The sequence below is a fragment of the Epinephelus fuscoguttatus genome, linkage group LG20 (assembly GCF_011397635.1).
Source record: "Epinephelus fuscoguttatus linkage group LG20, E.fuscoguttatus.final_Chr_v1".
NCBI lineage: Eukaryota > Metazoa > Chordata > Actinopteri > Perciformes > Serranidae > Epinephelus > Epinephelus fuscoguttatus.
In genome coordinates this window covers 33,402,529-33,637,698 of record NC_064771.1, presented here as the reverse complement: position 1 = coordinate 33,637,698, position 235,170 = coordinate 33,402,529, and the positions used below count along the sequence as shown (strand labels likewise).

Below are 235,170 nucleotides of genomic sequence, written 5' to 3'. Positions count from 1 at the left end.
CTAAATCCGTCGCCTGATTTGAAGCGAAGGAGATTTTAATAAATAAATCTTGTGCAGCAAGGCCTCTGCCTGCAGAAGCACCGAAGATTTGTTTTTATTTTTTACCTGAAATAATATAAAAACACGGCAGATGAGACAGAAACTCACAGGCCTGCAGAGGAAAATAAATACAGCTTTTAATTATAGGCCTAATTACATTTATGATTACTGAACCACATTTAGATTAAACAGAAGGTAGGCTTTTACTTAACGTGAAAACTTTGATTTTTCTGAAGTATTTTTTATCCAAATTAAACATTTTAAAGAAAACGAAAGTCACTTTGTGGGAGTTTCCGTCCTAAAACAAATCAAAGCGGAGGATGGATGGTTGCATTTAAGGAATTTATGGTTTTATTGCGTCTATAAATGTCGGAAATCCTCCTTGTTGGTGGAAACAACCAGATGTCTACTGAGAAAAAGGAGCGTTTTAAACAAACCAAAACGGAAATAAGACATTAGAAATAATTAAAAATAAAGCTAGGAATAAGTTTATTCATAATTAATTTGGCTTTGAACGACTCCAAGACGGGAGTTTAATTTTCTCCTGATCATCTTAATAGAAAAGTTGGCGAAGAATGTGCCGCGTAAAGTTTTTGTGACCTTAAAATCCCCCTCAGGACTGCGAGTACCATTTCCATCTTTGGCCTGTATGGTCAAAGCCAAATTGATCTGCGGTGACTGAAGGAAAATCCTCCATTTTGAGAGACCCTAATAGTCTTTAGTGAACAAATCTTTTTTAGCCTGGAACCATTTTATTTAAGCAGCAAAGAGGATCCATCATGCGCGTTGGAGGTGTAAAGATTACGCGATTATTTAGGTGCGTATTGAAGGTGAAATGTAAAGAAATGGATCCCTCAGGGTTTAATATTTAGGTAGACTGAAGCACTAGTCGTCTAATCTTCTCTGATTAAAGCTCTTAAATAACTGGATAACGCTACAGCAGTGATTAGAGAACAATTAGAAGCTGTACAGACCTGTTTAGTTAGAAACCAGCAGCTGGAACAGAACCAAGTGCACATCTCAACCTCACTAAATACTCCCACATTCCCACATCTTTACGCTTCCCCTTTTTGTCCTGCATCAAATTCACACATCTCAGGCCTTGGAGAAAATAAAGATGGCGATGAGAAAGCATGTCTAAAGCACAAAAACGGCTGCTGTTTATGAAAATTTACAACTTTGCCATGGAAGTTTACGACTCGCCGGGCTCCGGGATTGGTCGCTGGCGGTCATGTGGACAGCAGGAATGGGAACTTATTTCCCATGAGGTTATATTGCAGCTGCTGTTTTCCACCGCTCATTCACTTAACACTAGTAACACAACCTTTTTCTTGGCTCTTTGTTTATGCAATACGCGGTGTTGTTGTGAGGCGCCGTGTACGTGCGTCATTTTCACCAAAAAAATGGGCGATGGAGCCTCAGCGCGACGGCGTGCGCCATGTTAATGTGGCTGTACTTGTGTAGCTATATGTTCGTGAAAATGAGGGATCATCACACTCCTGGATGGTGGGATTACTTTCATGAAATCACTTGAGCAAAAGTGGGACGTTTTGGGGGAGAAACAGACTTGAGAGGAAGGCGAGAGGAGTCTTCTGCGGAGTGGCACCCACACAGGAAATGATGGATTATCAACAAAGGTAAGGGCACCATGTTTCTAATATGCCAGCGATTAACTCCGGCACAAGTGCGCCGCTGCAGCGCTGCTGTGGATCAACTGTCACTGTAGGCCTGATGTTTATATCTCTGCAAATGGGAAGATCAGTCTTAAAGAAATGGCAATTATCCAAAGCTTCCTCTCCTTGTGTCTTTTCCTTACGCTGTGTGCGATTCACAACCACTTGCTGATCTGTGTGGTTAACCCGTGACAGGCTGCAGCCACACGCCGAAATATGTGCGTAAAAATATGTGGAAATAACCCACATGCTCCAAAGTTTGAGGCCTTTTGGAGACTAACGATGTTATATAATGAGGAGAGGTTTCGGCTGGGAGCCAGAGGCTTGACTTTGATGAAGATGATGATGATGATGGTCACACAGGGGCCTATGCTGCGGCTTAGACGCGCTTTTCCATAAAAATCTGCTAAATCTATCCACCTGTTGTTATTATGAGAGGTTTAATTCTGTTATATGATATTTTATATTATTTTATTCTTATTTTGTTCTGAAAAATGCGTCAGACGTGCGCCAGGTTTGATATTGCGCCGCGCTGTCTCCTCGTCGAGCTGTTTCGCCTCGTTTTTATCCAAATATTTCCTGATTTTTGCCAAAAATTTCCTCTGATTGTTTCCTATTTTTGATTTTGTGGTAAATAATAACCGTTGTAAACATTTTGTTGCATTTCCTGCGCCTCTGCAGCGCTTCCATGCGTCGTGTTTGACACTGCGGTTTTTTATAGGAGCTTATATAAGATCATGTGATCTTGTGAAAACACGGGATTGTCTCTTTATTTGGTGACTTTCTGTGTGTACAGTTTAATCTGAGGCTCTGTTTGTGTGCATTTCCCAAATGTCCATCAGCTGTCAGACTGCAGGACTGCGGCCTGGTTGAGAGGGGTTCACTTATAGAAGCCAAAGATTAAGGTTTTTTAATTTAAACATTTAAATCTAAATGATTTATAAGCGGATTTTTATCAGAAATCAATAGTATGAACATCGGCAGCGCACTGGAGTTTAAATAAAAGGAAATACGAAAAGGGGATTATTCATTTTTATACAAGCAAACATCCTATAGATATTTATTTCCTGCCTATTTCATTCAAAACATTGTTATATATTTGGTATTTCACATTATTCCAACAATACACCTCCTTATTTCGTTATTTTTATTCATCCGTTATTCAATCGGGGGAGTTTTTCAAAAGCGAAAACCAATTAAAAAGGTAGAAATTGATTTTATGGAATTAAAAACATTATAAATATATATTCTAACACTTAATGTAACAAATTCGTGTCAGTTTTTTGCAAGAAAATGCTGTAAAATCCTAATATAAGCTATAAAAAAGGTTTTAACTGCAGAACCAGACAATAAATTTGAGCGTTGTTAATAAAATTAAGCAATTTATATTATTTAATTGATACATATTGACTATAATATGAATAATATCTACTAGTTAGGTTAATTAGCATTATGATAATTAAAATAATAGCTGCACTAATTGTAAAGCTGATTGATCTGCCTGGTTATTTCCGCATACAGTTATTGACAGGTGACTGGATCGTGATGCAGACTTATCTCACACCTTCATACTCACACAGTGTAACAGAAAAAAATGAGGAATAAGTTTCCACTTCACGGTGGATGAGGAAGATGATGATGAAGGTGATGATCTGTGTGGAAGCGCGTGTCCTCCCTCGTGCCCTCTGCGCGTCTTCATGGACTTCAGTCACAGTTGGTGTTGAATCAGAAATCAGGACACCTTTTTCAAAGAAGTGAAATATCAGCGTTAGTGACGCGTGTTTTGTCCTGCGTGGATCTGAGTGAATTAATATCATTAGTGGGGTGTGTGGCAGCTGCGTTCACAGTGTGTTTGTGTGTTTATTAGTTATTGGATTATTCAACAAGATTGAAGTAAAGGTTGGAGGAAGACGAAGGAGTAGAAGGAGCCAGTCGTTTGTGCGTAAATGGAAATAATGCGCAAAGTGTTTGGCGTTTCATTGCGATGCTTTTTCTCGTTTTGTGTGTGTGTGTGTGCACGCGTGCTTGTTTATAACGGAGGGGAAGAAGTCCATCTGCTTTATTAGACTGTATTTGCATAAAACTGGAAGTTGTTACAGAAACAGTTGCTCTATATGTAGTGTGTTTTTTAAGGGTATATGTATTTCTATGAGTCGCAGCATCTCTGAGTGTGTGCGTGAGCGTGCGTAAAGACCGACAGGCTCGAGCGCTTCATTTCGATTCACCGGGGACCCCTGCGCGCAACAAGAGCCCCCCATGGGTGCAATAGTGCAAGCACAGACGGCGGTGATTGGCCAGAGGTTGATCAGATGGTACACTTCCCCTCTGTATTCAGTGGCACCTCACAACCCCCCCTTTCAGCAAAAACCAAATCTCGGATAAAGTAATGGCAAAACCACTTGGACTATAAAAGACAACAAATCATATTCCTCCGGAGTATATACACCCCGTTGTCCACCCAATGAGTTCCTATTTTGTTAACTCAACTTTTCCCGTGTCTCTACCGGGAGGACAGGACTCTCTCCTGGGTCAGATACCGTTATATTCCTCGGGATACACCGATCCGTTAAGACACTACTCCAACGCGGCCACATATGGAGCAGCCAACATGCAGGAGAAGGTTTACCCGGCGTCCTATTACCAGCAGACGGGCGCAGCGGCCGCGGCCATCTACGGAAGGGCCGGCGGCGGAGCGCCCTGCGACTACAACCCGGTCGGGACTTTCTACAAGGACGCGGAGGGCTCGTGCGCTTTCTCGAACCGCGACGACCAGCCGCTGTTTGTCACTCAGGAGCAGCGCAAAGCGGAGTGCCCGGAGCAGACTGTCAGTATGAGCAGCAGCATCGACGACAAGTCCTCCACTCTGATCTACCCGTGGATGCAGAGGATGAACGCCTGCTCCGCCGGTGAGTACAAACGTTTTAAACTCTGTTGTTGTCACGCAGCCTGGAGGTAAAAAGAGTCTCCGCGTGATGGAGTGAGCATCCCGAGCCCCACAGAGTTACCTGTCAGCTGTGGAGAGCTCCGTGCTCACACTGATATTTAATCGACTTAACGTTTAGAAGCAGAAACATCAAATAATTAGACCATTACGGAGCCGAATTTGAGATGATTGCGCACGGATCTTCATGCGCCTTCGGGGCTTTGGCTGCTACATCATCATCACATACATACACCACCGCACGCGCACACACGCACGCACACACAGACTTGGCCTACACCACCCAAGCTCCAACTTAAAGCTCTTAGTGTCACATGGCATCTCCGGAATGGGCCTTTTTTCACTTTAAGGGGGACGCTAAATATCGCAGAAACACTTTGAACTGCGATTTAATGTCCAAAACAGAAACACATTTTCATTACAAATATCAAAAACGAGACATTATATAAGCTTTGTGCATCACTGCGCAGTGTGACTCTGACTGTACATCCCTATTGTAATTCTATAGAACAATACAGTGCTGTCACAAGAGAGGAAACACGCCATCAGGGCACTTTTACGCAGCACATTATACGCTACATCCTACTGTAGCCTACATTAATAACATTATTTAGGAGGATTTTTTTTAAAAAAATAAAACACATGTAAAGATCATTATAAACTCACTATGTGGTGTGTCATGTGTATCATAAAGAAATATTATAGAAAAATATAGTGCTATATATTTAAAAAAAGAATTTAAGCTGTTGAGTGACATTTGCGCACCAATAACAAGAGGCTTTTACAGGAATATTATTGGAGAAAATTTTAAAAAATGTATACAATAGAGTACAGTTAATTAATATATCATGATCTCATATTTTATACACAACATAATATTATATTTGAATGTTACAAGACTGTGATTTGGAGTTAGAATACACCAAAAATCTGAATTTCCACTTTACTGTATTTTTTCCAGACACACCACTACAGATTTCAAGTGCACTCTCAGGTAGATTTTCTCCTCCTACACTTTCGATGTTAACCTAAAACAAACATTTAATTATTAATTCATGAATTCCTTCATTTATTTTCCCTTTGCTCCAGGTCCTTTTGGCAACAGTGGCCGCAGGGGCCGACAGACCTACACCCGCTACCAGACTCTGGAGCTGGAGAAGGAGTTCCACTTTAACCGCTACCTGACCAGGAGGCGCCGGATAGAGATCTCCCACGCCCTGTGTCTGACGGAGAGACAGATCAAAATCTGGTTTCAGAACCGCAGGATGAAGTGGAAAAAGGAGAACAAACTCCTCAATCCCTCAAAGACACCCGAGGAGGAGGAACAGGCGGAGAAGAAGAGCTAAAAGGACACTGACAGAAAGGCATGTGTGTGTGTGTTTGTGTGCACACTCCCAAAATAATAAAAAAAAGGATGTATTATTTCTTTGTAGATAAAGTGCTGCAAATCACATGTTAGAGACGTGTAGAGTGATAGACTTTATTTCAGTATCTGCACGGTGATAATGTCTGCATTAGGTTAAAATCAGGTCCTCCTCTGTTTGTCCTTGTGCTCGTGTGTGTTTTATTTAGGGGACTATGCAAAAATCCGCCAAAATGTAAATAATTTTTAGTGTTTAGTTTCTGACAATGTCGTTACCTCATGATCGTAGGCCTACTGAGTTTTATTTTCTTATTATTTGTGTTATTTTATGACATTAAAAAGAGGCTTTTTGTCCTTCCTACTGTACATCCTGTGGTGTTAGTTGTTCTATGATAGTCTCTAGGCTTGTTGTTTACAGCTGTGCCATCAACACTGACATTTGTACAGATGAGAAATGTTACATGTTATTTATTGTTGTTCACATTGTGTTCAATGCACATCTGGATATTGTGTGCAATATTTTGTTTAGGAAATTGTACATAGAAATAAAGGCTTTTTGATGTATATTGGAAAATCTCGTGGCGTCCTTTGTGCTCAAGGAATAATATTATTATAATAAGCAGCAGTATTAATATTAGTGTTATTATTACAGGGAGCTAAACCGCTTCTAAAGTCACAATAAACCAATACAAAACGACGATAAATTCACATAAAAGCTGCGTAAAGATTAAAATAATTTCCAGTTTGACACTCTACACGTTAAGCTGCCAACAATGTGGCTGATAAGTCTCTGTTATGTGTTACCTGAGCCTTTTGTGGCCTATATTATCAGCGCGTTACATAAATGATGGATGACTCCAGGGCCTGACAGCGCGTCCCGGCGGGGCGCTACCGCCTCTGTCCGGAAGATGGCGCTCTCTGCCTGCGCGGCTCTCGGGGCGCAGCGGGGAGGCACCATTGACTGGAGCCTAACGACCATTATTTCGTCATCATTTGTAACCATGGAGCATGAATTACCTCTTGAAGTCATCAGTGAGGATTTACGACTGGTCAACAAAGGCACGTGATTCCCGAACGCTCTCCCATATTTGGCCGCATACCTGGCAAAGTACAGTAGGGCTTCATTGCTTATAATTCATGATTGCATCCATAAATCGTGCAAGCACACAGGATTATAGCGACAAAGATCTACAAATCGAGGCTTTAAAAATCCAAGCAAATGAGCTCTTACTTTGTAAACTCGTTCTCAGGGCGCTATCCAAATGGCTCCGACTATCAGTTACTAAATTATGGGACTAACGGCGCTGTGAGCGGTTCCTTCAGAGACCCTGGCACCATGCACTCCGGGTCTTTCGGCTACAACTACAATGGCATGGACCTAACCGTGAACCGCACCAACACCGGCAGCCACTTCGGGGCCGTGAGAGAGGATGCCCGGGGATTCGCGCCGGACGCCCGCTACAGACAGACACCCAACTGCTCGCTCTCATCTCCAGATCCGGTGCCGCCGTCGTGCGCCACGGCCAGCCGGGAGCCGCTGGAACTAAAAAGCCCCTCTCCTCCCTCTGACCGGAGCTCGACCTCGAGCGGCAACAATCTCAACAAAAGCAACAACGCTCATTTCACGGAGATAGAGGACGCCACCGTCGCCTCCGAGACCGAGGAGGGCGCGCACAGCAGCGGCGGCTCCAGCACGGCACCACGGGCGCAGCAGCAGCAGCAGCAGCAGCAGGACCCCAACGCCACCTCCTCCACTAACACATCAAATGATTGCCAATCGCCACAAATATTCCCCTGGATGCGGAAACTGCACATAAGCCATGGTATATTTACACCTCTAATAATATTTAGTTGTGAAGGATGTCACGCTGATGGTGTGTCATAAATCTGTCAAGTGTTGCATGAGTGAGCAGGTCGGTGTGGATGATTCAGAAAGAGGCAGTATTTGTAAAGTCTTTATGGGGTTGTTTGGGTGCAGGTGAGCTGGAGCCTGAGAGCTTTTGAAATGTGGATTTAAATGTGTGCAGGCTGGCTCGAGATAAGACAAGCAGCTATAGCCGCGTGAGTGTTGTTATGTGTCGTGTTGGTTGCATGCTTCCATCCCTGCATCATTCCATGGTGTGTGACCCTCATGGTGAAGCCAAATTTTCAAAGTCTCGCAGTGCACACCTCGCCTCTCCTCGTGCTCTGCTCTTGTTGTTGTTGTTGTTCAGTGCAGTTGCTAATTTTCTGGATTTTCTGTAAAATTGTAGATATGACTGGACCTGATGGGAAAAGGGCCCGAACCGCGTACACCCGGTACCAGACGCTAGAGCTGGAGAAAGAGTTTCACTTCAATAGGTACCTAACCAGGCGGCGGAGGATAGAGATAGCCCACGCCCTGTGTCTTTCCGAAAGACAGATCAAAATCTGGTTTCAGAACCGCAGGATGAAGTGGAAGAAGGACAATAAACTGAAAAGCATGAGTCTTGTGACAGGAGGCAGCGCCTTCCACAACTGAATAACTTTTGGTTGGAGAGTTAAAAAAAAGAATAAGTAAAAAACAAATAAAAAAAAAAAAGAATCCATGAGTACTGTAAAGCTATTTGAAAGCGCAGCACCTTCCAGCATGCCATTGTGATAGAAAAAGAAGTATTCTGTGGTCTTAAAATGCCATTTTTAGTTCCCTGTTGTTGTTCTATGATAGCTTAGATGTCCTGTTTGGAGAAAACAAGATGTAAATATTATTGGGGGTATTAACTGTCCATGCTTTTTGCTCTGTCTCTCCCTCTTTCTCTCTCTTGAAGGTGTTTCAACTTGAGCTCTTTATTGTGACTTCTTGACGGTCTAACAGGAGTAAATTCATTGTACAGTTACAAACAAACAAAAAAAGAAGAAGAAGAAAAGTTTCCAAACCATATGCTGCTCTTCATTGAATGTAATGTATCCCGGGGCCATTCAAAGCGCTTTAGTGTCAGTTTTACTGCTATTTTTGATCTTGTGGCCACATCCATAAAGTTTCAAGCCAATGTGTAGCTTTAGGATATTTTGTGCATCTATGATTATTATTATTATTATTGTTTAGGATAATTATGAGCAATGCAAATGTATTCAACCTGTCAATGTGATAAATTTTTAGTGCAAAGGGTTATTCTGTGGATAGGCAGTGATGTAAGCTTTTTTCGCCAATAAGCTTTTTGTATTTGTAAGTGAACTCATAGCGCTTGGAAATAAAAGTTTCTCCCAATTGCTTTGTCTCGACTGTATTGTCATTAAATACAAACACGTCATAGTTAGGTTTGCTTTTTAGAAGAAGAAGAAGAAGAAGCTGCGTAAAAACTTGTGCTTCGGTCCTGACCCAAAATAAACCCACTAATGATTAACCTGCACGAATTATAAAAGTGTCACACGAACAAAGATTTTAAGGCGACATCTTTTGGGGCTCTTTGTAGCAGAGACAAAGTGACAGAGAAAACATTTTCAAACTTACCTCCTCTGACTCTCTCCTGCAGCGAGGTGCGCGCTTGCCAAATTTGTTGGTGATAAAATCCCCCAAAAATGAGTGGCTTTGGCTTACAGGTATATAGGCAAGGCTGAAGTTGGTAAAAATCCCCCCTTACCAAAGATTGTATAGGCCTATATTACTTACAGACTGTGAAAAGTCACGTGAGGTCCATAAAGTTGGTTTTATGGTTTTGGGGAGTAGACAATGTACTATATAATTCACAACCTTGAATGAAAGTGACGGCTTAACTGCATGGATGGGACTGGAAAGGCTGGACTGGGGAAGGAAGTGGACTCCAGTTATATTTAGTTAGTTTAAGCTGCTGGGAAAACTTGAGAAAACAGTTTCCATAAAAATATTGTTGGTGCTTTAATTTTATTTTTAAATGCCAGGTTAAATATGTGGATTTATTTTAAAATATGTCATCTTTCAATTTGAGATAAAATCCAAATTTATTTCACATTTCTGCAAGTGGAGGAACTCTAATTATTTCACACTTTTAATGTTTGTTGAAATGAAAATATCAGCTGAAACTGTTGGGAACAAAAGGCGTTTAAGGCCTGTTTTTCTGCGCAGCTGTGCATGAGTTTCTTGTGTTTAAAAAATAAATAAATAAACACACTAAATGGTTTATTTTGCAAAATGTTTTAGGAGGAAAAAAAATCTAATTATTCGGCTTTAACTCGAGGCTTTATGCAAGTGACATGAAACGAACTTGAGCGAGCTCCTGGAGTGATTTATGCCGATGTGTCAAGTCACCGAGCGGCCAAAGGTGAAGTCTCGGACAACCCTGAGCTGGACACACAGGCTTCACTGCTTTAACATAAAGAAATCTGCAGGCTATAGCCTACACATGCGTGGGCTTATATGCATTTGTCTAATAAAACATAATGCTATTATCTCCGGGAAACTAAAGGTTATATGAGACTTGTGCAATATTTCCCAAAGTCTTTTCATTGCAGGTAAAAAGGGAGGAGAAAAAAAGTTAAAACCAGTGGTGGGCTATATGGGTCCCAGACATTTTCCACATATTCATAACTATTAAGTGGCAATTTAACCAGCGTAATGAGTATTGCATATTGATAGGGGTAATCTGTACCCGGATCTCATGCATAATTCATGGCGGCGGGGATCATCGCTGGGTCAGGAGACGATATAGACTGCTGCAGCCGCAGATGCGTCAGGAGGAGGAAGCGCACTGCTGCCAGACTTTGCACTGTCACGATCGAGAGGGAGAAAAGTGTATTTTGCACATGAGATCATAGACATATATGCTTTTATTCCTACTATATTTAAGAATCTAGATAGTGTGAATTTGCTGAAAAATTACTGCAAACATGCTGCGTAAATTGGCCACATGCTCTCCTCTGTGCGCTCTGCTTTGCAACAAGACTCGTTTGAGAGTTTTGACACGTGTATAGAAAGAAGTCTAACATATACAGTAAATAATAATAATCCACCAAACATCATTTTTAACCACATATGTGTCATAATTTTGATATAAAATCCATTTAAACGCTGCTTCCTGACGCAGCGTCTGTTTCAACGCAGTTAACGTAAATAATAAATTCCCAAATAAGCTCTAAAATAAATGTCAGCACAGAAAATGCCTTTATTTTACAATTAAATAAAATAACTTCATATCAGGAACCATTTAAACCCCAGCACATGTCACGTGGGATTTAACGCCTTCATTTAAGCATACTGATGAAATATATGAAACAAATGTCACCCTGAGTGGGTTTTTGGGGAGGCCAGTTTATCCTGTCATGGATGTTCAACATCTGGCTGGGCAGCATGTGTGTGTGTGTGAGTGTGTGTGATGTGATGCAGATGTTGTGCCAGCAGAGGGCGCCTCAGACCGGCCCCGGCTGATGATGGATGGTCTTTTCTGTGTGTCCCTGCTCAGAGTCTGGTCATGTGGAGCGTGTAGTGTCACAGAGCAGGACACAGAAACACCAGAGTCACTCCGCGCGTGTTTATTAGTGATCTCTTTAGGTGCGTCCAGGCTGAGTGGACGGAATGAACCTTTAATCCTGCACTCTGAGCTGAGAGTGAAACTGTGTGTGAGGGTTCAGGTTGTCTTTTGGTTCAGGGTGTTGAGGCTGATTATCAGACTGAATGTCTTCTCACTTCAGCTGAGTGTATTTACTCAAGTTTTGTACTTGAGTACAATCTGAGCCACTTACATCACTACATTTAGGGACTGTTCTTTACATGTCAGAGGACGGGGTGGCTGCAGTGTGACTTTGTTACAGCTACACCTACAAATATTTTTCTTTGTGCCTCTCTGAGTGACTGGAGGTAAATGCGTGACCCTCCTTCCATTATAAATTACTCATTAGATTTTTAAAACTTACCCTTTGATGTTTGAAAGTTAAAAGTTGAAGACGGAGCTGAAAAAAGCTTCTGTTTTTTACTCTTGTCGTGCATGTGGGTTTGTTCGTAACAGTTTATTTTCAGCCAAATTTTAAATGAGACGTAGAATAAAGTGATTTTGATTAATTAGATCTATTTTAAGCTCAGATTATGTTATGTTTTTTCCGAGGGAAGTGTTTGTTGCACATGATGTGTCCAAGGATTGTCAGAAATTTTAAAAAATCCAACTATAATTTCTATTTCCACAGTTTCTGATTGTAATAAATTGTTTAATTTTGGCAATTTTTAAAGAAAACATGCCTTTGGAAGGCACAAAAATTCAAAATACAGACATTTGAAGTTGTAGGCCCCTCCCCTAAACCAAAATAAAAAAAATACAAGTCCCTCCCTAGTGCTTAAAAAAAAATATTTGGCATGCATCCCTTGTTTTGTTTTTTTTTACCACCCCCTCCTCTCTCATAAGTAATGAACAGTCCCCTATCTGACCCATGGGGCTGCAACAACTTCACGTCCATTAATCTGTTAATTATTTTCTCGATTAATCGATCAGTTGTTTGGTCAATAAAATGTAAAGCTCAAGATGACGTCCTCAAATGGAATAGATTCAGTTTACTGTCACAGAGGAGCAGAGATACCAGAAAATGTTTACATTTAAGAAGCCGGAATTACAGAATTTTTACTTTTGTTTCTTAAAAAATGACTTAAACTGATTAATCGTTGCAGTTCTATCTGACAGCAGTTTTAATATTTAGATTTTACACAAGAAAGAGGAGAAACTTATAATAAATCAAAGTTCAAAGGTTAAACTGTAGGGGTTTTTTAATATTTCTGGCTTGTGACCAGTTACAAAAAGGTCATTTTTTTGATTGTCATGATTCTGATTTCTATGTGCTGTCAGAAGTCCCACCAAAAAAACATTTTCCCTCCAAACTTCTCATGTGGTTTCATTTAAATAATAATTTGAGGCCCAAAGACGTGAAATTATTCAATATTTCACAGAAAACCAAAGATACGGCCAACAATTTGCACACAAAAAATACATTTGTGTAAATTAACTTCCTCTTCCATTAATCATCTCACGACCCCTCAGACTTATCCTTTGACCCTTTAAAGGTTTTGAAAGAGCCCTTGATCGGGAAGCACTGGACTCATAGTTAAAGCAGCTACAGTGAAACATGCTGTTCTAGATAATACGGAAGTCACTGTGTGTTTTTCTGCAGAATACTTCTTATATATAAGTGTTGTGTTGCTCATACTTTCACTGAAGTTTGGACCTGGAATGCAGAAGCTTTAGTGTTTTTACATTGTTGGTGCTTCTACGTAAATAAAGGATGTGAGTCTTCCTCCACTGTGAGCCTGAAGGGAAATGAAACTCAGGATTATGACCGACAAGTATTTAAGGTCAAAGGCTGTAGCTGTAAAAATATTCTTTCCAAATCTGTGTAGGTGTACTGGACGAAAGTGTTTTTGGTTCTACTTTCACGACTGACTTTATGTGTGTTAACACCCTAAATCATTCACTAAGGAAGGTTTTAAGATTACAGCTGCAGATTTGGTGGATTAAATCTAAGTATTACTGATTTATTAACGTTTATTACTGCTAACCTTATTTAATAAACCCCTTTATTAATGATTTATTAACACTTATTACTGCTGATTTGACTTAATACATGTCTTAATTAATGATTTATTAACATTTATAACTGCAGACATGATTTAATAAACCCTTTAACTGATGACTTAACATTTATAAGTGCAGACTTTATTTAACTCTTTTATTAGGGCTAATACTTAATAGCATTGATAACATGCAACCCATTTAATTAATATTGACTTACGAGCATTTATAACTGCAGACTTAATGATTAAACCCCTTTAATGAAGACTTCTTAACGGTTATAACAGCCCACTTGGTGTGTCAAAGACTTATGAGCATTCATAGCTGCAGAGTTGACGTCTTATTATTCATTATTGTTATTATCAATAAGCCCATGAGCATTTATAAATGCATTGCCAACATTTACAGCTGCATTATTATCATCACAACGCAAAGAATAACCATCAGCCACCCAGAATTCGCTCTTATTCATGCTTATAACGGATCTAAATGATTTATTAAGCATTAATAAAGCAGCAGGTTATTACCCCTTTATAAAGAACACATCACTACAAACATGAAGGCCTATCATTTGCAGACAGCATTATAAAGTAATGTGTATTGTTCTTTAATATTTGCACATTATGTTAAGGAGGGCTGCAGCTTCCTGTCCTCGTGCACGCAGGCGCTGACCAGCTGTCATCTATATATACCCTGTAGATCCGAATTTGTGTAAATATAGCAGCAGCCACAAATTCGCGTCTTGGGGAGTATGTAGGTGATGACACTTCACCTCGAGGGGAGGAAAAGCACTCATTCAAAAGACGAGAAGAGACGCTCTGCTGTCTGCATGTCCTTCGGTGTAATTTAATGTTATATACTGCTGCATGTGTGACGTTTACGGGCCTGGTAATGTGTGTTCACAGTGTTGTTGCGAGCTGCAGGGCCCCTCACCACACTCCATTCGCTGTTTTGAGTGTTTTCCTTTTCTCTCTCTTGTAGCTGCAGGTCGTTGGAGAATATGACATCTGTGAAAGTTGCAGGACAGGCCCTTGAATGTGGGGCATTGTTCGGCACATCATTTATCTTCTTTTCACTGCACTCCACTTGTGCCTGTATGCTCGAGGAGGAGTTTTAGCTTTCAAGGGAAATGTGAGGAGCATCGCAACAAACAGACTTCAGGCGGACTGGACGGAGAATCTGTGGCTGGAGAAGATGAGACCTAGAGAGAAAAGTAAGTTGATTTAATATTTGTTTCACTGTGTTAATAAGAAAAGTGCAGATGTGTTTGGGTTTTATTTGGGAGAATAATCATGTTACAGGCGGATATGGGTCACACTTTACTGTAAGCATTTATAAGCAGTAATAAATGGGTTATAACGCATATTAATGTGGTTTCAACTGGATATAAACTCAGTTTTATTCAAGTTAAGTGTTTATTAATGCACAGTATTTGTCTGTAATTATAATTTCTCCTATATACAGGTATTTTTTATCATTATAGTTGAGTTTATAATTAATTATGTGTACATACACCAGCTTAAACACTTATATTTGTTGACAGAAACATTAATAAACACTTGCATCTGTCAGTAACTACATTATAGTGTGTTAGAAACAGTTTACAAAGTGTTTATATATATTATTATAAATTAATATGTTGCCACAAGAGAGTCAAAGGCCTGACATGGGATTTAGAGACATTTAAAAGTTTTATTTGATGTAGAAAATTCAGATTTCTTTATGATTTTGATCTTGATTTTAAAAAGTTGAATTATTTTAATAATCCAGATGGGGACATATAACACAGCTGCCATTTTTGGTGCTTAAAATCTTTGTTTTTTGTTTATTTTAGCTGCATTTTCATCCTATATTTGTGTATTTTAATGTATTTATTATCTTAGTTGCTTGTGTCAGCTGTGGGAAGTTGCTTCTACTGTTGATTCAACTGCCTTGAATTAATTCAGAGACATAAATCCTCCTCCTTGTGGACACGTGGTTCCTGCAGCTAATTGTCAAGAGAGGCTTGTCAGCAGGCCTGCAGACTGAATGGAGGGGTGGAGGTGGGGTGAGGAAGAGGTGGGTGGGTGGGTGTGGGGTGTGCGTGTCCATCAAGTCCAGACAGGCAGCCTGAAGAGTGCGAAGCCCACTGTGGTGATGAAGATGGGATGTAAAGTGCAGCTCAGGGATGTTGTCACATCTGAATAATAACTGTCACCTCACTGCAGGCCGCAGGGATCAAACATGAATTTATATTTATACTGTACACTGACTTATCATGTCAGTCCATCTGCATCCTCTTCCTCCTCTTCTTCTTCTTCATCTTCTCCTGTGGCTGCCTCATATATCACAGGACAGTTTAGACTTTTGAAGACGGCACTTATTGCTGATTTTCTTTGTATTTATACGGCTCTTTTTATGGCCACATATAGGCCATCGCAGAGATTTATGGCACACATATGCAGTTGTGGGAGGAATATTCAGATGCTTCAGGCTACTTGGAAGTAGAAATACCACAATCTGAAACTACTCCATTACAAGTAAAAGTCTGAATTCAAAATGTAACACAAGTATTATCAGCAAAATGTACTCATGCAGAATGATATTATTGTGTTTCTATCACTAACTAATCCTATTTAATGTTGCAGCTCATCAACACTGAGCAATTTGAGATTCTTTACACACTGGGTAGATTCATCATATCATGACCAGCTGCAGATTTTGAGGTGGATGCAGACGACATGCCCCTCTTAATATTTAGAACATGCATTTGTCCCCCCAATACAAACATAAAAGTAGCTGAGGATTTTTATTTGACAATATAAAAGGCATTTACATCATGAACTGAGGCAGAAGAGGCAGAAATTGGTGCATAAAAACTCAGAATGCAGGAAATAAAGTGTTTGATGCTCACATTTTTCTGGCATTTCATATGTGTCACCTTCAATATTAAGTTTAAACCTATGCCCTCATGTAGGCTACAAGTGTCAGATAAATGTTGTGCAGTAGTTGCAGAAAAAAGTAAAGTACAAGTTTGTCAAAGCACCTGTAAATACAGTTACAATCCAGCACTGCATATAGCGCAAAACTTAATTTAAACGCCCGGTCCCTTTTACTAGCCTGGTGTGGCTGCACATTTTGACAGATAAAGGCCTGTCTCAATTAGAGGCCTGGTCTGGATTCCCAACACATTCTCACTCCGACTGTCCAGAAACAATGTGAAAGGTACCCTGTGTTCTGCCTATTACAGGTATTGTCTTCTTTCAAAATACACTGCAGTTGTCACAGGAAATTTACCATTTACACACAGTCTCTTTCAAAATAAAAGCACTATGTCAGTACAACATCGCGCATTGATTTTTTTTTTTCCTCTACCAACTAACACATGTGGTTGGGTTTAGGCAACAAAAGCGCGTGGTTCTTTGGATGTATAAAACCGGATTGTTGGCTACCTAATTAGTTAGCTGTTTAGATCGCACAGACAAATGTAAATGTTTAAACTTTTGTCAGTATGGAGACGCTATACAGTGTTTGCTCAGTCAGAATATGCGTCCTTTCCTCGATTACCCTGTGAGTTATTCATATTTCTTTGGTTCATAAGGGTCCACTGATCAAAAGAATCAAAAGTGCTTCTCATAAGAATTAATCCAAGTTATGAATATTGTTTTAACAGGATAAAGTGGTGTTGTGGCGATATGCCGGGTGTCATAATCCTTGCGTCCCATGAAATGAGAGTCATAACATAACACATGATTGATTTGTTATTTAAAGCCTAATTTTTATACAAGTAATATTCACACTGGTTCAAATAAACAATTTGATCATATTTCCTTTGCTGAGCAACAGTTTTGTGTCAAAGGAATCAAAGGCCTGTCTCTATTACAGGCCTGTTTAGGGATTTAAACAAATAATAGCCTGCGGTATTAATTGAAGTTTTACGGTATATGCTAAGTTGCCAGTTTATTAGGTACACCTGCATGTGTCTTCATTCATATACAGTAAACATCTCTCAGTATGGCTCAGTACAGTCCAACACTACAGGCTTCATGAAGCTGTTTGACAAAAAGGAAAATTCCAGAGCTTTATGCCACTTCTCATGATCTTCATCAGCGTGTAGAGCTGCCTCAGTTGTCATTGCTAACAGTGGAAACTGCATACATACTGTAAAACCCATGGGATGTGGCTGAAAGCTCCTCGAACTGTCCAGTAAATGGACCTTCCACTAAGAATACAAGGGTAATTGCAGGGCTGTTGCACTGAACTATTAGGTTTAGCTAAGTGTACCTAATAAAGTGGCAGCTGAGTGCATGTGCGTACAAATTTTCATCTTTTATGTGAAGCTATAGAGACATTTAACTCAACCTTGTCTTTAAATGAAACTAAACAAAATCACCTTTCTCACACTGCAGCTATATCAGAATCAGAATCAGAATCAGAAATACTTTATTGATCCTCGAGGTGAAATTATTTGCGTTACAGGTGCTCCTTGCAAGAGTGGAAAGATAAGTGAAAATATAAGAATATAGCATGGTTTTAACAAGTAGATCAGATTTCTGTTCAAGTAAAAACAAGTGAGAAATTCTAAATCGCAGGAAATGTCACATTAGTCAGCCCAAGTTAAATAAATGAGTTGTTTGAAATACAAACACAAGATATCTTACTTGAAATCATTAAGTTGTTTTGAAATATTAATACTTAGTTTTCATCCCAATTTGTAAAATATCGCTGCTTTATCTGTAGACTTTCACGTGTACGTATGACACGCTTGGTATCCTCTTGCCTGTGTTGTTGACATTCTTGGACACCATGCTGTTACCTGCATTGTGTTTTTTCCAAAATAAACAGTTTCTGCTGGTTAGACACATACAGTCCTTTTCAAAATAAGCTTCCATTGTTAAACTTCTCGTATTTACTTTATTTCCTTGTGAAACAAAAGCATGTGGTTAGGTTTGGATGCTACAAACTGCTGCCAGCTGGTGCGTTTCATAACACCGCCAAAGGTGCCTTTATACGTCGGTATATGCAGACATCCACTGACATAGCACCGGTACGCTGCCCAGTGCGTAGTTGCTAAAGATGCCTCTGTGCTTCAGTATCTAACGTCCAGATCAGTGAGAAGCAGTGGTGTTTGGAGCGCCCCCTAGCTCACCTGGTAGAGCAGGCAGCCCATGTACAAAGGCCGTGTCCTTGACGCAGCAGCTGCAGACTCACTGCCAACCCACAGCTCCCTGCTGTGCGTCCTTCCCCCTCCCACGCTAGAGCTGTCCTATCAAATGGCGAGGCAAAAAGCCCCCAGAAATATCTTCAATAAAAAAAAGCAGCGGTACTTGACAAGTTCGAAATGAGAGCTATCTGGTAGTCTTTACTACATCAAGAATACATCTAAAGTCAAATTATCATGTACTTCATAGACCTTTAGTTTACTTAAACTCGAGTGTAAGTGCACTACGCTAGTTTGATAGTATAACATACAATACCTAGCCCACTTTTTCCAGCAAGTACCTTCATGTCTTCTTAGGCAATCGATTGCTATTCTATTAAATACAACTAAGAAATTCTAAATTGCGGGAAATGTCACATTAGTCAGCCCAACTTAAATAAATGAGTTGTTTAAAATACAACATATTTTAGTCGAAATTATTTAGTTGTTTGAAATAGTGACTCTAAGTAGTCTACTAAGTCAAGAGCACATCTCAAGTCAGTATCAAGTAGGCTACTCCACTGGCCTATTGTTTGCTTTTAGTTACCTATCACATTGCTGTTCAAGGAAATAGAGTTGAGAAATTCCAAGTTGCAGGAAATGTAAATGTAAATAAATGAGTCGTTTGGAATACAGACACAATATATTTGACTTGAAATTATTAAGTTGTTTGAAATTGTAAATCTAAGTAGTCAACTGATTCAACCGTACATCCGAGGGAGAATTATCAGGTAGGCCTACTGTTTTTTTAGTTACTTAATCTCGCATTTTAGTGTAATAGCTACACTAAAAAGTATTTGTTAGTATAACAATATCCCACTTTGCTTAAATCAAAAACGTACCTTTGCTCTTTTTTTTAAGGCAATTGGTTTGCACAGTTTTAGCAATCAGATCACTGTTCAAGTAGCTAAATACAACTGAGACATTCTAAGTTACAGGAAATGTCACATTAGTCGGCCCAACTTATATAAATGAGTTGTTTGAAATACAAACGCAATATATTCTACTTATTAATTTTAATTATTAGTTAGCGTAACGTACAGTACCTATTCCACTTTACGTAAGTCAAAGAAGCACCTTTGCTGTTTTTTGAGGCAATGGGTTCACGTGGTTGCTGTTCAAGTAAATGCAATTAATAAGTTGCAGGACATGTGACACTAGTCAGCCCAACTTAAATAAATGAGTTGTTTGAAATAGTAATAATCTGCTAAGTCAAGAGTACATCTCAAGTGAATTATCAAGTAGGCTACTCCATGTTTGCTTTTAGTTACCTATCACATTGCTGTTCAAGGAAATAGAGTTGAGAAATTCCAAGTTGCAGGAAATGTCACACTAGTTAACCCAACTTAAATAAATGAGTCGTTTGGAATACAGACACAATATATTTGACTTGAAATTATTAAGTTGTTTGAAAATGTAATTCTAAGTAGTCAACTAAGTCAACCGTACATCCGAAGGAGAATTATCAGGTAGGCCTACTGTTTTTTTAGTTACTTAATCTCGCATGTTAGCGTAATAGCTACACTAAAAAATATTTGTTAGTATAACAATATCTCATCTCAAATCCAAATACGTAAGCCAAAGAAGCACCTTTGCTGTTTGTTGAGGCAATCGGTTCACGTGGTTTTAACAATTTAGTCAGATTGCTGTTCAGTAAATACAATTAATAGGTTGCAGGACATGTGACACTAGTCAGCCCAACTTAAATAAATGAGTTGTTTGAAATAGTGACTCTAAGTAGTCTGCTAAGTCAAGAGTGCATCTCAAGTGAATTATCAAGTAGGCTACTCCATGTTTGTTTTTAGTTACTTGCGTGTAAGTGCACTAAACTGAATAAGTATTTGTTAGTATAACATGCAATACCTTTTTCACTTTACATAAGTCAAACAAGTACCTTTAATTAGATTTTTTAAGCTACTTGGTTTGCCTTAAAAATCAAGTTAGTGGTACTTGTGTGACTTAAGTGCTTCAAACATCCATTACATATCAATGAAAACTGGGTTAATTCTCTTAAAATAATCGGATTTAAATCAAGGTAGTGACACAGATCAAATTTCAATTATATGTTTATTTATTTGTTTATTTGCATTTTTGATTTTCTAACAAACAAACTTTGGTTAAGAGGCTAGTCTGCACAAATTTAGTTTATATGAAATAACAAGCTTCAAACTTTTATTTCTGGACACCACACACAGAGATGTGGTCTGTCTGCGTCCAGATTCTCTCGGCTGACAGTGCACGGCTCAGAGATCAAAGGTGCTCATTTGCATTAATTAACGCTGCTCAGTTAAATATTACCTTTCAGAGCCAATCAAAGCGATCGAGCAAAACACGAAGATGAGACATCAAAGCAGCGCCAATCGATGCTGTGCAGCAGTCTGATGGTCACTGTGTAAACCAAACCGAGGCCTCATTACAGGATCAACTTTTTAATGGACGCTGCTGCTGCTGACCACCACCACTGTCTGCCTCCCCTTTAGTGCTTTAAAATGACTCACTCATTTAAATTAGAAACAAAAAAAAAAAAAAAAATCTCATTACATAAACAAGACGTAATGCACTTGGTATGTGAGTGTGTAAAAAAAAAAACTCTCCAGACTAAATAGTTTCTTTGCCGAGGTAATTTATGGCATCTCTGCTGGCATCGCTCCTAAAGGGGATGTTTGAATTTATTATAACAGAGCTGGACAAGTTCCCAGGATGAAAATAGACATGTCTGTGTGTTCAAATGCAACTTAAAACTAGCAGCTTTTTGGGGCTTATTTTAATGCATGTTACAGTGTTGGGAGGCGACTTCTTAACAGATCATTCTCCTTATCTAAATCCACTTGAAATGGGCTCCAGTGCCAAAATATTCCAGCTCTTCCTGGCCCTCTGCTGAGCCACCTTTTAGGATTTCCATGCTGCTCTAATCGCCATAAAGACGTAGAGGTAAAGCCATGTAGAAAATCTTTATTGCAGGGGGCTATTTCCATATATGAAACCAAGCTTGCATGATCAGCAGAAAGGCTTTTCTTTTTTCCACACACACACACACACACCACACACCGCACACACACACAGGCTGACATTGTGTGCTATGCAGGGCGGTGTGAGCTGCAGAAACACTGTCCACTCCGCTTCACCCCACTGGCATGCAAAGCCACATCATCATCTAATGCGAGAGGCGCTTCTTTTCCTCTGCGGGGATTTTATTCTAATCCGGAGAGGTGTTTTTTTTGTCTTCACCAAACAGAAAAAAAAGGTGAGAGGAAGGAAGGTGGTGTGTGTTTGTTTGCGTGCGGATTGTTTCAGTGCGGGATGAATGTAGGTTGTGAAGGTAAGGCAGCCCGGGTGTTGTGCCGCGGACTGGGTTATGTGTCTTTATGATTTACGAGCCTGACTCCAGCCGCGGTTCAACCAGAGTTCATAAAGCTGCATGCCTCCAGACTTTATTCTCTCTCGCTGCTTTCTCTCTTCGCCCTTAAAAAAACTGCTGCTTAATAATTCTGTTTCTGTTGAATTCAATTTAATTAAGATGTTGATTTTTTCTCCCTTTAAATCGCGTTTTGTTTCAGTTGAGGGCAGAAACAGCTGCAGCAGCAGCGCACAATGGACTTGTGTATTATTTCGCATTTGATATAGATGGATGAGCTTTTTAGTAGATTGTGATATAATATTTAATTATTTTCTCCTTGAAAATATTACAGACAGCACCATCCATTAACTGAGCAAAGCCTGTTATTTATCAACACTTGCAGGCCTGATGCAATTCCAGGAAAACAGATTTAAAAAGAATGTATTTATTCCTATATTTATTTAAAATGCCTTTTTATTTTATGTGCCTTTTTATGTTTGCATGTTTAGACTAATTGCTATGAGTGTTTGCCTTTTGTTCTTGCTGCCATAATTGATTATATCTTATTATTTTTAAAAGCAAGCTAAATTCTTTAGAAATAATCTCGTTTTAAAACCTGAAATCTTTATATTTCGTTTATCTGCATTACAACACAATTAATAAATGATAATAAGCCTTGTTGTAAGCCAGTGAGGTGTACAGTGATTTTAAAGGGTATAAACGTGAGAATTAATTTGATTTCTGCGCAGATTATCTTCTACTATCCATTTGCTGTTTTCCACAGGCTCTATTTCCCCCAAACTCTTATTTTGCCGTTGCCTCTCAGGCCAGGAGAGGCTTGCTATTCATGTCAGCATACTATTGAGTTGATAAGATGGATCATGTGGTCTCCTCCCTGATTTCTGTCTCCGTCTTTTTTTCCACCCTCTCAGGCCAGAAGCTGCAGGGCTCTCTGGAAACCTGCCATGTGACATTTGGCTGCCAGCGCTCCGTCAGAAGGTCAAAGGGGGCCCCGGTGCACATTTAATGGAAATGCAGAGAACCAGTGCGACACAAAACATCCAGCATCACGACTTCTTCTTCGGCGAGTCTCTGGAGGATGTCAGCGGGTTCGGGTGCGCAGCCGCACACCAGCAGTTGGCGCAAGTGGAGACGTTTGAGCGCCGGAGGTCAAAGCAGCAACACAACCCCAAGTTCCCTTTGAGCAAAAAGATTTTCCCCTGGATGAAAGAGTCCAGACCCTCGAATCAGAAACACGGCAGGAGGATCGCAGGTTTGTATGACGTAAAGAAAAGGGCCTTTTCATTTATGTCCCCTGTAAGGAGCTCTTTTAATGCAGGAAATTAGTTTATATATTTTTTCTTTCCAGGTTCAAAAGGTCAGGTGGCTATGAACCTACAGTCAGGCCTGCAGCAGGAGGATAAACACACATGGGACCAGTTAATAGGGTTATATTGTTTTATTTAAAATCACAATGACATGACAATAACATTTATTTGAATAGTCTTCAAAACAAAAACAATAAAAAGACAAAGACAGGAATGGCTGACAATATGCAGAAGAACATACACGTAAAACGGCACAAAAATACCACTGAAAAATTGGGTTTTAGAGGAAACATAGATATGAATGCCTCCCTTCATTTCATCTTTCATAAGGCCTGATAATAACCTGTCCATTTAAGTGTAATTTTTTAAACACAAGTTGTCTCAGAGGCCTTTTTTAAATTTGTGCCTTGAGTAAAAACTCCAAATATCTCTGATGTAAAAACAAATATGTGAGACCTTAAAACTCTTGGTCACCATTTCTCAAATTTAGATTCTTCCTTTCCCTAAACACGCCATCATGGGCTTAGATTCTGGGAGGAACACAAGGGGACTTTTCTTTTGATGAAATTAAAGACATTTCCACCATGAATTAATGCAGAAAAGGCAAAGAAAATGGCACATGGAAATCCACCAGAATGCAGGAAATTAAGTGAAGCTCCAAAATGTTATGGTGAAGGACCCCAAGCCTCTCATTTCATATGCTGACATGAAACATGTGCCTTTGTTCCACTTCTAAAAAAAATAACATGCAAGATAAACTTTTGGTCACCATTTTTGAAATATCTCAGATTCCTCCTCTCCTTATACATTCCTCATGCAACACCACAACCTCTAAGTTATTTGTAAACAACCTGGTTTTTGTGATTTCTTTTTGTGGCTTTTTTTTTGGTGATTTCTCTGCCTCTTGTCTAATTATTTATTTATTTAGCCTTTATTTATACAGCTTAGGTTGACTGACAAGGGTGTAGGTCTTGTTTCAACATGGGGGGAGGGTCCTCCATCAGAAAATTTTGAGCTTCAGGCGTGAATTTCTGTGCACCAATCTGTGAATTTTCTGCATTAATTTAGGGTGTAAATGTCTTTAATTTTGTCATGTTCTTACAGGTGGAGACAGATGCACATGTCCTAAATATTGAGGAGGATGTGTCCCCTGCATCCGTCCTGATATCTACACCCATGTTAACCGTGCATGCATGTTATAACAAGAGAGTGAGCTAATAAAGCAGAGGAGTGACAGTTAACAAGGTACCTGCACAGTGAAAGCAGGCAGAGAAAAATATTTAGGATCCTCTTAGGTCATAAATAAAAAGCAGAGAAAACAAATCTCCCATTAACCTCTTTCACCCCGTGATTACAACCTGCTCAACCTTCCTGTTTGTCTCCACAGACTGCACCGTCAACGAGAAGTGTCCGAGCGCGACCCCGGCCTCCAAGAGGACGCGCACCGCGTACACGAGCGCGCAACTGGTGGAGCTGGAAAAGGAGTTCCACTTCAGCCGCTACCTGTGCAGGCCGCGGCGGGTGGAGATGGCCAGCCTGCTCAACCTCCACGAGAGGCAGATCAAGATCTGGTTCCAGAACCGGCGGATGAAGCAGAAGAAGGACGAGAGAGTGCAGGGCCTCACTGCTACCACCACCACCACCACCACCACCACCACCACCACCTCCTCCTCCTCAACCCCGTCCTCCCCCTCCGCCCCGGGCAGCCCCACTCTATCGAGCCTGGGTTATGTCCATCTGGGCGGGGATTACCAGCCGGCCTCTCCTCCGCTCAAGTCTCAACAACACCAGTCCCAGCCGGTGTACCCGGCAGAATACTCCAAATATCCAGCTCCAAGCTTTACGCACGGCCCTCAGTTCAATGCGCAGTACGACACGCACACCACCTCGCGCACAACAGACCCAAATGTGGATGTTAACGGGTCATATTTCCCGCAGAGCTACACTCAGGACAGAATCATGCAAGCTCCGAAACTGACTCATCTGTAGCAGAAACATGTGAAACCCTCGACTCCACTGATCCGTCTTGTGCATGTATTTATTATCATTTATTTATTAGACTAATTAATCTAAACATTAGTCTCAAGTCTTATTTATTTAAGTTTAATCACTTTCTATCAGTTGTTGTGTTAACTTTTACGCATGGGCCTCCTCTAAATATTTTCCCAGAGACACTCAGCCCTGTGTATCTTCCATTTAAATGTTCGCTGCTGTTAATTCAGCTACATAAATAAAAGCAGTTTGTTGAGATTTCACCACATCTCCACAGTAAATACTCCTCTATGAGCCAGTTTACAGGAAGACGACTGTAATGCAGCCAAAGCGTGGGAATAAATGGCAACTTTCCGGGTTTTTCTTTAAAGCTTAATTAGCTCTTGAGGTCTATAACATTACATTAACTCTTACTTAATTACAGGGTCCTTGTACGGATGAGTGTAGGGTTCTTTTTGGGAGATATTACATTATAGTCTTGGTGTCGTTAGAAAGAAAGAAGAAGCTATAAGGTTCTTAAATGTGTCTTTTGTTCTTTTATGGGCAGAGTGGGCCACACAAGCTGTCAATCTGTAAAAAGAGCGCATGATGGATCACTGAATTCACTGCGCTGCTTTGGAGTCAGAGTCTGTCTGCGGGATTGGAGTCGTCTACAGGCCGAGGAAATGTTTTGGGAATAAGCCAATGCAGCTTTTCAGCAAACTCGTATTTATTTATCCATTTAAAGCGAGTTTTAAATGTCGTTTTCGTTTCAAGCTTTCAAATTAGTGCGCAATAGAAAAAGAATTTCACAGCTAAAACTGCATAAATTAAAAGGAAAAAAAATACCTGTACTTTCTTACATATTGCAGCATAACTTGTGTATTTATTTAGTTGCATTCCGATTTGTTCAGACGAATAATTTAGCAGTCCTTGCAGCAACTTTTGACACCTTCAAAACAACAATAATAAATAAAGTGTGCCCTATTTTTTTTATTATTATTTTGGGGGGCATTTTTATTATCGCATTTCTAATACTAAATCTGTGTTGTTATTATTATTACCCTCGTTATTCTTATTATATGGTGGTTATTTTAATTTTCGTGATTAATTTTTCATTCTGAGCTGCTGTAACACCGCAGTCTGAAATAGTGTCCTGATGTTTGTGTTCTTATCAGATGGATGAGCGAGTTTGATTGAAGCATTTGTCATGTAAATGCGAGCCGTTTGATGGACGAGCCTGCAGACTTGACAGAGTGCTGCAGGTCCTTTGCCATTGGCGTTTAGCGGGTCACATGGTGTGTCAGGAAGGTGATATGAGGGTGGAAGGCAGTTTTACAGCTTTGACATACTACCTAGAAGGTTAGGGCAAAGGGAGCACCGATTAATGACTGCTCGGTCTTGATCAGCTGCGAAACAAACAACAGGCCCAAGTCCAGGATGAACTCATACTTAGACTACCCCGTGTGCAACCGGGGAGCAAATATTTTCAGTGCCAAGGCCGGATACCACAATTTGAACCATGGATACATGTCGTCCAACTCGTGCGCAACAAGTGATAGTTACGCACCGGACGGTCGCTTAGCTGCTGCGACTTCTGCGCCTCACCAGAGCCCGAGCCTCCCTCTGCATCACCAGACACACGTCAGCTTGGATCTGCAGTTTGCAACACCGGGGAACTCCATGTATGGGTCACCTCTGGAGTACGGACATCACCAGTACGGCCTCGCACCCGAGCAGGACCGGAGCTTCATTCATGCGCAGGTTTCACCAATCGGAACAAACATGGCTCCCTACACCGGGGACAGCTGTGGGCCTGGTGTTGCAACAGGCAGCCAATATCTACATTTTGGAAACGGGGATCAGAGGCAGCAAGAATATCCAGAGAGTGTTTACACAAGGTTACCGCCCCAGAGTAAGGAGAGGGATTTGGAGCATGTGGAGGAAACTTCTAAAACATTCGACTGGATGAAAGTGAAGAGGAATCCACCTAAAACAGGTTTGTTCATCCGCAGACAGATTTGAGAATTAGAGCTAGATGTGCCGTTTAGAAAATCCATGAGACCTCTGCAGGTAATATTGACTCACGGTGCGTAAACTGTGCGTAAATACGCAATTTAGTTGATATAATGAAGCCTAAATGGATCTGAAAAATTATATTTGGCAACTAATGTTTTGTGCATTTTTCTATTTCATTCTCACATGTATCATCACATCTCCAGCTCTATGACTTTCATGTTTTCCCTCCATCATCCATCCATTCATTCATCCATTTCTCTTCACAGCTGTCCTGTCGGAGTTCGGCGTACCCGGCCAGCACAACGTGATCCGCACCAACTTCACCACCAAGCAGCTGACCGAGCTGGAGAAAGAGTTCCACTTTAACAAGTACCTGACGCGGGCGCGGAGGGTGGAGGTGGCCGCCAGTCTGGAGCTGAACGAGACGCAGGTGAAAATCTGGTTCCAGAACCGCAGGATGAAGCAGAAGAAACGCGAGAAACTGGGCTGCGCTTTGGTCAGCGCTGCGGCACCTGTGGAGAAACTCTGCGGCCCTGACACCTCTCCAAAGGCGAAGGGGAAAGACTGTTAACCGTGATGGGACTTCTGAAATAAACAAACAAAAAACAATCTGTGGAGACAGTTTTTAACTTCTCCCCTCAATCGCACCATTCCAGAAAAACTGTGAAAAAAGCATGTGGACTTTGAAGTATACAGGGTATGTCTGTGTCTGCTTATGTGCATATCGCGCAATGCTTCATGCTGCATTGGAGAAACTTTTTCAAATGTCTTTTCATGCGTTCTTGTATCTGTAATTTTCTTATCATAAGCCCATGCTGTGTTTTTTGTGTGTGTTGGAGCACTGAAGCATTCAGTGTCATTGTTTGCACTATTTATTTACAGGGTATTTTCCAACAGCTGTGATGATTTAGCTTAATAAAGTTTATACAATAAAAAAAGTGTTGTATTGGCTGTTTATGTAAAAAGAAGGCTGTGACAGATGCTGATGATCCTACAGAGTCCAATCAAACTTTAAATTTTGTGACAGAATTTGAAGTCTTTTCTTCATATTTTAAAAAAAAAAAAATATGTACATAATAATAAATTGTTCTAAATATGAATGCAATTGCAACCTTCTTCTCTATATTCACCTCTATTAATAGTCTCACCAAAGTCCCCTTGCATAATGTGACAAGAGGCATCTTTCACAACACATGGGGTGGTTCCCAGTGACCTTTTCACCTCCAAATACCTCCAGGGGCTCTAAACATGACAACAAACTCCAGGGAACCAGGTCTCACCCTTGATTTGTTACCCAAATTCTGCTTGGAGACAGCTGACACAGGTTGCAATGACATGCACTTTGTATTTTAAGTAATTTCAGTCAAATACTTTTCATTAAACAATCGCGTTTTCCTTTTAAAAATCAGAAAATGTTAATTTAGTGCTCATTGTGGCTTCACCTAAAGATAAACGTTTGCCGGACCTGACCACCTAGTTTCATGTGATGGTGAAGAGGGGCAGCAGTTTCAATATTTGCACTGGGTGTTGGGTTTACACACACACAGTTTCTGCCCCAGCAGCACTGGCCTGTTGGTGCCCTTTTTCCTAAAGCTGAGGTTCACGCAGAGTTCAGGCACAAATGAATGCAGAGTCAATCTGTCAAGACACCAGAGTGGCTCGCAGAAGTCAACTCTAGGGCCTCTCATACTTTGGATTTTTGCAGGTATTGCTTTTAATATTTAGGCTAAAGAGATTACAGGCCATTTAGCCAATGTTCTGGTTCATGCAAACTAAAAAGTGTAATAAGTTCAGGACCTATGGAGAAAAAAAGATGTTTCCAGGAAATGGAAATCAGCAATCATTTGAAATACATCCGCATGAGTATGCAGTTCTCTCACAACTATATTAAAAATTAATATGGCTCCACTAATAGAAGTTACAGTTGAAATACCATACGGCCCATTACTGTAAATTAGAAAAGGGTTGAGAGGTTTGTTGTCATGCGTTACTTTAAAAGCCGAAAAGCTTCCCGAAGAGTCACAAGGCCAAGGACTGGCGAGGTGACAATCGATATGGTGAATAGTGGCAGATTTAACAACAAAAAAGGGGACAGTGCAGAAAACAAGTGTGGGACTTCATTCCAGAGGTGTGATCCCTGCCATCTCTGTAGGTAATACCTCAGCGCTCCCAGCGGGCTCTCCATCTGGAGGTGTCAGAGTTGGTGCTGCAGCCAACACCACGGAGACAGATGTTCAGCTGGGGGAAGAGGAGGAGGATGTTTTTCACCTTCGGATCAGCGCAGCTCTCTTTGCCTTCTGCCGGAGAATGTAGGGCAAGGAGAGCAGAGGAGAGGAAAATGGTTAATGAACACCGGAGGAGAAGAAAGAAGATCATTTATGGTCACAAAAATAATCAAAAACCCTGCAGCGCCAACACCTGACTGCACAAACATGAGGACTATTAATACATACAGCAGCAAACCTCTCTCTCCTCAGATATCTTACACATCTTTAGCCGGCCCGCCTCCCTCTGCACTTTGTCTGAGGTCAGCCCAGTGCTGTTTGTACCCCATGCTGCTTGCAGTTGTTGCAGGCTCTTTTACAAGTCTATTGCCATGCTCACTTCCTTGGTTTTTGACCAGTTCCTCTGTCGCATGTCACTCTGCAGGGTCCCGGGGCTTCAAAGGGAAACCAGATACAGTATTCATGGGATAACGGGGGGTTGGTTCATCTGAGAGATACCAGAGAGGAGTCATTTTTTATTGCTAAATATCAAACGCAGCCATTAGGTTAGCGCCATTTATCTATCACATAAACAATATGTATTTTAATGTGCTGACAAGATGCAGTGATAAATGGAGCATCTGTTAAAGCTTAAAAAACAGACAATTCTCTGATATATCTATAAAATAAAACATATGAAGTCCGAACCCAGTATCTCAAATTTGCCTTAAGGGGCTTTTCAATCAGCACCCTCTGTCCTTTCTGACCCTCGCTTTGGATGAGGAAACCTCAGAAGGAGCAGCTGAGGAAAGACCCCTCCTCCTGGTCGGGCAGGCGTGCATTAGATGTTGTGCGCACAGAACACACCAACATGATAAAATTGCAATATACAGGTGTCACCAAACAGCTTGAGCCAAACGCCCTCCTGTCCATCCTGAATCCTGTGTTCTGTGTACTCCTGTAGACTACAGTCACACAGAGAGGAGCATGAGACACAGAGAGAGACAAGAGGAAAGGCTGAACCTCCAGGAGAACTGAGATCCAGATCCAACATGTGGAATGAGGCACCGACAGCCAGGAGGGAGAGAAGGTCCCACAGCGGCCGGTGGTCCAGCACAGAGACGCCTGAGTTAAAAAGAACAGAGGGGGAGAGAACGAGTCACACATATCAGACCTTTACAGGGACAGAATGATAAGCCATATTTCCATCATTGTCCCTGGTGTTTCATTATGAAGCTGGAGAAAGGCCTTCAATGGCTGATAAAAGAAATACCGGAAAGTGAAAGGCCGGGCTGCAACTAACGACTATCTTCGTTATCGATTTGGATGCAGATTCCTTTCTTGATGAGTCACTGTTTGGTGTGGAAAACACCAGGAAAGGGTGAAAAATGCTCACCACAATTTCCAAACATCTTGTTTTGTCTGACCAACAGTCCAAAATCAAAATATGTTCAATTTACTATATGTACAACAATTAAAAGCAGCAATTTCGAGGAGTGGGAATCACCAGAGGCCCCGCAATATTGTCACGATACTTATGCCACGATGCAATATTACTGCAATTTTAAACATTGTGTGATATGCTAAGTATTGCGCTAACATATACTGCAATATATATATATATATATATATCAAGATTTATTACCCTTCTTCAACTGCAAGTTATGTCCCCAAAGGAAAACTTCGTCAGCATCTGTTCATCTAGATAGTTTTCAGTCTGCTCATCTCGCTTCAGTCATTTTTATTGCAGTGAAATTGTATCTAGTGGACTGAAAAAGCACTAAATTTTATTATTCTAGTGTGCTACCAAAAATGGAATAATAATAATTTATTTAATAAAAGAATCAATATGTGGTGTTGCTGCATTGATATAATATTGCCATGCAAAATATCAGAGTACTATGTTGTATTGATTTTTCACCCAACATTTGAGAATCAGGAAACATAAAAAGTTTGGTATTTTGCTTGAAAACATTTTAAAGATGAGAGAAAATAGTTGCAGTTTAATTTTTTGTTGATCAGTTGAGGGACTGTAAAAGTTCTGGCAAGAAGTTAACACTGGAAAATGTCATTATAAAAGCAGACAATTTATATGTCTTTAGTACTTACAAAACAAAAGAAATCACAGTCACATGTGTGATTTTAATTCTGTCAGATGTTCCCAGTATTTATTTGACTTCCACATTTCTCCACTGTTGAAGCCTTGTGGAGAGACGCTGCCTAGTTATGAATGGCACACTCTCGTCTTCCTTTGTTATGGCACTGAGGCTCTTTTTAGCCCAGGCTGGGAGTTTCTTGACAACCCTCCCCCATCCGAGTCAGGCTCTATTGGATCTGGAAGCGCCAGCCGACCTGAAGCCCCAGCCTCCTGGGTCCCCCCTGTGACTGCATCCTTTCCCCACTCCATCAGCATAGTAACTGAGAGAGACAAGTGACTTGGCCAGGGTTAACGTCTTAATACTCCCTGGGATTGCCTCCAGGATCCAAATGGCTACCCCTAATAGTTTTCCTCCTCTGTGTGCCTGTCAGACCGCCATGACTATATGCCGTAAGAAAAACAAGACTAGCTGAGAGGCAGCGTAACGAAGCAGCACAATGAAATAATGAGGGGTGGTGAGGAAGAATAGGAAGGTCTGGTGTAAAGATGCAGCTTCGGGGCGCTGCTCGCTGCCCACACAGTGATGTCCCCCCTGCCTGGATACTTTGCATGGAGAGGCTGTACACTTGAAATTAAACCGGCTTCTTCCTTTAGAGCCCAGGAGGGGGAAAACCAGAACTCAATCAGTGTCACGTCACATGGTTCAAAGCGGCCAATTCGATGCTGCCAGGAGGCTGAGAAATGCAAGGTGACAGTTCATTTTACCAGTGACAGTGTGTCGGTCTCGCTTGCTGGTTCCCCAGTCAATTCCCAGCGAGCAGTGAAGGTTGAGCGTTGCTGGAGACAGACAGCAGCTCCCCCCCTCCTCCTCCTCCTTCTCGTCCTCACCACTCTCTCATCGACCCCGCTCTGCTTTGTATTCCAATTAACTGGACAGAGGGAGAGGCGGCAGTGTGCAGGATCACAAGCGCAGGCAGACACACTCTTCTGGCGTCCTTCCAGTCTCTCAATCCCACTGCTATCAATAGTGCTGTGCTTCCCCTTTTTCCCTTCCTTTCCTTTCCTTTTCCTCTCTCCTCGGCTCATGACAAGGGCCAGTTGTTCCACGGGGATAATTCACAGATTCTTCTTTAACAACTGCCTCTAGGGACAATGTCTTGGTAATGAAAAATAGGTCCCTCTCACACATTCATATATCACATGTAATAGAGGTATGTAATCACTCAGTCGAGTCAACGCACTGCGAGCTGTAACTGCTATCCTTAACAGACACCTCAAATAATGCTGAATTAATATTTTGAAATGGCTCATATATCCTAACATAATACAATTTGAATGATTTTCTATTCAATGCTCTCGGGGGCTAACATTGATTCGAGTACAAGCTGAGGTAACCCTCCCGAGTCAGTCAATATGTGGCTGACTGAAGGTTGTAGATTTAGCGCAACACATTTGCTCCTCTGTCTTTTGTGTCCTCGATCTATCATCGCTTTTTTTACTCCGCCGCCACCAGAGCCCCCCTACGCTGACACATGTTTGAGCAATGGGTGGGTTGGGAATACAATGATTCTGAGGAAATCCTAAAAGTAAACTACCTCTTTTTATCTCCTCGAGCAACACAAACATTTACAACAGACCCTTAAGAATCAGGCCAAACACCTTCTTATTCTATCAAGGGTTTGAATATGCTCTGACATGTTTAAATTAGGGCCACGTTTGAGCACCTTGAGATATTTGCTGTTGGAAAGTTGACACCTATTCTTACAGAGTGATTTATGCCAAGGTTTTTAAACAAGAGGTAAAAGTAAAATCCATAACTTAAGTCCTGGTACAATTTTTAAGCTTTCTTACAGAATTTTAGACACAAATTCCTCAGTGTGTGAGATTTAGTGGCATCTAGCGGTGAGGAATGCAGATTGCAACCAGCTGAAACTTCTCAGAGTAAAAATTCCTTCAGTGTTCTTTGTTCAGGAGGTTTTTAAACCGGTAAAAACACTGAGTAAAGCAGTTTCACGTTACAAACCAGTGTTTCTGCAATGCTGTTGGCTTGTCAGAGATGCTAATGTGTGCTCACCTTTTTTCTCTGATAACTTAAAATCCAGATGTTCAAGAGACTTTTACCAGGAGCCGAATTATCCACAGAAATCTCTTTCTCTCCAAAACAAACAGACTCAGTGCTTTAAACCAGTAAAAACACTGAATAAAGCTGTGAAACGTTACAAATCAGTGTTTCTCTAATGTTAGTCGGCATGTTGGAGACAGGCTTCTAACCTGACACCTGCTAATGTGTGCTCACCTTTTTTGTCTGACGACTTAAGATCCAGACGTTCAAGAGACTTTGACCGGGAGCCGAATTATCTGCAGAGGTCTCTTCCTCTCCAAAACAAACAGACTCAGTGATTTGAACCAGTAAAAACACTGAATAAAGTAGTTTCACAGTACAAATCAGTGTTTCTCCAATGCTATTTGGCATGCTGGAGACGAGCTTCTAACCTGACACCTGCCAATTTGTGCTCACCTTTTATGTCTGATGACTTAAGATCCAGACGTTCAGAAGGTTTTTAGTGAGAGCCGAATTATCTGCAGAGGTCTCTTCCTCTCCAAAACAAACGGACCCTGAGATTTAAACCGGTAAAAACACTGAACAAAGCAGTTTCACATTACAAACCAGTGCTTCTCCAACACTGTTGGCTTGTCTGAGATGGCCTGCTAGCCCAGCCCCTGCTAATGTGTGCTCACCATTTTTCTCTGATAACTTAAAATCCAGATGTTCAGGAGGTTTTTAATAGGAGCTGAATTATCCGCAGAGGTCTCCTCCTCTCCAAAACAAACGGATATGGTGATTTAAACTGGTAAAAACACTCAATAAAGCAGCTCCACATTTTTAGAGCCAGTGTTTGGTGTGTCCATTCTGGGTTATTGTAGAAACATGTCAGTGCAACATGGCGATCTCTGTAGATGAGGACATGCTCTGGATGTAGATGTAAATGGTTCATTCTAAGGTAACAAAAACACAACAATTCTTATTTTCAGGTGATTATACACCAAAGAAAACCCACTTATTATATTCCATTTTTGCAAATATATCCCTCTAAATCCTACACACACGACCTTTAAGTAAAAACATGCCCCTAAACCACATCACTTCCTTTTCTGAAATACAGATAAAGACAAACAGAGCCTGAAAGACAGGCATGGGTGCTTCACTATTTGTCCCTCTGGACTGCAAAAGAGTTTCTGCGTATCTTGAGAATGCAATTTGCTGTGTGTGTGTTTGCAGGACAGGATACACACACTCAGCGCTCACACACACCCTTCATGCCCTGAGGATCCTCCTGACTCTCTCTCCTGGCGCTATCAGATCAGAGAGACCCGCTGTCCCTCCCCACACCGCAATGCAAATGAAAAGGAATGCGCTGATAAAAGGCCAGATCCTAAAGATGAGAGGGCAGAAGGAGGACAGAGGCAGCGAATGCTTAAGGGGGGAAGGAGCCTCTTGGGGAGATGAGAGGTGGCGGAGGAGTCAGTGTTGGTAGTAGCGGGAGATCATAGCCTTGCTCCCCCTCAGCTGTGTTTGATACAGGGCTTTTGTCGCTCTTTCAGCGGCGCATTGTTGGGTGGTGTAATCCCCGTCGGATTACAAAGGGCTTCCCTTTTCATATGGGGCTGACCCAGCAGGCAGGTGGCTGGGGCTCTGTGGAGCTGTCAAGGGGAGGGAACCTCTTTTCCAGGGGAGGGGACCCCCAGTTCCTCTTACCTTCACAGGGGCTTTTTGCTGGGAGGCCAGTCAGGCGCAGGTCAGCGTGGGGACAATTCTGACATGGGACTCAACTCGCCCTGACCCCGTGGCTTCCTGTAGAGAAGTGACAGGGAAGGAGAGCATCAGCATTCAACGTGAAGAATGAAAAATACTGAAAATTATAAAATTAGGACCATGCATGAAAGGAAACTGCTGCTGCTGCTTTCTGACTATGTGGGAAATTACAGTTTTTTTTTTTAAAGAGTACAGATGCAACAGCAGTGCCATATTTCACTTAAATTCAGAAGAGAAGAGAGGAGATGATTTTGAGATTACTGCAGGACCTGGAAAACATTTTGAATTTCTTATTTTCTGTGTTACATGTTTAAAAATATCAGCTCGAATGTGCATATTGTGCACGGACACAGCATTTTATATTTTTACATTTACAATTAATGTTGTGTAGACCCTCTGTGTGTGTGTGATGTCTCTTAGGATATGAAATAATTATCTTGTGAGCCTGAATACACATTAGTCCAACATAGTCTTGACTGATATCCGGTGTATTCTGTCGATGTGAGCAGTGTCTGATTGAGCTTTGGTTTCTTGATGGCTCTCCTTGTAGTGTTTCAGTAATACAAGATCAATAAGGTGATAGCCAGGCCCACTGCTATTTCTATTAGTATTATACTACTACTACCACCACTACCTCCTCTACACTAAAGTTAACTGCGTTTACAAAAGGCCAGTCCAGTCCATCCCATTGCTGTTTACCCTCTACTGGTAATATAACCCATTCATCCATGTCCTGTCAGATAAAGTGAGGGACCTATTTAGTGATGCTGCGCTCACTTGTTGTCAGAAATACCCTAATTAGATTACAAGCTTAAATCAAAGAGCCATTAAAATGGTGATTACTGTAATTTAAACAGTAAAAGGGAGAATTTCTGATACCCAATTTGACAACATGTCTATGCAGCTATTTGTTTATCTGATTTAGTAATTGAGCGGTAGCTGTTATATCTTTTATTGTTGCAAGGCTTTGTTAAAACATCACTTGATGAATATTTACTCATCTTTAAGCACAAGGCAGCTTTATGTGATTTGATTTCTATTACAGATCCCCCACTTCAATTTTGATTCACAATTTCACAGCATCTTAAAGGGTCCTTGAAGGTATCTGCACATAACGTTGCTAACATATCTTATATTAAAATAAAAATATAATAACACCCAAAACTATTTTCTACTGGCGTTATCAAAGTCGTAATTAGTGTACAGTAAAACAGAAACATTTTTATAAAAAGAATCGTCATCATCGTTGTAAAAACATCGTCTAAATGTACGACAACACTAATTTACGATTTTACAACTCCACTCACCTCTATGTAGAATAATAGCACTTGAATGTAGCGCCGTCACAAAAGTCGTGTAAAAACGTATTGGGATTTTGTACATTCGCGTAAAACCACCTCTTAAACTTATTTCCACCTTTATTATAACTTCAGGTGGTAAATATATTAACTTACCCAGGAATAATTGTTGTCAGAGGAGGAATGTCGGTTACCTTCAAAGGTCACGTAACCTTAAACAAGCTAGCTATGAAGGTCAGCTAATGCTAAGTTAGCTGTCAATGACTAACCGTTAGCTACACGTTGGAAACAAGTTTAGCCTCTTAAAATCGACGTAAAACCGTTTCACAATGTCTGAATGGTAGACAGGTAAGGGCTTGCTCACAGGAAACCTTCACAGTGATCTAAAATAAGAGAATAATGGCGCTAAATTGCGATAACCGATCTAACGGTGTTAGCCTATTAGCAGGTTAGCATTAAGCTAATTGGCAGTGTGACTTGCTAAACGGTTAATTCCGTAAGTGAGTGCGATGACCATTAATGCGGCGATAGCAAACAAAAATGTGGGTACAGTACCTCCAGCCACGTATTTAACAAACAAACAGAGACATAGTTTTAATTGAAATATTTAAATAATTTAGGCATTTTCTAATTACTGGAATTAGCTACATGAGCTAAGGTTAGCTAGAACAAAGTTCCATTAGCTGATGCTTGTAATAGCTAACCAGGGAAATTGTAATGTTAAGGGCTCTGTAAGATATTACTTTAACCATTTTCAGACAACTTTTAGTACAATAAAGAGGCGTTATTTGTGGCTGTATAAATATTGGTGAAATTGTAGGAGACAATTATTCCAAAATACCTTTGTTTCACCACCAAACTTTGACATACTGTATAAACCAGGCACCATTGTTGGAGTCCCTCCACTCTAATTCTGGAGGATTAAATTGGCCCAGAGTGAACAATACTGGCCACAGGTTGTCAGGCTTAAAAAAAAACCACAGGAGCACCTAACCAAAACATTAGCCTGTATCAGGGGTATAACGATGTACATACTGGAGGTATAAAGGACAGTTCAGTAATGCTGAATCATTTCTGCAATACACCAGTGTCTGGGGTGCTGGCCTGCTGCTGGCCTCGCAGTAGTTGCAGCTGGGTGCAGTTTTTGATTTCAGAATGATATTTAGATATTATTTTAACTGTTTTTGAGATTTAAATAGATTTTTTTCAATTGGGAAAACACCTAAGGGGCATCCCATTTTGTTGATAAGTTTATTTCCCTCAATTTAATGTGGTATTTTATTGATCCCTGTGGGGAAATTGTCTGTTCGCTCTTCCCACTTTGCAGGGAGGTCAGGCTGCACAAGAGCAGCAACAGAGCAGCGTGTCTGGAGCTGGCTGGCAGGGATTCACTGTCATGCTCAAGAACACTTAAACAGTCCAGATGCTTGCCGACTTGGGCATGTGTGCCCACAGTCATTTGGTTGAAGGACAGAGGTATGTTTTTTGCATTATTTATAGCACTTCTAGTTGTAACAGGACACTGAAAAATGATGACACAGGGACACGTAAGTTGGCAAGCTTTACAAACAAAAATCATGTGATTTTAAAAAAAAGAAAAAAAAAGAAAATTCCCTTTGATTAAGGGACGGATAAACATCCACATACAAGACGCAGAGATGCGTGCTATTTCAGCACCAGTCATATTCAGAGTTTCCATAATCTTGTTTTCAAGTGTTTCAAGTTGCTCATTTTGTGATTCACCACAAACACCTACATGTACATAAGATGTCGGTTCACATCTTTATCACAGGCAGCTTTGCGAGACTACAGTGCTGCCAAAGGTATCTAATGTACAAGATCACTTCCCCTCCTGAGGTTTGAGTTGAGACAATGTTTTTGTAGGTCAAATAGAGGAGGTTTCTCGTTGTCAGTCAAACCTTGTCATCAGCCTTGACTTAGAAACCAGAGTGTGGAGGAAGTTGTCATCTGTGCACCTGCTCCTCCCTATTTTGTGCAAATCTAGATGTATGCACGGAAGTTAAGTTGCAGAACAAGGACACAGGTGGTTAGATGCGAGGCTGTGCCAGGCTCTTGTCTCTGCCATGGAGCTGTAACAGTATGACAGAGGTTAGGTGCACATAGGCGGCCTTGTGGAGTAAAAACCAAAGTGTGAAGGGGTAGAAAAAGTCTGAAAAGTCAGCAAACCAAAGTGTCTCGAGTTGGAGAAGTGAATGCCAGGGATGGGGACAATCCCGACTGAAATTAGGCGCCTTTTGGATGGTAATGTGTCAATCTTTTACTTTAAATTATAATTTTTAAAACAATACCATTTTATCTTGCAATCTTTGTTTAAACAGGAATGTAACTGTGGAAATATAGTGTAAGCGGGCATGCTTATGGCAGCATTCAAAATGTACCAATGACATGTTCGACTGGTTGTGAACACACAGACAGTTAAGTGAACTACACCCTTAAAACAACTGTCTTTTTTATCTTGTTGCTCACAGTACCTTGTACCTGTGGTTACTTCTGCTGAAATGAAAACCAAAACTAGAACACATAAAACCTATTTTTCGACACCTATGATAGACTGTAAACCGTACAGCATTTTACTTAATTTGCATGTACTGCCTGCCAGGCCCACAAAGAGCACCTCTGGGAGAACATTTGCATATGTCTGTCTGTTTGTGTAACACGGGAGGACATAAAGAAATTGAATCAGATAAGTGATGTCGGCCAACCTGTTTTACAAACATAGCTATTGCTTTACTGGGTAATATTTCCATTACTTAAATCGTGTTTGCAGTCCAGTTCAATACCACAGTGAAAAAGAATATTAATCATAACCACTTCTTTTGTATAGACATTTGAAAGAGTAATGTCTTATCTGTACTGTGTGTCTTTGGATTACATGTTCACCGGTCAAACCTCATAAAGAGTAGTTTGTTTTTAGGCTCTGAAGAAGCAATTAGGTGGTAAAACTATAAACAGCTTGAATATTGTGGTCGCCAGCTACCATTATATATAACACCCAATAAATTCACAAGGGCTGAATTATTTTAAAGATATAAATTTCATTCGTTTGCATCAGAAAGACTTTATTAACGAGTTCCTTATAACGAGCCCTGACTGAGAAAACATAGATCAGATTATTAAATATATGTACGTAGAAACAAGTTGTGAAGAAAACGGCAAGGTTGTGGTGCTGGAATGCATTATATTTTGCACATGGTCATGCTGTTGTGTCCATCTGCTGTGACTTCAGTAAGTACGAAACCTTTCAGACTGTTATTTTTAATTTTATACTCTAAGGTCAAAATATTTAGTGACTGTCATACCTGGAGAGGACAGATTGATCTGTGATCTGCAGCTCCTAATAATGGGGTTTTATCTTGGTAAACAGTGGCCCTCATTTATCAATCTAACATACAAACCAGTGCAGATCCGTTCACAGACGTCACCCTATTTGGCTCTAGCTCTGGTTGTATTTGGCAGCCTGGAAAGTGGCATCATAGGAAGTCGGAAGAATACAGTATGGAAAGAAAACACTGCTGCGGTCAACAGCGTCACAGTGGAAAATCAAACACCAGCTGAGGGTGGAATATTTAATTCATATATCCATGATATGTACCGATCTAGCATACTATATTAATAGCTAATATTAGTCTATATAACACTGATGTTGTTGTAGTAGCCTGTTCATATCAAAGCTTATAGCTGACCCACGTAACTGCATATGGGGTCTGCTTCCATTTCGGGCTTAACAGGTGGCGGAAGAGACACAGATGTACCACCTGTGTCTGAGCTAGACACTGGTAATAATGTAATAACCCATAGGCTACTAGTATTTAATTATTTAAACTGTTGCAGGGTTTATTTGTTTCATTTAATGTTGTTTTAATGATAATTGGTGTAAACATGCTTTGGTTTGTCAGTGTTAAAAAAAAAAAAGAAGAAAAGTTTTGGATAAATTAGAGCCGGGCACCACTGGTGTTCATCCTTTGGTCAGTCTGGAGCCAGTCCCACAGAGCCAGGCAACTGTAAGCTGTGATAGAGAGCGTGTGCCTGTATGGTGGCTATACATTTTGAAGTTATTAATATGTGGCTGCAAATACTTAGATGCCAGTCAGATTACGGTCTAATAACATTTCTCCATCTCAGCCAGATTTACTATGCTGCACCACAAATTCACGCTGACCGTAACACAAGCTGAGACCTGATGTGAGATTTGAACGTAGCCTCTGTTCACATCCACAGTGATAAATGCAGGGCTTTGTGTGGAAATAACTGTACGCCCAGTTTTCTGTTGTACGTTTGTTTCATACATGAAGGCCAGTGTGAGCAAATGATGAGGGTTCTGTCTCTTACAAACATTTTAAGCCTAATCAGTGTTTTAATCTTTCCTTCCTTGTGTCCTTGGAAAAACATGTCATAAATGCCATGTTTACAGTGTTGTCTTTGCTCCTCAGACTGTGAGCTGTTTGTAGCAGATATCCTTCAAGATGAAGAGCTCAGTGAAAGTGCCCAAGAGACACGGAAAGTCTTACTGAATAACTTCAGGGTCGTCCATGTAAGGTAGGATTTTTACCTCTAGGAGCAGGATTAAATCAGCGTTTAGCGAGCTTTACTAGTCAAGTGTCACAATGTAATTTCATGCCACCATTACCTAACTTTTGCTGTTAATACCACACAAGAACCGTAATTGTTGCTGTAATTGCTTTAAACACAGTTAGCAAAATTACATTTGAAGGAACTCATTTAGTCTAATGGTGTCACCTTCAAGATTTCATTCATGCTCTTATTTATTGTTATTAAAAGTTTTTAAAGATCTCAGAATAATCTGTTTTGATCTGGATGATTTGAAACTCTAGCATGAGGTGTGATAGTTTACTCCGGAAGCAGCTCCACCGGCGTAGCCTGCGCTGCATGATATAAGCGGCGCATGCTTTGGCACAGATGTGTGTGGTTTTGTGGTTTCCTCTGCAGGAAACAATTGCTGAAATTCTGTAGCAGAACTGGAGCTGAGTTGAAATAATGAAAGCACAGAAAACTCAGTGCATAAGACTTAAGTATATGCTTATTTTGGTTTTACAGACACCCTCAAGAATTCCCCTTCCCATGTGAGTAAAATTACCCCAAGTCTCTTATCATTGAAATATCACAAACTGCTGTGTCTACAAAGTGCAGAAATTAGTGACAGATTTATCATGTACTACTGAAAGTTAAGCCTTTAAAGCCTTTTCTTACTTGGCTCACATTTGCTTTATCGCTTTCCTTTTCACACACACACATACTCATTCTCACAAACACACACTCAGCGGACTTTAGAGACGACGACGGTTCTGATGACAACCGCAGTTCCAGTCTGGGTCGCTCGGACGACGCCTCAGTGGCCTCTGACTACCAGGATGATGGAGCCCCTGAGTGTGAGTTAACAATAGTCCTGAGTCTGATTCCCTCTGTGTGTGTGTGTGTGTGTGTGTGTGTGTGTGTGTGTGTGTGTGTGTGCATGTGTGTGTGTGGTCTTGGGCTATTTGCGCAGTGCAGAGATCTGAGCTCAAAAAGGCCTAATTCTTAATGTGGGTGTCTATGTGCGGCAAAGCAGCACTGATGGCTTTTTCCCTCACAACATCAAATGGAAAAAAAAGAGAAAAGAATTATGAATTTGAGCAGCAGACAGCAGCCCAGATGATATGCAGCTTTAAGCTCAAATCATCTAGTTTAACCAAGGACAATGGAGAGAAATTCTAACCCTAATAATGGGATGTACACGTCTGTATTATCTCTGTGAGCGTGTTTCTGCTGAAAGGCTACAGTGTGCGAGGAATTCTGCACCAACAAAGGAAAAGGTAATAAGGAGGAGTCGGTGTCACGGGAGACAATGCGGTATTCCTCTGAGAAAACTAAACAAATGCAGTTTTAACAAACTACCCTCGCCCTCCTCACTGGCACACCTACACCTCGCCACAGGAAGCACAGTCGAACCCTTCTGCTGTATATTGTTGCTCGCCTTTTTAATTTGAAAAACAGACCACATCTGTGAAATCCCCCCCTACCCCTCACTGGCCTCCTACCTCTCTGCCTGGCTCCGGTGACATCAGTGACTCCTCCTCCTGGATATTGTGCAGGTACGCTGTCCTGATGCTGAGGAAAAAGGGGGCTGGTGAGTTCACAAAGGCCTGATTGGGGACCTAGAGCTCCCTCCAGTGGTAGATCCTCAGCTCCTGATCTGTCCCCTTGAGCTGTATGTGTGGACTGTGGGAGGCATGGAGGCCCACACAGAGAGGAGGCTTTGTAGCTGCAGGCTAATGCAGTGATTGATTGACCCCGAGCCCCTCTATTCTTTCACAACCGGGTTTGAAATACAACACTGTACCTGAGGGGCCATGTGTGTTCCATCCCTCTCTCCCTGTATCAATCTTTCTCTCTATCTTCCCTTCTCGGACTTGCCCTCCCTCCTGTTCAGACTTTTTGTATTTCTGACTCTATGCGCCAGCTAATAGTCCTTGACATGACATGCCGCAGGTGGGCATTATTGACTTGGCTGCCTCAGGTGCCCATCTATACCCTCTGCTTTCTTTTTCAGCCCCTTTCTTGAAGTAAAGAGGGAATCTTGTGGAATTTCCCAAGAAGAAAAAGGAGCATGTTGTCTCCGTTTGCAGTCATTTTGTGATACCAGTGCCAGCTGGATATAGTCAAAAACGTTCCCCTTATTTGGAAATGTCTTAATGAACTCTTCCGTCCTCTGCCCACAGAAGAGTAACTGCCGCCTTTCTCTTCAAGTTTGGAAAAATAGAGTAAACAAATCACGGCAGATGGTGGGAAGATAGACCACAAGACAATGATAATTCATTTTTTTGAATTGTTCATTTCAGAATAAACAAGGCGAGATTTCCTTGGGGAAACAAACAAAATCAAACAATAAAATGCTTAAAAAATTTCCCTTAAGGCTATAACGATAACACGCCCAACCACAAACTATGCCGTCTGTTACTGTGGATGCGATAGTTGTTAAAGCTGGAACGTTGTGTCACGCCATTGTTGGTGTTAAATGTGAGAAATAGCCAATTATGCAGCACTACCAGAATCTTCTTTTTCTGTTCATTTGCATTTTTGCTTTGAATATCGAATGTCCCTCCCAACTAAACAGCTATGCCTCTAAAAAAAACACACATTTTATTGTTGGATCAATAATCATAACATTTGATTCCATAAGACAAATTTACACCTCACAGCCGCTGTGTCTTTTTATTGCTGCGACCATGTTAGCGTAGTGAATGGCCTGTGTCCTCACTTAAAGGGCATGTGGAGTTCATAGTTCATTCTCTGTTCACAGCCAGTTGAAAGAGATGGCTCGCACTTTTCTGCTGGGCGGTCTGCTTCAATGGAAGAGGGAGTGTTTGTGGGAAATAATGGCATGACCACTTAATGAAATCAGTGGCATTTTTGGGGGAACAATCATCCGTGGTGACAATTTGAATTTCCTTTTATTCCCTTTAACGCAGAAATCAGCAGAATACCTTTTGTTGCAAAAATGAATGGTAATTTTGTGATTTAGAGAAAAGCACTTGGCTTTAAGGAGAAGGTAGAAAATTGAGGGGTTTTTTTCTTCTCTTGAGTTTAATCGTATCATTTTATTTGAGGCTACTGTACACAATAGAGACTTTGTGACTCGGAGAATGTATTATCCGTGGTAATCGACTGGCTGCCTTCGCTGCTCTCTGTTCCCTAACCAGAGAGTGAGTGAGTGTGAAGTCGATGGCTGCTTTTACACGCAGGAGGAGCCTGTGCCGTTTGATTAGATGCGGTGGCCTGTTGTCTTCAGCGGACTGGGTGACACCAGATTTGTAATGGCTGACAGGAACAGATGGAGCCTCCATTGTTAGCCCGGGTGTCTGCATGGTAATGTGAACTGAGTTTCACCCGCCGACCGCACCGATGACCTGACCGCGCCTGCATCCTCACCCCAGCCTCGTCTGCCCCCTTTACCACCCTCCACCTCTCTCTCTGCGCTATTTGGGGCTCACACACATTTTTTTTTTACCATCACACACACTCTCTGCCATTCCAATACATTTTAAATACACAAACAAATACATGCACAGATTTCTCCCTCTGGCGTGTATAATCACTTTACACACACATACATATGCACACATACACCCCAGGAGACAGCCGGAGATGTGGGGCTTTTAGCCCCGTCATGCTGTTTGCAGGTCAAGTTTATGAAGTTGAAATGGCCTGTTTGTTTTTCTTTGATTGGGGGAGCACCGCTGGGCGCTCGGGGATGTTTGCTAGAAAGCTGCAGCGATGACAGAGCACTGCAGGAAGAGCTTTGTTTCAGGAGGGCGTGCAGAAAAGATGACGCTTTTGATACGTATCCGTCTTCTTCTTTGTGATCGTAATGATTCTATTATGGTGCACCTTATAGTCTATGTGACAAAACTAAGATTGCATGTGCATGTTATTTTCTGCTACACTCGTATCAGGTCACTTTATCAGTTTGTGTTATTTACATCATTGAATCTGGCATCTGTAAAGTGTCTTGGAGATTGCTTAATTTGACATAAAGGCAGGTAGGGCTGCATCTAACAATTATTTTGATTATTTTCATGAGCAGTCTATTAATCATACGGTCTTGAAAGTGTTTTGCATCTACAGATTTTCAGTTTCCTGTTACATTCATCAAAGAAAAGCTGCAAATTCATACACTTGCGAAGCTGGAACTAGAGTTTAACGATGAATCAGAGATCAGAATAGTTGCTGATTAATTTCTTGTCCTTAATCAGTTAATAATACATGCACTAAAGGTGGATGTGTTCTGTTGTACAGGCCTATTTAAAGAACGCAGGAATGTAACTCCTGTCAGTGATTACTGTGCCGACCCAATTTCCTAAACCAATTACTTGCAACAGAATGCAGTAGGATAACCAATTTGAATTTATGTCTCGCTGTTGCCTGTTTCTCATTTGAATATGAGGAGCCAATGCACAGTAACAACATTATTACACTGTGCTGGTAAATAGAATATTAAATCTAAATTTTGTCATTTTGGCTGAAGCTTGAGAAAGCTATATAAAGTGAAGTGCTTCTGGGGGTGCATGCCCGGGTCTCTTGGCTGGTGAAATAGGAAAAAACGATGCCAGCTGACAGATTGATGCACCATTAGAGGGTTAATCAGCAATGTTTAAAGTGCCAAACTGGCCCCTTGTCAGTGTTTGAAGTCAAATTAAGTCATGGAGAAAAGAGCAAGTTTCTGGGTGCTGCACAGAGGAAGAGACGACATTAAAAAAAACCCAGAAATGTTGACACATTGCTGAATAAACTTAGTAGCAATTATCCCAGTTTTTCTCGTTTGTATGCAGCACCTGGACAGTATTTTGGGTCTGCATAGATGACCTCCTTGCAGGTTTGTTGGCCTGTGGTCATGCTGTCTGCCCACGTACTGAACTCTTAACCTTTGGCCTCCTGCTTGACCAACCTGTGACCTGTCTGCACTCTGTCCAGAGAATGATTGGCCTTCCTGTCACAGACCGCCCATCAGTCACAAAGTTTCTTTGGAGTTTCTCTGATAGCCATCTACTGTATCTATCCGTCAGAATATCTGCCTGGAGATTAATTTTTCACAGCATTCATCGGTGTATGGATTTCGTGACATTTGGATAGCGGCAGCTCGTTTGCAAGGAAGCGAGGAATATGTTAATGACCTCCAGTCTTCCTCATTCTCCTTCACTCTCCTTTCCTTTCCTCTCTCAGTTGCAGCCTGTGTGCTTTTCTAGAAAGACACACACACACACACACACACATTACGAGGCAGGAGCAGGCTCTGTGCATCGCTGCGACTGCTTGCCACCAGGGTTCAAAAGTTCACACTATTCCCCTAGGGCTACTGTGCTGCTGCAGATGCTGATAGTCTTTTCTTTCTCTCTCTTTCCCTGCTGCCTTTCTCTCCCTCTCTCCCTCGCTGTTTACGCTATTAATCTTGTACACTCTCTCTCACACACTCACTCACACTGCCTGGCAAGAAGAGAGCGGCTTGAAGGGGGGATTTGGACGTATTTAACCGAAGGGCATCCATCACTCTCATCTCCGGCTTCACCCCCACCAAAAGCCACACCGTGTAGTTTTTGCGTCCTCGCGGTTTGTAAGCCCTCTGATGCAGCTTTCCCCTCATTTGCTTTGTTTTATTGTTGCATTGCATATAATTACATCCCTCCGTTGCCTCTGGTGTAGCGCCGTGTTGAAACCCAGGGAAAACAAGCGAAGGTAAATGTGCAGCAGTCCATCTGTAAAGAGGCACATAGGCAGAATGCAAAGTGGGAAGCTGGGGCAGGGTGGCTCCTAATCTCCCCCAGAGCTGTCAATGTCACAGACAAATAGCAAAACTATCAGATGCGGCGGGTTCACCCAGAGGTTAGCGTTCCCAGGTACCTCCTGCATTCACTCCCTCTCTTTCTCCCCTTGCCTTGCAAATGAGAATTTGATTTTGCCCTCCACTGGAATCCATTTCTGGAGATGAATGAAGTTTCAATGCCAAGCCCAGGTGGCCCCGCTGATTTCTTAGGGAAATAAATGGAGACGGGAGAGATGTGTTGGCCTGTACACAGACAGTGACACGACGGCTCCCAATGCCTCTGGGATCCCTCTGTTTAATTGTTGCTGTAATGTAGCACTTTAAGGTCATTAACATGCCCTTGTGGAGTTATTTGAGGATGTTGAGGATGCATCCCTCTTTACACCGGGGCTCTGCTCGGCATGAAGAAGTCAGCACTGTGCGTGTGTGCCAAGTGGAACAGGGCTGCCGTGGGCTTGTGTGCTGTTGTCTTTATTCGACAATGGAAATTTCTACTATTGATTTGTGTTGGTCTGTGCTGTAAGTTAGCTTAACTCAAAGAAATGGAATAAGAAGTCAGCTGATAGCAAAAACATTTTATCGTTCTGTTCATACTGTTTGGCAGAATGAAAACTATAATTAGCTGTATTTTAAAAAAAAAACAATTATGCAATCAGTCAATAAACTTCAAAATGTAAATTTCTAACAGCACAGATTACAATTAAAGTGACAACATTTTATATAAAATGCCAGGATTAAATAAACATGGCTAAATTATTTATTTTTAAATTTAGTAATTCAGGCTATTTGGATTAATTTGATATATTCAGTGATTGTGATTTTAGTTACATGTGGTAAAACCGTACAAAAAAATGTATGCAAACATAATAAAAAAAGTTGAAAATATTGAGAAAAACATAAATTAAATCATGATTGTCGCTGCTGCTTTATAGCGCTGCGTTTTTTTATGTGTTTATTTGTATTTTGTCACAGAATCCGTTTTAAACGACTTCTGTCGCAGTAACTGTCATAGAGGTTGATTTACCGTTTCCTCTGAATGACGCACAGCAATAACAATTTGGTTTTATTTATTTTTTTCTCATTTACTTATTTATGTTTTGAAAAATTAAAAAAAGAAGAGAATCAAAAAAAGTTGGTAAATAATAAGAAATGATACATATTGGAAAAATATATGTACTTTTCCCTCCCCAGAGTTACTGTTTTACTCGCCTGTAAATGTTAACTGGTTATATAAAAAAATGTATTATATTTAATTTTAAATAAGTTATTTCAGCCACAATACATAAATGATTTATTTTATTAGAGCTATTTAAAAATCATTCACATATCCTGTTGTGAAATAGGAAAACATGCAGAAACAGAATTGCAGCAGATTCGGATTTGTCCCGAAAAAGGCCGTACATAGTAATTAATCAGCCATTACTCATATTTCTTTTTGAAAGACTGAATGGAGACCCGCTTAAAATATAATTAATAATTATTAGTACTTTTTTGCAACTTCTAACAGTGAATTTTAGAACAAAGTAAAAAAAAATTAATTGGGAAAAACTTGCCCAAATCATCAACTTTTATTGATTAATGGGAACAGTTGATTTGATTTGTATCCCAATAAGTTAAAACATCTACAAAAAACATAATTTGGTCCACTGAAAATAATTAAAATAAATATTAATTTACCAACTTCTTGAGATTTAAACAAGACTCTGATTACGACGAGAGTTTGGCCTTATTATTTTCATCGACAGACTATTTTTCTGTGACACCTGTTGCCCGTTGGACTTGCCGGTGATTTATGAAAGGAGTCAAAGAATGATAGCGTCATATAATTGTTTATTGGCATAATATGTAACAGCCGTGCCTATAAAATAAGACCAATTATATAAAAAGGTAATAGGCATGAGATATTGCTCAGAAAGCACAGTGCAATAACACGGTCCTCACGAACATATTTACTTACCATTATTGCTAAAATTATATTTAAAGCATTTTAGTGGAAATAACAGAAGCATTTTAAAGTTGCAATAACTGTACATTCAGAGAGCGAGTGTGTCGATTTTCTCTGAGTGTTTTTCCCTCCAGGCTCTGTCGTTGATTGTGTTATATCCCGTTTTTATCACAGATATGCAGGCTCTCCTGTGGGCCCCAACTCCTCCATTGTTGGTATTTATATTCTTACTACTGTTTCTTTTCTTTTTTTCGGTCTCTGTCAGTGAAGCAGCTGAAAACCATCCCCAGCGATTAGAGGATCATTGTATCTGCAGTTAAGCATTTGAATAGTGGTAGTAAATCTAGAAAAGGGAAATTCAGGGTCGCTGTATACGCTGCTTATGGCTGCCCAGGGGGAAGCCGATGTCACATAGTAAATTTAGCCCCTTAGTGTCTTTACAGTGGCCGGCCTGTGATGTTTGAACGTAGGAATAGAGCCAAACTGAGCCTAGAATGACTTGACATCTAATCCTGGGTAGAGGCACAGAATTGTATTTATTTTTTCCTCCCAAATTGCATCAAGTGTAACAGACGAAGTCAGACAATAAAACAGAGACACGGCAGATATCTCTGCATTAAAGTTGCAATACAGCTGAATGTTCATAATCCAAATATGTGATATAAAATATTTACCTGATCATTTGTGTGTATATTAAAGTTTTTATTCTTCGCGCAGTCATAAAGCTTTTATCTCAACTCAGAGATCTGTTGTTTAACCTGATTGACAGCCTTGATCCAAGAAAAAAAAAAATCCTTAATCACTCCTGCATAAATTCCCGGTCCCATTAAACATTATTAGACGACGATACAGGCATCATGCAGCCAGATATAATGCACTGCATGTTTTCTTTGGTTCAAACACATGCATTAGGAGGTTCTAAACACGGTTTATGTATCGATGACTGAAGTCCTAATCAAATCACGGGGAGGAGAGGAGGGCAGGGAAGACATTCTGCCCTTAACCTCAGTGCCTCTCAGTCTCTCTCCTCCCTCCTGACGGCCGCCTCGCTGGAGGGACGCACAGCAAAGGCCTCCTACTTTAATGAGGAAAAATGTATCAATTTAGCTTTGGCCTGCGCGCAGATTGAGCGCAGGGTGGGTGAAGGTGCACTGAGTGAATCCTTTTTCCTAATCAAGGACGGTATCGAAGAGGATTGCGGTCTCTCTCACTTCGTCTGTAGAGTCAGCAGCATTCCTCCCCGCAGCCCCCTCAGGGCCGGGGAGCCTCTCTCTGCCTTCTGTTTCACCTCATCAGCAGAGTTCACACGGGGGTCAGGTCCTGCCCCCTGATGCTGCATTCAATGCAATACCTCTGTGTGAGAGCCCCCGCGCTCAAGGACTAAGCACAAGAGAAAGAAAACATATGATTACTCGCTGATTTTGATTCCTACCTGTGCTGTGAGGGGGGTCACCTCTTCTTCACGCTCGTAAATACAGTAGATATATTAATGCCATAGAGTGGCCATTGGTTACTGATGTATTTCCGCGTAGCGTAGTTTCCGGATTCTTGCTGGCGGTATGTTTTGTTTTCTCTGGATTAAGAAATAAGATTATTTATTTATTTATTTATTTAGTAATATATTTATATGTCTGTTGGGGACAGCATACAGTAAATAACATAGATGTGATACTCATTTGCAAGATTTAACCAAAAGGATAATTTCCATCCTCAGTTCTTGGGCAGGTCGATGTTACGAAATAAAAGAAACAAACAAAAAGTAGACTTGAGCTGAAATTATTAATCAATGTGTTGATTAGATGGAAGAGAAAAATAAATCACCAGCAGTTCTGATAATCATTGAAACTCATGTTTTAATGCAGATATACAAAAAATACACTGGTTTCAGCTTCTTAAATGTTAGAATTTGCAGGTTTTCTTGATTATTATAATAAAATTTTAATAAAAATTTAATGTCTTGGGGTTTCGGGCCAGTGGTTGGACAAAACAAGCAGTTTAAATATATCAGTGTCAGTTCCAGGAGCTCACTATTTTATGACATTTTACAGACCCAAAAATAAATAAAGACAAAAAATTCAACATGTTGAATTCCAGTTGCAGCCCCGCAAAAGACAAAAACAAACATCAAGCACTTTTCGTAAAATACACCATGAATTCATGTTTAATATTTTGCACATTCCCGCACCAACTGTAGAGCTCTTCATATTTTCGGTTGTGCACCAAAACACCATGACAAATTCTTTGTATGTGCAAACCTACTTGGCAGTGAAACCGTTTCCGATTGTGAAAAGAAACCCAATAAAAGACATACACACACACACACACACACACACACACACACACACACAGCGTTCTTCACAACAACAGTTCAGACTAAACATGACAGCCTACTACAAATACAGTATAACCTTACAAGCACAAAGGACTGCAGAAATGTAGACCTTTAAGCAAATATGAAGAATGCATGACACACACACTCAAAAAGATGAATAGCGCACATACAACTGCCAATATTAGACATCACAGGGAAGCAGACTTCAGATACACTTGAGAGATATTGATGGACAGAGCAACATAAAGATATTAAAAGTTGGATTTTTATTTTCGTATCTTACCAACCATTCACGACACACTGCTTGTGCATCAAACATTAATACAGCAAGACATCTTTAACACCACGTACACTGTATATTACATTATATACAGTATATATTTACATTATTTAAGGTAACATCAAAAACTGGCACAGATTAGCAAAAGAAGAAAGACAGAAAAAGCCTCTGTTAGAAGCCAAATGTTTTATTGTGATGAAGGGCTTTTTTTCCCTTCATCTCAGTCTTTCTCTGTGTAACTGGCTGGCTTAAATGTTTCTATGGCCGGGGATACAATAGTGGTTCAGACCCTCTGGAAGTACAACTTCCCCTGCTGAGACTGAACCCTGCCTCTGCTGTCGCTCCTCTCTGCCTTTCTACTGTCTCACAGAAAAGATACTAAAGCTCTCCCTCAGCCTTTCCATCTTCTGTGGCACCATCAACATCTTCACTGCATTTTTGTGTTTTCATAACATCTTTGTTGCATTATGACCACCGTTAGATCTAATGTAACATATTAGTCCTCCCACCCAACCATTTCCCTTCATTTTGATTCACTCTCTATCCAGCCTTTGATTGACTTTCAGCCTAAGTAAAGTGGATTTTAATGAGAGAATACATTAACTCCCTCTGGTCATGCTAACATAAATCAGCCTTTTCTTGCGGGATCAACTGCTGAGCTCATAACACCATGCTGAGAGAGTGTGAATAACCAAATGAGAGATTGCGGCTGTGGCAAACCGCTGGCAGCTCAGATGCATTGTTGTGTATCTCCCCCCCGAGTTTAACACAAGTTCAGGGAGGCAACAGAACGGAGCGCTTATCAGCACCCAGGTCAGCCAGAAATGTCCCTTTGTCGGGATCAATTAAAGACATATCTCTGGTCAATTTCTATTGATTATTTCCTCCCATTTGGAAATGGGGTGACTCGCATCTTTTCTCGCTGATGACCACCGACAGCAGTTAGATTCAGTTAGCGCAGCCTGTAGCAACTCCTCACCTTGATTTACAAAGCATGTGATGCCACTCTAACATCACATCTATCTGCTTCTCTTTGTTGGTAATTGCACTCAGCTAAATAGGTTATGCTGAAATATCAATAAATTGCCATCAAATTAATGTCAATACCAAAGCTGTGGATGGTGCTAATTAAAACGCAAAAGGGATGAAAATGAAGTCAAGGCATTGCCCTGAATAATTGATAACTCAATTTATGATTTTTATGAAAGAGTGCCGTCTGTCTGTGATTTTGATGAGGCCTTAATTAGATGCATTAATGTGTCTCTCCATGCCTGTAGTCAAACTCAAAACTCAAACACCATGATGGTTGTTGGGGTTTTTTAACGCCCTTAATTACACATTTTCAAATAACATTACCTCTGAATATCCACTTAAAATTGCATGGGTCCCAAAGAGGTGTTAGTGTGTAATTTTCATTAAAGGAGGCATTGTTAACTCAGGACCAATCAGACTGTGCTTTTGTTTAGGGTGGGTTCAGGGACTTGAGTAAGCAGCATTAAGCAGCATGATGCTTTTAGGTTGTGCTGCTACCCTGTGGAAGAATCCAGAACTATTGTGTGTGTGTTTTCCCCAAAGTTGTACCCACATCTGAGATGCATACAAATTGGGACAGTCAAGTGAGGTCAGGTCAGCCGGCGGTAAAGTGTTAAACACGCATGAATGTGTAATGTTTATTGACTCAAGCAGATCAGAGTGATCCCGTGTTGATTTTGTACCTCCTCATCTATTAGCTGGGCTCGACCTTTGAGATAAATGAAGAGCGAGGGAAGCAGACAGATGAGGGGATTAGAAGTGGGCCGCAACAGGGAAGCAGGCCCAGGAAAAAAATGGACGGACTGCCGGCGGATAGATGAGGTGCAGGAGCATAATGACCGCTGTTTGTTATGATGTACTGAATCAGGTTCTCTTTGACAAAACAGTCCTTAGCACCTCTGTATTTATAGTGTCACCGGTCAGTCCATCCACAAAGGCAGGCTGATGATATGTGAGCGTGTTAGTGCCGTGAGGTGTCTGGGGCTCTGCTCTGGAATGACCCGCTCATCTGTCAGGCCCACGAGCTGAAGCGGTGCGGGGTTATGGGATCACTGGCTGGATTGTTGTGAACTTAAATCTCTGGTTAGCCGAGCAAAAAGAAGCCAATATCAGCTTTATTTTGCTCTCTAGATCAGAGTTATTCAGACAAAACCCAACAAGAATAGACTGAAAACAACAACTTTTAGAGAGAGAGAGCATCAGGGAGCATTACGTAGTCGGAGCTAAAGCGGTGTAAGGTTATGGGATCACAGGATTGTTGCCACTTAAATCTCTGCAATGTTAGCCAGGCAAAATTAGCCAAGTTTTTCCAGACAAAACTTACTGAGAATAGACTCAAAACAAAAACCTTAAGAGAACATCAAGTGTGCATTCAGCTGCTTTTTCATGTTGCTGATTTTTATGAATGACAGAGAGGTTCCTGTTTGTCTAATGTTGGGGGATGCTCTTTGTTTAAACTGGAGGACCCAGATGTGGGATGACATGTTTGGTTTTTCCCAGCAGTTAAACAGGTCCTTTCTGAGGGGGATGGACTCCAGGCATTCCCCTTGTCATCAGTGGTCTGAATGGGGTGTCACACTGACTAGTGTAAATGGTCTTTAAATTGTTCCTGTGTTTCAGACTAAAAAGCTGGTCGCTGCTCTCCCTTTGCTTTTTTCCCCTGCAAGGCTAATGCCTGTTGACTAATGAATTCAGGGGGAGCTGAGCTTTGTTTTTGACACATGGAAAAGCCAGGTACCCCTGTTGAAACACAAAGCGGAAGCTGGCCCTTGAGGCTGACCTGGGGTCAACTTAACAAGTTCCTCTCTAATGGCTAAAGGCTAGCAAATAGGTCAAATAACCAGAACTTCAAAACTAACTTAAACATGGAACATCTGGTTAAAACTACTGTTTTTAAGGCACCTTTGAGTGGTTCAAGACAAATACCATAATTACTGGGCAACATTTCTGGTTAGATTTCAACTGTACCATAAAGGTAAAAATTCATTCATTCATTATCTGTAACCACTTACCCTGTTAAGGGTTGTGGGGGGCTGGAGCCTATCCCAGCTGACACTGGTCAAGAGGCGAGGTGCACCTTGGACAGGTCACCAGACTATCACAGGACTGACACATTGAGACAGACAACCATTCACACTCACATTCAATTTAGAGTCACCAATTAACCTGCATGTCTTTGGACTGTAGGAGGAAGCTGGAGCACCTGAAAAAAAATCCATGCTGACACGTGGAGAACATGCAAACTCCACACAGAGGGGCCCCAGCCAGTCGGCAGGTTCAAACCCGGAACCATCTTGCTGTAAGACAGTGCTAACCACTGCACCACCATGTCATCCATAAAATGAGAAACAAATTGAGCTGAAAGAGTCACTACACCCCCACATTTTGCTAGAACTCTACCTCCTAGCGTATTTAGAAAATGCAACTGAGGTGTAAGAGATTAGCAACTGCAGGAAGTGTGGCCTCGTGGCTATGTGGTGTGACACAGAGGGTTGTGGGGGGGGCCGCGAAAGACTGACTGTACACTGTCTCAGACTTGGTGTGGAGCTTTGACCGTCACTAGAAGCACATTTAAGACCCTTTGATAGAGTCACTGTGCGGGTACCTGTATTGTAGCTCAGCTAGCAGCTCGACTACAAGACGCTCTGCAGCTCTATAGCCTTGCTGTTGATCGTGGATAACGTTGCTGTGCATCACACCTAAATATCTCTGTAAGTTCTAAATGTAGCACAGTAGTTTCAGCTGGGAGATGTGTGGGAGCATTGGGTTTGCTATGTTCCACAAGATTGTTTTTTTTTTTGTTAAGTAAACAAAATAAACGCACAAAATGTCAAGACAGGAAATATTCCACACCCATTTTTCTAACCAAACTGAAAAATATAACCATACAGCTTCAATTTTCTCTCTTTCGCCAGACTAAGACTAGCTTAATTGCCTAAACTCTTCATAAAACACACTTTATTAAAACATGACAGAAACAAAATGAAACTCACCAAAACCGTCTTATTAGCCTACCACTGTTCCCACCATCACCAACTCTGGTTTGGTCAAAATCAACCCTTAATTCACAGAATAAGATGTGAAAATACACCAGATCCACACACTGTTTTTTCCCGCTCTCTTTGTGCTTCTGGACTAGCTCGCTGAACGAGAGTCTGGTGCTGAGTAGTCTCACATAGCCAGACCTATCTCCACACTTGGTGTTAGGGCTGTGCTAGGTGCCTGCTGAGCCGCGGGTCTCACTTGTTCTTTGGAGGCAGACCATAAAATTAGCAAAATTAAATAACAAAAATCACCCCGAAAATTGCCCCAAAAACCCCTGCCTGCTATGTACTCAGCCAGTCATCAAGATATTCATCCAGTCATGCAACCCTAGCCAAGTACTCAAATCCAAGCAGACACAAACAAGCTAATTTGGAGCAAAAAAAGCTGCTTTTAAACACAATATGTGCATTGTTTGGGAAATCACCCATATTAACATCATATAAATCAGGTGATTATGTGTACAATGAAAAATAAGTGTGGAGTTCCTCTTTAAATCTACTTCTCTTCAGCACAAACAGCACAGTAGGCTGAATACTTTGTGAAGTACTTCGCTAACAGCTGCACTAATTAACTAAAGCCTCTTAAGTCATGCCATTGTCCTATCATGTATAAAATTTGACTTTGCAAATTGAAGCGAGTTGTTTGGATTTCCACAGGAAGGTTGCACCCATTAAAAGTGCAATGTGAGCAGATGAATGGACTGCAGTGCTCAGCAGCACTGTAAATGTATCGATCCCAGCTTCCTAAAGCCTCGCTGGGATGTATTTGATCCACAGGGTTGGAGACTTTATATTCATGGTGTGTGTTTGTGTGTCCGGTGCAATGAAGAACATTTTAAGTGCAGCTTATTAGGGATTAGTGCTGAAACTATCATTCACTTAACTGATTTGTTTGACAGAAAGTTTATCAAGAAAACTGTCAAAATGTATGCGCTTTTTGTTTCTCAAATGTGAGGATTTGCTGCTTATTTCTTTTTTATATCATTATAAATGGAATATATTTGGGTTTTGGATGATTGGCTGGACAAAACAAGACATTTAAAAAAGTCACTTTGGGCTTCTTTGTCTGTTGAACTTATAAACTGCTTCTGTTCACAGACTTCGGTGACATCGCTCCTGTGGCAGCTCAGGACCTCAGCAACATTTTGAAGCAAGGCTACTTGGAGAAGAAACGAAGAGGTAAATCCCCCCCCTTAGATAACAGCCCTGGGTCAAGTAGTTTTATCAAGTAGTGTCGACTTCTGTTTTAGTGACTTGGAGTACTGGATGGGTGGTGTTGACTACATGAGGACAATTTAATGACTTCAGGAAAATCAGGAACTGAGCAGAATGAAATAAAGCATAAAAATTCATTTAAAATATATATGAACAAATGTTCACATGATTGATGATGATCATTTTATGATGATAATTTTCTTGGGCTTATGTCTCTAGATCACAGCTTCTTCGGCTCAGAGTGGCAAAAGAGATGGTGTGTTCTGAACAATTTCATATTCTACTACTTTGGGAGTGAAAAAGGTTTGTTTCAAATAGCAACACACAGAAACAGCACAGGTTCGTAAATTGAATCAGATAACATCCTATCACATGTGCTCCTCCCTGCAGATAAGCAGCAGAAGGGCTCCTTTTATATCAATGACTACGGTGTGCAGCTGGTGACCAACCTGAGAAAAGACTCCAAAAAGATGTGCTGTTTTGAGCTTGTTTGCCCCGGACGAAGAGCTTTCCAGGTCTGTATTTCCACAACAAGCCTGTTAAGATTATGAATAAAAGCATGTGTCAGGAGATTCGAGTAAAGGAATATAGTTTGATAGATAATATTCCGGAAAACTTTGAGGCTGTGGGAGTGTTCTCGCATAAAAAAATACCCCTTTTTCTTATAGGAGAGCTATCTCAATCTGAGGTACACCCCAAACAGATACATATTTTTGGTATCTGTGTGTATATTGTCCAGTAAGTGACATGAAATTGTGATACATAGTGCCATTTAAGTGTTTTTGAAACCATTACATAGTTGGTCCACTAGAGGGCACTAACAGGTTTTTCCTATTACTTTAAAATATCCCGCTCAGTAGGTATCTTGGTCACAAGTCATTAAAGAATAAATTGTATGGCTCCTAATCAAAAATAGATCATGTGATTCAATATGAAATGATTAGTCAGTTAATTGATTAGTAGATAAACACAAAAATTAACCAGAAAATATTTTGACAGTTGTCGATTAATTTCATTTTTTAAGCAAAGGTGCCAAAATTTCACAGAGTTAGGGGTTTCTAATGTGAATATTTGCTGTTTTTATGATAGTAAACTAAATATTTTTTGAATCTGGACTTTTTCTTTTGAACAAAATAAGAAATTTGAGGATGTTAAATTGGGCTTTAGGACATTTTGTGGACCAAATTATTAACTAAATGAGAAAATAATCAGATTAAATGATAATTGAAATCACAGTCAGCTGAAGTTCTATATGGGATTATGTTTAAAAAAAAATTAAAATTGATTATCTAATAGGAGTGGGAATCACCAGAGGCCCCATGATACGATACTGTCACTATACTAATACAAGGCACGGTAAAATATGGCGATTTCAAAGTTTTGTAATTCGCCTACATGCTGAGATATATTGCAATTTATTACCTTTTGTCAATTGCAAATTAATTCCCCAAAAGAAACTTAGTCAACATCTGTTTTGTCTAGCAACATAGGAAAGTTTTTAGTCTCCTTCAATCAATTTAATTGCAGTAAAATATATGTAGTGGATTGAAAAAGCAATTGATTTTAATATTCCAGTCGGCTGTCAAAAGTTTAATTTGTATTAGCAATGTTATTAATTTATATAATTAGAATAATCAATACTTGGCATCTGCGTATTGAAACAATATTGCCACACAACATATCATGATACTCGAATGCATAGGCTTCAAAAATCCATTGTCAGTCGGGCTTTAATCTAAATCCATTTGGAACACATTTTATCTTTATGGCACATGAGCTATCATACTGTGTGATAGTAACACAGTTCTCCCATTCTCTCAGAATTTATATGTCTTAATTGAATATTTTAGATCTGATCATTTCAAAAATGGACATGTCCTTCTGCTCTCTTTCTTCTGTAATAGGCAGCAAGGAAGAGAGCTGGTGTATTGAAGTGAAGATTAAAAGTCAGGAGTTTTATTTCTGTGTAAATGCATCCTTAGATGTGATAATAATTTCAGGATTATTGCCACTGTTTCCCATTAGTTCACTGCCAGCAGTCCTCAGGAGGCCAGAGACTGGGTGGACCAAATCAATTTTGTACTTAGAGGTAAGCCAGCATCTCTTTGTAATTCTTTTCTGGTATCTATTTGCAGAGGAGCACTCTCTGCTTTGTTGCTTCTCTTAAAGTTTTGAGTCATTTTTTGTGTATGTCCTTATTTGAATGAAATGTTTAAGGATAGAGGATGTCTAAAACCTTCTGAGACAAATTGATATTGGGTTGCATAAATAAAATTGACTTGAGTTGACTTTTTAAAAGCCACATAGGTTAATTGGAAAATACAGTTAAAGTCAGTATAAACCTTCCAACCTTCTTTTTTCTCGATTTTCCACTAAAGTTTGCTTGTGTTTTCGAGGGGCAGAAAGGTCAGAAATGAAAGGGAGCCCTTTATCATCTCTGACTCAGAAGAAAACCACCCGATCCATCACTAACTGCACAGCCCAGTCCTGAATCTCCTCATTCCACATGTCACCCACCATGTCATGTGCACCATCATGTAGCTCTAGTTCTCTTCCAACCCCCACCACAACCACTCCTCCCCTAACCCTCCTACCGAATTCCAACTTACAGGAAATTGATTGGTAGACGCTCTGGTTATCCTCCAGTGACATTGATTTCTGCTTGGCCGCTGGTGTACGGCAGAGGACCTGATACCCTGTGTTGCAGTGGCCAGTCGCCTGCAATGAGACGGCTCCTCCATCTGAGCGAGCGGTCGTGCCTAGTCTACTCTAAAATGGGCTCGGGCCGGGCCACTGATTTGCGGGAAGTAACAGACACTCTGCAGTTTGTCTTACTTCCTTCCAGACAAGTTTTACTACGAAATGCAGTCTGATCCAGAACATGTAGATGATTATTATTTACCCACTCTACCTCCTCATTAACTCGAGAACAAGGCTGACTTTTTTTTAACATGTACTCTCATTTTTGATAACTGTGTGGAAATATTGTTTTTAGCATTTTGTCTTTATTTGATAATGAAAGTAGAAATGCAAACAGGAAATGCAAGTGGAGAGAGAGAGGGGTATGACATATAACAAATGATGCATTTATATTGTATGACTCTTAATCACTAGGTCAACCCAAATTGAGATTTTAAAGATAAACAGAATATATAGAGGAAAGCTGGGGAATCATTTATCGAGCATAAATGGCAGATATTGGCTGGTTCTGACTTCTCAAATGTCAGGATTGGCTGCTTTTATATTTTTATATAATTGTACATTAAAAGGATTGTTTAGATTTTTTGAAGTGGGGTTATATGAGGTACTTATCCACAGTCAGTGTATTATCTACTTGGAGAAGCAGACACGAGTACCACTATGGAAGCTAAACAATGTACAGCTGTGGACAGGGGCAGCAGTCAAATGTATTTTAGCAACCTAAAAAAATCAGTATTAGTTTAATTATTTGCTATATTTTGAATACATTCACTGTCTGTCTATGCTCTCCTCAAATTCCTCACACTCTTTTGACAAAAACAGTAATTTTACCTCATGGGAAACAGGTTGGTGGTCTACTGCTGCCTCCATCGGTTAGATAGATAGTTTGTGTTATTGTGTGACTTTGGTGAAATTAAATTAACCGTTTAAAACACCAAATTCACACAATAATAGGGTTGGGTATTGTTTGAGTTTTTTCTGATACTAGTACAGTCCCTGAACTAGTACTTATAACAAATGACAGTCAGTGACATTAAAATATAAGGCTAAGCAGTTTAAAGTATACTTAAATATGTAAATTTAGATAAAGACAAAATACTGTCAACAAATTCACCTAATGAATAAAACTCAGCTACACTAATTTAACACTAAATAAAAGTTACAGTTCTAATAACTCAGGAGAGACTGCATAGCCAGACATTCCTCCATTATCTGTTCAGGAGTGGCAGATATTGTCACTACAAGGAAAATAGCTGGTCCACCTTAGCCTCCAGTGCGAGGCTAACTTAGCTCGCTAATTTCGGGGCTTACTCCCTTCACTTCAGTCAGCCGGTGACAAGCAAGACACAAGGCCCTGACTTGGGTGTTACAGCATTACTAACAACAAATAACTTGTTCACACAGTACACTGTTATGTTGAACTTTCTCTGCTTCGGTCAGTGCAGCCTCACTGTCACCGTCACTAGCACACACGCCTTTTTGCGCACTCGTTCTCTCTCTCACTACACACACACACACTCGCACCGAAGTGAGGAGACAAAATTTGTGATATTATTTGGTCAGTTAGGTACCGGTCGTATAGAAACAGTTTTGGTACCCAACCCTGCACAATAAGTACCAACTCTTATGTCCTGAGTGGTAAAAGGAGTCTAGTGGCTTTAAAGAGAGCGATGTAACGGCTTCAGTTCCCCGCTAGAAAGAGCTTTCTGACGGCAAGTTGACCCGTATAAATATTCTAAATATTACAGTTTGCTGTTGCCCCCCCACGACAATACATTGCTTAGCTTTAGTGGTGGTGCTTCTAACTGCTCCTCCAAACTGGGAGTGCGCAGGTCACCATCTACTGAGGGTGATGCAGGTGTACCTCATACAACCCCACTTCAAAAAAAAATTCAAACTCCCTTTAACTGTTTTTTGGTTTTTTGTTAGTCAGACAAAATAAGCATTTGGAAGATGTCACCTTCAAATCGACTGGGAAATTGTGTTGGCGGTTTCAGACTCAGCAATTTATTGCTTAATCAAAAAATATTATTAACATATTAATAGATAATGAAAATGATCTTGAACTGCAGGCAGCATTAAAGCCTCCAGTGTTTGTCACTGCTGCGATGTGGCACGTGTCCCAGCCTGTTGTGCAGTCAGGACCCTTCAGACATTTCTCTTACTTTACCCTTTAATGCATGTGCGTGTCGTTTGTGCCACGCCGCGCTCCATCTTGATGCTAACGCCGCCCATCATGTTGTCTCTCCTCCACTCATAGATCTCCACTCCACCTCCATCCCTTGCGATGATGACGAGGAAGAGGAAGAGGAGACCTATGATGACATTGAGGGGGTAACCGGCCCTCCCCCTCCGTGGCCAGGCGCTGCCCAGGTCTCTCAGAGCGGCAAACTGGGAGGAGGGCATGAGACGGGGGAGGTCGACGAGGAGGACGATGATATCTACGAGATGCTGCCAGGTATGAGGATGTGGTTACCTCGCATGCAGAGACACACGAGCACCCACCCACCCACACATACACACACACACACACACACACACAGACAAATAGACAGAAAGGCTGCACACACGCACAAATTCTCATGATACTCAGTCAGACAAATAGACACTGCCTCACACACACTCGAGCCCTGAGGGATTTTTGCAGCAAGAAATATTTGTGATGATCTCCCCTGGCTGTGAAATTTGTGTTGCCAGGTACCTCCCTACCACCACAACACCCAGACTGATCACTCATTTTAAATCAAGCAACACTAATAAGCTTGTCAGGACTGAGGTGGCTGCTGCAGAGGCACACAGGGCAGGAAGGGAAGACTCTCCCTACGCTGACTAGAAATCAGCTTCCTCCTTATCTCACTGAGAGCCATCTGTTGAGAAACAGTTATGTTGTTGAAATCAGCGAGAGCCGAGTAGTTCCGAATGCTCTGTCATAGAACGTCCAATTAGCTAATGTTGCCAGGCAACAAATAGCCTACAATTCAATCCACTAAGCAGAGTTTTGGCTAAAATTGCCTAGCAACAGCAATTTAGTTGAAAGGAAGTAAAAACTGCATCTCTCAGGGCTTAAAATAGTTCTGGAGCTCTTAATGTCACATCCTTAATAGAAATTAGAGTTTGATTGAGAATGTTGCGAGACAGAGTGTGTGTGTGAGTCCCGACCGACGGGGGGAGACAGTCCCATGTGTCAGGGTGGCTACAAGATCCCGAGAAGGACAAAAGGGGTGATCTGATCTTCTCAGGGCCGTCGTCCATCACTCTTTCTATTAAATAAGATACATCAAGATTCTGTTTCACTCAGTGAGTACATTACCTTTGCCAAAATCACTGGTGAGAGGGAAATCAGTCTTCAGACTGTCACGCTGGCGTTCAAAGCCATCTGGGAAGAGGTACAGACTCTGACCACAGATGGCATATCGAATGACGGGCTCTTTCGTTCACTTTCTCACCCCTTCACTTATCAATCATTCTGCACCTCTCTTTGCTCACTTACAGCTTCTATACTGTTAAGTTAGTTGATTCTGTGGTTATTTTCATAAATCAGGATTACAAAAGATGAGGAAAGCTGTTTGTGTTTGTAGTTGAGGACAAATCTTTTCTTAAAAAGTAGAAATATTCGTCTTCGTTAATTTGTTTGTTACAAGATGACCATTTGAGATTACCTTGCAGGACTTGTCATTGAAGTTTAAGATTATTTTCCAAAAGTTGTTAACATTAAATGTGTGGGAAATATGAAACATTTGCACCCTTGTCAGATACATTTTGCACGTGCAGCAGCCAAAGTAGTGAGGAAATGTCGCGTAAGAGTGAAGCATCATTTTCTCTGTGATGAGCTCCTCTCAGTTTTGTCGAAGCAAAACTCCGAACATGGCTCAGTTGCGGGCAGAACGCAGAGCGATGGCGGAATTGGCTCTGGTGCTGATGACTGATTTTATTGACTGGAAAATTAAATCACTTTGATATAGAAACCGTTGGCCCATAGCGGTGGCCTCTCGACTGAGGGATGCTCTTCTGTACAGCAGTTGAAGAGCGCTGAACAAATGTTTGGGCCCTTTGCAAACAGAATTTAAATAACTCCCTGTGCTCTTTTTGGTTTTGTAACAATGCACAGTGTTTTCATATTTCATTAGATCGACATAATGAGACTTACAATGATGTCGTTTGCTTTTTAAAGAAGTTTTTTTTAATTCATGAAATGTGCAGCAACCTAAAATTGTGTATTTGAAAAAAGGAGAAAAGTAACATCCTAACATTTACACATAAGAAACTTTCTACATCCAAACTGTAAATCTAATTACAAATATGCATGTGGATATATAGTGTGTGTGTGTGTGTGTGTGTGTGTGTGTGTGTGTGTGTGTGGGTGTGTGTGTTTCTGTGTGTGTCGTCCTTCCTGGAAGCAGAGGCGCAGGTTGTGCTGGAAGGTGGATAGTGTTGCTGGGTTGTGGCGTGGCTGTCAGCCTGCTACTGTTAAGGATGGATGTGGGAGACAGAGGGCAGGCATATCACTGTGTCACCTCTCAGACCACCGGGTGCCACGCCCCGCAGTCAATGACACGTCCGCCTCTGCGCACCGTTAAAGACAGCCTCTTTTTCTTTAACTTTTCCCGCTTGGGTCTCTGATAAATGTGAACAAATTGATTCTCATCGTGGAGTTCAGTCTGGTTAGAGAAAAATAGACATCTTGTGTCATGCGGTGCTGCATCAGGGATCGGCTGATGATCCATTTTATTTATTTTTTGTTTGTTTTGTTTTGTCTTGATGCTTTTTTTTTAACTGCACATTTGTCCCTAATGTTAGACACAAAAAGAAACCCTCTGAAAAATAGTTGTACTTGAGCAGAAGGTAATGTTTCTTATCATTAATTTGCAGTTTAGATAAAAAAATAAAAATGTTTGGGTCCTGATGTCTAGTTTAAAAATGTTTTCTACTCATAAGCCAGTTAAGGATAAATGTTGTGCCACGATTATTTTGTTGTGCTTGCTTTGTTTTGTTTATTTAGAGGAGGATTTTCCAGACCCGACAGATGAGAACAGCGAGAGGAACAACAAACCAGGTCAGAACCTCATTACAGTTCTCTACTAATAATGAGAAAATGTCCAGCTTAATAGTTCACAGTGGGGAAAGAACATTGTCTCGCTCTTTTATTTAAATTTGCACTCTGCATTTCCTCTCAGCTTCGTCATCAGATTACGCTAACTACTACCAGGGTTTATGGGATTGCCAGGCCGACGAGCCGGACGAGCTGACCTTCCAGAGAGGAGATCTCATCTACGTCATTAGCAAGGTCAGCATCACCATCATCAACCAAAAATAATCCGAGAGGTTATTTAAACTGCTTCTAGAAATCTGTGCATCCTGGACACACTCTCTCCCAGTCAGTTGGAGTGGGAGATTACTGATCTGCCATTCATCTCTAATGGGGACCATTCCTGATTGCACCCTTGATTCGTAGACGTAATTATAGGAGCAATTACAGTAGTTTGAAATGAGTAAAATGTGATGCAGATGTGTAAAATATGTAATTATTTAAGGGTTAAACAACATCAATACCAGTAATCACTTTGCCCCCATTTACTTTCTGAACATGCTGATATCCCCAACGTCTAAATTCCTCTGTTAGCGAGCACTCGTGTCTCGATGCAGCAGCGAAGCACCAACAGTGGCATTGTCTATTCCCAGGCCACTAGGGTGAAGTGCCATTCGGGCGCTGCGTAATGGTGCTGTTGTTCATTATGGGAGCCTCTATCACAGGGGTTAATTGAGTAGGCAGCCATGCGAAGCCCTTCCTTTCTGTTTGACATAAACTGCAGGTGAAGCCATCCTGCATCTCAGCTCTTTTTCTCTCAATCTATTTCCTCGTGTTTTATGGCCATCTTGTAGTTACATGCAGAGTATCTACCAGTGAAAAGCCACCCTACTGGAAATCAATGGCTTGTAATTTGGGCACTTTTACTCTGCAGCGTAGAGGGACTTGTTCCCAGACTGTTTCTATTGGTCGGTTTGAAATTGAATCATCATGTTCTGTGTTTAGGCTAAATTATCTGAAGAGCGGAGGGAGGAAGAATTTACAGTATATTCAGCTTTTTTGTCGGTAATTATGTGGTAAAGATTGAGACATTATGTATTTCCTGCATCTTTAATCAGCAGCTGGAGCTACTGAATTTTAATTATTTGTAATATGTTCTAGCTTCAGTGCAGAAACAATAATTTTTACTTTTATAGTTCATTAAAGAAGTCAAGGTTTTAGGTTTAGATGGATAAATAAACACTATCAGTTTGTGCTGAAGGAAATGAAGCCTTTTGTTTGTAAGAGCAGATATGGCACAGGTGAATTATGCTCTTCGCAGAAGATGGACTTTTAATTGAGGCTCTCTTGGCAGTGCCAGATTAATGAGATGCCAGCCTTCTCTGTCTGTGCGTGCTGGTTGATAGGGGAAAATGTCAAAACAGCCTTGTCCATTTTTCACACAAGGATGACAAAGGCAGCGTACTTGGGGAAACAAAGGGGACCTGGCTCGGTGCTACAGATCCGCCTCAAACAGCCTCAGCCCTGCCTGGCGTATTACTTTTCACTGTATGGATCGGATTACTGCTCCACTGAAGACCTTAAAAGCAAACTAAGTCCAGGTTGGAAGCAAGACTTGGTTTTAGTATCTCACAATCTTAATGACACAGATTACTCTTGTTTTGTCAAGCTGTACGCTGAAGTCATAACACAGTGACAGACGACGAGAGAGTATTCTAACTATCCTCTAATGGATTTAAAGAGAGGGTCTGGCTGTAAATTATTTAGAGGTGATCTCCGGACTGCTTCCGAAGTGTTGGGTTTGCTGTGACGACACGACTCCACCCGTGTCCCATTTTACGTCTTAAAAGCATCACATCTCCCCCATGAATAGCATTATTTGGATTATAGCCTGTAATCGGCTATTTGTTTTAATGAGCCCTTGGGGAGGGCTTCCCTGCGTCTTCTGTGTGTACACGCAGGCCCCCACCAGCGTTCAGTTTTACGGGGGATTCCTGAGAACCCTGACCTCGATGAGTGAAATACGGGCCCTTGGCTAGAACTCAAGTCTGTCGCTTAACTGGGGACCCAGACACATGAAATGGCCGTAATAAAACCAGGGCCCATAAATTCTCTTAGAGGGTGGGAGGCCTGGTTGTCTGTGCTGTTATGTCAACACTGACCATAATTACAAGGTAATAAGGACACGCTCTAAGTGCTAAATCAATGGTGCTAACAAACTGTTATTTTTAAAGCTGGGATGTGATTGACTGCTGAAGTGCAGAATGGGATAGCCACAGGCGTGGTGTCATATGGCTGTGAACTGAGGAGAACATGCCGATTGTATAAAAGGCCCTCATCCATCATTATTGATCTCTCACTTACTGTAAAGTGGGGGCATTTTTACTGTATTTGTGTTTTTTTTCTCCCCTGTGTGCTGCTGTGTGTGTGTGTGCGTGCATATCTGTGTATCACTGACAAAGTAAATAAATTAGGAACCTCACAACTCATATGAATCCCATTAGTTCAAGAGAATTAATCTCGTAGTGCGCCTCTGCCGCCGGTTTCAGCGATGCCTAACTTGCTTTCTGCAGAGCTCGATGGCGATGCTCAGCGCGCTGATACATGAGGTAGAAACACACCGTTAAATCCATCTTGTGAGTTTTGCTCTGGCATTTCATTTCTGAGAGCTTGCATTTTTCTAATGCGCATTATAGCTTTACACTGACATTTTAGTGTGTGATGACAAATACTGGTGAGCTCGGTTTTCTGCAGTATCACACTCAGATTTTTTAACTCGATTGAAATTGTTGAGATGTTTCGCACACATTTCCATTGCATCATATCCTGTAACATGTAACTAGACATTTGTTAAAGGATTTACAATGTGTCATAACGGGATCAGATTAATTTATCACAGTGGCTTAAAGCTATTGTTTCACTTCTCCCTGACACGTGTAATGCCTGTGTACTTTGTCGGCCATGTCCCACACTGAACCATAAGGTTGTCCTGCATTCTTGCCCTCTAATTTATGTATCCAGAATCAAAAGACATGGGCTCTACAGGTCAGCTGTCACATTCCTGTATTCCCACAGGCACTCATGGAGAACGGCGGGATGGAGTGGGAAGAGATTTATGGCACAAACCCATCCAGGGTCCTTAAAACTCTGGCAAGCACCGCTGCCACCTCTTCCTCTTTCTCTCCATCGCCCTGCTCTCCTCTCCCTCTCCACTCGTCGTCCAACCAAAACTCAGAGAGAGGGAGACGGGCCAGCCAATCCGGTGCGTCTCCCAAAGCAGAGCGTCACATCACATTTGGCCAAAGTGTTCAGCTGCAGCTGCTTGTTAGAGACAATGAGAACATGGACACCACTGACACCTTGTGGTGGTTTCTCACAGAGTCTTGTAACAGGACGGTTTTATTAAAGACAACTTACACAAACACCAAAAGCTGATTTACAGCCTTTTATATTTATTGTTGTGATTTATAGCCTCTTATAAATACAAGTTATGATAATAAATATTGAAAGAAGAGATTCTAAAACTCATTTTGTGTTGAAAACGCGACTCATTTTATATCCGGGCTACCTGTGACAGTCTTATTTTAGGGTCATAGGCTTCTTCTGTGTTTAACAAGCCGCTTTGGGCCACTGACCACAGGTCACAACAGCTGAATACAGCTGAAGAAAAGGAAAAGTGGGCAAACAATCAGATGGGAAAAGTCAAGCAAGAGAGACAAAGAGGGTGGATCCCTTTATTCTTTTGTGTGAACCCTGTCCCCCCTCTCCTTTCTCCTTTTCTCTGTCACACACCCATTTAAAGACCCCTGGCTGCTATTGTGGCCATAGACACCAAGACGCTATAGACAGGCAAGACATCCTATTTACCACCCAAAGTAGCAGGGGGTGAGTCTGGGGTTTGGGGTCATGCAGGAGGCAGCGGTCATCCCCCGGTCAACTACAGTAGGTCATTATTCAGCCCAAGCCAATAGCCCAGAACCGCGTCCGAGCAACCCACCCCCAATCCATTCTGCTTAATTATTATAAATGAGGGGCGGCGTAAACAGCCATCATTACAGACACTCAGTGGCATACACAAATCCACTTTAAATTGCTATTAAGTTAAGGAGCTATCTGTAATCCCAGGCGTGCATTAGAAAGGAGCGAGTAGGTTTTCTTTTTATTAAATCTCATCGTCCCTGAGATATTTTCAAACGTTCTCATGCTCTGTCATGTTTCCAATTTGAAGCCAATTCACTGATTTAATTAAAAGCCCACTTGGAAAAAACGGACACTAAGTAGCCATTTCGATCTCTGGTTGTGTGGAATTATCGTCCATATTTCTGGATGGATTTCGACAAGATTTCTTTTGGCACAGAATCCTTATAACTGCCCCCCAAATAAGCGCTTTTCCCAGCACAGTTTCAGGTATTACCAGCTCATTCATGAGGTGTTACCTGTGTGGGCAGCGAGGAGAGCTCGCTAACCTAATAGCAGGTTACAGATCATGGGCTTCTGCCTGGTGGAGCTGTCCATGTTTCTTTGTTAGAGTGACCAGTGATGGAAGAACTGCAGAGAGCTGCAGTGTATCTGATGAGTCTATGTAGACGAGAAAGAAATGCAGGGGGAAAAAAAAACAACAGAGAGGATGCAAGCGGAAAGGCTGCTACAGGAGAGATGGAACGAGAGGAAAGGGGAGGAAAGGAGGGAGGGGGTTGGAAATGGGGAGGGAGGGAGGGAGGGAGGGAGGGAGAGATTGTAACACCCAGGCGGCGGGTTCAGCAGCAGGGCAATGAGAGACTTCCTGCGCTCCATCACGCCCAAGGCCTGCCTCAGTCAGCTGGTGGCCGAGGAAAGATGCCTCATGTGTCAGGCTTATTAGCACTCCCCCTAGTTTGTATGCATTTGGGATTGTGTGTGTGTGAGTGTGTGTGTTTCATCTGGGAGCGCATGTGTGTGAGAACAAGATGAGAAAGGAAAAGAGAGTAAGAAGAGGACATGCAGTCTGAACCTCTACAGAATTTTACTATAAGAAAAAAGGTGTTTTCTGAAAGAGAGACATTAAAGCTGTGTTTTGTTTAGGCACATGATGGTGATGATGGCGTCACCCGCCTCACCCGTTGTCTTTTACCGCAATCCAACCAACCTCGACTCACCTTCTCCTCGCTTCAGGCTCGGGTAGCTGTCAATCCGTCCTCCGGTCGGGAACATGAGCGATGGGCCTATCAGAATGCCACCATTAGCCAGCCCCCTGAGTGGTAAATAAACGATCGCGCCGGTACACTGCAGGTGTTGTCATGGCAACCCACTCTCAGTGCCAGCCCCGCCCACGCTCATTCCCACTCTCTCGGCGGAGGAGTCACCGGGAGGTCAACGAGTCAACGCGCCGCAGCCGCCACGACACGGCGCTGTTTGGCCCCCTCCCCTTTTTCCTCCCTCTGCTCCCACACAGATTTGATCTGCATCCAGGTTGCAGCAAACACCGACTGTGATATGTGACAACATACTGTGTGTCCTGCTACATCTTGTTAATGAGATAAAAGCAGACATTTCCCAGAACTCAGCCACTCGAGGACGCCTGATTTTTCTCACCCCAGAGCATTTTGGAGGGAACATCTTCCATTTCAGACCAACAACTTGCCACAATGAGCCGAGATATGCCTGTTCTTTGCCCCAACCGTAACATTTCACAGCTTAAGATGCAACATCACAAAAACAAATCAACCTAAAAGACAAAAAGAGGAAAACAAACAGAAGGAAGAGGACATTGAGGAGTTAGCATAGTTTTTGTCATTTGGATAATTTACTCTCCACGCCTCTTGGAATGTCCCTATTACAGCAGGTGTACTCTGGATGAACCCATTTCAAGTATGAGGAAGATGGACTCTGCACGCCTGACAGACTTCCACCGCCATTGGCGCCCACTCTGTGATGTAGCAGTTGTATTAAAATGGCGGCGCTGATAATCCAAAAGACCTTTCTCAGGGAGAATTTGAGACCGACTGCACAGATGGGCCGCGGAGATAAATAAAACTCTCTGTCACTACGGTTGGTGGAATAGTGCTGCGACGCCCCCAAGGGAGAGAAAAACTGTTTCGCTCCCTCTCTGCGATGCCTCCCCCCGTCCGTCTGTCTCCCCTCTCCTCCTCTTCTGTTCACGTTATCACGAATGGGAACCAGAGCCAGCTTTCCGCAACTGGGCTTTTCCCTCTACAGTCTTATGGGGGGCATAAAAAAGGCCATTTTGGCCTTAACTTTCCCCCTGCTTTATGAGCTCAAACACACACTGAATTGTCAGTCAGAGTTTGTCAGAGAGCCAAGCATACTGGAGCGTCCCAGTGTGAGCTGTCACCGAGGTTCGTAGGGGAAAACGATGAGGCCTGGATGGACAATCTGCTTATTGTGGGTACCTGTTTGTGCTGTAACAACACTTGAGTCTTGTGGTTTATCACTTTCTAAGCGGTCCATTCATCCTTGCTGTCCAAACCCCTCTCATTAGCTGCAGGCCTCATTCCTCTGGATGGAGGGAGGTGTCAGGTCCTGATGATGGGCTGCACCTTTGACAAAATGCTATTCATCATGTCGGAGTATGTGTCTGTTTTCACAACTAGAACCTGTTAGAGCAAGAAGTGAAGCGATTCCAATCTCAGACATGTAAAACGTACATGTACGTGTGTCTGCTCGCACATATGTAGTATGTGCCTGTGTGTAGTTTAGCGTTTCATCTTCTCCTCAGCCCCGAGATAAACTGTTCACGCAGCCATTCTCAATCTGCTGGAGAACAGAGGAGAGATGAGTGGCCAGGCTTCTCGTTCCATCAGGGCAGGGAAATGACGGCCGGCTGGTGTCTCCTCTGTTCCTACTGCTGGGCTTCGACGCCCCTCTGATCTCTGGCCAAATATTGATCCAGTACGGATCTAGTTAGAGCCCAACTGCTGCGATCAGATGATCACGTGGTGCTTAATCTGACTCAAGTTCCTAAATGCAAGAATGAATGAAATTTTTGTCTTAATTCAGAGTTTTTCGATGTGGAAAATGTGCCTAAAATATCAGCATGTTTTCAATTCTTTATGGGCCATGACTACAGAATATTTTCACTTCTAATTAATGTCTATTATTTAACTAAGTCACCTTTATGTGTGTATTAGGAGTGTGTGAATTTTATCCAACATGAATTTGATTGCGATTATTTCACTGATGATTACATGCAACATAAAATCTCACCCACAATTTGATTCAATTAATTTTGATACTTGAAAAAGGTACATCACAAACGCAGATTGTAAAATGCTGCTTAAGGCGTTCAGCCAACATAATTAGACGCTACACTAAATCTATTTTTTTAAAGAGTGACATTTATTTTTAAGATCAGATTTTAGTCTCTAACAGCAGCTCAGTGTGTCAAAATTATATTTTCATTATCAACACCTTCTTGTAGGAAACTTTTCCTCCTATTTGGCTCACAAATTTATTTAGTTAGTTTAAATGGGGGCTTTTGTATTTCTTAATTACAGAAACAAGTCAGGTGAAATGTTTTTTTTATGACAATAAAGTATGTGATTTTAATTTTTGAATTTAATTGATTAAAACTTTCCAAATGGATGCAAAGTATTGTATTTTTTCATGCCAAATGTACCAAATTATTGCAAATGCCCCCCAGGCAGAACGAAAACATCCAGTTTCATTTTCTAAAGCATCTTATTTTGTTTTAAGCCTTCAAGGTATTGCACTTTTGGTGATATTAAAACTGGGAAACGTGATTTTATTAACTTCACTGAGGTCTTATTTTTGTAAGACACCAGTTTAATTTGCTGAGTATTTAATCTTTTTCTGTGTGTAAATGGAACACTCCTGTTGCCTGTTTCCTTTTTAAACGCAGAAATGAAGTCTTGTCATAATTAGTCTGGGGGAACAGGCAGGCTGTTGTTATGGCTCCTGAGCAGTAAAAAAAAAAGCAGTTTTATTTTAGACACAGTCTCAATGGTCTTGTTTACCTTTTTTCCCATTTTTGAAAGAAAACCCTCGAGGCTAATGCACCCCAGTGTCTGTCAGAGTATTGTACATGGCTGTTTCGCAGGTGGGATCTGGACTCTCCTGGATTCCCTCTGCTAAAGTTCAGATTATACAGTTTTAACCTTATTATTTTAGTCGGCACTGGAAGGGATTGAGGCCACGTGTAATTGCCGTTCAAATCATTTAAATGGTTGTCCTAATGTTAATAACATGAGACAAACGGTGCACTCAGATCAAATAAAAGTGAGATTGGTGCTTCATCCTGCTTCGTTTACTTGTCCTTGGACCCCTCGGAGACTCACGGTTGTTTATTTGTTCATTTTGGGTTGCAGGAGTACAACATTCACGGCTGGTGGGTCGGCGAGCTGAATGGCACTGTGGGTATCGTCCCCAAGGATTTCCTGCACCCTGCCTACATCCTCTGAGCTCCAACAGGTACCGAGGCACTCTCTTATCATCAGCATTATGGACCATTACAGTGGCCTAATACACAGAAACAGTCCCCCTGGTACTCATCCAGATTGCCATTGAGGTATATTCAGTCGTTGACCTGCCATTTATGGCATCTGCTGGCTGGAAGAAGTACTGCATAAAGCCATCCGAGCAGGGCAATGGGTGAGAATAAATATGTGCAGCAAACGCATGATTACAGTGTCGGTTGTCCTATTTAAGAAAATGATTCCCTAATACTGTTAGATAAGCACAGCTCAAAATGAATCCTGAATTATTAATGCATGTTTCTCTGATAGTGTGCTTATTTATTTATTTTTATACATATACTTAGACACTTTTTTTTTTTTTTTTTTACAGTGTTGCTGCTGACACGTCCGGCCATGAATTTCACAGACCGCTCATCAGATAGTCTTTTGTCATTGGAAAAATGAGACTGTAAGTTATATCATGTAAATCTGTCGCAGTGATAATTATTCCTGTACACTATGGACTATTTGTAAAGGTCTTATCTACAATATTAATATGCAAACTAAAGCTAAAACAATTAGTCGATCAGTCAGTTAGGTCTCTGTCAGAAAATTAAGCACCAGCTACTTTAATAATTGATTAATGGTTTCAGTAATTTTCCAGCAAAAGCCTCTCAGACGTGGTTTGGTGCTTTTCTTTGTTTTATATCATTATAAATTAAATATATTTGTGTTTTTGACTGCACATTTGACAAGAAAGTAATTTAAGGGGACGTCACTGGGCTGTGGTAAATAATGATGGGATTTTTTCAGACTGTTTGTTTTAATTTTTCATGGATTGATTATTCAGAAGATTAACTAACAGGATGATGAATAATGAAATTATATTATAATTATTGTCGTCTGATACATTTATAAATTCACTGGTTAAAATGAGCAATAAATAACCATTTGTTTTCTTTTGTTTCATTCCTGACTTACATTTTAATAAGCTGCAGATGTTATGTACAATATGTAAAATATTTTAAAGCTGCACTGTATGTTTCAGACCTAAATCCCCCAAAATAGTAACAGCCTTTACTGCCTGTCTCTGATGTTCGGTTGAAATGATGTGTGGTTATTGAACTGTTTTATTTTTAGCCACTGGGTGGCAGGATTGCTCCAGTATCTTGCCTTGAAGGCATAAGATGTGTTTGGTTGGACACAGAAACCACAAAGAGTCACATGTAACACAGTAAAGAAGAAAAACTATTTATTTGAAATAAAATTAGATTTACATGGACACAGTCACTCAGGTTGTTATCACTGCCCTTGTAGATCCATGTTATAAAATTGAGGTCTCCTCCGAAGCTGGAACATTCTTTAAAAAAATGTTTTTGAAAGCAACTTGTCAAAAAAACAAAAAAAACAACAACCTGTATTCATTTACAATATAAAAAAGCTAAACCCAGTACTCTACAATCCTCCTAGCAGATCCCACAGCTGTGACACGGGACAAGTGAATCATGAAGCTTTCTGTTGTGCAACGGCACAGTAATCTCTGGGTCCCTTCTTTAATTGGACCAAAATAATTAGAATCACAAGCAGCAGCTGTAGTGTGAGGAAAAAATGTCAAGGTCAGACTGCAGCCACGTTAAAGACAAACTGGAATTAAAGGTCGGCTGTGTAGGATTCAGTGGCATTTAGCAGTGAGGTTACAGAACTGAGACCTCTCCTGTGTGGGCGACGCAAAACTCAAATTGCCCTGTCTAAAGCCAGTGTTTGGGTCTCTCCATTTTGGGCTAATGTAAAACAGCATGGCAGACTCCGCGGAGGAGGACCTGCTCTGTTTGTAGATATTAGGATTCTAATTTTCTGGTGATTATACACTCATGAAAACACAGTTACGGATATTATATTCCATTTCTGCCAACAGATGCCCCTAAATCCTAAACACTGGACTTTTCGGACTGTGCTCACAGAAGTATACTTTGTTTAAATGTAGTGATTCACAAAGAAAAATTGTAGTTATTTAGAACATGAACTCAATAATCTGGAGAAACTACATGTAAACTGCGCACCAGACTGACGATAAAGCTTAGTATATGTAAACCATGGTGTTTCCTCTTTTGGGAGTTTTGAGCTTCAAAAAAAAAATAAAAAATCAAGTAACAGAGCAGAAAGTGTTACTGAAATTACAAGAATGCACATTATCACATTATTATTACACCACTGTAAAGATGCCGGTGTGTCCATTGCACAGAGGTTCCAATTCTTATTCTGATCATTTATTATGATGACATAAAATATAATGAACATAACCAAATTTCTTGGGCTGAACAATTTGTTCTTTACTCTCTCTCCCTGCCTGTAAAACATTTTGTTGAGAACATCGTGTGCCACTCATTAGATGTACGCTTGGCCTCAATCCAAACATGTTACTTAACCAAACTGATGTAAATCTCTGATACTGAGTTCTGTTTCATCTGTAGACAAATCAAACCAGCTAGAGTTACTATGCATCATAACAGGATGTGACGATTATAACAGGATTTTCGTCGAGCAGCGGGTCGAGATGTTTAAGAACAGCCACTTTTTAAACTTGCAATATTGGGATTAGATAGGACGCAGTTAAAATATGCAGGGGTTTTTATGGGTTTCACATTAAGTGAGGCTGTAAACGAGTGATAATGGCTGTGTGTGATTCTCCAGTGACTGTAAGGATAGATTCAGACTGTTTTTGGTTGCTGTAATTGTTTCTACCGTCCATACTGGCTGTGAGGAGATCTTGTCCAGACCTCAATGTTTGTAGACTTGTCTGCGCCAGACTACTGAAACTCATTTCATTTTAGCTTATGCTGAACATTTTTGACCAGAATTTGGTTTTCTTCACAGAGAAGGTATCTCTTGACGGTCAGTAGGATCAATTAAAGCAACCAAAGTGTCTTTTAAAGTACATACAGTGTCAATATAGTCTGAAACAAAACGTGAATCTTTCCTTTAATTCAAGTGTATATTCTTTCCATATTTTGGACCAGTTCTCCCACAAAGTAACGCCTAGGTTTCAGAGCAGTCACGTTAAACTTAAAACATTTATGAAATCACATTGTATGTTTACACAACAATAAAAACCTTTAGCTCTTTATATGAGTCAACTATGATGATGCTGTTGTGAACGTGAACACCCTCTGCTGTTCCTGAAAAGCCAATCATCATCATCCTCAGAGGATAAAATCAGTGCCTATGTTTAGTTTACCTGAGTGTAAATGAAGATGCACATTTTAAAATGGAATACTATTTTTAAAAGCAAAAGTTAGACCTATAACATGTGTGACAGACCAGATCATCTGCGTTGTGAAGACTGTAAATAATGAGCAGACTTTTTATGCATCTTGTTGATGTGTGTGTGTGTGTGTGTGTGTGTGTGTGATCGAATGTGTCTTTGGCAGACGACAACTTCCACTATCCATTTTCTGGGTTCTGCGATGTGGTGCCATTCAGCTGTCACTAATGTACCTCCACCTCATGAGTCTCCTCTGAGGCGTCCAAAGACAGCAAGGACAAGGTTTCCTGCTCTGTGCATTTACTATCAGCCAAGCCAGGCGTGCAGCTGCTCTCTAAGATTCTAAAGTCACTATTTTCAGTCAAATCTCCACCGGTTACAGTCGAGTTAAGGTCCAGAGATTTACTAAAGTCACTGATGTCAGTTATGTATTGCACGTCTTCGTCCTCCTGGGCGGAAATGTCCTGTTTTTCCACAGAGCATCTGTTCATGTGTAGGTCCAAAATGTTTCTGCTGGAGACTTCTACTTCTGACCAGTGAGTGACCTCCTCAGGAGACGTCTTCATGTAGCCGTTTGCAGCCTGGAAAGAGTCCTCGGTCTCGTCACACACGCTTTCTTCATCGCTGACCTTGACGATGCTCTCATTGGAAGATGAGTGGCTGTCCTCATTGCTGTCATCTTTGGTCCTGACCACATCCACTTCCTGTTCGACTTGGTCCATTTGTTCAACAATGTCTTCTTCATGGATTTCTGACTCAAGTGTCGTCTCCTCTTTGCTCTCAGATTCATCACTTTTTTCGTCGTCTGGTTCTTTCTGTCCGTCTGAGCTCTTAAACTCCTCCGGACAGCTGACATCTTCAGTGTGAACCTCGGAGCTAACAACGTGGTCATGACCATTAACTTCAGACATTGCATGAATTTCTAAAACCTGCTTCTCAGAGCAGACAACGTCAAGAACTTCCTGCTGAGATCCAGCTTCACTTTCTGGTCCCTGTTCCTTAAAATCTAAAGTTAATACAGAATTTACACATTTTTCTGGCTCACAGTCAAACTTCTCTATTTTTGCCTCTTCAGAACTTTCAGCCTTCTCCTCTGTGTCTGAACGAGGACGACTCTGTTCTTCTGTATCTAATGTCACAGTGCTCTCCTCTCTGACTGAACACTCCTCCTCAAGCAAGCTGTCCACCCCACATTTCTCCTCAAAGTCAGCCCCCATGGGCAAGTGCACCTCTACTGGTGTCTGTATCTGACAGCTCCTCTGCTGGGTCTGTTCTGTAAGGCTGAGGCTCTCAGGGACATCCTGGCTGTCACCCAGGAAAAAGGTCACCTCTGACGGGGAGCAGTCCTCGAAAACGGCCTCTAAGTGGTTGTTCTTCTGGAGGACCTTCACTGAGGATTTCTCCTTGTGCTGAAACTCAACTGTGTCCTTATTACAGACGTCCAATAAGTCGTCTAGAGGGTCAGGGTCGCCACAAGACAAAAGCTCAGGGCAGAAGGTCTCTTTAGGTTGCATGCAGGAGGTGGGTTGATGAGGAGCTGGGCTGTTGAGTGGGCAAGAAAAACATTTACTTTAACTGACAGTAACAACAGAACAGGAACTTGCATTCTGGAAAATCTGCTTGGTCACTTTCCTGCAGAGCACTGAGAGATACCACTCTCATGTCTGTGTTCGTATGAAGCTACAGCCGGCAGCTTTAACTTAGCGTACAGACTGAAAATGGCTAGTCTGGCTCCGCCTGACTACAACGCCTAGCAACACCTCTAAAGCTCAATAATGAATACTCGATAACTTAATTATTCTGTACAAATACAGAAGTGTGGAAACCCCAAGGTTTTATTTTAGAGGGGGTTGTGTGTTGGACTATTTCTTGGCCAGGCAGGTGGTAGCGGTGTATTCGTCATCTTCTGACAGAGAAAGATTAACTGTTTCCCCTTTTTTCCGTTAGTTGCACTAAACTAAGCTAACTGGCTTCATAAAGCTTCACATTCACTGTAATGATATTAAAGTGGAAACAATATTCTATCAAACTCTTGTCAAAAAAGCATTGATTTCCTTAATTCAATACATAGTGCTTAATCCTTGAAAATATGCAGCACATTTTAGATTTTTTCATATCAATTATAGAATGACAGACACAGTGAGAATACACTTCAGTAGAAGAGAAAATGCAAAGGTAACAGGTTTTTTTTGCCACATTACATCAGTAGTTTAGATCCCTCATACCTCTCCATGGACTCATACGAAACGGTCAAACTCGGTTCTTTGATGGAATTGTCCTCCAGAGCCTGAGCAAGGCCCCGATTGGACGAGGCGTAGGTGAGGATGGCCTCCGTCACAGTGTACGGAGTGTGGCCCTGCACACAGTCCTGGATGTGACCGACTGGCAGCTGAGTCTGCAGGAAGAGGTGGAGCTGGCTGTCTGACAGACATACTGTCATATTCACCACGCTGCCGGGACAAAAGGTAATAGTTACCTCTCACAGTAGCTTGCATTACAAAACTGTAATTTATCAGAGCAGATCAGATATTTTTTTTTTGAAGAACTGACCTGTCCAAAAAGGCCTGAAGTCCTTTCCTTCTCCTCTCCAGGAAGTCCTCATTGCTGAAGGAGAAGAAGGATTTTCCTGGAAGGTCTGGGACCGGCCTACAAGGATGAAAAGTAACCATGTTTGTAGATATTTGCCACAATAAATATGACCCAGAAATGCCACGTGGGTGAACTTCAGAAAAGGATAATGCATGCAGGCAAATTTGTGTCAACTATGTGCTTCTCTTTTACCACAATTGCGTAAGAAAGGATATTAAAAGAAGCTAAAAATAGGACAAGCCGGTCACTTTTCACAACTTACACCAAACCAGCGTTCTTCTGAAGCTTCTTCTTGAGCCATTCAAATTCACTGTAGCGCCGACGCACACAGGACGTCTTCGCCGTGAAGGCTTTACTGTTGGTCTGGAAATTAAAAAAAACATACATATTAGAGTCAACAATACTGGATTAACTTTTCTAACTTCACAACAGAAACACTGTCAATGGGCCCCTTTTTATTTCCTGTTGGCATGTTTGTCAATGCAGTAACTGACATGAAGCTATTCAATAGGTTCCTCTGTAGCTGACAGGAAGTAAACAGGGACCAAAGCTGTTCCCCTGACAATAGAATAGCCATGAAAGGATCTATACAAACAGAGAGTGTAAAATCCCATTAAAGGGGAAGCCTGGCAATATTTCACATTCTTCCTGTTGTCAACAAATCCCAAGAAAGAAGACCAAAACCAGAACCATTTTCAGAAGCTAATATATTTTCTTGCTCTGTGTCATAGTGCTCCAATTTTGACAAAAAACTTGACAGACAGCGTCCAACAGGAGCCCCAAATATGGATTAATCCACAGCTGAAAATAGTCCCCACAAATGCACTACATCCTCCTGTTGGATAAAAACTACAGTGTGCAGCTTTTTAAGCAAAATACTGAACCTTAATTTAAACTCAAACAAAATATGTGTGACCAGTTTTGAAAGATTTACATCTTCAAGAGAAACCAGTTATGGACATGGTGCTTGGTTACCCATTAATTATCCTTTAATTCTAAAATTGTATTACAATATTATCATATTGTATTTGATGTATTACAGTGTATTCACATTTGTTCTTTCAAATTTGGTGATGAATGTAACTGGAATGACTCTGCTGTTGACTTTTGGCAGAACTAAAACGTTATCACGTCAGATTTGTTCCAGTAATGTGTGACACGGTCAACTGATTTGCACCACAAGCTCTCTTCTGACCACTCGTAATCAATTACAAGAAGTGTTGGTTAAGTTCTCGTCATCAAAAACAAACTCCATCAGAAGGTGAAAGTCCTCAGAAACATCACATTATGCATCCGTTTCCATCAATCAGTTCATTTAAAGCCACAGTGCACTGAGTTGGTGGGAAAGTCAAGAAAAAGTACTTCCACCACAACCAACTATTCTGATAATAGAATAATTGTTTTAGTGGTTTTTCAAGCAAAAATACCAAACATATGCTGGTTCCTGCTTCTCATACCTGAGTACACAATGCTTTTCTTTGTCTTATATGATGGTAAACACAATATATATGAGTTTGAGACTGATGGTTGGGCAAAACAAGATGATGTGCCTTTTGGCTATGAGAAATTACAACACGAATTTTCACTTTTTAACACTTCATAGACAAAATAATTCATCAGTTTACTGAGAAACTAATCTGCAGGATAACTGACATTGAATATAATTGTTGGCTGCAGCCCAACATGTTGTACTGTGAAGAGCAATCAGACATTGAGCCATGTTTGGGTGTCTTTTTTAGGAGTTTCAAAATAGTCTATACAAGTAAGTGTTTAGGTTAAAATGTAAGGCCTAGTCCACACATACACAGGATTTGTTTATGTAGTTTTTTGTATACGTTTTTAGCCTTTCATCCACACACAAACTGCATCTTAAGTAACTTGAAACAGATCTTTTGTAACACTCCTTCCAGGGCGAAGATTTTCAGAAGCTCTGTTTTCAATGTCGACGTCTAGACTGAAAAACTGAGTTTTTACCTTGTGATATCTGCGTGTGCAAAGTTATCTCCTTTATGAAATCTCACAAATGAGGCGACATTTTGTGCAGTGGGAGACGTGGCCAAAATAGTGGTGTTTCTAGTCTGTTTACATCTAAACATACAGTTACTCTACTCTTATATTTAGGAAAACAAGCATCAGAATAAGCTACCAAGGTCACTGCTGCAGGTAGCTGTCTAGTAATAGCTTTTTTTTGAGGCTTCTGATTGGCCAACATCAGCTTCACTTTTGGATGATCGGGTTAAATCTCCACTCGTTGGTTTAGCATTTCAGTTTTGTTTTTGTTGGGGTTTTTTTAAACAGTCCCTGTGTGGTCAGTTTTTTGGGTTTTTTTGAGAACTAGGGAGGAAAAAACCATGTTTTAAAACTACCAGTGAACTAAGCCTTACACAACAGCTGAAATAGTTACGTGTGCAGGTTTAGTGATAGGTGACAAAGGCAGTGAGAAGATAAGAAATCTAGAAAAGCTATTTTCTGGAATTCTAATAATAACATTGAGTACATTTTTGGGAATCACTTTAACCTGTGGAAAAAAACAACAGCATATCAACGACAAACAAAATGATGAAAGATCATGTGAGGTGAGGTGATCTGAGCCAATTTCATGAGTCAACACCCTCACAGCACATCCGTCTGGGCTTGGAGCCTTGCTGCTGACACAGCATTCCTCAACACACAGGCTGCTGCTCAGACAACAGCATCAACTCCTGTCCAAACAAAATGTAAGGAATCCATGCTGCTGCAAACACAGAGGTTTACAGAGAATTGAGTTTGGTTAAACTCAAATTGAAAGGGTCTCAAAAGTCTTATGGGATTAGTATGTGAAGCTCCAGGCTGTCTAAATCTCCTGTTACCTTTAAAAGTATTTTGTAGTATGAGACAGGTTTAATAGTTTACAACTACCAGCAATTCTTATCAGGTGAGTATCATCAAATATTCTTTTTTTAGGGTGAGGCTACTTTATTTGTGTAGCACCTTTAAACCACAAATAGTCCTCAATGTCTTTCATCTGCGCTCAATCGCATTAGAAGTCAACAACTTCACTTGTTTTCTAATTATACTGGTGATTATCTTCCAGAAATAATTTCAGAAAATAGCAAAAAATGCACCTCTCAATCTTCCATACCTCAACATATTGCCATCAGATGTCTGGCCAACAGTCCAGAACTTAAAAATACTCAATTTGCAATTAAATTAAACAACAAAAAAGTAGCAGTCCTCACATGGAGAGAAGCTGAACCCACAAAATGTTTGACATTTCTGCTTGAAAACTGAGCCCAGCTCCCAAGTAGATCACGCTAAAGTGACCGGACATATAGTAGTGTAAATGTTAATACTCACATGTAGAAATATTTTATAATCCACATAGGAATTCCAGGAGCCTTCGTTGTGCATGCGGGGATCTTGGACCCGCACTGCAACAAATTCCTAAAAGGACACAAACAAAGTCACTGTTCTGCAAGCTTAAATAAAAACTGGTGATTGTGTGTTTTGCTCAAACCAACAGATTGAGATCAGTACAGTAGATAAGCATGCAGACACGACACATGCTATCACACATGGACCCGCAATAAAGTATTTCTGATTCTGATACTGATCTCTTCAAAGAGAGGAAGTTCCTCAAATGTTTGTGAACTCATCAATGGAAGTTTTGTTCTTTGACATTTATGTGAATTTTTTTAAAAGAGAAGAGAACTGACATTAGAAATTACTATTTAGATTTAGTGTAGAAAAAGAAAGAGGGGGGTTACTTACATCCTCTTCTTGATTGCTGATCATCCTACTGAGTGCTGCACTGCAACGAAAGGAGAAATCAATGAGGAGGAAATTTAAAAGATCAAACTGCATGTCTTCTATAGTGTTGTCATGAGCTGATGACTCATCCAACAAAAGAGAAGCTGGTCAGCGAAAAAACACTGAGTCACACTAGCATGCATCTCTCTATGTCATTAAGGTGTTATGGCTGGTGATTCAGACTCTAAAGAGCTTTTTTAAAGAGTTTAAAGCAAAGTGACCTCCTCTGAACTTATAGTAGTGTGTTGAGTCTCTTTGCTGCCTTGTAAAATCCTCCATAAGAGGCCAATAACCCAGATACTTTACAGCTGGTAGGCCGAGATTCCTTTAAACTAGTGTCAGTCTAGCACACCCATAAAAATAAGCCTGCTAAAAGAAAAACATACCAATAATTAGGAGTGGCACACCAGTGAGGACTGACGTCGCCCATCAGGGCTGCAACTAACAATTATTTTGATTATTGAGTGATCTGTTGACTGTCTTCTTGAATAATCAATTAGTTATTTGCTATAAAATATCAATAACAGAAAGAAACGTCCATGGTAAAATTTTGTCTTGACTCCAGCTGCCCCGAAAATGCTTCAATAAATTTGATGATATGAAGAGAGACAAACACATAGGACAGGCATGTGTCAATTATAGCTTATATAAATTCATAATGGAGTCATTTGCAGACTATTTTGATTAATCAATTAGTTGTTCACTATAAGATGTCAAAAAATAGAAAGAAATATCAAAGATGATGTCTCACAATCGCCTTTTTGTCTGACTACAGCCCCTCCAAAAATGAATAAATAGCAAAGATATGAAAAGAGAGGCTAAAACAAATTATTGTCATTACTGAGTAACCTGCAGGATGTTTTTTTTTTATTAATCAATAAGTTCTTTACTCTAAATTATCAGAAAATATAAAGAAATGTCCGAGGTGATGTCTCCAAATTACTCTTTAGTTTGACTATACCATAAGCACATATATTTTTAATATTAACACAAAATCGTCACATTTGAGAACTGATAATCAGAGTTTATGTGGCCATTTGCCTTATTGATGAATCAAATGATGCTTTAAAAAAAGGCAAATAAAAATACATAGATTTCAGACAGTGTTGCTGATCAGTAACACACAGAAACTAACTTCCATCACCACGTTTCCTCCTCTAACTTCACAGCTACTCAACATCAAAACGGACAATGTGTTCTAGCTGGTGGGTGTTTCCTCATTTAGTGTTTTATGTCCTAAATTTGTTTAAATTTCATAAATAACCGTCAGAAACTGCCAGAATTTAACAGCTTGTGGGCAATATTTACTATCCAGTCTACTTGTAGGGTGTAAAGAAACTCAGAGTAACATAAATATAAAGTAAGATGGAGAGAGGGTACACAGTTTATGGTTTAAACCCCGAACTACTCCACATGTCATGTCATGTAATAAAAGCTACCGACTTCCCAAACACTAACGTAAACCAGTTGTCTGACCCGAACAATCACCACTTCTAAACAATCTAACGTTAGCTAACTTACAGAAAACAAATGCTAACCTAAATGCTAATCCTAGCCAACAACTACTTACTTTCATCGGGGAAAATGTCGGCCGATGTGGCAACGTTAGTCTCCAGCCGGCTGTGGTCGGCGTGGCCCCGCTGCTTGATGTTCTTCTTTTATTGAACTACAAATTCCTCAAATAAGGAGGCTTGTTGTTTTTTCCGTACAGCTCCTTTCTCCATTTCGCAAGTCATAAGCAGGCGTCAACCGCCACGACGTCACGCTGTGACGTTACAGCTTCCGGTGTGTTGGTTTCTTTTCCTACCCGCTTTGAGCTAGGTCCCGCCCTGCTGTGCTGTGATTGGTTAGTAACACCGGGCTGGATGTGATCATTGGGTGAGAGCAGCGAGCCTACAGCGGAATGGGAAATATTATATTATAAATATTTATTTTATTTTATTTTACTGTATTTCAGTCTATATCTTGTTGTTTTACTTTATTTTATTCAGTGTTGTTTTTACTTTATTTTATTTATTTATGTATTTTTTCAGTAAGCAAAAATAATTTGACATTCACAAAAGTAAATTCTATGAAGAAAACCTGTATTTTAAGTTTTTATAAATTAAATGCGACAATACATGCAAACTATTCAGCACTAGACAAACCCTTAAAGACAAAATAAATTTTATTATTTTTTATTTATTATCTGAATCCTTTCATTTTCATCACATGATTTTTATATAGGTCTGTTGTTTGGCACTTTTTTTTGCAAAAAAATAAAATGTAAAAATAAAGAAATAATAAATAAAAATAAACAAAAAAAGATTCTGAAATGGCTAGCTGAAATAGAGAGATAGAGAGAGACGTAGAGCACAAGAACTGCACCTTGTAATATAAATTTTGCATATTAATAATAATGATATTTTCCATTTTTGTGTAAAGAAAATTGTGCAGTAATTTATTACAAAATAGGAAAGACACTGATACTTCTGAAGGGCATACGTCAAGATAATAACAATTACCTTTTCCCTTTTTTAAAAAATGGTATTTTAATGCAACTGCTTAAATATTAAATAGTTTTTGCTTATTTTTTAATCTTGGACATCTCTCAACCCTTTATTTGTCTCCACTGAAACACACAGTTCAAGATTAAGTGTTAAATGTTAACTGAGCAAAGATTGTGTGATTATATTATAAACACATTTACTTAGAAGGAGATGTTCATGAATAAGAGGTTGTAAATATAGCCTAAGGATTGAAAATACCTTTGTATTTTGTGCTGTTATGACATTCGACGTCAGTTGTGTAACTCGTGCTGCTGGCGGAACATGCCGAAAATTGCCGAGGTAACGACCACTAGCCAATCACAGCGCAGCAGGGCGGGACTTGGCGCAAAGCGGGTGGGCAAAATGCACTGTTACGTCAGCGTCAGTTTGGTAAGCATGAGGCGCATACTCAGTGCGAATGTATTATTGAAGCAGTTTAGTGTATTTGGTCGAAACCCCCCGCTACATGCCTCCGTGACAGCGGCTCAACAACGCGTCTGTGCTCTGAACCTCTGCAGGAAGTCAACGAGTAACCGCACAAACATGGACCTGAGCAACATGAGGAAGAAATACAAAGGAGATGAGGAGGTGAGCGGCATGCAGAAGGCTGTGTTAGGAGGGAAGACACTGAGTGATATAACCAACTCCACTGTCTGGTGTGTGTAACTGCAAGGTTACAATGACATCACCTTTGATCCAGTGTAAGGTGTGCGAATACTGCAGCGTGCACCGTTTATAATCTGACTGGTTGCCTTGAATACAGTGTGTGATACAGCAGGGTTCCTTTTTAATGCTCCCCAGATGTTTCAGACCTTGACTTTGACTTTTGGCATTCAAGGCCTGCTTGAGGTATATGTCAGAATATCTGTATTTTTCAGTGGTGGAGGAAGCATTCACATCCTTTACTTGAGTAAAAGCACTAAAACCTCACTGTGAAAATGCTCCACTGCAAGTATAAGTCCTGCATGTCAAACCCTGTCAGTGTTTTCCTGTTATACCTGATGCAATTGGATGATTATCACTGCTGCATTAATGAGTGTGTTGCATTTTACTGCTGTAGATGTTCACACTTGTGCTCATTTAACTTCATATCCTGTTGGGTAGTTCAATCTACAGCAATGCATCATGGTCTTTAAGATCATCAAATATTTGTGCTGTGGCTGTGCATTCAGCATCAACACATCTGGAGACACGTGGTTTTCGCTGGACAGAAAGGGGATGAAAAATTGTATAATCTGTAAATTTGTAAAAAGTACAATATTTGGAGCAGAAGTATAAAGTTGCATAAATGCTAAGTACCTCACATTATTACCTCAGGACAGTACTTGATTGATGATGTTGTTGACAGTGTTTCGAGGAGAGTCAGCTGGTATCTCTGGACCCAATCAAACAGTTTGGAAACTGGTTCGATGACGCCACAAAGTGCCCTGAAATCGGAGAGGCCAACGCCATGTGCATCGCCACAGCCACCAAGTAAGCAACGCTGCCTCTTGAAATTAAATTTCTTTTTTAGTTGTTCACTAATGTCAACTTTATATGTGTCTGTCTGCGCAGAGATGGGCGTCCATCTGCTCGTATGGTCCTCCTGAAAGGTTACAGCAACGAGGGTTTCCGGTTCTTCACCAACTACGAGAGCAGGAAGGGTTCTGAGCTGGTGAGTGTCTGTTTCTCTCTCTGGCTGTTTCACAGCAGCCATTCAGGCTCTCTGTGACCTCATGTGACCTTAAAATGGCAGCTGTCAAACCAGCTTTTTCTGAGGCTGACACTGTTTGTTTATTTTCCCTTCCTGAGGTTTACAGTCCTCACTGTGTGGATTCCTGCTGCATCAGATGTAAATATTGTCGAATGATTTAATATTGCTTTGAGCAGATACCAAACACAATAGTGCTGAAACCATGAGTCAAGTCATTGAGTTAAGTCCATTTCCAGTTTCTCAAAAGCTGCTTTTCTTAGTTTTAACTGTCCCACGATCAAGGCTGGTGGTAAATCCTCCCCCTCCACTGACACTTATAAGACAAATCTTATAATGTACATGTGTTCAATGGCCTTTGACTGCTCGTAGAGGTTTTAATATTTTATAATCTTGGGTCAACTGCGGTGGTTCTTAAACGTGCCATATAAACGGGGCGTCGGTGGCTTAGTGGCTGCATGCCAAACCCCCTTCACGCCTACCTGTCCCGTCAATGAAAGGCAAAAACTGCCCCAAAAATATCTTTAAAAAAAAACATGCCATAGAAATAGACCTGATTTGATTTGATTCTCATTATTGTAAATTGATTATTTGGGAGGTGGATGAACACGTCAAGCACTTTGAAGACGTCACCTTGAGCTCTTGGGAAAATGTTCATACATTTCTTTGACTACTTTTGATTAATGATTAATAATAAAAAGTAATCAGCCGATTCAGTAGCCACAAAAATGACTGCTGACTTGATTCCACACCTGTGAGAGTCAAACTGTGTTGACAGCTGTGTTTCACTCTCAGCTATCATTGGTTTCGGCACTAAAAATGTCTTAGGTTTGTCATTTTTACACTTCCTCAAAGTAATGCAATATGCAGGGTACAAAATTAGCACCATCCACCAGCTGAATGTTCGTAAAATATACATGTGTTGGTAGATTTGCTTCACTTACCACCCAGAAAACAATGGTAGTCTATTGAATGGCTGGTAAGATTTGAACACTGGTCAAAAAAAGTTAATTTAGCACCTTGCTATATGAGTAAAATACTGAATATGTTTTATACCAAAGCTTTGTCCGACAGATTAAAATTAATCTGACTAATTTATACTTACAAATTAATCTGCTCAATATTCTTTAATAATTCCACAGTTTTTGTGTTTGTCTTCATGAGGAGATTTTTTAAAATATTTAATTATTTTATGAATTTCTTTGAGATGCTGTTCTAAAGTTAGGTTTACAGATGGACTGATATTTACTCACTATTATTTACACAATCTAAAGAAAGTTGATCAGCAACATTTTGGTAATTATTTAATTGTTAAAGGAAATATTTGTAGGTCAGATTCAGATTCAGATTCAGATTACTTTATTAATCCCGAGGGGAAATTGTTTTTGTTCCAATGCTCCGTGCAAAGTAGAAATAGAAATACAGCATGAATGGAAACAAGAGATAAAGATGAAGATATAAATAAGATACTAAAATAGACAATGAAATAAATAAAATATTAAAGTAGACATTAAAATAAAAGAAAATAAAATATTAAAGTAGACTTTAAAATAAAATAAAATAAAATATTAAAGTAGACATTAAAATAAAATAAAATAAAATAAAATATTAAAGTAGACTTTAAAATAAAATAAAATAAAATATTAAAGTAGACAATAAAATAAAATAAATAATAAAATAGTAAAGTAGACAATCTGAAATATATACAATATACAATGAAATGGTTGTAGCGTTATAAATTAAATAAGAATGAGTAATTATATTGTGTGTTTTGTTTTATAAATAGCCAAATGAGTCCGATCATCAAACATCATCTCTGATAATAAACTGAATATCTTTGGGTTTTAGTTTTTAGTGTATTTTGATGTGTCAGGTTTGACTGTGGAACCTTCTGATGGACATTTTTCACAGTTTTGTGACATTTTATGCACCAAATGATCAATCAGTTAATTAAGAAAATAACTGGAAGATCAATCAATAATAAAAATAACTGTCAGTTGCAGCCCTTGTGTGTATAGTCTACGTGGACTTGTTGTTTGATCCTTCAGTCTTGAACTTATCTTGTCTTATGACTTGTTTTTATCGCCCATTATTTTCTCCTGCAGTCAGGTTTCTATTTTATTGTATGGTTTGTATTTTATTTATTTATTATATCAATTATTGATGATGTTATTTCCCTTGTGTGACTGTAATTCAGCTCCTTCAGTGATAACTTGTTGCAGTCTGTGCAGCTCGAGTACAAAGTACTGTATTTTTAATATTCAGTATTTTATGCACTGGTGTCTGTTCTCTTTCCACAGGAGAGTAATCCATATGCATGTCTGGTTTTCTACTGGGAACCCATCAACAGACAGGTCAGCATCTTCCATGTGCTCACCAAATTTTATCTCACTGATGATATCTTAATAGATTTCCCCTCAAAAACTTCTTGTCTAAATTTTATGTTTGATATGTAGATTCGCATTGAAGGCACCGTGGAGCGAATCCCCTTCCAGAGCTCCTGTGACTACTTCCACTCCCGGCCGAAGAGCAGCCAGATTGGGGCTGTCGTGAGCCGACAAAGCACTCCTGTTCCCAACAGAGACGTAAGAACCGAAACTATACTGCGTCATTTAGGAATATACGTCCATGTTCAAATCACAATCCACACTGTGTCTTTGCTTTTTAGTATTTAAGGCAGAAAAATGCAGAACTGGAGGAGAAGTACAAAGACACAGAGGTGCCGATGCCTGACTACTGGTGAGCATCACTTTTTATTCTTCACATCAAATCAGACTATAAATTTTTTAAATCGTGGAAAAGATGAAGAAGCTTTGGCACATTTTCAACTTCTGTTAATACTCTCTGTGTCCTGTGTGAACAGGGGCGGCTACATCGTCAAGCCTTACCAGATTGAGTTCTGGCAGGGTCAGACCAACAGACTTCACGACCGCATTGTCTTCACCAGGCCAAAGGACGGAGAGTCCGAGCTGGCGGAGTTCCAGCACCCTGCAGAGGGAGGGTGGGTGTACCAGCGACTGTCCCCGTGACAAGCACCTCAACTGACTTTCATATTCAGGGAAGAAAACTCATTGATGCGCTCATCTCTAGATCTCTAGGCCCTGATGCAAACCATTCGATGTTGACGACATAGGTGCTGCTGTGTGTAGGAGTCATTAAGTTTTTGTTCTTGATGTCAGAACACATATGGTGATAACAGATATAACCTGACTGCACTGTACAACTTTACATTTCCAGGCATTATGAAACGAAAAGACGCTGTCTAGTTTACATAAAGGGAGCAAACTCCACCTGGTCCTGTTGAATAATGATTGACAGTTACGCTTGTTATTTAACAGTGTTTTAACCTGTAGGACACGGAGACTGTGTCTTATGTCCTGAAAAATACAATCTGTCCACTTCTAATTAGTTTACTTGTTGATACAACTTCCTGTGGTCTATTTTCAGTGTTGGAATAATTAGTAATGCTTTGATTTTACAGGTCTGTGATTTCCTAAGTTCCAAGAAAGTTTGCTAGAAATACAGAAAGTAATTTAGAGGGCATACTCAGAGCCTGTCAGCTATTGATCTGAAGACGATTTAGCCTCTGGGGGCAATTGCCAATTTTTTAGGGGTTCCAGTGTAGCAATCGTGCCAAACATCGTTTACAGTTTGATTAGCAACTTGAGACAGGTCCTGACAACACCTTGGCTGATTTCTATAAACAGATATCTTCATATATATGCAGATAAATTAATAAAAAGCCAATAAAAAGCTAAATTTATTCCAAGATTGTATTTCAGCCAGTGTGTTCCGCCTCTTTGCTCTCTACATGGACTGTTCACCTGCAGGCAACCAAAGCCTGCTCAACCTTGATGTGCAACGCTCCTCTACAAACAGAAACCAGAAAACATTCGATATCAAATCTTGTTCTGTTGCCTTCAGAGTCTGTATTCATATGCAAATATCTGTTTATAGAGATAAATAACAGGGAACACATAAGATTCTGAGACAGTTGTGTTGAGTTTATGAGCAGTTATTGATTTTCAGGGCAGTTGATCCATTTAAAAAAGAATACTCCACTGCCAAATGTCTGTCGGTATATCAGTTACTCACAGCAGCACATTACCTTAAATTTGTGAAGTGCGCTTTGTTTTTCTCGTATGCCTTCATCGTGAACCAAGAATCCAAAAACTGGGAAAATACTTGTTGCATTGAAGTCACAGAGGATGAAACTTAACAACAGTCAAACTCAAAACATCCATTTACAAACTCTCACATCATTCCTACAGTATCATCCATGTATGCTCGGTACTTTACAAGCACATACACTTGTGCAAAAACATGTTTTAAAACACCTCGGTACAAACAGTCTCATGCGTGGCTGAGTCGTGTGTTTGGACACGTGTGTGTGTTTTGAACTGTGCTCACGCAGAGCTACTCGAAGGTGGAAGTGTTTCACAATGTAAAGTTGAAGTGAAACTGCCTGTGTATAGGAAGTGCTGAGCATACGACTGGATAAACGAGACTTGGATTATTCTGTTTGTAAGAGAGTGTTCGCCTTTTTTGGATTCTCCGCTCAGCGTGAAGACATGCGAGAAAAAACACAGGTTTCTTTACAGATTTAACATAACGTGCTTTGAGTAACGTACAAATGTACAACAGTCATTTTGTGGGTGAAGTATTCGCAAATAAATATACTCACTTTATTAGGTACACCTGTACAATCTAATGCAGTCCAATATTTTTCTGACATAAATTAGACTTTTATGATGCCTTCTGACGTAGAGGTGTTAATCCAGTGATATGTTTTAGCATTCATGTTATTTAATGTAAATAGAGAGGACAAAAATTAGGAACACCTCTCAGTATTGATAACTAGGGCTCGGTGATATCAAGAAGTTCAAATATCATAATAGTTTTGATATTGAGATGATATTGTAGGGTTGACTGTCGACTGGAAAATATTAAAACAGCTACAACAGTCTGGTAGGTTCAGAAAGTTACATCTTTTTACTGTAATGCAGCTTTTTAAACCAAGAAAAGACGACACTTCAGATATTACGATACCCAAAACTTAGTCTCATGTCACAGTATTGATACAGTGTCGATATATTGCTCGGCCCTATTTACAACACTGCTTTTTTATCAATGACCTTAGTGATAAATGCATTGAATTCACACGTTTCAGACAAAAACTAAACATTATAAAGTTTGTTAAGTGGAATTTATGGCGGAGCTGTGGCTTTGAGTTGCAGAAGATTGTACAGGTGTATCTAATAATAATAATAATAATAATAAAGGGACCAATGGGTGTCTTCGTTCTTTATATTTGTCATGTGAAACTTAATTCTCTACGTTTGATTTAAGAAGATTTTTACATTTCTGTATGTGCACCTGACCCACTGACCCTTTACTGAAGATGATCCAGCTTATGTTAATATTTGATTTGAAATATTTAATCAGAAGTTTATTGATCAACTGTCTCAATTTTCCTCATAAGTACCAGATAACATAGGAGGAACCTTCTTCTGCTGTATAGCATCTTTCTGAGAACTCAAAGGAAACAATAGGACCCATAAAACACAGCCTTACTAAAACCTTAACTTCATCATGGGTTGATTGTAGCAGTGCTGGTCTGACTGCCTTTTAACAATGAGATTAAAAGAGCTGCTAATTTAAATTGTGCCAGCTATGATGTGTATTATGTGTCTTGTACTACATGAGATTGAAATTGATGTTTATTTTCTTACGGCTGACTTGAATTAACGGTGGAATAGAGCCAGAAATAAAGTTTAATTTGTAACTGGCAAGTGTGTGTGCGTGTGTGGCCAGCAGGTGTCAGCAGCAGCTCTACGCCTGCAGATGTCAGAGATCAACAAAACAATAAGAGACTCAAAGACAAACTCACGCACCACCAGCTGATTAGTGGATTTGTCTTGAGTGATTGGAGTCCATCTGTGAGCTGATGTAAAGAGCGCCATGTTACAAAAAGTAGGAGCACGGTGCTGCGTATCAAGTGTCGGTGTCTGCTTACTATCACCATGTCAACAAAACCAGCACACACAGGCTCAGGTGAAAACACAGACTTGTCTCGGTCACCTGAAACCAAGATTAACACGCGAAGGCCCTTAAATCATTGATACGCAGGTGCAAATGATTGTGACACAGCTGCTGTGGATATATCCCTGCACAAATACAAAGAACTCTTTTTATATTAACTCATCTTGGTACATTTATTATAAAGAAAACATTTTTAGTATCCACAAAACATCAAAATCAAGTCTTTATTTGCTTTGGTCATAAAAATGTAATAAAAATTGACTGTGCTTTGGTCGCACTGCACACACACATATTTCTCTCTGTGTATTGATTATGTAAGACATAAAAAAGGAGGTTTAATTCCCCCAAAAATCTACATCCATGATAATAAAAATAAAAAGTTAATTTACAATAACGTTATTGTTCATTCGTAAGGATGTTTGCATGAGGTTAGGCAGATTGTGGAGATAAATAACAAGAAAATGAGACGTAATAAAAATGTCTCCAGTACTTTGTTTACTTGTGCTGATACCAGTTGTTTGTTTAGGTGTGAGTCCATTGATTCCAGTATCAACCTGGGTGTGGTGTCTGCTGCACGCTGCACGTGTACAGCCACAGGGTTGTGTTTGTGTATGTTTATCATCTAAGCTTTTACAGGTGACATATGACACGTGTGATCAAGTATGTTTTGGTGCTATTTCTCAGGTTTCTTTTTATGGTTCTCGTCACCGAGGTTGTTCTCTGCGAACAGATCTGGGTTCTCGGCCAGCGTGGCGCGGACCTTTTTCTTTTCCTTGAAGCGTCCGGAGTGGGACACCTTGACGTGGCGGCCCTTGGTGGCAGATTTATCTACAATCTTCTCCAGCCTGGCATTGAAGTGGCTGTCCATGTGGTCTGTAGGGGGGTTGTTGCTTGAGTGCTCTTTGTTTCCGGTGTTGCTGCCATACTCAGCCGGGATCTCGTACAGGACCTTGGATTCAGATTTCTTCTTGCGTGAGAAGGTCAGCTTCCACCAGCTTGGTTCAGCCATGGCACCAACACAGACTGGAGGACTGAGCTGAAGGGCACAGAGCACACACTTAGAACTGTGGAGAACAAAACTTTATTGACAATTATTATATTTACACTTGGCATTAAACATTTTATCGAGCTTAAGTTGTGTTCAATTTGCAGCCCGCAGCCCAAATCTGGCCAGCAACAAGGTGCCAGATGGCCCGCTAACCATTTTCTAATTCACAATTAACTTAAATTGATTCACCGGGATTTTTTTTTGCACTTTGAATGTGAATGAGGAGCCAGAGTGCATAAAACCCCATCAAAATAGAGCTTGCTTCCTTCTTTCCTTGCTGTAAAAGACACATTAAATGCAAGTAAAGCAGTTTGAGAAGGTTCCTCTTTTGCACAGGCATAGATTTAGGGGGGACGCGGGGGACATGTCCCCCTCAATATTTATTATCAATGAATCTTCTCATCTTGGCCAAGCTTACGGAGATCACTGAACCCATCTGAGGGTGTGGCATTTAGTCCAGCTTGACAAAGCCAATAGCCCTTTTTAAATAGGAATTGTTTGCAGGAAAGCCCAATCAGTCTTTTTTCAGCATTGGCAGTATAAAAACAAAATTGCAGCAAAATGCCGCCTGCCTACTTTTGTTTATACAGAATGTGCCTTTTTCGGGGCAATGGGGGGCGTGAGCAAGTAACAAAACGTGTAGCTCAGCGTGTGACGTAAACAGTGACGTGGGAGGGAAGCCACGGCTGGTCAGTCCTTCGGCAATTCTCTCATAAGCCGTTCTTCACCGTCCCCGTCATCTGAGAGTTAATGGTGTCTTCGTTTGCGAGGACAAGGAGGGCGCGCAATTCCTTGTCTCCCCAGTTGCTCATCTTCACAGTGTCTGTCAGGTTTGTGTTTCCCTCTTGCTACTAGCTGCTCGCTAATTCCTGCTATCAGCTGTTTCCTGTGAGTACACTGCCAGTGGCTCGCACATGCGGCGTCATCAACAGCTCCTCCCACAAGTCTTCAACAGCCCCTCCCGTTGCAGAAGGCTTCCTCGTTCTTTTTAAACCAAAATGGTTCCACCAATATGTCTACCCTATGAGGCGGAAAATTGGGCACCTTGGATCAACTCGCCAGCCCGGCTGTGTGCGTCTAAACGCTCGCAGCTTGCCGGCAAAATGGCCCAACATTCGCCGAAAATCTGGCACTGTAAAAGGACCTACTGTCTTTAGCGTACTGCCTGAAGTATTTGCGGCACATGTTGAGTTCATATTTATGGATTTTACGGATCAGACTGCGCATACCCGGCAGGATCGGGATCCCTGTTCAAATTTTCTGGGGTGACTCCGGTAGAGCTGCTGGTGGCCCATCTTGTCTCTTGCACTTTAGAGTCCAAAATATTTAAAACACGTGCTTTTGTCCTCTCAAAAAAAAAACATTAAAGCAGCAGAGAACTTTCATTTCGACAGACTGCTAGAAGACAATGTCAGCAGTGTACGTTTCTGCAAGTCACTTTACGTGTATCATTTCTTTGTCATCTGGAAGGGGAGGGTTGAAAGTCACCTAGGTGAGATGCCTGCCTAACTTAAGACCACTGTTCGAGACCAACAAACAACAAAACCACCTGTGATTTTTTGAGTCATTGCTGGTTTTCCAGCAGCTGCACGAAAAGTTGTTCATTACAGAGAAATTGCAGTGGGTCCAGCCAGGATTGTGCCCCCAAAACCAAGTAAGCCAAAACTTATTTCCATGACCTTGACCAAGTGGTATTTGTGCCTAAAAGAGAAGTAAAAAGTTCAGTGTTTCCCTCTGAGATGTAGAGAGGCAGAGATATAAGGTAGCATCAAATGGAAATACTCGAATGAAGTACCTAAAAACTGTGCCTAAACACAGTAGTTATTTAGTTACTGACCGTAACCTTAATATTGGCGTCAGCTGTCTTTAACACATGTCCTGATTTGTGTTTCATGTACTGATATTATAATAATGTTTTTGTACGGCTGCATCAGAGCCATCGTCAGAGAGCAGACAGTAACTATGGCTGGCGTCTGTTCATCATCTCCGTGAGTAGCAGGTGTAACCGAGTGGGGGCAGGACACCTGACACTCTGCCCTCAGCTGATGAATTAATGAGAAACTGAAGAGTATCCTCTGTCCCTCCACCGTGAGATCTGATATGAAGTCAGAGAACAAACAGGCCTGATGAGGAAGCAAGCTGTTGTCTTTAAAGCCAAACCAGGAGCTCGGACACACGTTATGTAACAGCAGAGTGAAGGGGAATCTGCCGTCAGCGAGGCACATTGACCTCTGGATTATTCATTTGGATGATTTAAGTAACAGTAATTCACATTTATGGATTTATCACGTTGGCATGAAGCTGTGGGGATTCTCTGTTTCCTGACAACAGCATTACTAAAATAACTTCCTTATGATGTCTCTGGGTCGTAAACTAGTTTATGATCCGTCGTATAAAATATACTTAAACAGGACTTATTAACTCAAGGTCCACTTACTAGCCTTTTTCCCAGAGCTTTCAGTCAAATCTCACTGTCTTCATTAGAAGCTTGAGTTTGCTCTGAAGTTCTTGAGTAAAGATTATTTATTTATTTGTCCAACTACTATTTGACATCTCATACGGCGGATAGAGCTACGATTAGTTGATTAATACATTAGTTGATTTACAGAAAATTAATCAGTAACTATTTTTATAATCAAGTAATAATTTCAGAAATCTTTCGAGCAAAAATGCCCCAAAAACGTGTGTCTCATATTATTGTAAATTTCATCTTCTCTGGGTTTTGGACATTTGATGAAGTCACCTGAGGTTCTAGGGTATTATGAGAGCAGTTTTTACCCTCTTCTAATCTTTTGTTGACCAAACGTTAAATCAGTTACACAAGATAAGAATCGCAAGAGTAATCAAAAACAAAAATAACTGTTGTGTGTTCTCCCTGTGTCAGCGTGGGTTTCCTCCAGGTGCTCCAGCTTCCTCCCACAGTCCAAAGACATGCAGGTTAATTGGTGACTCTAACTTGTCTGTAGGTGTGAATGGTTGTCTGTCTCTATGTGTCAGCCCTGTGATAGTCTCAGCGAGGTTGCAGAGCTGAAACTTCTGCGATGTGCGAAGAATGTAGGAGAACACAAAAACCCAAATGGTACTATCTAGAGCCAGTGTTTGATTTGTCCATTCTGGGCTAGTGTAGAAACAACATGGTGGACTCCATGGAAAAGGACCCGCTCCATGTGTGCATGTAAACAGCTCATTCTAAAGGAATTAAAACACAACAGTTCTTATTTTCAGGTGATTATAAACTAATGGAAACATAGTTATAAATATTATATAACATTCCTGCCAGTTGACGTCCCTAACCCTACACACTGGACCTTTAAACGTGCAATATGTAATTTTCAATAACGCAATAACAGTAACAGAAGACAGAGTTGGGTGACGTCACTAAGTAGCGTGGGATCATGGGAGTTGTAGTCATATAACAGATACAGATCTGACGTTCCTCACTCCATGAATCCGAAACCGACCGTGGCAGCTCTCTTCTCATCCCAGATTCTTTTGGGATCGCTTGGTTGACCTGTACGTTTCCGTTTTATCGGCTTGTTTACTGGGACAGCTTCAGTGTCAGAAGGTGCAGCAACTGTCAATGCATAATCATGATCCATGACGAGTTAGCTTAGCCTAGCAACAGTAACGTTCATTCTCTGACGTTTCATCCGGTCTGCTTCTTCTTCTTCTCCTTCATTTAATGGCTATGGTAACTGGAGTTACGTCGCCATTGACATGCGACCTAATGACACGGTCCGTAACTTTTATTAATATTTCATATTTATCTGGGTTTGAAAAATTGTCGGAAACATTTCTGATAATCAGAGTACACAACTAAAAATATATAATATTGGTTTAGTCGTTTTTAGACATTTTTATGTGGAAAAACTACATATTATACCTTTAAAATATGAAAGAATATTAATAATTTCTTTCAAAATGTAGGCTGAAAATATTTAGAATCCTGAGCCAAATGCTAACTGAGAAACACAATACGTCACCCACGCAAAGTTACAGCTGATGAAGCAGTGTTTTTCTTTGTGCACCAATATAACTGAATTCTTTTTAAATGCATTTTGACAGAAATAAACTTCAAACTTTGAGCTGTAAATAAATATAAAGAGTGTTTAAGTAAAATTGTAGCCAGTAATCTTATATGAATTCCACAGACGCTTTATGAGGCCTGACAGGAAGCACGGAGCCACATTAATCCTCTTTGGTGTGGTCATTTTATCGTGTGGCACCTATGCAAATATACAGTCCGTGCCCTTTGCAGAGACACTCATCTCACTCTTATCTGAGCCATGTGATGTTTGGGCACCTGGCGTGAACTAGGCAGGGTTCAGGAAAGACACAGAGTAAGAAAGGACTGATTTGATGTTGTGATAGAGTTAGAATAGAAGCTCAGGGGAACATTTTATGACATAAGCGCTCTTGTGCTTTATTATTCTGGACGTAATGTGACTTCTCGGCCTCGTGTTGCTTAATTACACTCATTTCAGAGCTGTTACAGATGCTCAGGTGACAGGTAGTGTTTCTGCAGCAACCCTTTTCATTCCTGATTTCGGCAACATGGACGTGTTCAGTATTTAAGAAAAGACAGGTTCCTGTATAACAAATGTTTGCTGAGCATTTGCATGGTATTGTTGACTTTTTGTCGAGCAGTTTCTGCAGAACAGGCAGCACTTTCACACCGCGTTAACTAAGAGAACATAGCGGTACAATATGCACACATATTTCTTTTCACATGTTTGACTTAGATGTGACCTTTGAGACAAAAAGCCCTGTTGACACAAAGGAGGCCCTCCATAGCTCTCTTTAATAAGTTACCATGTTTTCTGTTATGTGTGGGTGAGCAGCTCAGCTCAGAGATCACAGCGTGAAGGGGAACGCCGTGGCCACATTTGGAAATCACTAACCAGCTGCAAAGCCTTTCAATAGCACAATGTTTGAGCTGGAGAGACAGAGAGGAGGCTCCAAGGACACCGAGCTCTGAGCTGCCCTCATAATTGAGCTGGAGGTTCATTTGATTCTCAGGTTTCCTCCCTGGTGCCAGCTTCACTGTTGACCCGTAACAGCAAAGTTGACTGAGTTGATGAAGGGTGTTTTTTAGCTTGATGTTTATAAGAATGCAAATTTTCCTTTTTAGTGTTTGTTCTGTGGACACATAGGTCACAGATATCTGAAGGTTAGCTTTTCTTAAAACGTCCTGTGTGCTTATAATGGGACATTATGCCAATAAGGGTTAAAAATGTTACTGGGTTGATGACTATATCACAGACGTATGGACTCGAGACACGTGACTTGAATTTGAGTCAGACTCAAGTCACAATTTTTTTTACTTTAGACCAAGCAGTAACCTTGGGGGCTGAAAAATGAAGCTGACGCTAAGTGCCGAAAACTGCACTTCCTTTAGTGGCCACTAGGGGCTGGCTCCAGTCAGTCCCCATAGACCCCCATGTTAAAATGCCCAACTTTACAGCAGAAATAAACATGTTTGCAGCTTGGTACAAAAAACAGTCTTGGTCTCTGTAGCTAATTCAGCCTGTTCTCAATCTGAACTCATCAAACACCACCATTCTGTCAGCAATCTGGGCGTTTGATACCGACACACAAAGCCACCTTCTGTGACAGTATAATACGCACCATGTAGCAGCAGTTATTGATGCAGTGGCCACCTGCTGAAGTCGTCAAATACTGGTGCTACATCAGTGGATGTCAACATAAGATACTAACGCACAAAGGCACCTTTTGCGGCGTTATGAAATGCACCATTTGACAACATAATACAAGGAGCTGAAAAGCCCCTAGGGTAGGCGGGAGGCAGGAACATGGGTCCAACAAACCTTGGACTTTCACCCGGGAGCTCGCTGTTAGCTTCCTGTGTGAATGTGGAGCCAAACTATGATGGTTTTTTTTTTAAACCTTACCACTTGCTTTTGTTGCCTACACTTTACCACATGTTTTCGTTGCACAAGAAAATTAACGTAAAAACAAGGCTTTCACCAACGTCGTAAATTTATTTTGAAAAAGACTGAATGCATCTAGCAAGTAGAAACTGTGCATTTCCTGTGAAAAAGGAAGTGAAGTGTCATACGTAGATGTAAAAGTCCGCAGACAAAGCGACAATATCTGACGAACCTCTCATGGAGATGGAACAACTTCAAACAGACTCATTTTAACAAATAAATATGATATTTAAAAAGCTTTAGTGATTTTTGTCAATTAGATGTATACTCTATTGTTACAATTTCAGTGCATCTAGGGACATTATGACTTGTTTAGGACTCGGGATTTGACTCTGGGGCTGATTCCAAAGACCTGAGACCTACTTGTGATATGTAGAACAATAGCCACTGCTTTCATGACTGCTCAAACATAACACGAGCTACAGCATCAGTTGAAATTACATATCGACAACATGAAGCGTATTGATTGGTTTATGTGTGTCTACTTTTTTATTTCCCATTTTCTAATATGTCTTAAAGTCAGACGTGTAACGCCTGTCTCCATCTTGTAAGGCTCCAACCACAGAGGATTTTTTTTTTCTGATAATCAGTAATCATTTTGCTCTATTAAACATCAGTAAACAATATAAAAATGCTCAAGATGGCAAATTAAAATGTCTTTTTTAATCTGACAGACAGTCCAGTGGATTTATTATAATATAAGATCGAGAAAACTTGTAAATCCTCACATTTGAGAACCTAGAACAAATGTTTTTGCTTAAAAATGGTCAGTTTTAGGTGGTATAGTTGCAGGTATTTGACTAGTTGTTGCAACTGCATTGTTTTAGACTGTGAAAACACCAGGACCAACAGTGAAAATGAGTCTTAAAAACTTTGTCGCCGATGCCTAACAAAGATAACAAACATATTAGAAAGTTGTCAATTAATTAAACCCATACTTTGGCTTTTTCTGGATCTCTTCTTTGTCAAATGTGCATTCTGTTGTCAAGCATGTAAAACCAACAGCAGTTTCTGCAGCAGCTTGTTAGAGATTCAAAATAGCTTTCCAATATGTTTTCTTACCTTGTTGATGACGAGCTGGCTGAAGGAGATTCTCTCAGATGTGAAACTTTCCCTCCATCATGCTCACAAATTCTTTACCTCCTCTCTGTTTTTAATTCTTCTTCGTCTTCTTCTCAGGTGATCATGCACAGGTGCAGCATCTCTCTCCCTCTCTGTCACTTTGTCCCTCTGTTCTCTCCACTCCTGCACACACCCTCCTCAAACACACACACACCTCAACCCTGCCCCGGCTAAGTGCATGAGTGAGTAAATGTTGCAACCATGTGATTTAGAGAGGCCTCTCTTAAGGCCGGCCCAGTCCACGTCTAGATTACTGACATCAGGGGTAATGTGAACCTGAGAGGCGAGCAGCTCTCCAAACTGCAAATAAATTCCCTTTATCAGCCTCACTTTAAAACCCAGTCCTGTCTTAATGTGGAATTTGGACGCAGAATAAAGTTTGTGTTTGAGTTTTCTCGTCCCTGTTACATAACTCTGAGTCGTAAAGGCTCTGAAACATCATCTGAACGAGGTGAGTGGCCCCAGTGTTTTGCATGGGTTGCGTAAAATCACAGACAGTGAATGGACGCTTACTTTGCAAGTTTGGTTTACATTCAAATGACCTGAAATTAGGCCACTAGAGAGGCACTCCTGCAGCTCATGCAGGGATCTAAGGGCCATTTTCATTCTGTCCAGCTTCAGTTCACAAGACTCCTTTATTTTTTTTAAAGTCAGCATATAAGAGATTATTGAATGACAGAAAACTGCCCTTTAACCCCATAAAAAGCAGCAGGCCACTGGGGGGCCAATCATTAATGAAACACTAAGAACTTGATTTTAAGTTCCGCTGGAGATCCAGCTGGAGCTGGAAATATGCCAGGTTGAATTTAGAGGAAATGTGCACAAAATAATGCACAAAACATTTAATGTATTTCCCTTTGATGCAAAAGCACAGCCATAAAAACATGGAGTCAAACACTGGATTTGAACAACTTTGAAGCTGCATAATGGGAAATAGAAGGCAAATAAATAGATGCTGGGGGGTTAAGATGACTGGAGAATTGTCTGTACACACATGTATCCATGCACATGGGTTTAAAATGGTCTACAGATAGAAAATGACCCAGTTACATTAGTATTTTAGACTCTTGTGCTACTTCTATATAAGAACATGTAGTGTTTCTGAATTATTTAGAGAAACATATAACTAATATACTGTAATATTTAGTAGACTAATAAGTTTTACTTTGAACTACACTACATTTATCTAACAGTAGTAACTTTACAGCAGTGTTTGAAAGTAACTAAGTACATTTAGTCAGCTGTACTGTACTTTAATACAATTTTGAGATACTTGTTCAATATTTAAGTATTTCTATTTTATGCTACTTTATACTCATACCCCACTTAATTTATCTGAAAGCTGTAGTGACTAGTTACTTTGCAGATTTTGATTATTTATATGAATTATAATTTTAGAAATTAATTTATGATGAATCTTACAGATTAGGCTTTTCAGCTGAATATAGATTTGTTAAAATTAGCTCCACCTTTACCAGCTGCATGGAGAACTGAATAATATAATATAATATAATATAATATAATATAATATAATATAATATAATATAATATAATATAATATAATACATTATGATTTAATTTAATTTAATTTAATTTAATTTAATTTAATTTAATTTAATTTAATTTTCATTGCTGGCAGTTGGTGTGTTGACAGTTCTACACCGCCCTCTCCTGGCAGACTGTGAACCTGCACCCAATCAGAGGCTACACCCTCCACCAATCAGCTGCAGGCACCAGCATAGTGAACTCTCATTGGTCAGTCCTTCTGGCACTATAACGTCACCTCCTTCTATTGGCTCTCCTTCCCGTAACGTGTCATAAACAGTGGAAGTCCGTATGGTGACAATACATCTGAATAAAAACCTGTTAAATAAATTAAAATGAAACCGTAAATTATCGGAAGTGCTTTCGTTTCGGAGAGTTAAAGAAACAATGGAGGTAAGATGAGATAACGTCTCTCGTGACGCGGTGTCTATGTAGCATGCTAGCTAACGTTAGCTAGCTGTCACACAGGCAAAGTTCAGCTAACTGAAAAATAAAAGTAATGAGAACAGTTTGTCCTCTTATTTGAGATTTTCTGCTTTCTGTGCAGCTGTTAAACGTTACATAAAATGCAGTATCTTCTCCCTGTATAATGCTCTGCCACAGAAATAGCGGTTAAAGTGTAAAATACTAATGTTTTGACTGTTTTCTTAATTCAACAGAATATTCAGAACCTCCCAATCGACATCCAGACCAGCAAGCTTTTGGGTAAGATACTAAAATTAATTGTGCTGCTGTCAATTGAACGTGCTGATAATGTGCAGTGGTGGAGGAAGGAGTATTCAGACCCTTTACAGAAATAAAAGTACTAATACCACACTGTGAAAACACTGCACTCCAAGTAAAAGTCCTGAACTCAAAACCCTACTTACAGAAAAGTATGTCTCAGAAAAATGTACTTAAAGTATGTGAAGTAAAATTACTCATTGTGCAGTGAAATGCTCCTTTAAAGTGTTTTACTATTATATATGATGTTTTGGATGAATATTACAGCTGCACTAATGTGTATGTTGCATTTTAATGCTATAGATGTCATAGGTTGTGCTTATTTTTACTCCTTTATGTACTGTTGGGGAGTTTATTCTACAACAATGCATCAGATTATATGAGATCATCATATGTTTGCAGCATCACTGTCCTGTGACAACCACAAATCCAGAAAAAGTCAACTTTTCATGGGGTCAGAAAAACAGCCCTGTGATGGAGCTTTGTGACGATGCATTTTCCAGCTGATCCAAGAGGGTTTTTAAAGATTTTATTTAGCTTAAAGTAATAGGAGAATTCTCTCAACACATAATCCATTAGTTTATCACAAACATTTAACATCAACACATCTGAAGATACATGGTTTTCACTGGACAGGAAGGGGATAAACATTTGTAATTTCCAAGTAACCAAAACTGTCAGACAAATGTAGTGAAATAAAGATTGCAATTTTGTCTCTGTGAGTGTTTAAAAGCAGCATAAAATCAAAGCTCAAGTAAAGTACAAGTAACTCAGACTTGAGTGATTGTTATTTTCACCGTTACTTATGTTTCTTTTCTACCAACTGTTCCCTGTAACAAATAAATCAAATGATGGCAAATGCTCAGATGTTACTGATGTTGAATCCCTCTGTGTCCACAGACTGGCTGCTGGATCGACGTCACTGTAATCTGAAATGGCAGAGTGCAGTCAAAGTGATCAGAGAGAAGATCAATGCTGCCATCCAGGACATGCCAGAGAACGAGGAGATCAAGCAGCTTCTCTCCGGCTCCTGTAGGTCCATTACAGCCACAGATTGAGCCTCTAATATTTTATCAGTACATTAAGGTTACAGAGATGAGCGTCCATTTGTCTGGAAGATATCCAGGAGGTTGTTTAACAACACTTCTTACTATCTTGATTTAAAGGGAACGTGTAAATTCAAATTATATAAAAAATATATGATATCAGAAACAGTTGTCTTGACCAAGTTTACTTTTTGTATTTTATATTTGCCTTCACAATAATGCATTTATAATTTTCTTGTGTCCTATAATACAACCATTTTTTGTTTGCTATACTGTCTTATTGTCTTACATGTCATATTGTTGTATGTTGTCATGACGTTTCCAGCTACCGTTTTTGTTTGGTTTCGGGAATCTTGCATGGGAAAATGCTTAAAAATCTTGCTGCACAGCCAAAGAAATATGTTTTTTATCCAGATGGTAAAAATTCTTGAAGGAGTCTGAAAATATATAGTAAACAGCTGTAATTGTTGTTATTTGTCTCAGTCCCTTACAACTTAGTCCTGCAACAAAATCATCTTTTTTTCCACCTCTGTGACTCAGAGAATAATTCATTCCTTATTATTTGAGGTCACATTTGTTGAATTATAAACACCTCATTGTTGCAGCTTTAGCCCTCAGCTGTATTAGTATGTGTATTGTTATTTAACGTAGCGTAAATCCTGTGTAGTAATTGTTAGTTTCTGATCTGTTCTGCTCTCCATTCTCTCTATAAATGCCTAAAAGTTGTCATACCTTGTTTTGCTTGTTTGTTTTATCAATAGACATTCACTACTTTCACTGCTTGAGGATAGTGGAGATACTGAAGGGGACTGAGGCTTCTTCCAAGAACATCTTTGGCAGATATTCATCTCAGAGGATGAAGGTGAGAGGATTCAGACAAACTGCTATTGTCTCACAGCCTGAGGACTGGCCAGAGTTTAATTAGTACCACAAAGGACGGGATTTATTCATCCTATTTTCCTCTGCTCTAAATCTACTGACACCATCCTAACACTGAGAGTTGAATTGGGGTTTCTGTGTTTGTTGTCACAGGACTGGCAGGAGATTGTGTCCCTGTATGAGGCAGATAATGTCTATCTGGGTAAGTTCAATATCTTTCCTTTTTGGTACGATTGATTCGTACCATGTCCAAGTATGATTGTCTCCCTCTCCAGTCCCCTGCTGCTCAGCTTTAACACCAGTAATATTTTTCAGTACTCGAGTACGCCCACATCATCATCTATGTGACATTTGCTTATATTGTCGCTACAGTGTAGAAAGAGCGCCAATCGCCAGATCCCAAGCCCACACAGTGGAGTTAACCTTCACATTATGGCTGCTGTCATTTATATTATGGAGACAGTGTCAGGAACGACCCTCTTGTTGTCCTTCCAACTTTATCACCCATGGCCGTGCAGTCCAGAGGGTGAGATTGTAGGAGATTTTGGGAGAATACCAGCAGTGCTGAGAAGACCTTTGCACCTTTACTTGCTGACTACTCGTATTAAGTTTATCACACCTGATTAGAGCCATAGCCATGCTCACATGAAACATATTTACGACTATCTTTTCAAGTGAACCCAGGCACGGATGAATGTACCGTGCCCAAGTACAGCACACAATGTTCACACTAATCAAATGAGTTGGACAAGTGTGCTTGGATCACGGCCCAGGTCCCTGATGTGAAAGCCTCCTTAAACAGACATGCTTCATGCAAGTAAACTGACTGTGCCTCCAGTACTTGTTCTCATTCTGTTGTAGACCAGCGAGTCCAAAGTTATCTTTTTCTAACTTGTGAAAACAGTATTTTTTGTTGCTGCTGCTCAGATAATTTCCATTATAAAATATTTATGCATATCATTATGATTTTCCCTATTATAGGACATGGGGAAATAACATCCAATGATAGAAACTAAATCATTTCATGTATAGAATTCATTAATAAATAAAGAATTCATTGTGTGTCCCAGCGGAGGTGGCCAGCCTGCTGAGTCGCAATGTGAGCTATGAAGGCCCGGCTCTGAGGAAGCAGCTGGCCAAAGCCCAGCAGCTGCAGCAGGAGCTGAGCAGGCGGGAAGTGGAGTGTCAGAGCTCGGCCGCAGACCTGAGGGAGCGCTACTACGCTGCCTGCAAACAGTACGGCATCACAGTAAGTACAAGAACATTATAAGAACATTAAAACACTTTTCTTATGCTCTCTGTGTTTGCATTCTTAATCCTGTTGACTTGTTTCCTCTCACAGGGAGAAAATGTGGCCCGAGAGCTTCAGGCTCTGGTCAAAGACTTACCAGCAGTTCTTGAGGAAGTCGGGAGGGATGCAGTAAAGTTCGAGGAGCAAATCAAATTTTATACTGCTTTCACAAACTTTGTATGTGAGTGGTGAGTATAAAATAAAATAAATTATTTTTTAGTCTACACACACATTATTAACAGCAGTGAAAATGAAGTGTGAAACACATCTCTGTAGCTTTAAATACCTTGAGAAACTTAATCATTTGTCATATTTGCTCACCTGTCGTTATCTGTAGGTCTGAACCCGTCCTGCCCATGCTCACGTTCGCCCAGAGGAGAGGAAACACAACGTTTTACGAGTGGAGAACAGGGAATGTTCCCACAGTTATTGAGAGGCCAGTTGTGGAGGAAGCACCTTCTGATACAGTCACAGATGATACGGTTGGTTGCACCTTCTCTATGTTATGTAATAATCAGGATCATGTGATAGAAACGTAACTTAAGTAAAGTCTTTTAAAATCTTAAATCCATCTTAATTTTGTTGTACATTTAAATGTTATAGATCACAGCCTCATTCAGATTATCACATTTAATAATATATTTTAGTGTTGAAACATTCTGTAACTCAGCCCCAGGACTCACGTGGCAGCTTTGTGCTACTGCCAGATGTTTAATAATGCCAGAATAGGTCAAATAAGTATATTAATGTGTTAATTCACAATCAGTTTTCCTCACATCTGACTTAATGTTTTTGTATGATGTTTTAACCCCGCTGTAGATCGACTGGGGCGACTTTGGCAAAAGTGCAGACACTCAGGGCATCACTGCTGGCATCGCTCTTGAGGAGGGAATAGACTGGGGCATCAGCCTGGAGCCGAGCTCTGAGGTCAGACAGCTGAACAAATCTGCAGTTTGATTTTATACACACTGTGTTCACCTGATGTTATTCAAATTTTTCTACGTAGATGTTTGAATAAATGAAGTGCAATCTCTACAAAAAGATTATATTAATACCTAGTTTGCATTCAGCATTTATTGGTATTGATAACATTCAGCATTACTTACAGATGTGATCCCAAGCCAGTGGGTTAAAAAGAAATTGGAACTGTCTGCTAAAGATGATGACGAAACAGTTAAAATACTGAGCAAAAAATAATGGATAAATAGGTTTGAATAAGTATTTAAAAAATGGATAAATGGTTGAAGTTAGTAGCTTAAAATAATACATAAGTGTTTGAAATAAATGGTTAAAAATAATAGATAAAGCCTTAAAATAAGTAGCTTAAAATAATGGACAAATGGTCAAAATGAGGAGCTAAAAATAACAGATAAATGGCCGAAATAAATAGTTGAAAATAATGGATAAATGGTTGAAATAAATAGGAAAAATAATAGATAAAGGCTTAAGATAAGTAGCTTAAAATAAAAGACAAATGGTCAAAATAAGGAGCTAAAAATAACAGGTAGCTTAAAATCTCTCTTGATGAGAAGGTAGCTTAAAATAGCAGATAAATAGGTGAAATAAGTGGTTAAAAATAATAGATAAACAGGACAAAATAAGCACTTAAAAATAGATAGATTGTTGAAGTAAGTAGCTTAAAATAATGAATAAATGGTCAAAATAAGGAGCTAAAAAATAACAGATAAATGGCTAAGTAAGTAGCTTAAAATAGATACATATTTGATATGGCTAGCTTAACAGATAAATGGATGAAATAAATTGTTAAAAATAAATAATTGTTAAAACACATATTTAAAAATGGATAAGTAGTTGAAATAAGTCGTGAAAAAAATAAATGAATGGGTGAAATAAGTATTTTAAATGGATAAGTGGTTGAATTAAGAAGCTTAAAATAGGGTCTGTGAATACACATCAGACAGTAAAGTTTGGGAACCACAGCTCTAACAGCTCCACTCTCTGTCTGCCTCCCGCAACAGGACACTGGTGCTGGTGGGATTGACTGGGGTGACAGTGAAGCAGCTCCCATTGAAATTGAAATTGTAGACGCGGGCGCTGACTGTAACTATCCTTCTTTCTATTTTCTAAATTTGCCGTTACAGCTGCAACATGTGTCACATTCTCAGCTGTTAAATATCTGTTTGCTGAAGATATGTGTGCCATCTTGCAGGTCCTGAGGGCGTGGCAAGGGGCGAGGATGCCTTAACTGTTCTGGAGAACTCTCAGTCTCGCAGCCAGTTCATCGATGAGCTAATGGAGGTGAAGACTTCAGTCAGCTAGTTTCAAATTACTCTAGACTGTGCATATTCTTACATATCTTTATGTTTGAGATTATGTCACCAAAGTTGTGATTTTAATAAGTTTGCCACCAGCTTCAACATTTCAACCCAGTTTTTTTGTGTGTCATTGGAGAAATCCAGACATCTGCACCTCCTCTTGGCTCTGTTCAGGCTTTAGAAAATCTAGCCTGTGTGAGGGGAGACTGTGGCCAATCACAAGTCATTTCAGAGAGAAGGCGTTCCCATTGGCTGCTGTACAAATGCACATGAGCATGCACGTCCCTTCAGATGATGAGAGTCTGATTCAATGGTGGAAGTTGAATCGCTTTAAATGAGTAACAGAAGAAGAGAAGAAGAACAACAACAACAACAAGTAAAGCGTACAGCATGGACGAAATGTACAAAGCTGTGACGTTGTCCACCATGGTAGCAGTTAGCTGCTAGCTAACTGTAGCTAACTTGTTTGTCCATTGTTTGGTCGTGAGGTAACAGGTCAACCATAAAAACATCCAGTACTAACAAGCTGAAAGGGGCATATCTCCACCTGTCGTAGAGGAGTCAGACATACTTTGGTCAATAAATATATTCCCCTCCTCTGCTTGTATACTGGGACAAGGACAGTAGGCCAGTTAAATGGCCTAGTCAAGCTGTGACTGTAGCTCGATGTAACTGCATGTAAATGTACTGAGTGGGTGATGTCGGAGCTTTACAGGCTCACGAGTTTGCAAAGTAAACAGGACAGTTATTCTCATAGAACTGCTTCTATAGAGCGGCATCGGGATCACAAGAACAATCAGGATGATTGAATGACTAGTACTCGTACAGGTTACTATATGAAGCACATGAATATACCCGTGCTCGGCTGTTGGGAGGGGCTTAGGAAAACTGCCTAGCCCAGCTTTAAGATGTTTACGTGTTCAAATTCAATGACTGCAAACAACAAGGACTATGTGTGTGCATGACAAATATTAGTAAAAGGAAGTTGCAGTATTTGTTTGCTTGCAGGCTGCAGGGAAGTTGACAGTCACAGAAAAGTTAGTCTGATTCACCAGAGGTTGACTGTGGAAGCCTGCAACTTCCTGCGACTATAAGCCTGTCGTTGGCTTTATATTTTGGCCACCCCCCACCCCTCTTTTGTTATCTGCGTGCAACCATTTTGCAAGGCCTCCATCGCTGCGTTCTGGGCTTAGCGCTGTCCAAGACTGTGGTTTAGAGGAATAAAAACAACCTAGAGCCTTTCTTTCTCCCAAAGCAAAAAGATATCGGTGCTTCCAGACCTTTCTCCAGTGCTGACACAGCGCTGTGGAGGTAGGCCTGGCTATGCAAGACGACAGAGCAGTAGACTGAATCGTGGGGTTCAGGGTTGTTTGAAGGAGGGCCACCATGTTTACTGTTGCTGAGTAGTATTTGGATGAGATCATCTATTAGATTTGCCCCAAACATGAGACACTTGTTCCATGTGTCTGTACAGCTGGAGGTGTTCCTAACCCAGCGCATCAGTGAGATGGGAGAGGAGGGAGACGTGGTAGCTATGAGCCAGTTCCAGATGGCCCCCTCTGTCATCCAAGGCCAAACCCGTGAACACGTCCGGGAGATGCTGTCAGAGGTGCAGGACCTCCTGGGCCGCCTCACCTCTCTCCGGATGCAGCACCTGTTCATGATCCAGGCATCGCCACGGTACGCTGCCATACCTTATCCTCACTGTATCAGTTCAGTCAGCATAAACAATCATTTCTCTTTTTATTAATGTATGAAATGTGTTGCTCAGGTATGTTGAGCGTGTGTCCGAGGTGCTGAGACAGAAGCTGAAGCAGGCAGACATCCTGCTACTGAAGGCAGCCACAATGGTTGAGAGAAGGCAGGAAGCCCTGGAGGAGCAGTCCAGACTGGAGCCTCGTGTTGACCTGCTGGCAGGGCGCACCCGGGAACTCCAGAAAATGGTATTGGATTACTATTTCAATTTATTTATGTTCGCTGGGTTGGCAGTTTTCCAGCTCACTAGAAAGAGGAGAGTGTGTAGCCTGTTTTTCACCCCTCAGAGCATCCCAGTAAACATTTGTCACAAGATCATTAATCTGATCACTGAAGTTTTACAGTGGCAGAATAATTGAAGGGAACATAAATATGGCTCGTAATTAATATATGTTACACACTAAAAGATCTTGGTAATTATGAGTATTAACTGTAAATTGTTTTTTGTTTTTGCAGATTGAAGCCGACATTTCAAAGCGATACCACAACAGGCCCGTTAACCTGATGGGGGTGAACATATAGTGAACATCACAGATGTCTACTGAAATTATTTTGTCATGATCTACATGGAGAAATAAAAGTGGTATTTAATTTTCAGTCTTGCGTGCTCTTTACTTATTTTAAAAAAATTAAAACAGGGTAAGAAACATTTGATATTTTACAAATGTGTGTGACAGGTGTGTGTGTGTGTATGTGTGTGTGTGTGTGTGTGTGTGTGTGTGTGTGCTTGTGTAAACTTTGTTAATTAATTTATGAATGCATCCACTATGTGCTTAATTTAAGAAATACTTCACCCTCTAAATTACCAACTGTATATCAATTACTCGCCCCATTTTAAGTTGAATTTTTGAAGAACACAAACCAACGGAGACTAAAAACTGAAACCTACCAATGCTTTCACTTTCAGTCTTGGTCACAGGGGTCGACCACAAGGTAACGCAATATCTTTGGTAAGTACTGAGCTTACAGCTGGATAAATGAAACTTGCATCATGCTGCTCAAGTTGAGTGTGAGTTTGTAAACACGTTCTGATATAGTTTGCTGCAGTTAAATGTGGTCCCCAGTGACTTCAGATTATCGAATATGTTTGCCATTTTTGGATTCTCTGTTCACCGTGATGACGTGTGAGAAAGACTTCCTTATGAATTCAACATATTGAGGTGAGTGATTGATTTACAGATGGCATTTTGGTGGGTGAAGTATTCCGTTTAACCTGTTTCTGCTGCATTGCTCATTTTGTTTTATTTATTCTAATCATCTTTTTTTTGTTCACTGGAATATGTATCAACATAGAACAAGGATGACAGAACCAAGACCAAGTTATTATACATAAAACAAATACATGACTTATTATTGCATATTAAATAAAGCAAGACATAAGATACCTAAGTTAAGCTATTCAACTATATTAAAAAAGAATAAATCTTCTGTCTTTACCAGCTGCAACAGCAATGCATCAACAATTAAAATTCAATAATATATATGATTCTGAAATGAGCCCTTTGCATAAGGAGTGCTTTTAACTTCAGCACTTTAAGTATATTTTGATTAAAAACAAGTACAATTTTAAATGCAGGACATTAACTGTTAGAGTATTTCTACAATGTAGTTTAACTACTTTTACTTAAGTAAAAATTTGGAATACTTTTTCCACTACTACAACAAAACAAATATAGTTCTTTTTCTTGCGTATTAAATAAAGCAAGCAATACATTTTAAGGATATATAAAAAATAAAGTGCACATAAGACATACTTATTCAGCTTAAATCTCTTAAAAATTATTGTGAAACCACATTAATTAAGTGCACACCTTTCTTGTTGTTGGTAATAAATGGAAAAACAGGTCACATTCTTTATATTGCATTTTAATTTTTTCAAATTTGATTCAGCATGTGAATATTTTCCATTGTAGAGCGGGGTACAACTGAAAAATGAAAGTTATATTTTAATGTGGTCATGAATCACCTGGTACATGGAGTGCAAACAAGGTCAATGCATTTTCATTTTTAGTTTTTAGTAAAGTAACACATACATATATGAAAAATTATACTGCATGGTGGAATTACATTTTCATTTTCAAGTTTACATCATCATTTTAATAAAGTGTTTTGTGGGTTTCCATTCAAGTATAACATCATATTGATAGTACAGCAGTAAATAGAATATCAAATGTCATATAGTATGGTACAGTACAGAGTTGAAAACTATATTATGTATATGATATAATAAGTATTTGTGTGAAAATAATCCATTTAACATTAGTAAAATTGTATAACACACTTTTCTTGATTTATTTTGAATAAAAAACGTAATGATTAAGTTGTTTTGCCACTAAATGTGTTAAAACATTGTATTATTTTGGTGCACATTGTGTGTTATTATTATCAGCAGGGGATTTTCAGTCGGCTGATGAAAGCTTGCTACTAGAATGTTCTGCGCATGCGCTGTGTGAAAGCGTGTTTTGGTGTCAAGCGGCTCTTGCTAGGCTAGCCGGGCCAGCTAGCAATTTTGCAAGTCATGGTGGGCCATTCAATGAGGAAAGGCTGGAGAATGCTATGTCGAGCAATACTGTGGAACATTTAATAAAACAAGACTCACTCACTGTTGTCAGGTGGTAGCGGACTTTTGGGAATGAAGATACAGTCGCAAAATCTTCACGCGTGAGTATTAAATCAATTAACTAATAACGCACAAGCCGATACACGGATTGTCAGTTATTCGTGGCGCGAGCTAACGCTAGCGGACACATGAGTGAATAAGTAGCATTTGTGTGTGAATGGCTGAACACGGTGGCGTGATTCTGTTTCATACCCAAGTTACTTTTAAAAGTAGTTGAATGCTTATGACGGTTAGCATCAAACTAGCTTACAGGCTAGCAAACAGTGCAGGCTTTGAGTTCCAATAGTAGTTTAGCTTTTTCTCTAAGCCCCGCCCACGCGGCATTCCTATTGGTCGGGATTTTCTGGAGTCATGTGTCGTCACCGCGCTTGAGCCGACGCGAATGGCTGCACAATCCGTCATTCATCTTTTCACCACTTGTTGCTAGGGAGATTGTTTGATGTAGGTAGTGCTAAAATATCAGAAGGGGTACCTGTCACTTTTCAGGGTAAACAAAGATGCTAGCTAACTATTTAACGTGGCGACACGGCGTATTATTTGTACTGTACGTTACGTAATAAGGTGGTAATACGTGTGTAACAGCAGACGCCGGGTCTCAAAACACAATGTAACGGACAGCAAACGTCATAAGGACGAAGATAGGCGCAGCTGTGCGGGAGGAGGGAGGGACCCTGCCCGCCACCTAACGTTGTCTTTGGTGCGTGTGCTAGCCAGCCCAGCGAGCCTTCTCGACTCTCCCATTCACCTTCAGCAGCACCCACAAGAAGTAGTTGTCCTGTCAAGGGTGGGGTGATGCCTAAAGCTGTGTGTTCACCATCTCTGGGCTGCTGAATTTCAAAGAAGGAGAAGGCATTGCGCGGTGCGAGCCGACATCACTTCTCTAGTCTTGGGAGGATGGAGTGGTTGCAGTGGGCTAGCAAGTCCTGATTTTTTTTTTCTCGTCATTAACATGTGTTTTATGCAAATATAGGAAGGTAAGACTTGGGTGTCTCAGGGCTGAAACTAGTCTCATTTATGATGTTAAGATAATATAGTTTGCTGTGGAGCAATAATAATAATAAGAACACAATAATAACAATATTATGTCTCTGTGCTTTACATTAACCCACATCTTTTGGACTGTTATCTGTACATCGCACACTCTTTCTTCACTCAGTGCTGTGAGTTTTTGCACGTTCTTTGGACAATATTATAGTTTTATTTTTATATTTTTCTCTCTGTCTCTTAGTTTTTGCAATACGTGCTTTAATTGTTAAATCAGTTGTCTCTGAATATGTTTAAGCAATGCACCAATAATCCAAAGCAAAGTCTCCTAAACAGGATTCTGATTCTAATAAAATGTCATTTCTCACTTTTGTCAGGAGTGGAAACATGAGAACCTTATAAAGAACGAAGCTTTGTGCACCAGCTGTCTCTCAGAGTGGAAACCCCATCTCGGATCTTACATGCCTTCTAAACACTCAGAATCCAGTTGAAGACCCCTTCCCCTCACTGTCCTTGACCACTTTTTTACGTTCATGTATCTATCTCCGTCTTCTAGTACAAGTACAGAGGTATTGATCCGAGCTAGTTGGCCCCGTTTTTGTTTTTATTTTTTACTTTCACCTTTTGTTCCTTTGTAAAGAAATGCTTTACCTGAAAAAGTACTTCACAGAGGGCCTGATTCAGTTCACCATCCTTCTGAGTCTCATTGGGGTGCGGGTGGACGTTGACACCTATCTAAGCAATCAGCTGCCCCCACTGAGAGAGATCATCCTGGGCCCTAGCTCAGCCTACACCCAGACACAGTTTCACAACCTGCGCAACACGCTGGACGGCTATGGCATCCATCCAAAGAGTGTGGACCTCGACCATTTCTTCACCACAAGACGGCTGCTGAACCAGGTGCGCCAACTGGATCGCCTCTCTGTGCCCAGTACCGAGCTCAACACCTGGCTAGTGCATCGTGACTCTGAGACTGTGGTGTCCACCAGCAGCCAGTCCAGCCCCAGCATCACCCTGGACAATGGGGGCGGCTTAGAGGACATTAACAACCCTGAAGCTACCCCGGCCATGAGGGGAGGAAGTGGAGCACCTGAATCCACGTACAACCTGAACGCAGCGGACAGCAGCCTGGGAGCTGTGGCCCCAGAGGGCAACCAGGAGCAGGGCAGCAGGGATGGCAATGACGACCTCACCAAAGAGGTACTGCACCTTCATTCATCCTTCACTCTGCTTACGTCTGGGGAGCACCTGTCAGAAGGAGGAGGGGGCAAACACCTCCCTTTGACAGGTGCTTCGTGTCACCACAGTCACCTGCTGTTTCACAAATACATTTGAAGAGCAGGATTTCATAATGCACAACAATTTACAGTTTGAACGTACATATTTTTGGTGCTCTAATTTAGTAGTGAACGTGTCTTCTAAGTAGCAACCATAACAAGCCACAGATGTTAACAGAAATAAATTATTATTCAGAGAGCGTTTGTTTTCATCAGTGTTACTCACTTAAAATACTGCGAATCAGTATCAGTTTCATAAATATTTGGGGGTATGGGAGCGTAAAACAGACAATTATACTGTATTCCAAAAAATTAAAACATACAGCGTTTGACAGCGTTTACCAGTATAATTCATGAAACCACAGCCCTGTTCCTTTATCAGTGTCAGATATTTTTAGTAAAACCAGTTGAGTCACATTCATTACAGCTGTGATTCAGCTGTGATACAACAGTTAATGTTATAATAAGAGTACTACTTTGAAATACACAGCAAACACTCATCGTCCATAATTTACTTTGAAATCAACACTAAAGAAAACAATACATTCTTTTACATTTACATGTGACACTTAAAACATTTCTATGAATAATAGACTGTTGTCAGTAGTTATTTTACTGTTTAAAGTACTTGTATTATCGGAAATGCCTCCGATACTGCCTAAAATGTGGTAATCGGGTATCGGGTATCGGCGAGTACATCCTATGACCAATCTGATACCACGTAATGCCTCAGGTCATTACACATACACACGCTACAGGCAAACGAAATGGAAGCAGAGAGGAGTTTAAAAAGCATTCTACTGTAGCCTTTAAAATGTCTTTTTTTTACCAAATTGTGTGGCTGCACTTTATCCTGTGTCTTGATCTGTGTCAACACTGGATAATAATAATGAAAACAATTCATATCCCATCCATTTTTATTTTACGCGATGGTATCGGATCGGCACTTGGTATCTGCAGATACCTAAGGCTTAGGGATCGGAATCGGTAGCAGGAAGGAAAAAGTGGTATTGGTACATCTCCACTTGTATTAAAAGGTCCAGTGTGTAGGATTGAAAGGGATATATTGGTAGAAATGGAATATAATAAGTATATTTTCTTTGGTGTATAAACACCTAGAAATAAGAATATTTGTGTTTCTGTTACCTTAAAATGAGCCATTAATATCTACGTGGGGAGCGGGTCCTCATCCACTGAAATCACCATTTTGCACCACCATGTTGCTACGGTAGCTCAGAATGGCCAAACCAAACACTGACTCTCGGTGGGGCCATTCACGTTTTCGCGTTGGCCACCGTACTTAGCAGCCCCTCTGCAACAACAGTGTTTGAACACACTGTTTTTATTTAAAGTGAAACTGCTTTGTTCACTGTTTTTACCGGTTTAAATCACTGGTTCTGTTTGTTTTGGGGAGGAAGCGACCTCTAAGAATAATTGGGCTTGCGGTAAAAACCTTCTGAACAAGGAGCACTTAAGGAACTCTAACGAGGAGAAGCTGTTCCCGGTTGCGGTTTGCAATCCTCACGCTAGATGCCACTTACTCTCTCTAAATCTTAAACACTGTTCCTTTTAGCTTTTACTGGAACTACTGGAGCTTTCCACTAGAGCTGGAACACCCGTATTCACCCTCAAAAGCCCAGCTTGCTCTGATTGGTCAGCGATTACGGGTCTTCCGTATCTTGGCAACTCTGTGCTGTCATTTCAGCCGGAGAATGCCTGAAACAGAGTATAGAAGCACTTTTACCATTACAAAATAACCGATATAAGCTGCTGAACAAGATAACAGGTTTCCCTGATGTTAGCATGTAGCTACACGCACATTAGCAGCTTGCAGTTAGTGCACTTTGCATTGTGAAAAATATCCAGTAAAAGCTTCTAAACACAGCTGCACATGTTCGAGCAGGAATCTAATCTGAGATCGGGGAGAAATGTTCAACATCGGCAATCAAGTTGACATATTTCCCTGATGTTAGCATGTAGCTACATTTAGCAGGGTAGGCTACGTATTGTAAACACTTGCAGTAGTGTGCCTGGAACTGTTGGAAATGAATATTCACTGCGCTCTGAAGCCTGAGGTTTTTGCTCACAGGGATTACCCCTACATACAGTTACCTCATCATTTGAAACTGTGGCCACATTTAATAAAAACAACCTTCACTGTAACACTTTGTATGAGACACAAAATAAAGAAAAGCATAATAGCTCCTCTTTGAGAAACCTTGCACATTATGACCATATCGATGGAATGAAGTTAGGGGTCACACAAAGTCATTGTTGGACTGTTATGAACTATGACTTCTTTCTGATCACATGTTAACCACCATGTCAAAGTGTTTCTGTCATGGTTGCAGCATCTGACTACATTTCTGTTGCATCATCCACCAAAATTACCCCTCTTATGAAATAATGAGTCAAACTGCTTGTGTAAAAGATAACCCGTGAACTTGCTAGTGTATTATCGTAAATAATGAACAAAAAATATGTTGGATTTCAGTTGTAGCTCAGTACGAGTTCATTTTGAATGCATTTAATGTCAACATGATTAACTGTCCTCTGCACAGGGCCATTTCTCATTGGTTGCTGTATGTTTTTTCCAGGACATTGACTTGATTGACATCCTATGGAGACAGGACATCGACCTTGGTGCAGGAAGAGAAGTGTTCAACTACAGCAACCGACAGAAGGAGAGTGAGGAGGAGAAGCCCAACCCACATGAGAACAAAGACGGCAATGAGGAACAAGAGAGCTGGAGGAATGGAGTAAACTTACAGGGTGCTCAGCCAGTGGACGGGGAGACTGGAGAGAGTATCCCAGAGCAGGTTTGTAGACTAAATGGATCTCTGTATCCTAGTGTTTCATCCAGTGGGAGGTGGTACATTTAACTGTCTAATATTACATAAAAGAAAATAGAAACTTGGGAGCTGCACACTGGTGATAAAGGATAATTTCGTCCGCTGAATACGAGTTTGTATTCATGTGGAGACATTTCCAGTTAGTCTCATTTCACCATTTGCATAGAACATTGTGGGCTGAAAAATTGTGTTCATTTGCAAAATTGCTCAGTTTGAATTTAAGAGTTTCATCTCATTGTTGTGTCACGTCAGTCAGTGAGTTAAGTCTTAGACAGTGGAGGGAGAAATTAAGCAAATACGGCCGTTGCTTTTATAAAGTTGAAATGCTATTAAATCATTTCAGGGCTTAACTTTGGAGAGAATTTTCCAGTGGTTCAGAGGCCGTTCAGAATCATTAGCCCCGTGACACATGAATGTAATCTTTGTAAAACTACAGATGCACACAGGTGTGGCTCGTCCAGAGCTGGCATTTGTGGTATTTGTGGCATCTGTGACATTTCTATGAACCTACACGGATAAAGAAAACAAAAATGTTGTTCTTGTCTTGTTTAGATTTTATTAGATAAGATGGTCTGACTTGAGCGCAGTAGCTGAACATTAAGGAGGTGAATACACAGAATATTTGTGAACCGTGCAGGATTTTGATAATGCCAGAAACTAATGTGAGGTTATAAAAATGTGCCTCAGCCTTAAAACAAGACACAGAACAGCAGAAAGAACAGTTGACGGATGTTTTTGTAAGGAACCGGTTTGGTTTAAACAAACTACATTTGCTCGTTTCACACAGTATGTTTGGGCTGGTGTAAAAGCCCACACAACCCGCACTTATTGCAACAGATCAAGAATCCCGATTGTCAAGGTGGTCCCGGTCTGGTTCCAATCAGACTCTGGTGTGGTTCATTTGTGGTGTGAAGGCAAAGCAGACTAACACGGGCCTATAGCTACTGCTTAGAAATCCATCTTCTGATTGCAGCGATTTCCTGATTTCTCTCACATAGCCTATACTCATGCAAGATCACCATGTGAGAGCAGAGATTTTTTAGTCTGGGAACCAGACGAATCTGCTATCTCATGTTTTATTTACTGTGGCAGATGCATCTGGTCCCTCTCCTGTTCAGACAGATTCACAGCCGACCTCGGCCTGGTCGTGCCAATCACAGCCGTTTATCGAATACTGGGCTTTGATACGATGGCCGACATGTCTTCGTGCTTTACTCAAAATATGGGATGATTTCATTTTTGGCTCGCGCGCCCTTGTGCTGGGGACCTTACGACAAGCATGAACCTAGCTTAGTCAAGAGGAGCACCGTCAATGTACTTCGAAGAAGCAACTAAATGTTGGGCCGTTTTGCCGGCAAGCTGCGAGCATTTAGACACACAGAGCCGGATTGGCGAGTTGATCGAGGTGCCCAATTTTCCACTGCGTAGGGTAGACATATTGGCGGAACCTTTTTGGTTTTAAAAGAACGAGGCGCCCTTACGCCACAGGAGGGGCTGTTGATGACTTGAGGGAGGAGCTGTGCGACCCACTGGTGGTAGACTAACAGGAAACAGCTGATAGCAGGAATGAGCAGCTAGTAGCAAATCTGACAGACAGTAAAGATGAGTAACTGGCGAGACAAAGAATTGCGCGCCCTCGTTGCCCTCGCAAACGAAGAGGCCATTAACCGTCAAGTGATGGGAACGGTAAAGGGTGGGCTGACTTATAAGAGAATTGCCCAAGGACTGACCAGCCGCGGCTTCCCTCCCACGTCACTGTTTACGTCACACGCTGAGCTACACGTTTTGTTACTTGCTCACGCCCCCCATTGCCCCAAAAAGGCGCATTCTGTATAAACAAAAGTAGGTAGGCGGCATTTTGCTGCACTCCCCCATTTTGTTTTTATACTGCCAATGCTGAAAAAAGACTGATTGGGCTTTCCTGCAAATTTGCACAATTCCTATTTAAGATGGCTGCGGCTGATGTGGAACTTTCTGTTAAAGTACTATTTTCAATTTTTGATGGCAAAAGTGACAACACTCATTCAGGTATTGATGCTACACCATCACAGCTCATCTCTGCATGCTGTCGTCTGTTCACATTTGTCTGTTGCTCAGCGCTACGTCACGTTTCGTCAACCTAATTGGTTGTCGGTCTGTCTTATCACGTCCAGTGGCATTTTGATCTGCAGCCCTTGATAAGGTCCCTTGGAAATCAAAAATGAACTGAGAGGTTCCCGACGAACTGGCATTTGCAACTTGGTTTGGTGATGTCAGGCTAGGGACTTTGCCCAAACAATCAGAAGCAGATTTAAAACAGAGGTTTGGGAGTCAATACACAGCGAGTGTAAAGCAGTGATCACACACAGTAAGTATTCTCCTATAATAGTTTGCTATGGAATGCCTCTTTTGTTGCTGTTTATGATATATGAGGTCCAGTTGCACTCACAATCAGTTATTTCTTTGTGACACCAGAGAAGACGAATACACAGCTTTATCTTCTATTGGACCAGACCAGATAAACTGAGCTACAAGTGCCCTACAACAATAAATAGTTTTGACTGTATTGGTATCTCTTCTGTTGTTGTTGCCTAGCTCCCAGGTCTTGGCTCACAGACTTCACTGTCCCTACAAGAGTGCTTGAGGCTGTTGGAGGCCACTTTCCCTTTTGGAGAAGAATCTGAAGTAAAAACATAAAACTCGTTGTCTCAATGCATTGCACAGTATTGCTTTTTTCATTGGTGTGAAAAAACTACAAGTGAATTCAATGTTTTTGTAATGTGTCCAAACAGTTTCCAGCCCCGGTTGGCACCTCGGAAATAGTTCCCAATGGAGAAGTTCCCTCCACGTCTCAGGGCCTTCCTCTGGCACCACAGCTGCCCCCGGCAGAGCCACAGTTAGACCTGGAGCAGCAGTGGCAAGACATTATGGCCATCATGGAGCTACAAGTACGTCCCCTTTTTAAATAGATTGCTTTTTAACATGTGAGATGTATTTGTTTGTTGTATTTGTTGAGGTAAGTCCAAAACGAAACAGTGAAAATGATGAGGAAAGTGCACATCTGGAAGTATGAAACTTGCCGCTTCTTTACTGTGTCATAGTGTGAAAAAATGTGACCATAGAAATTATTATTCTGTCTCATAATTATTTAGCACGAAAATGTGCTTTATAATTTGAGAAATCTGTATGTACTTAATGAAATCTTTCTGTTCAAGGCAATGGAAGTGAACAGCACTTCGCCCCACAGCAACTCCAGCACTGACAGCGGCACAAGTGGGACGACTGACTCAAACACCGCGGGAAACTTTGGACTCTCTACTCCCTCAACACCGGTGAACCAGGACGTCAGCCTTCACCAGGCGTCCCTCCCCAGCTGCAGCCAAGACTTCCCCCAGATTTTCAACCCCCAGTTGGACTCTACTAGCATCACTCCAAGAACCACCATGCTCAGATTTTCTTCCAGCAACTCCAGCAACATCAACTCCACGTTTGGAGCCACTAACCTGACCGGGATCTTTCTTCCACACATTAATAGTTCTAGTACCAACATTACATCCACGCCCATTCTGCCCGATCCATTCAGCAACCTGCTGGAAGAGTCCATGCTCGATGAGATCAGCTTGCTGGATCTTGCCATGGAGGAGGGCTTCAGCCAGGCCCAAGCTTCCCAGTTGGAGGAAGAGCTCGACTCAGATTCTGGTCTTTCCCTGGACTCCAGCCACAGCCCCGCCTCCCCAAGCAGCTCTGAGACATCCTGCTCTTCGGCAGCATCTTCGTCTTCAACGTCTGCCACCTTCTCCGAGGAGGGAGCTGTGGGGTACAGCACCGACTCTGAGGTTGCTACCGTGGAGACAGAGGAAGGTGCTGTTGGTGGTTATCAGCCTGGGTACAGTAAGCTCTGCCGTATGAGCTATCAGGACCCCTCCCAGTTCCACAGCCTCCCTCAGCTCGACAGCATCAGCCACAATCATACTTACAACCTGCCGCTTTCCTCTGCGTTCGCCGAGCACCCAGAGCTCCCCATTTCAACTGGGAAGAAGACTGTCCGGGACAAACACAACAAGCTTCAGCCTCCTCAGGACTTGCTCGACAAGCACTCAAGTCGTGACGAACGCCGAGCCCGGGCCATGAAAATCCCCTTCTCCAACGAGAAGATCATCAACCTGCCTGTGGAAGAGTTCAACGAGCTTCTAGCCAAGCACCACCTAAGTGAAGGCCAGCTTGCCCTCATCCGCGACATCCGCAGGCGCGGCAAGAACAAGATGGCGGCCCAGAACTGCCGCAAGCGCAAGCTGGACACCATCATAAACCTGGAGCAGGGCGTCCAAGACCTGAGGCGCGACAAGTCCCGCCTGCTGAAGGAGAAGATGGAGTTCATCCGTTCCATCCGACAGATGAAGCAGAAGATGCACAGTCTGTACCAGGAGGTGTTCACTCAGCTACGGGACGAGGAGGGCCGGCCCTATCCTCCCAGCGAGTACTCGCTCCAGTACAGCGCTGACGGCAGCGTGCTGATCATGCCCCGCGGCGTGACAACTGCTGAGCAGAACCGAAAGCCCGAGAAAAAACAGAAGGACAAAAAGAAGTGAGGGGGGCAAACTGCTGTTTATTCTATCACTTTGCTAAATCAGTAAGAAAGATTTCTGCAGATGCAAGAGAGATGTCCTTTTTTCCTTTAAGAAGATTCTGGTGAGTAGAAAAATGGCATTGTTGACTACTCTTCCTGCATTAGTTTCTCCCTTTTCAATCTGTTCCTACATTTTTTTTTTCCTGGAAACAACTTTGAAGCAGAAGTAGCTCTTCGTTTGAGTACTGATATTTCATTATTTAGACGGGGGAAAACAATAAGCAAGGAGACGAGGGATATAAAAGGACATAAAATGAGCTATTAGAAAAATTTTAGCTGCTCTTGATCCTTTTGCATCAAACCACTGAGGATGGAGAAGATGTGTAGGGTGAAACGAGGGACTGGTGTCGAGACAAGTGGGAGTAAAAGAACACTGTCAGCGAGGATGGTTGGAATACCTATGCACCGAAGGTTTTAAAGGACAGATCACACCCCACCCCTGGAGACTTTTAGTGATTTTTGTCACTGAGGCTTTTGAGTTGCAAATCTTCAGGCAAAGAACAGCATCTATGGTTATTGGAGAGTTTAGATACCAAAGGCTAAAGGAAGTCCATCATTTTAGGATGCCATTAACACCGATCCTAACCAAAGGTTGTATGGTGCACATCACTTGATCTGAATACATCTTAAATGCTAAAACACTGCACTCCAATTCTGTTGGTTTGTGTATCGCAAATTCCAGTTTTTGAGTCAGTTTGTCGGCGGCATCTAAGTTTAGAAGGCCCTGAAGGGATTGATGTGTGGAAGGAGGATGTTGAGACAAGAAGAGAGTCAGAGGCTGAGTGTTCCTGGGCTGGCCACTGCTAAAAGGGGCCTGGAGGTGAAGTCCTGCAAGAGGAGCAGACGGAGGTTTTAGGGAGGAGGCACACTGCATTGCAAAATGTATCAACTTCCTTATAAATTATACATAGCACTGTAATTTGTCTTTAAAAGGCTTGGCTATATGCATTTTGCCGTGTCTGTCGCTATTCCTTCGCTGCAGGTTTAAATACGGGAGCTGCGTTTAGGAAGGCTCTTATTAACTGTTCATAATCTGTAGTATAAGCAAGGTTATAGGTCTAGCCACATCAGCTTTATGTACAAGTCTACACTCTTTTTTTTTTTGTTGATTTTAAAACTTCACACAGCCGGTAAACGGGAAGAACTGAAGATACTGTGGTGGGCGTGGAGCTCCAGAGAGTACTGTATGATTACCACCAACTCCAGGCTATCACAGATCAGATTTATGGATCATTTGTTGATGTTTTCTTTCCTCTTGGATGCCTTGTTTTAAGCACTAACTTAAAACCGGCTCAGTTGTCGCTGTGGTGTAGCGATATCCCTTTCAAGTAACTTATTTGCCAACTGAAAGCCACTTGAGGTAATTTTTTTAAACTGCTGTAAAGCCGAGGTGTTGGCTTGAATATTATGAGTCCTATGTTTTTAAGTTTTTTGTGTTGATGACAAAGTGAGCCGAGTTGTTACATGAGATAGAAGTTATTTGAACGCGTGCAATGACGGTGTGCGTTACGGCCACTTTGATTTGAATGCCTTTCTTTCACAATCTCATTCTCTCTCACTTTAAATGTTTTGAGAACTGGAGGGAAATGTTCTCAAAGTAGAAGTGCTATTACTTGTCTATTTGAATGAAGTTTTGTCAGTACATGTCACATCGCCCTGTTTTAAAAACAAAAAAAGAAAAATAGGTAGCTGAGATAGGTTGCAGCTGAGATAGCGGTTAGGCTAGAATATTTACATGAGGCTGAACTGAAGTCGCAACGTTAAGATGATGTCCAAACAATTGTTTTTGAAAGGAGAAATGTCCTCATTAAATGTGATATTCAGGCATGAAACTCTGGTTAACATTCACTTCAGTGTAACCCAGTGCGACACCAACTATTTAGTATTGCTACTACTTAGTGCACTTTTTTTGTCTGTCTTGTTATGTAAATATTTTCATGTTTGTGTTTGTCATGATTTATGTAGTTTGTCAAATGTCTCCATAACAGTCTCAACCCTCTAATTTCAGTTTGGATGTAGTTCCCTCTGTTTTGAGATATTTGCCGGCAATCAAAAATTGTTTTTATTGATTAATAAAGTGTTTTTATTTTCACCTGTGACTCTTGTGTTCTAGTTGCATATGTTATACTGTACAATACGGGTCAAAAAGCAGGTGTCTATAGTTATCTGGATTTTGGGGGGCTCCAGGTTTCAATCTGCAAAGTTATCTTGATGACTTGAAAGACCTGCTTGTTGGAAAAGGCTTCAGGACCGTAAACGATAGGTCAGTTAATCAAGTTGTTGGTCAGCAGAAAAAAGTCAGCTATTCTGATAATCGATCAAATGTTTAAGTCATTTCTCAAAAAAGGAAAACCAAACATTTGATGATTGCCAGTTTATACTCATGTCGGCCTCAGTAGATGATGCACAAGCTAGAAGCATCCTCAGAGGCGTTTACGCTCAGTGTGTGGTTCATTGCAACAAGCTTCGAACTGCAAGGGGTTGTACAAACTAAGTTTTCTATACTATAAGAAAAAAGTCAACTAATGTCAATGAAGAACATTATCTTCCACACCCTGCGGCAGAAGGCATCTTCTTTCCCCAGTGTGGTGAGCTATTTCTTTCCAAGAATTTAAGGGCATTTGACTCTCCCCGTGGTCTGTCAGTGAATAGTCGTAGAGATGTCAGTACAGGCTAACCTGTTCAGCCAGTCTCCCCTTAAAGGTGGCCATATTGACCTGAAATGTTGGGGGCCTAGTTACAAAAATTCAGAGGAGCATGACTGTCTTTGGAGCTCAACGCAAAAGATGTGATGACGTTCTTGCCTTACAGTAAATAGAGTACTGCAGGAATGACTCCTAAAACCTGGAAATGAGTTAGCATTTTTGCACTCCAGTTGACTCACCTTGAAGTCAGTGGGTCTTTACAAATGGTTTTGGTTAGAAGTCTGAAATAAGGTCTGTGGTTAACACCAGCATGAGAGACTTTCTTTTGTCCTACAACATGAAGTATGTCAGTAAATGCTCCAGGTGATAATCTTGAAGCCTTTAGGTGTGTTAAAAATGACGGTTGCTAACAAGTAGCTGAACAACAGAACTCCATCACGCCAAACATGGCTTTGCAATCTTGTTGTGGTGGCCACGTTAAGTCACGTGACCGTGGTGTAGTTCAATTATAGCGTTTGTTTAATTCCGTGTTAGCCTACAAATAGACATCATCCCTGCAGCACTCTGTTTAATACTTTTAGTATTCGGCTGTGTTTGGTCTCGTACTCTTGTAATGAAAAATGATCTGAAGCTCAATACTGAGACTGTTCCGTAAATAGCTTTCTAATAAAACAAAGCAAAGTTTCGATCAACCCAACATTAAATTCAGGTTTAAATTTCAACTTTCGCTTTAAACTCCACCCATCCTGGTTAAGCCCCACCCAACCCTATTAAGCCCCGTCCATCCACAGCACAGATACAGGCAATGGTTTTCTCACTTATTTCTGTCAGTTTTTTACGACATCAGTTTGGCTACTGTAAATGCACATTTTTCTCTATTTCCGTATGTTTTATTGACCATATGATGAGTCTAAAACAAATGGTTAGTTGCAGCTCTGCTGCGTAATAATCCTGTCACGTTTAAAGTGATCCCAGTTGAAACAGAGTTAACAAAAAGTGGTTTATTGTCCAAAACCGACAAGCAAGACATAGTCATGAAAAACACTACAAAGATTACCAATAGCCAGATCAATCACTGAAAAGCTGATAACCATACATCAAACAAGTCCTAAGGAAACAGCTAATGGACACAGCTTTGCCGTCGAAAGCACTAATGAACCAAGTATAAAAAGAAATGGCGCACTAATGAAATAAAAACATCACCTCACTGATACATTGTCATAGCAAGATGACGAGCACTGGACAGAATTCCGTGTGAAAAGGATACTGAAACGACCGACAGGCTTTCTCAAAACTCAAGTCGATACTGTAAATTAACACTGTGTTTAACATTTCAGCTGTCAAGCAAATCTGAAGCATATTTACAGGTAGATTATATCCAGATAAAAGTATAATCAAATGAGTGATACTGCACCATAAGACAAATGAGTCCGATGATGTCTTGCTTGTCCCCCCCCCCCAAATCCCATCAAAAGTACAATGAAGTTCAAAACTACAGTTTCTTTCTCTCCCCTGCCCCTTGTGTTAGTTTTTGTCATCCTTTTTCTCGTCTTCGGTGGGATACGAGTGCCAAGTGAGTCTCTCTTCATAGAACGAGATGACCACCTGCGGACACTTGACGTTGGCCTCCTTCGCCGGCACCAGGTCAGCTTCATCAGAGTTTTTCCTGCATGGGCGAACAACACAAACACACACATCAAACTGACTTGCATTTGGCGCACACAGACAAATATTTCATAGCAGCATTTTATTTCCCCAACAGTCGAGGCAGTTATCCAGTCGCTAATTTTCCTGTTTCAACAGCTGCCCGGCAGATACTGTGCCGCGCGGCGCATACAAACCATTTCATGAGGAACATGAGCTCTCCTGTGGAATCTGTGGCACCAATAATCCTTTCTGGATCCAGTCCTCGAGCAAAGCCCCTTAGCTTCTCTGTCTGAGGATCAAATGACAGAATACAACTTCAATCACAAACAGCTTTGGAAACTGCTGAGAGAATAGAAAATGAAGGAGACATATTGAACTTGTGGTTGAATGCATGTGGAGCAAATGTTTGAAGATTTCATATGGTTGTGTGCAGCTTTTTCCTTCTACATATTTGTAGGGCAGCAACCAACGAGTACTTTATGTTTTTGATTGTTGTTTTGTCAGTAAAATGTCGGAAAATACTGAAAAATGTCTGTTAGAAACTGACAACCCAAAGTGATGTCTCCAAATGTCTTCCTTCTTAAAACCAACTGTCTAAAACCCTGACGACATTCAGTTTACTGTCATGTATGACAAAGAAAAGCATCAAATCCTCACGTTTGAGAAGATGGTGAACAATGTTTGGCAATGACTAAAATCATCAGAATAGTTGAGGTTAAAGGGAACTATTGATATTTTTAACCTGGACTCTTTTACCCATGCTTTTGTGTCCAAGTGATCAGTGGAGACAACATTTTTGTAACTGGTCCAGTATTGAGAGACTGCTGCAGCTACAGTGGCGACACAGGCTGCCTTTTTGCTAAGCCCCGCCCCTTTGTGATGGTCCGACAAGCTGTCGCAGTAAGCATGGAGCCCACACTGTAACTAACTGCACTCCCTGAAGAAACATTATTATATAATTGGAGAAATGAAAGAGTGATTCCAGAGAGAAGCAGACAGAGGGGTCTACAGTCTGTGTTTGAAGGATATATCCAGGATGTCAAACTGACTCAGCAGCAACAACAGGTTAAAAAGACAAAGATAGTTAGAAGCTAAAGCCGAACTATAGGCTACAGATCACAGTGTAAAAGTGAACCACCACATCACTGCTGATCGCCACACAAGACAATGAATATAAAGGGAAACTTTGCTGATATTGAACCAGCTGTGTGGCATCACAGTGTGTGCAGATGAACTGTGTTTGGCTTCCATGTGATGACACACAGCTGGTTGAATATGAGGAAAGTTTCCCTGCTTCCCTTCACTGGTTCCTGTACAGCAGGGTCGGTCTTTGTTTCACTGTTATAATCATTAAAAAGCAAAAGCAGCATGTGTACACATTCAGTAGGCTATATCTTCAGTAGCTAGCTAGCTAACCCTACACTTTCCAGGGTTTGATTTTGGTTTTGGAACAGGGAAGAAACGTATATCTTTTCCCAACCTCTCCAGGTAACGAGTATCATTAATACACAACGTGCCCCAGACACAACATTTAGCTCCAAATCCACAAAACCAGCCTGAAAATGAAGGAAATCTGAAACGACTGCATTAGAGTCAATGGAGCACAGCTGGGTTGTTGTCGGACCCTGGTCTAAGCCGGCCTGATGCTACTTTACGATTGGCAAGACTGTGTCCAGTAGCAGGACTTAGTTAAGGGTCAGTTTTTAGAGGTAATTGTGTACTGTCAACTAAAAGTTCTTGCTGCTACTGATGGGCTCAGATTATTATTTCAAGAGTCTGACAACATTACAGAAAAGACCCAACAGAGAAAGTAAATACTTTTTCCTCACCTTCTGCTGATCCGTTAAAGTCTTGTTCTAAAATCTTGCAAAATTTTCCACATCGCCAAAATCAGGTTAATATTCAACCACGACACACAAAGCCTCATAGATAACACTAAGCTATGCTGTCTGTACTCCACCTCTCGCAAGATTTCAGAACAAGACTTGTCATTGAGTGAGACTTGGTTGGAAAGGTGGACTTAATTCCTCTGCAAAGTCTTTTCCATAATGTAGTCAGATACTTCTAAAAACAATCCGAGCAATCAGTGGCCAAACAAGCACTTCCAGTGGATGTAAATTGATGGTGCACGATTGCCCGTAGAGCTTACATTGCTGCCTGTTTTGCTGCTGCAGCTGGAGCAGTGTCTCAATACTGGACCAATTTCAAGACTTCCTGGTCTGCTTGCATGACTGTTGTAAAGTCCAACCATTCAGGATTCATCCTGAGAGCTGCCTGTACTGTATAGTGGGTGTGTGACCACACAAAGGGTATCCTACATGTGGAGGAGGGAGTCTATTATTGGTTGATTGATCCTAAAGAAAGGTGCTCTCAAAGTGTGCACCTGAACTCCCATATGGTTGGGAAACCAGCATCCTGCTTTATCACGAGCCCGGGATGTGGCGAGCCTTGATGTGGTTTACAGTTGCCTAAACTACAATAAACACCTGTCGCCTGCAACTCTTTATCTAACCGACTCACTGTGACTGGTTTGTGTTTTACTGTTCTTTCCTGGCAATGTTTGCGACTGCTCTGCCCACAGAAATGTCCATCTCACGCTGTGTGGATCAAAAAGGGTTTTATTTTGTGCCTCTGCCTTTTCTTTTGTTCTTCAACAAGCAGCAGAGCGAAGCAAAGAAAACAGCTCAACAGTGACGGGTACAACTTTTTTATTAGACATATTATTACATATTACACATGTTATCACTGACGAGGCTGAATCTGATTTACAGTGGTGTCAAAAAATATTAGACTACTTGGTTTGGTTTCCACAGTTGGTCAACAGACACAGATGAGTTGTGTCCTCGTGCAGGTGTAAAACGTACATGCATGTTGGTGATCAGCAGACCTTTGGCTGTCGTCTTTGTGGTGTTCAGTTGAAACTTTTAACAGAAAATATGGTTCCTTAAAAGAATACTTCACCTGCAAAATGACAATTTGTATGTAAATTACGCAGCCAAAGTTGCGTTTAAATCACGAAGAGAACTTTGTTTTTCTTGCACCCCTCCACTGTGGGCGGAGAATCCAAAAAAGTTGAACATTCTTCATGAATTGAAGTAAACGGGGAAAGCGTTTAAAAACAACAAAACTGATTAAAACATCTGCTCACAAGCTCTCACACATCTTGTGCAGTATAATCCAAGTCTCATTTATCTGGTCGTATGTTCAGTACTTCCCAAAAATGCAAAAACTGGGCGTATGACTAGATAAATAAGGACTAGATAAATAAGACTTGGATTACACTGCAGGAGTTGTTCAAGTGTTTGCAAAGAGATGTTTTAGTATAGTTTTGCTGTTGTTAAATGTGGTTTCCATTTACTTTAGGTCATGAACTATTTTTGCCCTTTTTGGATTCTTCTTTTGAGAAAAAGTTTTATACACAAATTCAAGGTAACACACAGTGAGTAACTGATATACAGATGGTAATTTTGCGGGTCAAGTATTCTTTAATTAACCCCAATATCATTTATGATTGACAGACCATTTTTGGACTCTTAACAGAAACAAAGAATTGTGACTTACATCGTCTTTTTTCTTCTTCGTTCGACTCTCGTCTCCATCTGCGTCCCCGGCTGCCTTCCTCTTTCCGTCGTGTGCTGATTTCTGGGACTGCAGGAATTCTGCAATCAAATCTGGACAGTCCAGATTGTCTTCTGGCTCCCATGTGTTATCTTCCCTGTGGACACAAGTGCATGAAAATGCAGTTAATTAATATCGTAGTCACCTGTAAAAAATACCGGTTATAATTTTGATGCAATCACTGATTTAGAGGAACGTCTAAATTGGATAATGACAGGAAAAGATGGAGTGGATGAGTGATGAGTTTCCCCCAAAAACACTCACTCAGAGAAGCCTTTCCACTTGAGAAGATACTCTACTCTTCCTTTCACCACTCGCCGATTCAGGACCTTTTCCACCACGTATTCCTCCTCCTCCTCCTCTTCCTCTGCCACTTCATCTGGCTTCTTGTCCTTCTTCTCGGCTGTGGTCATTTTGCTCTCTGATGGGTTAGAAATAATGAGCAGAGAGTTACTGGTCCTGGAGACACCCACCCTTTTAATGGCTGCTGAGCCTTGTAAATTTAAAACTGTTAATATTGAGAGTTTAAGGCGTTCACATGTGTTTTGGACACTTGTCGAGTGCCGTTTCAAATGGGTTACAAACATTTACAGTGCCACACATTACTTGACTCACTCCTCGACTCTTGACACACGGACAGAGTGATACAGAGACATTTATGTTAGAGAAATAATGATTATATTAAACCTTCTGTAACAGCGGGAACATCGTTAGGGGGCTCTGTAGTCAGGCTCATACTCATCAGGTAGACCTGGGGACCAGCAGGTTCCTGGTCAACGTCAAGATTGTTGCATCGTGGAAGCATGCGAGAACCAACGTGGTGGAGAGGAGAGAACAGCATTGGGTTTATTTAGGATACAAGGGTAACAATGTGAGGCAATGGAGATTACCAGCAATCTGAGTGTTGCGCTGGTACTTTTAAAAACCCACTGTGTGCGTGATGGTTGTGTCAAAGACTGCCTGATCTGCATTGCCTGAAGTTACCCACGTACCATCACCTTATGACATGGTGTAAGCTCACTGGATCTCTTAGAGGGGGAGGGGGGGTGGTGTCACAAGTATAAAAATGTGGCCTAAAGTAAATATATGATATTTTCTTTTGTAGGTGTGTCTTACAACTCTGTGATGCACGGTTTATAGTGTCATATCACCATTTTACTTACATGTAGCTGTATCTTCTCACATTTTTATCAAGATCTCCATTGAGTCTTATCGCCTATTACTGCTGTGCATGTCTGCATATTTCATAAATGTGTTTTGATGCTGCATTTCTGCATGCATTCTGCATTTCTTCTGTTGCTCTGCTTTCAAAACATCACCTAGACACCAGAGTTGCAAGTTAACCAGCCGGCTAACGCTGGCACATTCACAGCCATGTTAACACATGTGCGTTGTCCTCATGAAAGAGTAAATAAATGACATTTTTATGACTTTACTAATTGATGATCCAGCGGTGGCAGACGGTGCCATGGCGGTGCCAGCATCAACAACAGTGCACAGGAGGTTTGCAACACCTGGCGGCAGCTTACTATACTGTATCAGTGAGTCAATGTACAGCTGATGTTCATATCATATATCTATGCTTTAACATAGTTTAAAATCACATAGTTGTGATGCAACATACATCCCATTCAGGGGTGTTAAAGAAGACCCAGAAGAACACACGGCACGACAAAGCCTCGGAGGGAGCCTCAGTTTGCAGCTAGCTGTGTCTCCTCCATATTGCCTTCGCGTTAGCAGCACCTCCTGCCCCTCACACACTCCTGTGGACGTCTGTCGGCTATAACAATGATGCTGTCCGGTGTGAAACGTGACTCCTGAGCTAACTAGTGTCCGTCCCCATTGAAAACATGCACATTATCGGCTAGCTAACGTCAAGACTCGTGCACATCCAAACGTTACCGAGACACGTTTGGAGGGAGGAGGGAAGACAAAAATTAAAACTCACCGGTGACTTACAATTTAATATATTTTTTCTAAACTTCCACCCGAAGTGATATAAAACAACACGGTGGTCTTTGCGTCGTGATTGTGTATCGATAACGTCGCTGTTTGCCTTGATTTGTAGGTAAACACAGAGCCGCTAGCTTGACTACACTCAACTGTATCGTTTCCGCCCCTTTGTCTGCAAGCAGAGAAGAAGAACAAAGTGCACGCCAGTGGGCCGCGCAGCTTCACTGATCTCAAACCATGTGGATTGACTCATGAAGGTAACCTGATACAGTGGAGCTGCGTGTGTGTGATTTGTAGATCTGTTGCTGCACAGTGTGAGCAAACGGCGGACTGGATCAACGGAGCGGTCCTCTCTGCATTCATACACACAGCTGATAAATCAATACCACATGTACACTAGATCAACTGTACTTTATTTGTACTTTTCTGACCCCAACGGAATGTGACCAAGTACATTTACTCAAGTGCTGCAAGTCTCAGTTTCAGAGCCTACATTTAATTTACCCTGTTAATAAGTTCATTTCAACATTTAAAGATGTGGATGAAAACTGTACTTTCTGTAAGCAAGAGGTGGAAAATATATATCATTTATTTTGTGAATGTCACCATGTAATGTTATTTTGGGTAGAAGTGGAACAGCTTTTTGAAACTTGAAAAAAATATATATAATATTTCTGAATGATAAGAAGGACTTAAAGGGATAGTGCAACCAAAAATGAAAATTCAGCCATTATCTACTCACCCATATGCTGAGGGAGGCTCAGGTGAAGTTTTAGAGTCCTCACAACACTTGAGGAGATCCAAGGGGAGAGGAGGTAGCAACACAACTCCACCTAATGGAAGCTGACGGCGCCCCAGATTCAAACGTCCAAAAACACATAATTGAAACCACAAAATATCTCCATACTGCTCGTCCGTAGTGATCCAAGTGTCCTGAAGCCCCAACATAAAAAGTTGTTTGGAAAAACGTCATTTGAACTCTGTTTTTAGCCTCATTGTAGCCTGTAGCTCTGACTGCCTCTCTGTGCACTGTGCTCACGTGTGCGCGCTTGTGCGAAACCAGCGAAAGCACGTGAACACACATGAAGGCAGTGCCCATGTCTCACGGTCTCGTGCAAGCGCGCCCACGTGAGCGCGGTGCACGGAGAGGCAGTCAGAGCTACAGGCTACAATAGCCATGTTTCCATCCAAGAGTGATTCGAATCATTGGGAAATGCGCATTAAAAGAAATACGAATCCTGTGTGTTTCCATTAAATGTACGGACTTTCGTGAAAACTACGAACTTGAGCGAGTTTTCTGCAGAACCAGAAACAAAACAAGTCTCGCATTCTTCTTCTACGTTTTCTGGCGGTTGGCAACCAGCTTGTAAATGCATTACCGCCTTCCCGACCCGGAGTGTGGATATCACCATGGAGAGAGGTGCGCTACGTCAGACTTAATTCGAACATAACTGTTTCCATCCCCTGTTTTGCGAATCAACATTTTTTCGAATCAACCAAAACCCGGCTAAAGCGAGCGTATTTTAGTTTGTGCGAATCAGGGGATTTTAATTCGAATTTTGGTGTTTTCATCATAATTTTCTGACACGATACTTCTTGATGCGCATCTAAACAGGCTTGCGCGAGACCATGAGACATGGGCACCGCCTTCATGTGTGTTCACGTGCTTTCGTGCGCACACATGAGCACGGTGCACAGAGAGACAGTCAGAGCTACAGGCTGCAATGAGGCTAAAAACAGTTCAAATGACGTTTTTCCAAACAACTTTTTATGTCGGGGCTTCAGGACACTTGGATCACTATGGATGAGCAGTATGGAGATATTTTGTGGTTTCAATTATGTGTTTTTGGACGTTTGAATCTGGGGCACCGTCAGTCTCCATTAGGTGGAGTTGTGTTGCTACCTCCTCTCCCCTTGGATCTCCGCAAGGGATGTGAGGACTCTAAAACCTCACCTGAGCCTCCCTCAGCATATGGGTGAATAGATAATGGCTGAATTTTCACTTTTGGGTGCACTAACCCTTTAATGGCAGAGGAAACTTCTTTATGAATTTGTTGATTTTGTATGGAAAATATTATGTTCACAAATGTAAATGGTCTCAAAGGAAACCAAGGATACAAAAATAGAAATTCACCACTATATTCAAACACTACACCAAAGCTCAAAGAACACTGGACATATATAGGACACTGAAAACCTCTGTGTGACAGTTATGAACTGAAACCCCTCATGTACTGTACATATGTGTATATATGCATAGTTCTTTGTTTGTTTGTCTTGTTTGTTTATTTATGTTAGGTGTGTAAATATTGTACATGCATAGAGTGAAATAAAGGGGAAAAAAGTCTAAATTTCAACTCAACTTTATGTATATAGCACCTTTCATACAAACATCAGCCCAAAGTGCTTCACATGGCAAAACTGGAATCACGCAGACACAAGACAATAAAATATTTAAAAAGCGAAGCAACCAAAAGAAAGCAAACTAACAAAATAAGATGAAAATAAATAACACCCTCTTTATACTTATACTCCACCACATTTCAGGGGGAAATGTTTTTTTTTTTACTTCACTAGAGTTACAAATTAAGATTTTCACATACAAAACATATGAAGAGGTTTTAAAATATTATGTTTTTTGAACAAATTAAGCTACAGTTTATACAAGTACAGTTGAAACAGTTAGTTGACTGACAGAAAATTAAAGGGATAGTTCAGATTTTTTTGAAGTGGGGTTGTATGGGGTACTCATTCATTGTCAGTGTATTACATACAGTAGATGTCAGTTGCTATGCCCCTAGTTTGGAGAAGCAGGCTGGAGTCCAACACAGAAGCTTAGCAATGCACTGCTGTGGGTGGGGTCAGCAAAAAACACATTTTATCCACTCAAAAAAAATCTCACCTGAAAAAATCCATATCAGTTTGAGTGTGTGATATAGTCAGAATATTTTTACTGCTTTATCTTACTGTCAGACAGTGATTTTCAACAAGAAAATTAAGTCATAATTTTGCTTTCTTCCAAACCAGTAGACCAGCAGCTCTTGTGTTCAGTGAGCTAAAATTGTTGTTTTTGTCAATGGAGTCTGGTGATTTTGACAAGAGCATAGACAGGGAAGTTGTTAATGGCTTCCCCATTGGAAGAGGCTGTCTGATGGAAAGGTAAATCGGTAAAAAATACTCTCAATATAGCATACACTAACACTAATATTAGGTGGAACTTTTTTCAGGTGGCTTAAATTAATTTTGTTGCTGCCTCCCACCCACAGCAGTACATTGCCTTGCTTTCATGTCAGACTCAGACATGGAGACATGTCTGCCTCTCCAAACTAGGAATGTGCTGACCGACATCAACTGTATGTAATATACTGACCATGAATAAGTACCTCATACAACCCCACTTCAAAAAAAATCCAAACTATCCCTTTAAACATAAAGTATTTTGATGGTTTAAGTAATTTTTTATGTAAGAACATTTAATGGTTTCAGCTTCACAAATAAACAACAGTAGTTTTATATTAATTCATGAATTATAATAATAATGACAACAACAATAAGAATGATAATAATAATATAATGACGTAATTTATAGACTAATCGTAGGCCTATTTGAAACAGGGACATTTTCTACTTTTAAGATTTTAAGTACATTTTCTTGATTATAATTGTTCACTTTTAATAAAATAACATTTTCTATAAAGTATTTTTACTGTAACAGGATATTTTCATATAGTATAATTAGTTCTTTAACCTAAGTCAAGAAACATTTCTTCCGCCACTGGATATGGATCGATTTTCACATCTATTATGATTCTGTTTCTTCCGAGATGACAGTGAATGCAGCACCTGTGCCTTCGTCACTTCCTGAACAACATCTTCCTGTTAGAAATGGCGGCGACCTTGTGTGTGAAATTACTACCGAAACAGGGTAATGTAGATTCAATACTGCATTTCTGACTCTAGCTATCTGTCTGTAATGAGTTAGTACTTTACTACCTGTTTTTATAGAACTATTTAAAGCTAACAGTGTTAGCTGCGCTTCAGTTTAACAGCGGTTTAGATAAGCTAGCTGTGTTTAGTTAGCCGGTGTTAGCACGGTTGCCTCAGGCTTGTCTGTTATGTTAGCAGATGTTAGTCTTTTCTGTTAAATAAACTAAATAACAAAATACATATTTCGTATACAGGGTGGTAGTATACAATTAGAACTATATCAAAAGAGCCAGGGATACGTCAAACCAGACAAAAATATCATAAATCATACCGATATAAAGAGTCATGCTAGCTTGTTTGTTACTCGAATTTTAAAGTAGTTTTTCATGTTGCCGAACATCCTTTATAAAAACGATAAGATAAGGGATTTTATTGCTAAAGTTACATTTATAGAAGAACAAAGTTGCCAACATCATTATTTAATTAAATGGTCTTTTTTCTTGAGTTTTTGAAGAAACCAACCACCAGGTCTTTAAAGATAAGATGAAAGACAAATCTGCTAAGGTCTTGCCAGATGTCTAGCTGTAGAAATAGGTGTCAAACTTGCTGAATATCATCATAGAAAGAGAAGTATATGTTTGTCTTTTTTTATATGTGGCAGGTTAGCATTTATGAATAATTTTGAAGGATACCTCCCAACCTTCTTCTGATATATGTCATTTATAAACCCATGTCAGTGTGGAAATATATGACTAGGAAAGACATGTATTTTGCTGCAGGCCGAACTACATTCCTATAAAGCAACAAGCTGCCTGTTGCAATGGCATCAAAAGCTACAGCAAATTCCTTGAGGTTGCAAATTTGTATGTAGGTAAGAATTCTCTGTACAGCGAGTGTTTAACACATGTTGTGTCTTTCAGGATGGCTTCCCCTGACACAGAGTGTTCGGCACGGCTCCAAAGCCGTGACACGCCACATGCGACCAATGCACTTCCTCAAACAGAAGCTCATGGCTGTCACACAGTACGTTCCTCCCAAACGGGTCATTCCTCGAGGAGCTTATCCACCCAAGAGCAAACACATGCAGGAGGTAACACTCATCCGCTTCTCATCCTTTCTCTGACACACATAAAGAGCCAAGAGCTGATATATTGGATAAGGCTGTTAGTGAGTTGTTGGATTGCCAGTGCTGCATATCATGTCTTTCAGTAGTTGCATGTTTATGCCTGTAACACTGTCTTGGAGTTAGATTGATATGAGACCTGATAATACCTGCCAGTTTCATCAGGATTTGGAGTCTACAGCTGCTTCATTCGCTCCATAAAAGAACGTGGAATGATTGTTTCAGCATAATGAGGAAATTGCACACATCTGTAGGTAGGGCCTGGGCATCAACACTTTTCTGGTGCTGACTAAAAATCTGTGGTTGTAGTCGTAGTCTTCTTTACTTATTAACTGGTCAGACAGGCTCTGATATAAATAAATATTAATAAAACTGGGAACTTTAGATTCTATTTAATTTAGGTAAAGTTCTTGTACAGCTGCTCGTGAAGTTTGGCTTCTTTTGTTCATTTAAAAAAAAGGGTTTTGTTGAAAAAAGAAAAGATGTTTATTTTCCCCTCAAACTAAGGTATCACAAAAAGTAAAAAAAGTTTTGCTGGTATAAATATGAAAACTCAGGTATCACATTGGCATTAATATAGCAGAAATTCTAATGATATCTTTAGACTAAATACATCGCCGTCATCCTTAAACCTTTTGCACTCATTGGAGCAGTATTCACACCATGGCTGATAATAGAATGAAGGAGGGACCATCTTTTTTCCTTGTCTCAGACCGTAGGTTAGAAGCTCCACTTCATATGAGACACTCTCTTTTATTCCTCCAGGATAGTCCGTTCATGTTAATGATGAAGAGGAATGTGAAAGCCGTGTTCCAGGAGTCTAAGATGATCGCTGTGGTCCAGAACAACGGCAGTAACTCTGAGGACATGATGATTCTCAGACACAGACTTCATAAACATGGCATCACTGTCAAGTTCTTCCCCAACCAGGTAGTAATAGAATTGTTTCATGTGTGGTGTTTATGTGTTTGTTTCCAACGGATGGACTCTCTGCCATCAGAAGACTAGTTGGTTACTAGTTATTGTTTTGTTTATCAGGAGATATTACATGCAATTAGGCGTTAAGTGGTTAAACTCCTGCCTTAAGCCTAGTTCACGTTACACGATTTCCACCCTGATTTTGTGTCGTGGAGACTATCGTAATCTTCTAACTGTTCATCCCTGGCGACGTGGGTTTCTGTCAGCGGGACTCTTGCCAACTGCGTTACGACCTGTGTGCACACACCACAAGATTTCTCCACCGAGCCCCTGCCGACTGAGCCCCAGATAACGCGGTGACGTCACCAAACTACATTTTTTAACTTGGAGACGACACATCGTAAAGGCATGGATATTCTTCCCAGTGTTGCATCAGGTCTGCCTCCAGGGCCTGGGCCCAAACACAACGCGCTCCCCGTGATCCTGTGAACGCCGCCATTGTTGTTGTTGCTTGCCGGCTTGACTCGTCCTCCTCACATTTCTTCCGTCCTCCTGCGTGCTGACGTGGGACGTATCCTGCCTCTCATTGGCTGATGCTCTTTGTCAGTCGTGTCAGACTTCTCCAGTTTTCTAGCATGCCAGATATCCAGTCCCAGTCACAGACGAGGGGGCGACTTGCTCGTAGGCTTGTTCACACATGAGGACTCAATGTGGCAGACTATCTGCCGACTCACCTCCAACCCAAGGTGGCTCTCAAGATCCTCTGCGACGTCAGAATCGTGTAATGTGAACTAGGCTTTAGTCTCACTTAATCTGTTTCCACAAATGAATTTCAGGCTGTGAAACATGCATCATCTCTGTAGCTGCTGCTTATTAGTAAAACAGTCACTAAGAACGTGACTGAGATCTGTTTCCTTTATGTAAAACACATATCATGCCAAACAACTCTGAAACCCTGAAATCTTAGTTTCTTTTTTTATCTTAGTTTGTCCTAATATTTAATCGTGCTCTCTTTCAGGTGATGCGGTCCTTCCTAAAAGACAGTGTTTACTCCAACATGGCTCCTCTGTTCCTCTGTCCCACAGTTCTGTTTGTGAGTAAAGAGACAAAAGTGAAGGAGATGCTGGTGACTCTGAGGGGCAGCCCACAGATGACACTCCTGGGTACGTTTATCCTCTGTGTCTGCATGCAGGGAAGAACTTTGTGAGGGAGAGTGATCATTTTATAATGTTTGCTGCAGACTAAGATTGCACATACATGACATGATGCCTCATGAACTTACAAACTTGCATAAAAATTGTGTGTCTATAAATGCTTTATTTCATTTGGGTTTTGATCGTGATTTGGCTTTTTTTTTTTTTTGCTGAAGACAATTTATTAGCAGTGTAGTAACAAAATACTAACAAACATGAACTTAATTTCATGTCCTAAAAGTGTGTTTGCATCAGTTTAAGAGAGAGAACTAATAAAGCTTTAAAATAAAATGCAGTTATACACAAATTCATTCACTTAATTACTAAAATGAAATTATGAAATTCATATTTTACACATCTGAATGTCATTGCATTTAACTGAAAAACATATTGAACAGACAGTGACTCCCCTCTCAACAGGAGCCTGTATAGACAACACGTTGCTGAGTGCACAGGGGGTGGTGAACTACTCCAAACTATCCTCAATGACCGTCGTCCAGGGCGAACTGGTCAGCGGGTTGACAATGCTGACCTCCCAAACAGCCTCCATGCTGCACCGCCAACCAGCCCACCTGTCCGCCCTCCTGCAGCAGTATGTCAAACAGCAGAGCTCAGAGAGTGGCGCAGAGGAAGCGCCTAAAGCAGAGGAGGCCTCGTAGAGCTGCGGAGGGAATGACTGGGACCTTCACCTTGCAGATTTCCAGCTGCTTGGAATTACAAGGGACGGATGGGTTGGATGCATATTTAGAATTTATTGTAAATCAGCACCAACGTTCCACTTCAAACTTTTAAGATTAGTCCTAAAAAAAGTTGGTGGCCACAATCTTAAAGTTCGACTGGAGCTAAATTCAACTCAGTCATTGAATGTGCATCCACCTGTGGGAGCAGTGAGGCTGCTGTGAACGAAGGAGTCTGCAGACTTGACTGATTTTAGTGCATCTCGACCTGTCAGTGGAAGTCTTGGATGGACAGTGCTGCGAAAATGTCAGTGTCACCCAAGCAATACATTTATTTAAGGATATAGTCACACATGAATAAAATATTTCAATACAGTCGGCTGCTCCGTCTCATTTGTTTGGATTTAGGAATTGCAAGATTTGTAAGACACACATTTGAATTTTTAATGTTAGTTTGAGCTACTTGGCATGTTCGCACCGTCAATTTACGTCCACTAAAGGTGCTTGTTTTTGTGACTGACAGGCTCAGATTGTTAATATAATTTTTGGCAGCATTATGGAAAGGATCCCTACAGAGATGCACCTTTTTGTTTAACCAGTAAAAGTCCCAAAATCTCCATCGCCAAACCCACCAGACTCCATTTATAAAAACAACTTTTTCATCTTCATAAAACACACTTCATTCAAAGTCGACAGAAACAAACTAAAACTCCCAAAAAACATCTTGCGTCGTTTTTCCACTGCTCCGACAATCACCAGCTCTGGTTTGGAAAAATGAAACCCTTAATTCACCCAGGTGGATGTGAAAACATGCTGCCTCTATACATGCTAAAGTTACTCTTTATTTAAATGGAGTCTGGTGTGTTTGGAGATCACGATCCCGTGGCTGTTTGTGGTTAAACAAAATGGATCTTACTCTATAACAAACAGGTCTATCTCTGTAGGGATCCTCTCCATAATGTTTTGGGACACATAGTATAACAATGTGCGCCTGTCAGTTGCAAAACAAACACTTGTAGTGGACGTGTGTTAACGGTGCAAACACTCCCTGAGTGATTGTGTTGCAGCCTGTTTCGCTTTTGCTATAGTTTGCTAAATACTGTACCAATTTCAAAAATAATTTTTCCCTTGAATCACTTAGTCCAAAGGTCAGCAACTTGCAGCTCCAGAGCCACATGCGGCTCTTTGCCCCTCTGCAGTGGCTCCATGTGGCTACGACAATTACACGTACATATTTTCATTTATCACCATCGTAAACGTCAAGAAGTTCTTACATTCTGCAACTGTAAAAATGTGCAGCCTTCACACCAAACAAGTAAAACGTTTTAACATTTCATCAAGTAAAATGTGCGTCATACATCTACGGCCTCGCACCTTTTCCTCTGAATTTTGCCAAACCTCACTGCAGAGTGGCCACCTTGTGGTAAAACAATTAATGAATGCTCATTTAGACCTATTAATGATGTTGACAGGCTAATTTAGACCCAGCAGGCTGTGTTACCTTCAAGTAAAGCTCAAAAATCAGGTTGAAAAATAAGAGAGTTTCCCATTAAATGCACAGTTTTTACATTTAATTCTGCCAAAGTAGCTGAAGTGGCAGAATTGCTGTAAAGTGGCGTCATGAAAACCACTCCAGCCAAAATAAACACAAGTGGTCACAGATCCTGATACGTTAATCTGCGGATTACAGCATGTTAATCTGGGTCAGTTAGTCTATTATGGCCCGCCTCTGTGAGGGAGACAGACTCGGGCGCTCCCTCCAACACCAGACTCCCCTGCAGGAGAGGGGGTGTCCAAACTGAAAACACAGTGATTCAGAAGTAAACATGCACTTTATTGAGAGATCAATAATTTGATCTTTTTTATTCACAGCATTTACTCAGTACAGGTTGTCATGGGTACAGAGAAGGTAACAAATGGTGTGAACACTCCCTTTCACACCCCCAATACACAGACTGACCTCACCAACACCCCTATGTCTCTATTCAAATGAACATCTCACACTTCACTGGAGCACATGTTCTTGAGGCTGAGATGCCAACAGATGCTCTTGGTGTGGGAGAGCTCCCAGAAAATTGGAAGAAGATTTGACCTCTGAAGAAGCTACAATTGACTGGAGTGCAGTTTGGAGCAATATCTGGAGTTGGAGCGATGCTAAATAAAGGGTAAAGTATGACTTGGAGCGAATGTTCAACATGATGCTTTCAAATAATCAGGAACATACTTTCACCTTTAAATATATTTCTAAAGTTACTTATTAAGGCTCTATTAAGACCCCACCCTGGGCTTTACAACAGATTCAACTAGGTGTGTGTAGTGTGTACAGGCTGGCTGCATTTACCCTCCACTACATCCCCGCTAGACGCTGTGTAATTCCAACTAATGCGGATAATGCCCGGGACACATTGCGCACGGCGCGCGCCGCCTGCGACGCACAGCCCTCCTTGGGATTTGGAGGGAGCTCGTGTCACCCACCGGCAGAGAGGGCACGGCGGCTGAGATTATGTGATCACAGTCAGTGATTATCTGTGCATGTAACATGTAGTTTTATCGTTTTTTTGTCGTCCTCTCGGTGGAAATGTTAATTGTCCTGCAGGTCGTTTGACGCCAAATGAGACACTTGTTGGATTTAAATCAGGCGCAGAGGGCTGCGGCAGATGATGAGAGACGGAGGTGAAATTCAGGTAAGACTCATTTATACATTTTAAATATTAGCTCGATCAGAAAGAAACTAAAATGTAGAAGTTGGGTTTATTCTGATAACTGTTACCACCAGAATATTTGATATAATTTATATTATATTAATGTTACATACAGATAACTTTGTCTTGAATGCCCCCTGAAAAAACAGAAGAACATTTGGTTGAAATAGTCCAAACTTCCACTTGAGTGACATCTTAATTAGCCTTAGATAAGAGCTTGTGCAGCCCTGAATAGTTCCCATGTGCCCCAAAGGACTTGTGTAACATCAACTAAGGATGTGAATCAGACTGGCTGCTCACACTATATTAATTTCACTTAGATATATCAGTGTAGCTGCGTCCTGATTGCACTTTGTCAGTGCAAACAATCACATTTTTAGAGCTGCTGGAAGTCAGTGTTCTCTCTCCAGGTGATATAAATGAACCTAAATTATTTCCTCAGCTCTGATTTTGGATTACAAACATACTGAGTCCTCTCCACACTCATTCATAAATATCTTATCCTCAAGTGATCTTTTATTGGCTGCAGTTTTTATGCCAGAAAATGAGATTACAGCCGTCATAATCTCTGCATTTTAACTCCATCCTCTGGCATGATGCATCCTTCACCTCATTTGATTTGTGTTGTTGGCTCCCATTCCCATATAATGAGCTCAGATACATGTTCACACACATGAGGAAAAGTGGCATTTTGGACATAAATCATTGTCGATACTTAGTGTGCGTGAAAAGCCTTTTAAAAGCTTTATTGCATTTTAATTTTGATTCAGGATTGAGCTACAGTTCCTAAAAGGGATCAAACTCAGATGCTTTACTGTAGCCTAAATAATAAATTAGATTTTAAAAGGTTTTGCAGAAGCTTTAAATCTTAAAGTATCCTTTGCACTCTTATTTAAAGCTTTGTGGAAAGTGTAACGTAACGTTTGCCGCCATCCAGCGAGACCACTTTTTCTACTTGTAGAATATTCTTGTGTTCCTCCTTGAGTAAGCGAGCTCAGAAACCTGCAAATCCTTTCATCCTGTTTCCACCACATGCTGTCATCACTGAGGTCAGTTACTCTCATCCTCTCCTGCCCTTACGTAACAGCCGGCCGGGCCACTTCTGCCCAGATTTAGAGGGATATCAGTTTGGGTGTAACGTCCCATTCATTTTGGATCCACTGAGATGGCCTATATTCTCACTGTCTTTAAGCCTGCAGTGTGATTATTCTCTGCAGGCTGACGTCACAAATACAAACCATACAGTAACTTCACTACTTGAGTGAATACAGGTAGCTTTGCAAACTAAATGCACACCAGAAAATGTTGCAAATACTCATAAAAAAGCCTAAAATCTTCAGTTTATCCCCTTTTTATGTCTGTAAACTTGTTTTTGAAAACCGCATATTGCTACTATCATTTCAGATTCGTCTCAGTCAGTAGTTTCAAAGTACTTGATGCTATTTTTTCTCCCTGTTGTCGAGCTGTGATTGTGGTCATCATCTTTGCACTTCTCATGTTGTGTCAGTGCTCTCTGCCTCGTGCTCCTCCATGTCCGAGTGGCTAAAAACATCCCCTGAAAAACCAATTAAGCAGAGGTTGGTAATCCTCTCCTCGCAGGTGGTATTGGCCGTGGCGTCACATACTGTTCAGTGGCTGATACACCAGCGTGGGCAAAATCATGCAGCAGAACAAGAGCCTAAATCAATCAATCAATCATTATGGCATAAAAAAATATGTGTGGTATTTAAATCACAAATATTTAATGCTGAACAAATCCTCCTACTCGAAATAACAAGAATGCCAATATGTTGCACTGCAGCACCACAAAATATGATCTCAAATTTAGTTATAACCTTTAAAATCATATAGTAGTATTTAATGTAGTTTGGAGCATGTCATGGGACATCTATATCTTTTTGAAGCGCCCCACCCACATTTAGAAGCTCTAAGATTAACAGATTATTCTGTGACACAGTAACCACAAGAATGACTCTACATCTTCACAACCTGCTCCTCTTTTTACCTCAAACACGTTACAAAGAAAACGCTTGACAATTGTGTCTATAGTCTCATTTTATTACAGAGATAATTCTGGTTTTTAAACTTCAGTTGCTCATGCAAGAGGATCTGGAGACAAACTATAATTTAGCTGTATTTATTTAGAGTTATACCGTCTGAAAAGTCTGTTGTCTGAATTTGGCACTCAGTTTTGTGCTCAGCGTGGGTGACTTTGAGATCCAGTGTGATCTAGATGAAGATCCGGGATGTACGAAGTGCGCTCAGGTAGCTCTGTTAGGTAACTGGATTACTCAGAGTCCCATCTCGTCTCCTGAGCCTGTTTAACACTTTCACTTTGCTTTCTTGCTCGTGGAGCTGTCTCGCCCTCATGGGTCATTATAGAGCTCATTGTAAACAACGGCATCAAACTTAATATGTAGGCCTACAACATTTGACAAAAGTAAGATGTTCAAGAATCTTTACACTGCACCAGTTCATGCGCACTGTATTCTACTTAGGCCATGATGTTTAAGATATGATGATTTATTGATTTGATGACTAATGATTGAATGGATCAATCATCCAAAGTCATACATACATCAGAAAAAGATTCCAGCTCCTCAAATGTGATGATTTTCTGCTTTGCTCTGTTGTATAATACTGTAAACTGAATGTCTTTGTTGAGAAAACAATCTCACTACAACAGGTCTATTTAGTAGCTATTCTGGAGCTTTCGATCATATCACATGGTCGCCATCAGCAGACAGAATTGGATCCGCTGCGATCATAGGTGTTCAAATTGACATTAACCGGGATATCTTTGGATTTTGAGCTGTTGGCCGGTCAAAACAAGCAAAATTGGAGGTACTATTCACGTCATTAACATATGTTAAAGTAGCAATACAACACTATAAAAATACTCTTTAAGAAGTAAAACTCTGCATTCAAAATTTTACTTAAGTACAAGACAAAGTGTACTTAAAGTATTAAATGCTGAAGTTGATTTTATGCAGAGTGGCCCCTGTCAGTGTCATTGGGTCATTATCATTGATGTATTTAAGCAGTACTTTAATGTGGTAGATGGTCGAGGTGGAGCTAATTTTAATCACGTCACACACAGCTTGGTAGTTCAATTTATGATACACTATATTAGAAACTGCTCCTAATGTTCATATGTATGAAATATTTACCTGAAAACAAAGCTTTTATTTACTTTAATTTCACAGATAAACAATAAATTGTGAAGACAATAAACCTAACCTCCACAAAAATAGCATTTTAAGTCTTGTGTGTGATTTATCCTGGCTTCATATCAAGCTAGCTGCTAGGCTAAGTTATACAATGTAAAGCGCCATATGCTCGTGCTAATAACGTTAGCATGTTGTATTTGTTTGGAAAACGTGTTTACTATAAGACAGTTGTTTTGTCAGTGAACCTTGTGAGTTGTAATTGAGCTGAATTTTGTAACGTTACCTTTGTTTCATGTTGCTGTTGTCCCTGGCTTCATATGAGTAGAGAAAAAGTTCCCTAGCTGCTAGGCTAATTTATACAATGTAAAATGCCATAGGCTTGTGCTAATAACGTTAGCATGTTGTATTTGTTTGGAAAACGTGTTTAGTATAAGTCAGTTGTTTTGTCAGTGAACCTTGTGAGTTGTAATGACACAGAGTTTTGTAACGTTACCTTTGTTAAACGTTGCTGTTGTCCCTGGCTTCATATGAGTAGAGGAAAAGTTCCCTAGCCACTAGGCTAATTTATACAATGTAAAATGCCATAGGCTGGCGCTAGTAATGTTAGTGTGTTGTATTTGTGGGGAAAATGAATGCCGCAAGTTATAGTGAAGCTGATTTGTGTACTTGTGTTTGAAATTGCCTCTATTAAGCCATGTTTAATGTGCGTAATATTTAAAATAACATAACATAAAATAAAACAATGATGGCTAACCCCTCTCATCCTGACATTACAGGGGGCTTGTGGCAGATTGCAGAGGATCTCTCTCAACAACCAGCCAATCACAGTGGGAAAGGGAATCTAAGGTCAGCGCTCTGGAATGGATTCATACGGATCTTCACTCAATCGCAGCCAATCGCTGACAAGCGGCCTGGAGAAGTCTTCACCAACGTGGAAACCGTCCCACTCTAGGAGCAGCAGCACTCTGTCATCTCGCCACTCCAGACAGGTGAGTCACCATTCACCTGAACAAGGGGATTACATGTATGTGCATTGTTTTTCTTCCTGTAAGGTCTGACACCGGTCAGAACTCAGATTCGTATCAGTTAATGTTTATATATCAGATAACAGCACTACAGGCTGCCAGAACAAAACTGTTGTAAAAACAGTATACGACGTCCTTCCTTCATTTGAGGCCCAAAACAACATCTGACATGTTCTGTTTTATTCTAAATTAAAGACATTATTTAGTATAAAACCACTGAGATCAGAGAGCCAGATGTTTTTCATAATTAACACTGACAGTTTTAATTCACCATAGTACTGTATGTATAATAGAGAATAGATTAGGACTCACTTTACACAGTCTGCTGTGTTTGCGGCTGTGCTTTTCTTAGAGGTCAGTACAGTTACTAAAAATAACAACATATTGGTAGCCAAGTAACCTTAAACTTAAAGGAATACCTCACCCACAAACTGGTAATTTGCATATCAACTACTCACCATGTGTTACGCTGAAAAGTTTGTTTCTTGCTTTTTTAAAAAAAAAAACCAAAAAAAAAAAAACGCTGACCCCTTTTACTTCAACTCATCAAGAATTTTCTACGTTTTTTGGATTCTTCGTTCACCATGGAGGCATGTGAGAAATTGAGAGTTGTGAGAGTTTTCTTCACAAATTTGAGGTAACGCAGGGTGAGTAAGGGGCCGTTCACATGCTGCATATATAACCGCCTGGTAGACGTGAGGCCAGTAGCTGGGTGTTATTCTGTGTCAACTTTCAAGGGTGCAGAGGCAGGTTGTGTCCGAGGTTGCTAAGTGACCATGACTAGCACAGTATCTAAACCTGTCTACCTTAAATTCTGAGTGCAGAGCAGATTCTTCCCAGCATTGTTTTGTAAGTATGTATTAGCCCCTTACTGATGTACAAAGTACAATCATTTTGTGGGTGAAGTGTTCCTTAAAAGGATTTTTCCCATTCACACTGTCCATAGATCATCAAAGACTGGGAAGTGATTGACGACCCTCAGGCAGAAATGCACGCAGGAGGTGACAACCCTCAGGATATGACCACCCCAGGTATCTGTGAAGGATATCTCCTCAAGAGGAGGAAGTGGCCTCTGAAAGGTTGGCACAAGGTGAGAAATCTGTCCACTCTGTTGTTTTTTATTTCAACGTCTTGACTTTATAAAGTTTATTAAAAGATTATTGATCTCTTTTTTTCAGCGATACTTTGTGTTGGAAGCAGGGAACTTGCGTTACTCCAAAAGTCAACACGATGTAAGTGAACTTTATATTTTCTAACACGATATTTTACTGCTGTAGATTTAAACACTTATATGTGCATTTTTCCACTAAAGGTCTCCAGAGGACGAGTCCAGGGCTCTCTAGATCTGAGCTTCGCAGTCATGTCGATTAACAAGAAGTCAAATCGGATTGACTTGGATGCAGGAGACATTCTCTATCACATGAAGGTAAACATAGTTATTTATCACACAAATCAACAGTGTGTCTTTAGATTAAAAAGACACATATATGACTCTTCTTGTCTCTGCAAGGCCAAGAGCCATGAACTCTTCTACATTTGGGTGACCAAACTACAAGCCCACCGCCAGTACAAGAAGAACGAGGCAGCTCACGTTCACAGCAGCCTCCTCCAGACTTTGTCCCAAGGCACTGCGGCCGGACATGAGCAGAGAAATGGAGATCTGGTGACTATCAAATTAACAGAGTCAAATGAAACACAACAATCTTTACAGATGACTCAGACTAACTCTCGTATCCTCTTCCCTCTGTATTCATGTTACCAGAGCTCTGCAGGCATGGTGGATTCAGCAGGAGCTCCAGCAGTCGTGCTGCCGTCAGATAACACGGCTGTGAACAGCAAAGTGTCGGCCTGGCTGCAGCAAAGTCACGACCCAGACACCTGTGTCCAAGGTATGAGTCATAAATATTATATATTGTATCATATAGAAACACATTTTGAATAAAGCCTGGATAATCTATGGAAGAGTTCCTGAAAGAGGAGCGATAAAGGCTTTTGTGGCTCCAGAGGGAGCAGTGTGGCTGATAAATGCACTCAAGGGGTTTCACGTGAGTTGCATTGTGGGTAATGTAGCCGCCAGGACAAGGGAGATGAATGTGTGGAATAAAAAAGACGATATCTCTGGTTCTGCTGCATTGATTGCGATACTTTTGAGTCTGACAGTGTTTTAGGAAAGCAATGTTAAATCTGTAGGTGCTCTTAACTGAGCTCTATGTGACATTGAGAACATTTATATAGAAGCAAACAACTATTTGTTAAATAAAGATTTAAGGGAGTAATGGCATCCTGAGCAGAGAGTGAAGTCACTCTACCTCTGTGTGTGCTGTAATCTGAACTTCACAGTTTGTTATCGTGGTAGACGAACGATTCTCAAACAATTTACACCACATGTTGCCTCAGAAAATATCAGACTGTCAGCTAAAGCCAGGCTGAACAAAGGGGTAACATGGGAACTAGCACTCCTCCCCAAAACTCACACACTGCAAGGACCAGGAGCCAGTTGCACACAACACCTTAAGTTTTCTCCTTAAGTAATGACACGTAAGACACAATTTTTCCTAAACTGAGGGACTTACTTAAGGGTGTTGCACAGAATCCCCTGATAAGGTTTCCTTAGTTAAGTAAAAATGTTAAGGCATTTACTGCATTGAAAAATTCTACAGTGGTAATTTTCTACAGTTTCCATGATTACAATTTGTTTGCTTGTTCTTAAACTTGTGATACCTAAAGTCTTTTGTGCAATGGTTTAATTAGCTTTAAGGGATTCCTTAAGTATAAGACCAAGATAAGGAGATAAAGTGCTGTGCAACTGATTTTAATTCAAGAAAGCCTTAACATGGACTTCAAGAAAAATCTTACCTTGTCAGGCACTATGGAGATTTCACTGCCTAAGTGGCCGCTAGCACCTACACTCAAGCCCCTTTTACACTGCCAGATTTTCCGCGAACGTTGGGCTGTTTTGCCGGCAAGCTGCGAGCGTTTAGACACACAGAGCCGGATTGGCAAGTTGATCCAAGGAGCCCAATTTTCCCCCTCGTAGCTTAGACATATTGCCGGAACGTTTTTGGTTTAAACAGACCAAGGCGGCCTTCCACAACAGGAGGGGCTGTTGATGACTTGTGGGAGGAGCTGTTGATGATGCCGCACGTGCGACCCACTGGCGGTGGATAAACAGGAAACAGAATTAGCGAGCAGCTAGCAGCAAGGAAACACAAACCTGACAGAGACTGTAAAGATGAGCAACTGGGGAGACAAGGAATTGCGCGCCCTCCTTGTCCTCACAAACGAAGAGGCCATTAACCGTCAGATGACGGGGACGGTGAAGAACGGGCCGACTTATGAGAGAATCACCGAAGGACTGACCAGCCGCGGCTTCCCTCCCACGTCACTGTTTATGTCACATGCTGAGCTACACGTTTTATTACTTGCTCACGCCCCCCATTGCCCCGAAAAAGGCACATTCTGTATGAACAAAAGTAGGTAGGTGGCATTTCCTGCAAATTTGTGCAATTCCTATTTAAAAAGGGCTAAAGTTTAAGTGTTTTCCTTTGAAATTATATGGTATTTTGATAGCATTATATATATTTAAATCTATATATTTAATTTTTTTATTCCGCCATCTACTATAGTTTGAGAAGCAGTGTGGTAGACAGTCCGGCCATGTGTTAATGTTCGTGCATGTGTGTGTTCCACTGGCTAGCTAATCACTGCCTCTCTGCACTGCACTCATATGGTGGTTACCACTAATACTGGGACGGAGTTGTTGTGAAAGCATAGCACCCATCCTCTAGCTCCTCTCACAGTTAGCTCTGTCGGCACAGTTACTGATGTTAGCCCTATTTGTGCTGTTAGCACCATCAGCTGCCAGCTCAGCCACCGCCATGTTGAGAGCCGTGTGCAGACAACTTCTGAATCACAGATTTGCTGTAAATATCGAATAGAGCTCCTTTAAGACAAAACAGTTACTGAAAATGTGCTGTTTGTTTCTATTCATGACATTTTACTTTGTCTTCTCTGGATAACTGCATTTTCAGGGCAGTTACACTGACTGACAGCATGGTTTTCCATCAGCCTAAAACATAATAAATGTTGGATTTGTCTCCATCTACCCTAATCAAAGAGAAATGATTACTTTCTTACTATTAGATAATTCTCACCATTTAAACTGCAAAGATTCATGGGGTCTAAATGTGTAAACAAACTGTGTTCCAGCTGTTTCTGTAAAATCTTCTTCAGCGTAAAATGTGATCATGACCACACAAATCCTATGTGATTAATTATTCACAGAAGCTCAATAAATAAATAAATAAATAAATAAATAAATAAATTGTTGTTGTTTTCTTTCAGAGCTGAACCGTTGCTGTGTGGACATTTCTGAGCTAAACCGCTTAATCCAGAGGCTGCAGCTGCTGGAGGCCGGCCAGGCTTTCACTAACGGAGACCTGAAGCGCATCATCAGCATACAGGTAGACTGGTGTGCAGTTTGGAGCAGCTCCTTTCAGGGCAGCGTCACAGGAGAATAAAATTATTTATGATAATATTCTATCTTGTGATCCAGAATCTGTCGCTTGAGAAGCCGAAGAAGTCGAGGTCGGGGAAGATGTGGGGCCACTCTCGCACATTATCCAGAGTGGAGGCCCTGGGAATGGTAAGAATGGTCTGTAACTTACTCTCCATTAGTATTTGTTTTATTGCTTTACATTCTTTTGTGAGATGATTCAAGATAATTTAACAGTAATGTTTCAGTTGATTTAAAATAGTAATTGACTGATTAAAGGTAATTTGTTTGAGAACATATTGGGTTTAAGTTATTTACATCCCGACCCTTCTGTAACATTTTGGGGCCTTTCTTTAATCCAAAGCCTATTCGTGGGATTACTAAATCGGTGAGTTGGCAATGGGGGGAGAAATCTTGATTCATAAAGATTATTCTGTGTTCTCCATTTCCTGAAAATGAATTGTGACTGCATAAATAATGACATTAAAAAGATTTTTTTTCAGGTTAAAATGGTAAATGTGTTTTAAATACACTGAATATTTACATTATTTTATATATCAGGTGTCTTGTTTTTCCCACAAAACAAAGCATAGTAATATTTAAAATGTTTGATTGTATTGTGAGTAAAGTACAGAGTGATGTAAACCTGCCTATTGTTTAGATGCTAGATCAGTAGTTTAGGAGTCCCACAGCTCTGATAGTTTTCTTTCTTACCGGACAACAGGGATCTGATTTAAACACAAAATGCCTCAAATTAAAAAAAAAAAAAAAAAAAGGTTAAAGGGACAGTTCACCCCAAAATCAAGAATACATGAAATTTCTCTCTACTGAACTACACCTGCCAACTGTATCTCCATGCAGAAGGAAGTGTGCATCTACTCATAGATGAGAGGCTCATACTCATGCTCATGACAGCGCCAGATGCCAACATTAATGGCATCCTCCTCAGCTAAGCTGTAACAATAGCTAGCTCAGTGGTGCTAGGTGAGCTAGCAGTAGATGCACACTTCCTCCTGTATTGTCATACAGTTGGTGGGTGTAGATGTTGCACTCTTAAGTCGAGAGGACTCTCTCAACTTTATTCTCCCCAGTACTGTGTATACATATATTTTTTTGTAGTGGCAGTTTGCCCAGAGCAGCTCAGGTTTCACATAGTAACACAGCAAACATGTTCCCCAGAAAGAGGAAGAAGAAGAAGAAGAAGAAGAAGGAAAAAAGGTGCCCCTTCATGACGTTTATCGCTCACACTAAGGCAGAATAGTGAACAAAATGTTCAACCAAGTGACAGAAAGGATGATAAGAATGTCTTATCCAGGACATTTTCATTAAGTTTATAATGTTGAATATTTCCAGCTTGCAACATAGTTCACTAGAAAGAAAACAGCTCCTACATGAAACTGCTCACAACAAGTTACAGACCTTGCCGAACGCCATCTAGTTCCATTATATGTGAGAGAAGACAGACATCTCTATGGCTGATATCTCCAACACTTTGCAACTCACACCAAAACAATCTAGACTGATAAACAGCACCACAGGTAAGAGGGAAAATATATATGTATGATTATTGGGTGGACTGTCCCTTTAACTAGCTAGGAGGACAGAAAACCTGCAGAGCTGTGGCACCAGAGGTCCAGGTTTGAGCCTTAGCATAAAGTAGTTACCTTGATCTTCCAAGTGTTAATAAGTCCCTAATTAGAAAACCATTACGATATTGATCTATTTGTACTGTGCAGCATTGATTTTACAGGAAATCACAGGTGCAACTAATTAATATTCATAATTTATCTGTTCTATTTTGATCAGTTCAATTTAACTGGGCACAAAAATAACACAACACACTGCAACAACACTAAAACAAGATTGTTATGGTACAATGAAATTAGTTACACCTGTGTTTGACAAATCCTATTTTTAATGTGAAAGTAATGACAGATGTCCGTCACTGTACGCTGTGCAACTTTTCCTGTCAATACAAAATGTACCATACTTTTTATTGTCATTTTTGGAAATTAACTTCTTCCCTCTATTGTCAAGAGTTAGATGAGAGGACTGCAACTCTCATGTTTGTACGGTTAATATGAAGCTACTGCCAGAAGCTAGTTAGCTTAGCTTAGCATAAAGACTGGAAACAGAGGGAAACATTTAGCCTGCTTCTGTTCAGATGCAGCAAAATCTGCCAACCAGTCCCTCTAAAGCTCACTAATCAAAGTGGGACCAGCCAGGTTTTTTGCTTTAATGGGGCTTGATGTGAAATTCAGAGTGTTTGAGTCATCTGGACGAGGTTCTCAACGTGGAGGTGGTTAAGCTAGCGGCTAGAAGCAGCGCTAACTCCCTAAACAGGGCGAAACGATGACAATGGTGCTGATGGAGTTTGAAAAGTTGTTTGTTTCCACTTTAACATGTCATAACATGATTTAGGGATGCATGATATTGGATTTTTTGTCAATATGTTTTATGCTGATGTGTAACAACTTATTTGACCGATAACCGATACTGATACCCATATAGCCACTTTTTTCCTTATCTGATTTTCGTGATCATCAAGTCTCTTTTGTTGTGGAATTAACATCATATTATGCATGCATGCTCTTACCGTGACGGCCCACCAGCAGATGGAGACATGTAGTATTCATTCATTATGCAAAATAAGAAAAAGTATGTTGGCTGATTCTGATAGTTCATTTTAAAGCTAATATCAGCTGATACCAATGATGTACCGATGTTATGGTGCATCCCTGACATGATTGTTTGTCTGTACAAAAATAGAAGTGTAAAAAGCAGAAGTTTGTGAGTATTTCTCAGCTGATGGTGACAACAGGGCTCCATGAAGGTACTGCGCCTGTTGCCCCCGTAAACCCAAGATGACTCTGATGACAAGGGGGATCAATAAATGAGCCAATGAATCAGCCATCTTCCGTTCTCCTCTGTTCCCCTTCATAGCTGTCCTCCAGTCACCTGAACAGCTCACCTCACCTGGGTACATCAGTCCCCTCTATCCCTGAATACGTCTACTCCCAGCTGTCCCCTCCTACTGTCACGTCGCCTGAGGGCAAGAAAATCCAGCAGGACATCTGCGCCATGTCGCTAAGAGGTGAGGAAAACAGACACATGCATGATACACACAGGTGGAGAGGATTCTCACAAGGTAGAATCGTAGGTGGGTGAGCAAAATCCAAGACAAGATCAGAGGGTCCACAGAGATATAAACTTCCATATCAACATAAGTCTGAAATGAATATGCATCCAAACTTCCTCTGAAACTTTTCATTTGTTTTCAGTGCTTGCCTCCCTGAAGACAGTACATGAAACTCTGTCCCAGGAGAGGCAGAAAATGCAGGAAGTCTGGGAAAGTAACAACATCCACCAGTCTAACACATTAGCTGAGGTAAGACTCGTGCTGCACCTATCATCTGTATCCTCTGGCACATATTCCCATGTGGGTTCTTGATGGCTGGCTTTCTTTGTTCCTCTTTCTCTTTCTCTTCCTCCGTCGACAGCCTGCAGTGGTGAGGCGCTCATCCCACGGGCCTCCCTCAGTAGCAGACTCGGCTGCGGAGTATTTTGATGCCAGCGATGACATCCTTTGTGGCAGTTCTTCTGAGGTGTCTGATGAATCAGGACTTAGTGATGGAAGCACCACCAACTCTGAGCCAGAGGAAGGACATGGTGGGTACATGTACCTTTGCAGTGCATGTAGGGTTTATAGGCACTCAGTAAAATATGTCATTTTAATTAGTTTCATCGGCTCAGACTACCAGTGGCATCAGTATGCTAACCGAAAGGAAAACGAAAGGTCACAAAGAGCTATTTACTGTGAGAGCTGTTCTCAATTAGCCCAGTCGGCAGAAAAAAAAGCTGGCTTTGTATATTTCTTCATTATACAGTGCATTTGTACACTTCATACATATCATATAAATGTTTTTAAAAGTGATGTAGTTCTGATTACTTGTATATGAGCTTACTTTGTCATTGGAAGGTGGAGGCCACTGTTTGAGACCTACAAACAATGAATGCAGGTGTTTTTTAGCGAGACGTTGACGTCATTTTCAGCTACGAATGTGGCACCAAAACTGAACGTTTTTTAGTGAGATATCGTGGCATTTCCTGCAGTAACAGTGGCGCCAAAACTGGGTGTTTTTTTGCAAGACATAGTGGCTTCTCCAGCCGTGATTGTTGCACTGCTTATTTGAAGCAATAACATGATTTTTTCATACCGTAGCCAAGTGTTTTTTGTACCTACACCAGGGGTAGGCAACCTGTGGCTCTTTAGCTCCTCTTCAGTGGCTGCCCGTGGCTTTGACAGAAAATTATATGGAAATGAATAACCGTTATTTTTTTAAACAAGCTTTTAAATTTTCAATTATTTTTGTAGGCCTCAAGTGATTCCAACACATTCTCACTCTGACCTCGTCACATATTGATGTTTTGTCATGGACTTTCCACGTCCACATATGACGTGCAAGATCCCCTGGGTGTGTTGGTTGTTGACGTTCTGGGACACCGTATCAAGACACGCAAAATACACTTCTGTTTTCACAGGAAATGTATTGTTTACATACAGTCTCTTTCACAAATAAATGCACTACGTCTGTACAGCATCGCAAACTGACTTTTTTTTTCCTTCAACAACAAACACACTTGGTTGAGTTTCGGAAAAAAGAACAGGGTTTGGTTTTAGAATCTTAGCCTATAACAGCAACTGGCTGCGGATCATGCCAACATTAATGGACATCTTTTTAGTTAGTCTCTGACACCACAAGTCACTGCCCAACTTCAGAGTGAGACCGAGCTTGTGATTCTTACATTCTTCAACTGTGAAATGTGTAGCCTATACATCGATTAAAAAAAATGTTTAACATTTCGTTAACTAAAATGTGTGTCATACGTCTGTGGCCTGGCACCTTTCCTCTAAAATCATCACTAGTGATGGCTACGCTAGTCTTGACTCTCCCTAGCTAGGCTAGCTGTGGATTCCAAATCTAAAAAGGGAATAGTCTCAGGGAAGAATTGAGAATTATATGGTGTGTGGACAAATTTGTTTGCTTTCATCGTCAAAGTTGCAAAGCTAAAGTACAAAATAATCGAAAATAGCCCACTGCAGAGGAGCCACCTTGTGCTAAAAAATATTAATGAATGCTCATTTAGATTTGTTAGTAATGCTGATCGACAAAATTTGGCCCTAAAAGGCTATGTTAACTGTATTAGGAAGGTCAAATATGTTTCGCGGCTTCAGACAGTTTTTTTTTTTTTTGGAAACTTTAAACTTCATAAAGCAACACTTTTTGGGCATTAAGACCACTCCCAGTGTGTCAAAGTGTAATTTTTAGTGAAATATTGCAACAAGTATTGGATAAATTGCCATCAAATTTGGTTCAGACATTCATGTTCCTCAGGGGATGAATTGTAATAGCTTTAGTGATCCCTTAATTGTCCCTTTACCACCATTATCAGATCAAAAATGTTTGCTAATTAGCAAATATCAGCATGCTAACAAGCTAACATGGTTCTTGTTATTACCTGAATAGAAATAGCCGATTGCCCTTTTGCTATGACTGACATTATTTCCTTTCCCCAACATCACAGTATCGGCCACCAGGAAGTACCGTGCTAGCATCTCCAAGTCTCCTAACAGTGTCGTTCCCAAGAGCACCGGCCGGCGAACTAAGCTGCCTGCTCACTGTCCTGACAACAGCCACGTGGGCCTCATGGCCATCCTCTACAATAACATAGGCAAGACATTTAAGTCACAACACACTACAATTATACAGACATTATTTCTGACACATAGCTCATGCATGTTTTCTCTTGCTCTCAGGTAAAGACTTGGCTCGAGTGTCCATGCCTGCTCCTCTCAATGAGCCTGTTAACCTGCTGCAGAGACTGTGTGAAGAGCTGGAGTACAGTGAGCTGCTGGATACTGCCAACAACACAGCAGACCCCTACCAGAGGATGGTAGGACTATTATACTCTATGAGATAGATGGGAAACAATGTTGACACAGTAATGTGAGTTAGAGTTGTTGTAGACACCCTGATGAATCTGCACCTGTTGACAGCGTTTCCTAAAAATATAATGACACCTCAGATGTTTCCTGTATACCTAGATATACCTGGTATAACTTCATGTTTTGGTTTAAAATACCCAGACTTTGGGGCAAAATACCCGCTGGAAAAGCAGCAATGTCTCTTTAAAAAACAACCGCACATTGTGGTGCTATCCCAGCAAAAAATGCAGCAACAGGTTGCTACAAGAGACCCACATTTGGTGCCTAAAAAGCTGTTGGAAACATTTCAATGACTCACCAAAACACAACCTGTTTTCTTGTTTGTTGGGCTTGAACAGAGGTCTGCAGCTTGGCAGGCGTGTCGCCTTGTAGCCACGCCATCCACCATCCCCTGCACCTCCTGATGACAAAGTCAGCTCACTTAAGAAATGTTGAAACATACAAATGTGGCGTATTCATGGTTTGCAGAGACGTACAATGCCAGAATTTTTTTCTCTGGCGACCAGGCTGGCCTGCGCCAATCTAAACGATGAAATACAGATTAGAAAAATGATTCATGTTATTTCCTGTCTTACAGATTTACATTGCTGCCTTTGCCATCTCTGGTTACTCTACCGCGACGTTCAGAAACCGCTACAAGCCCTTTAACCCGGTGCTGGGGGAGACCTACGAGTGCATCAGAGAGGACCGGGGCTTTCGCCTCATCAGCGAGCAGGTATCTCAGGACAGGCTGTTTATTAGATGATATCCTGTTCTGGAATATCTTTAAGATCTCTGAGTGGCTAATACAGGGGACCAGTAATGTAAACTGGCCTTCTTCTAAGACTGAAAAGGAGACAATGGGGAATTCCTGTTTAGCTCCCATGATTTAAAAAAATCAAGATGAATCAACCATTTCTGTAACTGAGCAGCTCACACACACACACACACACACACACAGAGCTGCACAAATCAACACGTAGTGATTTATTGCTTTAATAAATCACACTTACTAATCATGTTATCAAAAATGAACACAAATCATTTAATTTGACGTGACAGCAGTCAGGTGAAAAGTGATTAAATGCCAGTCCTCGACAAAGAAATGAATCTTGAAAATGGCATGGCAGAAAGATACTGACAATGAAATATTGGTGCAGCCAAAAACATTAGCTGTCTTGCATTAGGGTATTCCAGTGCTAGAGGCACAATATAATGTGTCACGTCTCTTTGATAAAGATGAATAGCAAAAATGGCAATTGAAAGCCAGCAAGAGTTTGTGTCTCCAAGTCAACACTTATCTCCGTACGTCACTAGGTTTCCCATCATCCCCCCATCTCTGCCTGCCATGCGGACTCAGACAACTTCTCCTTCTGGCAAGGTGAGACTCCTCTTCTTTTACCAGACTTGATTCTTTTTCATGTTTCAGTTAGTGGCGTTAATCAAATGTATTTTTATCCTCAAATACATTTGAAAAACTGATCACGTGTAAAGTCTCAACAACACGTCTTTGTTTATATTCCTGAGCAGACCAGCGATGGAAAAATAAATTCTGGGGGAAGTCACTGGAGATTCTGCCGACAGGAATGGTGAATGTCACTCTCCCAAGGTAAACGGTTCACACCTGGTGATCTGTGTTTGCAAATTTACTGCGATGCCTTTGTTAAATGAGGCAAAACACGAGCCATTAGATGTAGGTGAACATCATATTCGATGTGAAACAGTGAGGGTTCTCTCCACTGGTTGGGATCAATGAGACATGAAACACTTTGCATGGATATTGCAGTTTTAAAATGAAACAGTGAGGACAAACCTAAAAAAATATATATATATATTTTTCTTGTGCTTGTGCCACAGCATTAGACCATGTATACGTAACAATGAATTAACTAATGCATAATGAAGGTTGTCATGTTTATATTGTGCTACTTAAAAGAAAATTCACCCAAATTGTGTTAAAAATCGGAAAATTTAACTGAATTCTGCCTAAAATTTATGATAATTTTCTTTTATTGAGTATTTCGTTGACATTTTTGCATTCATTTGACACTTAAAATTGAAAAGAGAGACAGAAGACACCTGGAAGACAGAGTGGGGTATGATGTGCAACAAATGTCCCTGGTTGGAAATGAACAAGGGACTTTGCAGTCACATAATATGTATCTGATTGGGCTACCAGGCGTCTAATTAATGCCACTTTTTCCTCATTGATTTGTCTGTTAATCAGCTTTTTTGTCTAAAAAATGTCAGAAAATGATGAAAAATGCTTGTCATAATTCCCCCAAACCCTACTTGACTTCTTTTGATTGCTCATTTTGTCCAACCAATGGTTCAAAACCAAAAGGTAGTTTAATTTAGTTTATTTAATTTGGCATGGACATTACAGGAGCATTAGAGTTTGTAACAACTGATGAACCAGGGGAGAGTGGACTCAAACGCACGACTCTGGAGATAGTTCAGGTGAAATAACAGTCTTTACTGGTCAAAAGGCTGGTTCAGTACACAGGAGGACTGTCAGGGGAGGCAAACAAAGCCAATATATTAAAATAGTCAGTGTGTAGATGATTCCATAGATGAAAATATTCAGTTTACAGTTATATAAAACAGAGAAATTAAGCAAACATTCATATTTAAGGAACTCACTTTGGTGTTCTTGCCTGATGAATCACTGAATGTCTGTGCTGTGTCCAGGTATGGAGACCACTACGAGTGGAACAAAGTAGTGACCTGCATCCATAACGTGCTCAGTCAGCAGCGCTACCTGGAGCACTACGGAGAGGTCACCATTCGCAACCTCAAAAGTAACGTCTGCACCTGCAAGATTACCTTCGTCAAGGTGAGTGAGACGACTTCCTGCACCACTCAGACCTTTCCTGTTTGAAGATGTTTCTCAGGGTTTGACTGACTGAAGTCTGTATTTTGTTGTAGTCTCGTTACTGGGGTTCAGACACGAACAAGAATGAGGTGCAGGGGACGGTGCTGGACCAAAGTGGGAGCGTCATTCACCGGTTCGGAGGTCTGTGGCATGAAGGCATCTTCTGCGACACTCTGCCCACGCCGCAATGTGTCTGGAAGCCAAGTGAGTCCATTGCAAACAAGACTTAGGACGTGTTTACCACGCGTCTTTGTCCTTGAGGTTTTCATGTGTTGCTGAGATTCTGCTGTAGAGGTTGAGGGTTTACATAGACGTGACGTGAAATGATCAAGCACTCCCTGTTTCCAAAACTGCTAATCAGAGTAAATCCAGACATCACGTTTGCACAGCAGCTCACCTGAGAGGCTTCTGTCACCCCACAGATCCCCAGCCAAAGGATTACCAGCTGTACTATGGCTTCTCTACTTTTGCCATGGAGCTGAATGAGCTCACCCCAGACCTGCTGCCTCTCCTGCCCCCTACAGACAGCCGCCTGCGCCCAGACCAAAGGTGAGCAGAGCTTGAAATGAAACCTTTATATATCTACATATAATGAAGTGAATTTGATGACCCAAGAAAGTGGACTTGTGGTTAAATTACTCTTTAATTATTCCCTTCTTTAATAGGATGCTGGAGGAAGGAAAGGTGGATGAAGCAGACAAAAAGAAAGATGACATAGAGGAGTTTCAGAGGGAGCGAAGAAAAGAGCTCATCAAAAGAGGAGAAGAACATGTTCCACGCTTTTTCAAGTAAGCAACAAACAATTATGTCCTGTGACATCTGTTTGATACGAAATAATTGTTTTGTTTTGTTTAATTTCACTTAGTTTAGCTTAGCTTAGTTTAGTTTAGTTTAGTTTAATGTAGCTTAGCTTAGTTTAGTTTAGTTTAGCTTAGCTTAGCTTAGTTTAGCTTCGTTTAGTTTAGTTTAGCTTAGCTTAGCTTAGCTTAGTTTTGTTTTGTTTAGTTTAGTTTAGCTTAGCTTAGTTTAGTTTAGTTTAGTTTAATGTAGCTTAGCTTAATTTAGTTTAGTTTAGCTTAGCTTAACTTAGTTTAGTTTAGTTTAATGTAGCTTAGCTTAGTTTAGCTTAGCTTAGCTTAGTTTAGTTTAGTTTAATGTAGCTTAGCTTAGTTTAGTTTAGTTTAGTTTAGCTTAGTTTAGTTTAGCTTAGCTTAGCTTAGCTTAGTTTAGTTTAGTTTAGCTTAGCTTAGTTTAGCTTAGTTTAGTTTAGCTTAGTTTAGTTTAGTTTAGTTTAGCTTAGCTTAGTTTAGTTTAGTTTAGTTTAATGTAGCTTAGCTTAATTTAGTTTAGTTTAGCTTAGCTTAACTTAGTTTAGTTTAGTTTAATGTAGCTTAGCTTAGTTTAGCTTAGCTTAGCTTAGTTTAGTTTAGCTTAGCTTAGCTTAGCTTAGTTTAGTTTAGTTTAGTTTAGCTTAGTTTAGTTTAGTATAGGGCTGACCCAAAAAATTCGAAGCTTCGAAGCTCCAAAGCTTCGTTCGATGGCACGGGATTCGATTGTGGAAAAAAAATCGAAGCTTTGGCGCTTTTTTCCCGTTTTTTGGGGGGAGGCCTTAAACGCAACACTAACCCCCACCAGTCCGATACTGACAACGAACGCACTCAGAGCTGGCAGACATGTCCAAGAGGTCATCAGATGTGTGGTTGCACTTTAAAATATGCCCCGACAACCCCCAGAAAGCAGAGTGCCAGATTTGCCAAAAGCAATTGGCATATCACAACTCAACGACAAATTTGGGAAATCACTTGAAAAACGTAAGTAGTAACTAGTAGGCCTAATATGCATTTTTCCAGTTCCACCGGTCCGCTCTGAGTCTGGTGTCAGAGACACTTCTGATGCTCTGAGTTGCGCATCTGTTTGATTGTGCTGCAGTGTGCGCCGAGGGTTTTAATTTAGTGTTCAATCAAAAGTTAAACACTATTTATCATCGACCATTTGTTTTTTTTTCGTTTGTGAATATTTTTATCTTAATTCTAGTGTTGGAAGAAACTACGTTTTTGCCATATTTTTTGTTGTTGTTAAATCCCCCCCCCGTCGTTGAATGCTTCGAATTAAATTCGTTCTGAGCTCCGAAGCTTCGAATGTCCATAAATGGCCCAGTCGGCCCAGTCAGCCCTAGTTTAGTTTAGTTTTGCTTAGCTTAGTTTAATTTAGCTTAGCTTAGCTTAGTTTAGTTTAGTTTAGCTTAGCTTAGCTTAGTTTTGTTTACCTTAAGAGCCATGCACATCATAGCTGGTGAGCTAGAGTTAGCTATGAAGCTAATTTGCACCTGTGGTCTCTGGGCATAAAAATATTAAAAGGCAGTTCAATACAGACAGTACAAAATGAATAATTAAAAGCAAAACAAAAACAAAACAGTTTGCACTTTCACACATATTAAACAACATACAAAATATTCATTATATAGTCTTGAAAAACAGCGATATGGATCACAGTTGAGTTCCATTTTTCTGCTGATCTGACTAAAAATGCTAATTGTCCAAAAGCATAATAAAGACCAAAAATAGTCATGCTTTATTGTCTGTATTAATAATACTAAATGCTAATTCTTAAATGTTTGGTTGCATGAATATCTTTACACTTTATTTCAATTACTTGGTTGGATTTTTATCTGAGCCTGGATTATTTATTTGTTCATTTTAAAAGAACCTTGTAACTCTACTCTTAATAATTTTTTTTTTTTGTTTGTAGCTGAAAGATTGCAAGCATCTCTGTTCAACTGAAATTTTATTTTTATATCTTTATTGACTGAAGCCTATTGCTATATGGTGTGGACCACAATCATGTTCTGCATTGTAGGATTATTTATATTCTCAATTATTCTAGAGATTATTTATTCAATTAACCCTTTTAAACCTGAGCAAATTGGCTTGATTTCATTCAAAAATGTGGGAAGAAGGCAAGGAGCAACGACAGAAGAAATGACCCAAAAATTGGCAATGAATTAATAAAAAGACAAAATTCAAACAAGAAAACTAGAATTTTTTTTTTTTTGCAATTTGTAGGACATTTCTTACCAAGTTGCTCATTGCCTTTTACCCCCTTGTTTCTCAAAGAAATCACATCGATTTGCTTGCGGTTCAAAGGTTTAAATAAATAAATAAATAAATAAATAAAGGTTTAATAAAAGCATCTGAAAGCCGCCCAAGAAAAGTGATGCCACTCCAGGTTTTAATGTGTGAACCAGTAGAAATCTTTGAAAAATGTTCTTGATCCCTGTGACTTCATGCAATGTGGAGTTTTGTCCAACAGTCCAAAACCTAACAATATTAAAATCGAAATAATTTAAGACCAAGAAAAGCAGCAGATTCTCACAGTAGAGAACCTGGAACCATCAATTTTCTGCCATTATTGCTTAAGAAATTACTGAAATTGTTAATCAATGAATACTGCCTCAGCAAGCACCTGCCCATATTACTCAGTATATTTACATTCTTACAGATTCACGTTAAAAATGTTCTGTTTTCTCACCATGTTCCTGTGCAAATACATGAACCAGCAATATCAGAGTTTCTTTGCTATTATTATTTTTCTTCCTCTTCTTTGTCTCCTTCTGTAGGAAAGCCAAAGATTCCTGTGGACGGGACGTGTGGTTGACCAACGGAACGTACTGGAAGCTCCGAGAGAATCCAGGTTTTGCTAATATTGAGAACACAGCTATGTGGTGATGAGACGACAGCGACGAGCAATGCCAGACAAAAAAACACAAGAGAGAGAGAGAGAGAGAGATTGAAAAATATCAGTAATTGATATTTGAGCAGCGTGTATGAACCGCTCTAAGAAATGTGCAGAGTGGAGAGAGTGCTGCTGATCTCTTCTCGTTCCTTCTGAGCGCCCATGACTGGCTCATGGGACACCTCCCTACCTGGCCGTCCCTTCAGACCAGTGAAGTCACTCAGCATCCAGTGCAGGTGAAGAAAGACTTTCTCATCAAGATGGATTTTCTAATGCATTTAAAACATTTTTTAGGCTACTTAAATAACCGCATATATCTTTCTATTTTTGGGAATTTCTATGGAAAAATTGTTTCTGCAGAAAAGACTGATCATGTGACGCACACTCTGCAGACATTAACATGAAAAAATGACTTGAGATGACAATGAAATCTGGTTTAAAGTGTATATATTAGTGTGTTAAATGTAAACAGTCAATCAAATCATGTCCTACTCAACCGGTTTACTGCATTTTATGATGAGAACAACTGAATGTTGGAACGTACTGAAGTCAATGCTACGGTCAGGGTGCAACTGCCCCAGGGCCCCAGACCCATGAGGGGGCCAGTTGGTTTGTGGTAATTTGATTTACTGAAGATTTGTTTGGGAATATGCACCACTAAGGTACTTCTGAAACTGTGTATTATTCTATGTGAGTTGGCTGTTTGGCCACACGCAACTGCACTTTTGGGCCCCCGAAACTTTCTTTGAAACTGGAGTCCAGGGTGAAGTTTTTGGAAGATTCCAGTGCCAGTGGTTGTGTGTAGATAGGATAACCGCAGTATTTTATTACCTGTCTCCACTGTTTGACGTCAGAGCGACGGTAAATAGCTAGTGAAATGGCAGACCAAACAATCATGCCGGTGCTAAATTTATTTGTGAGTGTGCTAGCTGCTGTCTTTGGATGGCATATCCAGCTGCTTGACCTAACGACCAACGAAGGAGGCTGCTCCTGTGGCTAGCTACCCCAACTACACTACCACGAAAGCAGCGACGGGCCTGCCAACGGAGGTTCTGGATCTGGACCTCCGTTGGCAGGCCCGTTGCTGCTTCCGTGGTAGTGCAGTTGTTCGTTCAGGCGCCTCTGCTGTTGAATTAGGTTGCGTTATTTTTGTGGATCGGGTTGTTTTTATTTTCCGCACTTCCCTATTCCGGTATTGACTCTGACTTCTGATTGGTTAAAATGGCTTTTCCATTTTACCGAATTTACATCGCCACCTACTGCTTTGTCATGTGTATTACATCACTTGGTAACAGGTTTTGCGGCTTCGTGTGGATATGATATTTTTTTATCACACCACTCGTGTGAAACCGGGGCCCGAAAAACTTCACATTCAGAAGTACACGGGTCCGTGCGGACTAGGCCTAAATCACAATAAAGATAAAGCAGCTATTATAGATATTTTTACCATAATGGACAGATTTTTCCTTCAGGAGTTGGTGGAGACCAAAAACAGAGCTAAAAGAAAGTGGATGTTGGACTTACATCCATCAGGTGGACACAAACATGACTCTAAATGAATGATAAGAGCTGCAACAACTAGTCGAGTGACAGAAAATTAAGCGGCTGCTGTTCTGATAATTGATTATAATTATAATTGTCATTTTTTAAAACATTTTTATGTGACAAAGAATTGGATGAGGAGAGGCACGTTGTTGAGGTTGAGGAATATCCTGAGCTAAACGACCCACAATCCCGTCATTGTAAGGACAACGGCCAAAAAGATATTGCCTGGTGAGTCATAGCTCCAGAGATGGGCTCTTCACGTGAGAAATCAAATTTAATTCAGGGCTCTTCACACATGTTTTTAAGATAATGCCAAGGTGGAGGAAGTACAGATCTTCCAGCAAAAGTTATAATAACTTGCTTGGTGCATATGCCTAAACAAATTTGTGTTCTCCCAGATTATTTCCTTACAGGTAGGAAATAGCTCCCTTGCAGGCTGATCCAGCCACAGCTACAGTATATTTATCTAGAGGTGCACCAGTACTGATGTAATGCATATGAAGTACTCAAACTTGGTATCTGTGACTTTCACATTACTGAGACGAGGTAATGATAACATTTAAGACAGTATCTGTCTAAATACTTTGATCATTGCTAACATCGATCAAATGCTGGTGAAACATCTACATTTATTTGATATTTTTGAACATTTATTATTTAAGAAATAACAATAACCAACACTCAGTATATACACATATTTACAAGAGAAGATATTGTACGTATTTTTATGTCATTTATGGTAAGAAAAATATCCAGCTGGTTGGAAACATACACGCTGTATTTATACAGTAAATTAAACTGCTGACATCACAACTGTGTTTTTATTTTTCAGTGGGATCAGTTTATTTATTATAACGACACTTAGCTGCAGATGCGAGTAAGACTTGTTTGAAAAAGATTAAAATTAATTCACATATTATTTTTTAATGAATTGGATTTGCAACATTTTGAAAAGCTGCTTTGTTCAGTCGATTAAAAAAAATCCTACCTACATCAAATAAAAACAAACTCACCAAAACAGCAAAGATTTGTCATGTGTAAGCTTTAATTTCATGAATAAAAAAACAACAATACAATACACAATTATGCCACCTTTTTAATAAATAACAATTTTCCCCATTCAGAAATCTCCATCTCTTATTTTTGCAATTTATAAGCTCTTAATTAAAGAGTCAAAGGAGGATTATTTCCCCCCTCGACGTTTACAGTGCACATGAATCACACACAAAAAAATAACATGCTTGACCTTGTCTGGTCTCCCTTCTTCACGCCTCTATTTCTATATTATACAGTAAAATCTCTGGAAATGCAGTTCCCACACAGTTTTACGCTCGTACCGAGGGAAGTGTGAGTTCAAGGGAAACACAGACTCATGGGAAATGGAGGTATTAGAGGTTAAACATCAGGGATTGGCTGAAGTTGGTTGTAATAGCTGAGTTATCCAGCAGGGGGCGTTCCTGAGGCAGTTTTTTTTCTGCTGTTTGATGTGATGTAGGTGCAGGAGTGAACCACTGGACCAAACCACAGCACATAAAAATAAATAACTGACATCATCCACCAGTGATCACATAAAACTTTGCTCTCATTGTTTTTGCAGTGCCGTCATTAATTCTCAACTACTCTATTAATTGCACTTAAAACAACAATTGTCCATCGTACACCTTCATCAAGGTACATCATCACTTCTTCCTCTGACAGATGTCAACATAAACATTAAATAGCACATCTTTTTTTGGGAAATGTTACATACAATGTATCCGTTCTGTTTCCAGCATAAAACTAACACTTCATTACCATTTCACTTTATTTAAATGTTCAGATAAAGGACTGAGCTATCAGACAGTTTGTCCTTTTTGCATCAACATCTTTAAGACCATTAAGCTGAGTGCCGCAGTCCCAGTGTTTAGACAATGCTTGTGTAACACCAGTTCAGGCAGGAGCTTTAATTTGTGTCACATGTGAAACCTTTTCAAGGCAAACAGGGCCGCAGCCAGGATTTTAAAAATACATACAAATACTAAGTCTTGAGTCCAATCACCCAGCACAACCCTACCCCCTTCAGAAATATGACCTCACACCAAAAACAAAGGCTGAAAAATAAATTGGCTTATTATTTAGATTGTCACATTTTATCAATTCAGTTAAAGATCAAGTGTGTAAGATTTAATGGGAATATTGGCAGAAATTAAATATAATTTTCAGTATATAATCACCTGAAAATAAGAATCATGTTGGCCACCATAGTTAGCAGCTGTCTTGAAACTGCTTTATTCAATGTTTTTACCACTTTAAATAACCGGGTCTGTTTGTTTCGGAGAGGACGAGACCGAGAGATAATTTGGCTCCTGGTAAAAAAATCCTGAATGTCTGGATCAGAAAAAAGAAAGCACACATTTGGGCTAGCGGCCTGTCTACATCATGCTGTGCAGTGTCCTAGAAACATTGATTTATTATGTAAAACTGCTTTACTCGGTGTTACTACCAGTTTCAGTATGTCTGCTTGTTTCGGAAACAAAGAGACCTCTGTGGATAATTCAGTTCCTAATTAAAACCTCCTGAACAATGAACACTGAAGGAATCCAAACTGGGAGAAGTTTCATCAGTAGAAGCCACTAAATCCCGGAAAATCTTACACACTGAACCTTTATCTGTTTCTGTAGATTTAATTTCCCAACATGAAGGTCTAAATGTGTGTTCAAAGTCGTCCCCACGCTGCCAGGAGGGGAACTCCTTCATTAGTTTTATTTTTGCTGGCCTAAAACTTAAATATATAGAGTCTAAAAATACTTGAACCACCCACATATAACTTCCCCCTGGTCCCTAAAACCCCCAAATTCTCAGAAGCAGTCCATATGACATGACCTCAATTTCTCACTGGTACTTTTGGCAAGTTGATATGTGCTTTCATCATATCCTCTTTGTCTTTAACTGTGAAGGAATTGTCCAGCATTTTGGGAAATATGATTCACTTTTTTACCGGGAGTTTAACTTCGAGCTAAAGCTAGGAGATGGTTCGTTAGCTTAACGCAAGGACTGGAAACAGGGGGAAACAGATGGCCTGACTCTGTCAAGAGATCACAAATTAACACTTTATATCTTCTTTGTTTCGTCTGTACAAAAACTAAAGTGTGAAAATGAAAATTTGTGCTTTTCAGTAAGGGTTATGTGTGTTTCTCGACAAGCTAGGCCAGCAAATTCCCCTACTTTAAGTCTTTATGCTAAGATAAGCTAACAGCATCCTGGCTCTAGCTCAGTTTTTGGTTATAGAAACAAGAGTGGGATCAATCAAACATGTGAAACTGTCTTTAAGTAGTATTATCTTTTGTTGTGTGGTTGTTCTCACTACAGCAGATAAAGCTTATAATCAGATATACAGTAGTATACACAGTGCAGGCTGCTGGTGCAGTTTTTGTAAACTCATTTTAGGCATTTCAGGAGTGCAGATTTAGTTTTAATTTCATCTCTCCCTCTGAAAAGACTAAAGTAACCCTGCACTGCACCGAGCGAGTGCCTGCCTGTCGCCTCCAGTGTTGTCTGAGGCCATTAGCACACCTGGTGAGGAATGAGGAGCAGATCTCTGATCAGCGCCGACTGCAGCCTCACTCTTCATTTCTGTCACCAGGACAGGGAGCCGGGACTCTTGTCAGCCGGTGTCACGACGTGATAGGCCCGAAGACTAGAGGGGGGAAATTCAGGGTGTCTGTCTGGTCACTTTGTGCTTCCTGTTTATCGTGGCTGTGAGGGTGACAGTGCCTCGTCCGTTTACCTACAGGTGCATGTAGCCATTGTGAGTGACCCACTTTTTTGCCCCTGCTGTGTAATGTGAACACTGTGCGTTCATGTACAGTGCAGGTTGTGTTTGTGTGTTTTAAGCTGTCACACTTCTCTCTGCCAATACTGTTTTCCAGTTACGTCGTTATTGACGACGGTATTGATCGTGGGGTTTATGTGTGTGTGTGGTGACAGGAGCGTTTTCACATCCACTGACTGCAGCTGGGGGCTGGGTGTTTGTTGTGATGGGGCCTTTTTTCACTCTATGAAACCAAGCAGTGTCCAGATGGCCTTGTTCATGCCTGGTGCTAAGATGTACAAATGTTTTATATTAATTATCCAGGTCTTTAAATGACTTTAAAGCAAATGCGAGGAGAGGTTGAGCATTTTCTGTTTTTTTTGTGACAAATTGGTGCGACTACTTGATGTCCTTGAAACACATTGGCAGAGTTTTTCCACCAGATGCTCACACCTTTTGCTCTCCACCTCCACTCCAAGACCATTATTCTTCACTGTGTGACTGATAGTTTTGCAGGCTCCTGCCCCCTCCCTTTACATATCATATTCTAGTACCATTTCTAGCAGTTTACAGACCTGATTCTGACCCAGAATTAGAAAAGTTCAATCATGAATATCTATAGTTTTTCCGATGGTTGATGTCCCATTGAGGGGCAGTTTGAAACAGTTTGATCCAAAGATGCAATCTCATCACATCGAAGGGTTTGTAAAGTAAGTGCTACGTTCGTGCTGTAAAGCTGCCAGTGTGCTTCATCAGAACTGCTTGCCAGGTTTTTGAATACCTTCGGAAACCCTCTCCCTCCCCCCTATGCCTTTCGACGTTGCATCCTGGGAGCCAAGGAGGTAGCAACGCTTTCAGCTCTTAAAGACAGGAAAACGAAGGTAGTATATGATGGCATCTGTGCAATGGCAACGACCCTGGAGAAGAGACTGAACGAGCAACCAAAACCAGTCACAGCATGGGCTGGGGAGAGGTCAAAGTTCGTCAACCAGGGGTCAGCGTACAGTCGGAGAAAGACTGGCGAGGATGTTCGCGTCTAATGCCAGAAATCGTCTTTAAACAAAGAATCCCAACTCTCTCCCCCGCTGTTGGACACTTTTTTGGAAAAAATGCCATGAGTTACACATATGATGTTTGTCAATTTAAAAGACAATTTTGCAAGTAAAGATAGTTACAATTTGTTAAAAAACGGTTGGAGTATTAGACTGTGAAAATACCTAGTTGAAGTGACGACACAAGTAGCATAGGTGATGTCACAGCTTGCTCTCTGCCTGAATCTATGACGCCTGTGTGCTTTGTACCGGGATGAACTCACACAAGCAACAGGTCTTGCTCGTTATTTGACTTCCTGGCTGATAAGACCAGGAGTCGCTGGATAAAACACATCAGGTAGGATATCGTGACATTTCTGCAACGGTAATAGCCAAGTTAGCTAGCTAGTTGGCTAGCTGGTGTAGGTTGAGAGATGTAGTTCACTGAGCATTTCCACACAAAACTAAACATTATTACGACAAACTGCGAATATCTTGACTTGAAATTGGATCTATTAAACTGACAAACATCATATGTGGGATTCATGGCACATTTTAAACAGGATCAAAAAAGTATTTGTCTCTCACTGCTGAGTACATATATTTTCTGAAATAAGGTGTCATGGGTGAAACAGGAGGGGGAGGGTGTTTGACCAAGTAATCATGTGACTGAAGTTCCACACTGAGGTCACCTGATTACAACGACATCATCTCTGTGGCATTTAGGGCTGCAACAAATTATTATCCAACTTTCAATGAATCTACGGACTATTTTCTTGATTGACGATTAATCATTCTGTGTATAAAATGTTAGAAATAGTGAACATTCTTGTTATAATTCACCCAAGTGATAACTTCAAATGTCTTTTCTTTTTTCCGAACAAGAAAAACCCGAAGATCTTCACTTAAATTACACGTATGACTTAAAAAATTTGCAAATTTGCACATTTTAGAGGCTGTAACCAGGAAATTTGGGGCATTTTTGCTTAAAATAATTAACAGATTATCAAGATATTTGTAGATTAACCTCTTTGTCAAGTGTGTCATTAATTCATCGACTAATCTTGCCAATCACATGAAGCTATATGATTTTTTTCTCTCTCAAATTTTTTTTTAGTTAAGTTTGAGGTGAGATTTTATCCTGCTTATCAGCATTTTGATGTTATCTATCTTTGTGTTTTGACATGTCGTGGCAGGATCTAATCATATTACAGTGCAAACAGACTAAAGATTTTGCTTCACCCTATAAATACCCAGAAGGGCAGCAGGTTACTATGAATTGTAAATTGTTATTCCAGATTGAAATTCATAGGAACTTCAGAGAGAAAAGCTCTTCTTTAACACCTGTGAGATTGTGTTTGATTGTCTCCAGTTGTAAGGACTGGCTATTTCTGCACCGGTTGTTGATTTACTTAACATCAACACACAGGAGAGGCTGTCCTAGCTGGGCTGAATTAGATTAGCGGCCGTGCTTCAGGACATGTGCTTGTTAAACCCTCTTAACCTCCTGACATCAGCTCCCTCAGACACTCTGGCCTCTGTACCGTGAGCCCCTGCAATGCTCCTCTGTCGCCACTGGACGGCGCTACACTAAACATATTGAGCTGGATTTGGAGAGAAGACTGTGTGTGAAATGTAATTTCAGCTCAGAATCATCAGGGGAAATGACCGTGAGCATATTGTGAGAGTATGTGTGAAAGGTTGAGGATGAGAAGGAAGAGACAGACAGAGACAAGACAGAGCAAAACAGACAGACAGAGTGTTTGATGCAGAAAGAACAGACAATCCCTGCAGGCGTCTGTCAGCAAGCAGATATGCAGATCATTTTTTTCTCAAATCTCCAGATGTTTGGAAGGCTAAAGTCACAGGTCTGTTTGTCTGTGTGGTGTTTATGTGACTGCGGGGCAGTTTCCCAGTCACATCCACTCGTGTTCAACACAAACTTTGACAGTAACCTTGAAAGTTGCTCCTGTAATCATTCAACACTTTGAAGGGGGACTTTATAGAGAGGCTGGCCACACTGCGATGTGACAGTGGATGAAGCTGCATGTTCTGGTGTTTGTCTGCAGCAAAAATGGAGACTGTTCCAGCCCTTTATCATGACCTGACTGGACAGACAAAAGCATGTCCATGAGAGCGGTGTGGGAGGACGCTGGGGGAAGCTGTGGTGATGTGTGAGGTCTTCAGTGGGTGTAATAGCCATAGTAGTCTGCATCGCTGTTGCTGTCCTTCTCGCAGACCTCTCCACTGCGCGGAGGTGGGGAGTTTTCAGTGCTGGACGTGTATGGCGACACCCTCCTCTTCTTGTTGTCCCCCACGCCGCCCTCAAACAGGCCTGAGTCGGCCGAGGCCGCTGATTTCACAGAGGGAGGTTCGAGCCAGGGGTCTTCCCCAGCCACCTCCACAGTGTCTTTGGACTTGTCCTGCAGCAGAGGCGGCTGCAGAGGCTCTAGGAGCGAGGGCGGGTGCAGCCGGGGGTTGCCAGGTGATGTGGAAGATGATGAGGAGGATGAGGAGGACGATATGGGTCTGAACCAGCCCAGACTGGGGCCAGGCTTGCTCGGGTGGCTGAGGTACTGAGGGGTGGGCCGGCTGGTGGTCCAGCCCGCTGAGGTGGCTCCTGACACAGACACACTGGTAGATGCAAAAGGATGTTCGGGGTAGTAGCTGAGGGGATGGTGAGCGGATGTCTGCAAGGGGAAAGGCTTGTAGAAACCGTTTCCGGAGAAGTCCCCCTCATAGGAGGAAGTGAAGTCAAGGCGATTTGGGGCCACACCCTGCTGAGGCGGCAGGTACCAGCGACTGTGAGGACCAGGACTCGAGGACGGGTCTTTGTGCTGCTGGCCCATGCTGATAGGCTCGCGGCTGTAGAAGCGGCTCTGCTGCAGGGGGCTCATGTACTGCTCAGAGAGGTAGCCTTGGGGGTAGCAGCTCCCTGGCAGCAGCTGCTGGCTCTCAGTAGGGGAGGGGGTGAGGCGATCAGAGTCGGGAGGAGCGTACAGCCTAGGCAGGAGTGAGGAGGAGGGGAAGAGAAGAGAGTGTGAGAAGAAAAAAAAAAAAAGAAGGTGTTATTTCCTGCCCAAACCTCAAACTATCTATCAAACATCTCACAGCCCCTCACACCCTTTCACTGCAGCATGCTCAAGCTGCGCAGTAATTGCATCTATTTCAATATTAAAACAGAGACATTCAAGCAGCAACCCAGTCTCACTATTCACGGTGAGCAAACTCAACGTTCAGATAAAGCTGTGTCCTCCCTAAAAGAAGAGCATTTACAGCACTTCTTTACAAATACAGCTTTTTAAAAATAATTTACTTACGTGTCGTAATTGTCACGGAAACCTTTAGCGAAGGGGTTATGGTCTATTTTCAGCTGAGTGATCTGTGTAAGGAATAGGAGGAGGGCAATGAGAGAATGTAGGCACAGGAAAAAGAGAAGGACTGAGTAACCACGTAAGAGAAACAAGAGAGCAGAAAGAGAGGAGGTCACTGGCTAATAATTAATGAGGATGACGTGAAATTTCTTTTCTTGTCGTTGGAAAGAGTTCATCCTTAGAGCCAGAGAGTGAGCACACACACGCACAGATATAATGATTGAATAAACATACAAACAGGGCGAGTGTATGTTGCTTTGGATCGCAGGAACTCTTACACATTGTATTTGAACAGCTGTTAAAGATATACTATATACAACACATACTGGGAAGCAAAGAGCTGCAGTGCTCAGGTCAGCTGAGGTGAGCTGACTCTTGGTTGAACTTGTATAGTAACCGACGTTAACGCCTATAGTAGAGCGTAGGCATGTGAATTAGTATGTGTGCATTTTTGATGTGTGCATGCATAAACCAAAGCTTCTATGACATTAAACATTGCTCTTACATGAATCATTGAATGCCAGACCTCATTTAGAGGGTGGGTAAGAGATGTTGGTATAGTGTTACGAAATCAGTGGTTCTAACAACAGACAAGAGTGTACATTGAATTGAATTAAGTAAAAGATCGCTTCTTGTTTGTCAAAATGTGACAAACATACAGACAAAAGAAAAACAGGACTTTAGAATATGATGTCTGTTTTCTTCTGAGGCTTTTTCCAAAGCAAAGTTGATGAAAGATAAGAAAACTGAGCCGAGGTTGATCGTATCTTGCATAGCGACAAGTACACACTCGAAACTAAACCTTGCTGTGATTGGCACGACTTACATCTGCGTTCTGATAAGCAGTGACAGCAATGAACTGAGTCTCCGGGAAGATGAAGGTCTGAGCTTTGGATGACAGGAAGGCATCCTCAGTGCCGTCCTCCTTCACCTCCACGATGTGAAGACGAGGCTGGTACTTATGGAGCGACTGGAGCACGATCATCTGGAGAGGAGACACAGGTACTTTTCAGATATCTTTGCCATTATTCGATAGAAAACAGAAGAGATTCAGACAGGAAGTGTGTGGGCGAAGGAGAGATCCTTGGCAGGACTCAAACTGGGGACGTTGCAGAAACATTATTTGCGTCTCGGAGCACTTTTCCACTGTGACAACCAGTAATGTGAGTCACTTTGACTTGGCGTATGTCAGAAGCAGGATATGGAAAATTAACAGTGTATGTAGCACGTATTTATTGCGTAGATTTTAGAACGACGAATACAAAACAAGTGGTTTCAGAAGCTCTTAATGTGATGCCTAGATTTTGTGGTCGAAATGATGAATAGCTTCAGCCACTGAATATACACGCATGTACACCAATCAGCCACAACACTGAACACTGTTGCAGACCAAGTACCCCCTCTCATGGCAACAGCACTCCCTGATGCCCCCCCCCCACAATGCACCATGCCACACATACTGCTCTGGCATGGTCCGAGGAACATGACAAAGGGCTTGAAACATTCATCTGGCCTCCAACTTCCCCAGATCACAGTTTGATGGAGCATCCATCCACCTCACAACCCACAGGACTCAAAGGATCCACTGCCAACGCCCTGGTGCCAGACACTACAGGACACCCATGACAGGTCCTGTGTCCTTTCTTTGACAAGTCAGAGCTAAGTCAGATCTGAGGAGGTTCTACCATGGATTGTGGGTACCTCTTTTGCACCAGCATGTCCCATGAATACTCAATCAGATTGGGATCTTGGGAACTTTGAGGCCAGGTCGACATCTTGAGCTCTTTGTCATGTTCCACAGGCCATTCTTGAGGCAGTTTTTGCAGTGTGGCATTGTGTATTGTCCTGCTAGGGGGCCACTGCCATCAGAAAGTTGCCATGAAGGGGCCAGGACATGGTCTGCAACAGTGTTTGGGTGGTTTTTAGCGTATCAAGCAGCATCCACATGACTGCCAGTAGCAAAGGTTTTCAAGCAGAACACTGCACTGTAGCTAGATGATCATTGTTACTCACTTAGCCTGCCTGTGGTTTCATTGTTTCGGCTGCACACAGGCACGCACAGACAGAAGGAAGTATTAGAGGAAAGACAAAAGCTAGAGGAGGCAGAGAACAGGAAACGTTACCTGTGCCACATTATTGGTGCTGCCCTTGTTGTTGGTGAGCTTGAGTTTGCTGAAAGACACTTCCTGTCTCATCCAGTGAGCTCCTGTGTTGGGAGAGTCGGGGTGCATGTACATCCTGTTCCCTGTGAGTGCAAAAGCATACCGTGAGAAACATTAAAAACATTCTGAAAGTATTGCATGTGGAGAAAACCACTAAAACCACTATTATTTACACATTCAGTGACTCAAATCAAACATCAGCCACATTTACAAACATGCAACTTCATTCAAATGTTATAGACTGTGCACACGAATGAATCTCTCTGCTGGTACTTAATATTTTTTATATGAAAAGAGAGACCAGTCTCATTTATTTTTATTATTCTATTTATTGCAGTAAAACATTTCTTTGCAACTGACTCTTCACAGTGTATGCAAGTATGTAATGTGAACAGCAGTAGATATTGTGGATGTCATGAGCTGCCAATATTTCTCCAGAACAATAAATCACTTTTATGTGTGTGTTTATTCAGTGTGAGGGCAAGAAGCTGCTGTAAAAAAAATTTCCACAATATTTTACATAAAAAATTTCTTTGGTCGGAAAGAGTGACTATTTACTGCTAACAGGGACAATATTGTTTTCCTTCCTTTCACATTCGATGTCTTCTTCTTGCAGGATACCGTCTCGACGCCATGATCTTTCACAGCATCACCACAATGACCCGCTAACCTTCTACCAGCACACCACATAAGTGCACTATTAGATCTAATTGAGTATTGTCGTTTCACCACAGTTTCCACAACTATAGCACATCAGCATGTCACCTTTCCACAACACCTGGCACATGTGTGACAACACCTTACAGTGTCTCTCATTTATATAATTGTGGTTTGTCTATCATCAATCACACAAGAAATATCGTCTTGGTTGACTTGCTATCGTTTTTTTTTCATCTGAGGTGTGAACAGGAAGAAATAATGACTGACAGAGGAAGAGAGAACAAGGAGAATGAGATGTGGAGACATGAAAACCAAATCTGTGTCCTTTACAAAACTGAACAGAAAATAAGGACAGACAGGTCAAATCCAACGTGTATCATGAGTGGTTGAACTTAACACTGATATATCACAATATATCTGGGAGGTAGCATGAAGGGAGGCACATTTGGTGACCAATTTAAATACTTACAGGGAGTTCAAGTAGGGAAAAGTACTAAGAAGATACTTCTGGGCATTATGGATGATGGAAAAGTGGGGACCAACCAGTTCAGACAAAGACAAGGTGGGTAATGATAGCTTCATTTTCATGCCCAAAGTCAGGTAACTATTACAAAGATGTTTTCACGTCCCTTAAAGACATTTACTTTATTGAATTCCCAATGACCCCAATGCAGTCCGTCAAAGGTTCATTCAGGCTTTGAAGGACAAACCACGTGTCTCCAAAATGTCAGCTTTTAACGAGCTATTTCAAATTACCGACAATGCACTTTACAGATAACGTCGTGACCCGTCAAGCTGCCTAAATTCATGTTTATTTGTCATCTCTATATTTCCTGTTTTATTTTGGTAACCATTGTCTCGTCTCGTTTCAGATCCCACGTCCTGGCAAGTTTCCCTCCTTTGTGATTACTTGCCCCGCCCAAATGTGTTTCACCTGTGTTTCATTGGCTTCCTCGTCTTAGTTTATTTAAGTCCCTGTCTTCCCCTTGTTTGGGTCTTCTTTACCTTTGAGAGAGAGTTCCAGCGTTTCCCTAATGTTCCTTGTGAGTGTGTTTTTGACCGTTTTTGCCTATCAAATTGGATACTCTTGCCTGTGTGACTGAGCCTGAGCATGTACCGATCTGAGTCTGATGAAAGACCCTTTATCTGTGAGTCTGCTCTGTGAGTCCTTCACCAGTTTGTGCTTGACAGATCATCCAATAGGTTTATAGTTTATTTAGCTTATGAAATAGGGGACTTCTTCTAACCTTTAAAGAAACAGTTTAACCTTAAGTGTATCTGCATAATCCAAAATTGGAGAGTCATGATTTGAACTGGACACTTACCATGTGGTGGTTTAAAGTGTAGCCCAACAGATCCTGGATTCTGGAGGCTCATATCGATATTTGAAATCTTAGAAATCACATGTTGATTTATGGGCTGATCGCAGTGTTTTTTAAATATATTTCTGGGGGGGCTTTTCTTGCCTTTATTTGATATGACAGATGTAGAGTGAAAGGGGTGGAGAGAGTGGGGATGACATGTTTTTTCTAACAAACAATCTCTAAACGCATCCCATTTATTTGCTATTTCAAGCAATTGTGACCACGATACATGCAGTACTCAACATTTTACAGTGCAGTTGACAACTTGCCAGTTCTCTGTGGTGAACAAACTACGCAACAGAAGCACTTTTTACATTACCTTGAGTCTAGTTTGGCGTTTCTGTCCTAACATCTTATTACTTATCAGCCCACATGTACACCAGTACAATATATCGGGACTGCAGTAGCTCAGTCCGTAGGGACTTGGGTCGGGAACTGGAAGTTTGCCTTCTCAAGTCTTCGCCCAGACCAAATATGGAGTGTTAATTGGTTAACTTGCTCTGACATCTCTCCATTTAATGCATATATAGGTCTTATTTGTGCAGGTGTGTGTATTTCGGACCTGTGTGTTTGACAACGGAGTGAAAAAAAAAGAATTTCTTCCCGTAGATTAATAAAGTGTATCTTCTATCTGCAATAAGCTAATATTAGCCAATCTATCAGTCTAGCTCTCGAAACCTGACCCTCCCTCCATACAACATCATCCAGTTTATCAACTTTATTAAATATCATTTGCACTAATTTAACAGGTTATTTAATCCATCCTACCCTCTCATTAAACATGCACAAGATTTTTTAAAAACTGTCTCTTCCTTCTGATACGACACCGTCTATCACCGAGTCTACAGTCCCTCCCTTTAGTCCTCTCACATTGCCTTTCTCCATCCATCCACCAGATGCCCTCAGACCTTCCCACCTGTGCCAGTCACCTGACTTTCTCATCCACCTGCTCACCTGTTCCCAGTTTCCCTCATCAGTCCTGCAGTACACAACCAGCTCATTTCCACTCATTCCCTGACAGGATGCTGACGTATGCCTTTGCTTTCCGGCCGTGTGAACCTGTAGCTGATCGGTTGTGCCCCTCTTGGATCTGATGCCAAGCTGTAAGCCTGTTCCTGAACATCATGAGTAAGTTTCCCTCTGTCTTCTACCTGTCTGTGTTAAGTCCTCCTTTTGTTGCCTGGATTCACTCATTGTGTCACCTACATGCATACAGTAAATAACCCTCTCTTCCCAATTTGTGTTCCTTGATACTCATGCTTTCCTTAGCTGGAAAATGGAACAACAAAGTTACATTAAAATATGCTGTTTGATAAGGCTGATATAATCTATGATAAACGTAAATAAATGCACTTGTAGTTTCAGATTAGATGTTTTTCTAAGACATGAAGAAGTTCTTAAGCTCCATGATTAAACTTCTGCAGAATTATGGCCAGTCTGCAAGAGCTCTAAAGGAATATGTCACCCAATATTGCATACTTTGTGTTGTTTACTCACTCCCTGCAGAATGTCCGATGAAGCTGCTGACTTCAAAAAAGAAAAAGAAAAAAAAAAGTCCACAGAAACCTCTCAGACGACTTGTGCGTCATGACGCATGTTTTGGTTTCCCTACTGTATGCATGTAGGTTTGCTACGATATTGCTAAATAAACCACTTCCTCAAGATCCTCCATGTTGCACGCACTGAGCTGAAGTCTATTGACCAACATGCAGGGTTTCATGCTCATTAGCTGCTGTTCAATCTACTTTGTGTCAGTATCTTCTGTTGAAAGCTCCAGGAAGAAATGTGAGCATGTACTTTTTTAATCCATCACTTATATTTAGTGCCTGATTTAAGAAGGTTATTGTGTTTGGGAGGAGTATTCTGTTAAAGACTGAGAAACAATCTGAGTGACATGGCATGTTTGCAGCTCAGAATGGCAAGAATATGTGACTGAAAAAGTTTCAAAATAAAATTCCAAATGATGTGATGCTTAAAGCTCTGTTACAGGTCATGCATTAAAATACAGGAGATTTCAGAATAATACATAATTATTGAAGCAATATGTTCATCGCTTTTTTGTTGGAGCTGGTAAACATGGGACTAATTTTAATGAAAGTTAATCATTTATTTTGATAGATAGATAATTTGCGTTTTTTTATTTTCTATTCCTAATATGAATCTGCAAAATTACCAAACTTTTTAAATAAAATCAGTGAAGTAAAAAGTGCAATATTTCTCTCATATGTTGAGGAAAAATACTTGTGGAAGTATTAAGTTGCATAAATTGAAATTATTCCAGTTAGGTAAAAGTAGCTCAAAGTACACTACTTGAGCACTTACTAATCTGTCTCTTAATAACATGGTTACCATCCATCCTTCAGGTATTAGTAATTAAGGAATCCACTGACTATATGGTTTGATTTTCACACAGTCATTTGGCAGGAAACCTAATTTATGGAATAAAAGAACAATAATTTAATTGAAACAGATTTCTACAATAAAAACGATCCTAAGGTCATTCAGAGTTGGAGGCGTAAGACTTTTGGGGACTTGCATGTCATGTAATCTCTACCAACAGATATCTGCATATGAATGAAGTATGTGAAGGCTACGGGACAAAATTTTGGTTTTGTAAGTGTTCTGGTTTCTGTTTTGACCAGTCAAGTTTGAGCAGGCTATGGTTGCATGCAGATAAAAAGTCAATTTGGAGAGTGAAAGAGGCAGAACGCTCAGTGCAGTCTCAGAACCCATCAGCTATTGTCGGTGATTGTCCTTTACCTTAAATTTATCAGCTTTGTTCAGATGCACATACATGTATTTGTTTATAGAGATCAGTCGTCTCTCAACACCATTCTAGAGTCTCAAGTTGCTGACCAAATTGTCAACAATGGCATGGAAGATCAAGTCTTGGCCCAAATATCTGCTGGCTAGTGGCTACACAGGAACCCTCAAAATTATGGACATTGCCCCCAGTGGGTAAATGGTCATTAGGACGATTGCTAATAGGTTCCAAGACTGCATATCGTGACCTCATCCAAGTATGTAATTGGTCAAAACAATGCCCCATCTTCTCCTGTGGGAAGGCCAATTAGTGTTTAAGCTCATTTTTTAAATATCAGAAAGTTGCAAAGAGAGACCCTGTGTCCTCATATGAGGGCATCACAATTTGGGTTTACTTGACCTTATACTTCTGCTTAACTTAGACCTGTTGTCCTCATTCGTGGACACTTGTTTTGTGCCATCTAGTGTTAGTAAGAGCACAATACACTAATCCATGTAAAAACAAGATGGCCGCCATCTCTGCCAAGTCAGTCTGCATCCAACCCCGACATGAAAGTGGACAAGGTCCAAAACCTGATCACATTTAATGATTGAAACTTCTTTATTTGTGGTTAATAATGATTGGAGTTTGATATGGCAACACATTTGACCAAGTTTAGCAACAGTAACAAGCACTGTTAATGAGGAGGTACTCCTCTGAAGACATTAGGACTTTATTATCGTCTCGTTTGAGGACACCGGGACTTAATTAATGTTGACAGTGTTTAGTTTTGACAGTTTCTTATACTTATTGGGCCCTACTGATCCCGAATAGCTAGGAGAAATAAAACAAGCATACCAAACAAAAGGTTGGGTCTCAGGAGTAAAGTAATTTGTGGCACCCTTTTGTTGTGTTTTCATGTATCTTTAATAACTGTAATTTATATTCTTTAATCATGAAAATGTTCCCAAGAATGTGTTCTGATTTGAAACCTACCTGGCATGTTGCCCTCTGCTTTCCCACACTGGACCCACTTGCCGCCCTGATACCTCCAGTGGTGCTGATCAGCCAGGACCACGTCCACGTAGACGTTATAGTGAGCAGACGGATCCAGAACACTGATGTTGAAGCTCAGGAAGGGGAACATCCTCCTGGATAAACACACAAGGAAAAGCATGATTAGTGTTGGAATAAATCTAAATTATTTAGGAATGGCAAACAAAAAAACCCATTTTTCTGCCTTGAAAGACTAAGAAGTATAACAGAAATCCACTCTGACAAATTATTCAATGCAAAGTGATCCATGTTGTTGACGGTGGAAAAAACATGCAACTAATAACATGGCAGATAGTCTTTTGGTCAGCTTTTCCTAGTCTGACATGTTTTTCACAATGACCTCCTTCAAATCATGTTTGTACAAATCATTTGTGCCACTAATGGTTCTTTTGAGCAGTCTCCCAACCAACTGTATGTTTTGACAAAAAGTCCTTCCCATATGGTAAAATCAAAGTCTTATGTATTATCAAATGCAAAAAATAATGACCTCAGTGCAGAGCTCTTTAAGGACAGTAATGTATTGAAGTCAGGCAGAGGGGAGATTCCTGTTCCTGTTCTTTACTCCAGCAGCTGAAGAATCAGGAGCAGTAGTAACGGGGCGAGTGAAGGTGAATATTTAATGCTGCTGTTAATAAAAGATGCCTCAGAAGCTGCTACTGATTGCTGGAGCTTTACATGTTGAACTTAGTTTGAACACAGAGGGCTTCAGTGAGACGAGGTAACCAGGAGGTCAGGGCGTCCCCTGGGCTCCACGGCCCACGGAAGGAGAGGGGCAGGCTGGGTTAAACCAAGAAGAAAAAAGACACACACATAAATATAAGACATGGACACCGAATTCTGAAAAGCCACAGACAGCTGTGACAGTCTGCAGCAGCATATTCATGTATACTCAACACGTTCAGAGCACATGAGGTGTTGATAGAAGCACTTAGCGCTGCAGGATTACTAACCCTGCTGGGGTGTTCTCATTTTATGTTGGAGCAAAATAAACAAAATCGTTTTCTGCACTGAGTTGCCAACATGTTCTTAACCCAACTTGTCAAATACCGCCACTTTGTCAGTGGAAGTAACCGTTAAAATATGACGTGCTAGGTACCCCTTGTTTTTACGTTCATTTCCTTCAGTTTTGGCAACAAAAGCACATGGCTAGGTTTAAAACAAACCATCATGGCTTGGCTTAAAATACGTACAGTTGTTACTTAAGTCAGTGCAGTGCAGCTATGAGCTTGTACTTAAGTATAGTCGTGCTTTGAGCTGAATGCCAACACACAAAAATGCTGATGTTTAGTAAGTTTACAACCTTCACCATCTTGATTTAGAGTGTTAGCATGCAAACATTTTCTATTCAGCACTAAACACAAAATACAACTGAGGCTGATCGGCTTGTCTTTAGTTTGTGAACAAATACCTACAAAACTAAAGTATTGGACAAATCAAAGTTTTGTTTTGATGGTGGTGCTGCAGTAAAAGTAATTCATCAGGATTCATCCTCTGGGGACCATGAATTTATGCACCAAACTCCTCCTGTTGTTGGTAATAAAGGAAAGGCTCTCGGATCACCAAAGTCAGCCAGAACACAATCTTGTCAACCTTGTCACATGTCAACATTTGGTCATGGACTTTTCACTCTGATATGACCTGCAAGGTGCCCTGGCTGCACTGACTGACGTTCTGGGACGCCGTGTCAACTTCAGCCTGTTACATGTGTTGTATGTTTTCAAAATACACTTCGGTTTTCACAGGAAATGTACGGTTTGCATACAGTCTCTTTCAGAAGAAATGTATTACATTGCTACAACACCACAAAGTTTTTTCTTCAACAACAAATGCACGTGGATACATTTGGTCAGTATGTGGTTTGGTTTAGAAAAAAACAACAGTCGGTGGTTGTTGGGCCCATCCTTCGTAATACTCAGATTTTCACCCCCTTAACTTACAGTGTTGTCCCACTGTATTTCCCCCTGTTACACAATAACGGCAACCAGCCACGTATCATGCCGTTGTGAAAGGACAGCTTTTGTGGTTGATGTCTGACGCTGGAAGTCACTGCCCAAATGCCGGTATTCGACAGCACCTCGAAAGCTTGCTAATTAAGCCATATCTTGTTTGTTTGATCCATACAAAAACTCTAAAAAGTCTAAAACCAACAAGTTGTGAGGGTTATGTTCTGAGACAGAACAGGCTAACTGTTTCCCCCGCTTTATGCTAAGCTAAGCTAACTGTATACTGGCCTGCTTTATATTTAACATACACTGTAAACCCCACTCACTTACTCAGCTTAAATTTTTTTGGAAATGGCTTGCACTCAAAACTTTTAGTTTAGTACAATACAGTGACATAAATGTTTTAAGAACACTAGACACAATTCTGACAGAAATTTTAACAAACTTTTTTTGTTGTTTGAGCATTTAAGTCTGTGCCATATACACATAAAAACACTGAGTACATGTTTTAACAACCATTTTTTTTAATTTAATTGAACCATAAACATATATATTAAATGCACAGTGATAGTGTTGTTAATTAGCCTAAAATTGAATAGGCTTAATCAGCTTTATAAACTTAAGTCAAATGAACTCAAATATCAAAAATTGTTAGCTTAACATAAAAATTATGTCAAGCTCATAAGGGATGAGTTTTTGTGTCAATTTAACATATCGTTTTTATGTTATTTGGACAAGCTGGGACATTTGTGTCTACTTCACATGATAATTTTGTGTCACTGATGGATTTGGCTTTACAGTGTACAGACATTAGAGTGGTACACATCTTCTCATTTAACTCTGTGAAAGAAAACAAATGAGTGTTCGTCACAATTTCGTTTAATAGAAATACACTCCAAATAAACCTCTGAGAGAGGACCGATTCATTTGCTTCATTCTCATTCATGCTATGTGCTTGCATATGAACCTGCACTGCACTCTGGGTCTATACGAGGTCCCCAGCGTGTAGTTGGTGTTAATAAATCAGGGCAACATGTTTGACTTTTGGCCCAGCTGTTTTGCACTGGCTAATAGCACCTGAGGCTATGGAGCATTTGTAATGAGTGATGGGCAGCAATCACCCCCAGCTATCCACCCCCCTTTGATGAGACCAGTGTGAAGAGTGAGTTTTATTTTAAACCACACATCCTGCCTGAAGTATGTTTGCAGCACAATCACATGCTTTTAAAGTTGTTTTATTTCACTGCAAATGAATCGAAAGAGTTCAGAAACAAGAAGGTGATTTACTGTTTTCTTAAATTAGTCATTGTAAAAGTGCAAAGACTGTATAAAAAAAACAACCTTCCTTTTCAGAAACGCCCTTGTCTTTCTTTTCTAAGCCTTTTTGCTGTGGGTGGAACAAGTAGATAAGATCAGGTCTAAAATATTTGATCTCCTGATGCTGGTCAAAAACAAGGGTGAGACTTCTAATAATAATTCAGTCTGAAATATGTAAAGCACGCTACATGTTTGCAGCACTGTTTAGGCAAACTAGAAACACGTTATCTCATCTTAATGGAGATTCATGTGTCCTCCCTGCAGCTGTGTGGTCATTTAGTGGTGTAAAAACAAGTGAGGTGTGTAAAGAGATAATGCTTTCGAGGCTAATGTTAGCAGGCTAGTGGAAAACCTGGAGGGTCCGTCTGTGTTGATGATTTTTGTGTGTGTGTGTACATGCATGCGTTTAAACAGCAAAAAGAGTCGGTTAAAAATATATTTCCCGAACACAATGAATTTATAAAGTCAGGCAGTTGTGACAGCTGCTGTAATGGATCGCTTTGTTTTTTATTTCTGCAGGAGGCCATGGTGACATTACTCTGACACTGGGTATTAAACTTCAATACATGCAGACTGTGTCCATGGCAGAAAATATTAAAGATCGTCAAGTATGGAATAGTGGCATTATTCCATGACATTCACTAAAATTGTCCAAAATTGGCAACATAAAAATGCTTCCAATTTTTGACAGTTTGATTTAGGTTAAGTTCTTATACTTCTCTTAAGACAGCTGTTAAAGGATGATGCTGGTCATTTTATTTAATATTTTTTATTGTTAACAGATCCCAAGAATAAGATCAAAACTAACAATAAATGTATCAACAAGTAGTACGTGTGCATGACAGCCTATAGCTTCTTCCTCTGTGTCTTAGAGCTCCACTGGTGCCCAAAAACCATTAAAAACACAAAAATGAGCCACACTGTTGCACTGGGTGACCTGTTCCTTTGTTACCATGAACACACACACACTGTAGTTTATTTTGGCTCTGTCACACACACACCACAAATGCTCACTAGAGCAACAAAATGCAGATTCATCCACCGCTGGAAATAGAGCCCAACAAATGCACATTTTGCTCTGTTCTGAGTTACGGTTGATAAAACTATGGTGACCAACTGTTTACTGAGCCATTAAAACAAACAACAAACAAAAAAACTGTATAGGTGACGTATTTTATTTAAGATTTACATCTTCACCATAGGAACAAATTGCCATCATAGAAAGTGTAGGGAAGTCTGAAAGTTTTGAAAAATGATAGAATGCAGTACAAAAGACACGCACATTCCAACATCTGATGGAGTGGGTGCTGGACCCAAAAAAGACATCTGGCAAAGTAGAAAAATAACATGTAATCTTACTATATAATGATGAAAACTCTGTGTGTCTGTTCCATGTTTTTCTCCTCACTGACTTTTTTTTATAGTCACAAGTGTGTAATAAAGTATAAAACAGTTTGTTTCAGTGGTTGAACATGGTACTGCAAAAACAAAACTTCAAATGTAACTCTGTGGGTTAGGGTGTCACTATTCAAGTCAAACTGTTCACAACTGTTCATTTCAACACCTGAACATGGCTGTGCAAAAACAAAATTGCAAACACACCACATCTAAAAGTCTGTGACTTGTTCATTTTGTAACTCTGAATGAATTTTACTTGCTCCATACACCAAGCAAGGAACATCCTTTTTGTCTGTCACACCGACCTGGCCTGTGTGAAATGCTCCAGTAACACAAAGTCCCAATATCCTCAAAGGAGTACTTCCTAGTTAACAGCGTCTTAGCTTGTTACTGTTGCTAAAATTGCTAAAATATGTGTGCCATATCAAACTACAAACATAATTAAGCAAAAATAAACAGATTTCAACCATATAATATGATCAGGTTTTGGACCTTGTCCATTTTTGTGTTGGGATCGGCTGCAGACTGACTTGGCAGAGATGGCAGCCATCTTGTTTCTACATGAATGAGTGTATTGTGCTTTTGCTACCACTAGACAGCACAAACAAGTGTCCATGAACGAGGACAGCAGGTCTGAGTTAAGCAAAATGAAGTATAAGGTGCGGCAAACCCAAAATGTAATGTCCTTATTACTTGACCTTATACTTCATTCTACTTAAGTTAGACTTGTTGTCCTCATTCCTGGACACTTTTTTGTGCCATCTAGTGGACGTTTGGACCAATTTTAGCAACAGTAACAAGCTACGACCCTGTCAAATGGGAAGGACTCGTTTGAGGATATTGGACTTTATTATCCTCTCGTTTGAGGACATTGGGACTTAATTATCCTTGACACGTTTAGTTTTTTATACTTATCGGGCCCTACTGATCCCAGACAGCTAGGAGAAATTAAAAATGCACCTAACAAAACCTAACAAAAGGTTGGGCCTCAGGAGGATATGAGGACGCAGGGTCTCAGGAGGTCAAAAACGCTTGAGTACTGAAACTCAGATATCGTACTGGCCCAAGTATTTACGCAATACTCAGCCTGACACAACTCAGACACTGTACATACTAATATATTAACACTGCCATATATCAGAAACAATAATATTTACCCTATGTCTTTGGTTTATTGATTAAAAATGTCAACTTATGCATGTATTTTTCTTGAATTTGTTCTGCACATGCTCTTCCAAAAAAGATCTAAAAGTAAGAGAAACATTTCACATGGTCAAATGCATTCAGGATTGTGTCTCTGAATGACGGCTCTTTATGCCTGTGGACTGAGCACACACACACACACACACACACACACACACACACACACACACACACACACACACACACACACACAGAGTCTTCCTACCCTTAAGTAGTAAGACAAAACCAAGCCATGAGCCACAAGCGGTCCCAGTTGGGTCTTTCTGGCTACATGGCGAGTCCGGTTTAACAATCAATCATAGTTCTCGGTGAAACAAAATCGTGGCAGCAGCTCTTTAGTGGCTCGCGAAGAACAGGTGAAAGGGCTCCTCTTCCATTGCTGCGTTTAATACAAGTGAAAACAGAAACTCTGCTGTTCAGCATATGAATGGATCAACCCACCTACACTGTGTGAGAGTAATCTAGAAAGTGGATGAGCAGTTATCGTTTTTGCTCCACTGATATTGTCAATTTACTTATACTGAGCCTTTTATAGGAAATCAGAACTTGGCAAGGGGGGAAACCATAGAAAACACAACACAGAGGGTATTTGCATGCGTGGGCGGCACTCAGGCTTTTTTTTTTTTTTGTTGCTGAGTTCAGAGACAGAAGCTGAAAAACACAAAACACATGATGGCGTGCAGTTATTGCCGGTGTGGTGGCGTGAAGCACACAGTAGCTTTGCTGCTTTCGTACTAGTTCAACACATAGGATTTTATTTTCACGAGGAAAACAGCTCTGTCTGTTGGCAGGAGACTGAAACACTGGTACATGGACTTGCTCCAACACCAGTGGGAATCAAACCTGCAGCTCTACAGCTACCAGACAGACTCCCTAACCAACCTGCCAGTGTGCCACTCTGATTCACTGGAAACTTGACAGTAACGACAAGCGGCTGGCTCTCCCTCAGCCTGATCCAGGTGTATACGCACATGAATACTCATAACTGTAGTCTTTATTCAGACACAATACGGTAGAAACAGATGAGTGTGGTGAACCAGCAAGTAATACAGAGACAGTACCACCGGTGGTGACATTTAAAAAAAAAAAAAAAAAAAATCAAAATAAACTGTGTGGATGTTGGAGAGAGAGGAAGACGAGGGGGGTTGGGTAGACAGAGGGCGCGGGGGGGAGGGGGAAACCGCGGGGGGGAAACAGAGGTTAGAGAAAGGGAAAAGGAAAGAGCAGAGGGTGGAGTGAAGGGAGGGAGGGGTGAAGGGTTTGTCTGGGGGATGCACGGCAGAGGCTTGAGAGGAGAAGAGGAACTGGATATTCACCAGGGAGAGGACTTTTCTACATGACCGCATCCGCTGATTCATCTGGACAGGAGTTCAGGTCCAGTTTTTGTCACCGTGCGTACGCTTGATCATCTGTGACGAAAACATGCCAGTCTACAGCTGCTGCCGGACACAAGCAGTCTTTAACACAGACGCTCTGGCTTATTGCAGAGGAATTCAGTGACTAGACGTGTTGAAATTACTGTTGTGTAGTGCAGTTTGTCATCTGATAGCGTTGATTGATTGCTTCATACCTCATAAAGAATGACTGCTGTGATTCTTTATTTTTCTTATCTACAAATACTATGAAAAGACCAAAACCAACAACACGTCAATCAATGCTTTCAGACTTTCACATCAAGGTGTAATGTAAATATAAATCTTTTAAAATAGGTCACAAATATATAATTTAATTTTTTAAAAAAAGGCTCAGTATTTTCCTGAAACAGCTGGGCACTGTAGTTTTTATGAAACGTTACTCAAACAGGAGGACATTGTGGATTTATTGGGAACTATTCTGGCAGCTGAATTAATCTACATTCTGTTCTAGTGAGTATTTTGTAGTCTCTAACGACTCTTGTCAAATGCCAAAGCGCTGTCACTCCAAAGTCGTCGGTCAGTGACTTCTGGCGTGAGACAAAGACAAAAAAAGCTGCCCTTTCACGTCAGCATGATACACAGCCAGTCGCCATTATTGTTTAACAGCGCCCGGCGGTGTTGGGGGAAATACGGCGGAACAACGATGAAAGTTAAGACAATGAAAATCTGAGTTATGGTGGGTGAGAGGGGAGGTGGATGAGTCCAACAGCCACCAACCTTCACCCAGGAGGCCGGTGTTCACTTCCCGTGTATAGGCACAATGTAACCACGTGCGTTTGTTGTTGAAGGAAAAAACGCCAATTTGCAGTGTTGTGCCGATGTAGTGCTTTTATTTTGAAAGAGACTGAATGCAAACTGTACATTTTCTGTGAAAACGGACAATGCATGTAGCAGGCTGAAGTTGACACGGTGTCCCAGAACGCCAGTAACCAACACACCCAGGGTACCTTGCACGTCATATCATATCATATCATATCATATCATATCATATCATATCATATCATATCATATCAGCGTGGAAAGTCCATGACCCAGCGATTCAGCATGCTGAATCGGCATCTGAGCCGGCAACTTCAGTGGTTCAACTTCATTCACAACACGAGAAATGGAAGTGAGGAAAGTAAACAAATGGCTAAAGTCAAGAAGGAGTGAGATCAAAAAACACAATAAATATCATTTGTTCTTACAACTAGTCGTGGTATTAATGTGCTAACTGGCTAACTAGCATCTTGAATCCATCCTGCCACTCCTGGTTTCCCCTTTTTCAATGATGAGTACAGACTACCGTCGTTATTTCCTGTCGTGCAGACACAGAACAGATGTGCTGGCTGGCTGTTAGCTGTAGTCTTTGCAGGTGCGACTTTTTGGCCAAGACACAGGCGATGTGTGGTGATGCAACAGTTGGCCTTCGTCGCCACTAGTTCTCTGATGTCAGTCTGGTGTGTCTGGGCCTTAAGACAAGAGTCTTGTCCATTTTTTTATGTTACAGTGTAACTGAAAATGTGATATTTTGCGAACCTTAACCAAAGTGCATTTGTTGCCTAAACCTAACACAGGAGTCTGGACGCAAACCCGTGGTTCTAGTGTCAATGTCCTGCACTTTGTGTGCCCACCGTCTTCCTTGTGAAGTCTACATGGTACATGAACGTAGTGTTTCCTGAAAGAAACGTTTTCTCAGAATATGATCCAAGCTATGACGTTGCCACAACATCCTAATTCAGAAAGAAGTTTAGTTACATTACAAACGTCATTTCTGTGTTTGTCGCGGTGTGTGTGTTCATGGTAATGAAGGAACATGTCGCCCGGTGCAAGTGTGGCTCATTAATGTGTATTTAATAGTTTTTGGACATGAGAAGAGAAGATCCTGTACACCGCTCTTGCTCAGCATCACAGTTCATTGGTTATACTAACATTTCGGTCCCTCTGGATCTTCGTCTGGAGTATTTGACGAATCATTTGACAAAATATTCTGTAGGAAGGTCCAGAGGGTCCCTAACACACAATTACATTTTAGACAGTTGGATGTGCAAATATCAACTCTGAAAAATCATTTTTGGACGAAAGTGGAGCTCTATGGCAAAGAGAAACAGAGACACACACACAGTGCTTGTTAGTGGATACATTCAGTCTGTCTTGGTATGTTGGCAAAAGTTAAAAGACTAATCTCATGTGTGGGAGCAAAGGCATGTCAATAATCACACAACAAATTAGCAGTGTGTTTTTCGGTCCTCTCAGCCTCAGTGTTTTTATTAACCCTCTCTGAAACCAAATATAGAGAGCCTGGCCTGTGGCTCAAGCAGCGGTGGACTTCACCACTCAATTATTAGAAGAGGCTATTCGCACAGGAAGGGGAAGGACAAGTTTAGCTATCAGAAAATATTGGCACTAGATGTTTCTGCGAAAAGCTGCCTATATGCACACATAAACAGCTGAACAGGAAGTGACAAGTCATATTCTTAAAACCTTGAAATAGTCCCACTTCTGCTTTCAGACACACAGAGAACGAGAATTAATTCACAAAGCTTCCACATATTCCTTAAAACTACTACTTCTGGTGCTTTGATAAGAAATATCCTCCTTAAAGTTGTTCACTGACGTGTCTCACATTACTGCTTTACACTGTATTGAGATATCTGCAGCCTGGCACAACAGAAGACGCCCACTATATTTTCCTTGGTGATGTGAGGTGATAATTTCCAAAATATGACATGCCTACTTTGGAAAGAAATATTCAGTGACTATACATGTAGGCTTAACTTAGCAGCTGTGGTACATTTTAAAATACTACATCCTAATTTAAATTATTTTATGAGATTAAAGTGCTAATATATGTTCCACATAAAATCCCCCATTTATGTGAACAATGCTGCTTTTCTGCTAAACTTGTACTCATAGCAGAACTCTGTAAATAACTACCTTCAGTTCTTCGGAGCCAACATAAATCAAAAGGATTATTTCCTCTCTAAAAAACACTACCAGACATCAGACTGATACATGTCACAGTTTGGACTCAGTGGAGCAGAGCGAGCAGATGAGCATGATTCCTCTGAGTCCAAATTTTACTCTGCATTATTTCTCTGAAGGGTGTCCGCGTGGTGAGAACTTAGTCAGTCTTATCTCCTTCCTCGAACACACAGCGCACAGTATGATCATGCAGAACTCTGTGAGCATGACTTGGGAGTTATTAACTGCCTTTAGATCTCCTCACATTCAGGCACATGTCAAGTATACAAATACAAATGTGTCTTTATGGCAGCAATAAAATATTCAACTGTTTTTAATTCCAGAAAAAGTCCCCTTTGTATGAATGTGCTTCTTCGAAACAATGGAAGGGAAAAGTTTGTCCTCTTGACTCATATCCAGACTGCACACAGCCCAGGTGTGGGATCAGCTTATTGGTAAAACAAATGAATGAGGAAAAAAGCTTCACTTTCTCTTTTCAATCTTAGTCACTTTATTTCCTTTTTCACCTTATCAAAAAATCCCATCTAAAATCATCTTTTGGCTGTTTTCATTTTTAATGTGTTCAACTTCTTTGACAACAGAAAATGCACCGTGCGCAGGCTTAGATTTTTATTTTGACAGAATTAAAAACCACCATACACTGATGCGGGAAAAGCAAAAAACTGATGCATACAAATTCACCACGATGCAGGAGATTAAAGGGATAGTTTGGATTTTTTTTTTGAAGTGGGGTTGTAGGCTATGAGGTGCTTATCAACAGTCAGTGTATTAGATACAGCAGACGTTAGTCGGCACACCCCCAGTTTGGGGAAGCAGGCTGGAGTCTGACACGGAAGCTAAGCAGCGTACAGCTGTGGGTGGGGGTCAGCAACAAAACATATTTTAGCCACCTAAAAAAAGTTTATGTGTATGCCATGTTAGGAGTATTTTCACTGCTGTACCTTTGCGTCAGACAGTCCGTTCCAACGGGAGAGCTGTTAACTGCTTCAGTTCCTTATCAGTGCTCTTGTCAAAGTCACCAGACTCCACCAGTAATTCTAGCTCGCTGAACACAGGAGCTGTTGGTGTACCGCTCACCCCTCCACAGCAGTAGAACTGGAGACATGCCGACTGACATCTACTGTATGTAACACCTGTACCTCGCACAACCCCACTTAAAAAAAATATGAACTACTGCTTTAAGTCTTTGACACTCCAAATTTCCTGGGGGAGAACCCCAAACCCCAGTTTCATATGTGTCCCCCCAGGTGTTGAAAGTAAACCCACGCCTTTGACACAGTGTTTATATCGACTTGGACGCCCCGCTGTGTGCAGCCTCAATGAACTTTGCCTTGGTGCATGAGTCAAAAAGCAGGGCCTGAAATGGCCCCAACCAGTGTGGTGATCCGAATTTAGCTCATGAGAAGTGCAGATGAATTCGGCCCCCTTTGCCACAGGCCATGAAAATGTCTCTAGATTTCAAAGCCCCAGGTGTGGTATATGAGCAAAACTTCTGAGAGATCTGTCAGGGCTGTGCACCCGGCGTCTAGTGCAGGCTGAAGAAAGCAGCAAAAAAAAAAAAAGAGAATCTAGTCTTTTACTTCCTGAACTTCAAAGGTGCCTCACCTTCTCAGCGTGGCCATCTAAAGACTCAGTGGTGTTTGACCCTTCTCTATACTTTTCCTCTAGAGCTTCTTTCACCTTTTTCTCCCATAGATACCAAGGTTTTGATTAACATTGCAGACCCTCAGACTTCTCTCTAAAATCACAGCGAAATTATTGTAGCAGCCCGAACCCAAGATGAAAATTTAAGAAGGATATCGCCTCTGATATTGAAAAAAACTCTTGGTACTGCTCCTCTGCTGAACTCCAAAATCTTGCAGGAGTTTTTTGTTGTTTTTAAAGAAAGTCTTCCATCACTTAATGTGCTGGATATTTGCACTTCTGCATGTCAGCGAGGGGGTTCAGATAAAAGGGAGGGAAAGCATTTTGAAATTTTGTGAGGTTTGTGGTTTTTGCACAACATGAAAAATTTGCCTCTTTGTCACATGTGGAAGGATGACACCTCCGCGCCCATTCCTTTTGTTACTGCGGGTAGTTTTTACACTTTTGTGCAAAAAAAGTCTGACAAGTGTGTGTGTGTGAGTGTGAGAGAGAGAGAGACAGAGAGAGACAGAGAGAGAGAGAGAGAGAGAGAAAGAGAGAAAGAGAGAGAGAGAGAAAGAGAGAGGGGAAGCTGAAACAACATCTTCTAAAATAAAAGTATGCCATGTGTTTTAATTACATGTGTTTCTGGACAGCAAACTGCCAGAAGTGGTTATGTCAAACACACACACACACACACACACACACACACACACACACACACACACACACACACACACACACACACACGCTTGGAGAAAAATAACAAGAAAACACCAATTTGCAGCACAAACTACCTGAAACTTTCTCTGGTTTCACAAAAACTACACACACACAAAAATTTCCAGTAAATGTGCTTCATGCAAAAATGTCAATTTCATAAATAATCCACGTGATTAAAATGATCATGCCGTAAGGTGATGCATGCAAACAGAGCAACTTGCAATTCTTGTGTTCAGGTTTAAAAGGAAAGAGAAATGTCAACAAACTGAACTTCAAAGAGGCCAACAGACAATTTAAGTGCACCCAGAATAACCCTGACAGCAGGTGTACCTGCAGGAGTCAACCAGAAAGTAAAGAAACAAGCAGGTCAAAGGGGAGTCATTTGCAAGACTGTAACCTGCAGCTGGTAAATTGAAATTCTTGGTCTAAAATTGTGAATCCCCTCGGTTTTAAAACCAGAAAAACACGCACTCAAAATGCGTAAAAACAACCACAAAAATAAGTTTAACTATGAGATTATTTCTAATTAGAATTTAAATTCAAATAAGACGTGTCGCTTCAGCTGACAGGCAGAGTCAAGTGGAAATATCAGTGTCCTATTATGTGACAGCGCGCTTGTTCTGTGCGCAGATCCGGCTCATGAGAAAGCGATGGCCCGAAACCTTCTGTCAAACACAAGTGTCGCGTATTAGTGAATTAATCCTCATCGACGTGACTGCGTCTTAATGCTCGGTGACCCGTCAGAGGGGCCCGGCAGCGCCGTCTCCTCCTCTCTGCTCTCCGGTCAGCAGCTCCGAGAAGATCTTACCAAACGCTCGACGTGTTTTAATCTCGATTTCAGTGCCATCGTTTCCACAGCCGCCTACTCCAGATATCGCGTTGAGGTGTAACTATGAAAAAGTTTGTTTAAGCCCTCTCAGTGTGAGTAGAGATAAGACATTAAAAGAGTTTGATTTTTTCCGCTTTTATTAATATTAAAATCACACAATGGGAGGGTGCTTTAACAGATGTTTGACGATAAATAATTTAAGAGAAGTAATTTAACTGCCAGTGTTGCAAAATGCTGCCTAAAAGTCCACTTTTATCGCCACAAAGAGGTGAATTTAAAATGCTTTCCCTCCTTGTAGACTTTGAATTCCCTCTTGGTTGGGACTGGTGTCTTTAGAGGTCAAGCAGAGGTGTCAAAATGTTTTCCAGCAACTCAGCCTGCAACTGATATCAGCTCCACTTCATATTTTCTCTGGCTCCTCAACAACTTTGGCCCAAAGCAAATTATTGACTTGCTCCACTTAATTTGCAAAAAGAAAAACAGTGTTTGTTTTATTAACTCAAGTATGTTAAATCCTACATCACCAGCCATGAGATGCATTTTAAATAATTTACTGTAAGCACATTTCCCAGATTCGTCTCTATTGCTCTAATTATGACTCAGCTCTGACCAATTTTGCGCAAAAGCAGCAAAGCGTTAAACATGTTCAGAGGTCATTCCCATCAGCTCAAAAAAAACCACAAAGCTGCACCTCCGTCACCTGACAGGTGGTGTGGCAGTGATGCCTGCAAAGTAAACAGGCGCTAAAAGATGAGTAAACTCTGACCTCTGGATGATCGGCATGACGAGGCTGTAAAGTGTTGTTTAGTTCTCTGGAAAAAAAATATCTTTCAAGTTAAATTGGAGGAAGTGAGTGAGATGTAGTAGTGGGTGCTTATCATGGAGATAAGACGGTGGTGGGTTCAGAAGAAAGCGCGTAAAACCAAAAGGACGGCGGTGCGTAATTTGTAGTTTCTGTAACCTTTGTACCCAGATGTGACCCGAAGAGAGGGCATTTTTGTGAGTGTGGAAAAATAAGAATAATTGGAGTTGTCTGTTAGACTCACCTCCCTTGCTTGGTGATTATCATCTCGGTTTGGAACTTGTGGAACTTGGCCCACAGCGGGTAGTTATTGAGCAGAGCCTGAGTCTTCCCGCACACCTGTAGCCCAGGTAAAGGGTAGAGAGGCGGCCGCTGGTAGCCGTGCTGAAAGCTCGCTGGGTAAGCCTCCGGAGAAGGAGAGTACAAGTCTTTACCCCCTGTGGGAAACCCGTCTCCAGCCGCTGGGATATAACCCTGCCCGGCTCCGCTTCTTGGCGGCGACCGCACGCCGCCGTACGGGCAACTGCTCAGGGTCTGTGCGTAAAACCTGCCGGGCTGCGCTCCGTACCCTCCCACCGCCTGATCCGAGTGGTACGGCAGAGCCAGAGTGTCCTGCCCGCTCGGAACAGAGTCCGGGTAGTAAAACCTCGCGTCCTGAATCCCCATTTTAAACTCGGCTAGATCCTTGCCGCCGCGGTGGAGGTGACTGCTGATGTCGGGGTTCTTTCCGAAAGTTTGCGTTTCAGTCCCATTCAACATGCTGAGGTAGAGGTTGCCACCTATGCCGCCCATTTGCAGCCCCGCTCCCGGTCTGTGCGTAATGTCATAAGGCTCCGCTCGTGCGTCCAGGTCAGTAAGAGCATGTACAATAAAAAGAAATCACAAAACGGCACAGCGCGGACTGTTCTCCTCACCTGTCACTCACAGCGCGCGGACATGCTACAAACTTTAAAACTCGCTGTCTCAGTCTGTCACAGCCTGGAATGTAAAATATAAAACATCCCTCACACCGCCTCATTAAACACTTTATCTATAAACTTTTTTTTTTTTTTATTACCCGAGCAGGTGTCTTTTTTGACGTGTGGAGTCGCTCCCAGTGACTCAAACACATGCTCAGTTTTCTAACCTATGATATATACATTTTGCAAGTGGTCATATTTGGAGGAGTGTCTGATGCAGAGGCAGGACGTTGATAGGCTCCAGATATGAAAGAGCCACCCACTCATCACACACTAACGCAACTCAAATCACACACACACTGCCCTTTAAAAAAAACAAAAAACAGGCACTGTAATTGATTAAATACATTTTAGAGGAATATTATTTAAAATACAAACACAACATTTGCAAAAAAAATATCAACTGTAAAATTACAATTAAACGCCGCAAAATCTATATTAGGAATATTTTTCTGCATTTTTCTCAAGGGGTCATGTGCGCACAGAAATAATTAATGTTATTATGTTGTTTATTATAATAATTTAATGGTGAGTCAGTAAATTAATCTGCAATTAGATGAATTCAAACCATAATTAATTAGGCAAATAATCTGACTAATTTTGTTTAATATATTTAATTTATTTTAGGATATAATTTAACGCCACAGCAGAATGTTGCGCTTTGTGTTCACAGATTTTCCGATCACTTTATATTGTAATTATTAAGAAAATTGATTAATTATGGCTTTTTATTTTCGCTAAATGACTCCTCACTGCCTCACAGCGCGTCTGCAAACACAGTTTGACACGTATTCGATAATAAAATATGACAATTTTTTTTTAAATAATAAATGAAATAAAACGTCGCAGGGTATTTAAAGAGCGTTTTCATGAAATCAGTCAGTTGTTAGTTTAGCTGAAATCTAGGTGACAGGTTGCGTCATCAACCCGATTTTCATTTTCAATTTCATAATTACAAACTGATTTTTTTTAAAGGTTTTAATACGCCTATTACCGACATATGAGGGTATTTGAGGTTAATATTAAATGGCCTAAATTTTCTTATTAGGTTATTACAATTGTTGAACGTAAAGTCAAATGGAAATGAACCAAAAATATATTTATAAATATCTCTTTAGGAAACAAAGCGCAATCTCAACTTATTTATTTATTTATTTTTACTGAATTTCTTAAAGTGTTTAAATCATGAAAAGGTGAAATCCATTTACAGTAACTCTTAATATATTTCTTGCTTTCTTTTATTCGTCAGTGATAACCACCTTGTGCAGAGATTCATGTCAGATTATAGTGTTAATACAATACAGGAGTGTGTGTCTAAGTCGTGTGCAAACAAAACAGACTTACACATGTTAAACAGAGGCTCATAAGTTTTTTAATGCATACAAAGCAGGGCCATAACCATTTAGTCAACAATGGGGGGACAAAATCTGCTGGAGAAATTTGGGCACTGGGTCAGCCGCCTCCCGACCACCACAAGAAAAAGTAAAATAAAGTACATTTGGAAACTAATTTCCTATTTTATTATAGTATTTATCCATCAGCAAGTTCAGTACACCATGCACATATACAGGGTTAGTAAATGAAAGTGACTGCTGTGTACATAAATGACACATGCACCACAACACAGAGAAAATGTTGAGACTTTACTCAGACTTCACATGCACTGTCTGACAAATAACATAATAAAGACATTAACATTAGTTATAAACATCCATGAACACTATTGTTGGTCGCTGGGTGAATGTGAATGAACTTTTTTTAACTTAATATAATAAATCTTGTTTGTTGTTGGTTCAGAAACAAATGAAAAAAAATATAAATAAAAAATATTTATAAAATATATAAATTAGTTCTGGTGCCAAATGACTTGTTGACATTAACGTTACCTTTACATGCATGACTGAAGTGAAGTGCCACTGGTTTGGTGTTACAAAAATAAGTTTCCCATCAACAGTTGACGGGAACATTTAACAGATCCCAACTTGACTCAAAGCACATTAAGTGGAATATGCTCAGAATGTGAGGAATGTATGCATGCTAGCTAGCTCAGACAGGAATTTAGCACAACATTGTGAGACGTTAACCATTAAGAAAAACATAACGTAAATAACACTTTACGGAAACTATCACAATAGATAGCGAAATTGCTGTTTTTATCTATCTATTCAGGGCCCTTTTTTACAACCTGTTCTCATTCTGAAGTCATCAAATAGCACCGCTTGATTGGTGATTACCGCATCAGACACTATCGAGAAAAGCTATCCTTTAACAATGGTGTGATACGCTGCTGTATGGTGTCAGTTTGACTTTCACCAAGCAGCCCGGTGTTCACTTCAGCCATCAGTGTTTGTTGCGCAAAGTAAACTAAACGTAAAATATATGGTAATACGAGGTGTTTTACCAATGTTAATTTTACCGCCACTAGGTCAGAAATTTCCATATCAGACACTAACGAGAAAAGCTATCCTTTCATGGTGGTAAGATTTGTCAGTTTGAAACACAGCTGGAGAACAACATAACTTAAAGAGCTGGAAAGTTCCTTATACGGTGGGCAGGAGTGGTGGTGGATGGGTCCAACAGACACAGGACTTTCACTTGTGAGCTTAGTGTTCACTCCCCATATCAATGTTGAGCCATGTGTGTTTGTTGCACAAGGAAATAAACGTAAATATGAGGTGTTTATTTTGAAGGAGACTATGACTCTAACCAGCATTAACTGTTTATTTCCTGTGAAAGCGAAAGTGTGTGTTGAAAAGGTGGAAATTGAAACAGCGTTCCAGAACGTGCGACAGACACACACAGGATATGCAGCGCATCATATGTAGATGCCAAAAGTCCACTGAATAAGCAGGGAATTGTGATGAGCTGGGAGAATATGTTGTATCTGAATATTTGGGAGTATGTGTCCCCGCAGGATATATGCTATAAACACTGCCTTGGTACAAAGCACCATGGTTAACAGACATGAGAAAAAGATCCAGGCAGAAAAATACCAGAATGTACCTTTAAGGCTTGAAATGTTCCTGACACAAGCAATAAATATGTTTAAACTGGTCTTACTGTTGAGCTGAGAATAATTCTCTATGATTAAAATAACAGTGAGATATAAATATAGATGACTTTGATCATCTTGGTGATGAACAAGTTGTCATTTGTGGCAGCAGAACACCTCAGAAAGCACCAGGTACGGTTTCACTCCCACTCATATATGCAAAATTCACTTTCACAAACGTAGTTGTCAGAGCGTCACATGGCTCGTAGCCAATCACACATCAAGCAGGCTGGATGAACCTGAAAGTGTTTTGTCACACAGCAGCTTTCTCTGCTCTTTAAGACCTTTTAGTGACTTGTTTCTGCCGTCACTGGTCAGCCGGCATGGACAGAGAATCTGCTCCATAAACACAGGTGAAAGAGATAACCCCGAGGTATTAGCAGCTGCATGTGTGTGACCACACACACATTAATAGATGAAACCCCCCTCCAGTGCAGGTATGACACAGTTTTATCCCCCTGACACTGTCACTGCTCTAATCCCACTTCCTGTGTCTCTCCTAGCAAGGTGAGCTCATAAGGGCACACGCTGAAGTCATCAGAGCTGACACCGGTGGCGGGAGGGCAACGGTGTGAGCGACACTGCCGCCGCCTCGGCCAGCCAGGCGTGTCCACCCCAACCCCCATCACCTCCGGCTGGACTCACCACTTCCTCTACTCTGCTCTCCCTGCTTCCGGCTACAGCTCGGGGCCGTCACCTTGTGAAGCACAATCAGCTTTCATTTTCTGCTGGAAGTGTTATTAGCAGGTCAGCTGGCTCTTGTGTGCACACACATGAGAGAAACATGCAGGACATTTAAATATTCCAAACAGGAGAACACATTTTTAATGAAGCACCAAACTCTCTGCTGCTGCCTGTCTGTATGGGTGAGCACATTCTGAGTTATATCCCCCTCCTATAGACACGAGAAGCAACTGGACACGGATGTAAAATCTCGACGGCTGTAAAAGAATGTAGTAAAAGCGAGTGCGGTTGGCTCGTACACGGCTTCTGTGGGCTGACAGATTTAGACGTGATAGACGGGCACATCAGCGGATGTCTTAACATGTCTTCATTAACAGTATCACCGCGACCGCTCAATTAAAACTGATGATATTTTGTGAAAAGGAGGACGTGGCGATGATTACCAGATTGTTGGAGTCATTAGCTGGTTAAAAATAAAACAGAAGTTTTATTGGATCCGTATTGGATGACACTGTGGATTCTTGGCTGACCTTAAAAGGCCTCAGTGGGCTTCAGATGAAGGGCTTGTCAGACGGCAGAACCCCTCCCCCAACACCTCTCTGGTGCTGGAGTTGGGGATAAGTTTTGTAGCTTTCAAAAGCTGTCAATCGACAACAACACCTGATTCAGGCAGTGGTTTTCCAGATGTTTGGAGGTGAGAATATAAAGGCAGGGTTTGAACATTTCTCTCAAGCTCTTGTTTTGTGTTCTTTACACAACACAACTGCTGAACATGATATCACTTACAATATATTTAGTTTTTTCCCACCAGTATTTGTTTGTAAAAATCTGCAGGATTATGAAACATTACAGACTGTTCTCATGCACCATTAATGCATATACTGTACTTTAATGGTTATGATGAGGCAGAGTCCTGTACCGGGTTGGGTGTGCACAGGTACCCAAAGGGTAACCCGCAAAAAGCTGTGTAATGGGTAAAAATATGAATATATATAAATTCAGGGGCACAGGTAAAAATAACCTACATGTGGTTGGGCAGCAGGTGAGAACAAAAATATATTTTTATTTTTGAGAATAAAACAAATTAAAAAGATGTGCAGTGTATGTGGAATATTTTGACATCTAAATCACTTATCAAGCCGCAATTCCTTTTATTTCGAAAGTCAGTGATAAAAGTTGAAGTTACACATTCGTCACCGACATGGAGGACTCCAGCAACTCTGAAGCCTGAGGAGGATCCTTTTGAGGTGTTATGGTGGGGAAGGAGCATGTTAAAATGTTTCGTGACCTGGCAGTGATTGCGTGGAATGTTTTCGCCATCTGGGCATCAAGCTCAGCCACTGGAAGAGACTTTTCCTCTGCTGGATTTGTAATTCAAGAACAGAGAACCCAGCTTAATGTGAGTGACTGTAGCCTGCGTGTGTTTAATCACAGGTGCGGGACTTTTATGAACGGTTACGGCTTTGACTTAGACATAATGACAGATAACGGGTCAGTTCTGGAACTGAGCTTTATGGGTATTGGTGGGTGCAGGTTTTCTGGCAACACTTGGTTGGGGTTAAGGAAGCATCATGGTCTGGTTTAATTATAAAAAAAAGTCTGCTGAGACTGGGTATCGTTTTAAAATATGGCGATATCAGTACCAGTAATAGTCCCCTTAAAGTGGTACCAGTACAATAAACTACTTCATTTGATACCCATCATTTGAATGAAGCATTCAGTTGCGTAAAAGGCTGCCAGACGTTACAGCCGTGTAGTGTGCGGCATCGCAGCACGCTGAACTGCTAACTGTGTCAAACACATTGCACGTCACAGACTGAATGGGTTGCAGCTGCTGCAGTAACGACCCAATCACGCATTGCATGAAATCAAAGAATGATTGTGGTGGTTGGCTGCGAGCAAAACCACACAAAATGGTCAGTTTTTTGTATATCTGGGAGTAAAAAGGATCAAATACAGGGGTGGTTCGAATTATATCTAACAAATTAGCACCACATGATTGTTGTAACATTATATACATTAATGTAATATATGTACTTACATGTAGAGCTACATAGGTTAGGTTTATGAAAAGAAATATGGTTGGGTGTCATCATGATATGTACTTAATATAAAGTTACGTAGTTTAGATTTAGGAAAAGAAACATGGTGAGGACCTACCTTAAAATCACTCACTGGTCTCTTGGTGGAAAGTCCTGTGTTTGTTTGACCACCATCCCAGCCTTCCTGGTTATGGAGGCTTTTGCTTTTTATACTACTTCCTTCTTTACTCCTGACAGCACATTGGTCATATGATTGCAGCCTTCCTGATATATGGGTTATACAAAAATTACTGGCTCATGATAATGTGGGTTATATACCAATTTTGGTGCATTACTTTTCAGATATACCGACTTAGTATTTACTTTTGGTTGGAAACAGGAAAGAAAGACTAGCCTCCTGCATTAAAATTCAAAGCTTTATTGACCCCTCCATCCCGCTGAAGTCCTCCTTCTTCAGACTTTGTGGCTCTATAACGTCACCTAACTTCCTCCTTTGTCTAGACAGACAAGGACTATAATTTCTATTGCAGCTAAAGGACATTGTTTCAGCGTGAACAAATTGTTTTGGGACATGTTCTGATGCTCTCGTTTTTCTTGTGAGGACGGTCTCGTCTGAGCACTTTCTCCTTTTAGACGTCTTTGGATGAGACTTCGCTCTTGTGCCACACACTGAGCCCTTCAGGCAGGTATAAAGTTTTCAGGTTGACACTGCTTAGTTTACAGCTTGTTCCCGCTGATTCTGCACTGGAAAGGTCCACCAGCCCCCATGTGAAACCTGAGGAGGCTACATGTTGCTCTAACTCATGACCACAATGTTCACTATGTCAAACTCATATATGCTTGTCATTAATATGCACTTCCTATGTTCTGTATGTCAGCTACATGCATCTATCATGAAACCCCCTTCTAGCGTCAAAATCATAATTACTGTGGTGTTTTTAAGTCATTTTTCTGTTATCCTCCTTGCTCATTTTTTTTTAAAGTCAAATGTGCCTTTTGGGTGCATAACCCCTCGGCCATAAATATCTGCGTCTTGGGTGGGCATGGCATGTCTGACACACAGTACACAAATCAACCCAGTGCACAGGCTAAGCCGTGGCATTTGTTTCACTTGAACACCAGTTTGGTGCTCATAGCAAACAGACTAATTAAAAAATATGACGCTATCATCAGATGGACTGGGAGATTTATCACTTACTTAAACGTGAGAACGACTCAGCAGTCCTGGTATCACAGTAAAACTTCTGAAAAGGAAGAAGTTGCTGGCGAGCTTGATGAACTACAGCACAAAGACTCAAAAATCTGATGTTGTCATGCAGTTGTTCCCAAACCTTTTGGCTTGTTGTTACTGGCATGTCTGCAAAATGTACCCTTCACATTTGAATAATTTTTAGAGGCACAACAATGTAGAACTATCCAGGATTTAACAGAAAAGAAAAGAAAAAAGAAAATTGGAGAAATAGTTTTCAAACAAGACTGTTCCCCACAGTCTTGTTTTGCTCCACTGTGTCTACATTTAAAGGCCCAGTGTGTAGGATTTAGCAGTGATGTTGCAGCTGATTCTCCCATGTACCAAATGTGAATAACCAACGCCAAGACGTGAATGGCCCTATCTAGAGCCAGCTCGTTCTCATTCTGATGTCATTAAATATCGCCACTTTGCAAGTGATTTCAGCGTCAGACACCGATGCCAAAGCCACTTTTCGTGGTGGTATGATAAGCGGTCCAGCAGCGTCAGTTTGTAACATGGCCAGACGGAACCTTTTGCAGTGTTATGAAACACTGCAGGTTGGCCGGACGGCACCTTTCGTGGCAGTATGATACACAGACTGGCAGCCTAAGTATATAACATGGCTCAGTGGCACCTGTCGTAGCGGTATGATACGCCACAGGACGGTACCAGATTGAAATGCTACTGGGCACATTGTAAAATAAAAAGCTGAAAAGTCTGTATGTGCGGTTGGGAGGGTGGCCAAACAAACCTGGACTTTCACCCAGAGGGCCAGTCTTTGGGGGGGACCATTTTTTCAACCTCACATGTGTTTTTCGTGCCTAAACTTAACCATGTGCTTTTGTTGATGTCCAAGCATCGGATACATTGTCCTAGAACGTCAACAGCAGATGCAAGAGGCTGCCTAGCAAGTAATATGTAGACGAGAAAGTCCACTGACAAGGTGGCGATATGTGAAGACTTGGGATGAGAACATGTTACAAGAACCAGTATTTGGTTTGTCCATTCAGGGCTACTGTAGCACAACATGGCGGACTCCATGGACGAGGACCTGTTCTGTAAAGATAGAAATGGCTCATTCTAAGGTAACGAAAACAGCAATCTCATTTTTTAGGTGATTATACACTAAAGAAAACATGGTTATCAATGTTATATTGCATTTCTGCCAATAAATGCCCCTGAATCCTACACACTGGACCTTTAAGTACCAGTAGGAACCTCTAAGTACTTTATTGGTACCTGAATCATACAAAGAAATTACACTGAAAACCCAACATATACTATAAGGCTGCATTCCTAGAGGATGTTCTGATGCTACACTGTGCAAAGGTGTTGACAAGTTCATTAAGACGATGGTAAAAATGTGATGAAGCCTGGTTTTAGTTCCTCATAATCACTATGTAAACGTTCTCATTAAAGCGACTTAGCTGGAGCTCGGGCTCTCCAAAGTGGCTCCTGAAGAACGTATTCCTGTCTGAGACGCACCATGCCACTGGTTCGTAATTAACGCAACATATGTTTATTCAAATCTCCACACGGGTGTGAAAGAGGGCTTCAGGAGGCACCACCCACAGAGGCTGTGAAAACAGAGGGTGGTGGAATTAAGTGAGGAAAGAGAATGGCGAAATGTTGTGAGCACCAGATAGAGTGAGGTGGAAAAGATAGCACTTAGTGCTCAGCGGAATTCGCACTCGATAGCTCATGAACTCTTGGTGAAGTGCAAATGTATTCCTCAGCAACCCAGAAACAAACAAGCTGCCACTTCCTCAGCCTATAATTAGCTGGTAATCAATGCTGGGTGGGTTTCTGTCCTGTCAGACGTCCCCAGCCATCGTGGGGCAACACTAGACCTGCAGCTGTACTCTGAGCTCTCAGATGACAATCCAACATAAAGAACATTAAGCCATGTTTTCGGAAAGTCTTCCTTGCTTATTGCGGCTGCCTGAAAAAACATGGAAACAGGATGCACGTATGTACAATTGTGATGCAAGTTCAAGTAAGGACACGAAGCTGTTTGTTCTTACGTGAACTTTTATGGATATTTTGCAAAACTTCAGAAACAGCCTTGAAACAGAAACAGAATCCGCTTTGGTGTGACGCCACCTCCCTGATCCCCAGAGGAGTCCGTAGACATCTCCTTTGGCACATGCTGCGGTGTGACTCCGTCAGACATTTGCCACTTTCTCCAAGAGCTTGTTTAAGAGAGGGGAGTGTTGTGGTGGGAGAGTAATGGGGCAGTGTGCACTCTCTTGTTGGCCTATGAACCCTCGCTAACCCCTATAAACACAGAGAGGGTATGTGTAAGCTTAAGGCAACAAGCAGCAGCTCTCAGGCACTGACACTCCACTGACACACATGTGACCTTTCAGCCTGAAAATATCAAACACATCAAACCTGACTTAATGTCACATTCCTTCAATTAGCTGAGTTCTCATGGTCAATTCATAGCTCTCATAACTTTAAGCTCCTATCATCTGATTGAATTTTAAATTCTGGTTTCCTCAAGTGACTGATAATTTTCTTTTTGTAGCAGAGGTCGACAGATTCGGCATCCTGGTTCACCCCAAACCAATTTCAACTGTAGAGGCTCTCTATTATGGTGGCTGAGATGGTTCGAAGGAACTGCACATCCAAAACACTAAATCTGAAAATATAAAGACATGAACAACATAGAAACAATAGCTTCCTGTTTCACGCTCACTTGCGTTTTAGCTTTTGCATTTGTGTTTTCTGTTATTGCACTTGTGTTTTTCACATTTGCAGAGCATTTTGGATGTGCATCTCCTCCAAACTGTCTCAGCCACTGTTCTCTATGGACCCAGAATAAGTTTTTTCTTAAAGCCTTGAGGAGAGCAGAGCTCCCAAAAAATGAAAGCATATCAGTGCAAACATGCTTTGACAGAAACTAAACGAAAGAAATGTGCACACATGCACAACAAATTCTTTAACAGGAAATGTTTTGTGTATCAGTAGTTCAGCGACAGTAGTTGTGGATTTCCAGGAGCCCATGAATGGTTGCAAGACCAACATATTCTCACTCCCAACTCCCAGCGTGTCAATTTATGCATGTTACCTGCAGCAGCTCTTTTCAAAATAAATTTCAATTTACACCAGGAATGTACATTTTCTGCTTGTTAAATGCTTAGTGTTTTTCAAAATAAACTCAGAACTACTTACCTACTTACCACATGCCTCTTAGTCCAGGGCTCCGTCTTATATTTTACATTCTACATGTGTGTTTTTTTATGAATATGTATATATATACACATGTATGTATATATGTGTGATGTGTATATATTTTTTTTAACTTTTTATCTTCAGATTTTTGTACTTGTATGTGTCGATGGCACCTCGGTGTTGTGAGAAAGCGCAATTTCGTTCCCATGTTCGCTGTACAAGGAAATGACAATGAACTTGAACTTGAACTAGTTAGGTCTACTTCCTTGTACGTGGGTAGATTTTTGGTTTCACACAATACATGAACAGCAGGCCCCTGGTGAAAATCCAGAGCCATATTCCAGATTTTCTTGCTCTTTACACCACCGTAGTCACTTGGAGCATCAACAAATGCCACTGCCTAGGACGTTTCGTACTGCTGCTAAAGGGTGTCTCTGTGTGTGGGTGTCTGACTGAACAAGTATCAGTATTTGACAAGTTGGGAGTGAGACCAGGTTGACAAGGCACTTGGATAAAGCTGAAAAGGAAAAGTTTTTCTGATGATTTACAACCTTTTTTTCTGTCTTTAGTTCAGCCTCCATTGAAGTCTGTTTCCATTTTTTGGGCGCTGTGCTCTCATTGATGCCATCTGATAGAAACATTTTGTGGGACCATAGAGAGCCCAGGGAGGAGAGCACTTCCTGTATACATTTTTGTTGGGGTGAACTACCTTTGACGCCAGCAATCAACATATCTTAAAGATTATCTCACAGGAGTGTCTTTGTACCTGTCAGACAGGCGGTTGCACCGTGTTTCCTCTGCCACTTTCTGATATCCTCTTCCTCTACATGCACTCATATCCAGCAGTCAATCAGATAGAGTGATAATATGTGATTGATGCACAGTGACATAACACCCAAAAGTTACAACCTGCATTTTCTACAGTGGTACGTGAGCCTGCACAGGTCTGACTCATGATGTGGCATTTGAGGTATCAGAGACTGCGTTATTAAATGTTACGTGTGTCAAAACTTTCACTATGACTTTCAGGCGCTTCAATGAATCTCTGAGTTTTCAAGAAAGCCGTGGTTGCTATTTTCAAACCGGCTGCAAGGAAGCTGAACCATTTACAGTATATCTGATAAAAACATCTCCAAATTTGATCTTTTCTTCCAGTTTCCAGTGCTTTCATCACGCAAATGTGCTATGCAAAGCATGTTGTGATTTATGAGGCATAGTGTTAAAGTCGGGTGATTACTCAGTTGGTAGAGGGGCTTTCCAGTGAATTAGATTAGTATTACATTTTCATAGAGTTGGGGAATTCACAAATAAAAATGGTCAAAGCAGCAGAGGTGGAGGTATTAGTCCCTAATATTTATTAAGCTCTAAAAACACTCAATCCTGCCCTTCCCTTGAAGCTACCTTTTGCTTTCACTCTAGTAAATGTCCTTGTCTTTAAAACCTTTCACCTCCAGTTTATTCCACATACTTCCTGTCGCAAGCCAAGCAAACTCAGAGCAGTAGAAGACATACAGCGGTTTTGAGTAGTACCCTCCATGATGAGAAAATTAATGTGTATAATCTGTTTTCCGTAATTACTGTGATGATTTGAATCTAGACAATATACTCAGAAAAACAGAGGTGCACAGGGAAAGTATACTTATGAGCCACAACTAAAATAAACTAGGCTCTGACTGATGGCTGGTGTTGCTTTCATGCCCAGCCTTAGCTGTATTAGCTGGTGCTCATGTAGGTTCATTCATGCTGGGTTGTGCATCTGGGGCGCGCAGATCCATGGGAGGTCCTGCACATGAACACACAACACTGGCAGCTTTATGTTACTCAGACAGACAGCGCAGTGCACAGCTATGACAAAACAGGGCAGCTGTGCACTTCCAAACATTCCTCTGGCCTGCTCCATGAACGCAGAACCCCCCTGCAAAACACTGCCAGGCTTCCCTTACATGCACCATACCTCCCAACACACACCCCGTACCCTACACACACCTCGTATGCAGACAGACTCCCCACCTCAGCCGCCGTCCACTTGCCCTCTCGCTACATTAAGAAATCATCACCCTTGTCAGGTTCAAGCTGACCCTGCTATACTAAGTGCTACTGTCAGGGTCAGCTGATCCAGGGTCAGCTGCATGGCTGCAGCTACTGTTGAGGATTTAATTACAGAAATGAGACGCGTATAAAAGGTTGAGCATGGAGTGAACCCATGCAGAGTTACTGACTGTTAAACGCTTGAGTTTCCCCACCAAGACATTTTCTGCATATGACTGAAATTGTGAATGAGTGGTTGTGGTTGTGTGGTCGTGATGCTACTGGCTGGTGGCCCAGAGTATGTGCTTGGCATGTTGCCAGGATATGATATATGTTTTCATGTGACTAAGAGAGAGAATATGAGGGTGAGAGCGAATGTATCCAGGCATCTGTGCAGAACCAAACTGAAGCCACTCAATAAAACTGTTAATAAAGACAAGAAAGGAGATGGTAGAAAAGAGGAATTAATTATCAAAGAATATGCTTTTACGCCTTCTTACTAAGAGTTAGAGGAGATGATTGATGCCACTCTCATGTCTGTATGCTGAATATGAAGCTAGAGCAAGCAAATGGTTAGCTTAGCTCCGCCTGGAAACAGGTGGAAACAGGCTGGCTCTGTCCATATGTAGCAAAACCTTCCTATAAGCACCTCTAACGCTCACTGATTAACATTTAATATCTTGTTTGTTTAAACCATAACTTAACGTAAAGACTGAATAAAGTGTTAAACAACTGGCCAGGCTGACCAGGAAATAGTCTGGGATATAACCACTGTTAAAACGACAAATTGTGAGCCTGGTTTCACTCCCAGAGCGTCAAAATACTCAGCTTGGGTATTGTCCCTGGTGTCATAATGATGACGAGGATTCTGTTGAGCATCTGTGTGAGATGCACTGGGCTTTCCATCATGCACATACATCCACGACATTATTCGATGCTCAAAGCAACAGACATATGGATGGGTCCAATAAACCTCAGACTTTGTTGGTCTTGAACACCAGTCTCCTGGGTCAACCATCAAGGGCATTTGTTGCTCTCAAAACCGGGTATTTTTTAGCGATATACTGCTGTTTTTCCAGCTCTGACTGTGCCACCTGGAGCCGGGTGTTTTTGGGTGACATCTGCAATCTTTTCCCACCTGTAACCAAGTAGATTTGTTGCCTAAACCTAACCACCGACCCCTTATGCGTCAAGATACAGTGCCACAGGCTGCATTCAGCATCATTTCAGACACGCCTCAGGCCTCTGCTTAGAGCCCAGTTCAGACCAAAACCGTTTTAGAACGTAGCAGAGAAAAGTCGCAACGGCATCGACTGCCAGCTCTACTCAAGCCTGATGGTGTCACCTGCAACTGGTTTTTACGTAAAGCACGTCACCTGTTTCAACAGCCGATCCGCTTGTAGTGAAGTCCGCTGGTCAAGTCAAAATGACCACAGATGGCATGTTTGCTTGCTGTAGCCGCTGCTCCGTCCCAGCCGGGCCTTTTGTTTCTGTCTTTGGAAAGTCTGTTGGACGGTGGGTCGCTGCTGTTTCTGTTTTTCGCTGTTTCATCACTACTACGAATGCAGCTGTAGCCAGTATCTCACTATCCTCATTCACATTTTAAGAAGCTACAAATTATATTCAGCCACAAAATAAGCCTGAGAAGCTGCAAATCAGAACAGCAGTACAGAGAGTTGTTACATTGAGATGATACGCCGTCTCATCTAGTTGCATTAGTCTGGGGCCGTTTAGTGGCCGTTTTGGTACCACGGTGAGAGAGACAGGATCTGGAATTCGATGGAGCGCCTTTCCGTCAAAATAAAAGCACCAAGCTAATAAAAATGCGGTGAAACTTTTTAATTTAAAGAATATAATTTACAAGAAATGCCCCAAGCCATTAAGTTAATCTTTTTCTTTTATTGCAAATTGATGGTGCGCCAGAATTTAAAGTTTTACTTTGGTGACCACTTTTACTTTGGTGAATTTGGTGAATTCCAGATCCGCTCTCTAGACCGGAACCAGAATACAGACAAAATTCAGAGTGAATGGAAACCAGGCTCTTCCCCGTACGTGAAGAGCATGGTGACGCGAGGCTAAGTTGCACTGGTGTGACCCGGCAGGTTTTTAGAACGTTGCAGAACGGTGCTTGCAAGTAGTTGTCTGTTTCAATTCGTCTCGTCACGAATCTTTGGTTTGAACTGGGCTTAAGAGGCAAATTATTCGTATAGTTTAATCAAACAAGATAAAACATGCTAATTAGTGACCTTTAAAAGTGCTGATAGGTCACCTATTTATCCCTTTTATTGTTGTTTCTTTTGGACAGAGCCAGTCTATCGATTTCCCATTTCCAATCTTTATGCTAAGCTAAGCTAGCCATCTGCGCTGTACCCTCCTATTTAACAAACAGATATGAGAGTGACATCAAGTTTTTCATCTCTCAGTTCGTCCTCATCAACTCTTGGCAAGAAGCTGAACTATATTTATAGAAAAATGTTCAGATTATATTCTGAAATCCAGACTTCTACATAAATGTGAAATAATATTGTATTTCTTGTCGTCCTTTGTTCAGAAAAATCTGCAAAGAAAAGCCTGAAAGTATAATGTTTCATATTTAACCAAATCTAGAGAAAATGAATGAATAAATAAATGAATAAATATAATGCATGTCTGTACATATCACTTTCCTACCACATCATTTTTACAACTGTGTGCTTATGTTATGATTCTCTGCAGACTTAATGAAGTTATTTAGGACATGGAGAAATCCAGGATGTTTTTCCTTCAGTAGCCAGCTCTGTTGTCTTTGTCTATCCCGAGCGGCAGCTGATGCTCTGTGTAGGCGCTTGTTCTAATGCCTCATTATCAGGCCATAAATCCAGCAGGACAAAGTGTCAGGTGCTCTCAGTTCAGCCAAGGATTTCCACGGGTCCGTGTAACCTACCAAGACAAGGTCTGCTCATGTATAATTGATCAGCCCTCACACAGGTTCAGGCCATGTAGGCATGGTTTCTGTTTTACTCAGCGCTCCCCTGTCCTCCTAATCCCACACTGACACTTGAGAAATGGCTTTATTATCCTTAAAGTTACAGTAACTTAACGAATGGAATTTAGAGTACGCATATGTGAAACCAGCAGAAATATGAGATGTTGAACTCTGGCAGAGAAATATTTGAGGAATTACATCACATTTCCTAAAGTCAGAAAATGCTTTCCTGCTGTTACTGCTTGATTTCTGTCTCAATTAAACCTCAGTCATCCTCAGCCTGCTGAAAAGAAATATAGCCACACTTCAGCTTCAGATTAAAGCCGCCACTCTGTCGTCTTCACATTCACACTGACCCACTTGGCCACCTTTCCTTGCTGTAGCCCATTGTCACTCTTTCTCTGACACTTCAGCTTGGGACTCTGTGTATTTAATTAACTGTTGGCTCATGAGGAAACCCTCCAGCACCATTTTTCTTTTCCCCTTGTGGACCGCCCAGTGTTGGAGGAGCTGTGGTCTCTATGATTCGACCCTGCTGACAGACATGACAGTTGACTGTCAGAGGGGACGACCTGGTGAGTTTTCACTGGATCCACTCTTCCTCAACCAGACAGTCATCCTCTCAAAGATTTTACTTGAGTGTCGCAGCAACGGCTACATTTTATTTTAGTACACTTCCTGCCATCAATCTGCCAGGCTGTGCCAGTAATTTATTTTTAGATTACAGTTAATATTCTCACAAAAAGACACTAGAACTGAACACAAATCAAGGATAAGGCCGTGAAGCACAGCGCTACTTATAGTAAAGCTGCAAATACAACATTATCTTATATCACTTTCAGAAACTAAATATGATTTTAGATTGGGTTTGTAAAAGTTAACATTTCTTTTACTGCCATTATCAAGAAGTGGACAGTTTTATCTTTATTTTTTATTTGATGAATTGATTTAAATGTAACTGTAACTAAGAATATAGCTTATTTGGATTACATAGACATGCATAGGAAGAAGAGGAAGATGTTTTAAGACTCATAACCGCTACTATCATCTCTTTTTGCAACACATTCTCACTCCCAGCTGACACCGACACTTGGTCAGCAACCCTCACAGTCAAACTATGATGCTCTGAGTACCCCTCCAGTGTCAGTTTGGGACGCTCAGGGACGGTGTGTCAATTTAGACTCATTATATGCATTGTGTGTATTCAAAATAAACTTCCTTTTTCACAGGAAATAAACAATTTCTGCTTGTTAAATGCATACAGCCTGTTTTCAAAGTCAACTTTGAACATAGGTAAAAAAACTTTAGGCTTGGGCAACAAAATTCTGTGGTTAGGTTGAGAAAAAAACATCATGGTTTCACTTAGAATATTGTATGGCTGTTACTAACATAACATCACACCACATTGTTATTAAAATAACTTGATTGACTTTTGGTTTCAAATGGGAAACGTACAGCGGTCTTCCAGGTAAAAGTCCAGAGTTTGTTTGACCCATCCTGCTCCCCTCCGAACCACCCTGTGCAGACTTTCTCTGTGCAAGTGTGGGTATCTGATGAGTTGGGGGTGAGACTGGGTTGTTGTTTTTTTGTATCGTTCTTATCTACATTTGATTGTAATGTTTACAGATTAAATAAAAGTCAAAAGCTGAAGCTGGCAGGAAGTGAGGGAGGGCATGTGTCATACTTCACTGCAAAACAGAAAAATGCACTTTCATCTAACGTGGTGGAGGTAAAGGAAGACAAAAACACTGAGATGACTTCATGTTGAAATGCTTGTGGGCCACAGTTATCAAATTGTTAAGGAAACAGATATAGTCACATTGAAACTTTCTCTCAAGAGATTTAATCAACTTTAATCAGCAGCTCCCACATGAAGATTAAAACTTTTCACCCCACTTGCGCCCTAACTCAGTGTTTGAAGAACACCGCCCGAGAAGGTGCAGCAGAAGATGACTTTTGAAGGAAATCTGATCTGAACGCTGTATTAAAATAATCCTGCCCCCTTTGCTCCTTAACATCCTGCGAGCTTGATGCTGGGGGCCTTGATATTACAATCATTGTAATGAAGCCGGGATTGATTGAATGATTGGCAGCTTGAGACATGTGCGATGAATGACCTGAGCCGCCGACTTAATGCACAAACACAGTGATGGACGCTGGGTTTTTAGGGGACGTGAAGCTGTGGAAAGTGCAGCAGGGTTAAAGCACAAGAGGCCAGTGTGTGTGTGTGTGTGTGTGTGTGTGTGTGTGTGTGTAGACGCTGGAGTCCGGTAGCTCCTGTTTGTTTCAATTGCTCCTGGGCGAGCTCTGGCATTTGTGTGTTATGTGTGTAATGTGAATGTGTGTATTTGTGTATATGGCTTGAGTGGCAGGAGGCAGAGGGGCAGTGCTGGGGGTGGTCAAACACAACAAGTGCAGGAGGAGGAGGAGGAGGAGGGGGGAGGCGTACTGATACTGAGGTGGTGTATATACTATGTGTGTGTTTGGATTCAGATCAGACACGTTTAGCTGGACATGTTGGCTTTAAGCAGCGTTTCAGCTGACAACAGCTTGCCAACCAGAGGTCTTGCCCGCCACCGCCACCACCTAAACCCTCTGATTCATCTGGCCCAATCAGTCCACTGCTATCTGTATCAATCATTAGAAATCATTTATTTTTAGTGGGATGTGGCCTCTCGCCCTCCTCGCTGCCCTCTTGCCCCCTGCGGGCCCCCTCTGCCTCGGAGCCCCTCACTAATGAGTGTCAATCTGGAGGGCTGTGGCACTTTTACTGCAGACACCTCCCCTGACAAACGCAGGGCTTCAGTCAACATGAATCACGCAAATGGACGCCAGTAAAAGTGACAACCGTGTCGTCCGCTGCCAAAGCCCTCCCTCGTTTCCTCCCAAGCCTTTTAAAAGTTTGTTCATAAAAGCCAGAGCAGCTTTTTGTATTGCTTTTGATGGATGCATTTTTACTGCTCGATGCAGGAGACTAAAGCCTCGTCAACATGGACCCAGGTATTTTTGACATGGGGTTTTCTTCTCTTTTGTTCTCAAAAAACATTTCCCACATTATAACCGTAACCCCAAAGCTACACAAAGAAGAAGAAGGCTAATAGGAAACTTTAAAAAAAGAAGCTATTACTGGCTAACTCAGTAGCGCATTCTGACGCCTCTGTTCCTCAATACAGTGGAAGGATAACTGTATACGTATGTGTAAACATGTAAAAAAAATCCTGTAAGCAAGATTAGAGCCTGCACTATTTTGGTTGCATCAGCCATTGTGCAAAATTTCGCCGCATTTTTGATGTCTCATAAAGCAGGTAACGGTGCACACTTTGACGTCTCAAGGAAAAAAAACTGTTTTCTCTGTCTACATTGAAAATGAAGTTTACAAAAGATCCATTTTCAGTGATGTAAAATTCAGTTTGCGTGTGGACGAAAGGCCAAAATGCAAGTTTTTTTGTGATTGTTGCGGGCAAAATCCTTGATTATGCTGCACGTTTTCTTAAAAAATGCAATGGAATATGCGGGATATTTATGCAATTTTATGCGATGAAATTGCGGGAGGGCGGCATGGTGGTGTGGTGGTTAGCACTCTCGCCTCACAGCAAGAGGGTTGCCGGTTCGATCCCGGGCGTGGGAGCCCTTCTGTGCGGAGTTTGCATGTTCTCCCCGTGTCAGCGTGGGTTCTCTCCGGGCACTCCGGCTTCCTCCCACAGTCCAAAGACATGCAGATTGGGGACTAGGTTAATTGGAGACTCTAAATTGTCCGTAGGTGTGAATGTGAGCGTGAATGGTTGTTTGTCTCTATGTGTCAGCCCTGCGATAGACTGGCGACCTGTCCAGGGTGTACCCTGCCTCTCGCCAGATGTAGCTGGGATAGGCTCCAGCCCCCCCGCGACCCTCAAGAGGATGAAGCGGTTAGAAGATGAATGAATGAATGAATGAATGAATGAATGAAATTGCGGGAACTTGCAAAAATTGCGGGAACTTGCAAAAACTGCAGTTTGATGAAACAGAAAAAAAAGGGATTCCCCCAACACCCTGTTCTCATTAGGCTACTACCTTAATGTAAAGAGTCATTTCTAATTACTTCCTATGATAAGCAAGCACGCTACATCATAGAAAGTGCAGGGAATATTTAAGTTCTCATCTTGTTTTATTTCAGACCTTAATAAACACATGGCTCAAACTTACAAAACATTGCTGAGTCAAACAAGTTTTGTGGCTTTACAAAAGGAATATGCTACAACTTAGAAAATGAATAAATAAAATATAACAAAACATTGCCGAGTCAAACAAGATCGCATAATCGCGTTTTTCTGGAGGGATTGACCTGTGTAAGTGTGGACGAGGTCTAAGTGTGTGTGTTAAACCACTCCACATTTGCTTTATAGTGCAATACATTTACCCTCCACCATTTTATCTGAATGTCCAAATTCTGAGTGTGAAGTTTATGCCATGCTAACAGCTCTGTGAGGCTGCACCATAGACTGTAAAAATAATGGACTTAGCTACCGTGTGGTCATCCATTCATTTATGGACTCCTGTTTTGAAGCCTCAAGTTTGCCATCCTGCTTTTTGGAGCCAGGAGTGACCATATTTGGGGGAGAGGCTGGCACTGTGGAGGAATGAGAACGAGGACGCTACTGAGTCTTTTCCCCTGTCACTTTTGTCCGTGCCAAGTCAAGCGATGGCGCCAATTTGCATATCCATGATCTGTTTAGATGCACTGTGCCACGCCAAGCTGCGCTAGAGATCAACCTTCTCAGGAGAGGGTCCAAAAGCTGTAAAGTTGACTTCTGGAGCCAGCCTCAAGTGGCCATTTGAGGAACTGCATTTTTTGGCACTTCCTTGTTGGCTTCATTTTTCAAATCTGGAGGTTGCTGCTTCGGCTGCACTTTAGAACAGCAGCTGCATTTTAGCAGATATAATGGTAACCATGCTGACTGTTTTATTCCAGCATAATAGCGTACTAAGATTCGCTAATTAGCACTAAAGTCAAGAGGCTGATGTGAGTGTCATTAGTTTTGCAAGTATTTGGTCTTAAATCTTAAAAAAAAAAAAATGACATGATGTTGGCACTGAAAAAAAAGCTGAGGTATCATCAAAGTCAGTAGAGGTCATCCAATACCCAGTAGCTGTCAACACATTTCACTTAAAACGACTGTCAGCGTCAACCTCATGATGCTGCAAGAAGGAAAACTGAGGAGGTCACCAGTCATTCAGGTACTTTGCCTAGAAACCATGGATGTTGGTAAAACATTTTGTAGTAATCCATCCAATACAGGATGAGATATTGCACTGAACAAGAGGAAAGTTTGACCTGCTGGTGGAGCTGGGTTAAAGTTAGGAGGTGACCAAAGCTGTGAGGATTCATCCTCGGGGTAGCATGGTTATTTGCAACAAATTTGATGTCAATCCATCCAATAGATGTTGAGATATTTCAGCTTGAACCAAAACGGTGGACTGACCTACCAATGGTCTGACCAACTTTGCCATCCCTGAGGAGAAGGTTGGATACAATGACATAAACAGGTTTTGGCATCCTTTTCTTACACAGTCCAGTTTGGACATTTACATAAAAAACTATGCATCAGCTGTGGAGGACCTCTGATTTAGTAGTTCAACAGTTGTGGTGCTGTTTTTGTATTGATTATATTGATATGGGGTCAAACTCCAGTCAGTATTTAGACCACAGCCCCCCCTCTCCTCACCCAGTCTGTGCGTCTGACATGACGATTTGAAGGCTCGCCCTCTACATGATGTAGTCATGATGGGTTTGACCTTGTTCCATCTTCCTTTGTCTTGGTTTGTATAAATGAATCTGCTTGTGTTTTTAGTCTGTACAGTGTGTGTGTCTATCCTCTGTGTTCTTTTGATTCTCGGGACGTTGGCGTATTCTAGTAACCAGGCGGACGTCACAGATCTATTCTGGATGCCCGCTGCAACAGCCGGCCAGCAACAGCAGCAGCAGCAGGGGGAAGGAATGCCGTCTGTCCGGAGGCCTGGGCAGAGTGATCGCTGATCCTGTCGGAGGAAGCGGAGATGGCAGCTCTCCTGTTTCATGGGTTGTGGAGGAGAGAGAGAGAGAAGTGAGGAGAGAAAAGGAGGAGTTGGACTGGGGACTTGACGCTCATGAGAGAGAGAGAAAAGAGTGAGAGTGGTATTGGTGGTGGTGGTGTTGGGGGGGGCTGAAGGCATTTGGTTTGGTGCCAGTCGAGCCAGCTTTCTGGCATGCCGCATTCCAGGAGATCAACACCACGGTGTTTCCTTTCACCCCCACCCATCCACATCCACCCTGCAGCCCACCCCGATACTCGGCACCATTTTTTCCACAATAAATCTTTATTGAGCAAAACAAAACAAAACAATAAATGTATTATCTTTTGAACGACAAACATGTACCACAACAACAGAAGTGGTAAATATTCACCCAGGCATCATCAAATTAAACATGCTGTCCCTTAAGGGGAGGACATGAGCTTTAAAGTGACATTGTGTGATTTTTGAGATAAGAAATAACGTATTCTTTGTCTCATGACTGAAAAGTGGAAACGACAAGCAATAAAATGCACTCTTCCTCAATTCAAAACACTGAAGGGCTTTGATGATAAAACCTTTCTTGGTTAGCTTATCTATATCTGACCAAGAAAGGTAGTCAATATTGTTGTGTAACTGATATTACTAAATGTGTTCAGTGACTTCAGTGCTGCTGTTGCACCATGTTTTGGCATTACTGATTATCTTCTGAATGTTATTTGTGGCCACAGCGGTTGCACATCCACAGTACTGCCTTTTGCAACACTTTTTTATGCACATTTTTAATTTGTGCATCAGAGAGAGCCTAAAGTTCAAAAAGATCTTGAAATACTGCAAAAAAGTTTTTACACTTGCATCAATAAAAGGCAAATGCGACAAAGTGCAATGGAAACAGATTCAGTGAATAAATGACAACAGTGCATAAAACACTGCAAGCTCTCTTCATCATCTCTGGAGGCTATACACACAGGGCTGTAACCACACCTCCTCTAATAGCACATAGAATATTACAACTATTTCCATTGTCCAGTGTGCTCTTCGTTGTTATACATCCATTGCTTTCCTCAGTTTCCTTCCTTCTACTGCAGTGGTATTATGGCATCGGACTGGAAATTAGCGCCACCTACTGCTCATCTCCATGAGCCAACCCCCAATATTCGTATAACAGTAGTACATGGGAAAGTGCATAAATTTGCATTTTCTTTTGCTGATTTTCTGAAAATTCGGATAAAATTTGCTGTATTTGGATGAAAAGTTCAGTTTCTAAATGATGACTGAGACTAAACTTTGCCTATATCCATCCATCCGTTGTCATCCGCTTATCCTGGGCTGCGTCGGGGGGCAGCAGGCTGAGCAAAGCACCCCAGACGTCCCTCTCCCCAGCAACGCTTTCCAGCTCCTCCTGGGGGACCCCAAGGTCTTCCCAGGCCAGATGAGCTATGTAATCCCTCCAGTGTGTTCTGGGTCCCAGGGCCTCCTACCATTTTGTATGTGCCCAGAACACTTCTAACAGGAGGCGCCCAGGAGGCATCCTGATCAGATGCCCGAACCACCTCAACTGACCCCTTTGGACGCGAAGGTGCAGCAGCTCTACTCTGAGCTCCCTCCAGATGTCTGAGTGCCTCACCCTATCTCTATGCCTATCTCATTATTTCGGTCAGTACCCAGAAGTCATGACAATAGGTGTGGGTTGGGACGTAGATGGACCAGTAAATCGAAAGCTTTGCCTTCCGGCTCAGCCCCCTCTTCACCATGACGGTCTGGCACAGCACCTGCATCATTGCAGATGCTGCACCAAACTGTCAGTCCATCTCACGCTCCACTCTACCCTCACTCATGAAAAGACCCTGAGACACTTGAGCTCCTTCAAGCCTCAAGCGAGGGAGTTCGAGTAAACTTCGCCTCATGAGGCCTTAAAAACCGACATCCAACAATGTAAATATACTTATTACGAAATGTTGGCTCTCTATGAACCCTTTTGGTCATCATGCAGACTGTTCCATACGTGCGTGTTGGAAATGCTGGCTGACTGACGGTGCAGGCTTTCAGTCAGGTGATGAGATAGGTAAGTTCCTTGATATCAAAACATCTGTCACAGTTTCATCTTCCCTGTCTCCCCTCCTATCCCTCAGCCCCAGTATTCTCTCACTCTCCCAGTTTCTCTCCCTCAGTAATTTTCCACTCTCCCTGCCTCTGCTCCACTCTACCTGCCAGCCACTCCCACCTAATCAGCCCAACTACAGTCACCTGCAAGCTCAGCTGCAGCTCATTCCCAATCAGCCCTGCATATAGGCCTCTCCAGCACTATCACCCTTGCCAGATTGCTCTACTGCATCCATGCAAGACTTTCCAGCACTCATTACCTTCCTGATCTCCTGTTGCCGACCCTGCTTGCCTCCGACCTGCTCTCCTTGCCTGCCTCCCGGTGAACTTACTTGCCTTCTGTCCCTGACCATGTGCTCTGCCTCGGTGTCTCTGGCATCAGTCGGTTCTCCTGGCTTCGACTCCTCCACCTGGCCCCGGCTTCCATACTGCCCGCTCCTCATCGGCATCTCTGCATCATTGGCTGGCTCTTTGGCTCTGGACACCTTGCCTCGGCTACCTCGTCTCCAGTAAGCCCCTTACCTTTACTCCTGGCCGCTATAGAACTGAACTGTACAGGTCCGAGGGCTCACGTTCCCCCCCTCGGTTCTGTGGCCGGGTTCGGCTTAATCCTTTCCTCAAGCCTGAGACCCAGAGACTGTGTGTGGGCTATTAGCCTGAAGATTGAACTGTCTGCTGAGTTTATTCATCTGCTCAAGTTCCTGTTTTGCTGCCGTGATAAAGGTCATTACCAACTTTTCCGACTTCCAGTGCACTGTTTTTGGGTCCAAATTAACACCCATCACAACATCAGAGGGTGGAGAAATGATTTGTCACTCTTCCAAAGCCATGTCATGGAAACATGTAAATCATTACACGGACGTAATTCTAGTCACTAATTTTAGAAGGACTTGGAAAACGTTCAAGACTTTCATTCTTTGCTGGCAGGCACTCCTGTGTGGGATGCTGAACCAAACCACAAGATTTGTGTGTGAGATGAGTTTGGCCAAGAATCTTTGCATGTCATGCAACCAATCCTCCAACCCACGCCCCTCTTTACCTCACTTCCTATTAACTCTGCAGCAAAGTATCTCAAGGTATAAAATGCCCTCAAATCCTTCCCCTGTATTCATGTGGTGTCTGAATAATCAGAAAACTGAATTCCCTGCATGAACGCCTCAAATGTCAGGGAACATTTTGGTACACGAGTTTCTCAGTTGATGCCATACATGCAGAAGGCATGCAAGTTAATATTCAGTTGATGGTAATAAACATTTTCTCTTAATACACACATTGCATGTCAATTTTTGCTCACAGGTAAATTGTTACATGGCTTTAGGTTGTAACCATTAGCTGCGGTCCACAAAGTGACCAAGATTAGTTCAAAAAGTTTTAGTATTAGTCAGGTAAAGCAGTATTTTAGGCCATGTACTGATGCAAAGTCTGGGACAAAATCATTTTGTGACAAAGCTTCAAACTGTTATCAACATTATGCTTGAATGCTCTGAACAGTAGAACACAGCCCATCTTCTCTGTGGCGTCCTCAGACCTTGAAGTTCATGAACACACCAAAATCAGAACGACTTCCTGACTCAGGTAATGGGACTCAAGGAGCATGTGAATACAGCATTAAATGAGACTCAGTGTGTCTCAGATCGCACACTTCTGTACTTAACATTTAATATTTTGAGTACTCGTGTGCTAAGTGCATTCACACTGCATAGAGGAAAATGCAGTGTACTACTGGCGCACTCAAAATGGTCCAACACTTCAGAGTGGAATGAAGAACATTTCTCACCCTCAATGGTTGCCACAAGCTTGTTAGTTATACAAGTTTTTTGCACTAAGTACCAGTACTGTTGTTGAATAGAAGCCATCAGTAAAGTTTGTTGGCCCTGTAATGATTTGGTACCGCTAACAGTAATACGAGTGCGGTAGTACGGTAGCACTCGTTAGCTTATTGGCTAATGTTCATTCGCTAGTTAGCTAAATTGCTCCTAGCTATGGCAGGACTAGCACTGACATTGTGGTTTAAGTTTGGTTTATGTGTGGGCGGAGATAGTGGTCAAGTAATGCTCCACTATTCATTTGCAATTTGCCATTTAAAAAGAAGACAAAGGAGGAGAAGAGGTGGTTTAAAAAATCAATTCCGGTAAGTGCAAAACGTCAGTGCATGATCTGAGACACTACCCTGTTGAAATTAGTGCACCACACAAGAAGTACGTAGTGTACATAATGTACAATATTGAGGTATGCTAATGGAAGTATGTGAATTGAGACACACTAAAGCCTCTTTTACACTGCTAGATTTTTGGCGAATGTTGGGCCGTTTTGCTGGCAAGCTGCGAGCGTTTAGACACACAGAGCCAGATTGGTGAGTTGATCTGAGGTGCCCAATTTTCCGCCTCGTAGGGTAGACATATTGCCGGAACCCTTTTAGTTTGAAAAGACTAAGGCGGCCTTCCACAACAGGAGGGGCTGTTGATGACGCCACACGTGCGACCCACTGGAGTGGATAAACAGGAAACAGCTGATAGCAGGAATTAGCGAGCAGCTAGTAGCAAGAGGGAAACACAAACCTGACAGACACTGTAAAGATGAGCAACTGGGGAGACAAGGAATTGCGTGCCCTCCTTGTCCTCGCAAACGAAGAGGCCATTAACTGTCAGATGACGGTGACGGTGAAGGACAGGTCGATTTATGAGAGAATCGCCGAAGGACTGACCAGCTGCGGCTTCCCTCCCACGTCACTGTTTACATCACACGCTGAGCTACATGTTTTGTTACTTGCTCACGCCCTCCATTGCCCCGAAAAAGGCACATTCTGTATGAACAAAAGTAGGTAGGCGGCATTTTGCTGCACTCCCTGATTTTGGTTTTATACTGCCAATGCTGAAAAAAGACTGATTGGGCTTTCCTGCAAATTTGCACAATTCCTATTTAAAAAGGGCTAGAGAGAGTTATGGCACTCAAAGATTACAGCACCTGGCATATGAACAAATAACCACTTTATCCTTTTAAAACAATCCTCACAACTTGGATTAATGTTTCCGAAAAACCCTTTTGATTCTTTTGATCTGAGGAACTCTTATAGACTGAAGGAATATGAATAAATTCCAAGGTAATCAAGGAATGGACACATAAATTGAGAACTGCTTGGCAACCAGACCAGGCATCTAATTGAGTCCCAGGTTTCTGCCAGGTTTTGTGCACACAGTCCTTTATGACCTGTCCTCTAACCTCTGCCTTACTTAATGACACTCACATATCAATTAACTGTTGTCTACCGTCTCATTTCCATTCACTCCAATGTGAGCAGGAATCCAAATAAAGCAGATACACACATGACACACTTCTTCCTGTAGGTTATGTCAGACACCCTTTGTCACAAGGCGGGCTGTTTCAGGTGGAAACACCCTGGCCACTACTTTAAAAAACACTGCTCCTCTGCTAGCTAGCTTCCTGTGCTTTAATGCTTGTTGCTATAGGTACTTGTGTGCAGCGGAGAAACCCAACAGGCCGACCTTGTTGACTTGGTGGAGGAAGTAATGGAGCTGCTTCTGCCTGGATTTAGCAACCCTGCTGGTTCACTGTTGGTCCTGTTAGCTGAAAGCCTCAAACACATCACCGCTTCACTTCCTAAAGGTAAGTGTTTTGCATGCCTGTCCTGAGTTGATGTCTTGGCTGTGTTTGTGTGCTTGGAAATGTCAGAAAGCTAACAGCTGTATCATGGTGCCTGCTGGCTGATAAGTTCTGCTCTTTTTCTGCTACAGAGTGCAATGTTTGCAGTGGCTTTGCTTTTAATGGCCTGCAGTTTGGCATGTGCATTGTGACGCTTTAATGCTGGTAAAGTGTTGCTATATGAATATTAATAAGTGAGTGTTCTGGCTTGAACTGGTATTGCACATATTTCACCCTTTTAAGTGGTTGCCATTGTTTCATTCAAGCTAAGTGCAAACTAATTGGCCCTGTAGAGTCTGGATTCAGAAATGTACACGACTGCTTTCTCATCTGCTCGCATAATTCTTCCAGTGTTAAATTTCCTTCATGAGATATTCATAGTTTTTGTCACACAAAATATTGTTACATTTATTTTAAGCATTACAGGTATATATCAAGATGTGGGTTTATGTGTGAACTTGCTTTGCTATTCCAATTACTATAATTGCATCTTTAATGATCTCCTGGGTTACACTCATACACACACATTTAGGCCTACACATGTATACTGACAGCCTCGTGCTGCTTATCAACACGACATTCAAGCTACAAATTCTTGTGAATTTAATGTGTTAGCAACTAATTACCTGCTGCTGTGCGGTTTCGGTGTGTCTTATCTTGCTGCAGCTGCAGACGGTTTGTTGGGATTGGTGGTATCCATGTTGCCTCACTAGATGGCAAGTTTACTGTAATGGTTGGAAGTACTTTGGAAATGGCAACGCAGCAGCTGCAGGTCAGCCAACACATAGTAGAATTCACAGCTCTGTATCTCATGTGGTTTGTCACAATCTGCTTATCTTGGTGTTTGCTTGTGAGGAGTGACGTTAATACAGCCATGACACCAGACACCATATACTTTAGTTCACCTTAATAAACGGATTCTACTTGAATTGTTTGACTGAGCTAACACGACCTGCTGCACAGGCGGGACAATGTGACATGGTGGAAATGCCAACAATGGTGTCAGCGTCAAAATTTCAGTTTCAGACTTGAATTTTTTCATGTGGAACATCAATGCTGGCTAATGACTGAGATCTGAAGTGACATTTTGAAGTGACATTTTAAGGTACGTTATGCACCATGCGCCTGGTGTTACATCTTGGCCTGCCACTGCCTGCGAGTGCCCTTGAGCAAAGCACCAAATCCCCACCTGCTGTGGGGCATGTAGGGGAATATTATGTGTGTGCCTTCAGCAGGAATTTGTAAAAAGACAAACAAGGTTTTCGTTTGTTAAACAAGATCAAATTTATCTTAAAAGGAAAATGACAAAAACGACTACAAAAATAATTGCACCATATCTAAATCAACCACTGTAATTTGCAACTGATGAGATACTGTCCTTTCAGGAACTGTAAATACAGTGCACCCACCAGAGATACCTTTGACCTACAACAGTTTCCACTCTGTTTCTAATCTGGTTTCTAACCATACTGTGATGCTCACATGAACACGCCAGGTGTGAAAACCATCTCACCCATTCAGGACCTTTGCCGTGACTTTTTGTATTGTATCATTTGTATGAATGTGTGAGTTCATTTTACTAGTGATGTCAGTAGCAAGACAAGAGATGGAGGCTAGTATTGCAGTCCTTAACGTTTTGTTTTTAAAGCTTTAATAGATCCATTAGAAGCGTTTTAAGCCATGCCAGCGCTGTGGCTTTAGGGATAGCAATGTGAGTCTGTCCCCTACCTGAAATATCTCAACAATTATTGAATGGATGTCTGTGTACATGTGTACAGGAAGGAAGAGGATGTGTATATATATATATATATATATATAGAGAGAGAGAGAGAGAGAGAGAGAGAGTGTGTGTTTTAAGTTAATCAAACTTAGTTTTAGATTTTACTTTCTTACTTACCCCTCTTCATCCCCTATGCGACACAAGGCTTCAGTGAGCTCTGTCCATTGCATTCAATCCTTGGCAGCATGTTGTGCCTCTCCCAGTGACAAGTTCATCTTCTCCAACTCCAGTGTCATAGTTCTGTGGCAGGTAGTTTTGGGCCTTCTAGGTTTTCTTTTGCCTGGTGTTGACCATCTTAAGGCAGTTCTCATGATCTGGCCCTGTTCCATTCATAGCACGTGGCCTCGCCATCTCAAACGCCTGTGAGAGATTTCTTTGGCGATGCTATGGCTACCTGTTTACTTGTACAGTTGGAGATTTTTTTTGGCTAGAAGTTTCTGTCCAGTTTTGTACAATCTCTGGGTAACCATACCTGCATGTTCGTATTATCATTATGGGCATGTTGCATTTGGCCCAAAGCACCACTGTGCACATATATATAATGTACATATGAGTGTCTCGTATAAAGGTGAAATCATGTTGATAAGTGGATGTGCTTTAGTCTTTATAATGCTTGTACTGTATACATGTGTGTGTGTGACTGTTTTTGTGTGTTAAAGAAGGAGGTTTTGTGTGGCTGTGGATATTTTTATGAATATCTGTGTGTGTGTTATTGTGTACACGTGTGTATTTTTATGAATCAGTGCATGTGTGAGTGCGTGCACGCCTGTTTGAGAGCAGAGTATGTGGACAGTCTGTCAGCTCAGCTTAAGCTGACGCTGAGTGGCCACACCTCGGGGCTGTGCAGGCCTGCAGGGCGGGCTCTCTCTCATCAGCAGCATTAGGCCGCCGTGTGTGATGGCTGCTGACCCCCGGCGGAGCGTTGGCCGTGACGGTTTGGCCGGTGTTGGGCACCAATAATGCCAGGTCCTGGGCTCACTTCCTGCCAGGAGCAGCCCTCACTCTCCTGCTGTCAAATAGTAAGTGGCGATGGCAAAGATGGCACTTTGGGTGATTTGTGCTGGGCCTCATCAAGGACACCGTGTTAAAATGCCCCGTGTGTCTGAGTCATAGACCATGGAGGAGATGGATGAGAGGGAGGGAGGGTCGGGAAAGTAGTTTGAACAAACATTTCTTCACTTTCAAGAGAGAATTAACAGATTATTTAGAACATGGATCCAATTTTCGTACATCTAGCCATTGATTCTTAAATATTCCCCAAACCAAGTGCTAAGATCTGGGCAAATCCAACAGGACAAGAAACATGAGCCGTCACACAATCACATAGGTTGGAAATAAGAGCAAATTCAGTTGGAGGAGAAAATGTCAGCAAACTAGAATTATTACCTGAACTTTCTGTTGTAAACAGACGTCACAGTTAACACACAGATCACTATGACAACTGTGGAAAAAAAGCAGAGATCCTCCAGAAATCACACCTTAAATTGCCTGAAATCACGTGACTCACAAGCTCACAACTGTGTGGACATATCTGCGAAAAATGTGTCATAAACTCAGCTCGGAAAGAACAGTGTCATACTGTACGAGTGCAAATCTACATCTGCAAATTTTCAAAATAAAGATTTTCCATTTCAAACGTCAAATTTCAACGTTTAAAACTTTTTTCCTAACGTATATGCACCTGTTTTCAGACACTATTTACAAGGTTTCCAACCAGAAAAATAAACGAAATACACTACAAAAATCTGAAACTCTGAAAATGTGTTGGAAAAACAATGTCAAAAGAATGCTGCAGTTGTTAAGATGTAAAACTCAGATGCAAAATAATGTTTAGAAATTTGAATTTTTTTAGCCCATCAAAACATTATGCAAGCCTTGAAAACTTAAACAGGATCTAATTGTTGAAATGGGGCAGGCAGCCATGGAAAAAACCCAAGTCACTTGATGTTTAGGTGAAATAAACTCATATTTATTCCTCAGGCATAGGCAGACAGTAAGTTAGGTGGAGCACCGGCAACTTTCAAAACTTAGATTCATTCTTGCAAAATCTTTTTTATTAGATTTGAAGCTTTCAACAATGAGTTTAGAGTCAGCCGATGTCTACCGAATTGCCATGTGACGATATTTACAGTGAAATATCCCAATGGACGATGATTAACACACAGAAATATGTGTAAATCAACCACCTTGCTCAACCCACAAACCATAAACTTTATGAAATATATTAGTACAATTAGAAGGTGGAAGGTTGACTGTTGCATGCAATGTTTCTGTAAGTTATCAATAACTTACTCAGAATGCTGCTTTATCACTTTTTATGACTCGCTTGCTGAACCCCTGATATTTATATGATGTTACCAGTGAATTAATGACAATAAAAAATAAATATAAAATAAAAAGCAGTCAGCCCAGCAGATGTGAGTGGATATTGAACAGTGATGTGGCAAATCTTAACAATGGCAGAGACAAACTTGGACGATTAAAAAGGTACCACTTCGTCCATCTGTCAGCCCACACTTTGTCTGGTAGATAAATTAGAACTGTTACTTTTTACACACGCAATGAACACCATTAGCAACGCCGCAAACCCACATCTGAGCAGACAGAGGAATGGACCTTTTTGTAGCTTTTTTGTTTTTTCCAGTTTCAAAATATGAAAATAAATGATCTTACTAAAGTGCTGTTTTGTTTACATCCTGTCCTTTTTGCCCATTTGGACTTCTTTTAGAATGACAAGACCTCATTATTATTTTGGTGAATTCAATGTCATCACAACCAACAGAAACAATGGCAAATGCCATAAAAATAAGAACCGAGTGTTAAACTAAAAATCTACTTTAAAAGTAGCTCAATAAAGCTCTATTTTGGCTTTAAAAGGCTTTGCACTAAGTTTACAGTACTTTCAATTAAAAAAATCTAGGCAACTACATTAATAAGATGGATCAAGTTCAGGTTGATAATGTGTGAACAGGGACATTTGGCTCCCTGTTGTGTGATGGTCAACAACGGCAGCAGGTGCACCACAGGGAAGAACAACAGGGAGGCAGGGCCACCACCAGGAAATGACCCCTGCCAGAAACAACAATGAAAAAACCAGGGTTTTGGAGCCTTGAAAATATGAAGTGACAAAGGGTGCCCTTTGTGTGGGAATTGACATGGTACAAGGCTGACACTGTGCACCCTCTAGGGGTTGATCTTCCAGTCAGGATCAAATGCCAGAACTAGGTCAGTGGGAAGGGAGAAAGAGGGAGAGACAGGGAGGGGGGTTTCCTAATATTGAGAAAAATTGTACCAGTTTATTTTAATATTCAACACCTTAAGCAGAATAGGCTGCACAGTCAGTCAAATACACCCTTAACATCCCCTCATCTTCCACTTTCAGACATTTCTATGAAAGTCAGAGCTGACAGTTTTATCAGATAGACAACATCAGTAGCCAGCAGACAATGACAGACTTGTGGTTTCGTTGTCAGTGTTGGTTTGGTCCGTACTGTTGAGAAGGCACCTGTGGTTGTTGCTGCAGATCCTCCACAAACAAAGGGCATCTGATTCCAACAAAGACAGCAGATTGACTTTTAGAGTTTTTTCATTTAGATGAGATATGTGAAAAACTAACTTTTGAAAATGGTCATAATGAAGATCATCTGTCACTACTGGGGCTGGGTGGTACTGTGGTGGTTAATGTTAGTGGAAGATTCTGGCTTCATTTAAATGTTATTAAAGTAAAAATATCCAGTGCTTCGAGTCGCCTAGATATAATAAACTGAATCCTGCTTTAGTTGGTGCAGATTTTGTGCACTATGAAAGCAGATATGCTAGACAAAAGAATTAAGCTACATTTGGCAGTAAATGTTTTGAACAAAACGTGTACGCTGTTGTATGTAAATACAATTTTAAAGAGACCAGTTTATTTAGGCCAACATTTTGTCCAGCAGCTTGTTTCAATATTTAAGATCTTTGGCTTTTCTTTCTTTTTTTAAATGGAAAATAAAAAAGGTTTTGTAGAAAAACACGTTCATTTTCAGGAAATCTTGGGACGTATCGGCTATTGTTTGAAGACAATAATCCTTATGGGGACACCAGCCATTATTTTGAAAAATCTGGTGCAAAAATAATGATAATTATAAGAAGAAGATACTGAAAGTTAAGATGGTGGCTGTTCACTCCTATGGAATTTCTTGCCTGGTGCATACACCAAAAAAACGTTGCTAGCTTCCGGGATTGCTTCTGCGATTTGCAGCCCACTGGATATGCGCAGTAGGGCTATTCCTGCTGGCCCCGCCCACAAGTTCTGGCTCGGCTCACGGGCTTTATATTGTGATGATATCACAGATTTTTTAAAATATTTTAGGAAAGTTTTACTAATATAAAACCTCCAGGGATCAAAAGTTTATCATAGAAAACGTCATAGTTGATCTTGTTTGCATTTTGAGGTGTCTTGTAAACAGTTTTACAGACATGTCATTTTAAATAGTGGTCTATAGGGAAAATGCCTTTGGGGGATTTCTTTTTTTTTCTGCAATACTGTTAGTGGCCACTGGGTTATTGAGGCTGAGCAGCAATCCTGGGGGCCTGATCTGGTGTAGCAAGTGGATATGCAGGCCAAGAATTCCTCTTCAGTGTGCTGATCATTTCGGCAAATCTCTGTCAACAGATACCTACATATAAATGCAGATAAATTTAAAAAGAGCTAATAAAAGGCTAAATTGTCATCTGATTATAACCGATTGCTATGAAAGCACATTTTGGCCAGTGTGTTCTGACTCTCCATAAAGAATGTTTACCTGCCACTCAGAGGTGATTGGTCCATAGTACAAGGACTGCAAATGGAAACCAGAACGGAAACTGCCCATTGGTCCAACAGCCCATTATTCCGACAACCCATTGGTCCGACGACATTCCATTGTTCTGACCATATTAAACCCATTGTTCCGAAGTCCGTTCTGAAATCATCATGATGCCCTGTGGTTAAGGTCTGGTTAGGTTTAGGCACAAAAACCACTTGGTTAGCGTCAGGAAAACATCATGGTGTGGGTTAAAATGAAAAAGAAAGTGGCAAACACATGTTGGAACAACAGGATGTTGGACTAATGGGCTGTCGGACCAATGACACGGACCCAACCAGAACACATCCGATACCAAAGTCCTGGCTCGTGGCCTACATTTGCAGAATATATCTGTTTATAGGGATTCATTTGGAGAGGGTCTGCCCCCTAATAGTTGACCAAACATTAGTCGACCAGAAAGGTCATAAGTCGGCAAGACTCCATTGGTCGCTTAGTCGCCTTGTCAAAATAAATCAAAACTTATATGACCGGACCATGTGGGAATTTAATTTGAAAGGACAGACACAGGAAGTGGCCACGTTCAGCAGTCAGACAGGTCTCACAATAATTTACCAGGGCTGGTACCTGATACTATTCTTTCTCAGACCTTGAAGTCAAACCATTGTGTTGCCCCGCCCAAAATATATGATTCAATAATTAAATTATTATTATAAACATGAGAGCGACTAGTCGACTAATGGCACTAAATGATGACTATTGGTCAACTAGGAAAATCCTTAGTCGAGGGCAGCCCTAATTCGCAGGTGACATAACAGTGCAAGTATCAGAAATGTCAGATACCCAGTATGGAAAATAGACCTGAAAAAAATCAGGGCGTTAAAGTTCTGGTGATTGATTGATGCTTGATTAATTGACTATGTTTTTAATAAACGACTGAGTCATCATTATCAAGCAAAAGATGTTCTGAAGATGTTCTGCTCCTGAAGCCTGTCAAACTGTAAAACAAATATCTTTGGGTTTCACCTTGGTGTCTAGAAAAGAGTGATGTCCACATGTTCCGAATTTACGGAGCCCCTCTTGGGTCACATGGTGGAAAAGGAACACTTGATGTGTAAATCCGCATAAAGGGGTTTGTAATCTGTGCCCTCGGATTTCATTTTTCCTACACACCAATGAATGGGAACTGTAGACGAGTGTAAGTGAAAGAAATAATTCATGGACTATGAAATATTCTCTATTTTTTTGTAGAGGCATTATAGATTTCTCCTAGTATTGGTTTACTGAACTGATTCCTAAAAAAAGACAAACTATAACTGTCCATAATTGTCATTTTAATAAAGATTAGCCAGGGAGATTGTAGCGAGCTGAAGCATTGTTTGCTCAGATATTTCACCCCCAAATAAAGGTTATGTTATAATTTGAACTAACAAGCTGGAATGCCAACTTCTTTCTTCCCCCCTCCAATCACCTTCTGCCTACCAGCCATGACTTGCCTGTAAAGTTCTCATCTGGGAACGCAGAGTTTCACATTGTGAGATGAACAACAGCAGTAATAACAACAACTGGGCTGATCTTCCCCTCCAGAGGAACAGGGGAACTGGCTGGTCCAAGCACACCGGCGACCGACCCTCCCTCTGGCCCTCGTTTGTCACGAGCTGACCCTTCCATTTAATTAATTAAAATTAGCATCTGTCCCCTTGGCATTGACTTGTTACGTCAGATAGAATCAGCTTTTGTATCAGCGGGCCCCCGGGGCTGCCGGCCCTAACGAGGCCCAAGATCCTAATTAGACGATGTAAGAGGGAGGTGAATGGGAGGGGGGAGGGGAGGGGGGTAAGAGGGAGCTGGACAAGGAGGAGAGAAGGAGGGGGAGAGGGTGGTCTGAGCGGGAGGACAGAGAGGGTCCTGCTGGGCTGAGTTGGCCCTGGGGAGAAGTGGGGTATTTATACACCCGGCACCTAAACATGATGGAGGGGGGAGGCAGAGGAGAGGAGCAGCCCTGAATCTTCCTCTCTGTCTGTTGTACATCCTCTCTCTCTGTTTACCTCCCTCTGTCTTTGTCCAGTTTGTCTCTATTTGTGTCGCCTGCTCTCACTGTCACACTGAAACAAGAAATACAGGGTCAGACAAGAGTGTGCAATCACAAATTAGAGAACAAGCCAGTTCTTTCTTGCAAACCCTCAGATTTCCAAACACTTTTTCACCAGTGTTAATTTTGTTGACTAATACTATGATGAAAATTTTTCATCAACAATCTTTTTTCTGTGACGAAAACGAAACAATGACGAGCTAAAAACAGATCTTAATAGTGAAAACTAAAACGAAATCTGTGTTTTCATTTTCATTGACAAGATGTGATGTGGATTATCGGACATTGAAAGCAAGAACAGCCGTGCTTGCAATTATCTTCAAATGCCACATGAGCGACAGGCTGGCAAACTCCAGTAAATATCTGCGCCCGGATGTTTCACTAGCCAGCAAAACACTCACACTGGAGCAATGTCAGCCGTTTTATGAGTTATGAGCTGTACTGCAGCAGTAAATAATCAGCCGTGTGTCCGACTGTGGCTGGTGGAGCTTCTGAATGGATTTGTGGAGTTTGTTAGTTGCAGTTAGCTCCACTTGTTAGCAGCTTAACGGCAGTGGAGCAAGCAGACAATGCTGTATTGAAGATGCACCTTAAATCATAAAGCACATGACTCAGTTTCCACTTTTGGAATAACGAGTGTTCAGTGGCTCTGAAACTTTGAGGTGTTTAACTACAGGCCAGATTTTTTTGGTGCTGAAAAAAAAAAAAATTGACACCAAATTAATACCTAGCTTTAAGAAAAAAAAGGACAAAATAGTTTTATTTTTCATTTTTAAGTACTTTTTTTTTTAACTACAGATTTTTTTAAGCAGAAAATTGGGTATATTCATAATTAATGTGCACCACATGTAACATGACATAGACTGTAGAAAAATAATTGTCGTTTGTGGACTCCTCTTCGGAATGCTCAAATTTGGCGTTTTGGCCATCGCCATTTTGGATCTTTGGATTCAGAGGTGACCATATTTGGAGGATGGAGCTGTAATAGTGAAGGGTGGATCTGACCAATTAGCTGAGGTGCTGCTTCGCAGACAGCCTGTCGTTCAAAGTAGTCACGCCTTTTAGGACGAGATCAATTGCCTATTCGGTTTCTATGTAGAAACTGAATTGAGGACTGGCAGTAGTAAGTGACTTCACATTTATACAGCTTTTATTTTGCACCCACGAGTTAATAGCAAACACAAAACACAATCTAAATGCATTTTCACGATATGAGACTTTTAATAACATGTAAACAGATGAGTTGTATAAAAATTCACCCCCTGTGCAGTTGTCATGAACGGGGATTTAGCTATAGAGACTAAAACTTTTTTTTGTACCAGGCTGTAAACACGTTTATGTCCGCTGTGCAGTTGGTCATTTTAACACGGGGGTCAATTGGTGCTGACTTTGTGTTGGAGCCAGCCTCAAGTGGCCATTCAAGGAACCGCAGTTTGTTGGACTTCCTGCGTTGGCTTCATTTTGAAGCCCTGGAGGTTGCTGTTTGATTCCAACGTATATCTGTCCTTTATGTGGTTACAAATACAAGCAGAAAAACACACACAACATACTGACATGCACACATATACAGAATCCAAATCTGGTAGTCTACAGAAACTATTTAAAACTTAATCAAAAGAAGCTGAAATTCTTTTAATTGTCAAAACACAAGGAGTCCTACAAGAACTTCAATAAAATCAAATCTAAAATTGGCAAATTTACATTTTCAATCAGTAAGTATCTGATTAAACAAAACAAAAACCAAAAACACGAATCGGACCATATGCCAACTTATGAGATCTCGCTCTCTGTGTCATATAGTCTTCTACTCAAACTGATATTTGACCCACTGTCTCTATCTGCTGCTTGGTGCCTGGACTGCTGCCCATTTCTGTTGCGTTAAACCACAACTGTACTTCAATTACACTGAAGCATTTGTCAGGCCTGGTGGCTCTGCCTCGGTTCCAGGCTGGTGTCATATCCTGACTGCCCTCACTATCTGAGGCCGGTGGAGACAGATGCTGGTGTTTGGGTGGCT

General features: G+C 41.0%; 14 protein-coding genes and 1 long non-coding RNA gene across 30 annotated transcripts; 10 read left to right on the top strand and 5 right to left on the bottom strand.

The window, feature by feature from the left end:
* The first annotated feature begins 3,293 nt into the window (after positions 1-3,293).
* On the top strand, positions 3,294-6,585 carry hoxb6b (homeobox B6b). Of its 2 annotated transcripts, XM_049564410.1 has the most exons (3): positions 3,294-4,618; positions 5,615-5,647; positions 5,743-6,585. In XM_049564410.1, the coding sequence occupies exons 1-3, from the start codon at positions 4,174-4,176 to the stop codon at positions 5,997-5,999; spliced, it is 735 nt and encodes a 244-aa protein (XP_049420367.1). In that variant the 5' UTR covers positions 3,294-4,173; the 3' UTR covers positions 6,000-6,585. The 2 variants fall into 2 exon arrangements, with proteins under 2 accessions (XP_049420367.1, XP_049420368.1); XM_049564411.1 differs by lacking the exon at positions 5,615-5,647.
* Positions 6,586-6,789: 204 nt separating this feature from the next.
* Positions 6,790-9,403, top strand: hoxb5b (homeobox B5b). Of its 2 annotated transcripts, XM_049564407.1 has the most exons (3): positions 6,790-7,839; positions 8,269-8,356; positions 8,803-9,403. In XM_049564407.1, the coding sequence occupies exons 1-3, from the start codon at positions 7,236-7,238 to the stop codon at positions 8,828-8,830; spliced, it is 720 nt and encodes a 239-aa protein (XP_049420364.1). In that variant the 5' UTR covers positions 6,790-7,235; the 3' UTR covers positions 8,831-9,403. The 2 variants fall into 2 exon arrangements, with proteins under 2 accessions (XP_049420364.1, XP_049420363.1); XM_049564406.1 differs by having other exon boundaries at positions 6,793-7,839; positions 8,269-9,403.
* A 5,169-nt stretch (positions 9,404-14,572) lies between these two features.
* LOC125881312 (homeobox protein Hox-A3-like) lies at positions 14,573-25,334 on the top strand. Of its 2 annotated transcripts, XM_049564408.1 has the most exons (3): positions 14,573-14,710; positions 22,946-23,286; positions 24,729-25,334. In XM_049564408.1, exons 2-3 carry the CDS (start codon positions 23,040-23,042, stop codon positions 25,328-25,330), a joined length of 849 nt encoding a protein of 282 aa, XP_049420365.1. In that variant the 5' UTR covers positions 14,573-14,710; positions 22,946-23,039; the 3' UTR covers positions 25,331-25,334. The 2 variants fall into 2 exon arrangements, with proteins under 2 accessions (XP_049420365.1, XP_049420366.1); XM_049564409.1 differs by lacking the exon at positions 14,573-14,710 and having other exon boundaries at positions 15,588-23,286.
* A 1,405-nt stretch (positions 25,335-26,739) lies between these two features.
* Positions 26,740-28,241, top strand: hoxb1b (homeobox B1b). The gene is made up of 2 exons (XM_049564405.1): positions 26,740-27,311; positions 27,598-28,241. Exons 1-2 carry the CDS (start codon positions 26,753-26,755, stop codon positions 27,900-27,902), a joined length of 864 nt encoding a protein of 287 aa, XP_049420362.1. The 5' UTR covers positions 26,740-26,752; the 3' UTR covers positions 27,903-28,241.
* A 189-nt stretch (positions 28,242-28,430) lies between these two features.
* Positions 28,431-36,500, bottom strand: LOC125881314 (uncharacterized). Its single transcript, XR_007448227.1, has 3 exons — positions 35,391-36,500; positions 29,818-30,660; positions 28,431-29,628 (listed from the first exon to the last, which is right to left on the bottom strand). It is a non-coding gene; the product is annotated as an uncharacterized LOC125881314 (long non-coding RNA).
* Positions 36,501-36,951: 451 nt separating this feature from the next.
* Positions 36,952-74,547, top strand: skap1 (src kinase associated phosphoprotein 1). 4 transcript variants are annotated; one of them, XM_049564402.1, is made up of 14 exons: positions 36,952-37,093; positions 38,073-38,221; positions 41,197-41,302; positions 41,822-41,847; positions 42,046-42,153; positions 56,813-56,893; positions 57,149-57,232; positions 57,320-57,444; positions 58,955-59,018; positions 61,890-62,087; positions 64,629-64,682; positions 64,804-64,913; positions 72,980-73,082; positions 73,458-74,547. In XM_049564402.1, exons 1-13 carry the CDS (start codon positions 37,083-37,085, stop codon positions 73,070-73,072), a joined length of 1,209 nt encoding a protein of 402 aa, XP_049420359.1. In that variant the 5' UTR covers positions 36,952-37,082; the 3' UTR covers positions 73,073-73,082; positions 73,458-74,547. The 4 variants fall into 4 exon arrangements, with proteins under 4 accessions (XP_049420359.1, XP_049420360.1, XP_049420358.1 ...); XM_049564403.1 differs by lacking the exon at positions 36,952-37,093 and adding an exon at positions 37,271-37,287; XM_049564401.1 differs by lacking the exon at positions 36,952-37,093 and having other exon boundaries at positions 37,872-38,221.
* A 1,897-nt stretch (positions 74,548-76,444) lies between these two features.
* Positions 76,445-84,522, bottom strand: snx11 (sorting nexin 11). 2 transcript variants are annotated; one of them, XM_049564400.1, is made up of 7 exons: positions 84,277-84,522; positions 82,668-82,702; positions 82,254-82,340; positions 79,180-79,280; positions 78,879-78,974; positions 78,554-78,778; positions 76,445-77,870 (listed from the first exon to the last, which is right to left on the bottom strand). In XM_049564400.1, exons 2-7 carry the CDS (start codon positions 82,689-82,691, stop codon positions 76,553-76,555), a joined length of 1,851 nt encoding a protein of 616 aa, XP_049420357.1. In that variant the 5' UTR covers positions 82,692-82,702; positions 84,277-84,522; the 3' UTR covers positions 76,445-76,552. The 2 variants fall into 2 exon arrangements, with proteins under 2 accessions (XP_049420357.1, XP_049420356.1); XM_049564399.1 differs by having other exon boundaries at positions 82,668-82,707; positions 84,277-84,521.
* A 979-nt stretch (positions 84,523-85,501) lies between these two features.
* pnpo (pyridoxamine 5'-phosphate oxidase) lies at positions 85,502-92,711 on the top strand. Its single transcript, XM_049563126.1, has 7 exons — positions 85,502-85,822; positions 86,583-86,707; positions 86,789-86,888; positions 89,225-89,278; positions 89,381-89,509; positions 89,593-89,663; positions 89,788-92,711. The coding sequence occupies exons 1-7, from the start codon at positions 85,517-85,519 to the stop codon at positions 89,951-89,953; spliced, it is 951 nt and encodes a 316-aa protein (XP_049419083.1). The 5' UTR covers positions 85,502-85,516; the 3' UTR covers positions 89,954-92,711.
* A 424-nt stretch (positions 92,712-93,135) lies between these two features.
* Positions 93,136-101,280, bottom strand: prr15lb (proline rich 15 like b). The gene is made up of 2 exons (XM_049563127.1): positions 101,028-101,280; positions 93,136-94,002 (listed from the first exon to the last, which is right to left on the bottom strand). Exon 2 carries the CDS (start codon positions 93,973-93,975, stop codon positions 93,640-93,642), a length of 336 nt encoding a protein of 111 aa, XP_049419084.1. The 5' UTR covers positions 93,976-94,002; positions 101,028-101,280; the 3' UTR covers positions 93,136-93,639.
* A 1,599-nt stretch (positions 101,281-102,879) lies between these two features.
* cdk5rap3 (CDK5 regulatory subunit associated protein 3) lies at positions 102,880-111,199 on the top strand. The gene is made up of 14 exons (XM_049563965.1): positions 102,880-103,025; positions 103,292-103,337; positions 104,256-104,387; positions 105,163-105,263; positions 105,434-105,482; positions 106,351-106,529; positions 106,623-106,759; positions 106,909-107,053; positions 107,391-107,498; positions 108,551-108,632; positions 108,742-108,830; positions 110,322-110,527; positions 110,619-110,790; positions 111,059-111,199. Exons 1-14 carry the CDS (start codon positions 103,020-103,022, stop codon positions 111,122-111,124), a joined length of 1,518 nt encoding a protein of 505 aa, XP_049419922.1. The 5' UTR covers positions 102,880-103,019; the 3' UTR covers positions 111,125-111,199.
* Positions 111,200-111,562: 363 nt separating this feature from the next.
* nfe2l1b (nfe2 like bZIP transcription factor 1b) lies at positions 111,563-125,033 on the top strand. Of its 4 annotated transcripts, none has more exons than XM_049563029.1 (6): positions 111,563-111,762; positions 114,584-115,406; positions 118,081-118,302; positions 120,910-120,999; positions 121,107-121,262; positions 121,530-125,033. In XM_049563029.1, the coding sequence occupies exons 2-6, from the start codon at positions 114,849-114,851 to the stop codon at positions 122,901-122,903; spliced, it is 2,400 nt and encodes a 799-aa protein (XP_049418986.1). In that variant the 5' UTR covers positions 111,563-111,762; positions 114,584-114,848; the 3' UTR covers positions 122,904-125,033. The 4 variants fall into 4 exon arrangements, with proteins under 4 accessions (XP_049418986.1, XP_049418987.1, XP_049418984.1 ...); XM_049563027.1 differs by lacking the exon at positions 111,563-111,762 and adding an exon at positions 113,053-113,263; XM_049563028.1 differs by lacking the exon at positions 111,563-111,762 and adding an exon at positions 113,669-114,196.
* A 1,530-nt stretch (positions 125,034-126,563) lies between these two features.
* On the bottom strand, positions 126,564-132,994 carry cbx1b (chromobox homolog 1b (HP1 beta homolog Drosophila)). Of its 5 annotated transcripts, none has more exons than XM_049564204.1 (6): positions 132,800-132,994; positions 131,539-131,620; positions 131,116-131,272; positions 130,795-130,948; positions 127,428-127,522; positions 126,564-127,252 (listed from the first exon to the last, which is right to left on the bottom strand). In XM_049564204.1, the coding sequence occupies exons 2-6, from the start codon at positions 131,591-131,593 to the stop codon at positions 127,111-127,113; spliced, it is 603 nt and encodes a 200-aa protein (XP_049420161.1). In that variant the 5' UTR covers positions 131,594-131,620; positions 132,800-132,994; the 3' UTR covers positions 126,564-127,110. The 5 variants fall into 5 exon arrangements, with proteins under 5 accessions (XP_049420161.1, XP_049420160.1, XP_049420162.1 ...); XM_049564203.1 differs by having other exon boundaries at positions 132,811-132,994; XM_049564205.1 differs by lacking the exon at positions 132,800-132,994 and adding an exon at positions 132,015-132,764.
* A 3,622-nt stretch (positions 132,995-136,616) lies between these two features.
* On the top strand, positions 136,617-141,017 carry mrpl10 (mitochondrial ribosomal protein L10). The gene is made up of 5 exons (XM_049564248.1): positions 136,617-136,729; positions 137,652-137,821; positions 138,620-138,784; positions 139,791-139,935; positions 140,386-141,017. The coding sequence occupies exons 1-5, from the start codon at positions 136,639-136,641 to the stop codon at positions 140,622-140,624; spliced, it is 810 nt and encodes a 269-aa protein (XP_049420205.1). The 5' UTR covers positions 136,617-136,638; the 3' UTR covers positions 140,625-141,017.
* Positions 141,018-147,374: 6,357 nt separating this feature from the next.
* On the top strand, positions 147,375-165,622 carry osbpl7 (oxysterol binding protein-like 7). The gene is made up of 22 exons (XM_049563209.1): positions 147,375-147,503; positions 148,486-148,629; positions 148,718-148,771; positions 148,852-148,965; positions 149,050-149,202; positions 149,302-149,428; positions 151,884-152,002; positions 152,095-152,184; positions 152,399-152,422; positions 154,978-155,128; positions 155,316-155,422; positions 155,535-155,703; positions 157,621-157,767; positions 157,853-157,989; positions 158,619-158,756; positions 159,338-159,401; positions 159,551-159,629; positions 160,712-160,856; positions 160,949-161,099; positions 161,318-161,444; positions 161,561-161,683; positions 164,512-165,622. Exons 1-22 carry the CDS (start codon positions 147,375-147,377, stop codon positions 164,618-164,620), a joined length of 2,601 nt encoding a protein of 866 aa, XP_049419166.1. The 3' UTR covers positions 164,621-165,622.
* Positions 165,623-167,208: 1,586 nt separating this feature from the next.
* Positions 167,209-221,585, bottom strand: tbx21 (T-box transcription factor 21). Of its 2 annotated transcripts, none has more exons than XM_049563478.1 (6): positions 221,170-221,585; positions 182,293-182,447; positions 176,491-176,612; positions 175,194-175,352; positions 174,314-174,375; positions 167,209-173,996 (listed from the first exon to the last, which is right to left on the bottom strand). In XM_049563478.1, exons 1-6 carry the CDS (start codon positions 221,262-221,264, stop codon positions 173,177-173,179), a joined length of 1,413 nt encoding a protein of 470 aa, XP_049419435.1. In that variant the 5' UTR covers positions 221,265-221,585; the 3' UTR covers positions 167,209-173,176. The 2 variants fall into 2 exon arrangements, with proteins under 2 accessions (XP_049419435.1, XP_049419434.1); XM_049563477.1 differs by lacking the exon at positions 221,170-221,585 and adding an exon at positions 196,814-197,679.
* Between the last annotated feature and the right edge of the window lie 13,585 nt (positions 221,586-235,170).

Bases quoted from the DNA above. Each gene is read 5' to 3' on its own strand.
- hoxb6b (XM_049564410.1), top strand. From the start codon at position 4,174: ATGAGTTCCTATTTTGTTAACTCAACTTTTCCCGTGTCTCTACCGGGA. The intron at 4,619-5,614 runs GTGAGTACAAAC...TATTTTTTCCAG, and splicing joins GATGAACGCCTGCTCCGCCG to ACACACCACTACAGATTTCA. The intron at 5,648-5,742 runs GTAGATTTTCTC...CCTTTGCTCCAG, and splicing joins GATTTCAAGTGCACTCTCAG to GTCCTTTTGGCAACAGTGGC.
- hoxb5b (XM_049564406.1), top strand. From the start codon at position 7,236: ATGAGCTCTTACTTTGTAAACTCGTTCTCAGGGCGCTATCCAAATGGC. The intron at 7,840-8,268 runs GTATATTTACAC...GTAAAATTGTAG, and splicing joins GAAACTGCACATAAGCCATG to ATATGACTGGACCTGATGGG.
- LOC125881312 (XM_049564408.1), top strand. From the start codon at position 23,040: ATGGAAATGCAGAGAACCAGTGCGACACAAAACATCCAGCATCACGAC. The intron at 23,287-24,728 runs GTTTGTATGACG...TTGTCTCCACAG, and splicing joins ACACGGCAGGAGGATCGCAG to ACTGCACCGTCAACGAGAAG.
- hoxb1b (XM_049564405.1), top strand. From the start codon at position 26,753: ATGAACTCATACTTAGACTACCCCGTGTGCAACCGGGGAGCAAATATT. The intron at 27,312-27,597 runs GTTTGTTCATCC...TTCTCTTCACAG, and splicing joins GAGGAATCCACCTAAAACAG to CTGTCCTGTCGGAGTTCGGC.
- skap1 (XM_049564401.1), top strand. From the start codon at position 38,014: ATGTGGTATTTTATTGATCCCTGTGGGGAAATTGTCTGTTCGCTCTTC. The intron at 57,233-57,319 runs GTTTGTTTCAAA...TCCTCCCTGCAG, and splicing joins CTACTTTGGGAGTGAAAAAG to ATAAGCAGCAGAAGGGCTCC. The intron at 62,088-64,628 runs GTATGAGGATGT...TTGTTTATTTAG, and splicing joins TATCTACGAGATGCTGCCAG to AGGAGGATTTTCCAGACCCG.
- snx11 (XM_049564400.1), bottom strand. From the start codon at position 82,691: ATGATCAGCAATCAAGAAGAGGAT. The intron at 82,341-82,667 runs GTAAGTAACCCC...GTGTCCTTTTAG, and splicing joins TCAGCAATCAAGAAGAGGAT to GAATTTGTTGCAGTGCGGGT. The intron at 78,779-78,878 runs GTCAGTTCTTCA...TTGTCCCGGCAG, and splicing joins CTTCAGGCCTTTTTGGACAG to CGTGGTGAATATGACAGTAT.
- pnpo (XM_049563126.1), top strand. From the start codon at position 85,517: ATGCCGAAAATTGCCGAGGTAACGACCACTAGCCAATCACAGCGCAGC. The intron at 89,510-89,592 runs GTAAGAACCGAA...TTTGCTTTTTAG, and splicing joins CTCCTGTTCCCAACAGAGAC to TATTTAAGGCAGAAAAATGC. The intron at 89,664-89,787 runs GTGAGCATCACT...CTGTGTGAACAG, and splicing joins GTGCCGATGCCTGACTACTG to GGGCGGCTACATCGTCAAGC.
- prr15lb (XM_049563127.1), bottom strand. From the start codon at position 93,975: ATGGCTGAACCAAGCTGGTGGAAGCTGACCTTCTCACGCAAGAAGAAA.
- cdk5rap3 (XM_049563965.1), top strand. The intron at 105,264-105,433 runs GTGAGAGGATTC...TTGTTGTCACAG, and splicing joins ATTCATCTCAGAGGATGAAG to GACTGGCAGGAGATTGTGTC. The intron at 106,530-106,622 runs GTAAGTACAAGA...TTCCTCTCACAG, and splicing joins GCAAACAGTACGGCATCACA to GGAGAAAATGTGGCCCGAGA.
- nfe2l1b (XM_049563029.1), top strand. From the start codon at position 114,849: ATGCTTTACCTGAAAAAGTACTTCACAGAGGGCCTGATTCAGTTCACC. The intron at 115,407-118,080 runs GTACTGCACCTT...TGTTTTTTCCAG, and splicing joins ATGACGACCTCACCAAAGAG to GACATTGACTTGATTGACAT. The intron at 118,303-120,909 runs GTTTGTAGACTA...GTTGTTGCCTAG, and splicing joins GAGAGAGTATCCCAGAGCAG to CTCCCAGGTCTTGGCTCACA.
- cbx1b (XM_049564204.1), bottom strand. From the start codon at position 131,593: ATGAGTATGAGCCTGACTACAGAGCCCCCTAACGATGTTCCCGCTGTT. The intron at 130,949-131,115 runs GTGAGTGTTTTT...TTGTGTCCACAG, and splicing joins AAGTGGAAAGGCTTCTCTGA to GGAAGATAACACATGGGAGC. The intron at 127,253-127,427 runs GTTTGTATGCGC...TCGCCCATGCAG, and splicing joins CTCATGTTCCTCATGAAATG to GAAAAACTCTGATGAAGCTG.
- mrpl10 (XM_049564248.1), top strand. From the start codon at position 136,639: ATGCAGCACCTGTGCCTTCGTCACTTCCTGAACAACATCTTCCTGTTA. The intron at 137,822-138,619 runs GTAACACTCATC...TTATTCCTCCAG, and splicing joins AGAGCAAACACATGCAGGAG to GATAGTCCGTTCATGTTAAT. The intron at 139,936-140,385 runs GTACGTTTATCC...CCCTCTCAACAG, and splicing joins CCCACAGATGACACTCCTGG to GAGCCTGTATAGACAACACG.
- osbpl7 (XM_049563209.1), top strand. From the start codon at position 147,375: ATGGATTCATACGGATCTTCACTCAATCGCAGCCAATCGCTGACAAGC. The intron at 155,129-155,315 runs GTGAGGAAAACA...ATTTGTTTTCAG, and splicing joins CTGCGCCATGTCGCTAAGAG to TGCTTGCCTCCCTGAAGACA. The intron at 161,445-161,560 runs GTGAGCAGAGCT...CTTCTTTAATAG, and splicing joins CGCCTGCGCCCAGACCAAAG to GATGCTGGAGGAAGGAAAGG.
- tbx21 (XM_049563477.1), bottom strand. From the start codon at position 197,361: ATGGGCGGCATAGGTGGCAACCTCTACCTCAGCATGTTGAATGGGACT. The intron at 182,448-196,813 runs GTGAGTCTAACA...GTGTTTATCCAG, and splicing joins ATAATCACCAAGCAAGGGAG to GAGGATGTTCCCCTTCCTGA. The intron at 175,353-176,490 runs GTAACGTTTCCT...TCTCCTCTCCAG, and splicing joins GCACCAATAATGTGGCACAG to ATGATCGTGCTCCAGTCGCT.